General features: G+C 39.0%; 1 protein-coding gene across 2 annotated transcripts; it reads right to left on the bottom strand.

Moving 5' to 3' along the window:
* Positions 1-23,342: 23,342 nt before the first annotated feature.
* Positions 23,343-196,462, bottom strand: RD3 (RD3 regulator of GUCY2D). 2 transcript variants are annotated; one of them, XM_053709358.1, is made up of 4 exons: positions 196,280-196,462; positions 123,851-123,927; positions 82,841-83,157; positions 23,343-24,070 (listed from the first exon to the last, which is right to left on the bottom strand). In XM_053709358.1, exons 3-4 carry the CDS (start codon positions 83,134-83,136, stop codon positions 23,773-23,775), a joined length of 594 nt encoding a protein of 197 aa, XP_053565333.1. In that variant the 5' UTR covers positions 83,137-83,157; positions 123,851-123,927; positions 196,280-196,462; the 3' UTR covers positions 23,343-23,772. The 2 variants fall into 2 exon arrangements, with proteins under 2 accessions (XP_053565333.1, XP_053565332.1); XM_053709357.1 differs by lacking the exon at positions 123,851-123,927 and having other exon boundaries at positions 196,280-196,458.
* Between the last annotated feature and the right edge of the window lie 91,896 nt (positions 196,463-288,358).

Consider the following 288,358-nt stretch of genomic DNA (forward strand, 5'->3'; position numbering starts at 1 on the left):
GAACAATAACATTCACTAAGTCATATTGGGGCTGCAACTTCCATTATTTTTTAAAAGAGCTCTTTTAAATACTCCGGGTTCAAGCATATTCCCTATACAAACTAATTGGCACCAGCTTTCTGAAGCTGCTCACAGATCGTGTAACTGAGGCAAAAAAGAGATACATAAACTCAAGAGACGTATCTAAAAGCATTTTGATGTATGGAGATTAAATTAATGGAACTTTGGTGAATCAAACTTTATGTTTCCATTTATGGCACGATAACGTCTCTGTTTGTTATCATACCTTGCACTGCCTGTGTATTCCTTCTTGACTCTTGTTTGTTTTATTATTAATATTCTCTCACAAGAATAAGTAAATGTTCTACAGGAGGAATAGGAACAATTCTCATACTCAAACCAGGGAAAAATCTGTGTAATAGAGATTCTTATAGACCTATTGCCCTTCTAAACACCGACTATAAATTACTCACCTCTATTTTGGCTAAGAGACTGCAGGAAGGGCTACTGGAGATTATCCACAGAGATCAGGTGGGTTTTCTTCTCAATCGTAGCTCAACATCTAAAATTAGACAACTTCTCTTGCTTATTGACTATTTCAAAAATGCTGAGAGAAGCCTTTTGAAAGACCATCCTGATGCCGCAGTCTTAGCAATAGACGCCGAAAAAGCGTTTGATCGCGTTGGTCACGAATATCTGTTAGATACATTACACCGGTTTGGGCTTAGAAATAACTTTCTCAAGCTAGTGAAAAATATCTGTACCCAGTCCTCTACTAACTTGCTCATAAATGGCCGGGAGTCAAATACAATCAGACTGGAAAAAGGTACCCGACAAGGATGCCCACTTTCACCACTATTATTTGATATCACAATTGAACCCTTAGCCGTGAAAATTAGACAACAGATTGAAGGCATAAAAATTTATAAAAAAGAGGTGAAGGTGGCCCTATATGCAGATTATTTACTGATCTACATTTCTAATACCTCTTCAAACTTTCCAAAGCTTATGGACATAATCAAACTTTTTGGCCAATGTTCAGGGTACAAAGTAAATAAGTTGAAATCTGAATTGCTATGGTTGAGGAAAACAAAGAACTCGCGGATAGACAAGGATGCCCACTTTCACCACTATTATTTGATATCACAATTGAACCCTTAGCCGTGAAAATTAGACAACAGATTGAAGGCATAAAAATTTATAAAAAAAGAGGTGAAGGTGGCCCTATATGCAGATTATTTACTGATCTACATTTCTAATACCTCTTCAAACTTTCCAAAGCTTATGGACATAATCAAACTTTTTGGCCAATGTTCAGGGTACAAAGTAAATAAGTTGAAATCTGAATTGCTATGGTTGAGGAAAACAAAGAACTCGCGGATAGACAAGGATGCCCACTTTCACCACTATTATTTGATATCACAATTGAACCCTTAGCCGTGAAAATTAGACAACAGATTGAAGGCATAAAAATTTATAAAAAAGAGGTGAAGGTGGCCCTATATGCAGATTATTTACTGATCTACATTTCTAATACCTCTTCAAACTTTCCAAAGCTTATGGACATAATCAAACTTTTTGGCCAATGTTCAGGGTACAAAGTAAATAAGTTGAAATCTGAATTGCTATGGTTGAGGAAAACAAAGAACTCGCGGATAGACAATCCCTTCAAGACAGTTGCTAGCTCTTTCAGGTATTTAGGAATTATTGTATCAGATAACCCTCAAGACTGGTATGCCCTGAATATTTCTCCAACTCTTCTTCAAGCCATTAACTATATGAAGAACTGGCAGAACCTCCCCCTCTCAATATCAGGTAGTATAGCTCTCTTCAAAATGGTGATCCTGCCTAAAATTCTTTATATATTACAAAATATCCCTATCATGCTGAAATCTTATAATATTAAAAAATCTAACACCGTACTCCGTTGCTTCATCTGGCAGACAAAAAAACCCAGAATATCACTTCAGAAACTATCTCTTCCCAAGCAATTTGCTGACCTTGCTCTTCCCGATCTACACCTTTATAATTTAGCCTTTCTTGGCCGTACAGCAGCTGACTGGATTACAGAGTCAGATCATTTCACAGATAATGAGCTAGAGTTTAATATAATATATCCATTCTCACCAGCATCTTTGCTTCATGTTCCTTTAAATTCAATTCCTAAACAGGTGAAATTGACCAAAACAATTTACACGATAATTCAGGCATGGAATAAGATCGGAGCACGAGTTGAAGTTAATACAAATATTCCCAAATTTCAAACATTTTTAGGAAATCCAGAATATCAAGAGGGAACACAATCCTTACTACTGCAGAATTGGCATAGGCATAGGCTCTATTTTGTAGCACAACTTCTCAATTCAGAGACAGGAAATATCAAATCTTTTGAAGAGTTGAAACAAGAGTATGATCTGAATAACCTCAATTTTTATGCATACCTGCAAGCTAGACATTATGCCATGCAGTTAGTCAGTAAATTCTCCTGGAGATGGTCCTGGGGCAAATTGGACAACTGGCCAGTTATGGTTAAAGCAGGCCATTTCTCTATCTCTTCTTGGTACTCCTACCTGGCCTCATATAAGGGAGGAACTAATCTAGAAAAATTAGCTCAAAAGTGGACAAATCTTATCTCAGTTAATATTGATCAAGAGCTGCATGTGTCGCGCTCCCTAACTTTGCTCTGTGACGCTACTATAGTGGAGACCTGGAGAGAATCCCATATAAAGTTAATATATCAAACTTTTTATACCCCAGATAAAGGTTACAGATGGCACAACAAAAACTTTAATAATTGCCCAAAATGACTACCAGCCGCAGACTTAATACACATGATGTGAGCTTGTCCCAAACTACAGCAGTTTTGGAGTAAAGTAGGATTTTGGCTACTTAAAGTACTGAAAATAACTCCACTCAAGCTTACAGGGACAGACATTATTTTTATGATAGACAAGAACTTAGCTTTGAATGATGTGAAGATAGTAAACCTGATTATCCTTGCGGCCAGGAATTTGATCTTCAAGAAGTGGAAGAGCAAATTTCCACCCTCAATATTGGAAGTAAAGAATTATCTTAAAAAACAATACTTAGTTGAGCAATTAGCAACAGATCTGAATTCAGAGCGAGAAATATATATATTTTTTTTAAAAAATGGTCTAAATTTATTAAAATATTTCCATCTAACCAAATTGATTACTTAATATTTCCATTTAGAAATTGTTAACAACAGTAAAGAAGTTAGTTTTATTAGTAGTATACCGTAAGGACCCAATCCGCTTTTTGTCTTTATTGTGGAAGTTATATGAGTAGTATTTAATATGTTTATTCTATGGCATTTTCCCTGTAGACTCTTAATGGCCCACAAACGTCCCATGAATACTAGATTCTTGATAAATGTGCATGTAAATATTTTGAAATTCTATTGGGGATCTGTATTTTAAATTGCTGGGTATTACTTAGCTCAAATAAAGATCTGAGCACATTTATGTGTAGAGGCTTGCTCTAACCAAAATGGCAGTTTCCTGCCAGTCCCACTTATCTCTTGCCACTGGTCCACTAGCTTAATGATAGCTTAATGATAGCACCCTCTAATTTCCACACTTATCTCCAAAGCTGGTGGGGCTCTCTATCAGTTCCTCTGTTCATCAGAGTTATGCCTATAAATTATTCGCAGTCTCTCTCCTGCTGGGAATGTCTCTCTCTAGGTATTTTTTCTGGACCTCATCAGAAAGTCCCTGAATCAAGTGGTAGTTGTCGCTGGTCACCCTCCGGCGACAAAGTCTCCTCTGGCAATTCCCGTGGCTTGTGTAAGTACTATGGCTTCTGGAGCATTGCAAGCTGTTATGCTAGTGAGCGGGGCAAGTGGGTTCACTCGGGTGTCAGATGTTTTAGGATTAGTGCAGTATCTGCATAGGTTTAAAAAAGTTGTTGGAAAAGTTTATTAAATTATAATTTTAGGATATGAGGCCAAAATCTCACAGAGCTCAGGAGAAACACGTCTGCTCTCTCCGCCCACTCATAAAAATAAATATTATATGTAGCCTATTTCTCCTTTTTCAGATGAGAATACACAGGCATATAATTAAGTTTATAGAGATAATCTAGTTTGCTTGGAATATAAATACCTAAGTATTTGATTGTTTGCTTGGAATATAAATAAGTAATCAATATTTGATCACCTTAGCAGCCCATTGAATGTCAAATTTAATGATAATAGTTTTGTATTATGATCTGGTAAATAAACTCCCAATGCTTCACATTTATCACTATTTATTTTATATCCAGCAATGTTTCCAAATTTAGACAGTAATGAGTATAACTGTGGTAAGGATAAAGGGGTTTTGGTTATTGTGAGAATCACGTCATTTGCAAAATGGGCTTATTTTTGTATAGATTTACTCACCTGAATGCCAGCTATATAAGGATGATCTAAAAGAGAGAAGCGCTCAACCTGGGAACGAACAATAGCATAATAGCTTGTTCTTTGTCTAGTTACCATCCAAGAAGCAGCCTCACACTTAGGGATTGCCTGGTATTTCAGTGCTGGACTGTACTGTTAAGTCAGGATCAGACTGATATGCTACAGGAAAGTTCTTCTCTGTGAAAGGCACATGTTGAGCAAAAAGAGGCTGCTTCTTGGGTGGTTACTAGCCATAGAACAACAACTCACGAAAGTTCCGGCTAACGCTGAGAAAAGAAGCTCCAACAGGTGTGTATATACGAACAGAATTAGAATTTATTGAAAAAAGTGTACTAAAAATAAACAAAAAAGGACAATAGATATGAGACCATTCTAGAGAAACAGAAGAATGGTAAAAAAAAGCAGCAAACAGCAGACGTGTTTCATGCAGGACCACCGCACTTGATCACTGCTTACCTTGTAAGTCTGCCAACAGCCTATTTAAAGGGACATAGTTGCATAAATTCACATATTTGCAATAAGCTTAATTCCAATGTCATATATATTAACCCTTTCATAGACCGAAATACAGGGAGTGCAGAATTATTAGGCAAGTTGTATTTTTGAGGATTAATTTTATTATTGAACAACAACCATGTTCTCAATGAACCCAACAAACTCATTAATATCAAAGCTGAATAGTTTTGGAAGTAGTTTTTAGTTTGTTTTTAGTTATAGCTATTTTAGGGGGATATCTGTGTGTGCAGGTGACTATTACTGTGCATAATTATTAGGCAACTTAACAAAAAACAAATATATAGCCATTTCAATTATTTATTTTTACCAGTGAAACCAATATAACATCTCAACATTCACAAATATACATTTCTGACATTCAAAAACAAAACAAAAACAAATCAGTGACCAATATAGCCACCTTTCTTTGCAAGGACACTCAAAAGCCTGCCATCCATGGATTCTGGAGTGTTTTGATCTGTTCACCATCAACATTGCGTGCAGCAGCAACCATAGCCTCCCAGACACTGTTCAGAGAGGTGTACTGTTTTCCCTCCTTGTAAATCTCACATTTGATGATGGACCACAGGTTCTCAATGGGGTTCAGATCAGGTGAACAAGGAGGCCATGTCATTAGATTTTCTTCTTTTATACCCTTTCTTGCCAGCCACGCTGTGGAGTACTTGGACGCGTGTGATGGAGCATTGTCCTGCATGAAAATCATGTTTTTCTTGAAGGATGCAGACTTCTTCCTGTACCACTGCTTGAAGAAGGTGTCTTCCAGAAACTGGCAGTAGGACTGGGAGTTGATCTTGACTCCATTCTCAGCCCGAAAAGGCCCCACAAGCTCATCTTTGATGATACCAGCCCAAACCAGTACTCCACCTCCACCTTACTGGCATCTGAGTCGGACTGGAGCTCTCTGCCCTTTACCAATCCAGCCACGGGCCCATCCATCTGGCCCATCAAGACTCACTCTCATTTCATCAGTCCATAAAACCTTAGAAAAATCAGTCTTGAGATATTTCTTGGCCCAGTCTTGACGTTTCAGCTTGTGTGTCTTGTTCAGTGGTGGTCGTCTTTCAGCCTTTCTTACCTTGGCCATGTCTCTGAGTATTGCACACCTTGTGCTTTTGGGCACTCCAGTGATGTTGCAGCTCTGAAATATGGCCAAACTGGTGGCAAGTGGCATCTTGGCAGCTGCACGCTTGACTTTTCTCAGTTCATGGGCAGTTATTTTGCGCCTTGGTTTTTCCACACGCTTCTTGCAACCCTGTTGACTATTTTGAATGAAACGCTTGATTGTTCGATGATCACGCTTCAGAAGCTTTGCAATTTTAAGAGTGCTGCATCCCTCTGCAAGATATCTCACTATTTTTTACTTTTCTGAGCCTGTCAAGTCCTTCTTTTGACCCATTTTGCCAGAGGAAAGGAAGTTGCCAAATAATTATGCACACCTGATATAGGGTGTTGATGTCATTAGACCACACCCCTTCTCATTACAGAGATGCACATCACCTAATATGCTTAATTGGTAGTAGGCTTTCGAGCCTATACAGCTTGGAGTAAGACAACATGCATAAAGAGGATGATGTGGTCAAAATACTCATTTGCCTAATAATTCTGCACTCCCTGTATATTGGACACAAAGACAGATGGCATACCCTTCAAAAAATCTATATCAAATGTGTACTAAAACTAGTGATAGGCATAAATAAATAAAAATACTAACATAATATTAAATAAATAAATAAACGAACATGGGCTCAAACCTAACATGTAGTATACCTAAAACTAGTAGCACAATCTCCATTTTACAAGTAGCCATATCCTTAATATGTAAATAAATAAACAATAGGTAAAGAGAGACTCTGGAAAAACGACACAAATAAATTAACATCTGCCTCAATATTCAGACCTGATGGTGATCTTGTATTTAGGAAAAATATCCACTTAACCTCCTTTTTGCTAAGAAGATAGTTCCTATCATCACCTCTTTTTTGGAAAAATACATGATCGATGGCTTGGAAACTAGCTAAATATGTTAATTTTTAAAGTGTTTAGCAACTGAAGTAAAAACATCAGGGTCTTCAATGTCCCTAATATGCTCAAAAACTCTGTCTCTGTGACGTCTCTTAGTTTTTCCCAAATATTGGATATTACATTCCCTGCATGTCATAAGGTAAACTACATGGGTTGAATTATAATTTAAACTATTTTATTTTATACTCCTTACTGGCATTATGGGATATAAAAGTATCCCCTTCAATGACATAATCACATGTCTTACATCTTGTTGCTCTACATCTAAAAAAAACCTTTTCCTCGTCTCAACCATGTGTGAGACTTTTTTCTGGAAGATAGGAAGGTGCTACATAAATCCTTATGCTCTTAGCCTTTCTTGATACAAATGTTACTCCTCCAGCCGTTACCTTTTCTAACACCGGGTCAGTTTTTTAATATAGGTAAGCACTCACGTATAATGTCACAAATTTGTCTAAATTCTAAACTATAAGGAATGCTAAAAATGATATCTTTAATATCCTTTTCATTGGCTTCTTTCTTATAAGTAAGTAGTGCCTCACGTGGGATAGCATCTACAATCATCTTGGTAGATTCCAGCAATTTATCACTGTACCCTCTATTGAGGAGTCTTTTTCTTAGCTGATACATAGTTTCATTGGAACAAATCCCCTAGCTCTAATAAATTGGCCCTTGGGAATGGCCCTCAATATGTGTTTCGGATTACAAGATCTATAATTAATAATAGTGTTTCCACAGGTAGCTTTTCTATAAAGATTGTAGCAATCTTGTCTCCATCTACGGTTCTATATCAAGAAAATGAATCCTATAAGGGTCCTGAACTCCAATGAAGCCCAGTTTAAATTCATTGCAATTTAAATAATCAAAAAAAGACAGTACCAATTGTTCACCTCTATCCAAGACCAACAGGAGGTTGTCAATATAGCATCCAAAGTAAACAATGTGGTCTCTAAAAGGATTACTATCTGCATAGACGTGGAGCATCTCCCACCATCCCATGTAGAGATTGGCATAGGAGGGGGCAAACTTTGCCCCCATAGCTGTTCCACGTCTCTGCAGATAGTAAGATCCCACAAACAGAAAATAATTATGAGATAACAAAAATTCAATAGTAAGTATTAGAAAATGTTTAACATCTTCAGTATAATTTGACAGTTTATTCAAAATGTAAAAAATTGTTTTTAACCCCATATGGTGAGGGATAGAGGTGTACAATGAGGCCACATCAACAGTCACAAATCTATATGTGGATTTCCATTTTATGGACTGCATAGTGCGCAACACATGTGAGGAATCCTTTATATAACTTGTGAGTTCACCTACTAGGGGTTGCAAAAAAACATCAACTATCTCAGAGGTGGGCTCCAATAAGGCCTTCCAGGGGGATGTGTCTCATCCTTATGCAGTTTCGGAAGGAAGGAAAAAATGGGAACATTAGGATTCTGAGACAAAAATTGCTGCATCTTGGAATCTGATATTAACCCTATTTGTTTACCTAGGTGTAATATCTTTTGTAGTTTTTGTCTGAATTTTGTTTGTGTCCAACTTCTCATAAACATCTACGTCCCTAAGTTGCTGCTTGGCCTCAAAAATATAGTATTCCCTATCCATGACAACAATGTTGCCAACTTTGTCTGAAGCTTTTATCACTATTTTTGAGTTCTCTTTCAAGGATGTAGGGCTTTTAAAGTGATTCCCACTAAGGTTATTCTGAAACGTGCTATATTTGTTGGTTTTAATTTTTTATTCCACTTTGTCAGCTAAGGTTTTTAATTTTTGTTCTATAGTTCTCTGAAACACATCTATGTTCTTACCTCTAGTGTGTACAGGGTAGAAAGTACTTCTACTCTTAATCTTTACATCAGGGAGAGGTGTCTCATGTTCGCTATCCTCTCCCCCTATTCTCTTCCATTAACAATACTAGATCAGTAAGTGCACATTGATCTTTAAAATCATGTCTAAACTGCTCCATTTCGGATGCAAAGATTTTACCACCATCATCTACAACCTCTTCGACACCATCCTGTTTATCTTCAAAATAATGTTTCCTTAAAGTCAATTTTCTGACAAACTTATTTATATCCAAGATAGTGTCAAATAGGTTAAAATGGGTGGAGGGAGAAAAATCAAGCCCCATACTTAAAACTTCCATTTTATGTTGGGTTAGCTCATACTGAGACAGATGTACAACATTTTTCAAACATATTTGCGGACCTATGTCCAACTGGTTCTGGTGTAATACTTCTTTAACCCTTTTTCCTTTTCTTCCCCTACTACCTCTCCTTGTTTTTTTCTTTTTGGTTTGGCACCCAAGGCCAATTTGTTTTTTTAAACTATTTCTGTTTCAACCACAGGGATATCTAATACTGATGTTCCCCCCAACAGCCATTATCCCTTCTCCGTTTGAATCATGATCTGAGGTCTCCTGATCATACTCTGTTTCTGCAAATCTAACGGCTAGATTTAGAGTTTTGTCGGTAAGGACCTGCGTAGCTAACGCCGGCTTTTTTCTGTCCGCACCATAAAAATAACTCTGGTATTGAGAGTCCACATAAAGGCTGCGTTAGGCTCCAAAAAAGGAGCGTAGAGCATATTTAACGCAGCTTCAACTCTCGATACCAGAGTTGCTTACGGACGCGGCCAGCCTCAAAAATGTGCTCGTGCACGATTCCCCCATAGGAAACAATGGGGCTGTTTGAGCTGAAAAAAAACCGAACACCTGCAAAAAAGCAGCGTTCAGCTCCTAACGCAGCCCCATTGTTTGCTATGGGGAAACGCTTCCTACGTCTGCATCTAACACCCTAACATGTACCCCGAGTCTAAACACCCCTAACCTTACACTTATTAACCCCTAATCTGCCGCCCCCGCTATCGCTGACCCCTGCATATTATTTTTAACCCCTAATCTGCCACTCCGTAAACCGCCGCTACTTATATTATCCCTATGTACCCCTAATCTGCTGCCCCTAACACCGCCGACCCCTATATTATATTTATTAACCCCTAATCTGCCCCCCACAACGTCGCCTCCACCTGCCTACACTTATTAACCCCTAATCTGCCGAGCGGACTGCACCGCTATCATAATAAAGTTATTAACCCCTAATCCGCCTCACTAACCCTATAATAAATAGTATTAACCCCTAATCTCAAACACCTAATTAATTAAATAAAATACCTACAATTACCTACTTTAGTAATTTAGAATAGGGTAGGGCATTTTTTATTTTGGGGGTCTTTGTTATTTTATATTATTATATATTAATATTAATATTATTATATTATAGGGGGCTTAGAGTAGGTGTAATTAGTTTAAAATTGTTGTAATATTTTTCTTATGTTTGTATTTTTTTATTTTTTGTAACTTAGCTCTTTTTTAGTTTTTGTACTTTAGTTAGTTTATTTCATTGTAGTTATTTGTAGGTATTGTATTTAATTAATGTATTGATAGTGTAGTGTTAGGTTTAATTGTAGGTAATTGTAGGTATTTTATTTAATTAATTTAATGATAGTATAGTGTTAGGTTTAATTGTAACTTAGGTTAGGATTTATTTTACAGGTAATTTTGTTATTATTTTAACTAGGTAACTATTAAATAGTTCTTAACTATTTAATAGCTATTGTACCTGGTTAAAATAATTACAAAGTTGCCTGTAAAATAAATATTAATCCTAAAATAGCTATAATATAATTATAATTTATATTGTAGCTATATTAGGATTTATTTTACAGGTAAGTATTTAGCTTTAAATAGGAATAATTTATTTAATAAGAGATCATTAATTTCGTTAGATTAAAATTATATTTAATTTAGGGGGGTGTTAGTGTTAGGGTTAGACTTAGCTTTAGGGGTTAATACATTTATTAGAATAGCGGTGAGCTCCAGTCGTCAGATTAGGGGTTAATAATTGAAGTTAGGTGTCGGCGATGTTAGGGAGGGCAGATTAGGGGTTAATACTATTTATTATAGGGTTAGTGAGGCGGACTAGGGGTTAATAACTTTATTATGATAGCGGTGCGGTCCGCTCGGCAGATTAGGGGTTAATAAGTGTAGGCAGGTGGAGGCGACGTTGTGGGGGGCAGATTAGGGGTTAATAAATATAATATAGGGGTCGGCGGTGTTAGGGGCAGCAGATTAGGGGTACATAGCTATAATGTAGGTGGCGGCTCTTTGCGGTCGGCAGATTAGGGGTTAATTATTGTAGGTAGCTGGCGGCGACGTTGTGGGGGCAGGTTAGGGGTTAATAAATATAATATAGGGGTCAGCGGTGTTAGGGGCAGCAGATTAGGGGTACATAAGGATAACGTAGGTGGCGGTCGGCAGATTAGGGGTTAAAAAAATTTAATCGAGTGGCGGCGATGTGGGGGGACCTCGGTTTAGAGGTGCATAGGTAGTTTATGGGTGTTAGTGTACTTTAGAGTACAGTAGTTAAGAGCTTTATGAACCGGCGTTAGCCCAGAAAGCTCTTAACTACTGACTTTTTTCTGCGGCTGGAGTTTTGTCGTTAGATTTCTAACGCTCACTTCAGACACGACTCTAAATACCGGAGTTAGAAAAATCCCATTGAAAAGATAGGATACGCAAATGACGTAAGGGGATCTGCGGTATGGAAAAGTCGCGGCTGAAAAGTGAGCGTTAGACCCTTTTTTGAGTGACTCCAAATACCGGAGGTAGCCTAAAACCAGCGTTAGGAGCCTCTAACGCTGGTTTTCACGGCTACCGCCAAACTCCAAATCTAGGCCTAAGTTTCTTAACTATTTTATTATCTGTATTCTTTTTAGAAAATGACTTATTATCACTGAAATTCTTTTAAGGGAACTTTTGTCCATCTGTATACTCTGTTAGATTCATAGTCCCTTTTATCACGTGATAATTTCATTTTTTTAATGTCCCATAGTTCTTTAGAAAATTTAAGCATATTCTCTTCAAATTTGGCATCATACTCCTTAAACTCAGGATCCACTTGAAGAGTTTGTAAGTCAGTCTGTATGGCTTTAATTAGAGTTATCAGTTCTTATCTTTGCTGTTTTTTATATTCAATAAGTAAGTCTATCATGGCAAAAGAACAATCATTCACTATCTTGTTCCATTTCATTATAAACTCAGAGTCAGTTACAGAAAAAGAGGGGATTTTTTTTATTCGTAAACCCCTAGGGATGCGTTGGTATTTTTTATATAGCATAAATGCTTTAATATCCAAATCCAATTTAATGTCCTTTCTGCGCAATTCATCTATGTGAAAAAATAAACTGTCCAATGTATTCTCATTGTCATTAGAAATAGTGTCCAACTCTTGGTCATATTGATATAGTGTAGCTTCCAAGTCTCTTAGCACAAAACTGTCTTGTGTCACCGACATATCTAAAGTCCAACTTTATTAAAAGTGCACTTGAAAGAAAAAACACATACTTAAATAAGTCCAAACACCTCCATGTATTCTGGGAATGTGTCTTCAGCACCGCACAAGTACCAAATGCTAATATAAGGCGCTTATATAGCCACTGCCATTAACAGGCATAAACACAGACGAGCCACCGCAATTGTAGACAGAAAAGCAATACCATAACCATAGTCATAGAAGAAGCTATTATGCTATTGTTCATTCCCAGTTAGAGAGCTTCTCTCGTTTTATTTATGCAAATTATGGCTCTTAGGGAAGTCTCCCTAAGTGTGATGCAGGAATCCAGACCTGGACCCGTTGTTCAGTGTGCCTAGAGGGATATGGCTGCACCTCACTGACGAGGTCCACACTAGGCCGAAACATATGTGTGGGGTTTTGACGTTTCTCTGACACAAATGTGTTCATTTGAGTTTCTCCCATTTTCTGTATTTCCTACTTTCAATTGATATAATTTCTGATAAAAGGCTGCAAATGTATTTGCTATATCTAAAAGGTTCATTAGCAACTTTACCATCAGGCTTCTGTAACTGGGTAATAGAGGAGGTTTGTGTTAACTTTCTGGCCAACATTCGATCCAGCTTGTTTGCATAGACAAAATAGTGAGTGCCTATGACTCTCAAGGTGGCTGTAGCTTCTTTTGTAAGAAGTCTATCTAGCTCTTCTTTATAGGCGGTTAAAGCTTTAGCTAGATTAGAAGAATGGGCTAGTCAATTTTCAACCTCTTTTGGGAGATGAGATTATGTCTAATTTTGGCTGCTTTAGCTCCCTCATGAATTAAAACACCTCTGAGATATGTTTTCAGTGCTCCCCTAATATATAACAGATTTTCTATGAAATCCTTATTTTCAGAGCAATTACTTACATACACTCACCGGCCACTTTATTAGGTACACCTTGCTAATACTGGGTTGGACCCCCTTTTGCCTTCAGAACTGAATATTTTCTCTTTTTTAAACCATTCTCCTTAAACCATAGAGATGGTTGTGCATGAAAATCCCAGTAGATCAGCAGTTTTTTAAATACTCAGTTAATACACAATATAATTCTATACAAAATATGCTAGCTGTAACAAATATATTTGTACAGAAATGACAAGAATAATACTCCCCTCTGTGTGGACCGCTGCCTTCTATCAGTCTCTCCCTAAGGACTGTTATAGAATAGTGGATAGTGGGTGTAGAGGCGCAGGTCTGTGCTTTTCTGATGCTCCAATTAAAGCTGAGGAATAAAGAACTTCGCTTTTTATTTGTGTAGATCAACACCAAATAATTAGTGCAGTATACTTACTCTGAAAAATTCAGAGTCCAACTTCTTCATTTAAGTAAAACATATAAACGATATGTTGAGGAATTTCTGTCTAATCCCTCCTGGTGTAGGCACAACTGCAAATGATAGAATTTACACTGAAATGTATTGTATTTAGCAGTGTGTATAATGTGCAGTATACTCACTCCGAAATAATCGGAATCCGGCTAATCCCAAGGTACTTATAGTAGCAATTCGAGAATTCCAAAAGGCAGCAAGCAAATATTTGTTACAAAAGCAAACATTTATTAAAATATGTCACTATGGACAGATAAAAAAGCTCTCATAAAATGGCTCTATGCGTTTCAACGATGAACTCGTCTTTCTCAAGAGTAGTAAAAATTTCAATTTTTACTGCTCTTGAGAAAGACGAGTTCATCGTTGAAACGCCTAAACTAAACTGCCAATAGCCCTTAAAAGGGCCTTTTGTGGGGCATTGCCCCAAAGAAATCAGCTCTTTTACCTGTAAAAAAAATACAAACAACCCCCCAACAGAAAAACCCACCACCCACACAACCAAACCCCCCAAATAAAATCCTATCTAAAAAAACCTAAGCTCCCCATTGCCCTGAATAGGGCATTTGGATGGGCATTGCCCTTAAAAGGGCATTTAGCACTTTCTCAGCCCAAACCCTACGCTAAAAATACCCTTAAAAAAACTTAACACTAACCCCCGAAGATCGACTTACAATTTTTGAAGACCGGACATCCATCCTCAACGAAGCCGGGAGAAGTCTTCATCCAAGCAGCAAGAAGTCCTCAATGAAGCCGGGAGAAGTCTTCATCCAAGCGGCAAGAAGTGGTCCTCCAGACGGGCAGAAGTCTTCATCCTTCAAAGTCTTCAAAAACTGTAAGTGGATCTTTCGGGGGGTTAGTGTTAGGTTTTTTTAAGGGTTTATTGTGTGGGTTTAATTTTTAGCTTAGATAGACAATTAGGGGGGGCAGGGGTCCCTGATTTACTTAATTATTACGACGCATCTAGGCTGGCCCAAACTGCGCTGATGGGATCCTCAATAAAATACTTGGTGTGGATGGACCTAGAGAAGGAGATAGGAGAATTAGATTCCCCGGGAGATTTGGTTTGGGACAGACTTCAACCCCAAGGTAAAATCAAAAAATACTCCCAAACCACAGTATTTTCGATTGATCATTGGACAACACTAACGAAAAATGAAAAACTGATGCCAAGCTTTTCCTCTAAGATGCCACTTAAATATCTTATTCCACATGACTACCGAAGACAGTTAGACAAATGGGAAAACAAGGGTCTGTACCGGGTAGGGGACTTGCTAGCACATAACAAACCACTAACCTTCAATCAACTAAGAGAAAAGTTGACACCCATTCCCCTACATTGGTATTTATATTTACAGATTGCATCTGCACTAAATCGATATATACCACACATGCACAAACAGATTAGCACTACATTGGAGAGATTGTGCTGTACCCCCTCTAGACCCAAGAAATCCATTTCACTGTTATATCTTGCGTTACAAAACTTAATTAATGAAAATAAACCAGCGGTCATGCTCAACTGGGAAACAGATACACATTCAACACTAGAGATAAGCGAATGGCAGGAATTGTTCTATTCCTCCTGTAAGGGACTAATTAGTGCCGATTTAAGAGAAAATAGCCTTAAGACCATTTTTAGGTGGTATCTAACCCCAATCAAAACGTCACACTACACTGAGGGGAGAAGTAGAAATTGTTATCGTGGATGTGAGTCGACTGGTACATACATACATATGTGGTGGGAATGCCCTGGTGTGACTCACATCTGGACTAGACTATCGGTATTTCTCAGCACCCTTCTAGATGAACAGATATCACTGACCATTTCCCAGGCGTTATTAAATGCTCCACTTCCAAACTTTAATAGGCATATTAATACCTTCATTAGAATACTCTGCACAGTCACGAGAATAGGAATAGCCAGACACTGGAAAGAGGGAGTACCGACATGGTGCGAGATACTAGAAAGATTTAAACTAACATATTCTCTATACGAAATGGCAGCAAAAATACTAGATACGACGGAAAACTTCCAAAAGATTTGGTTCTATTGGATAATGCATCCACCTTAATATGATTATCCTAATCTAACCTGATAGAACAGTAAAAAGAAACATGATGGGAGGGGGAAGAAGGTAGGAGTTTTGGAGAGACATAATTATGAAGACTACACTGAGTTTACTATATCATATTCAGAGGTGTGACACATCAAGAGTACATTCTAGTGACCTAAAGTTATGTTTAGTTAGTTTTCTTTTATTGTAATAAAAATCCACATGAGAGATAGGTGTCTTTCATAAGAAATATATCAGGTATGCCTTACTGACTTTGAGACTTGATTGTATGTTGTAATTCCATGTGAAAAAAGATAAACCTCAAACTGTTAAATTTAGGAACTAAAGGGTTTATATGCCTGACAAGCTGATAATGTAATCAACTGTAAAAGACCGATATTGTATTCAATGATGTTATTTCAATAAAAATTATTTTATCATAATTTTTAGCTTAGGGTTTGGGCTGAAAAAAGAGCTAAATGCCTTTTTAAGGGCAATGCCCATCCAAATGCCATTTTCAGAGCAATGGGGAGTTTAGGTTTATTTATATAGGATTTTATTTGGGGGGTTTGGTTGTGTGGGTGGTGGGTTTTACTGTTGGGGGATTGTTTGTATTTTTTTTACAGGTAAAAGAGCTGATTTCTTTGGGGCAATGCCCCGCAAAAGGCCCTTTTAAGTGCTATTGGCAGTTTAGTTTAGGCTAGGGTTTTTTTTATTTTGGGAGGCTTTTTTATTTTGATAGGGCTATTAGATTAGGTGTAATTAGTTTAAATATTTGATAATTTCTTTTTTATTTTGTGTAATTTAGTGTTTATTTTTTTTGTAATTTAAATTGTATTTAATTAATGTAATTTATTTAATTTTAGTTTAAGGTTAGGTTTTAGTGTAACTCAGGTTAGGTTTTACTTTACAGGTAACTTTGTACAGGTGACCCTCATTTTACAACGGTTCAATTTACACTGTTTCAGAATAACAACCTTTTTTCCAGTCATGTGACTGCTATTGAAAAGCATTGAGAAGCAGTGCATTTATTAAAATAGCCAGTAGGTGGAGCAGTCCGCTTGTGTTGCATTAAAGCCATGCAAGCTGAAATTAATCAGTTTAACCAGACCTGAGCTGTCGAGCAGATTTCAAAGGAACAAGATCTTCCTGTCTATAAATCAGTCCAGATTGAAATGCATAGAAAGAACTGTTTGCAGAAAAATGCAAGTGAAGTCTGTGTTGTGTGATTATTTTATTAGGTTTATAATGCTGTTAAGCAAATGTTTTTGTTCATTTAACTTAGTTTAATTATATATTCTGTGTTGTGTGATTATTTTATTAGGTTTATAATGCTGTTTAGCATTTAAAGTCTTCATTTCAAAGCTTTAAAAATAATGTATTAGGTGTTACTTATAACAATTTTGAGAGGGGCCTGGAACCCATCTCCCTCACTTCCCATTGACTTACATTATAAACTGGGTTTCGATTTACAACCATTCCTTCTGGAACCTAACCCCGGCGTAAACTGAGGGCTACCTGTATTTATTTTAACTAGGTAGCTAGTAAATAGTTAATAACTATTTACTAACTAGTCTACCTAGTTAAAATAAATAAAAATTTACCTGTAAAATAAAAATAAAACCTAAGCTAGCTACAATGTAACTATTAGTAATTTTGTAGCTAGCTTAGGGTTTATTTTACAGGTAAGTATTTAGTTTTAAATAGGAATTATTTAGGTATTAATTGTAATTTTTATTTAGATTTATTTTAATTATGTTAAAGTTAGTGAGTGTTAGGGTTTGGGTTAGACTTAGGGTTAGGTTTAGGGGTTAATAACTTTAGTATAGTGGCAGCGATTTTGGGGGCAGCAGATTAGGGGTTAATAACAGTAATGTAGGTTGAGGCGATGTTAGGGACAGCAGATTAGGGGTTAATAATATTTAACTAGCGTTTGCGATGCCGGAGTGCCTCGGTTTAGGGGTTAATAGGTAGTTTATGGGTGTTAGTGTACTTTTTAGCACTTTAGTTATGAGTTTTATGTTACGGCTTTGTAGCGTAAAACCCATAACTACTGACTTTCGGTTTACGGTACGGATCTTGACGGTATAGGCAGTACAGCTCACTTTTTGGCTGGACAGGTAAACTCATAATACCGGCACTATAGAAGTCCCATTCAAAAAGGACTTTTTGAAAGCTGCGGTAGTTACATTGCGTTACGGCCAAAAAAGTATGCGGTACAGCTATACCTGCAAGACTTGTAATAGCAGAGGTAGTGAAAAAACAGCGTTATGAGGCTTTTTCATTCATAACGCAAAACTCGTAATCTAGCCGAAAGTGTGTTAATATTTTGAGACATATATTTAAAAAAAAAACTTTGAGGGATATTTCCTTCAAAAGGTGTTTACTAGAGATGTAGTCAGGAATAGGTGTATACCAAAACATTGTACGCTCCCTCAAAGTAGAACAAAAACAATGGGGCCTGCAGGCAACATTGAGAAGCAAGAAAAGCTCTAAAACAAAAAAGGAGAAATGTTAAAAAAAATGACAAAAATAAAACTGAGATCCTTGTAGATATATGTAAACATATTATTAAATAATTACTGTCAATAAGGCGTGACAACAGATCAGTGCAATGTAAAATTTTGGAAGCAATCCTATTTGTCTTAGCATTCCTAGACCTCAAACCAAGTCTAGTCCAGTGAGTGGACAGATTGTGGTAGATAGTCAGGCAGGGTCGGCTCCAGAACGAATAAAATGGGGGGCATTTTTTTTTCACGAGGGGGCACGCATTTACAAAGCATGTATGAGAGTCAAAAAAAGAGCAGACCTACATATTCTGCAGGAAAGTGTAGCTTCTGGCTGGCTTATCCCCCACTATTAACATTTGGAGAATATGTGCTGAATCACTAGGTAAAAGAATGAAGTCTAAATCCTATGCAGTGCACTAAAACAGAGCCATTAAACTTGAGACCCCCAGTGCAATAGCTCCTTAAAACAATTCACCACTTAATCACCATGATCCAAAACCCTTAAACTCATTCTCAAATCTCAATCATGTCCCCTAAACAGCCATGCACCCCAACCCCCCCAATGCAATTAACCCCTTTGTTTGCAAAAGCAGTGAGGATACTAGGTTTTCAGGTACTGGTAATTTTGTAGATTATATTTAGCTATACCTGTTTCACAATAACTAATGGATATCAGGCTACTTAATACAACCTATGTACTGTACTTAGGCCCGGCTTAAGATCACAGTGCACTTTTGAGGCCTTGATAGAAGCCGGTAGCCATTTATAGACATATTTATATGATACAATCATATTCTTATTATGGTCTATTGTTTAAGAAAATGAGTAACTCACAATAGTTAGGTAAAATTAATAGGGTTAAAGACAAGTCCAAAAAGTCTCTAATTAATTTCCAATTACAAATAAAAGGTTAAGACATGGAGCTCCTTGCAGATGCGTGATGCGACCTCACAGTTCGGCAGCTAACTCCGCCCCCAGCATGCAGCATTAGATAAAAATTCATTATTTTATTTATTATTTTTAAAGCGTATGATCATATCAATATTTTTTGAGGGGGCACAGCATTCCATTTGGGTGGGCATTGCCCCCCAATGCCCCCCCTTGGAGCCGACCCTGTAGTCAGGAGAAAGACCATATTTCGACTTTTACTTATCTCTTTGATATGTGTTTTTTGGCTTTTTTAATCAAAAACCGGTTTAAGCACATGGAATTAATGACAAAAAAACCCAAACCCACCCAAGTATGTTCCTTTCCCGTATGAGAAAAGGAAAGAAATATCTTAAGGAGTCTTACTTTGAACTCTATGCAACCCTTGTCTGTATAAGGTTTTCTTGTATATATTAACATTAGAGTCACTGATTATTATCAGTCATTTGGACTGGTATTTCTCAGGGAAGAGTATGTTTAAACACTACCGTGACCTTCCGAATTGGAGCTAGTTGAATTGCTTCCCTATTGATTTTATGCCAGAAGCAGTTAATTGGTTTCCTCTCAAGGTGATAGTTCACTTCCTGCTGAAATCAACTGTAATTTATGAAGAAGTTCCAATCTTTCCTCTAAAGTGGTGTAAAAATATTTATTTTTATTGTATATTAATGAGAGCGAAAAAGGGAAAGTTCACCTCTACCAAATCTTGCCTTAATCAATGTAGAGACCACTGGTTTAATACCTCTTTTTTTTCTTTTCTTTTTTTTTTAGATTGGTTGGGGATAAATCAATGTACTTTATGACCTACAAATTCAATGTATTGCTCCCCTCTAGTTGATTGTTGCAATTTTTTAATAGTGGAGCTTAATGATAACATCTCTGGTTGTGTTAGGCATAGAAAGTTTATTCAATGCACAATTCATTCTATCCACCAAATGCTATGTGTCTTTCAAATCTGGCAGAAGTCTGTGTAAAATGATCAGAACTTTATTTAATTTGATATTGGTTTCTGGAAGATTCCGTAGTTGCACATTTAAAGTTCGAGATCTATTTTCCAAAATCTCTAAATGATTTTCTAATTGTTGGATACAAGTTTGTTGATCACATATATGATCTTACCAACTTTATCCTCAAGTTTAGCTGTTGTATTACCTATGTCAAGAATATCTTGTTTAAGATCTTGTAAGGCTAATTTTAGCTCATTATGAAAACCCTTCTTTATTTGTTTTAGAAGATCATTATGGGATGAACTGGTTCCCCCTTCATAAGTGGTATCAGAATTAATCTCTGGATTTTTAATATCTAGTTTAGATGTTAGGTCTTGAGACAAAGATTTCTTTTTAGATTTGGTCTTTGTTATACAGTTTTTAACGGTTTGTGTCTATTTAACTATTTATGTATTGTAATATCTGTTTTCACTCAGCACTTCTAGTTTACAAATCAGCAAAACTGTAAGACAAGTAGGTAGTTCTCCAAGTTATAAAGCAAAGTTAATGTCACACCATGGCAACATCTAAGACATTTTGACATTATAAAGACATGTCGGTGCTTTTGTATATAATGCAGCAAAGGTTAGCAAGTAAAAAATTACAGAGAAATCTTGTCAATGACACAAAAACTATAGAGGACTAATTGCTCATTGAGAGACTTAAGAGAATCTTCATCTTGTGAATTTCTAAGTCTCTGTGTAATCTCAACGCTGTGAGACAGAGACAGAAAGATGTATTTATATATTGGGCTAGACCTGTAAAACTAAATAAAAAAATAATCTTACTTTTAAAAATAAAAACCCCAACATTCCAGAAAAAAAAAAAAAATAATATTACAGAAAAAACTAACATTACATAAAAATAAAAAAGCCTAACATTACAGAACATATAAAAAGTAATTATCAAAAATAAAAAATGTAATCCTATTCTAAACCCCTTAAAAAAACAACCCCAAAATAAAGAAAAACATATTCTAAAAATAAACTACCAATAGCCCTTAAAAGGGCCTTTTGTAGGGCATTGTCCTAAAGTGATCAGCTCTTTTGGTGAAACCCCTCCCCCACTAAACCCTCTAACATAACAACCCTTTTTTTTACTTTCTATTTTATTATAGTAGACTCACTTCTTAGCATACCATGATACTTATTGACATTCATTGTTTAATCTACATTATAGCATATTACAATGTTTCTTATACAGGTTTTATCATATTGGTGTGTCATTTATTTATCTAGGTCCCTGTGTGGCTCCTAGACCAGCTCAATCACCTCTGTTATATGCATATATATGTGACTGTAGGTCCATAAGTGGCCTTATGAACAATTGGAGGTAGACTAATTTGTAAAATGGAGGTTTCGCCTTTTTTTTTATTAATCCCCCTTTGTGTTTGCAGACACTTTTGTGACTTTGTTATATTGACAATCACTATTGAAACCTCAATAAATATATTATATTAAAAAAAAAGATCCTTATCAGTTTACCTTCAAAGGTCTCAAAACTGGAGGAAATTGGGCTTTCTGTTTGTGCTGTTTATGGTCATTTTAAAGGACATAGATCATCTAAAGACACAATTGCTAGATGGATCAAACAGACTATTTACATGGCATACGATATTTGTAACCAATCTCTTCTAAGATCTGTTTGAGCACATTTAAGAAGAACGGTTGATACTTCATGGAAAGCTGGAGCTCATACTACAGCAGGACAACTTTGTAAAGCAGCTACCTGTTCATTTCACCACACAAGATTCTTCATTTGGGTTAATTTGCTTTGAGCGGTGGTTTGTAGCTGATACCTCCTCAGTTGGGAGCAGTTTAATACGTGACAGAAAGCACTGATGCTTGGCAATAGAAAAACAGATTTCTTACTGTAAATTATTTTTTCCTTAGTCACAGTGACAGTACAATATCCCACCCAATAAAATATTTTTGCAGCACATTTGGTTTCTGTGTGTGTTTTTTTTGGGGGGAGGTTTGGTTTTTTTTATTAATCCCCCTTTGTGTTTGCAGACACTTTTGTGACTTTGTTATATTGACAATCACTATTGAAACCTCAATAAATATATTATATTAAAAAAAAAGATCCTTATCAGTTTACCTTCAAAGGTCTCAAAACTGGAGGAAATTGGGCTTTCTGTTTGTGCTGTTTATGGTCATTTTAAAGGACATAGATCATCTAAAGACACAATTGCTAGATGGATCAAACAGACTATTTACATGGCATACGATATTTGTAACCAATCTCTTCTAAGATCTGTTTGAGCACATTTAAGAAGAACGGTTGATACTTCATGGAAAGCTGGAGCTCATACTACAGCAGGACAACTTTGTAAAGCAGCTACCTGTTCATTTCACCACACAAGATTCTTCATTTGGGTTAATTTGCTTTGAGCGGTGGTTTGTAGCTGATACCTCCTCAGTTGGGAGCAGTTTAATACGTGACAGAAAGCACTGATGCTTGGCAATAGAAAAACAGATTTCTTACTGTAAATTATTTTTTCCTTAGTCACAGTGACAGTACAATATCCCACCCAATAAAATATTTTTGCAGCACATTTGGTTTCTGTGTGTGTTTTTTTGGGGGGGAGGTTTGGGTTTCTTTCCTTCCTTATAGTAATAGTGTGGTATGGTGGAAGGAGCTGTGGGGGGAAGGAGAGATCATACATTTTTAAATAATATTGGAGACAACAATCAGAATATAAAAAAATGGACAATCATTTTCAGTAGTAGTGCATACTTTAAATTACCTTTAAGAAGGTGTGGTATTTTTACAGAAGTATTTTTTTACCATTTCTTTAGATAGGTTGTTCAAATGACTAGTACTGTAAATAAAAATGGGAGCAAGAACCAGAAAATAAAAAAAAATGGACAATCATTTTCAGTAGTCGTACATACTTTGAATTGTCTTTCGGAAGACGGGGTATTTGTACATATGAAGTTTTTTTTTCATTCTATCACATGATTTTTGTCCTCTATTGAGCATGGGCAAGAAACTGACTAGAGCTAGTGCTTCAGTCTCCTAGCAGCCAATAAAAAAAGGTATAGTTCCTCCTCTGCCTTCCTGTAGAGACCGCAACCCACTTGTCGGGCAATGACAAGTAATGGACCCTGCACATGTAAAGTTAAAAAAATAAATTAAAGGTAAAAAAAAGGTAAAGTGTTTTCAACAATGCAACAGACTTTTTTTTATATCTCTTTAATATCATCTATTATTTTTTCTAACCTGTTTTACAAATGTATGAAATAACAGGTAACAAAATTTGGCTGGAAAAGCAAAAATAGTTACATGAAATATAAGGGAAAAAAGTCTGGGAAATGGCTAAATCTATTCCAAGGTTAATATATCTTATCTGTCTTATTTTTGATGAGCAGTGTGGGACTAACAGCTAATTACTTAACAAGAAGCAGTTTTCATAAACCGCTAAAATACCGTCACTGCTTTTTTTTAATTCAAGAAGGAGCAGAATATAGGGTAATAGCACTCAAATGTGAGACAAAACAAACATATCTTAAAATGTATCCTTTAAAAAAATGTATTTCCTTTTAAGTACAAAAAAACAGAATTTGGTTTCTTGAAATTCTTCCATTATTCCTAGCCATTGGGCTCAAGTTAGTCATCTTTGGTTGTACGAAATTCTGGCATGCTCCATACTCTACGAGTGGGTTCAGCTTCTCGTTCAACATCCTCAGATATAGTCTTAATGCCACTCATGAAAGGATAGATCCGGGCTCGAGATTTGAAGGTTGTCAGTGATAAACTCATAGTTCTCTTTGTGTTCCACTGCTTTGCAAGTTTCTTTGCCTCCTCCTCTTCTTTCATCTTCTCAGCGGCTTCCTGTAGTACTGTCCGAAAGATCCGTGGTACCTCATGGACTTCTGGGTCATATTCAGCAACTAGTTGCCTGAACCTGTAAAAAAAAGAAGATAGCAGATCAGGACTGTTATTAGCTTTTATTGTATTCCAATTTAAAATGGCAAACAATGTTGTAAGTCACCTGTTAAATAGACAGTAAATGGATTAAACACACAGTTAAAGTACTGATCAGGGACCACAGAGCACTGCATGTACTCATCAACAACTGCCTTCAATCCAATAACAACCCAGCTATGTATCTAGCACTGCTGATTATAAAACACTGACTCGGGACCAACAGTGCTGAGCAGTACTTTAACTGTGTGTTATTGAAATCTGGTAAAAAAAAAATCTGAATGTTATGTTGTATATGAGCATGCTGAGTATACTGGTCATGTTTGCTCAGTGATTATATATTGACTCTTTTAATATTTTAAAAGTTATTTTTTCCTTCATTTTTACCAATCATTGAGAGAGCACCGTTTTCTGGTTCAGCGAGATTTACATAAGAAATCACTGCAGGAAATGTGTTTCTATAAGAAGGCTGCAACTGATATCAACTCCTAGAACCATGATTTTAATAGTTCTCATACAATTGAAGTGATAGGTAGGATCTCCCGGCAGGTCTGATAGTACCACCTGTCACTCCATTTGCCTGGTCAGTAGTCTTGTTATCCCAGTGACAAGCACAAAATCCCACTGCCAATAAAAGTACAAGGAACCAGAAAAGAAGGTAGCAAACAGTCTATACAAGGAAAAAAAGGCAGACAAGATACATACAGGAGCTGGTAACAGGAAACTCACGATCAGGTTCAAAGCCAGGGTCAGCAACAGGTATACAGCAGTACCAAGACTGGGTCAGCAAGAATATCAGAAAGGAACAGCACCAAGGAAAATCTGAGATCAAGTGAAAAGGCAAGCCAAAAGTCAGCGGCAAGTAATCCAAATGCAGCAATAGCGCACCCAGATAGAACAAAGCACAAACCGATACACAGGCAAAGTAAAGGAAGCAGGAATCACCTTATAAAGAGAAAAGCGCTATATTGTTTATTAAAAAAAATACTGAAGCAGTATGGGATATCGTAAATTAAATAGACATACATATGTAAGTTTCGGTCCTACCCTTTGCTTACAGATATACAGTACAATTGTGATGAATTGAGCTTTAATGAATCTAGCCCATTTAAAGAACTATACCTCTAAAATGCCGCCTGTGGCCATTTCTGAGTGCATTGCCCATGCTCAACATAATAGAAGAGTTCCTAGTCGTCCTGGATTACTTGCAAATATGTAAAAAATGCCAATTTAGGACTTTATCAACTGCCTTTAGGTGTCGAATTTGATAAGTGAAAAATAGTCTCGGAAACCTGTTGAAAAGCATTGAGAAAATGCATTGTGATCACCAAGAAAAAATATTTAGGATTTAAAAAAAATAATTTTTGGAAAGCCAATATAGGGCCAGATTACGAGTGGCGCACTATCAATTGCACGCAAGCAATATAGTTTTTATCGAGCCTGTTTGCGTGCGTCAAAAGTAGCATGTGTATTACAAGTTGAAAGTAAAGGCAATTCTTGAGCACAATTAAAGTTCTCACGCATTGGGTTAGCACGACCTCAGAGCTCTGGTTAACTGTTATGTTCAATGAAAAAGTGCACAAAACACCTCAAAATAACATTTAAAAGTACAGTTCCACTCATAATAACACCATCTAATAAAAATTATTTTAAATAAAAAATATTGCACAAAAAAGGCTCAAAGATATGAGATCTCAGGTGTTAGAGAAAAAAAGGCAGTCAAAGGGCATTAACATAGAGACACATACAGACATATATACACATATAAACACCTAAATACATATGTAGACATATATATAAGTGCACTGGAGCCCTTTGCTGTTAAATAGATGAAAACATACTAAAGCTTATTTATGCAATATCCATTTAATAAAGGTTTTAACTATGTTTTTACTGTAAATATTTCACATTCCAATGTTTTGCACATAACATAATATGTTCTATGTATTTATATATAGATATTCCTATATATGTATATATATGTATATATCTATACCTATTTATAATCATATATATATATATATATATATATATATAGCTATAGATATTAGACATGTGCGTTTTGTTTCAAATTCAGACAAAATTTATAGAATTCGGAGCTTCGGACCAATTTGAATATCTGAATCAAATCCTTGATGAAATCATACTAATCCAAATGAATTTGTTCCAAAAGATTTGAATCGTTCGGAGTTATTCGGTTTCATTCGGATGTGCTTGGCACAGTTGTCTGACTTGGTGTAAATAATATTATTATTCAAAGAACCACTAAATCGGTAGATAATGAGATATAACTAGCAAATAATTAAAATATGAGTGAGATTGAACAGGTAAAGTTTTAAGTTCGGTGTTGGACTAGTATGGTTATGTATTTGTATAACTTGGATATTTTTTTTTACCAATCCGAATCGACATAACATAACTGATGAGTGACAACAAATCAATTTGAATACATTTGTTTTATTCAAATGAGCGTTGGGTCATATTCTTCTATGGACTTCTTGTCGAATCAGCTGATTCCTTTTGTTTTGTGGGTTAGATTACTGTCACTCAGTGGAGGCTCCTCCATTTGTGCACAAGCGCACGTGCCCCCCTGTCAGATTGCTGAGCAAAAAGAAAAAATGTCAGATGAGAAAAAAAAAATAAACTGTCAGATGCTGAGAAAAAAAAATAAAAAAAATTATGCTGAATAAAATTATGCTGAATAAAATATAATTTTTTCAATGGCCCCCTATTGGAAAAATTATATTTTATTTTTTTTAACCCCCAAAAATAACATTCTGCTTGTTTTTTTTTTAAAAAGTAAAAAAAAAATTGTGTGTGTCTGTTTCTTTAATACAAAACCGCACGTGCGATAGGCATGATATAGGGCTCTGTCAGTGATGCCTACGTCAGTCTGCAGGATTTGGGCCAGCCTCAAGCAATTCTAATTGATAGCTTGATCGCACACACTGAACTGTGCGAGTGGGGAGGGACAAATTCCAGCCTGTGCTCTGATAGGCTGCACCGATGACATCACCGGTCGGTGACCGGCTCCTCCCCCGATCAATCAACAACAACAGGGCCAGGCGTTCTAGAACGATTCAACAGGCAAGTTCAGCCTGGCTGTGCCCGCCCCTCTCGCTCTCAGCCTCTCTGATAGGCTGCACGGTCTGCAATGAAGATGACAGATACGTCATCACCGGCTCCTCCCCGCATCAACGGCGCGAAAAATTCAGTGTTGAGTTTGCTGTTGAGCGGAGAGGAGTGAAGTAGTAGTCTGCAGCAGAACTGTACTTAACTGAACGATTAATATCTTTCTTGACTTTAAAGTCTTTATATCTATATCGATTCGATCGATACTACCAAAAAATTACTTGTCTGTCTGACCGGTTGAACAGTCAACTGTCTTGAATTACAGACTCAGTTGAACTTAGTTACACAGCAGCACTATTGTGTAATATACTAATATATTTTGAGGCTCTAGAGAGCCTAGATAGGGAGAGTTTTTAGTTAGTGGAGCAGCTTTCACTGACTTCACTTGGGCAGAATTTAAAAAAAAAAAAAATAGCTCCAGCCTCCACTCCTGCTAGATGGTGTGGAGTCTGTGGACCTTTATAATTCTCATAATTTTTGGGGCCCTGTCCCCTGAACAGTTAGACAGTCAGTCAGTCTGTGTCAGTGTAGTAGAAAAAGACCTTTATTTTTTGAATTAGCAGCAGGCAGCAGCCAGATACTTAAATAGATTAGATCAATCATTTGATTATAGGACTAGGGGAGTGCTACTTAAAAACAACTTGCCTTTATTCTTATCTTTTAAGTATTTAGCAGATAATTAATTATATTGCAAGTTTTGCATTAGTAGATTGCAAGTTTTGAGAAAAAATTTAAAAGTTTTTTTTTTCTTTTTTTTCAACAAAAGCAGTTAATTGCTGCTGCTATATTAACTGTATAATTTATTATAAAATATAAATTATTATAATTATACTAGTTAAAACACTATTTTATTTGAGAATTATTAGCAGTTTGCAGAGAGTCTCAGAGTTTTTAAAACAAATAAACAATTATATATTTTATAACAGCTTCACAGCTACTTACCTACTACAAGTTATAAAAGTAGTCACGGCTGCTATCTGCTGTAATTATACTAGTTAAAACTTAAAACACTATTTTAGTTTAAAATTATTAGCAGTTTGCAGAAAGTCTCAGAGTTTTTAAAACAATTATATATTTTATAACAGCTTCACAGCTACTTACCTACAGTCCTACAAGTTATATATTTTAGAACAACCAAAAATCTACTTGCCTACTAGTTTTAGACTGTAGTTCACCTTGCCCGTTGACGGCTGTCACGGCTGCTGCCTGCTGTAATTATACTAGTTAAAACACTATTTTAGTTTAGAATTATTAGCAGATTGCAGAGAGTCTCTGAGTTTATAAAACAATTATATATTTTATAACAGCTTCACAGCTACTTACCTACTACAAGTTGTATAATTTATAACAGCTGCAAAGCTAATTACCAACTTGACTTGCCTATTAAGTCAAGTTTTATATTTTATAACAGCAATACTACTATTTATATATTATAACAGCAAAACTACTTGTCTCAAAGTTATATATATATATATCTATATTATAACAGCAAAACAACTAACCTACAAGTTATATATTTTATAAGAGCCGCAAGGCTACTTACCTAGTTAAAGTTATATATTTTATAACAGCAAAGTACTGTTCTTTGTGTGTAAACTAACAGTTAAGATGGCACATAGTAAAATCAGTGTGTCTGAGCTAAAGCAATTACATTTTTCAACGTTACCCATGGAAAGAAAAATTGAAATTAAAATGCTCAGGCCAACACCTATGCTTAACCTTACCCAGGTGACAAAATGTAAAACTAGAGATTTCAAAAGAGAATTCAAACCCGAGGTATATGATAAATATGCATGGATTTGTGGCTGTGAATTATCTAACAGACTCTTTTGTTTTTATTGTCTCCTGTTTGCAAAACAAAGTGGTGAATCAAGCTGGGTGAGTTCTGGTGTCGCCGATTTATCACATTTAAATCAAAAAATAAATAAACATAATTGTTCACAATCACATTTAAACTCCACATTAGAGTTTAATTTGCTAGGAAGGGTTGATATTCGACAACAACTTGACAGTGCATATCGTTTAAATATTAGAAAACATAATGAGCAAGTAACGAAAAATCGTTATGTTCTTTCGAAAATAATTAATTGTATTTTATTTTGCGGCGCATTTGAACTTGCACTTCGAGGACATGACGAACGCGAGGATTCATTAAATCCAGGCATTTTCAGAGGTCTTATAAACTTCTCAGCAGAACTTGATGCATCTCTAAAAGAACATCTCACTAGTGCCACTGTTTTTAAAGGAACGTCAAAAGAAATTCAAAACGATTTATTAGACTGTATGCTTACTGTTTGCCAGAACCAAATAAAAAAGGAAATCTCAAAAGCAAGTTTTGTAGCAGTGATAGCAGATGAAACTACTGATGTTTCATCTGCCTTCCAATTGGTTGTTGTTTTTCGATACATTATAGGTAACGGTCAACCGGTTGAGAGATTCTGGGAATTCACTAATCCAGCTGGACATGATGCAGAATCTATAGCTACATGTATCCAAAATACTTTGGAAAAAGTTATAGACAACCCCGAAAAATTGATATCCCAGAGTTACGACGGTGCAAGCGTGATGAGTGGTCAGCATGCAGGTGTTCAGGCTATAATTAAACGTACCTACAAGAATGCACATTTTGTGCATTGCTACGCACATCAACTCAATTTGATTGTCAGCCAAGCAAGCAGTCAGAATCAACAAGTTCTAGTATTTTTTTCTAACCTAAGTGACATTACTAACTTTTTTAGTAACTCGCCACAACGGATAGCTATTCTAGATGAAACTGTTAGAAGAAGGATACCTCATGGTTCAGCCACCAGGTGGAATTTCAAGAGTCAAACCGTCAATACAGTGTTTGAAAACAGGGAACAGTTAATTGAATGTATGGAAAAAATAGAGTCAACATCGAAAAAAGAAATAGCAATAAATCAAGCTGGGGCTATTCGGCGTATGTTACAAGACTCGGTATTTGTGTTTTGGCTTTCAGTTTTTCACAATATTATGCCACATGTAGATGTGTTATACAACCAACTTCAGAAAACACTAACAGACGTGGCACTTATTCGAAAACATGTTAACACTTTCCAGCAGACAATGGAAAACGAAAGGAAAAGAATGGACACAGTGATCATGACGATATCAGAAACAGAGGAAACATCAAGGAAAAGGAAGAGAGAAAATATTCACATTACTCAGACTGTGGCAGCTAAAGAGATATGCAATGTTATCACGAATCAAGTAAAAGATAGATTTTCTTTTATAACTCACTACTCGGCTGTTTCTCTCCTCCAAGCTGAAAAATTTGCAGATTACGAGAAGAATTTTCCAAATCAGCTTCTTGAACAAACATCAGCGGTTTATGACATATTACAGAAAGATCGCCTGAAAACGGAACTAGGAGTAATTTACAGAAGACCAGATTTCCGAAATATGAATGGTGCCATCAGTCTTCTACAGTTTGTAATAGAAAATAACTTGGACAGTACTTTTTCGGAGACCTACAAACTGTTGCAAATTATTTCGACTATTCCCGTGACAACTGCTGAGGCTGAGAGATGTTTCTCAACTTTAAAACGAGTTAAGACATTTCTAAGGAGCACCATGACTGAGGAAAGACTGACTGCTCTAGCCATGCTCACAATTGAAAAACAATTGATCAATGACATGCCTACATTCACCGAAAATGTTATTGATTTATTTGCCTCAAAAAAAGACAGGCGGATTGACTTAATTTACAAAAATTGTACTTGAGTTATCAACATTCTGTTTTAATCTTTACCTTTGAAGTTAATTATTAAGCACTAGTGTAATAGAAATAATCTTCTTTTGTAGAAAGTAAAATGTTGGTGTATTTATCTTAATGTTGCCACGGCCTTTGGCTGCATTGCCTAATATCGAACACTGGGGGCTAGGGCAACAATAATTGAGATGTGGTTTTATTTCTCTATAAAGTGGAAGGTTCTTTAAATCCAGGAATATATTTTCATAAATGTACATTCAAGATACTTATTATTTTGGAGCTTTGATTAATCATTTGGTTAATACATATGTTATTATATAATTTAACTGAGCATGTATATTTTAACACTAGACATGGGTATACTGAAGAGTATGGATTCTTGTATATTAATTTAAATATTAGACATGGTCATAATATTAAATATTATATATATATATATATATATATATATATACTTCCTACTGATAATATCTTAAGAGATTCATTTAATAGTCATTTTGCAAACAGGATCTTCTTTTTATTGTCTCCTGTTTGAAAAACAAAGTGGTGATTCATGTTGGGTGAGTTATGGTGTCGCCGATTTATCACATTTAACTCCAAAAATATAAATAATTGCTACTAATCACATTTATACTCCCCATTAGAGTTTTAATTTGCTATGAAGGATTGATATTCGCCAACAACTTGTCAGTGCATATTGTTTGAATGTTAAAAAACACTAACATCAAGTAACCACAAATCGTTATGTTCTTTCCCAAATTATGAATTGTATTCTATTTTCCGGCGCATTTGAGCTTTCACTTCGAGGACATGATGAACGCGATGATTCATTAAATATTGGGAGACTTAAAAGGATTGTAATTTAATACTTAGTTAGTATGATACTAATAATCAGCTATACTATAGTATTAACTATTTGAAATCAATTGAGTAATCATTTCATATTCTGATATTACATTGAATTTATTTAGAATTCTGTAGTGATTAATTTATTGTAACAATATTTATATTTCCTTATTATCCCACTTTAATATAAATATATTCCATATTTGAAGTCATTCCTTAATAAAGTATAGGAGTATATAAAACTATATGAAAATTAGGTACAAGTCATTTCATATGAAATTTTGTCTTCTATATGCTTGGATCGATTCTGAGCTAGAAAACCTTTCCAGACGTATATGTGGATTCAGACATTCAAAAGTATTGTTAGTCTCATCATTTGTATATCATACAAGGGATAGTTACTTACTTTCCTGAAGATTGAGCATATCTGAAGTAAAGTACAGAATTGTTTCTCTGTCACCCCAGAGAGGTAACATGGTCATCTTGTTTGTAGAGATCTAATCTCATTAAGCGATGAAGTAAAGAATCTTTTGAAGCTTAAACTTTAACAAATGTTCCCTTTGTATATGTTTTAGATATCCTGTAAGCTGTATTGGAGCATAGTATTTATATATAATTGATGTTACATTTCATAAAAATATATTTCATATCTGAGTTCATTACTTTAATACAGTTTGAGTGCATGAAATCATATACAGTTGTATGCAAAAGTTTAGGCACCTCTGACAATTTCCATGATTTTCAGTTATAAATAATTAGACAGGTGCATACATTTGTGCACCCTTGTTATTTTGTTGATTTGAATACCTGTAACTACCTAGCACTGATTAATTGGAAGACAAAATTGGTTTGGTGAGCCCATTAAGCCTTAAACTTCATAGACAGGACAGGTGTATCCAATCATCATGAGAAAAGGTTTTAAGGTGGCCAATTGCAAGTTGTTCTCTATGACTCTCCTCTGAAGAGTGGCAACATGGGGGCCACAAAACAACTCTCAAATGACCTAAAAACAAAGATTGTTCAACATCATGGTTTAGAGGAAGGCTACAAAAAGCTATTGCATAGATTTAAGATGTCAGTGTCCACTGTGAGGAACATAGTCAGCATGGTGAGGATATGGAAGACCACAGGCACATTTCTTGTTAAGGCCAGAAGTGGCAGGCCAAGTAAAATATCGGATAGGCAAAGGATGATAAGAACGGTCAAAAACAGCCCACAGACCACCTCCAAAGACCTGTACTACTGGGAATATTGTTGAGGGTCTCATGGATTCCACTCAATATCAGCAGATACTTGAGAATAATGTTGAGGAATCAGTCACAAACTTCAGTTGAAGTTACCCCCAGGCCGGGCCTGGATATTTCAAGAAGACGATGACCAAAAACACTGCTGGTTCAAATGGGTGGGGCCATTTGATGGGCGTGACTTTCACAAAGGGGGGGTGGCTTTTAAAAATGGGTGTGGCTTGTTAAAAGGGGCGTGGTTTTTTAAAAAGGGGCGTGTTTTCCAAAGGGGCATGGCTTTCCAATAGGTGCAGGGTCTTGTGCACCCCCATCCCAACAATTCACCAGCCGCCACTGCTGTCACTCTGATAGTCTTCTAGTCTAATAATCATATTTTACTTTTGTGGGTTGGATTACTGGCACACGGAGTGCAATGTGCTTTTAGAATTGCTTTGCTTTCCTCAAGGGTTGTGCTGTGCTGTTGTTAAGAAGAGGGGAGATATTTCATTGCAGTCTGAATATAAATAATAATAAGGATAAGTGTTTAGATGAAATATTATTTTTTAATTAGGAATCACATGGCAGTGCAAAACACATAAGCAAGAATTACAAATATCAAATAGTGAGAACAGTGATAAGATAGCATTAGTATGATAAAGGCTTGAGTCCATTGGTGTGAGATGTTCTCCAAAGACAAGAATATCAACATGAGGATTTTCACCCCAAGTCCATTATAGTAGATTAAATAGATGAGTTGTGGAATAGTCCATGTGAGTACCTAATTCCACAAAACAATTTTCACATTTTATCCTTAAATAGAACATTTAAACAAACATTTATAACAATTATAAAATTATTTTAACCAGATAACTCTTAATAAATAACCTAGAAAATCAAATCTTCCTTTGGATGAATAAAATAAAATATTTTTTTTTAAACACTCTCCCCCCTCCCTCCCCAAAGACCCCCAGAAAAGATGACATCAGCCCTCAATCAAAATCTCCTCTAAGCTAGTACGATGCGAACCATCCCAATCGTAAGACTTCCCTCTCTAAGGGAAGCTTCTAAGAGTAATTCATGGTGAAGAAAAGGTTTTAATATCTGATACTGAAGTGTGGGAGGAAGGGTGGTAATATAGGTTTGCCATTTTTTAAGGAATATGCGTAATCTCCCTTGCACGTCCAATTTGATGTCTAATTGTTCAATGAAAAGTTTCCTAAGTAGTCTCTGTTTAAACTGGGTGATGGAGGGGGGTTTCCTGGAGATCCACAGAGCAAGACTACATTGATGGGCAATTAATGTACACATGGTAAGTATATTATGCATTTTGCTGCATCCACTGTCCCAGGTAAAGAGATACATTGTTTTCAAGTCAAAGGTAATGGTAAATCGAAAAATTGCCTTAATCCAATACTGGAGTCTACGCCAAAAGTGGTTAATGTAAGGACAGTCGAAAAAGTAATGACCGAGTGTAGGTTTAGGCGAATAACATTTCATACATCTATTCGGACATGTTGGGTTCCAGTGAACTAGACAAGCTGGGGTAATGTAATCTCCATTCAATATTCTAGTCTGTGTCTCCCTCAGGGGGATTGCTAAACTAGCACAAATAGTAAAAATTGACCAGGAGCGCTAAAAAAGCTAAAAGTGATAGGGTAATCGTAGCCTAATAGTATTTAAAGTGCAAAGTGTCTGTGCAAAATTATGTGCAGAAATATTTCATAAGGTGCAGAAAACTCAAAAATGTAAAAAATGGTCTAGCCAGGTATATATATCTTAATATATGCCTAAGTGTTATATAAATAATACGGATATGTCTAAAAAATGCTTTCATAAAGTGCACAAGTGCAAATGTAAAAATGGTCCTCTGACCAGAGTGCGTATAGAAACCAGAACAGTAGTTGCAAAGGTAATTAATCTAAATAATGCAAATGTGAAGTATACCTAAAAATGTATTAATACATGGCCAAATATGCAAACATTACTGTATATGCAAGAGAAAATAATATATAAAAACGGACGTCTCCGTATAAAAGTTAGGTTGCCACCACACAAATTATCTGGATGCGTATAGTCAGTTGTAAAAGCTTTCAGTATTGGTGTAAAAGCCGCATTTCTTAATAAATAGTTTCCTTTTATGAAGGGGAAATCCTTTTAGCTTACCTCCAACAGTTCAGTCAGACCAGTCCGTCAGTTTGGAATTACCGCCGTGGCGGAGTGACGTCACTTTTATAGGCGTTGTCCTCAATCTGTGATCCGATTGGTCCTTAGATCCCGGCTCGAGTTCCTAAGCCGCCGTGTTCCGTGAGGTATAGTATCCGCTCTTTAATGCTGAATAGCACGCAGGATACTTTTTATAGTATGCAAGTAGTTGGATGAGTGCTGGAACTCTTGGTTTCACCTTAGACTCCGATGAGCACTATATCAGTGCATAAGAAGGACATATCTGTTGGTGAAACATGGCAAGCAGACTGACTGAGCAGAGTTCTCCAGCCATATGTTTCAACAAAAGATATGTCCTTCTTATGCACTGATATAGTGCTCATCGGAGTCTAAGGTGAAACCAAGAGTTCCAGCACTCATCCAACTACTTGCATACTATAAAAAGTATCCTGCGTGCTATTCAGCACTAAAGAGCGGATACTATACCTCACAGAACACGGCGGCTTAGGAACTCGAGCCGGGATCTAAGGACCAATCGGATCACAGATTGAGGACAACGCCTATAAGAGTGACGTCACTCCGCCACGGCGGTAATTCCAAACTGACGGACTGGTCTGACTGAACTGTTGGGGGTAAGCTAAAAGGATTTCCCCTTCATAAAAGGAAACTATTTATTAAGAAATGCAGCTTTTACACCAATACTGAAAGCTTTTTCAACTGACTATACGCATCCAGATATTTTGTGTGGTGGCAACCTAACTTTTATACGGAGACGTCCGTTTTTATATATTATTTTCTCTTGCATATAATGTTTGCATATTTGGCCATGTATTAATACATTTTTAGGTATACTTCACATTTGCATTATTTTAGATTAATTACCTTTGCAACTACTGTTCTGGTTTCTATACGCACTCTGGTCAGAGGACCATTTTTACATTTGCACTTGTACACTTTATGAAAGCATTTTTTAGACATATCTGTATTATTTATATAACACTTAGGCATATATTAAGATATATATATACCTGGCTAGACCATTTTTTACATTTTTGAATTTTCTGCACCTTATGAAATATTTCTGCACATAATTTTGCACAGACACTTTGCACTTTAAATACTATTAGGCTACGATTACCCTATCACTTTTAGCTTTTTTAGCGCTCCTGGTCAATTTTTACTATTTGTGCTAATTTTCTACACCTTTGAGAGGGACCCTTAGTTGATTCAGGAGTTTAGTGACTACACTCTGCGCTCATTAGTCTCTTTTTCGTTGGATTGCTAAGCTAGCCATTTTAGTTTTTGCCAAGCTGGTCTTAATGTCATCTAATGAAATGTCTTCTATACCCTCATTCTGGAGTCTATTCAAAATGTTTCCCAGAGCCTCACTAGATGTTTGTGAAAGTAGTTGTTGGTAGATCGGGGAGATGGAGAAGCGACCTAATTTATAGGCTGTGTGTGTAATTGCAGAGGGGGAGAGGTCAGAGAAGTTGGCATTTTGATTAATTAGGATTTCCTCATCTGTAAGGGAGCTGAGTCACTTCCCGCTGGGAAGTCCTTATTCCCCATGAAAGGAATGTACCTGGGGGAAGGGGATTGTCTGCCTAGAAATTTAAGAACTATCCACCATGCCTTCAAAATGTCCCTGTATAGTATGATATTTTTAATTGTTTCAGGTACTTCTAAGAATTGGATATATGGGAGATATGCAATAGCATGAGCTGCTGTCACTGCCTCCTCTAGTGTGGGGATTGTGAAGTGCACAGTCTGAAGTCTACGACTAGGCGAGTCAATGCTGCCCAATTATACAGCTTCAGATTTGGGAGTGCTAGACCCCCTTTGAGATATGGTTGTTGTAGTTTGTTAGTGGCTATGCACTCACCTTTACAGATAAATGATTGTATCGCTTTGTTCATTTGTGAGAGATCAGACTTAGTGAGGAGAAACGGAAACATTAGAAGCGGGTGCAACATTTTGGGCAGGATCGATATTTTTACTAAGTTGACGCGTCCGCAGAGGCCAAGGGGTAGTCTCTTCCATGCATTAAGTTGTGTTAGTATTAGGCCACATTGTTTAGTGATGTTAAGTTCATAGAGTTTGTGGGAGTTACGATGCAGCTCTATACCCAGATATTTTAGGGTGCTAAGTTGCATCATGAAGGGAAATGCAGATTTATCATATTTATGATATGTTAACCAAATTATTTCTGATGTACTCATATTTATTTTGTACCCAGAGAAGTCTCCAAACATAGTCAATACATCTATAATTTTTGGTATATATACAGAGGGGTTGGTAATGAAGAGGAGCATATAATCAGCGTACAAATCCATATGAATAGTGGCGTCATTGATAGACATCCCTGGATATGTTTGCCTCAATTTAAGAGCCAGGGGTTCTAAGGCCAGATCAAACAGGAGAGGAGACAATGGACACCCCTGAAGAGTACCCCTTTGGAGGACAAAAGCAAGGGAGAGGAGACCATTAACCATAATGTTAGCTGTCAAGGAGGAGTATATCTTACATAAGAAATCTAAGAAGGGGCCACTAAATCGAAACTGCCAGAGGGTATGGAACAAATGGGACCATTCAACTCTGTCAAAGGCCTTCTCTGCATCAAGGGATAGCAAGAAGGCCTCCTGATTTTTTTTACATTGCGAGCCTCTAGTTCTCGCCCAATAGAAGTCAGTGGCATTTAGGACTTTACGCAGATTAACCACTGAGGATCTGCCAAATACAAACCCAGTTTGGTCAGGGTGTAGTAGGGATGGGAGGATCCTTTAAGTCTATTAGCTAGAATTTTCATCAGTATTTTGTAATCAGTGTTTAAAAGGGAGATGGGGCGGTAAGATTCTGGGAGAAGATGGTCTTTACCAGGTTTAGGAATCAGAGTAATATGAGCTGACACAAAGGAGTTTGAGGAGGTCCTGTCATCAAGAAATAGGGTATTAAATACCTTGGATAGTGTGGGGGAGACCTGAGGGGATAGGAGCCTGTAGAATTATGTGGGGAGGCCACCTGGGCCAGGGGTTTTCCCTAAGGAAAGGGATTTAATAGTAAATTGTATCTCATCCGCAGATACTCAGGCATTTAGGGAGTCTATCTGAGTCTCAGTAAATTGTGGTAATGTAAGGGATTGCCAGAAATTATGTTGTGAACCTATTAAATTGGTTGCTGTTTTGAGTAAAGGTGGGAGTAATAATACGCTAAACAGTGCGCCTGTTCTGAGGAGGATTTATAAACCTTACCTCTATAATTAAGTGCCGGTATGTCCTTTCTAGACCAAAGTGGCCAGAAGCTTACCCGACTTGTTGCCAAAATGGTAGAATTTACTCGCTGATTTTAATAAGCCAGCCTAACAAATGCCTAACAAATACTTCAAGTTCTGTTTATCAGTGATGTAAGTGTCATAGGTGGCACGAGAGTTAGAGGTGCAGTATTCTAAATAAGCCGGGCACAGTGTATTTTGTAGGGCATCATGTCTGTATGAAGTTTTTCTTTTAAGATGTGCTGTGTATGAAATAATGTGGCCAGTGATGACTGCTTTAGCTGCTTCCCAGAAAAGTAGTGAATCAGATAAATGGCAGGAATTATCTGTATAATATTTGTTCCAGTGATTTCTGGAAAGGTTCAGAATTTAGTATGAAGGGAAACGTAGGGAATTTCTAGTAGGCCGCTTAGAAGCATGACCGATAGTAATTTCAATTGGAGCGTGTTCGGAAACCATGATATTGTGTATGGACTCAGAGGTGATGTGCGGAATTAGGGAGTCTGCCATTAGAAAAAGGTTTATTCAGGACAGGAAGGAGTCGGCCTTAGAAAGACAGGTGTAATCCCTGTCCTCCGGATGCCTTCTACACCAAATATCACACACAGCCCGGGCGTCATACAATAATTGAAAAACCCTCTTCTCAAATATCCCTTTATAATTTTGTAGCATTTTTTTTCTGCTGTGTCTTGTACCCAAGTTCTATCAAGGAGAGGTTGAGGAGATAAATTGAAATCACCCCCTATTATCAATTTGGTACCCACAAAAGGGATCAGGCTTTGAGTTAAATTTTCCTAAAATGATATAAGCTTAATATTGGGAGCGTATAGATTACATAATGTGTAGGTAACAGAGTCAATGGAGACTTGTAGAATAAGGAATCTACCCTCTGGGTCAGAGATTATATTATGTATATCAATGTGTAGTCGTTTGCCAAACAAAATTGCCAGTCCTTTGCTAGAAGTATTATAAGGAAAATAAATCACTTTTCCCACCCAATCTCTTTGCAATTTCTCATGCTCCCCATCACTCAAGTGTGTCTCCTGGAGGAAGGCCATGTCAGATTTTAGCTTACGTAAATGAGTTAGTATTGACTTGCGCTTAATAGGGGAGTTGATACCTCCCACATTCCAGGAAAGGATCTTAAGTGTCATTATTAAATATCAAGGAGGTAGGAAATGTTGTGCTCAAAATTGATGGGCTGGAGGGGGAGGAGAGAAAAATAAAATAAAAGGCCATACCCTGTACCAAACGGTATATGGGGGGCAGTCACTGATCCTTTTACATATAGAGAAACTTTTAATCTAGAGAGACTAGAGGGTCCATGCTAGCTAAATAAAGGTCCAAAAGACATCCAAAGGGAGAAGGTTTTTGTAATAGCTTGGAAAAAGCATACTAGGTATTGGGGGACTTTTCTCCAAAATTAGGATTAAATTGAACATACATGTAGAGATATACATAAACACAAAATATAATGCATAACCACAATAAATTGTACATTTAACATATCTCGAAAAGTGTAGCGTAGCAGCCACCAATTAAATAACAGAGCATCATGAACAACAATTAGATGATCTGACCAGATATAGCCATTTCTGATTAATTCTCCATAGTATATAGTGTGCGTATTGTTATATTTATCGTGTGTTTTCCAACCATGGTCAGGTACATCACTTAGAAGGGAGTTATCTGATGTATCATCTGTCCATATTGGGCATATGAGATTAGTGCTACTTGGGAGGATAGGTAGTTGAATTAACCAAATTATACGCTTGGATACTGTATGTAAGTAGTGATTAGTTATTCTAAGATACCCTCTCCAGGTGTTAAAGTTTAATATTAGTCTTCTATAGTAAGAAATAGGGTAGACTAATTATTTACAGATATGCAAAGGATACAGTCTTCGGACTGAGAAGAGGAAAATTACTGTGAGATGTATAGGTAATATGTGTGGTACCTCAGAGTTTGGGCATACCGTCCACAGCCCTGAGTGAGAAAGATAAGTGGGGGAGAACTAGATTGTTCACAATATGTGATGGTCTGGACAGTACAAAACAAGTAATTCACAGTGTGCAAGACAAATTTAACAAGCATAAGCATAACAATCAACTTGTTGCCTATCCGTTTATATAGGGGGGTTAAGCATAATTTTGAAAAAAATTAACGGTAATATGCAGTCGATAAAGATTGCAAAATTAAGTAGTGTAATATAAAATATAGTTAACTTAGACTCAAAAATAGAGGGCAATATAAGCCCCATCTTCAAAACTAGATAAAAGTCTGAAAACATAATACACATTACATATCCAGTTCAGGTTACAGCTGCAATGGTCAAATAGAGGAAATCAGCCCAAGTCTCCATTCCCAGATCTCTGTGGTAATCGGCTACAGGATTCCATAGCCAAATATGTTTCCAAAGCTTGTGGAGAGTGGAAGAATTTAGGGTCTGAAGATGTAGCCAGGCGAAGTTTAGCAGGGTAAAGCAGAGCTACCTGTCGCCCCTGCTCATGCAACTTTGAACAGAGTGGTGCGAAATCCTTCCTCTTTTTTGTAACTCCCATTAAATAGTCCTGGAACAGTAGAAGGCGAATAGTATCATGTCTAACCTCTTTCTGTGATCGGTATGCTTGCAGAAGGAGAATCTTTTCCTGAAAGTTCAGACACTTAAAAATCACCTGTCTGGGTTTACTCCTGGTGTCAGGTAGGATATCGGGGCCCAACCTATGAGCTCTTTTAACATAGATAGGAAGTTGGTCTGATGAAATACTCATTAATTTCAGGAAGGTGACTGTAACTGCCTTTTATTGATTCAGGTACCCCTACTATGCGCAAATTGTTGCAGCGGCTCCTGTTTTCTAAATCTTCTACTCGGACTAGAAGATACTTGTTTTGCCTCACGATTTGCTTGATTGAAATATCAGCGCTGGATTGCCTATCCTCCACATCAGAAATGCGGCCTTCAGCAGAGGACAGATGGGAGCAGAATTGCCTCACCTCACTTGTCAAGTTATGCATTCCCGCCTGAAGGGAGTAAATTTTTGGCAGAAAAAGGATTTCAACTCCTGCATAAGAGAAGAATGTTCCTTAGGGTAAACTGCAGGCTCATCTGACTGCTGAGAGGCATCCATAGGTGAATCAGCCAGCTGGCGTGTTTTCCTATCTGTGGTTCTCAGTTTGTTGCTCATCCTAGCAGTTTGTGTAGATGAGATTTTTGGAAACTATTGATCCCTCTCATAAGAATAAATAGTTATGAAAAATAACTCTTAAAATGCAGAAGTAAGTGTCAGTTTCTCAGTAAACAGAGAGTGGCAGAAATTGCTGTAGATAACTTCTATATGCCAGTAAACTAGGAGCATCCCATTAATCACAAAGCAGTGCTGTATAGTGTCCGCAGCAAGATTCACCAATTTGGGGCTGGTAAAAAGGTGCACAACTTGGTAGGGGACAGATATACAGCTTTTTTTTCTCTTCTTTTGGGGAAAGGTGGAGGCCCACCGCTATGCTCTTTGAAAAGAGATAATGTCCCAGCTCCTTACAGCAGTAGATGCCAGTATCATTAATGTAAAAAGTTGCAGGCATAGGAAATATCAGTGCCAGCCAGCTCAATAAAGGCCTAGCAAGTGTAAATGCCTATGTGTATAGTCTTCAACTGTCTAGGTATGGTTAATACACCACAAAATAGAAGAAAAAAGCAGCACTCGTGGGACACCAACTATGATAAAAAATCCAAACTTTATTCCATAGGTTTAAAAAGTGAGGTAGGATCAGGGAATTAACCCCTTACGCGTTTCGTACTCCAACTGAGTACTTAGTCATAGGGATAATTGCTTAGACCGGACATGGCCTATTTAAAGGCACAGTGTCCAATCAGGCGATTTACAAAAAAGTTAAAAAAACAGTAAATTAAAAGCATGTTAACATAAAACATGATCGTTTAACAATATGTATGCATGAAGTTGCAAAACATCAGATGATATAAATGTGAAAATGTATGATTTTGGTTACCCCATCATAATTCCGTTCTTTTCATCTTAAGAAACCTTATATATCAAAGGCATGAGGAGTTTAAATGCAAAAATAGTAACATCAATATACTAAGGACACCCTAGATATGGAAAACCTTGTTTTGATGCCTGTAACTAACCTAGTACGTTTGCAACATGTGAACACTGCATTAATTAACATGTTGTTTAAAAAAGAATTTGTTATTTTTGTAATCATATCACATAATGCTGAACATGGTTAGTAATGACATTTAAGTTGTCTTTATATAAATAATAAGGGATTAATCCATATGGCATGATATAATATGATGAAATATCTGTGATGGATAGATATCAGTCTATAAATAGACTCATATCCCATTCTTTATTTAAACCTTCAGGGGTTACTGTTCTTAATTTATATATCCAAAACATTTCTTGTTTGAGTAACATTTTATTCCTGTTTCCCCCTCTGGTAGGTGGATAAATTTTATCTATGACTTTCACTGTCATATTAAATTTATTCGTCATATGCATCGTGAAATGGTGCCGTGCAATTGCAGAACTTTTATTATACATTTTAGTATCATAAATGTGTTCTCTCATGCGAGATCTTAGTTCTCTACTGGTCTGACCTGTGTATTGCATATGACACAGATTGCACTCTAACAGGTACACAACATAATGACTCCTACAATTAGCATAAAAGCCAATATTATAGCTTTCTTTAGTAACATTGCTTGAAAAGGTTTCCCCTCTGCCTATAATGTCACATGTGGAACATGGACCAGTACCACATTTAAAAGTACCTTTCTTATGCAGCCATGTACCTTTTTTCTGTTTTTTAGAGGACACTAAGCTAGGTGATAATTTATTGGCTAAGGTAGGCGCCTTTCTAGGAACAAACTTGCACTTGTCTATAATCCCACCTAATATCTCATCTTGTTGTAAGATATGTAAATTTTTCTTTAAAATGCCACATTTAATCAGTAATTTGCAAAAGGTAAAATGGAAAGCTGGGTATCGCTGGATTGTGGCAGATGTTGCATCCTTGTACTCCTGCATACCGCACTTTTTAGGGGTTAAAGCAACTAGGTATTTTTTAGATCAAGATACCAATTTTTCTGAAGAAACTAAGATATTAATTTGTGAAATAATTGAGTTCCTTTTGCAACATAATTATTGTATGTTTGACAGTGAATTTTATTTACAGGTTTGTGGCACCGCCATGGGTGCAAAATTTGCGCCCTCTTTCGCCAACCTCTATGTAGGTTGGTGGGAGAATAATGTTATTTTCAGCGAAGAAAATCCATACATGAAATCCACTGTCGCATACATGCGTTATATAGATGACCTGTTGTTTATAGTTGATGAATCTGTAAATGTGACAGAATTTATAGAATTTTTGAATAACAACAATTTAAATTTAAAATTCATTGGTGAAAGTAACTGCAACACTGTTAATTTTCTTGATCTTACATTAACAGGCATGATTGACACAGAGAGCATAGTGACAGATACATTTCGTAAGCCAACTGCAGGTAACTCTATCTTGCACGCAAGATCTTGCCATCCACCCCATCTAATCAGGTCAATACCCAGGGCCCAGCTTTTGAGAGTCAGGAGAAACACAAATTCTGATGAACTCTTTGAGAAACAGGCAGTAATGCTTAAAGACAGGCTCATTAAAAGAGGGTATAACAATAAACTTTTGGATAACAGTATCCAACAAGTTAGTGTTAATACTCAGCAGGACCTATTGATGAAACAAAAGAAAGACAACAGGGATTTCAAAGATTTCCCTGTTGTATTTTCTACAGAATACTCTAACCAATATAACCAAGTATGTGGCATTTTAAAGAAAAATTTACATATCTTACAACAAGATGAGATATTAGGTGGGATTATAGACAAGTGCAAGTTTGTTCCTAGAAAGGCGCCTACCTTAGCCAATAAATTATCACCTAGCTTAGTGTCCTCTAAAAAACAGAAAAAAGGTACATGGCTGCATAAGAAAGGTACTTTTAAATGTGGTACTGGTCCATGTTCCACATGTGACATTATAGGCAGAGGGGAAACCTTTTCAAGCAATGTTACTAAAGAAAGCTATAATATTGGCTTTTATGCTAATTGTAGGAGTCATTATGTTGTGTACCTGTTAGAGTGCAATCTGTGTCATATGCAATACACAGGTCAGACCAGTAGAGAACTAAGATCTCGCATGAGAGAACACATTTATGATACTAAAATGTATAATAAAAGTTCTGCAATTGCACAGCACCATTTCACGATGCATATGACGAATAAATTTAATATGACAGTGAAAGTCATAGATAAAATTTATCCACCTACCAGAGGGGGAAACAGGAATAAAATGTTACTCAAACAAGAAATGTTTTGGATATATAAATTAAGAACAGTAACCCCTGAAGGTTTAAATAAAGAATGGGATATGAGTCTATTTATAGACTGATATCTATCCATCACAGATATTTCATCATATTATATCATGCCATATGGATTAATCCCTTATTATTTATATAAAGACAACTTAAATGTCATTACTAACCATGTTCAGCATTATGTGATATGATTACAAAAATAACAAATTCTTTTTTAAACAACATGTTAATTAATGCAGTGTTCACATGTTGCAAACGTACTAGGTTAGTTACAGGCATCAAAACAAGGTTTTCCATATCTAGGGTGTCCTTAGTATATTGATGTTACTATTTTTGCATTTAAACTCCTCATGCATTTGATATATAAGGTTTCTTAAGATGAAAAGAACGGAATTATGATGGGGTAACCAAAATCATACATTTTCACATTTATATCATCTGATGTTTTGCAACTTCATGCATACATATTGTTAAACGATCATGTTTTATGTTAACATGCTTTTAATTTACTGTTTTTTTAACTTTTTTGTAAATCGCCTGATTGGACACTGTGCCTTTAAATAGGCCATGTCCGGTCTAAGCAATTATCCCTATGACTAAGTACTCAGTTGGAGTACGAAACGCGTAAGGGGTTAATTCCCTGATCCTACCTCACTTTTTAAACCTATGGAATAAAGTTTGGATTTTTTATCATAGTTGGTGTCCCACGAGTGCTGCTTTTTTCTTCTATTTTGAATTACTGCGGCTCGCACTCGGCCGCACCTGACTTGCACCTCACGGGGCTGTGTAAAACCTACCCTACAGCTGGGCGGCAATAGGACTCTCCCCTCCACGTCACGCTCTGCAGCGGCCTTGTCTCCTCTACTCCTAATACACCACAAAACTTTATTGCCTGGAGGTAGCTACTTGAAAGGGTAAAGTCCCAATACTTTTAGGCCTTTTCTTTTTTCCATTTCCCCCTTTTTCCCCTCTCTTTTCTCCTTTTCCTCCTCCCTTCCAAAACTATCAGAGGCAACGCTTATCAGGGGCCACTTTAGGAGTGGGGATGCAGTCTCCGGAGCAATTTATATCTGGCGTTGCGTGACACTAGCCTATCAAGATGTCTGCCTGTATGTTGTCATATATTTAAGGCAGAAGGCAGCGACGAGATATAGGATAGTCTTGCTTTGCAGGGACACGCTCACCCAAGATCCAGGAGACTGTATGGAGATGCGCCAGCAGAGCCTGAGAGAATCTCCACCTCCGAAAGGTTCCGTGGCGTCTGACGATCAGATGAGGCCTAGTAGCGATCTAAGATGGCGCTGGTGATTTTCGCACCGTTCACTTTAGGGTTTCCAGGGGCCAGGGCTGATGGAAATTGCCCTCCACACTGTACTAGATGACTGGCACTGCAGCTCCAGAGAAAGCCCAGCAAGTCTGTCGCTTGGGGCTAAGCAGTGGCTTCGATATTTGCAGGTGAGAAGCACTCTGTTAACCAGAGCTCTTGTGGTATGAGACTGCTTAGTTGGCCCGCCCACCGGAAGTCCCCTATTAAATTTATTTATAAATATTGCAGTCATTTTAACAGTGTAATAAATCTATTAATAATATTGATTATATAATTGATTAGAAAACAAATGTATCCGAAATTATAGAACCGAATAAATTCCGAAATAACGATTTAACGGAATATAACTAATTTTTCCAAAATAACAAATCGATCCGAAATTACGAATGATTCGATAACGTTTTCGGATGAATCCAAATTTCCAAATTTGGCGCGTCACGAATGTAACCGAAACAAATTACTGACACATACCGAATAAATCCGAGTATATCGAACCGGAAAAAAACAAAACAAAAAAACAAAACAAATCAAAACCAAACGAACAAAAGCAAATTTTTTGATCGATTACATGTCTAATAGATATATAATGCACCAAAATCAGAAATCCATCAGTTATATGTAGAAATATGTATTTATGAATAAACAGAACAGATTCTGCTATATGAAGAACATTGGAATGTGAAATATTCATATTTTCATGCTGGGTTAGTGCACTTAAGAATATGTGTTCGGATTAGAGTGTGAGTAGGGTGTTTTTTCCCCTCTTTTTTTGGCTCAAAAGACTTCAATGTGGAATAGGTTAATTTGCACACAGTAATGGAAATTTGGCTTTATGCACGCATCGAGTTAGCACGCTATCGACCAGTTAGGTCATGAGCGGGAGAGCTAAATACCATTCCACTCGTAATCTGGCCCATAATGTTCTCAGTTCAAAGAAACATCTGAAATCTCAGAAAAGTTCAGAAAACCCACTGAAAACAGTTCATTAGGCCATAGGTGTATGCAGGTATATAAAGTAAATGCTCCAATACACAAAAACACATTATTTTTGCACTAATATGTCTCTTTTATTCTAGCATCAATGTCCCTTTAAAATGCACAAAGCAGTGCTGTATAGTGTCCGCAGCAAGATTCACCAATTTGGGGCTGGTAAAAAGGTGCACAACTTGGTAGGGGACAGATATACAGCTTTTTTTTCTCTTCTTTTGGGGAAAGGTGGAGGCCCACCGCTATGCTCTTTGAAAAGAGATAATGTCCCAGCTCCTTACAGCAGTAGATGCCAGTATCATTAATGTAAAAAGTTGCAGGCATAGGAAATATCAGTGCCAGCCAGCTCAATAAAGGCCTAGCAAGTGTAAATGCCTATGTGTATAGTCTTCAACTGTCTAGGTATGGTTAATACACCACAAAACTTTATTGCCTGGAGGTAGCTACTTGAAAGGGTAAAGTCCCAATACTTTTAGGCCTTTTCTTTTTTCCATTTCCCCCTTTTTCCCCTCTCTTTTCTCCTTTTCCTCCTCCCTTCCAAAACTATCAGAGGCAACGCTTATCAGGGGCCACTTTAGGAGTGGGGATGCAGTCTCTGGAGCAATTTATATCTGGCGTTGCGTGACACTAGCCTATCAAGATGTCTGCCTGTATGTTGTCATATATTTAAGGCAGAAGGCAGCGACGAGATATAGGATAGTCTTGCTTTGCAGGGACACGCTCACCCAAGATCCAGGAGACTGTATGGAGATGCGCCAGCAGAGCCTGAGAGAATCTCCACCTCTGAAAGGTTCCGTGGCGTCTGACGATCAGATGAGGCCTAGTAGCGATCTAAGATGGCGCTGGTGATTTTCGCACCGTTCACTTTAGGGTTTCCAGGGGCCAGGGCTGATGGAAATTGCCCTCCACACTGTACTAGATGACTGGCACTGCAGCTCCAGAGAAAGCCCAGCAAGTCTGTCGCGTGGGGCTAAGCAGTGGCTTCGATATTTGCAGGTGAGAAGCACTCCGTTAACCAGAGCTCTTGTGGTATGAGACTGCTTAGTTGGCCCGCCCACCGGAAGTCCCCTATTAAATTTATTTATAAATATTACAGTCATTTTAACAGTGTAATAAATCTATTAATAATATTGATTATATAATTGATTAGAAAACAAATGTATCCGAAATTATAGAACCGAATAAATTCCGAAATAACGATTTAACGGAATATAACTAATTTTTCCAAAATAACAAATCGATCCGAAATTACGAATGATTCTATAACGTTTTCGAATGAATCCAAATTTCCAAATTTGGCGCGTCACGAATGTAACCGAAACAAATTACTGACACATACCGAATAAATCCGAGTATATCGAACCGGAAAAAAACAAAACAAAAAAACAAAACAAATCAAAACCAAACGAACAAAAGCAAATTTTTTGATCGAGCACATGTCTAATAGATATATAATGCACCAAAATCAGAAATCCATCAGTTATATGTAGAAATATGTATTTATGAATAAACAGAACAGATTCTGCTATATGAAGAACATTGGAATGTGAAATATTCATATTTTCATGCTGGGTTAGTGCACTTAAGAATATGTGTTCGGATTAGAGTGTGAGTAGGGTGTTTTTTCCCCTCTTTTTTTGGCTCAAAAGACTTCAATGTGGAATAGGTTAATTTGCACACAGTAATGGAAATTTGGCTTTATGCACGCATCGAGTTAGCACGCTATCGACCAGTTAGGTCATGAGCGGGAGAGCTAAATACCATTCCACTCGTAATCTGGCCCATAATGTTTTCAGTTCAAAGAAACATCTGAAATCTCAGAAAAGTTCAGAAAACCCACTGAAAACAGTTCATTAGGCCATAGGTGTATGCAGGTATATAAAGTAAATGCTCCAATACACAAAAACACATTATTTTTGCACTAATATGTCTCTTTTATTCTAGCGTCAATGTCCCTTTAAAATGCAAAGATGCAGGAGCAGCGGTCTTAACTCGTACGCTGCTCCTCTGAGGCGATGTGCAGCAATTAGCCCGATCTCATACGATCAGGTTGATTGACACCCCCTGCTAGCGGCCAATTGGCAGTGAATCTGCAAGGGGCGGCATTGCGCAAGCAGTTCACCAGAACTGCTTGTGCAATGATCAGAGGATCATGTCCGTCCCCACACTGGTAAATCTACCCCCCCATTCTTACAAGGTAGGCAGACGAAACACATTTACCGAACAGCTGAAAACAATATTCTTATCTGAGCCTCACAATAAACTGTACTGGAAGCAGAATATAGTGATTAGCACTTCAAATAGTATAATGTTGTATTAAAGCAATGTTTGTTCTCATTGTTACCTGGTCTTTCATCTTTATAACTAATTATCATGTGTATTGTGATGCATTCACATGCAAATTGCGGGTATAAATACTTCTTTGTAGTAGGAGGTGGCTTTAAATGGCATTTCTGGAAAACTCAATGTGCCTATATCAAAGGTATAAATGTGTACACTCTAATATGTTTTATGAAAGCTATGAGAACAGACCAAGTGCAGTTTAATTTCTGTATTATTCTTTTGTGTTCTCTTTGTATTTTTAACAGAGGAATTATAGCACAAAGCTTTTGCAAACGTATTGTTTTCTTCAAGACAAACTGTGAGGCTTTATTAATACAAATATCCAGAGTGACATTTTAAAAACAGTTTAAGAGTGAATTATATTTCAGTTGTAAATGTAACTAGTAGTAATAGCAAAACCTTAAAGGGACAAAAAACCCAAATGTTTTATTTCATGATTCAGATAGAGCAGGCAATTTTAAAGGGACAGTCTACACCAGAATTTTTATTGTTTTAAAAGATAGATAATCCCTTTATTACCCATTTCACAGTTTTGCATAACCAACACAGTTATAATAATATACTTTTAACCTCTGTGATGATCTTGTATCTAAGCCTCTGCAAACTGCCCCTTTTTCAGTTCTTTTGACAGACTTGCAGTCTAGCCAATCAGTGCCTGCTCCCAGATAACTTCACGTGCACGAGCACAGTGTTATCTATATGAAATATGTGAACTAACACCCTCTAGTGGGGAAAAACTGTTAAAATGCAGTCTGAAAGAGGTGGGCTTCAAGGTCTAAGAAATTAGCATATGAACCTCCTAGGTTAAGCTTTCAACTAAGAATACCAAGAGGACAAAGCAAAATTGGTGATAAAAGTAAATGGGAAAATTGTTTAAAATTGCATGCTCTATCTGAATCATGAAAGTTTATTTTGGCCTAGACTGTCCCTTTAAGCAACCTTCTAATTGAATCCTTTTATAAATGTGTCTTTGTTCTCTTAGTATCTTTATTTGAAAAAGCAGGAATGTAAGCTTTGGAGCCAGCCCATTTTTGGTTCAGAACCTGGGTAGCGCCTGCTGATTGGTGGCTAAATCTAATAACCAATCAGCAAGTGCTACCCAGGTACTGAACCAAAAATGGGCAGGCTCCTTAGTTTTCATTCCTTCTTTTTTAAAATAAAGATAGTAAGAGAAGGAAGAAAAAGTTATAATAGGAGTAAATTAGAAACTTGCATAAAATTGTGTGCTCTATCTGAATCATAAAAGACATTTTTTTTGTCCCTTTAATAAGCTTTAAAAAGAACATGAACCACATTTTTTTTGTTATATGCTTCAGAAAGAGCATGCAAATTTTAAACACCCAATGTGTTCAGTTAGTCCCCAGTAGTGCATTGCTTTTCCTTCAACAAAGTGTACCAAGATAATTAAGCAAATAGAAGTAAATTGGAAAGTTGTTGAAAATGGTATGCTTTATCATAATCACTAAAGAAAAAACTTGGATATAATGTCTCTTTAATTGAGATTTTGTTCATTAATTCTGGTTCCTGATTTTCAGCCGAAATATAATCTAGACCTTAGTGACTAATAAAACAAAGAATAAATGTCAACTAAATGTAACTGTACAATTGTTCCTAACATTTTTATAAATAAAAAAAGTTATAAAGTTCTAGAAAGACAAAGATAAAGTAAATAATTATGTCACTATATAAATCCCTGGTAAGACCTCACCTTGAGTATGGAGTGCAGTTCTGGAGAAATAAGGGAAATTGAGAATTTAAGCTATGAGATGAGGTAAGCCAAACTGGGTCTGTTTTCTCTAGAAAAAGGCGCTTGAGAGGTGACATGATTACTTTCTATAAATGTATTCAAGGCCTATATACAGAGATTGCAGAACCTCTGTTTATTCCAAGAAAATTGTTTGTGAAAAGAGGTCACAATTTAAGGCTGGAGGAAAGATGATTTAATCTCCTGCAACCTAAATGTTTATTCACTGTAAGAGCAACAAAATTGTGGAACTTATTACCAAAGGCGGTAGAGAATGCAAATAACTTAGATAGATTTAAAAATGATTTAGATACATTTCTGGCTAGAAACAGAATTCAGGTAAATGATAGCTTGTGTTAAATTAATACCATTTAAGATCAACTGGAGCTTTTTTTGTAAGTATATTAAGATTTGTGAGAATTGTAATAGAGTGTGTTCTAATAGCGCTTGCAGAAGATGTTCCTCACAGGCAAAATGGGAGAGAGGAAAACAGAAATGGGAATATTCCCAGATGAATCAGGGCAATATAAGGAGATTTTAAACAATAATAAATTCTCACCTGTTGGATTACAGGGACCAGCAATCAGCGACGGATGGAAATGGATGGTGTGTGTAAGCACCAAAGCACATGTAAGGGAAACAAAACAAATATGCACCCCAAAGGGATATTAATGTATATATTAATATCTCATAATATCAACCGGAGGCTGCTTGTGGGAACCTCCAATTCTTACCACACTGTATAAGTGGACAGAGGGTAAAGAGGAAGGAAGTTCCTATTTTATATAAGCTGATAAACAAAAAACAAAATATTTTAATGATGAAAAAAGGATAGAAACGGAGATATATAAAAAATATATATATGCGTGAATATGAAGAAATCAACAAGAGAATTAAAAACAAATATAATTTATTATAGTACTCTTAAAAATATATATATGACTTTTAAAACCTATATATATAAAAAAGGGGGGTATACAAAAATGGATAATATACATAAAACGCTTATTGTGATAGCCAAATAGGAAAAAAGGGGTAAATAAGTAGCCACGAAGCACGAGAGACTAAGGTGCCGTTTAGGTGGCAGATTTACTTACTTAAAAATAAAGTTGAGGGTGGGTGCCCAATGTTAGGGTCCTAGGGTTCGAGAATGGAGGTAGAAAAACGGCTGAGACCACCAGCGCTGCCCGGTGCAGCTAGTACCGAGGTCTCGGCGTGTGATTCGGAATTCCGGAAGTGACGTCACGAACGTGCGTCACGTGCCTTACGCGTTTCGTGAGCGTATCAGCTCACTTCATCAGAGGCTAGTGGATCTAGTGGCATCCTGGGTACCCTTAAATAGCGTCAAGCTATTTGGTACAAAAAAAGGGGGGGGGCAATTATGATCTAATTAATCCGATGTTTATTTTTTGTATTTTTTGTATATACACGGCAATTGTAGATAACGGGGAATGTTTACAAAACAAAGGATTAAGTGAAAAAATAAAAGATATATATGAATATATAAAATGGATAAAAATGGAAACAGTGGACAATCCATGATTATGAAAATGGGGATATTTGGAATCATAAAAAAATTTTCTAAAAATTTTTTATGTAAAAGTTATAAAATATGTAAAATATGAAAAAATGTAATAAAATATGGATAACCTAAAATATTATTAGCAGATTGAAATGTAGGGATATGTATGTATATGTAATTATGTTTATACATATTTATAAAAAAGAAATTAATAGGAATAAAAATGTAATGAAATCCTTGGTATTTTTATTTATTGCTTTAAAGGAAGGCTGCTAGATCTATATCAGTGTTTAGGCCATATGGTTTCCTGGTTTTTAATTTGTGAATCCAGTATGTTTCTCTCTTTCTTAACTGGAGTAACCTATTTTCTCCTACTCTGTATGGAATGTGTTCAATGGCTTTAATTTTTAGGCCTTCCACACTTTTTTCGTGGAATTCCTCGAAGTGGGTACCAATGCCATATTCTGGTTTGTCACTGGTGATGTTTTTTGTGTGTTCTAAAAACCTAGTCTTCAGTGTTCTTTTCGTTCTTCCTATATATATTTTATTACAGCTGCAGGTTAATTGGTAGACAACAAATTCGGATTTGCAGTTCATCAAACTCCTGATTTCAAATTTGTTTTTTTCATTATCCATGATCCATTTGTTTTCTTCCTTGTTTTTACTGATATGTTCGCAACACACACAATTCTTCCGATTGCATTTGTAAAAACCTCTAGTTTTGGTTTCTAACCAATTTCCCTGAGTTGATGCTTTTTTAGATTTTAGTTTAGTGGGAGCTAGTATGTTTTTAAGGTTTGTGTTTTTCTTATATGTAATTTTCGGTTTCTCCGGTAATGTTTCCTTTAGGAAGGGGTCCTTCATAAGTAGGTGCCAGTGCTTATTTAATATTTTTTCAATGTTTTTGGCTCCACTGTTGTATGTGGTGATAAACCTGGGACAGATAGTGTAATCCATATCTGTATTATTTTTATTTTCTGTTTTTTTCTGGTTAAGTAGATTATCTCTATCTATTTTGCTTACTCTCTCATATGCTTGATCTACAAAAAACAGAAAATAAAAATAATACAGATATATAATACAGAGTAGGAGAAAATAGGTTACTCCAGTTAAGAAAGAGAGAAACATACTGGATTCACAAATTAAAAACCAGGAAACCATATGGCCTAAACACTGATATAGATCTAGCAGCCTTCCTTTAAAGCAATAAATAAAAATACCAAGGATTTCATTACATTTTTATTCCTATTAATTTCTTTTTTATAAATATGTATAAACATAATTACATATACATACATATCCCTACATTTCAATCTGCTAATAATATTTTAGGTTATCCATATTTTATTACATTTTTTCATATTTTACATATTTTATAACTTTTACAAAAAAATTTTTTAGAAAATTTTTTTATGATTCCAAATATCCCCATTTTCATAATCATGGATTGTCCACTGTTTCCATTTTTATCCATTTTATATATTCATATATATCTTTTATTTTTTCACTTAATCCTTTGTTTTGTAAACATTCCCCGTTATCTACAATTGCTGTGTATATACAAAAAATACAAAAAATAAACATCGGATTAATTAGATCATAATTGCCCCCCCCCTTTTTTTGTACCAAATAGCTTGACGCTATTTAAGGGTACCCAGGATGCCACTAGATCCACTAGCCTCTGATGAAGTGAGCTGATACGCTCACGAAACGCGCAAGGCACGTGACGCACGTTCGTGACGTCACTTCCGGAATTCCGAATCACACGCCGAGACCTCGGTACTAGCTGCACCGGGCAGCGCTGGTGGTCTCAGCCGTTTTTCTACCTCCATTCTCGAACCCTAGGACCCTAACATTGGGCACCCACCCTCAACTTTATTTTTAAGTAAGTAAATCTGCCACCTAAACGGCACCTTAGTCTCTCGTGCTTCGTGGCTACTTATTTACCCCTTTTTTCCTATTTGGCTATCACAATAAGCGTTTTATGTATATTATCCATTTTTGTATACCCCCCTTTTTTATATATATAGGTTTTAAAAGTCATATATATATTTTTAAGAGTACTATAATAAATTATATTTGTTTTTAATTCTCTTGTTGATTTCTTCATATTCACGCATATATATATTTTTTATATATCTCCGTTTCTATCCTTTTTTCATCATTAAAATATTTTGTTTTTTGTTTATCAGCTTATATAAAATAGGAACTTCCTTCCTCTTTACCCTCTGTCCACTTATACAGTGTGGTAAGAATTGGAGGTTCCCACAAGCAGCCTCCGGTTGATATTATGAGATATTAATATATACATTAATATCCCTTTGGGGTGCATATTTGTTTTGTTTCCCTTACATGTGCTTTGGTGCTTACACACACCATCCATTTCCATCCGTCGCTGATTGCTGGTCCCTGTAATCCAACAGGTGAGCATTTATTATTGTTTAAAATCTCCTTATATTGCCCTGATTCATCTGGGAATATTCCCATTTCTGTTTTCCTCTCTCCCATTTTGCCTGTGAGGAACATCTTCTGCAAGCGCTATTAGAACACACTCTATTACAATTCTCACAACTTTAGTCTCATTCAGGAGGAATGAGACATCACTAATAGCAGCAGGCACTGGACATCCTCTAAGGGCATTTCACTGCAATACTACTATTACTCTTGTCGTGGCGCAACTACCTAAAACCCTCACCTATCGCCATATTAAGATTTGTATAGATTTAATCAATGGAGTTCTGTCTTTTTTCACCTCATCTACTATATTACTATTTTAAAGTGTGATATTCAGTAACTGATTGAGGCTCTAATATTCAAAACATCGTCAGACCGTTTGAGTTTGTGAGGTTTGCAGTCTGTCGATATATTCTAAAAAAGTGGTCTGAATCTCGTGCTGACGAGTGGTGATGTGTCTCCCATAGGATATAATGGGTATTGCAACTTCACCAAAAGTCCACTGACATCGCCAATGAGCTGCAATGTAGGTGTGGGGCAGGAGCTATTTTTAAATCGTGTTTACATAGAATAGCTGTTCATTTTACGAAAATAAAAAATGTTTTCTGCGTAGTAACACTTCAGATTATGCACATGTATATTCAGTTTCACTGAACAGTCACTAGATTTGTCACACAGGGAAATATCGCTACTGAAAAGCAGGTGAGACTGAAATGTCTGAAAAGGGAGAGCTAAAATGGAGGACAGTGCTTTGAATATGAGAAACCCCCTGCATTTTTTCCCCATTAAAATACAGGTTACTCAAATGGAACGCCCAATAAACTCTGTCTCAGAAAGATTTATTGCTATCAGTTCTGTAAAGTTACTTTTTGCAATATAAAATGTATCAAGGACAAGGCAGAACTACTGTAAATCTATTAATTAGCAAAATGAGAAATATCAAAAAGTTCACAGAGAGTTATTTGTGGAAATATACCAATTTTTCTTCTTCATGAATATAATAGCATTATGCTATTTTTAGATAACCAGCTGTTCTTAAAACGTATGAATGAAACTGGGAACGGACTGGGGAAAAAAAAGAAGCCCTGGAAAATCTGGAGACCAGCCCTATTATTTGTTGAGTCAGTAGAATGTGCACGCTCCATTTTTCTCAAAGGTGATTACTGGGATACTCCTTCCCCCAATATTTTTTTCAGAATTATATTATCTTAGTTTATATTTTTAAAAAAAAAGTGCCAGGTTGTTATTATATAGGCACCCAACCACCCAATTGCAAGAATTAATCACTGCTTTAAAAGGGACATTTCAGCCAAAATTGGAATCAACATGGATGCATTTCAGTTTTGAATAGAACCGTTTTTTGTAACATACATGTATTATACAAGTATTAAAAATGATTCAAACAAAAACTATAGCTGTTTCAAAATTGTATTTAAGTATGCCCCGTGCACCAGCATTTTAGACAAAGAGCTTGTTTAGAGAGCCTAAGATGCTATTACCATCTGGAAATGACTCAATTTGTTAATTGCTGACATGATTCAAGCCCCACTGGTGCTCTGAGCAGCTGCAGTATTGGAAATACTCAAGCTCTGAGAATATCTAGCTATGCTTCACGTGCACGTGCAGCAACATTTTTTAGCACTAAAACAGTGATAACTTTAACTAGAAGCATTTTTACCAATACATGTATATTACAAATATATTTCTATTCAAAGATGTAATTCATCTATCTGCATTTAAATTTTGACTGGAATGTCCCTTTAAATTGTAACATTCCAGCCCCAGTTGCTGCAGCTCACCGTAAAATCTCCTGGTATCCTGGTAGGCCAATCCGGCCTTCATGAAAATGGACTCATGCCTAGCACTCAAAAATCTAGGGGTGAGTTTGATATCTTTCTAGGGGTATTGTTCCTCACTTAAAAACTAAGTAATACTGATAGTGCCACCTCTGAGGGAAAAATCCAAACTAGTTCCACCACACTCTGAGTCATATGAGATAAATGGTGCCAGTTTATTTAAAGCATTATACCTCAGGAAAGATTTCAACTAAGCTGGACATATTGTGCCAGTAATAATTTTTTATACCAGATCCATTGTGCTCATGCAATATTTTAGTGGTAGAACTGTATTACTAAAAGGGACTCTTTTAGATGAGACAAAGAAAAATGTTGACTGCAATGTTTCTTTATAAACATCTCCCTATCCTACCTCTGTCTTTCTGATTGAAACTTTGTCTAACATTTTCAGCATTGACAAAAAAAAAAGACAACAAATTTGTAAAGCATTGTTATTAGAAAAAAAATAATATATATATAAATAAAATAAAATACACAGTAATTTCTGAGGTCACTGAGTTTCACCACTTATCATGTTCAGAAATAATAAACATGGATACCTCCAACAAAACAACAAAACTCAGCGAAAACAAGATGAACCTGGAAAGGGGAGGGGAAGAAAGGGAAAAATTTAATATCTATTTTATGCAAATTATCTAAACAGATTGTCCATAAATCATTTATGTGAGATATCACAGTTAAAGGGACAGTCTACTCCCTTTATTACACATTCCCCAGTTTTGCAAAGTCAACATGATTATATTAATATACTTTTTACCTGTGCGATTACCTTGTATCTAACGGCTAGATTTAGAGTTCTGCGGCCAAAGGGGTGCGTTAGCTACGCATGCTTTTTTTCCCCCGCACCTTTTAAATACCGCTGGTATTTAGAGTTCACAGAAGGGCTGCGTTAGGCTCCAAAAAAGGGAGCGTAGAGCATATTTACCGCCACTGCAACTCTAAATACCAGCGTTGCTTACGGACGCGGCCAGCTTCAAAAACGTGCCTGTGCACGATTCCCCCCTAGATAACAATGGGGCTGTTTGAGCTGAAAAAAAACCTAACACCTGCAAAAAAGCAGCGTTCAGCTCCTAACGCAGCCCCATTGTTTCCTATGGGGAAACACTTCCTAAGTCTGCACCTAACACCCTAACATGTACCCCGAGTCTAAACACCCCTAGCCTTACACTTATTAACCCCTAATCTGCCACCCCCGCTATCGCTGACCCCTGCATATTATTATTAACCCCTAACCTGCCGCTCCGTACACCGCCGCAACCTACGTTATCCCTATGTACCCCTAATCTGCTGCCCCTAACACCGCCGACCCCTATATTATATTTATTAACCCCTAATCTGCCGCCCCCGCTATCGCTGACCCCTGCATATTATTATTAACCCCTAATCGACAGCTCCGTAGACCGCCGCAACCTACATTATACCTATGTACCCCTAATCTGCTGCCCCTAACACCGCCGACCCCTATATTATATTTATTAACCCCTAATCTGCCGCCCCCAGCGTCGCCTCCACCTACCTACAATAATTAACCCCTAATCTGCCGACCGGATCTCACCGTTACTCTAATAAATGTATTAACCCCTAAAGCTAAGTCTAACCCTAACACTAACACCCCCCTAAATTAAATATAATTTAAATCTAACAAAATAAATTAACTCTTATTAAATAAATTATTCCTATTTAAAGCTAAATACTTACCTGTAAAATAAACCCTAATATAGCTACAATATAAATTATAATTATATTGTAGCTATTTTAGGATTACTATTTATTTTACAGGCAACTTTGTATTTATTTTAACCAGGTAAAATAGCTATTAAATAGTTAAGAACTATTTAATAGTTACCTAGTTAAAATAATTACAAAATTACCTGTAAAATAAATCCTAACCTAAGTTACAATTAAACCTAACACTACACTATCAATAAATTAATTAAATAAAATACCTACAATTATCTACACTTAAATCTAACACTACACTATCAATAAATTAATTAAATACAATACCTACAAATAAATACAATGAAATAAACTAACTAAAGTACAAAAAATAAAAAAGAACTAAGTTACAAAAAATAAAAAAATATTTACAAACATTAGAAAAATATTACAATAATTTTAAACTAATTACACCTACTCTAAGCCCCCTAATAAAATAACAAAGACCCCCAAAATAAAAAAATGCCCTACCCTATTCTAAAATTAAAATAGAAAAGCTCTTTTACCTTACCAGCCCTGAAAAGGGCCCTTTGCTGGGCATGCCCCAAAGAATTCAGCTCTTTTGCCTGTAAAAAAAAACATACAATACCCCCCCCAACATTACAACCCACCACCCACATACCCCTAATCTAACCCAAACCCCCCTTAAATAAACCTAACACTAAGCCCCTGAAGATCTTCCTACCTTATCTTCACCACACCGGGTTCACCGATCGATCCAGAAGAGCCTCCGATGTCTTGATCCAAGCCCAAGCGGGGGGCTGAAGATGTCCATGATCCGGCTGAAGTCTTCATCCAAGCGGGAGCTGAAGAGGTCCATGATCCGACTGAAGTCTTCTATCAAGCGGCATCTTCAATCTTCTTTCTTCCGGATCCATCTTCATCCCGCCGACGCGGAACATCCATCCTGGCCGACGACTTCCCGACGAATGACGGTTCCTTTAAATGACGTCATCCAAGATGGCGTCCCTCGAATTCTGATTGGCTGATAGGATTCTATCAGCCAATCGGAATTAAGGTAGAAAAATTCTGATTGGCTGATGGAATCAGCCAATCAGAATCAAGTTCAATCCGATTGGCTGATCCGATCAGCCAATCAGATTGAGCTTGCATTCTATTGGCTGTTCCGATCAGCCAATAGAATGCGAGCTCAATCTGATTGACTGATCGGATCAGCCAATCGGATTGAACTTGATTCTGATTGGCTGATTCCATCAGCCAATCAGAATTTTCTTACCTTAATTCCGATTGGCTGATAGAATCCTATCAGCCAATCGGAATTCGAGGGACGCCATCTTGGATGACGTCCCTTAAAGGAACCATCATTCGTCGGGAAGTCTTCGGTGAAGATGGATGTTCCACGTCGGCGGGATGAACATGGATCCGGAAGAAAGAAGATTGAAGATGCCGCTTGATAGAAGACTTCAGCCGGATCATGGACCTCTTCAGCTCCCGCTTGGATGAAGACTTCAGCCGGATCATGGACCTCTTCAGCTCCCGCTTGGATGAAGACTTCAGTCAGATCATGGACATCTTCAGCCCCCCGCTTGGGCTTGGATCAAGACATCGGACAAGCTCTTCTGGATCGATCGGTGAACCCGTCGTGGTGAAGACAAGGTAGGGAGATCTTCAGGGGCTTAGTGTTAGGTTTATTTAAGGTGGGTTTGGGTTAGATTAGGGGTATGTGGTTGGTGGGTTGTAATGTTGGGGGGGGGGGTATTGTATTTTTTTTTTTTTACAGTCAAAAAAGCTGAATTCTTTGGGGCATGCCCCGCAAAGGGCCCTTTTCAGGGCTGGTAAGGTAAAAGAGCTTTTCTATTTTAATTTTAGAATAGGGTAGGGCATTTTTTTATTTTGGGGGTCTTTGTTATTTTATTAGGGGGCTTAGAGTAGGTGTAATTAGTTTAAAATTGTTGTAATATTTTTCTAATGTTTGTAAATATTTTTTTATTTTTTGTAACTTAGTTCTTTTTTATTTTTGTACTTTAGTTAGTTTATTTAATTGTATTTATTTGTAGGTATTGTATTTAATTTATTTATTGATAGTGTAGTGTTAGGTTTAATTGTAGATAATTGTAGGTATTTTATTTAATTTATTGATAGTGTAGTGTTAGGTTAAATTGTAACTTAGGTTAGGATTTATTTTACAGGTAATTTTGTAATTATTTTAACTAGGTAGCTATTAAATAGTTATTAACTATTTAATAGCTATTGTACCTGGTTAAAATAAATACAAAGTTGCCTGTAAAATAAATATTAATCCTAAAATAGCTACACTATAATTATTATTTATATTGTAGCTATATTAGGGTTTATTTTACAGGTAAGTATTTAGCTTTAAATAGGAATAATTTATTTAATAAGAGTTAATTTATTTTGTTAGATAAAAATTATATTTAACTTAGGGGGGTGTTAGGGTTAGGGTTAGAATTAGCTTTAGGGGTTAAAAAATTTATTAGAGTAGCGGTGAGCTCCGGTCGGCAGATTAGGGGTTAATGCTTGAAGTTAGGTGTCGGCGATGTTAGGGAGGGCAGATTAGGGGTTAATACTATTTATTATAGGGTTATTGAGGCGGGAGTGAGGCAGATTAGGGGTTAATACATTTATTATAGTAGCGGTGCGGTCCGGTCGGCAGATTAGGGGTTAATAAGTGTAGGTAGGTGGCGGCGACGTTGGGGGCGGCAGATTAGGGGTTAATAAATATTATTTAGGTGTCGGCGGTATTAGGGGCAGCAGATTAGGGGTACATAGGGATAACGTAGATGGCGGCGGTGTACGGAGCGGCAGATTAGGGGTTAAAAATTTTTAATAGAGTGGCGGCGATGTGGGGGGGCTTCGGTTTAGGGGTACATAGGTAGTTTATGGGTGTTAGTGTACTTTAGAGCACAGTAGTTAAGAGCTTTATGAACCGGCTTTAGCCCAGAAAGCTCTTAACTACTGACTTTTTTCTGCGGCTGGAGTTTTGTCGTTAGATTTCTAACGCTCACTTCAGCCAAGACTCTAAATACTGGCGTTAGAAAGATCCCATTGAAAAGATAGGATACGCAAATGGCGTAGGGGAATCTGTGGTATGGAAAAGTCGCGGCTGAAAAGTGAGCGTTAGACCCTTTCCTGACTGACTCCAAATACCAGCGGCCGGTAAAAACCAGCGTTAGGAGCCTCTAACGCTGGTTTTGACGGCTACCGCCAAACTCTAAATCTAGGCCTAGGAATCTTTTGGCAGCCCCCTTAACATTTTTAACTAGAGCATCTCAAATCCAGACTTAACTTTTTTAAACACACCCTTGTATTGCAAGAGGCAATCCAAAATACTGCTGTAAAATCTAGCACCAATTTTTTTTTTTTTTACTGATAATATAGGACAGAACTGCGTGAAGAACTCCACTACTTGCACATCATTAAAGGGACAGTCAAGCCCCAAAAAACTTTGATTCAAATAAGGCATGTCATATTAAACAACTTTCCAATTTTCTTTTATCACCAACTTTGCTTTGTTCTCTTGGTATTCTTAGTTGAAAGCTAAACCTAGGAGGTTCATATGCTAATTTCTTTGACCTTTCTTTGACCTTGCATTTTGACAGTTTTTCACCACTAGAGGGCGTTAGTTTATGTTTTTCATATAGACAACATTGAGCTCATGCACATGAATTTAACAAGGAGTGAGCACTGATTGACTAAAATGCAAGTCTGTCTAAAGAACGGAAATAAAGAGGTTTGGATACAAGATAATTACAGAGGTAAAATGTGAATTATTATAACTGTGTTGGTTATGCAAAACTGGGGAATGGGTAATTAGGGGTTATCTATCTTTTAAAACAACAAACATTCTGGTTTTGACTGTCCCTTTAACTTTGCATTCGAGCAATACTGCATACCCCTACAGAAGTCTATTATGTGAGGGAATAAGAGCACCCTTGCTATCCGACATGCATTTGATAGCACTCCCTATACTATCACTTTTGCGCTGAAAAATTACTTTGTAATAACTTGTAATACAAGTGCATAAATAAAAGCACTATTGAATTGTGCTCAAGCAAATTTTAGGGGGCGATTTATCAAGCTGAAGCAAACAGGGACGCATATACGCGACCCTGTCCACCACAGCTCGCCTCTGGCAGGCTGAATTCACCTGGCGGTATTCAGCATTGCACACAAGCACTGTTTTGCGCTTGCATGCAATCCCGCACCCTGCCCGCGCAAAGCCAATCACGCACAGCCAGAAGCTGTCAATCTCCCTGGTCGACGAGGGTAGGGAAGTAGCGGTCTGATGACCGCTGCTTGTTAAATACTGGGTGCAGGTTCTCTTGTGAGAACCTGCAGTCGTAGGCAGCCAAAGCCTGCTAAAGAGGTTGATAAATAGACCCCTTAATGTACAATAATGCTAATATATTTAATGCTCCCCTTGTAATCTAGACCTCAATGTCAAAAGACTAACATTTCACCAAAGAGCCTGCTGATGCTTAAAGGGACAGTATACGCCAATTTCCATTTAACTGCATGCAATAGACACTACTATAAAGATTAATATGCACAGATACTGATCTAAAAATCCTGTATATATATATACTTTTAGACACACAGATGCCTTAATAACAAAACACAGTTGACTTTTTTCTTTGCTTTTTTTGTTTTTCATGCTGAGAAAAAAAAAATCTGACACAGAAGCTTTTTAAGCTTTTTATAACCAATAATCTGCAGCTGTGTCCTCACTTACAAGTTTTTTATTACATGGAGTGCTGCTTTAAATGTAATTTAAAAAGATACGGGGAGTCAGTTGATAGAGTTCAACAAAATGCTGGCCAGGAGCGAGAGAATTTAGCTCATCTAGACAACGGATCTTGACAACCGTATTCTAAAGACGTAACAAGGTCAAGGAAGAAGGAAAAAGAGAGAAAGTGACATAAGATGAACCACTATTCCTGTAATTAGAGCAAGGGGAACTGTACTAAATAGAAGTAATTTTCAAATGTTATAGAAAGTGATGTAGTTCAGTTTAACTGAACATTGTTTAGCACAAATGATTTTCCAGATGTGATTGAAAATTGAATTACAAGACTTGTCTTCAAAAAATAATGTGTAAGTGATTTTTAAAAAGTGGCTAAATATTACTGAAATGAAATATTAACAATAAATCGTGATTAATAAAATATGTATACAACTTTCTTTCTGTTAAATGCATTTCTGGGCTACACATGGATGTTAAACTCTTTGAGATTGTAATGTAATGTAATTATTTGTAGCAAACCCCCCCAAAAAAACTGCATCATATTTCTCATTATTTATTTTGTTCCCCTGTTCTATTATTCAATTCTGAAATGGTGCCATTAAAAATGTAGAACCCAGACTAACACTGCTATAAGTCATTGGTTGCATGCTCTAGTGAATTTAATTCTGTCTTTCAAGATTTGAATTCTATTATACATAAGAAAGAGCAGTATTTAAACATATCAGAAAAAGTTTTTGCATGGAAAAATGTTTAAGTTATAACTGTTTATATCAGTTTACAACTGGACACTTAGTAGCTGATAAGAAGAAGTCACACTGTCTTGCAGACAGAGAAGTTATCAGGTAGTGAACCTGTCTGTCTGCAATCAGCACTTGTAATGCACTTGTAGGGCAAGATTACATATGTGGGGTCGCCCGCAAAAGCCGGTGACGCCGGTTTTTACACAGTTTTTGTATCACATATACGGTGCTGCATATAAATGTGGCGTGTATATTTCACCCGTTGCCCGCAATTTTTACTCCCATAAGCTAATATAGAACCGCGTCGCAAATCGGTATTACATATTCAGCGCAAGGACTTATGCGGCGAAAATGGAGAAATTTTACTCCATTTTCACCTCGCCACACATAGACAGGCACAGGAAGCCTTACGCTGAAAATGTGAGTCCCGTAACTGACTGAAAATATTAACAAACACCTAACGCATGCGCAATATCTATCTACCTATCAACCACCAACCCCCACCGCAATAACTAATAAAGTATATTGACCCCAATCCGCGATTAACCCATATCGCAATAAACCTAATAAAACTATTAATCCCTAATCTGCCATTCACCCACATCGCAATAAAACTAATTAAACTATTAACCCCTAATCCGCCATTAACCCACATCGCAATTAACCTAATAAATCTATTGGAGCGCTAATTGCTACCGCAGGCGTGCGATAGCATTAAAGGGACAGTATACTGTAAAATAGTTTTCCCTTAATGTGTTTACAATTGCTTTTTTTACCAACTGCAGAGTAAAAAAATGTATGAAAATTAGCTTTTTAAGGTTTATTTGTGAATATTAAAGCTCCGATTTTGTGTTTTGAAGCCACAACCTAATAAAATGGGTTGAGCTTGTAGGTATAATCAGATCTCATTACTGTATCACATTGTGTACATAAACATGTTTCTTAATCTTATATCTGTCCTTAAAACAATCACCAGTACTTGGAGAGAACAATGGAAAATCAACATTTTATTACCTTATCTCTGCTATATCCTACTGGGAGTATAATTTCTTCTGCTGGCTGTGTTTACAAAGCTTATCTATAGCTGGGACCTGCGGCCACAAACTTTCAGAATAGGTGGGGATACCACATGCTAAATAAACTATTTCAAATGCCAATATAAGGGTAAAGGATCTACTTGTAAACAATTTAATACACTCCAGCAGGTAAAGTGGATCACTGGGAACAAATTAAAGGGGAGAAAATTTTTGAGTAAACTGTCCCTTTAACCAGCCACTTGTAATGGCTGGTTATTTGTCGTTTACGGAGGCATGTTAAATTAGCTCTCCACTTGTAATCTAGCCCATAAAGAACTACATTTCCTGTACTATTATATGTCTTGATATTAAATTATAAATTGTCTCCCAACCAGATGATTCTTAATAGAGACTTTGTTCTATAACCTTTGACTTAAATTCTATTAACTGTAATGTAATGAGGGTATTCTTATCTTATTCATATTTTCTCAATCTATGAGTTTACATCCACTTTAGAATTTGATAGTATGAAACATTGTATAATTTACACTGTCTTTACGATTTAAAATGCATTTATTGATACTAGACATGTGCGTTTCGTTTCAAATCGAATTACTGTAGCAACGAAAATAACGAATAAATCCGAAATAGTTTGGATTTATTTGTTACATTCTGATAGCCATGGACTAATCACAATTACACTAGTATTGTACAGTATATTAGGTTATATCACTCTGCTATGCTATGCTATTCAAATCCGAATGATTCCGAAACAAATGCATTCAAATTCGAATCGATCCGGAAACGAAATTCGGAAACATCCGAATAAGTCCGAAACGAACCGAAACACATTTTTCCGCCGCGCACAAGTCTAATTGATACATTTATTATGTTTTTTTCTTTTTGCTGTGGGATACAGATACATATATAGCAATAAGCAGATACATTTATATAATATTTTGTGCGCATACATGATTTAGCCTGTGACAAACGTCACTTGCACAGTTGCTATGTAAACAAAATCTAGTATACATGTTTCCCCTGAGCAAAGGCTGCGACAGTGATTATTTTCTAGATCAGCTGTTCTTATGTTAAAAAATAGTCTATACCAGAGATTGGTGAACAGTTTAGAGAGCAGATACCCAGAATGGCATTAATCTACAAAAAAATGATTTGCTGGCAGTATGGAGCTAACATTGGCCAGTAGGTTATTAACTTTTATTGGGTGTGTAGCCTTCTAAATCTAATTGATGACAATAAAATTAAAAGGTAAGTAAACACCTTGGAATTTTAACCCCTTAACCCAAAAGGACGTATACAGTTATATCTGTAAATGATTGGACACTGACACAATTTTCATAATTCTGGCTCTGTACGCCACCACAATGGATTTGAAATTAAACAACCAATATGCAATTGATGTGCAGGCTTTCTTCTTTAATTTAAGGGGTTAAACAAAAATATTGTATGAAACGTTTAGGAATTGCAACCGTTTTCATACACAGTCCCAGTTCAGGGGCTCAAATGTAATTGGATAAATTAACACAATCATAAATAAAATGTTAATTTTTAATACTTTGTCCAGAATCCTTTGCAGGCAATGACTGCTTGAAGTCTAGAAAGCATGGACATCACCAAACACTGGGTTTCCTCCTTTGTGATGCTTTGCCAGGCCTTTACTGCAGCTGTCTTCAGTTGTTGTTTGTTTGTGGATCTTTAATTCTGCCTTAGGTTTTGTCTTCAGCAAGTGAAATACTTGTTTGGTTGGGTTGAGATCAGGTGATTGACTTAGCCCTTGCAGAATATTCCACTTCTTTGCCTTAAAAAACTTCTGTGTTGCTTTTACAGTGTCCATCTGTAAATTGAAGCACCGTCCAATCAACTTCACTGAATTTGCTTGAATCAGAGCAGACAATATATCCCTATACACTTCAAAATTCATCCAGCTGCTTCTGTCTTCTGTCACATCATCAATAAACACTAGTGACCCAGTGCAATTGGAAGCCATGTATGCCCATGGTATCACACTGCCTCCACCGTGTTTTACAGATTATGTGGTATGCTTCGGATCATGAGCCTTTCCAAGCCTTCTCCATACTGTTTTTTTCTAATCATTCTGGTACAGGTTGCTCTTAGTTTCATCTGTCCAAAGAATGCTGTTTCAGAACTGGGCTGGCTATTTTAGATATTTTTTTGGCAACGTCTAATCTGGCCTTTCTATTCTTGAGGCTCATGAATGGTGGTGAACTCTCTGTATTTACTCTTGTAAAGTCAATTCTTTATGGCAGGCTTGAATAATAACATGCCTAACTCCTGGAGAGTGTTCTTCAATTGGCTGGATGTTGTGAAGGGTTTTTTATTTACAATGGAAAGGATCCTACGATCATCCTCCACTGTTGTCTTCCGTGGACTTCCAGGCCTTTTTGTGTTGAAGAGCTCACCAGTGCATTCTTTTTGTTTCTCAGAATGTACCAAACTGTTGATTTGGCCACTATTATTGAGATAATAAACACCAAAAATGTTATTGTTTAAAAAGATAGATAATTCCTTTATTTACCATTCCCCAGTTTTGCATAACGAACACTGTTACAAAAATATATTTTTTACCTCTGTAATTACCTTGTATCTAAGATTCTTCAGACTGCCTCCTTATCTCAGATCTTTTGACAGACTTGCATTTCAGGCAATTAGTGCTGGCTCTTGAATTACTTCAAGTGCGTGAGCACAATGTAATCTATATGAAATACATGAACTAAAGCCCTCTAGCTGTGAAAAAATGTCAAATGCATTAATTTAAGAGGCGGCCTCCAAAGGCTTAGAAATTAGCATATGAACCTACCTAGGTTTAGTTTTAAACTTAGAATAACAAGAGAACAAAGCACATTTGATGATACAAGTAAATTAGAAAGTTGTTTCAAATAACATGTCCTTTCTAAATCATGAAAGTTTAATTTGGACTTTACTATCCCTTTAATGTTCCGGCTATCTCTCTGATGGATTTTTTTTTTTTTTTGCAGTCTATGGATGGCCTGTTTTACATGCATTGAAAGCTCCTTTGAACGCATGTTGTGGGTTGCGAATGCTTAAATGCGAATGCTGCACCTGGAATCGACTCCAGACCTTTTACCTGCTTAATTGATGATAAAATAACGAAGGAATAGCCCACACCTGTCCATGAAACAGATTTTGAGTCAATTGTCTAATTACTTTTGGTCCCTTGAAAAAGAGGGGGCTACATATTAAAGGAATACTAAACCCAAATTTTGTATTTCATGATTCAGATAGAGCATGCAATGTTAAGCAACTTTCTAATTTACTCCTACTATCAATTTTTCTTTGTTCTCTTGCTATCTTTATTTAAAAAGCAGGAATTTAAAGCTTAGGAGCCAGCCCATTTCAGGTTCAGCACCCTGGATAGAGCTTTATTATTGGTGGATAAATTTAGCAAACCAATAAGCAAGCATAACCCAGGTTCTGAACCAAGAATGAAAGTATGTCACTTTCTAATGCTTAACCCCATGTTGTCTAAAGCAGACTGCAGTCAGGAGGTTACATCCCTTTCTGGCAATGTGCTGCACATTTCTTGATATTGTAGAGTTTGCAGAGTATCGCAGCTTTTATGTTAATACCTCACTATGCACAAAATACATAAGTTTAATAAATGGATATCATGCTGTATTAGGGATGCGTTTCCTCTGCCAGTGGCACAGTACTGATAATTGGCCACTTAACTGGTGATGTTATATGTAATCTGCTTATTATAAGAAATGTTATGATTCAGCTGACTGGTTTATATACTTATGCGATTTAATATAATAACATTATTATAATGTTTCAATGGGGTCAGATATCCCATGCATCAGACGAAGAAGGGGTAAATAAACATCTAAGAAAGGTTCTATTGGTAATTCCTGGCTCTGTTTTTCTGCGATCTTTTCATGAGGAGTCAGGACAGAATAAAAAAAATATATTTTACTCTTTTTTTTTTTTTTTTATCTTGCATTAACTTAAAGGTCCAGTCTTCATGTTAGCCAGGATAATGTAATCAATGACTCATTGATTGCATTATCTTGACTTTCACTCGCCAACTATTATCCTGGCTAACATGAAGAATGAACCTCTAAGTAAATGCAAGATTAAAAAAAAGCCAAAGAAGCCAAAGGGGTCATTTTATCAAAGCGATAATACGCCTGAATTCCGTGTTGTATTTGTCGCAAGATTGATCCACCGTAGTTATCAAAGCATCAAGATCGGCAAATGTTGAAATTTGTGACGTAAAATACGATCCCGCGATCTCAATCTGGCGCAGATCGATGCTTGCGTCATTACAGATGTTTCGAATTCACATTCGACTCTATTTGACACTTTTCCTAATTTATCAAACATTTAACTGGTACGCTCGCGTCTATTCCGACGCAGCGTACCTAGTTTTCAATCCGCCACCCTTGAGGTTGCGGATGCCATAGAACTCAATGGGAGTCTGAAAACACAGAAAGCTTATGTTCGATGCTGCAAGAGAATGAAGTATACTACATAATAAAAGTAAATTAGAAACTCTAAAAATTGTATACCCTTTCTAAATCAAACAATATTATTGCTCCACATTTGGTGCACTAGTAGATATAGGGATAAAAATTAAAAATACATTACTACTTATGGATTATGCTACAAATTTGTCTCTCATTACACAACAATGGGACAATATTTTTTCTACAAATTTGTTGAAAAGTTTTGCCCCAAACTTGTCGCACTAATAGATATAGAGAGAAAAATGAAATAAATACACAACATAATATAGCTAACTTCCTTTTTATTTTTTGTAAAAAAATCTATGTGCACCATGTTTAAGCCATGTAATACAAGTCCCACTCTCCACTTCGCACCAATTGTGACGCAACACTTTTCGCACCAATTATAATGCAAACTCCTAAACAAACCACACACTAGTGAATTTTTCAACCACTTTTGATTGGAATATACATAATCACATGATTTATGACATTGGGCAATCTGATTCAAATATACATTTTAAACTATTACTAATGAATCAAAATGCTTGATACTTTTGTCATTGATCACTCACCAGAACTTGTAAGTGCCATTTGTTACATTGTGTATTATACTTTGAAAGTATGTATATGTGAATTTAGAATTAAAGATAAACATTGATGCTGACTGTAGGACACACAGTGTAATATTTTAGACAAGGATTTTAAAATTCGAATTGATGTTTGATTCAATATAATCTTAAACTGATAGCTCAAAGGGATAGCCCACCTAACATTAAACTGTCATGAATCAGATACAGCAGAAATTAAAATCACCTCTTTACTGTCATGCTATTTTCAGTGTATTTCTTCCTTCTCTTGAATTTCTTTTTCAGTAAGAAATGTCATCTTATATGCCAGCCCATTTTATAACACCTGTGAAGGGGTGGTTTTTAAAACTAGATTGCAATCAGGGGGGGATACACAGGTACAGAGAGAAAACTGTCCCAGCTCTTAAAATATCCATTGATTGCAAAAAAAAATTATGATACCCTAATTACATGTTATATTTGCAATTATTCCTGCTCAGAATAATAATAAATTTACACTATATACATATAGTGGTATGAATAAACACAGAGATATGAAAGACAACATTGTTTACAACAAAAAAGGAATTTAGGGACGTGTAAATATGTTTGCAAAAGACCTCTGACATAACACACTCACACACATATATATATATATACTGTACACATATACTAAAAATGAAAAAAATGAGATAAAAGCATATCATGACTTCTAGAAATGCAAATACACAATAAATTATGTGAAAGTTTCATATAACAGATTTTTTTGTATAAAAATAAATATAAAAATAACTTTCTATGAGATATTGTTTGTTGAAGTATAACTGTAGCTATTTCTTGGACATTAACAGTTAAAAAATAAAAGATTAACTTTAGATACATGTGCTTGTTCATGGACAGTAATGAAATGGTATAAATAAAGTTGGTAAAAACCCAAATAACTGCAACATCGATGACTGTTAGTTAACAACAGTCCGATGCTCTTCGCACTGTACTTGACGCGCGTGTTTTTGACGGCTTTTTTTTATAAATAAGGGTATCGTATTCAGATCCACATCAGCGATGTCTGGCAAGCATATTGACGCCGGCGAAGAGATTAACGCTTTGATAAACTGACCCTAAAGAGGCAAATCATATATTTTCATGTGGGTTCAATAATAATTTCTGCCACTTACCATTTTTTAAAATTCTGTCCTGACTATTTTGTTTTAAGCATGCTTCTGTAAAGTTTGGCATGCAAAATAGAGCCCTGTGCTGTGTCACTACTAATCATATTTATGAGTCTGTTGCATACCTCTCAACATACAAGATGACCTTATTAAATAGTCAAATTTGCTTTGTTCTCTTGGTATTCTTAGTTGAAAGTTAAACCTAGGTAGGCTCATATGCTAATTCCTAAGCCCTTGAAGGCCGCCTCTTACCTGAATGCATTTTCATTGCTAGAGGATTTTTATATAACATTGTTCTCACTCTCATAGAGTTACTTATGAGAGGACACTAATTGGCTAAAATAGAAGTCTGTCAAAAGAACTGAAATATGGAATCAGTCTGCAGAGACTTAGATACAAGGTATTCACAGAGGTAAAAAGTGTATTAATATAACTGTGTTGGTTATGAAAAACTGGTAATGGGTAATAAAGGAATTATCTATCTTTATAATAACAATTGTGGAGTAGACTGTCCCTTTAAATAAGCACATTATACTTGTCATTTTTGGTATATGGTTGTTATGAGCTGCTTATTCTATTTTCATTATTTTATATATTTAACCAAACTTTTCCTTTTCTTTAACTTCTGTATTTTCCAGCAATTCATGTATAACCTAATAAGCTATGTATCTGCATTTTTCTAACTTGCTTCTAACCTAATAAGTTACACAAACATATAACTTTGTTTTGTTTTTTTCTTATAGATTGTTTTCTAAATATCTTAAAATCAAGGCCTCTTTGTCTAGTATTATTTTTCCAACCCAATTAGCCTCTGGCCAAATTCCAAGAAAGCATATCTTATATTCTAACATAGAGAGCCTGTTTTTTTTAGCAACCACTAATCACGTGAGATTTATTAGCCAATTATTATCAGCCAATTAGCTCTCTGTTTTGTAAGGAACTGTAATAGTATAAAAATGCATGTAGGTGAAAATGTGTTAGTCTTGCGTTGCTGTGTTTTGTGCTGGGAGGGACACTGTTGCAACAGTGTAATAAAGATTACCTCTCCTGAGGTGAGCCCTTGTTTGATAAATATCTGGGCTGGACCTCTTTATTACTGCACCTGAGATGAGCTCACTCACGACAGTAACTTGGCGACTCTGGTGGGACGTGCTTCAGGTCGAGCTTCCGTGCCTTTCTGGCTGGGAACCAACATCTGCGAGCACCCATCTGATTCAGGTTTATAGCTTACCTGTGGGAGGTTTTGCCTTGTTGGCCAGGGAGTCCCGGGGGTGCGATAAGGGAGTACGTCCTTAGGAACAGACCACAAACAACGCACACAATCTACCTCTTGGACCAGTCTGTGAGTGTCTTTCTTCTTGTCCTTTGTGTTCATGTATGTGTAATATATGTTGTGGGTCTTTTACCCTGTTTTTATATATATTGGATTACTATTAAATTCAGTGGGACATCTGTCTGGCAGTTAAACTCCCTTAGGGTGCTAGCCCACTATAAAATAAAGTTTCAGGTAATAGGGATTTTTACAGAGCCAGAAATAGTGATCCAAGACATATTGTGACTTGAGACTATAGTGCCAATCTCTCCCGCTAGGCAGGGACGTTTAGGAAGTGTCCGTCCGGTAACTGCAGGGACTTGATTAGGGATTGAAGTTAGGTGTGCATTTTAATTGGTTGAAGTGCCCCTGTTTTTGGTCGAATTTTTGAAGAGTGTGCACTTTGTCATCAAAATTTACATTCACTTTAAGAAACAGGGATATAATAATGGGATCCCGACTGTCTAAAGTAGACAAAGACTCTCCCCTTGCTAAAGTATATGAAAATTAGGGAAAACTCAGTACTGCTTGGTTATAAAAAAAAATACTTATACTTTGTACACAGAGCTCTGGGTTTTCTATAATTTTGGCCTTGATCCTGAATGAAGGTGGCCGAGATTTGGGTCCTTTGAGCTCTCTAAATTAATTGCCCTCCGCAATATTCTGGTTGATATATGCCCTGGCCAGATGGAGTACTATTATCTTTTTGAGAATAATAGGGTTGCAGACGTCAAAACCCAAATGAAAATGTATTTTCTGTGTCACTAAAAGTTTCATGTATGTTAAAATTGCTTTAGAATAAATACTGGGAGTGAAATATTTGAGGTATGTGAGATGATATGATTTTTGTGTACAATCGCTGCAAATGAAAGCTGGCCTTGATGTTTGATGCAGGCTAGAGTTGTGTGTGTGTATCAGGGATTCTTAGCTAAGAAATCTGACGCTGTAATGATTTGCTTGTTATTGCTGTAACTTGGTTTTAAAGTAAGTTCTTAATTTTGTGTGCCAATAATAGATTTTTTTTTTGTTGTAACTGATATTTGTTTTATGCATGGGCTGATGAGAGATTTAATGTGTTTTCACCTGTTTGAGGCATATAAAATATATTGTTTTTTCAAGTGAAGTAACTAAGGACTTTGTAAGTGCAATGGTATGTGTGATTTTCGGTCACGCTCTAGTAAATATGAGAGAGTTTTTCTGGCATGTGATTAATAGCTTGATTTTAGTATGTTGTATTTGCAAGATTTGTGCAAGGAGTTAGTGGAAAAGATAAAATAATGTTATAAACTGTATATCATGAAATATATCTAAACTATTTGAGTCTGTTTCTTTTGCAATAGATATTTAAATATATACAGGTTATGATACAGTAAAGAAGTAGAATTTTAATGGTAAATAAGACAAGTTTCCTATTCATGGGTAGGTTGTATATGTAATATACGTATGATAAATGGTCAGCCCTTATGGGGACAGTACACTGTAAAATTGTTTTTATATTAATGTATTTTCAATGACTTGTTATACAAGCTGCATAGTATAAAATGTAGGAGAAATTGCATTTGCAAGTTTATTTGTATATATGAAGCAGCTGGTTTTGTGCTTTCAAAACACAGTTATTGCAATCGGTTGAATTTCAGATAATAAGCATATTTTATTGTGTTCCCTATCTTATATTTGTCTGTAAAACCGGAGCTCATTGCTTAGACAGAGCAATGGAAAATTGTCATTTTATTACTTAAAGGACCAGTTTACTCATGGGAAAGGAGTTCATGAGCAGCAATAACACTGTATTAACAAGTATAGGAGATAATACATAAATGTAGTAGTTTGTAAAATATATATTTTTTAAATTTTTTATCTTCTTCTTTGCAGTTCAGCTAATTGTCCCTGGAATGTTTTGATAAAAGGGCAGTGCTACAATGCTCTATTACCCCGCCCCATGGCCAATTAAAGTGCTTTAGTAAATGATATGCTAAAGACAGTAAACCTCCACACAATCAGCAGCTAACAAAATAAATTAAAATATCACTCCCCACACTTTACATTTAACTTTCTCTGGAAGCATAATAATTGCATAAGACCTGGATGATTTTTTATATTTCTTTTAGTTTGTTTTACAATAGTTTGGTTACATAACCACATTGCGCAGAGACCTTTCCTTGTATATATAATATAAAACCTGCCGCTTAGATAGCAAACATTTAGGCAGTGTAAATCAATCCTCTCTGTAATGCAAACTGAACTGATGACAGCTACCTCCAGTCTTTGTGCTGCGATCTGTGAGACTAGCAGTGGGGGAAAAGTTACATTTGCTTTCCAGCTGATTGAGGCTTCATGCCGATGTGGATTTGACTTCTGAGTTGAATACATACAAGTCTGTGTAAAAGTGTGTTCTAATACAGGAGTGGAATTGCATGTTGCAAACGTTTTGTTTTATTTCTCTTCAAATAAGTTGCAAACTGAGAGATATCACTGACCTGTATGTATTCAAGCTCTAAGAGGAAAAAACTGCTCACTGCTAAACATGGAGTCAGGGGGTGGAGCATGTGCTATGCACTGAGGGCAAGGAAACCATAGTGGCTGCAGGGAAAAAAAAATATTTAAAGGGGTACAGGCAAACTGATATAAAATCTGAGATTTCAAAAAAATATTTACAGAGAAAGAAAATGAGGTTTATTGTATGCTCAGCACTAGTATATTTAACTTTGACAGCAGTTTCAATTAAAAATATTTTTAATTTGGGTAAACTGTCCCTTTCACTATCCTACACCCCTGTGAGTGTGGTTTCTTATGCTGGCTTGTTTACTTAGGCTGATTGATAGCTGAGACTCCAGTATAAAACTTTTACTATAGGTGGGTATACCACAGGCTAAATCAGCTATTTCAAATGCCAAAATAGAGGAAAGGAGCTTGTACAGGGACATCCTTTACACATTTATGTGCCACACGCAGTAAACCTCTTACTAATACACAACATTTCTCAAACCAACATCTCACTAGGTATGAGACATTGCTCCTTGTATCTTCTAATATCACTATGCACCGCTGTACCTCTCTCAACCCAGCAACTTTGATACCTCTGCTCGATGATTGTACCCCACACCATGACTGTTTATCTGTATCTCTCTTTTCCTCCAAACCACGGGATGACCTCTCTGATGTACCTCTACCTGGCCTGGATTGGACACTGTTCTGTGATGGAAGTTCGAGGATGGTGAACGGTTCTGCTTTAGTCATGACAGATTCTATTATAGAGGCCGAACCCCTACCATCTCACTACAGTGCCCAAGCGGCTGAGCTACATGCACTTACACGTGCTTGTCAACTCTAAAAGGACAGGTCAGTAAACATTTACACTGATAGTAAATATGCCTTTGGGATTGTACACGCCACTGGTCAATTATGGAAATTAAGGGGTTTTCTAACTTCTGCTGGTACCCAGATTGCCAATGCACCACAAGTTTTGCACTCCTTGACTCAATCCATTTACCCACTTCCATCTCTGTCATGCATTGCAAAGCACACACCCACTCACAGGACCCCATTTCACTTGGTAATAGTTATGCTGATCAAATTTCTTAGCATGCAGCTTCTCTGCCACTTATCCTTCTCTCAGTCACTGCCACTCACAAACCTCACCCTCTTGACACTACATTGTCTTCTCTTTGCACTTCTCTTCCTGAACAAACTGTTCACCTCTGGACTAGTCTTGGTCTTACCTGTGACTCTTTTGGTATCTGGTCCACTCCAGAAGGGCACCCTGCTCTAACTCAACCACACCTCTCTCTTATGCAATCCTTTCTGCATAACCAAACACATTGAGGTGCCACACGACATGCTTAAACCCTTAACAGACACTGGTTTGCCCCCCTGGTATCCATCAAGCTGCAAAATGAGTTGTATTAAATTTTGTGACTTGTGCTCAATTCAATCCAAGGGGGGAACCTAAAGGCCCACCAGGCGGACGCCCATGGGCATTTCAACCTTTTGAACGTTTACAAATTGACTTTCCTGACATACCTCCCTATAGGAGTTTCAAACATTTACTTGTGATAGTGGATCAACTTACTGGAGGGGTCGAGGCCTTTCCTACTAGAACTGTGAAAGCCCAAGAAGTTGCCAAGTAGATGCTAAAAGAACTCATACCCAGGTTTGGTCTCCCCAGAGTAATTGGGGAGACCAAACACATTTCACAAGTTATATTTTTCAACAACTGACATTAGCCTTAGGCTTTACTTGGCATCTCCTTACCCCTTGGCATTCAGAAAAGCTCAGGCCAAGTGGAAAGAATGAATGAGACCCTAAAACAGACTATTGCTAAAATTTGTTCTCTAGCAAGCCTTAAATGGGTAGATGCTTTGCCCCTAGCATTTTTTGGGACTCGCACAAACCATAGGGGGACCCTCAAGCTCTCACCATATGAACTATTGTTTGGTAGGCCACCTCCTTTGTATAGTGCCAACACCTTACACCTGCCTGTCCTTGTAGTGGGTGATGTACAACTAACTGCCTATCTTTTGCAACTGCAAAAGCAATTACATTCTCTCCACAGACATGTCTCTCTCTCTCAGCCTTTGCCATTGGACGTGACTACACATCCCTTCCAGTCAGGTGACTTCATTTTAGTCAAGACCTATCAAAAGAAGCCACTGCAGCCTCTCTGGAAAGGTCCTTACTGGTTTTGCTGACTACTCCAACAACTATAAAAGTTGCAGAGGTCGACTCTTGGATCCACTACTCCAGGTGTAAAAGATACAGCCCAGACAAAAAAGCAGCCTGCAACGGACCAAAGAAAGAAGAAGCTGGGCCAACCAAGGCCTCTGAAGAAGGGGTAACCAAGACCCCTGACAATGAGTGGTTAATTCAGACCCTTGCTGGTTTGAAACTCCAACTAACTCATTAACTGAATGAGTGAAACTGAAAGATTTGTCTTCCTTACTCTTATTTTCATTGTCTCACTCCTGTTGATATCTTGAATAACATCCCTCAATATGTCTCCTTTGTTTTGTGTCCCACTTTTGACCATGCTCTCTTACTCTATTTCCCAATATATGTCTCCTGGTCAGTGTGTTCGTTCTAACCCCTTTACTAAATAGTCTTGTTCTGGTAACCTTGTACTCCTACTACTAGCTGCCCCCAACAAGTGATTATACTCAAAGTTCGCAATAAATGTCCTAAGGGTGTTTGTTATCCAGTCTATTTGCATATCCCCCACTACTGAATGTGGTTTAAAAAATTATGGAGTGGGTAGCTGAGAAACGAAAGTCACCCCTCCTTGCTTGGTGTTCCTTATAACTACCTTTACCACAACCCTTACTTACCCCTATGATTCTTTCCCCCATAATGATAATTTACCTAATGCCCAATTGTCCTCAGAGAACTGTCCTTTAGGTGAATGGGGACTTAACTCACATGTTGTCCTACTCCAAGCTATAGCCAATCACACTGAGGGCAATTGCTATATTTGTGCTCACATTCCCACTCATCATAAGGGGGTTACTCCTCTCATGGGTATTAATGTTGATTTGTTTACCTTTGATTTGTCTACTTTTATTTCTCCAGGTACACCATTGTTCAACTTATCAGGCAATTTTATCTCCTTGGGAGGCACCTCATATGGTACTATCTGCAGGGAAATTGGCCAAGGTGTAGTTGGGTGCCTCCCTATGTGAGTATGCAATTTCCAGTAATGGCACTCATTTCCGGCTGGTAAATTCCTCTGGAATGATCATAACTGTAAATCATAATCTCACTGCATTTTTTTTGTTTCCTCCAGTGCCCCAATTGTACTTTTGTTTCCCCATCCCTTGTACAATCTTTCCTTAACAGACCACCCCCTGGGTTGTATTGGATATGTGGACAGACAGCGGTGTCAGTCCTCCCTGGTAACTATACAGCCATCTGCTTCCTGGGTGTGGTAACCCCCGCCATCCGTGTTGTTCCCAGACTGCCCTTGGGCCCAATTTGCAATAAACGTGAATCTGGAAACTCTCTGCTCCCCCTTGTCCAACAGTATGCTGGAGATTCAACTGGTCGGGCTATCTTCCGGGCCGTTGGTGTCTACCTGAATCATCAGGACATTATCATGTTGTCTGTGATTCTATAGACCTTCATGAATGAGTGTGCAGGAGTTGTTCAGAGTGTGGCCCAAGAGTTGAAGCAGCTTAGACAACTAGCATTGAAGAAAAGGATGGCCCTTGATTACCTCCTGGCTTCCCAAGGGGGGGGGGGTGTAGTCTTGTGAGCAAAGAATTTTGTACCTATGTTATTAATCAATCACTTAATTTGAGCACCATCTGACAGTTATTAGGTCCCTTTCCCAGGACGTCCAAGATGTGATTGATGACAAATTTGGCAGTGGAGGTATTTTTGACCATCTCTTTGATTGGCTACCTAACTTGGGATGGTTACGCTCCCTTTTTCTGTATGGCATTTTTATTATAGTATGCCTTATCCTGATGTGTTGCTGTATACAATGTGTACCTTGTTTGATTTCTACATGCAAGAGTGTTTTCTCTGTGTCTCATTATTCCCCCAAATACTTGTTTTCCTCTATCCGTTTTGAATCTCCCCATCATGTTGAGATCTCTCTTGACCCTGATTTCTTCTGAGTTCACCTACTTCTCTGCTGCTCTATGTCTCTTTTTACCTCTTGATATTACAATGTTATTGCCTAACCACCAGCTGTGCCCTAAATTTCCCTGTCTTATCCCTATGCAGGAAGCACTACGTCCCTAGGATTGTATAGAACTTTCCTACATTGGGAAACTGGCCACGGACAGACCATGGACCATCATCTACCTTGATGGCCACCCCGGTCATAGCCTGTATACCCATACCCCACTCCTTTTTCCCTCCCTGGTGGTCCCTATCTTTCCTGTCTTTCTGTTTTGTTTTAATTTTGCTTTCATATTGCATTACCTTATACTTACACTCTCTATATTTCCTGCACAGGTGCAGAATTCCTTCACCTCCCAAACATGCCATGATACTGCCTGAAAAACCCACTATTCGCCATCAACTCTGCAAGAATGATGGGGATTGTTAATTGTTGCTAATGAATCTGGGAGGGGATGTTTCTGCACTATGTCATGTCACACCCCACATATATTTATATATAGGAATGTTTTGGTAGTTTTCTACTCCACCCGATGGTGCTTAGCGTCCAGGAATAGCGGAATCGTCTACTGCCTAACAACTTCACTCCTACCTTGTTTTTGCTTACCCTCTTGTAGTCCTGTGAACCATCTTGCAAGGGAGCACCCATGTACTAATAGCATTGTGATTGTCAAACCGCCATGAGTCGCATTGACTTGTTGTGATCGCAGCACTTTGACGTTCTCAATCAAAGGGGGGAATGTTATGAGCTGCTTATTCTATTTTCATTATTTTATATGTTTAACCAAACTTTTCCTTTTCTTTTACTGAACTCTTCTCGGAAACTGCAGATATATTAATTCTGTATTTTCCAGCAATTCACTTATAACCTAATAAGCTACATATCTGCATTTTTCTAACAACTTGCTTCTAACCTAAAACGTTACACAAACATATAACTTTGTTTTGGCTTTTTCTTATAGATTGTTTTCAAAATATCTTAAAATCAAGGCCTCATTGTCTAGTATTATTTTTCCAACCCAATTAGCCTCTGGCCAAATTCCAAGAAAGCATATCTTATAATTCTAACATAGAGAACCTGGTTTTTTTTTAGCAACCACTAATCACATGAGATTTATTAGCCAATTATTATCAGCCAATTAGCTCTCTGTTTTGTAAGGAACTGTAATAGTATAAAAATGCATGTAGATGAAAATGTGTTAGTCTTGCGTTGCTGTGTTTTGTGCTTGGACACTGTTGCAACAGTGTAATAAAGATTACCTCTCCTGAGGTGAGCCCTTGTTTGATAAATATCTGGTCTGGACCTCTTTATTACTACACCTGAGACGAGCTCACTCATGACATGGTTAAATAACAAATGCTGTTGGGGTTGGTGGGGGGTGGGGAGTAGGCTGCTTTGCCTTAAAATGCCCGGGCCTGTTTTTGGTCCCAGTCCGGCCCTGACTTTGCCTATCGTACCGTATGACATATATATCTGTCTGAGCTGCAGGGAGCTCCAGCAGTCTTGACTGTAAAGTTACAGCATAGATCAGGAGTTCTTGAGCTCCAGGCATCTGCTTGCATGTGGAACTGGAGCATGATCCGTGCTCCGGTTCCATACAAAGACAGATACCAGATCTTTACAGATAGTGACACTGTGTGTGTCACTGTCTGTAACAATCATCTACTGGTGCCGATAGGAGGTGTGGGAAGAAAAACGGAAGGCTGGTGGGTGGTCCAGCAGCGGAGGAGGGAGAGACGAGGGAGGGAGTGGGATGGCCCTACTCTGCAGAAAATAAAATAAATGTAGAGTGAGGGATGGGGAGCTACACTACAGAAAAAAAAGGTGGGGTGAGGGAATGGGGGACACTAGATAACTATCACCGGAGGAGGAGGTGGGGGACCACTGCACTACAGAAATAAAAATATATATATACAGTATATAAGCATTTAAGGTCTGCCAGTACTAAAGATGGCCACAAATAGTGGGAAGATTAGAAAGCTATTTTTGGGGGAGGGGATAAGGGAGGGGGGAGGGTCGAGGAGGATCATCTGCAGAAAATAATATATATATATATATATATATATATATATGTGTATTTTAAAAAATTAAAAAAACAACAACTACATGCTTGAAGACTGTCTGCCAGTACATAAGATGGTGGTGACCAGTTATGGATGAGGGAGGGAAGAGAGCTGTTTGGTAGGGAGGTGTCAGGTGGGAGGGTATTCTCTACACTAAAGCTAAAATTAACCTTACAACCTACCTGATTAACCCCATTGACTGCTGGAAATAATAGAAGTGTGGTGTGCAACTGCAATTAATGGCATTCAAACTACCAAAAAGCAGTGGCAAAGCCATTTTTTTCATAATTGCACAGTGAGAAACCCAATATTTGTGAAAAAGTTAACAATTTATATATGATTGTATTTGGTGGGGAAATGGTGGCATGAGATATACCAAAATGGGCCAAGATCAATACCTTGGGTTGTCTACTTAAAACAAATGTAGTTTTGACAGGTAAATAAAAAAACAAGGCTCCTTCTGTTTAAAATGAGTGATAGCAAAAATGGTAAAAAAATTACGGTATTTTGGGCAAGTTATTCTCTGAAAGTTCTGGTAATGATGGGGTTAATATAAAATGTTTAGTTCTGTGTAGAATAACAACTTTGCTGTATACTTTTATTATTTATTTTGCCCTCTTTTCATGTGATTAAGCTCTGAAAATTGCGGGTTTTCTCATTATCAGAGCTGAAATTGCACCTTACTGACCGTTTAAGGCTAACCCTGCTATATACTTATTTCCCTAATTGCCATTAACAGATAACAACTGCCAAACAATTCACTTACATTCTAAATGACTGTAACTCACCTTGTTGTCTGCAGACCTAATCCTACATTGGTTCTTCCAAGTAAGGCAAGTGGTGGGTGGATTTTGGTTATTAAAAAACATTTGTATTAAACGTGATGTTAATTTGTTTTAAAAATGTTTATACCTGGCTGATATGTTATCATATAGCAAGAAAACAGAATGTCTTGCACTTATAAATGTTTGCTGTCACTTTAAAAGGACAGTAAAGTAAAAATTAAACCTAAATGGATTGGATAGAGCATGACAAATCTCTTATGAAATGATTAATTACTGGGAAAATAATATTTTGGAAACTAAAACAGTATTGCTGGAGTTTCTCTGTCATACTATGCATTGATTGCTTAGATCATGACTTCTCAAGTGTGTATCCCTGAGCTGCACTTGATTTGCAAAGCTTTGTAAATTGTCACAACACCTTTTAATACATGTAAATTGTATAAAGGTATATTGCAGTGCTTAACTGTTCATATGCTATGCATGCTTGACTTGAATTTCCCTTTAAGGGGGCAAGGGTACAACTGTACAGAGGAGCATTTGTTACCTGAGGATGACAGGTCCGCAATAAGATGGGTGAACCTTGCTGCATGTGTCCTCTAGCTGTAACCGCTCTCCTGGGCTGATATCATAGTTGTGCTTTGGATAGCTAACCAGCCAGCTGTAGTCCACTCCTGTTTTAATTTTGCGATACTCGTTTTCTTTTTCACGCTGCTGCTTCTCTGCTTGTCTCATCTGCCAGCCAAGCTCCATCATAAGCGTCTCCACTACCATGTCAGTTGGATTTCTTTGGGAAAGCCGCAAATGTGGCTCATTCCACCTGAACCAGGAAGGAAGTGACATCACTAGTCAGGTTGTGTGTGCCTGAAAGACAAGAACATGTGGAAACACATCAGTCAAAATAATACAGGCCAATTTTTTTTTACATTAGGCTATTTTAGGGAACTTAAAGGGATACTAAACAAAAACAAATTTTAAAGGATACTAAACCCAAATGATTTCTTTAATGATTCAGATAGAGCATGCAGTTTTTGGTTTAGAACCTGGACAGCGCTTGCTGATTGATGGCTACATTTAGCCACCAATCAGCAAGTGCTACCCAGGTGCTCAACCTCAAATGGGCCGGCACCTAAGCTTTCATTTCTGCTTTTCAAATCAAGATACCAAGCGAACGAAGAAAAATTGATAATAGGAGTAAATTAGAAATTTTCTATCTGAATCATGAAAGAAAAAATGTGTGTTTAGTATCCCTTTAAAATTGTTTTTGTTTATCTATCTATCTATCTATCTATCTATCTATATATATCAGATCTGCTACAGAATATATTAATTTAAAATTGGAAGATTCATTTGTTAGCACAACATTCATTGCAGTCCAGAAATGTACCCCTTGATAAGCCTCTTGGATTGTTTAGCTTATCTCATTGAGCCTCTCATATCAAGTGAGGGTGAGAGCTAGATGGAGAAGTTGGTAAAATAGAGAATCAATAGGGGCTACTTGGGAACTAGAGCACAAAGTAGACGGAGCACCAACCGGGAATATAAAATATACAATTTTATTGTTCAAAAACACACAATAAAAGTCCAGAAACCAGGCTGAACAAAAAGTACAAGGTCAGCAATATACAGCTGACGCGTTTCGGCATAGAGCCGTAATCAAAGCTGCTGGCCATCAATTCTAAAAGACCACCATTTAAAACAACAAACTGCCTCCTATTGGACAAAAGATTGATTGCCACTTAATCGCTCATAGCGTGATTAAAGCGACAGTACATAGACCATACCAGAAGAACAAAAAAAGGGGAACATGTTAAGCACTTCTAATACCTAAATAGAAACAAATTATCACATATATGAATGGGCTAAGTTTATACAGATTATAATATATATAATACAACTGTCATAACTAGCTAAGTTGATTCATTACACTAATTTTACTTTCTGGGTTATATTTTACGTGTTAGAGCATGCTATAAGGGTTGAGAATTGTTGAACACTATATAGAGCCTCTTTTATATCATTAATTATCTATATAGTCTAACCCAAATACCTTCTAGTTGAAAATAACACCTTACTTATTTAGATCCAGGGACTGATAGTTAGTGGATTAGTGTTATTACAAAATTTAAGTGTAATGAGAAATACCTATATAAAGCTTCCTTTATGTCATTATTTATCTATACAGTATAGTCTTACCTCAACACCTTCTGGTTGAAAACAACACATTACTTATTTAGACCCCAGGACTAATAATTGGTGGATTAGTGTTTTTACAAGATACATATGTAATAATAGAAGGGCCAGATTTGAACAGGTCACCACTTAAGCTCCCCCTCCCTCTTCGTCTCCCCCTGTAACCTCTGACTCTTCCCTAAGAACCTTGAAATTGATTTTGATTGAACTCTTTTCTTTTCTGGAATCTCTCTATGTAAACTGTGTTATTAGCATAGTCTAACTGGTCACGTACATATTTATTATGTTTAATTTCTAAAAGAAGTTTCTTTGCTTCAGAGATAGCATCATGTAGTAATTTATCAAATTTAGGGTATTCAACATTACCACATCTCTTATTTAATTCATCATGCACTAGAACAATTTTAACTATCTCCTGTATCTGGGTCATCTTATAATCAGTCAATATTCTTATCAATTTATATGAACATTCAGAAAATGTGTTATTCCATTGATTAATAAATGCCTTGTCTTCAGTAGTAAAAGTGGGAAACTTATTTAATCTCAAACCTCTTGGAATAAGATTCAACTTTAAGTAATTTTCTAATGCCCAAATATCCCACTTCATTTTGTTCTCTTTGAGGATGAAATGTTCCATTTCTTCGAACAATGCTGATAGTGAATATTTGGACCTGTCCAAAGTGAAGACATTGTCCTCATCTAGGTATAAAGAATCCCTTTCCTGGGCATTTCGTAATGAAAAAAAGTTACTTCTGGAAGGACCAGTCACTGTATCTTGTAATAACACTAATCCACCAACTATTAGTCCCGGGGTCTGAATAAGTAATGTGTTGTTTTCAACCAGAAGGTGCTGAGGTAAGACTATATAAATAAATAATGACTTAAAGGAGGCTTTATATAGGTATTTCTCATTACACTTGTTGATTATGCAGTTATACTATATTTAATGGTCCTAAAGGGATAATATACAAAAATATGTTCTATCAACCATATGAAAATAATCTTTTTTTGCTTGAAACATATGAAGTTAAAACTAATTTAATTTAAATATAAACTAATGTAACAATATCAGTTGTCATTTCCTGTTAATACTCCATATTGGCTTATAGGTTAGCAGAAAGTAATTTAAACAATTAGCATTAGTAGGAAATACCTATTAGCCAACATGCATTAGTAAGAAATGTCTATTAGCTAATGAACATTGGCATGAAGTACACAACGAATACCTCTGTATTATATTCAATTTAAATTTAAAAGGCATTTACATTGCATTTTTTCAGTAAAATCATCATATAGGGGATAAAGAATGTTTGGGACTTGTTAAAAGTGGGCAGTTTCAAGTTACATAATCTTCAATGACTAACTAGTTACAAGAGTCTCTGGTATCACGTTAGTGAACAAACATCAGGGGCGGACTGATCAGTCGGTCAAATAGGACCTGGACCGAGGGCCCAGCATGTAGGGGGCCCACAAATGGCATCTCCATGGCTCCTGGTTAAGCTGGGGTTTACAGCTTCCCTATCAGTAACTAAACAGTTAAGTGTGGGTTTAGTGGGGGCCCTGGCCCAGAGTGTGGGCCTTGTGCTTAGATATGGGATTTGTTGCTTGGGGGCCCTAGAGTGTGGGAGGTCCTGTTGGGGGTCTGTGAGTATGGGGTCTTGCCCTGGAGGTTGGGGGCCCTGTCTCTGACCCTTGGTCCTGGAAGTTAGGGGGCTTGGTGGTGGCAAAGCAGGGGGGGCATACATTTAAATACATTTGGGTCAATGTGAGACAGTGAGGGTCCTTCCCTAATTTTTGACCGGGGCCCTGATTGGTCTCAGTCCGCTCCTGACAAACATGTAGGTTGATCAGTATTGTTTGATAATTATCTGCTTGTTAATGGATGCAGATGAGCTGTTTTTTTATGTCTACACAATTACAAACAGCACTTTTTACATTATTAGTTTGCTAAAAAAAAAATGGCCCTGTACCATGTGCTAGTCTTGTATGGTTGATTACACTCCCAATTCTCAATACTTAAAAGGACATGAAACCCGTCATTTTTCTATCATGATTCAGATAGATAATTTAATTTTAAACAACTTTCCAATTTACTTTTATGCTTCATTCTCTTGGTATCATTTGTTGAAGAAGCAGCAATGCATTACTGGGTGTGTTGGTTTTAGTATAATCCAAGTGGCTTACGCAAATTGATGGGCGTGTACGAACTAGCGTAAATACTGACCAATTGACCCCCTCAGGCTATCTTTGAAAAAGCACCAGAACGGTGAGAAAAGCATCAGATTATGTAGGCACCTACACTCCTCCTAATTATGTCCAGTGATCTGTAACTGTAAATGATTGTTGCCCCTTTTTAAAGTTTGTGCTCCTGTTCTCTGGATACTATTTTATTTGCATTACTGGGAGCTACTTAACACATTGGGTGAGTCAATAATGCAAGGCATATATGTGCAGCCACCAAGCAGCAGCTCCTCAGCCTACCTAGGTATCTTTTTTTCAACAAGGGATACCAAAAGAACAAAACAAATAAGATAATAGAAATAAATTGTAAAGTTGTTCAAAATCACATTCTCTATCTGAATCATGAAAGACAAAATTTGTGTTTTATGTCCCTTTAACAGCACATTTACAAGGCCATCACTCATAGAATTTCACAGGTAAAATGACTTGACTTGATAACCGCCCACAACAACACTTTTCAACTTATTACTGAATACCCCTTAAAAGTGTTCAAATGCAACATTGGTTTTGGATATGAGCAAAACACAGTAAAGTTATGTCCACCATATTAAATGATACTATAAACCAATGTTGCAAACTGATACAAAAGCTGCTCAATTATTATTATCATTTATTTGTATAGCGCCGCAAGATTCCGTAGCACTGGGTACAAAGATAGGGGTATACAATGAAAAGGATTTGTGATAAAGTACAAAACATAACTAGTACAGGAGGAAGAGGGCCCTGCTCCAGAGAGCTTACAGTCTACAGGTTGAGGGTGCAGAGACATAAGGTTTGGGGTAGCTTGTTACATGGAATGAAGTTGCAGCAGTGAGTCATGGAGTTCAAGAATTACTTTGGTTTGGATGAGAGATGGAGGAGAGATGGTAAGCCTCTCCTAATTGGTGTATTTTCAAGGAGCGTTTGAAGCTATAGAAGGTTGGAGACAATCTTAAGGAGTGGGGTAGAGAGTTCCAGAGCACAGGAGCAGCATGTGAGAAGTCTTGGAGGCGGGAGTGGGATGTGGAGATAATAGGAGTGGAGAGACGTAGGTCAGAGATTGATCAAAGAGGACGGGTCGGAAAGTATTTGGAGATGAGAGAGGAAATATAGTTGGGAGTCAGGCTGTTGAATGCTTTGTAAGTTAGGGTTAATACTTTAAATTTTATTCTGGAGTGTATGGTGAGCCAGTGTAGAGATGACTTAAGTGGATGAGTCTAGCTAAAGCATTCATAATTGATTAGAGGGAGGAGATGTGGTGTTTTAGAAGGCCATTTAGCAGTAGATTGCAATAGCTAATGCGTGATTAAATGAGGGAATGAATTAGTATTTTCGTATTTTTTTGAGTAAGGAAGGGAAGAATTCTGGAAATGTTGTGTAGGTGTGTACGGCAGGATTTGGTAAGTGCTTGTATATATGGGTTGAATGTGAGTTCTGAGTCAAGTGTGACCCCAAGACAGCAGACTTGGGGTAAGGTGTTGAGAATAGAGTCTCCAACCATCAGAGGAATGTCAGGTGTCGGATTTCTGGAAGAGGGGGGAATAAGAAGCAGCTTAGTTTTGGACAGATTGAGTTGGAGGAAGTGTGAGGACATCTAAGAGGAGATTGCAGAGAGACAGTTGGTAATCTGGTTAAGTAAAGGAAGAGAGATATAATAATAATTTGGAAGCAAAGGGAAGTAAGGAACTGGTCGATAGTTAGAATGGCTGGAGGGGTCAAGCGAAGGCTTTTTAAGGATTGGTGTGATCGATGCATGCTTGAATGTATCAGGAAATGTGCCAGCAGTGAGAGACTGGTTAAAGAGATGAGTTAGGATAGGGGTTAGTGAAGCAGAGAGAGAGGCAAGAAGTTGTGAGGTATAGGATCAAGTGGGCAGGTTGTAAGATGAGCTGATCCATTTAACACCAATAAATAATTAGCCAAATCAATAGCAAATCAATAACAAACACAGATGCCTGAGTAATAATGCCCTGAGTGATAATGCAAATTCCTTAAAAAGAGATAGACAGATATCTATATAGTTCTGGATCAGAACTGGGTAAATGGAAATGCCACCTACTAATAGCATAACTAAACGCTATTCAAAGGGATCAATTAACAAATAGACCTTTCAACCTGTAATGTTGTTGATAAACCCACAGAACTACCATTTTGTTTGTCATTGTGCACACTTTTGGATTACAATATCAGAAGATTAATAATGTAAATAACGATTTTGTGTTGTTTTCAGGAGGGGACAATACCTAGTTTCATTGGCAATTTTAAGAGAAGACATTTTGGATTTTAATCACTGGAGAAACTCACTCACAATACTGACCGATGTTCAGAATGTATTTGCCAATAAAAATCTCAAGATTGTGATAAACTCCTTAGACCAATCATTATCGGAGAATAAAACACAAACACCCCTGCTATTTTTGTATATAGATTCTGACAATGAACACATGTATTCAATTAAAATACAACAGTAGTGTGTTAAAAATAGAGATTAATAAAAGTAATTAGCAAATAAAGATTTAAAAATCAAATTAGATTTTTAATTTCTTGTGATTCTTATTTAATTTGTAATTTAATATTAATACATTTTAACTGTCATAGATAATTACGAGACTGACCCTGACAGTGATATTTAAAGGTATACACGGCAAATCATTTAAGACATCAAATGTAAAAAAAAAGTAACCCTTAATATCAAGGATATAATTAAATAATATTAAAGATTTCTTTGGGTTCATACTTTTAATGTGAAATAATACCATAAATATAAAACATGTTCTGAAAGAAAAAAATATGAATGAGAATGTAGCAGATATAAAATATTTTATTTAATAATATTCACAAACTAAGAATACAAAAAAGCTTTGTATTGGTGAGTATTTATATCTATTATATATAATTGCTTCGAAACATTGGACTTGCGAGAACTCGCTTCCATAGGCTCCTATGGTTGCCTCGCTCTGATGCCGCCACAGGCAGTATCAGAACCTCGCGCAGAAAAGGAGATAAGCAGCGCAGCAATGGGCAGCATTTTTAAATATATATGTATATGATTAACACATCTAAATAAATATGTATATAATCATATACATATATAATTACATTCCGGTCTATGGGAACACATTTCCCATAGACTGCAATGTAAAGGCACTTTTCAGTGCCGTTTCTTTTCTAACACCCTACTCCCACCAACTTTAGACCCAAAAAGTGCATTGTGCAGTTTTTTTATATTAAAAAAATGCTAGATATTTTTTTTTAATTAAAAACTATAATGCCCTCTATTTTGAGGGCATTCTGGGCACCTTTAGAAAATTAACCAGAGATCTTATTTAATAATTAACCTCTCTAATCCACGAGGTCGCGATAGCAATAACCAGCCACTTATAATGGCTGGTTAATTATTGTGCTCCGCAAAAGGCCAAATTTTTGTTCCTCCTAAAGCAAAATTATGCTACCTTGAAAAAAAGATCAAGGGCGAGATTACATATGCGGCGTCGCCCGCAAAACCCGGCGATGCCGGTTTTTCGTCCAGATTTGGTATCACATATGGCACCACATAAATGCGGCGCGTATTTTTCACCCGCTAATTTTACTCCCATAAGCTAACATAGAACCGAGTCGCAAATCGGTTATCACATATTCAGCACAAGGACTTACGCGGTGAAAATTGAGAAAATTTACTCCATTTTCACCTCGCAACACATAGACAGGCGCAGCAAGCCTTGCGCTGAAAATGTGAGCATCGTAACTCCCGGAAAATAATAGCGAACACCTAACGCATGCGCAATATCTTTCTACCTGTCAACCGCTAACCAACACCGCAATAACTAATAAAGTATATTAACCCCTAATCCGCCAACCCCCACATGGCAAAACATCTAACCTATTAACCCCTAATCCGCCAACCCCCCACAACACTATATACCTAATAAAGTGATTAACCCCTAAACCACCATCACCTCACAACGCAATATACCTTAATAAACTATTAACCCCTAAACCGCTATTCACCCACATTGCAAAATAACTATTAAAACTATTAACCCCTAAACCGCCATCCCCCACGAAAGAAATAAACTTAATTAACCTATTGATTCCTAATCCACCAACCCCCACAATGCATCAACCTAATTAACCTATTAACTCCTAATCCACCAACCCTCACAATGCAAATAACACACACCTAGATAACGAGTTTTGAGCGATATCGGGAGAGTAAAGAACGCCACTAAAGTGGCGTTATTTAATTCCCTATAGCGCTGCCATTACAAGTTTAAAAAAACACTGCTTGTGCAGGTGATATGGAGATTTTAAGCTCCATACCGCTCCCAAAACAAGCGCTGTTTGACGTGCTCGTGCATGCTTTCCCCATAGACTTCAATGGGGAGAGACGGCAAAAAAAATTCTTACACCTGCGATCGCGGAAACAAAAGCTCCGTAGCGCAGCCCCATTGATGTCTATGGGGAAAATAAAAGACAGTTTAAACCTAACACCCTAACATAAACCCTGAGTCTAAACACCCCTAATCTGCTGACCCTGACATCGCCGACACCTGCCTACAGTTATTAACCCCTAATCTGCCGCTCCCGATATCGCCGCCACCTAAATAAAGCTATTAACTCCTAAACCTCTGGCCTCCCACATCACTACCACTAAATAAAACTATTAACCCCAAAACCGCCAGCTACCCACATCGCAACAACCTAAATTAAACTATTAACCCTTAACCCTAACGTAACCATAACCCTAACACCCTTTAACTTTAACATAATTAAAATAGATCTAAATTAAACTTACAATTATTAACTAATTAATACCTATAACCCCTAAACCGCCTGCCCCCCACATCGCAACAACCTAAATTAAACTATATTAACCCCTAAACCTAACAACCCCTAACTTTAACATAATGAAATTAGATCTAAATTAAATTTACAATTATTAACTAAATAATACCTATTTAAAACTAAATACATACCTGTAAAATAAAACCTAAGCTAGCTACAATATAACTAATAGTTATATTGTAGCTAGCTTAGGTTTCATTTTTATTTCACAGGTAAGTTTGTATTTATTTTAACTAGGTAGACTAGTTAGTAAATAGTTATTAACTATTTACTAACTACCTAGTTAAAATAAATACAAACTTACCTGTGAAAACCTAACCTACCTTACACTAAAACCTAACATTACAAAAAATAAAAAAACACTAAAATCACAAAAATAAAAAACCTACCATTACAAAAAATAAAAAAAAAACTACCATTACAAAAAAATGAAATTATCCAAAAAAATAAAGATTATTCCTATTCTAATACCCTTTTAAAGAAAAAAACACACCCCCAAAAATAAATATTCCTATTCTAATACCCTTTTAAAGAAAAAAAAACACCCCCAAGAATAAATTACCAAGGGCCCTTAAAAGGGCCTTTTGGGGGGCCCTTAAAAGGGCCCTGAGATAAACAGCTCTTTTGCTTAAAAAAAAATACAAACACCCCCTAACACAATACAAACCCCCACCCACCAAACTACCAAGGGCCCTTAAAAGGGCCTTTTGGGGGGCCCTTAAAAGGGCCTTTTGTAGGGCATTGCCCTGAGATAAACTGCTCTTTTGCTAAAAAAAAAAACACCCCATAAAAATATACATTACACAAAATAACAAACAAATTATCAAAAATAAAAAAATATTCCTATTCTAATACCCATAAAAAACACCCCAAAATAAAAAATCGAATCTAGAATAAAAGGGCCTTTTGTAAGGCATTGCCCTAAAGATATCAGCTCTTTTATTGAAAAAAAATTACAAAGACCCATTAACATTACAACCCCCCCCCCCCCCAACCCACGAAATAAAAATAAAAAACTATCTAAAAAACCTAAGCTATCCATTGCCCTGAAAAGGGCATTTGTATGGGCATTGCCCTTAAAAGGGCATTTAGCTCTTTTACTGCCCAGACCCTAAACTAAAAAATAAAACCCACCCAATAAATTGGCTGTTCAAATCAGCCAATAGGATTTAAGCAGCTCTCATTCTATTGGCTAATTCGAATTAGCCAATAGAATGAGAGCTGCTTAAATCCTATTGGCTGATTTGAATAGCTAATAGGATTTTAGCAGCTCTAATTCCTATTGGCTGATTCAAATTTTTCAGCCAAAAGTAATGCAAGGGACGCCATCTTGAATCGCGTCCTTTGCAATGAAGATCCAGTGTACGGCAGCGACCGTATGAAGAGGATGCTCCGCGCCAGATGTCTTCAGGATGGACCCTCTCTGCGCCTCAAGGATCAAGATAGAAGATGCCGCCTAGATGAAGATTGAAGAGGCCGTCTGGATGAAGACTTTTCACCGATTGGATAAGGACGTCACCACCGGAATGAAGATTGAAGAGGTCGTCTGGATGAAGACTTCACCAGGATGAAGATCGTTCAAGCAGGACTTCAAAAACTGTAAGTGGATCGTCAGGGGGTTAGTGTTAGGCTTTTTTAAGGGTTTATTGGGTGTTTTTTTTTTTTAGTTTAGGGTCTGGGCAGTAAAAGAGCTAAATGCCCTTTTAAGGGCAATGTCCATACAAATGCCCTTTTCAGGGCAATGGGTAGCTTAGGTTTTTTTAGAATTAGTTTTTTTTTTATTTTGGGGGGTTGGTTGGGTGGTGGGTTTTACTGTTGGGGGGTCTTTGTGTTTTTTTTACAGGTAAAAGAGCTGATATCTTTGGGGCAATGCCACACAAAAGGCCCTTTTAAGGGCCATTGGTAGTTTATTGTAGGATAAGTGTTTTGTTTTATTGGGGTCGGCTTTTTTATTTTGATAGGGCTTTTAGATTAGGTGTAATTCTTTTTTATTTTTGATAATTTTGTTTTTTATTTTTTGTAATTTTGAGTTTGTTATTTTTTGTAATTTAGTATTTTTTTTTAATTAGTTTGCAATTTTTAGTGTTAGGAATGTGTAGTTTAGTTTTATTTAATTGGTAGTTAGTTTACTTTTAGTTTAATAGTTATATTAGTTTAATTGTTAGTTTAAACTTAGTTTTTTTAATTTGACAGGTAAATTTTAATTTAATTTAAGATAGGGAAATCGTAATTTTAATATAAAGTTAGGGTGGCGTTAGGTTTAGGGGTTACTAGTTTAAATTAGTTTATTGCGATGTGGGGGGCTTTCGGTTTAGGGGTTAATAGTTTTATTAAGTATATTTTGTTGTGGGGAGGCTTTCGTTATAGGGGTTAATAGGTTTATTATAGTGGCTTGCGGTTTAGGGCTTAATAACTTTAGTATAGCGGGGGCAATGTGGGCAGACGGCAGATTAGGGTTTAATAATATTTAACTAGAGTTTGCAATGTGGGAGGGCGGCAATTTAGGGGTTAATAACTTTAGTATAGTGGTGACGATGTCGGGAAGCGCCGAAATAGGGGTTAATAATTTTTTTAGTTGCAGCAATGTCGGGAGTGGCAGATTAGGGGTTAGTACCGCAAAACTCGTAATACCGGTGCTATGGGAGTCCAATGAAAAAACGTCATTTTTACGAGTGCAGTACTGACGTTGCATTACAGGCTAAATGGTGTGCAGTACACCTATACCAACAAGATTTGTAATTGCTGCGGTGCTGTTTTAACACTAAAATTCCATATTTTCAGCATTACGAGCCACAACGCAAAATTCATAAATCTAGGTGTAATTACTAAGTCCCCTAACCTAACACCCCCTAAATTAACCCCAATTACATTAAATTAAAAAATACTAATTTACAATTAAAATAAAAAAACTAATAACTTTAAAAATAAAAAATACTAAGATTAAATTAATCTAACATTTCAAAAAATAAAGAAGTCTAACATTTCAGAAAATAATAAACCAAAATATCAAAAATAAAAAAAATAAACCTAATCCCTATGAAAAAAAACCAAAAAAAAAAAAACCACCCCCTTATCTAATCTAAACTACCATTTGCCCTTAAAAGGGCCTTTTGGCTCTTTCACCTCTAAAAAATAATAAGTCCCCCCCTAACAGTAAAACCCTCTACCCACCAAACCCCCCAAAATAAAAAAACTAACACTAAAAAAACCTAAACTACCCATCGCCCCTAAAGGGGCATTTGTATGGGCATTGTCCTTAAAAGGACATTTAGCTCTTTTGCAAGTGCCCATGAAATCCCTAATCTTAAAAAAAAAAAAAAGCCTAACCCCCAAATAGGTACTCACGATTCCCGTACTCTGATTATTGAATGCCGAACACTGACTATTGAATGCAAGGTATGCGTTTAAATATGGCATACCTTGCATTTCTATTGACTGAAAAAATTCAAATCAGCCAATAGGATGAGAGCTACTCAAATCCTATTGGCTGATTTGAATCAGCCAATCGGATTACAGTAGCTCAAATCATATTGGCTAATTCAAATCAGTCAATAGAATTTGAGTAGCTCTCATCCTATTGGCTGATTTTAATTTTTTCAGCCAATAGAAATGCAAGGTATGCAATATTTAAATCAATACCTTGCATTCAATAGTCAGTGTACAGCGGCGATCGTACGAAGAGGATCCTCCATGCTCCATGACTCTGCGGTCACTGATCTTCAGTGTCTGTGGTCATCTCCGCTCTGTGCCGGCTTGGTCCTGGATGAAGAAAGAAGAGGTCACCGCTTGGAAGAAGATGCCAGCCACTTGGAAGAAGACTTCACCGCCTGGAAAAAGACTTCATCGCCAGACTTCAGGAACCATGAGTACCTATTTTATTATTATTATTATTATTGGTTATTTGTAGAGCGCCAACAGATTCCGCAGCGCTATTTGGGGTTTAGACAGTAAATATGTGGTACCTTGCATTCAATCTTCAGTGTGGGACGGACGATCGCATGAAGAGGAGCCTCCACGCCACTGAGGACCACTGCTGCTGAGGATCCGTACATCGGGGAAGCCAGCTCCACACCTTTGCTCCTTTGTTTCGGATGAAGATAGAATATTATGGAGCCGCCTGAAAGAAGACCTTCTCCGCTGGACTTCAGGAACGATGAGTACCTATTTGGGGGTTAGAATTAGGCTTTTTTTTTTTTTTTTTATTTTTTAGATTAGGGATTTCATGGGCATTGGTAAAAGAGAAGAATGCCCTTTTAAGGGCAGTAAAAGAGCGGAATGCCCTTTTAAGGGCAATGCCCATACAAATGCCAATTTATGGGCAATGGGTAGTTTATGTTTTTTTAGTGTTCGTTTTTTTTTTTTATGGGGGTTTTTGGGGGTGGGGGGGTTTATTTTGTGGGGGCTTTTTTATTTTTATAGGGATTAGGTTTAATTTGCTATTTTTGATCATTTAGTTAATTATTTTCTGTAATGTTGGACTTTTTTTGTTGTTGTAATTTTTGATTAATTTAATCTTGGGGTTGGGGTTAATTTAGGGGGTGTTAGTAATTTAGTTATTTGCAATGTGGGGTGTTGGCGGTTTAGGAGTTAATAGCCTAATAGGTAATAGCTTAATTAGGTTAATTGCGATGTGGGGGGTTGGGGGTTTAGGGGTTACTAGTGTTGATAGGTACTTTGCGTTGTGGGGAGTTGGTGGATTAGGGGTTAATAGTTTTATTAGGTAGTTTGCGATTTGGGGGTTGGTGGATTAGGGGTTAATAGTGTAATTAGGTAGTTGGCATTGTGGGTGAATGGTGGATTAGGGGTTAATACATTTATTAGTTAGATTGCAATGTGGGGGGTTGGCGGATTAGGGGTTAATACATTTATTATTAGTTCCGATATGGGGGTGATGGGGATGATGGCGGATATAGGGGTTTTACGTGTCTGGTTTATTTTTGGGAGGCGGGTTAGACTTTTACGGGAGATTTTACTTTTATTTTATTTTCTTAGGCGCTGGTAGTTTCTAAAGGGCCGTAAGTCACTGGCGACTCCAGAAATTTGAATTTACGCACATTTCTGGAGATCGCCAGTTTATCCGACTTATGGCAGTTTATGAACTGCCAGCGGGATTTATTAGATTCCCCGATGTGCAAGGTGAATTTACGGGCGACACGGGTTTCAGCAGTTACGCTGAAGCCTGCGCCACATATGTAATCTCGCCCCAAGTTGGTAGGCTGCAAATCATGAAGTGGACAGTCTCCAGACTTTAAACACCATCGATCTGGTTTGAGATGAACTGGACTATTTTAAAAGCAACAACACCTTTGTGAAAATTTCTGCAACAGTATTGGGAACAACATTCCAAACAATATTTCATTCAAATTCTAGAAAGAATTCAACACGGTTGTTTAATGAGTCCAAAATTTAGATAAAATTTTGTTAAACATAACAATAACATGGTTTTTTCTTATCTCCAATTGTTTATTTTCAAAGGTAATTAAGACATTAAAGTAGGTAAATTGAATTCAAGAAAAACTGGAAACATTGAGGTTTTCTAAAACTTTTCACCAGTAGTAAATATATATAAAAAAATGTATAAGCCTCAAAATAGACCATATAAATTGCAGTAAACTGATATGAACTACACGTGTGCGCGGCGGAAAAATTTGTTTTGGACCGATTCAGATTTTTTGGAATTTCGTTTTCGGATCGATTCAAATTTGGATGCATTCGAATGTATTCAAAAGTCAAACAAGGAACCCCGGGGGGAACCATGAAAGGGGTGCGCTAAATGTTGCAAAAAAGTCTGTGCACAAACTATATGATATACGTGTAGACGAACAATGGTGTAAAACAAATTTGAAGCGGCAGCTCTTCTGGTCCTCGGAGTGAAGATTCTGGAAATTAGAAATAAAGAGAGGGCGCTACATAGCGTGATACTGATGGATCAGGGTCAAAGAAGATAAGATCATAAAGGCTTACCGAAAAGCTATGCACCGTACTGTGACCGGTGCTTTCAGGCGGACTAACACTCTCAGTGGTTAGCACACTGGTGAGTTACTGATATGCTGCGTCTAGTCCAAGGCAGGTAAATCTCTGCGTGGCTTGGTTACAGGTGAGCGTGCATCTGTGGGGAGTTGTATTGCAGGCTGCGGTAAAATTCAGGGCCAAACACCTTTTCAGAGTTGATCAATGAAAGAGAAAGACAACTTCCGTGGAATAGAATAATATCTTTAATCCATAAAATAACCGCTACACGTTTCTCGACCGTTATCTGGTCGTTTCCTCAGGCATAAAACAATGGATATTAAAGATATTATTCTATTCCACGGAAGTTGTCTTTCTCTTTCATTGATCAACTCTGAAAAGGTGTTTGGTCCTGAATTTTATCGCAGCCTGCAATACAACTCCCCACAGATGCACGCTCACCTGTAACCAAGCCACGCAGAGATTTACCTGCCTTGGACCAGACGCAGCATATCAGTAACTCACCAGTGTGCTAACCACTGAGAGTGTTAGTCCACCTGAAAGCACCGGTCACAGTACGGTGCATAGCTTTTCGGTAAGCCTTTTTGATCTTATCTTCTTTGACCCTGATCCATCAGTATCACGCTATGTGGCGCCCTCTCTTCTATTTCTAATTCGAATGTATTCGTTTCGGATTCATTCGTATGCAAATAAATTCGGATATATTTGGATGTATTCGGTTCGGATTCGTAAATTCGAAAGTTCGGTATGTGTTAGGTGGGATGTGCTGTGTATTAGACTAATATTATGTACTGTATATTAGGTGTAACCCATCTGAATCAACATAAGTACCAACCTCACAGATACCAGCTACACAATATGCACAGAGCTAGCAGAGGTATATAACCTAATATACAGTACATAATACTAGTCTAATACACAGCACTTCCTACCTAAGTACCAACCTCACTGGTACCAGATACATAATGTGCCTTGCACAGAGCTAGAAGAGTGATATAACCTAAAATACTGTATAATACTAGTGTAATTGTGATTAGTCCATGGCCATTCGAATGTAACAAATACATTCAAACTAATTTGGATTTATTCGTTACAAATGCATTTGGATTAGTTTAGTTTAGTTGCTAGGGTAATTCGGAAATTCGATACAATCCGAAGCTCCGAATTTGACAAATTCGTCCGAATTTCGATTTGGAACGAAACGAAATGCACATGTCTAATATGAACTGACATGAACAAGTTTAAATAGATAACTTTACTTTTTATGTACTTATTTAGGTGTCTCTGTCTTCAGCATCTCTAAAATGAATGCTTCTTTCTAGTAGTAACCTGTGAATCTTCAGAAAGAGAAAAACACTTATGTCAAATCTTTTTCTTGTCCTGAGGATGCTGGTTACAAATTATACTAAAATATAAATGCTGTCTCCATAGAGTCTACACACTCAAACTCGAAGTCCTCTATAGAGTGGGTAGAAAAGTATTATTATATTTTATTTTTCATTATTTTTAACTATGGCAGATGCAATTAGATACATTTTTGTAGGTACCTTTCCAAAGCTTAAAGCTGGTGCATTATTTGACGCATAACTACTCTATATATACCCTTATTCCTTTCATAGCGGAAATTAAATGGAGACACGTACTATGATGAGCCAATGACAAACTAGGAAATTGTAAATGAATATAAAACACTTTATTTTGTAATGAGATCTTTAAGGTAACAATACCTACTTGTTTTTCAGTATGCACTTTTTTGACCTCACTTTTTACCTGCTGCTAGGCTGATGAGCAAGACAGTATCATGCTGTGTACTGATTATAAATAAAACAACCTTGTCTATTGAATTTCCTGGTAATTGCAAAAAAGCTAAATTATTTTGCACCCTGAAAACAGGCAAATTTGCCCATTTGCACGCGCGATAATTAACGAGCCAGTACAAGTGGCTGGTTATTGCTACCGCGAGTTTGCAGTAGCAATTAGAGATCCAAAAAATTAACCAGAGATTAGATCTCTGGTTAATTTTCTAAAAGTGTTCCAAATGCCCTCAAAAAAGAGGGAAATTTAGTTTTTTATTAGAAAAAAAAGTAGATTTTTTTTTTAATAAAAAAAAACTGCAGTAGGCAGTTTTGGGGCTTTAAAGTTGGTGGGAGTTGGTTGTTAAAAAAAAAAAAAAAAAAAAAACGGCACTGAAAAGTGCCTTTACATTGCAGTCTATGGGAACTGTGTGTTCTCAGTAAATATATATGTATATGCTTATATACGTATATATTTAGGTGTTTGTGTATATACACATATTAACACATAAATATATATGTACAGTATATAATCATATACATATATATTTACACTTTGCTGCCATCGCTGTGCTACTTACCCCCTGCGCTGTGCAAGTTCTCATGCCGTCTGTCGCAGCATGAGAACGAGGCTCCAATTTGAGCCTATGGAAGTGCACTCTCGTGAGCGCAATGCTTTCTAGCAATGCGAACGCAAGCTTGTGTTCACATTGCTGTCAACTTGTAATACAAGCGCAGATTAGTGTGTGCTGGTATTACTAAATTGAGAGCAAATATCGCTTTCAAGAAAGCAATATTTAACGCTCCACTTGTAATCTGACCCTTTTATTGGGAATTCATGGAGTTTAATATATGTCTGTGTGCTGTTAATTTTGCTGTAATTCTACTAGATATGTGCAACCCTAAAAATTTTGTTTGTTTCCTTTTCATTAGTTAAATAAATAATTTTCTTTCGGGACATTAGTTTAGTTAAGTTTAAAAAAAAAAATAGTTTCAGCAAATTAATTATGTTAAGTTTAATCGTTTTTCGGATCCGTTCGTTTTTTCGGATCTTTTCTTTATTCATATGCATTATTCTGTTCTGAAGTTTAGAATAGAATAATGCATATGAACAAAGAAAGGATCTGAAAAAAACGATTTAAGTTAACATAACTAATATGCCGGTGATTGCCGAAACAAAATTATCTAAAACCGCCACCGCAGCCCCCACCCACATCGCCGACACTAAATAAAGCTATTAACCCCTAAACTGCAGTCCCCCCACATTGCCAACACAAACTAAACCTATTAACCCCTAAACCGCCATTCTCAAACATCGCTAACACTAACTAAAACACTTAACAAACCTATTAACCCCTTAACCGCTGTTCCCAAACATCGCCAACACTAACTAAACCTATTAACCCCTAAACCGCAGTTCCCGGACATCGCCGACACAAACTAAACCTATTAACCCCTAAACCGCAGTTCCCCGACATCGCCAACACTAACTAAACCTATTAACCCCTAAACCGCCGTTCCCAAACAACGCCAACACTAACTAAATCTATTACCCCCTAAACCGCAGTTCCCCGACATCGCCAACACTAACTGAAAAACTAAATAAACCTATTAACCCCTAAACCCCCCTAACTTCAACATAATTAAAATAGACCTAAATAAAAGTTACAATTATTAACTTACTACCTATTTAAAAATAAATACAAACTTACCTGGGAAATAAAAATAAAACCTAAGCTAGCTACAATATAACTATTTACTAACTACCTAGTTAAAATAAATACATACTTACCTGTGAAATAAAAATAAAACCTAAGCTTACACTAATAAAACCTAACATTACTAAAAATAATAAAACCTAACATTACTAAAAATAAAAAAAACTAACGGCTAGATTTGGAGTTTTGTCGGTAACGACCCGAAAAACTAACGCCGGCTTTTTTCTGGCCGCACCATAAAAATAACTCTGGTATTGAGAGTCCACATAAAGGCTGCGTTAGGCTCCAAAAAAGGAGCGTAGAGCATTTTTAACGAAGCTTCAACTCTCGATACCAGAGTTGCTTACGCAAGCGGCCAGCCTCAAAAACGTGCTCGTGCATGATTCTCCCATAGGAAACAATGGGGCTGTTTGAGCTGAAAAAAAACACCTGCAAAAAACCTGCGTTCAGCTTCTAACGCAGCCCCATTGTTTGCTATGCGGAAACACTTCCTACGTCTGCACCTAACACTCTAACATGTACCCCGAGTCTAAACACCCCTAACCTTACACTTATTAACCCCTAATCTGCCGCCCCCCGCTATCGCTGACCCCTGCATATTATTATTAACCCCTAATCTGCCGCTCCGTAAACCGCCGCTACTTACATTATCCCTATGTACCCCTAATCTGCTGCCCTAACATCGCCGACCCCTATATTATATTTATTAACCCCTAATCTGCCCCCCACAACGTTGCCTCCACCTGCCTACACTTATTAACCCCTAATCTGCCGACCGGACCTGAGCGCTACTATAATAAAGTTATTAACCCCTAATCCGCCTCACTAACCCTATAATAAATAGTATTAACCCCTAATCTGCCCTCCCTAACATCGCCGACACCTAACTTCAATTATTAACCCCTAATCTGCCGACTGGAGCTCACCGCTATTCTAATAAATGTATTAACCCCTAAAGCTAAGTCTAACCCTAACACTAACACCCCCCTAAGTTAAATATAATTTACATCTAACGAAATTAATTAACTCTTATTAAATAAATTATTCCTATTTAAAGAAAAATACTTACCTGTAGAATAAATCCTAATATAGCTACAATATAAATTATAATTATATTATAGCTATTTTAGGATTAATATTTATTTTACAGGTAACTTTGTATTTATTTTAACCAGGTACAATAGCTATTAAATAGTTAAGAACTATTTAATAGCTAAAATAGTTAAAATAATTACAAAATTACCTGTAAAAGAAATCCTAACCTAAGTTACAATTAAACCTAACACTACACTATCAATAAATTAATTAAATAAACTACCTACAATTACCTACAATTAACCTAACACTACACTATCAATAAATTAATTAAATACAATTCCTACAAATAACAACAATTAAATAAACTAGCTAAAGTACTAAAAATAAAAAAGAACTAAGTTACAAAAAATAAAAAAATATTTACAAACATAAGAAAATATTACAACAATTTTAAACTAATTACACCTACTCTAAGCCCCCTAAAAAAATAACAAAGCCCCCCAAAATAAAAAAATGCCCTACTCTATTCTAAATAACTAAAGTTCAAAGCTCTTTTACCTTACCAGCCCTGAACAGGGCCCTTTGCGGGGCATGCCCCAAGAAGTTCAGCTCTTTTGCCTGTAAAAAAAAAACATACAATACCAAAGCCCCCCAACATTACAACCCACCAGCCACATACCCCTTGGATTGGCTGATGGAATCAGCCAATCAGAATCAAGTTCAATCCGATTGGCTGATCCAATCAGCCAATCAGATTGAGCTCGCATTCTATTGGCTGTTCCGATCATATTCCTACCTTAATTCCGATTGGCTGATAGAATCCTATCAGCCAATCAGAATTCGAGGGACGCCATCTTGGATGACGTCCCTTAAAGTAACCGTCATTCGGCTAGTAGGCGTCGGGAGAAGAGGATGTTCCGCGTCGGAGGTCTGCAAGATGGATCCGGAAGAAAGAAGATTGAAGATGCCATTGATAGAAGACTTCATCCGGATCATGGACCTCTTCAGCTCCCGCTTGGATGAAGACTTCATCCGGATCATGGACCTCTTCAGCTCCCGCTTGGATGAAGACTTCAGCCGGATCATGGACCTCTTCAGCCCCCCGCTTGAGCTAGGATCAGGACATCGGAGGAGCTCTTCTGGACAGATCGTTGAACCCGGTGAGGTGAAGACAAGGTAGGAAGATCTTCAGGGGCTTAGTGTTAGGTTTATTTAAGGGGGGTTTGGGTTAGATTAGGGGTATGTGGGTGGTCGGTTGTAATGTTGGGGGGCTTGGGTATTGTATGTTTTTTTTTACAGGCAAAAGAGCTGAACTTCTTGGGGCATGCCCCGCAAAGGGCCCTGTTCAGGGCTGGTAAGGTAAAAGAGCTTTGAACTTTAGTTATTTAGAATAGAGTAGGGCATTTTTTTATTTTGGGGGGCTTTGTTATTTTATTAGGGGGCTTAGAGTAGGTGTAATTAGTTTAAAATTGTTGTAATATTTTTCTTATGTTTGTAAATATTTTTTTATTTTTTGTAACTTAGTTCTTTTTTATTTTTTGTACTTTAGCTAGTTTATTTAATTGTTGTTATTTGTAGGAATTGTATTTAATTAATGTATTGATAGTGTAGTGTTAGGTTAATTGTAGGTAGTTTATTTAATTAATTTATTGATAGTGTAGTGTTAGGTTTAATTGTAACTTAGGTTAGGATTTCTTTTACAGGTAAATTTGTAATTATTTTAACTATTTTAGCTATTAAATAGTTCTTAACTATTTAATAGCTATTGTACCTTGTTAAAATAAATACAAAGTTACCTGTAAAATAAATATTAATCCTAAAATAGCTATAATATAATTATAATTTATATTGTAGCTATATTAGGATTTATTTTACAGGTAAGTATTTATCTTTAAATAGGAATAATTTATTTAATAAGAGTTAATTAATTTCGTTAGATTAAAATTATATTTAATTTAGGGGGGTGTTAGTGTTAGACTTAGCTTTAGGGGTTAATACATTTATTAGAATAGCGGTGAGGTCCGGTCGGCAGATTAGAGGTTAATAAGTGTAGGCAGGTGGAGGCGACGTTGTGGGGGGCAGATTAGGGGTTAATAAATATAATATAGGGGTCGGCGGTGTTAGGGGCAGCAGATTAGGGGTACATAAGGATAACGTAGGTGGCGGCGCTTTGCGGTCGGCAGATTAGGGGTTAATAAGTGTAGGTAGGTGGAGGCGATGTTGTGGGGGGCAGGTTAGGGGTTAATAAATATAATACAGGGGTCGGCGGTGTTAGGGGCAGCAGATTAGGGGTACATAAGGATAACGTAGGTGGCGGTCGGCAGATTAGGGGTTAAAAAAATTTATTAGAGTGTCTGCGATGTGGGGGGACCTCGGTTTAGGAGTACATAGGTAGTTTATGGGTGTTAGTGTACTTTAGAGCACAGTAGTTAAGAGCTTTATAAACCGGCGTTAGCCCAGAAAGCTCTTAACTACTGACTTTTTTCCTGCAGCTGGAGTTTTGTCGTTAGATGTCTAACGCTCACTTCAAACACGACTCTAAATACCGGAGTTAGAAAGATCCCATTGAAAAGATAGGATACGCAATTTACGTAAGGGGATCTGCGGTATGGAAAAGTCGCGGCTGAAAAGTGAGCGTTAGACCCTATTTTGAGTGACTCCAAATACCGGCGGTAGCCTAAAACCAGCGTTAGGAGCCTCTAACGCTGGTTTTCACGGCTAACGCCAAACTCCAAATCTAGGCCTAAGATTACTTAAAAATTAAAACTACAATTACAAAAAATAATAAACAATAAAATTTAAAAAATTAAAAAAACTACCATTACAAAAAATAACAAAATTATCCAAAAAAATAAAAATTATTTTAATTCCCCGTTAAAAAACCCTCAAAAAACACCCCAAAATAAAAAAAACCCTAATCTATAATAAACACCCCCTAACATTACAAACCCCCTCCCAGGGGTGGAACTAAAGGGGGTGCAGAGGTCATAACTGCGACCGGGCCCCCGAGAGTGGAAGCCCAGCTTAAAAAAAACAACAAATAAAAACGTTGACCTGCCACTGCCTGCACTGATATCATGTGAGTGTGACGTGAAGCTTCACTAGTGTCTCTGTCTCTGACTACAGGGGTTAGTGTTTCTGTTTTACCCATTGGTGTTTATGTGTGTGTATGTGTGTATGTATGTGACTGTGTGTGTATTTATGCATGTATATGTGTGTGTATGTATGTGACTGTGTGTGTATTTATGCATGTATGTGTGTGTGTGTGTGTGTGTGTGTATGTTTGTGGAACCAGCAAATTGCAGACCTTGTTAATACAGCAAGGGGGGGGGGGGGCGGGGGATAAACAGTGCCACTATACAGTACCACTATATACAGTACAGGGGAGCTGGAATGCCTTGGTAGAATAGAATTGCCTTGTTAGTTTATTATAGATTAGGAGGGTTTTTTTTTGTTTTTTAAACGGGGTATTAGAATAGTAATAATTTTTATTATTTTGGATAATTTTGTTTGTTATTTTTTGTAATAGTAGTTTTTTTGTTGTTGTAATTTTAGTGTTAATTATTTTTTGTAATTGTAGTTGAAATTTTTTAGTAATCTTAGGTTTTTTATTTTTGTAATGTTAGGTTTTATTAATTTAGGCTTAGGTTAATAGGCTTAGTTTGTGTCGACGATGTCAGGGAACTGCGGTTTAGGGGTTAATATGTTTAGTTAGTGTCGGCAATGTCGGGGAACGGCGGTTTAGGGGTTAATAGCTTTATTTAGTGATTTAGTTGGTGTCGGCGATGTCGGGGAACAGCGGTTTAGGGGTTAATAGCTTTATGTAGTGATTTAGTTGGTGTCAGCGATGTTGGGGAATTGCGGTTTAGATTAGAACAATGAAAAATTCTGAATATTAATAATGGATCCGAAAATTCGGAAACTGATTTATTCATTTTCAGAATTTTTTCGGGATTTTAATTATGGTGCCGGAAATTCGGATGCATTGGAATCTCTGAATCAGCCAAAATGCGTTTGAAAACTAAATTCGGCCAAAACGAAAAGCACATGCCTAGATTCTAGACTTCTCTTGCACTACTCTCCATGAGCAACACATATAGTGCTTATGCATACATGCAGCCGGCAGCAGAATGTGATATTTTCTTGTAAAAAGGTGATGAAGAATGTAAAAAGCAGCGGTTTAATAACCGCTGCTTCTTACATTGCAAAAAGCAAGCTCGCATGTGTGAACCTGACCTGCAGGGGCTCCAAGGCAGCTTACATGGCTTCGTACATGGAGTCCAAAGAATATAATCAATCTCCTCTTGATGAGACACTCACACCCAGATTACAAGTTTTGCGTTTGTGTTTTAACCCTGACAAAATGGTAATTTAAGCGTTAAAACAGCACTGCAGCCATAACAAGTCTTGTCGGTATCACTGTACCGCAAGCCTTTTAGCCTGTAACGCAACACCAGTCCGGCACATGTAAAAATTACATTTTTTTCATGGGACTTCCATAGCACAGCCATTACGAGTTTTGCAGTGAGGCTAAAAAGCTTGCGTTGCAGCCTATACCGACAAGATCCGTGCTACCATCTGAGAGCAGTAGTTATGAGTTTTACGCAACAAAACTGTTACATAAAGCACATAACTAAAGTGTTATAAAGTACACTAACACCTATAAACTACCTATTAACCCCTAAACTATCTTCATCCCGGCGGCGCGGAGCGGGTCCATCCTGAAGACATCCGGCGCGGAGCATCCTCTTCATACGGTTGCCGCCGTATTCTGAATCTTCAATGCAAGGTATGCGATTCAAAATGGTGTCCCTTGCATTCCTATTGGCTGATTTGATTTTGGAAATTCAAATCAGCCAATAGGATGAGAGCTACTGAAAACCTATTGGCTGTTCAAATCAGCCAATAGGATGAGAGCTACTGAAATTCTATTGGCTGATTTGAACATTTGATTGCGTACCTTGCTGGGATCAAGATGTAGCCGCCGGGATGAATATTCTTCAAGCGGGACTTCAGCAACTGTGAGTACCTAAAGAGGGGTTAGTGTTAGGTTTTTTTTAAGGTTTTTTGTTTTGTTTTTTTTTAGTTTAGGGTTTGGGCTATTCTTTAAAGAGCTAAATGCCCTTTTCAAGGAAATGCAAAAGAGCTAAATGCCCTTTTTAAGGGCAATGCCCATCCAAATGCCCTTTTCAGGGCAATGGGTAGATTAGGTTTTTTTTTTTATTATTTTGTGGGTTTGGGGGGTGGAGGTTTGCAATGTTAGTGGGTCTTTGTTTTTTTTTTCAGGTAAAAGAGCTGTTTAACTTAGGGCAATGCCTTACAAAAGGCCCTTTTAAGGGCTATTAGTAGTTTATTATAGATTAGGTTTTTTATTTTGGGGTTGTTTTTTTTTAAAAATGGGTATTAGAATAGGAATAATTGTTATTATTTTGGATAATTAGTTTGTTATTTTGTGTAATGATTATTTTTCCTTTTAGGGTGGGTTTTTCTTTTTAGATTAGGGGTTGGGCATTTCAGGGCAATGGGTAGATTAGGTTTTACTTTATTTTTATTTTGTGGGTTTGGGGGGTGGGGGTTTGTATACTTCTAGGGGGTGTTTGCTTTTCTTTTTTAGCAAAAGAGCTGTTAAATTTAGGGCAATGCCCTACAAAAGGCCCTTTAAAGGCCCCACAAAAAGGCCCTTTTAAGGGCCCTGGTAGTTTATTATAGATTAGGGTTGTTGTTTTTTTGTGGTGTTTTTTTTTTTTTTTTAAAGGGTATTAGAATAGGAATAATTTTTAATGTTTTGGATAATTTTGTTTGTTATTTTTTGTAATGGTAGTCTTTTTTAATTTTTGTGTTTTTATTTTTTGTAATGGTAGGTTTTAGTGTAAGGCAGCTTAGGTTTTATTTTACAGGTACATTTTTATGTATTTTAACTTAAATAACTATTGACTAACTAGTCTACCTAGTTAAAATAAATACAAACCTACCTGTGAAATAAAAATAAAACCTAAGCTAGCTACAATATAACTATTAGTTATATTGTAGCTAGCTTAGGTTTTATTTCACAGGTTAGTATGTATTTAGTTTTAAATAGGTATTATTTAGTTAATAATTGTAACTTTAATTTAGCTCTATTTTAATTATGTTAAAGTTAGGGGGTTTTAGGGTTAGGGTTACGTTAGGGTTAGATTTAGGGGTTAATATAGTTTGATTTAGGTTGTTGCGATGTGGGGGGCTGGCAGTTTAGGGGTTAATAGATTTATTTAGTGGTAGTAATATGGGAGGCCAGAGGTTTAGGGGTTAATAACTTTATTTAGTAGCAGCGATGTCGGGGGCGGCGGAATAGTGGTTAATAGATTTATTATAGTATGGGTGATGTTGGGGTGCAGGGGAATAGGGGTTAATAACTTTAGTATAGTGATGGTGATATCGGGAGCGGCAGATTAGGGGTTAATAGCTTTATTTAGGTGGCGGCGATATCGGGGGCGGTAGATTAGGGGTTAATAACATTATGTAGATGTCGGCAATGTGTTAAATCTCAGTATTATTATATCAACAACTAGCTGATATTTTGTACCACCTTGTGTTACAACACGTTGGTCTATATCAGCGGTCGCCAACCAGTGGTCCATTCACCACTGGTGGTCCACCAGAAGATGTTGGTTGTCCTTGACACCATCAAGCAGGAATTAATCTCCTATGATGGTGTCACCCTTGATGCGCCGCAACTCCCTACAGTGCCTGGCTGGACATCAGTGAATAACGACGAAGGAGGAGTTAAATTACAATCTCCCTATGCACGTTGTGTAGTATTACGCAACTAGATTGTATTTTAAACTCCTCTCGCCCAGCGCGCTGCTCAGAGGAAGATGCTTCCATTCTAAAGCCAGCAGAGGTTGGTATAGTCTTGGCTTGAAATAGTGGAATTAAACTATATAAAAAAATAAAATCTTAAAAATGTTTTCATATTTTATTTATTTTCTTCCCTTTACTTAACTCTTTGTAGTAGTTTTCGTAATTCCTTCAGATGGACTTACATCACTGTTTGTCTTCCTCCCCTCCATCTTCTTTTTTTTTTTTAAATTAAATATGAACGAATAAATTATGAATTAATAATTTACCCGCACACAAAGCCATTCCACCTGAATTCCAGTAATTGCCATCCAGCAGATCAACCATATCCCACCAGTATTATAGTAATTGCCAGTAAAGTCAGTCATGGTTAGCTCACATTCATATTGATAGCTTTCTGATATAAACTTAATTTATGATTCCAATGTCTATCCATGACCATAAGTAGTTTTGAATATTTCCTAACTGGGGAGGTCACTTGGAAGTCTTGTGGTCATTTTAAACATAATTCTTTTTTTCCCCACTTTCTGCCTCTGTTTCCAGCTAAAAGGTTGGCACTCACCCTTCATCTGTCATTCGGAAGTATTCTCTCAGTTCTGTCATTCAGTTAGTTAATTCCAAAAAATAATTCTTAAAAATGTGTAAATATATACATAATGTAAACTTGGCTATGGCTATACTAGTAATGTACAGTATGTTTGTGTGTGTGTATAGATACACATTATAGAGGTTTGTACCTTTTTAAAAAAAAAAAAATCATGTTAGTGGTCCACGGTATTCAAAATTGTGAGTTTAGTGGTCCCTGAGGTCCGAAAGGTTGGCGACCCCTGGTCTAGATTACAAGTGGAGCACAAAAACATTAGCGCTGTTGTACATCACTTGAGCATAATCAATAGTGCTTCTATCTTGAGCAAAAGCCTAGGGTGTCTTAACATCTGCATGTGGGATAGCGCTGGTGCACTATATTCCTCACCTATTAGACTTCTGTGCGGATGTGCAGTAAAATTCATGTCGGATATCACTCAAGCGCTAAACTGAGGGTGCACTAAGTGGAAGGTCCACGAGTAGTGCAGTTCTTCAACTTATATTAATCCCTGTGCTATCCGTTAAAACTATAGGGTGTACTACAAAAGTTTGCCCACATTAAGTGCTTTAGTTCAAATATTTATCCATCCATTTGTAATTCTAGCTTGAACGTTATTATTTGTGTGAGATAACACACCCTGCGTGCCACTTCTGGCCCATTGTTTGACCAAGTATGCTGCTTTCTTATCACATGGTATTTTGTGAAAATGTACAGGAAGATTTTTTAAATATGTGTCATGTACCAGAATAGATACTGACATGACTACCTGGTGTAGACATCTTGTATTTTTTTTGCTCATATAATATTAATACATATATTTTTTCTTCATATGTGCTCAGCAATTTGATTTTATCTGTGTATTCTTACACAGTTTCATCTCTTTTTTATGTGATTTTATGTGATTTATGTAATTTTCAGAAAAGAAAATACATAATAGCAGTTTTGCAGTGTTAGATTCATTTATGTAAAATGAACCCTCAATCCTTTACTGTAATTCTGATTAGTTTTTGAATGGTTAAAAGTACCCTGTGATTACTACTTGACCTAGTTCTATATCCTTTTTAACTTAATCTTGTCTCTCTCATTATATTTGTTGGTTTAGAGCAGTGGTTATAAGAGGGGCAATGACACTTTCACTGCTGAGCCATTTTTTATGCCAGTGCTGACCCTATTTGAATAATTTTACATTCTTTTTTTTAAGCATCATCGTTTTTTTCTTTAGCAGGTCTGGCCCTTTTTATAAAGATAACTTTAGATTTATCTCAAAATTACAAAACACCACAGCATAGAATGAGGAGACATATTCAACAGTAACAAATTGTATCTAGAGATTCTCCTTATTTGTATGGAAAGACTCTTTCTTTAAAGGGACAGAAAACAAGTTGGGATAGAGACAAAATATAATATGTACTTTAATTACTTTACCTGCAAATGTATACTGCAGTGCCTCACCATTAACCCTTTCTTTTATGTTTCCGAATTGTACAGCTCTAACTCCCCCCACACAGGGCCGGCTTGGGCAGCCGGGATACCGGGAAAAATCCCGATGGGCCGCCGGCCGGCAGCTCAGCTGGGCTGGCCTGGCTGCGCTGCTGTGTCTAAATTTATTGCAGCTTGCTTTTAATTTATTGCTATTGCGCTGCGGCCGCGCCGGCCGGTAAGGTATCCACCAGTCCCTACCTCCCCTCCCCACTGCTACAGCAGCATCCGTGTGTAGTTATTAGTAAAATAATTGTTCTTTTATCTTTTATTTATTAAACTTATTATGGTTGTTTGTGTTGTGTTATAATAAACTCCTTAACCGTCCCCCTCTCCGAGTCCGACCGCTGCTGCGGCTGCCGTGCCTAGCTCTGACTGACTGACAGTGACTCCGCAAGTACCAACTGAGTTGACTCAGTCTGCAGTGTATAGAGTTACTATCACATTCACACTGTGACAGACTGTCAGACTCAGTTGGTTCCTATGGGCCGGCCGGGTCAGCAGGTGGGTGAGGGGCGGGCCCGCCAGGGCAGGCGGCTGTCACTGCTGTGATGATGTCACGACGACTCTCACCATGCGCCGGCGCCACCACGTGACATAGTGGAGGGAGCGGGAGCCTCAGCCTGGGAGCGCTGCGTCTGCGTGCTTCCCTTTGCCCCATCAGGAGTCAGGACTGTCAGCCAGCCAGGTCTGCACGTCGTGGGATCACGTGCGTGGTGCGGTGGTGGACAGTGACACTGGACAGAGGGAGAGCAGAGTCTGAAGGAAGGTGAAGAGAGAGAATAAGGTACCGTACTAGTAAATTGTAATTTATTGGGGGCAGCAGGCAGGCAGAAGTGTGCAGCAGCAGGCCAGGCCAGTGGCACTGAGACGGCCATCAGCAAAAAATCAGAACAGCCAGCACTCACTGACTGCACTGTCTGTCTGTCTGAGGCAGGCAATAAGGTACTACTAATTTTTTGGGGGGCAGCAGGCAGTGTGCAGCAGACACTGATCAGTCACCACACAAATTCATCTCATTCTCTCATCATGTATGTAGTATAATTTTTTTTAATTAATTTTATTATGATGAAGATCAGTGATTGTGAAGTGATATACAAGTTAGTGACTGACTGTGTGAAGTCCAGACTCCAGTACAGTAGAAGATATTACAGTGACGGGCACTGAGAACTGGCACTATTCTGCTAAGTGGCTAAAGTAATGGATGTCATAATGTATCAGTTGGCTGATTTTCAAACAGAAGCAACTTTTGATATTAACATAACAACACAGTCACTATGCTGCCTCTCTTTTGCTATCAATATCAAGCATATGATGTAGCCTTTATATTATACAATGTGGAAAAATAAATGCAGTTTAAGTTTTGCAGCTGTTATTGACAATGAAGTTATGCTGTCCCTGGGAATACTACTACCTGTTTTGTGATGTTTATTCTTTGGTGGTGAGGGCAGTAATCTGCTGGGAAAGTGCACTGTTTAAAATAGCAGGAACAGCATAAATGCTTTACTGTGTATTATGTTTAACCCCTTAATGACCGAGGACGTACGCCATACGTCCTCAGAAAAAAAGGCAGTTAACGCCTGAGGACGTATGGCGTACGTCCTCGGTTTGGAAAGCAGCTGGAAGCGATCCTCATCGTTTCCAGCTGCTTTCCGGTTATTGCAGGATGCCTCAATATCGAGGCATCCTGCAATAACAATTTGTACCCCTCCGGTGCAGAGAGAGCCACTCTGTTGCCCTCTCTACACCGGACATCGATGGCCGCAATCGTTGGTGGGTGGGAGCTGCAGTGGGAGGCGGGTGGGCGGCCATCGATGGCTTCAGAGACACAGAGGGGGGCGGGATCGGGGGCGGGAGAGTCAGGGGCGCGCACAGACACGCGCGCGTGCATGGGGGATCGGCGGGCGGGCGCGTGCACGGGAGGGAGCGGGTGGGAACCGCTTACACTACAGAAATTATCCTGTAATAAGTGGGAGGAAGAGGGGGAATAAATGCCCCCAAAAAGTAATCTAAGGCATCTAGGAGGGGGTGGGGGTAGGGGTTGGTCGTGGGGAAGCTACACTACAGAAAAATTTTAAAAAAATAAATAAAAAAGAGAAAAAAATATTGTTAACTGGGTACTGGCAGACAGCTGCCAGTACCCAAGATGGCCCCCAATAAGGCAGGGGGGGGTTAGAGAGCTGTTTTGGGGGGGGGGGTCAGGGAGGTTGGGGGCTAAGGGGGATCTTACAAAGTAGCATATGTAAATATGCTAAAGATGTTTTTTTTTTTTAAACTTTTATTTTAGTACTGGCAGACTTTCTGCCAGTACTTAAGATGGCGGGGACAATTGTGGGGTGGGGGAGGGAAGGGAGCTGTTTGGGAGATATCAGGGGGTCTGATGTGTCAGGTGGGAGGCAGATCTCTACACTAAAGCTAAAATTAACCCCGCAAGCTCCCTACAAACTACCTAATTAACCCCTTGACTGCTAGCCATAATACATGTGTGATGCGCAGCAGCACTTAGCGGCCTTCTAATTACCAAAAAGCAACGCTAAAGTCATATATGTCTGCTATTTCTGAACAAAGGGGATCCCAGAGAAGCATTTACAACTATTTGTGCCATAATTGCACATGCTGTTTGTAAATAATTTCAGTGAGAAACCTAAAATTGTGAAAAATTTAGCGTTTTTTTTAATTTGATTGCATTTGGCGGTGAAATGGTGGCATGAAATATACCAAAATGGGCCTAGATCAATACTTGGGGTTGTCTACTACACTACACTGAAGCTAAAATTAACCCTAGAAGCTCCCTACATGCTCCCTAATTAACCCCTTCACTGCTGGGCATAATACACGTGTGGTGCGCAGTCGCATTTAGCAGCCTTCTAATTAGTAAAAAGCAAAACCAAAGCCATATATGTCTGCTATTTATGAACAAAGGGGATCCCAGAGAAGCATTTACAACCATGTATGCTATAATTGCATAAGTTTTTTGTAAATAATTTCAGTGAGAAACCTAAAGTTTGTGAAAAAAATTGTGAAAAAGTGAACAATTTTTTTTATTTGATCGCATTTGGCGGTGAAATGGTGGCATGAAATATACCAAAATGGGCCTAGATCAATACTTTGGGATGTCTTCTAAAAAAAATATATATACATGTCAATGGATATTCAGGGATTCCTGAAAGATATCAGTGTTCTAATGTAACTAGCGCTAATTTTGAAAAAAAGTGGTTTGGAAATAGCAAAGTGCTACTTGTATTTATTGCCCTATAACTTGCAAAAAAAGCAAAGAACATGTAAACATTGGGTATTTCTAAACTCAGGACAAAATTTAGAAACTATTTAGCATGGTTTTTGTTTGGTGGTTGTAGATGTATAACAGATTTTGGGGGTCAAAGTTAGAAAAAGTGTGTTTTTTTCCATTTTTTCCTCATATTTTATAAAAATTTTTATAGTAAATTATAAGATATGATGAAAATAATGGTATCTTTAGAAAGTCCATTTAATGGCGAGAAAAACGGTATATAATATGTGTGGGTACATTAAATGAGTAAGGGGAAAATTACAGCTAAACACAAACACCGCAGAAATGTAAAAATAGCCTTGGTCCCAAACGGACAGAAAATGGAAAAGTGCTGTGGTCATTAAGGGGTTAAAGAGTTTTATCCTTCATTAAAGAAATGTGCAGATAAAAATGTTTTTGGAGAGTATCATGTACAACTGAAAGCTGTGTACAGGTTGGTTCATAAAGGCAACATAATATTGTATTCAATAATTTGGTTATTCAATGCTTAGGAGCAATCTTGCATATAAAGAACATTATTTCACAGAATATGAAGTATATATATATATATTTAATTGAACTTAATCCTACAGGTCAGATGCATTTTATGTGGTTGAGTGTTTCTGACTTGGCGCACAGCCCTGTCTACAGAGGGGTTAAACAATAGTAAGTCACTTTTGTGTTACAGTTTGTTGTGTGTCTCATATGTGTATAAACTTAACTCACAGTATTTATATTTTCTATTATATGTATATATATATATATATATATATATATATATATATATATATATATATTATATATTATATATATATATATATATATATATATCGATAGATAGATAGATAGATAGATAGATAGATAGATAGATATATGAGTTGAAGGGAAAACCAGCTAGAGCATAGTTGACTTTCTTGAAGGGGGTGGGGCTAGGTTGGAGGGCGGGGCTAGGTTGGAGGGGGCGGGGCGGGGCGGGGCGGGGCTGGTCTATACAAATTTCTAGGGCCGGTCTGATTTCCCAGTCCTGCCCCCACACATTTCCTTCTATGGCTGTATCTATATCTACCATTGATTTAGTAGAATGCAGAAGTACACAGTGATTATCTGCTGGAGCATGCCTAGAAGCAAATAAGCTGCAGTGAAATACAATGCCTGTGTTTCTGATGCTAAACACTAATAAGTGGGGGTTGGATCAGTCTACTCCAGACAGCATGGCTATGTAAGTAATTTTGCTTATTTTTGAAAAATATTTTAAAATACTTGCAAGCAATTTTAAACAATTTTTTTATGCAAACTATTTTTACTGTATTAGCCCTTTTACTATATGCACAGATCTCAACATGTTTTATGGCACTTTAAAGGGACATTCCAGCCAAATATGGAATCCACATGGATGCATTTCAGTTTTGAATAGAATTATTTTTGCAATGTACACGTATTAGCAAAAACTCTTCTAAAATAAGCTATAGCTGTTTAAAAAGTATATTTAAGTATGCACCGTGCACCGGCATTTTAAACCCAACACTTGCTCAGAAAGCCTAAGGTGCTTGTACCATCGGGCTCTCTGAGCAGCTGAAGTATTTAAAATGCTGGCCCACTGAGGATATCTAGGTATGCTTTACATGCACATGCAGACAACATTTTTAACACAGTGATAACTTTACTAGAAGCATTTTTGCCAATGCATGTATATTGCAAATATGTTTTAATTCAAAGATGTTATTTACCTATGTGTATTTAAATTTTGACTGTAATGTCCCTTTAACTGAAAGGAGGTCTTTTGAAATAATTTAAAGGATATGGGTTGCTGGGGCACCTTTTGATGTTTGTAGCACTCCAGAAGTTACCTAATAAACAGGTCACTGCTATTTCTTTAGCAACCACTTACTACTTACATAAGACCCATCATCTGGATAAGAATCCCTAGCTTTCATATAAGGTATTTTTTGTGTATGTTGTATGCACTGTTTAGTTGATAGGTGCACCCTTTGTTTCCTTTTTTTGGCAATCACCTACCAATGATGAGCATAAAACTCCTCTGTACAGTTTTGCGAGAATGTAGCAGCTCATTAGTTTAATTGAAAGAATATGGCACCATTTTAAAAAACACGGTTTACAGTGTGAGAAATATCTAAAAGCCCATTTTTGTAAACAGGAAAATTGCAAGATATTATTATCCTATACTATGGGGCCTATTTATCAAAGGTCTTGTGGACCTGATCCGACAGTACAGATAAGGTCCGCAAGACCTCGCTGAATGCGGAGAGTAATACGCTCTCTGTATTCAGCATTGCACCAGCAGATCACAAGAGCTGCTGGTGCAACGCCGACCACTGCAGACTCGCGGCCAATGGGCCGCCAGCAGGGGGTGTCAATCAACCCGATTGTACTCGATCGGGTTGAATTCCGGCGATTCCTGTCCACCTGCTCAGAGCAGGCGGACAGGGTAATGGAGCAGTGGTCTTTGTGAACGCTGCTTCATAACTGCTGTTTCTGGCGAGTCTGAAGACTCGCCAGAAACACGGGCCCACAAGCTCCGTTCGGAGCTTGATAAATGGGCCCCTATGAATCTTGATTCTAAACCAAAATTGTTTGCTTAATTAAAATACCTTTTTTCTTATAATAAATATTGATAGAAAAACTGAACAATTTTACAATATAATGCATATAAATGACATATCATACACACATGTACTGTATAGCCATAATGCCCCAGCTGAAGTGCATGAATAATTTTTTTACAAGTTTGGGTATTATTTAGGAAGTAAAAAGGTTAATGTCACATAAGTAAATTGCTATTGTTATTTCACACTATACACCAAAATTGATGCAAACACTTGTATTGATCTGCTGAATTACAATTATTTATCATGATAGCAGGACAAATATATATATTTTTTTTGTTGCAAAAAAAAGTAAAAAGGTATTTAATCTATAATATCAACAACAAAAAAAGAGGGGGAAAATGTGCACCATCTTGTGTAGCAAAAATCCCCAGCCTATAATTGGAGAAAACTATTTGTCTGATCTATTTAAATGGGTGTCTATATTACCGAGCCTCCAGAGTGGTTCAAATTTCCCTATGTAACAGAAGAGATAAAAATATAATATGGCCTACACTGGAGGCAAAAATAGGAGAATTAAACTCACCAGAAGATACTCTATGGTAAAGAGATGGGGAAGGGAATGGGTTTGCTTCATGCCCCCATATTACCAAACTCTCCATACAACAGTGGAAAGAAATCAGCATAATTTATTCCCTAATACCTAATAACAACAAGGAAAATAAGGGCCCCTATAGAGTTGCAGACTTTCTCACTTACAGTTACATCAGAAATTAGATCCTATTCCTCTATACTGGTTTCTATATCTATAAATAATAACTTCCCTTCGTAAATTCATTACTAATATGACATTCCTCCCACTGACCACATTGGAGCGCATATAACTCCACTCATAGACCAAAACACGCAATCTCTCAAATATACATTGCTATCCAAGCTGCAAAATCTAAAACTAAGTCACCGGTGGTGCTTAAGTGGGAAACTGATTTAGGGAGAGAATATGATAGAGATAAATGGGATAAAATATTTTTTAACACAAGCAAAGGTTTACTCAGCCCAGATATGAGAGAGAATTTTATCAGAACATCTTTTAGATGGTACCCAACACCCCTGAAAATGGCACACCTAATCAAAGGTGGAACTATAATTTGCTATAGAGGATGCAATGAAGCAGGGACCTACCTCCACATGTGGTGGGAGTGTCCCAAATTCAAATAATATGGTTAGAGCTCTCTAAATGATTAAGTATGGTACTAGGTGAACACATTTTCCTCACTACATCGCAAGCCTTGCTTAATGAAAAGATCTCCAGATACAATCCCCAGATTAATACCTTTATAAGAATTCTGTGTACAGTCACCCAAATTAATATAGCTAAATAGTGGAAATCAGGAGCACCTACATGGGCAGAAATATTAAATAAGATTAAACACACATATTCCATGTATGAGTCAGCAGCACATATTCCAAACACAACAGAATTGTTTCAGAAGGTGTACTGGATGCTACAAAGTGGAAATATAGAAAACCTACATATAGATTCTAGAAAATCTTCATAACCTTGTATAGGAATAATGAAGTTAACTCCCCACTTGGCGAGAAATACCCTAAATAAGAGACCCCTACGGAAACATAAACAGCTTCTAGATAACAGATGAGTGTAGGGATGTTCATTATGACAGAAATGGAATTACTTTGTGACAAGTTGTTTGTTTTAACTGTTAATAATCTTAACCTGTGACACCTGTGGTACCTCTATGCAATCTTTCTAAGTCAAAGACCTCCACTAGATACAATCTAGAATAATATGTTCTAAGATTTCGGGGAACAACCCTGGAAACAATGTTAAAAGGAATGTTAACCAGACATGACTTACTATCAGTCGAGAATATTCCAGAGGACCACGAAAACCTTTAGAAATCCAGACAATCTAACAGAGGTTAATCATTTAGATTTATGTATATGATAGGAAAGAGAAATTTGTATTTAAGATATGATCTACTTTTTTATATGTAATTACTCTGAATGTCCAGTATTAAATTGTAATGTTTGAAAATGTTTAATAAAAAATATTTCAACCTAAAAAGGGTGTCTAACTCATCTTTTATAACACTAATACTGTGAATTATGAAGGTATCAATCAATATATAGTTTCTGCAAGTATTGTTTTAATAAGTAGTAAGGTGATGGTTTAAAGGGACATACAACCTTAAAATTGTCTTTCAATATTCAAATAGAGCACACAATTTTAAACAACTTTCCAATTTACTTCTGTTATCTATTTTGCTTCATTCTTTTGGTCTCCTTTGTTGAAAACCATACCTAGCTAGGCTTAGGAGCAAATATGCCCTACTGGGAGCTGGCTGATGATTGGTGGCTTCACTTATATGCCTATTGTCATTGGCTCACCTGATGGGGGGTAGTTATCAAGCCGTCAACCTCAAATACGCTGGAATTCCGCAGCGTATTTGTGGCGAGGCTGATTCGCCTTAGTTATCAAAGGCTCCAGACCGGCAAAAGTAGAATTTTGTGACATAAGCTTCAATCCGCCGGACTCAGTCCGACACAGATCGATTCTTACGTCACTCCAGATGTTCCGCACACAAGTGCGGCACATTCTCACTACTTTTGCTAGTTATCAAAAAACTAGCAGGTACGCTCGGCACTTTTACGGCCCAGCATACCTGGTTTTCAAACCGCCACCCCTGGAGGCGGCGGATCCCATAGGAATCAATGGGAGTCTGACCATAGCGAAAGTACAAGTTCGCTGCTGACAGACATCCCATTCATTCCTATGGGAGCTGTCTGCACCTAACACCCTAACATGTACCCCGAGTCTAAACACCACTAATCTGTCCCCCCTACACCGCCGCAACTAAATAAAGTTATTCCCACCTAAACCGCCGCTCCCGGAGCCCACCGCAAGCTACTCTATACATATTAACCCCTAAACCGCCGCTCCCGGAGCCCACCGCAACTATAATAAATGTATTAACCCCTAAACCGCCGCTCCCTGAACCCGCCGCAACCTATATTAAATGTATTAACCCCTATCCTGCCCCCCTACACCGTCGCCACCTATAATAAATGTATTAACCCCTATCCAGCCCCCCACTACACCGCCGCCACTGTAATAAAATTATTAACCCCTAAACCTAAGTCTAACACTAACCCTAACACCCCCCCTAACTTAAATATTAATTAAATAAATCTAAATCATATTTATATTATTAACTAAATTAATCCTATTTAAAACTAAATACTTACCTATAAAATAAACCCTAATATAGCTACAATATAAATAATAATTATATTGTAGCTATCTTAGGAATTATTTTTATTTTACAGGCAACTTTCAATTTATTTTAACTAGGTACAATAGCTATTAAATAGTTATTAACTATTTAATAGCTTACCTAGCTAAAATAAAGAGAAATTTACCTGTAAAATAAATCCTAACCTAAGTTATAATTACACCTAACACTACACTATACTTTAATAAATTATTCCTATTTAAAACTAAATACTTACCTGTAAAATAAACCCTAAGATAGCTACAATGTAATTAATAATTACATTGTAGCTATTGTAGGATTTATATTTATTTTACAGGTAACTTTGTATTTATTTTAGCTAGTTAGAATAGTTATTAAATAGTTATTAACTATTTAATAACTACCTAGCTAAAAGAAATACAAAATTACCTATAAAATAAATCCTAACCTAAGTTACAATTAAACCTAATACTACACTATCATTAAATTAATTAAATAAACTACCTACAAATAACTACAATTAAATACAATTACATAAACTAACTAAAGTACAAAAAATAAAAAAAGCTAAGTTACAAAAAATAAAAAAATAAGTTACAAACATTTTAAAAATATTACAACAATTGTAAGCTACTTACACCTAATCTAAGCCCCCTAATAAAATAACAAACCCCCCCAAAATAAAAAAAATGCCCTACCCTATTCTAAATTAAATAAAGTTCAAAGCTCTTTTACCTTACCAGCCCTTAAAAGGGCCATTTGTGGGGGCATGCCCCAAAAAGTTCAGCTCTTTTGCCTGTAAAAGAAAAATACAACCCCCCCAACATTAAAACCCACCACCCACATACCCCTAATCTAACCCAAACCCCCCTTACAAAAACCTAACACTAATCCCCTGAAGATCATCCTACCTTGAGTCGTCTTCACTCAGCCGAGCAGCGATGGAACCGAAGTGGACATCCGGAGCGGAAGAAGTTAATCCTCCAAGCGGCGCTGAAGAAATCTTCCATCCGATGAAGTCATCATCCAGGCGGCGCTGAAGAAGTCTTCGATCCGGGCGATGTCATCTTCCAAGAGGCGCTGAAGAGGTCTTCTATCCTTGCGATGTCATCTTCCAAGCCGGGTCTTGAATCTTCATCCCGCCGACACGGAACATCCTCCTTTCCCGACGAACTACCGACGAATGAAGGCTCCTTTAAGGGACGTCATCCAAGATGGCGTCCCTTCAATTCCGATTGGCTGATAGGATTCTATCAGCCAATCGGAATTAAGGTAGGAAAAATCTGATTGGCTGATGGAATCAGCCAATCAGATTCAAGTTCAATCCGATTGGCTGATCCAATCAGCCAATCAGATTGAGCTCGCATTCTATTGGCTGATCGGAACAGCCAATAGAATGCAAGCTCAATCTGATTGGCTGATTGGATCAGCCAATCGGATTGAACTTGAATCTGATTGGCTGATTCCATCAGCCAATCAGATTTTTCCTACCTTAATTCCGATTGGCTGATAGAATCCTATCAGCCAATCGGAATTGAAGGGACGCCATCTTGGATGACGTCCCTTAAAGGAGCCTTCATTCGTCGGTAGTTCGTCGGGAAAGGAGGATGTTCCGCGTCGGCGGGATGAAGATTCAAGACCCGGCTTGGAAGATGACATCGCAAGGATAGAAGACCTTTTCAGCGCCTCTTGGAAGATGACATCGCCCGGATCGAAGACTTCTTCAGCGCCGCCTGGATGATGACTTCATCGGATGGAAGATTTCTTCAGCGCCGCTTGGAGGATTAACTTCTTCCGCTCCGGATGTCCACTTCGGTTCCATCACTGCTCGGCTGAGTGAAGACGACTCAAGGTAGGATGATCTTCAGGGGATTAGTGTTAGGTTTTTGTAAGGGGGGTTTGGGTTAGATTAGGGGTATGTGGGTGGTGGGTTTTAATGTTGGGGGGGGTTGTATTTTTCTTTTACAGGCAAAAGAGCTGAACTTTTTGGGGCATGCCCCCACAAATGGCCCTTTTAAGGGCTGGTAAGGTAAAAGAGCTTTGAACTTTATTTAATTTAGAATAGGGTAGGGCATTTTTTTATTTTGGGGGGGTTTGTTATTTTATTAGGGGGCTTAGATTAGGTGTAAGTAGCTTAAAATTGTTGTAATATTTTTAAAATGTTTGTAACTTATTTTTTTATTTTTTGTAACTTAGCTTTTTTTATTTTTTGTACTTTAGTTAGTTTATGTAATTGTATTTAATTGTAGTTATTTGTAGGTAGTTTATTTAATTAATTTAATGATAGTGTAGTATTAGGTTTAATTGTAACTTAGGTTAGGATTTATTTTACAGGTCATTTTGTATTTCTTTTAGCTAGGTAGTTATTAAATAGTTAATAACTATTTAATAACTATTCTAACTAGCTAAAATAAATACAAAGTTACCTGTAAAATAAATATAAATCTTACAATAGCTACAATGTAATTATTAATTACATTGTAGCTATCTTAGGGTTTATTTTACAGGTAAGTATTTAGTTTTAAATAGGAATAATTTATTAAAGTATAGTGTAGTGTTAGGTGTAATTATAACTTAGGTTAGGATTTATTTTACAGGTACATTTCTCTTTATTTTAGCTAGGTAAGCTATTAAATAGTTAATAACTATTTAATAGCTATTGTACCAAGTTAAAATAAATTGAAAGTTGCCTGTAAAATAAAAATAAATCCTAAGATAGCTACAATATAATTATTATTTATAGTGTAGCTATATTAGGGTTTATTTTATAGGTAAGTATTTAGTTTTAAATAGGATTAACTTAGTTAATAATATAAATATGATTTAGATTTATTTAATTAATATTTTAGTTATGGGGGTGTTAGAGTTAGTATTAGACTTAGGTTTAGGGGTTAATAATTTTATTACAGTGGCGGCGGTGTAGTGGGGGGCAGGATAGGGGTTAATAAATTTATTATAGGTGGCGACGGTGTAGGGGGGGCAGGATAGGGGTTAATAAATTTAATATAGGTTGCGGCGGGTTCAGGGAGCGGCGGTTTAGGGGTTAAACTATTTATTTGCGGCGAGGTGTGGGATCAGCAGGATAGGGGTTAATAACTTTATTACAGAGGGCGGCGGTATAGGGGGGGCAGGATAGGAGTTACTAGGTATAATGTAGGTGGCAGCGGTGTCCGGGAGCGGCGGTTTAGGGGTTAATACATTTATAAGACTTGCGGCGGGGTCTAGGAGCGGCGGTTTAGGGGTTAGTAACTTTATTTAGTTGCAGGGGGCTCCGGGGGCGCCGGTATAGGGGGTAGAACAGTGTAGTTAGTGTGAGTGCTTAGTGACAGGCTAGCAAGAAAGCTGTCAAACAGCCGAAGAGCAGCGAGATCGGATGTGTGATAACTCTCACAGTCCGCTGCTCATCGCCCCGCGGCTTTTTGACAGCTTTTTTTGATAACAGGCGTATTTTTTCAGGTCCGCGGCGGCGAAGGTAGGCGAGCTTAGGCGGGCGTATTGGGCCGGCGAAGTCAGAAAAGTTGACGGCTTGATAACTACCCCCCTGATGTGTTTAGTTAGCTCCAAGAAGTGCATTGCTGTTCCTTTAACAAAGGATACCAAGTGAATGAAGCAAATATTATAGTAGACGTAAATTGGCAAGTTTTGCAAAAATTGTTTGTTCTGTCTGAATCATGAAAGAAACATTTTTGGTTTGATGTCCTTTTAAGTAGATGACGTGTGGTCTCCATCCGCACAGTGCATTAAGTGCTGGTGACAACCCCCCTCACTTACACCTGCACCTGAAGGCTGTATATGGAATGGCATCACAAGGGGAATCCGGATATGCCAGAGACATCACCAAGTCCTATCTGAAAGAACAGTGCATAAGTTTAAGCATATATTTTTTTTAAAAAAATCTATACATAATTTTTAAATGAGGGGGTCTCTAGGTACTTATAACAGGTAATAATCAGGTTAACTCTTGTGTAAAAAAAAGTTTACTTTTAACTTGTAATACGAGCGCTACCCAATGCGTGCAAAAACGAAGATAACCCCTTCTTCTTTAGTTTAAATATAAAAAACACAAACACTATTTTTTACAACCTTGTTTATTAAAATTGTAGTAAAAATATAATTTTTTTCACCACACATTTTTTTGTACAGTTTTCATGTGTTGTGAGTGACATGTACATAAAAAAATAGTATAGTTTGAATATGCTGTGTCTGCTGAGGAAAACAATATATAATATGAGTGGGTTAAACACTGAAAAATTACCTACAGTAGGGCTTTAATGTGAGCACCATCTAAAACTCCAAAACAGCTCAGCACAAGGGTGGATATGGCTCAGCAGTCAAAGGGTTAAGCACAATATTGCTTACTTATTATATACTTTATACTAGAATATGCTACATGTTGTTTGGTTTTGCTAACAGTCTGTTATTTTGTAGTTAAATAACCTGGTAGCAATGGTTGGACTAAGGAAAAAGGAGCATAAGTGATTGGTGGCTGAGGGTCACATGACAACACCTTTTATTTCTGCTTGGGTACAACACAGACATTAATACTATCCTAGATAGCACTGACAAATACTTGTAGCTCATTCTGACAGTACTTTTTAGTAATAGTTAAAAATAATATATTAGCTGATCTTTTAACAGTACAGGGATATGCAGTTTAAGTGATGTTTCTGATGTAGATTGATTCACGTGTATTTATTGTTCTTTAAAATAATGTGAGTCAGTGACACATACACATGGATTCTAATTGTTTATTTGAGCTTCTCAATCTTAAAGGGACACTCAAGTCAAAATAAAAAAATTTGATTCAAAATGAACATGCTGATTTAAGACACTTTCTAATTTACTTCCATTATCAAATGTTGCTGTCTTTTTATATGCACACTTTCTGGGGAACAAGATCCTACCAAGCATGTGCACAAGCTCACAGGGTATACGTATACAAGTCTGTGATTGGCTGATGTCTGTAAAATGAAACACGGAGCCAGAAAATGGGAGAAAAATAAATTTGTCAGAAACAAATCTACTGCTCATTTGAAATTCAGAGGAAGGGGCATATTTATGATTGTGCGAGCGGACATGGTCCGATATAGCAGATCATGTCCGCTGCACATTGATAAATGCCAACAGTATACGCTCTCAGCATTTATCATTGCACCAGCAGTTCTTGTGAACTGCTGGTGCAATGCCGCCCCTGCAGATTTGAGGCCAATCGTCCTCTAGCAGGGGATGTCAATCAACCCGATCTTATTCGATCGGGTTGATTTCTGTCAATTTCTGTCCGCGGCCTCAGAGCAGGCGGACAGGTTATGGAGCAGCGGTCTTTAGACCGCTGCTTCATAACTTCTGTTTCCGGTGAGCCGTACGGAGCTTGATAAATATGCACCTAGGTGTTAAATCATTGCCTTTTTATTATGCACTTGTTTATTATGCAATTCTACTGCATTAAGTGGTCCTTTAAGGGAATACTATGAGTATTAGGAGGCAGTATGATTACGCCATGATTGGTATATAATGAATTTGATTGGTTAATGATTTAAATTTGAGGGAAACACAATAGAAGTAAAATTCCGCCTTTGTAGTTCTCAAAACTGATCATCTGAGTCTGCAGAAATAGCGTGAATCTTCTTCACCATGAATATGTTATAAAGTAAACATAGAAAGTTGAGAATAGATCTTAAAGGGACATAAAGCCAAAATGTCACTTTTATGATTCAGATAGAGCAAACAATTTTAAACAACTTTCAGATTTTGTGTCAGTATTTTGTTGAACCACCTTTTTGCTTTAATTACAGCCTTTAGTCTGTTGGGATACGTCTCTACTAACTTTGCACATTTAGACTGTGCAATATTTGCCCACTCTTCTTTGCAGAGCTGCTCCAGTTCCGTTACATTTGATGATGACCATTTGTGGACTGCAGTCTTCAAGTCATGACACAGATATTCAATGGGGTTTAAGTCTGGGCTCTGACTAGGCCATGCAAGGACATTCACATTTTTCTCCTTCAACCACTTGGTGGTCATTTTTGCTGTGTGCCTTGGGTCATTGTCATGTTGGAAGGTAAACCTTCTTCCCATTGACAATTTCCTGGCAGAGGGCAGCAGATTTTCCTTAAGAATTTGACAGTATTTTGCCCCATCCATTATTCCTTCTATCCTGACAAGTACTCCAGTGCCTGCTGCAGAGAAACACCCCCATAACAGGATATTACCACCTCCATGATTTACTGAAGGTATGGTGTTATTTGGATGGTGAGCTGTATTGGATTTCCTCCAGACATATAGTTTGGTGTTGAGGCCAAATAATTCAATTTTAGTCTCATTTGACCATAACACCTTTTTCCATGTGGCCTCAGAATCTCCTAGGTGTGTTATGGCAAAGCTCAGTCATGACTGCATGTGGCCTTTCTTGAAGAGTGGCTTTTTTCTTGCAACCCTCCCATACAAGCCACATTTGTGGAGAATTCATAATATTGTTGTCACATGCACACAATGACCACTCTTTGTCATAAATTCCTGCAACTGCTTCAGAGTTGCTGTGGGCCTCTTGGTAGCCTCTCTGACCAATTTCCTCCTGGCTCTTTCATCCAGTATGGAGTGATGTCCTCATCCAGAGAGGGTCTATGTTGTACCAAATATCTTCCACTTCTTAATAATAGAATTCACTGTGCTTCTATGCATTGATAAAGATTTTCTTGTATCCATCTCCTGACTTGTGCCTGTCCACAACATTACCCCGGAGATCTTTTTACAGTGCCTTGCTACCCATAGTTGATTGTTTGCTTCAGTTGCACTACCAGGGACTGAGATGCTCCAGGAAAGCTCTTTTCATTCTGAGCTAATCAGTATGTTCACAGCTGATCACAGTTGAAAGTCAAATGGCTTTATGTGTGCCGTTTTTGCAACTCAGCGATTTTTTGAATTGTCTTTATTTTTGCCTGACATGTTGGTGTTATATCTTTAAATTGGATGTTATAAGTTGCACTGAGTAATTACAACTGGATACACAAAAACTATGTCTGTATTTATTTCAGGCTGCAAAGCAACAACATTTGATTATTTTCAAGGGGGTGATTCTTTTCAATATTATTATTATTATTATCAGGTATTTATAAAGCGCCAACAGATTACGCAGCGCTATACAAGTAATAGTAAAACATTACAAGGATGCATAACATACACTAACAAACAGTATTATTGTATTGTAATGTATTGTGGTACATTACAGTTGTAGGTGCAATAATGAGTTATACAAAAGGAGAGGAATGCCCTGCCCTTGAGCACAATCAGTAGTAGTTCACTTTAAATACAAAGTCTCCTGCAGGTAGAAAGGCTCTCAAGCTTACAATCTAAGGGAGAGGGAATGGACACGAAAGGTAAGGGAAATAAGTCTGATATAAGGCAGGGTAAACTGAGAGTGGGTGAAGTGTGTGGCAAGAAAATGAGGGTTGGGAGCAGGGGCGTATTTAGGTTTTGTGCTGCCCTAGGCACTCAAAATTCTGCTGCCCCACCCGACCCCAGGTTTAAGGTCTTTTTTTAGACATATTTTTGGGGCAGGGTGTAAAAATTAAAAAAATAATGTATTTTTAAGTAGATGTTCACCAGGGCTTGCATTCACTCTGGTTACACACACATTATATATATATATATATATATATATATATATATATATATATATATATATATATATATTATATATATATATATATATTAAGACATTATTTTGCAAGTCAGATGATTAAAGTGTTTATATCAGAAAAAAATATCCTTCACGGTATGATAGTTTGTCAGTATGTAGTTGTTTAACCCTAAACATCTTCTTTGGTGATTGACAGTTATTTAAGCAAAATATCTGTTTGGATAAATATGTAATGAATATACAAGCTGGCCTTTAAAAGTACTTAAAAAATACAGCAGTAGTTATGATAGGTTTAGGAATTGTATCGTAGGGGAAAAGTCACATGATACAATCATAATAAAGTATATACTTGTATATTTCTGAATGTATTAAACGCATACAACATATTTTCAGTTGTGTTTTAAGTCACATAGTTGTATAGATTCAGCAATAAATACTTATTATTTGCATGTATGACAGATAGACAAACAGTAAATGTACAAGTATTTAGTGACTAATCCGTTTATGTATTTTATTGCCTAATGAAGATGTATTGAAGGGAGAAAGGCATATGTTGTTTTACAGTGGTCACGTTGTAGTGCACACTGCACTGTGTAGTCTGTGTGAGTCTCAATCACGCTGTGGAGCCAGGAAGAATACCGCATTCCCTCTCAGTCAAGGCCAGGCTGTGCAAGTGAGCTCCGCCTCCACTGTCACCACGTCATGCACACCCAAATACAATCCCAAAGGATAGCAATAGCCGGGCCAGCCATTTAAGTCATTAGTAATTGGTTGATTTAGCCACCTGGCCCTGAGCTCAGTAGAGTGGCCCTAGGGACTCAAAATTCTGCTGCCCCTTAAAAATCTGCTGCCCTAGGCACCGGCCTTGTTGGCTTATGCCTTAATACGCCCCTGGTTGGGAGAGTGTAACAGAATATGGTAAAATGTCAGTACAGAGGCTGTGAGTGTGAATTTTTGTCTCTAACCTGGTTCGTTAGCGACAGCTGCACCTAATTGCTGTTAGGAGGTGTTTATATATTAAGGTAAACACCAGGGTGGGAGGTGGAAGGAGGCTTGGGGGGGCTAGTGCGTGCAGATTTTCAGAGATATTGCTGTAGGTGTGAGCTTGAAAATTGCAGGGAAAATTTCAGAGATATTGTACCCACTGTATGTGTGTTATTCTACAGCATAGGGCCATATTTCATCCTTTATTATCTCTGTTTTCTGTTTTTAATGCTACAGAGATTTGGTCTTCCAGTTTGATGCAAACAGTGTCTGCTATACCTAAAAAGTATTTTTTACTTTTCTCACAGATTTAGCAAAAGTTATTTTCTTTTGTGGTGCTTGCAGCTGCTGGGATGTTACAGTTGGATGCTAATCTATGGCCACAATCAATCTGGTCAGATGGGCCCTTTGGTTTCAATATTGGGAAGTAGATTTAAGTTCCAAAATGTATATCCTGTATCTGCCATTTGAAGTCAGTATTTAGTAAGGAGTTGGACTCTAATATTTAAATGTTTCTTTCTTTTTACGTTGGCTGTATTTGTGCCTAATCTCAGCCATCTGGTTATTTTGCTTTTAGCCTTACTGTACATTTTGGGCAAATTTATCATATAGGTTGATATTTTTATGTCCTCTATTTCGGTGGAACTTACAAATATAATTATATTTCAGATTGGATCTTTTCTATGGGTACATTTTAAATTATTCCTGCCTTGCTTGATTTTGTCAAGTTTATTTTGGATTCTAGAAATTTAGGATACAGTCTTCTGTTTTATTTCACTTTCATTTTTATATAGGCTAGCATTTTATAAATTTAAATTGGGGGGTTTCCTTCTTTGATGTCCAGCTGTCTAAAATATGACAGTACTGTTGCTATTACAAAGGTATGATCTTATGTGCTTAAAGGGATATGAAATCCAATTTTTTTCTTTTTATGATTTAGATAGAGCATGTAATTTTAAGCAACTTTCTTATTTACTCCTATTATCAATTTTTCTTTGTTCTCTTGGTATCTTTATTTAAAAAGCAGGAATGTAAGCTTAGGAGCCAGCCCATTTTTGGTTCAGAAACTGGGTAGCACTTGCTGATTGGTGGCAAAGGGTTTAATATCCCTTTAAGCTATATTGCAAATAAAATTTACATTTTTTAAACTTTCTGGGTACTGCTTTCAAGTTATATTTGCATATAAGTGAAACAGCTGTGAGACTGACTGAAGCAAGTTGAATACTATTTACTGCATGATATTCTATGTATCTGGCATTATACCATTTTTCTTTCTGTTTTCAGCTAATTTTGCGGGGAAGCTTTATTCTTTTTTCCAAAGCTTCTAAAGAATGATAATTATTTATTTAATATTAATTTATCTTTGGTTCGTGTATTTATCAGACTCTATTCAAATGCTGCTATCTCAGACCATGGTCTCTGTTTACACCCTTGATGTTTGTAAATCACCTATATTAACCCTTTCATGACATAGGCAATTGTTCAAGTTCTGAACGTAAACGAAACCTTGAATTTCAGCTATATGTCTTTTCAACCATAATTTACCACTTTGGCTGTTTCTGTCATCAAGCTTTTATCTTTTACTGCTATAAAACACACATATTTGTGTTTGTCAATGTCCTACGAGTACAACAGTACCCCCATGTACAGGTTTCACAGGGTTTACAGGAGTTACTGGGCCAAATATGGGGTCTGCCCATTTCAGTCTTTATGCATGGAAATTTGGCACCTTAATTTTCTGTGCCTATGTCCTCTTTGAGACATTATAGCAGCCCAGGAATGAAAATTACCCCATCATGGCATACCATTTTCAAAAGAAGACACCCTAGGGTATTCCAAAAGGGCCATTTCACATCTTTTTGTGAAGCCCCTTAGGCATAACATCTGGCCAAATGTAGTGCTCATTTATTTTTAATGCGTTTTTTTCACAAACACTGCACTTTGGCTGTTTCTGTCATCAAGCTTTTATGTTTTACTGCTATAAAACACACATATTAGTGTTTGTCAATGTCCTACGAGTAAAACAGTACCCCCCATGTACAGGTTTTATGGGGTTTACAGAAGTTACAGGGCCAAATATGGGGTCTGCCCATTTCAGTTTTTATGCATGGAAATTTGGCACCTTAATTTTCTGTGCCTATGTCCACTTTGAGACATTATAGCAGCCCAGGAATGAAAATTACCCCATCATGGCATACCATTTTCAAAAGAAGACACCCTAGGGTATTCCAAAAGGCCCATGTCACATCTTTTTGTGAAGCCCCTTAGTCACAACACCTGGCCAAATGTAATGGTGATTTTTTTTGCATGCGTTTTTTGCACAAACACTGCACTTTGGCTGTCTCTGTCATCAACCTTTTATGTTTTGCTGCTATAAAACACACATATTAGTGTTTGTCAAGGTCCTACGAGTAAAACAGTACCCCCCATGTACAGGTTTTATGGGGTTTACAGAAGTTACAGGGCCAAATATGGGGTCTGCCCATTTAAGTTTTTATGCATGGAAATTTGGCACCTTAATTTTCTGTGCCTATGTCCTCTTTAAGACGTTATAGCAGCCCAGGAATGAAAATTACCCCATCATGGCATACCATTTTCAAAAGAAGACACCCTAGGGTATTTCAAAAGGCCCATGTCACATATTTTTGTGAAGCCCCTTAGTCACAACACCTGGCCAAATGTAATGGTGATTTTTTTTGCATGCGTTTTTTGCACAAACACTGCACTTTGGCTGTCTCTGTCATCAACCTTTTATGTTTTGCTGCTATAAAACACACATATTAGTGTTTGTCAAGGTCCTACGAGTAAAACAGTACCCCCCATGTACAGGTTTTATGGGGTTTACAGAAGTTACAGGGCCAAATATGGGGTCTGCCCATTTCAGTTTTTATGCATGGAAATTTGGCACCTTAATTTTCTGTGCCTATGTCCTCTTTGAGACATTATAGCAGCCCAGGAATGAAAATTACCCCATCATGGCATACCATTTTCAAAAGAAGACACCCTAGGGTATTTCAAAAGGCCCATGTCACATATTTTTGTGAAGCCCCTTAGTCACAACACCTGGCCAAATGTAATGGTGATTTTTTTTGCATGCGTTTTTTGCACAAACACTGCACTTTGTCTGTCTCTGTCATCAACCTTTTATGTTTTGCTGCTATAAAACACACATATTAGTGTTTGTCAAGGTCCTACGAGTAAAACAGTACCCCCCATGTACAGGTTTTATGGGGTTTACAGAAGTTACAGGGCCAAATATGGGGTCTGCCCATTTCAGTTTTTATGCATGGAAATTTGGCACCTTAATTTTCTGTGCCTATGTCCTCTTTGAGACATTATAGCAGCCCAGGAATGAAAATTACCCCATCATGGCATACCATTTTCAAAAGAAGACACCCTAGGGTATTCCAAAAGGCCCATGTCACATATTTTTGTGAAGCCCCTTAGTCACAACACCTGGCCAAATGTAATGGTCATTTTTTTTGCATGCGTTTTTTGCACAAACACTGCACTTTGTCTGTCTCTGTCATCAACCTTTTATGTTTTGCTGCTATAAAACACACATATTAGTGTTTGTCAAGGTCCTACGAGTAAAACAGTACCCCCCATGTACAGGTTTTATGGGGTTTACAGAAGTTACAGGGCCAAATATGGGGTCTGTCCATTTCAGTTTTTATGCATGGAAATTTGGCACCTTAATTTTCTGTGCCATGTCCTCTTTGAGACATTATAGCAGCCCAGGAATGAAAATTACCCCATCATGGCATACCATTTTCAAAAGAAGACACCCTAGGGTATTCCAAAAGGCCCATGTCACATCTTTTTGTGAAGACCCTTAGTCACAACACCTGGCCAAATGTAGTGCTCCTTTTTTTTGTATGCGTTTTTTGCACAAACACTGCCCTTTGGCTGTTTCTGTCATCAACCTTTTATGTTTTGCTGCTATAAAACACACATATTTGTGTTTGTCAATGTCCTAAGAGTAAAACAGTACCCCCCATGTACAGGTTTTATGGGGTTTACAGATGTTACAGGGCCAAATATGGGATCTGCCCATTTACATGGAAAATTGGCACATTCATTTTATGGGCCTTTGTCCTCTTTGAGACATTATAGCAGCCCAGGAATGAAAATTACCCCATCGTGGCATACCATTTATAAAAGTAGACAACCCAGGGTATTGAAAAAGGACTATGTTTAGTCTTTGTTTGTAGCCACTTAGTCACAACATCTGGCCAAAGGTAATGTTCATATTTCAGTTTTAGTTTATCACAAAAACACTGCCTTTTTGCTGTTTATATTATCCTTTTATGTTTTACTGCTATAATACACCCATCTTTGTGTTCAGCGATGTCCCATGAGTACAACAATACCCCCTATGTACAGGTTTTATGTGGTTTTAGGAAGTTACAGCGCCCAATATAGGGTCTGGCAATTTGCATGGAAATTGGGCACATTGATTTTATGGACCTTTGTTGCCTTTGAGACAGTATGGCAGCGCAGGAATGAAAATTACCCCACCATGGCATACCATTTGCAAAAGTAGACAACCCAGGGTATTAAAAAAGGACTATGTTTAGTCTTTTTTTGTAGCCACTTAGTCACAAAACCTGGTCAAATTTAGTGGTCATATTTTTTTATTTGCTTTTTTCACACAGACTTTGCATGTTTTCTATTTAGATCAACATCATTATATTTTTTACTGCTATAATACACCCATATCTGTGTTCAGTGATCTCCCATGAGTGCAACAATACCCCCTATGCACAGGTTTTATGTGGTTTTAGGAAGTTACAGGGCCCAATATAGGGTCTGCATAGAAATTTGGCACATTGATTTTCTGGCCCTATGTTGCCTTTGAGACAGTATGGCAGCCCAGGAATGAAAATTACCCCCCTCATGACATACCATTTGCAAAAGTAGATAACTCAGGATATTCTAAAAGGAGTATTTTAGTTGTTTTGTATAACTTATAATGGCCTTAGAGTGGATGGGCTTAACATATAAAGGGACAGGACAAGGTCAGGGGATTTATGAAGTTAGGAATACAGAATAATAAAATAAAATAAATTAGGAACACATACAGATTGCTTTCAAATAAAAAGTTTAACTCTGTGTGATATATTCGAAAGCAATCAGTGATACAGAGGCCAGGTTGAGAGGGGCAGTCAGGGCAATGGTAACTAGAATCCCTCCTCCCTCCTTTTTTATAGCAGACTCTGCATCTTTTCTGGGGTGTTAATTTGCAGGCAGTGGGGGGGATCCTAGTGGGAAAATGCCTGCCACAGAGTCGCTCAACATTTTCAGATTGAACAGTGGGAGGATTAGGGGTCTGGTTAAACAAAATATCAGATGTTACATTTAACACAAATTCCAAAAAAGTATAAGTTTTCCCTGTGCCTGTTTTTTTGTACAGCACATATGCATTATATACTGCGATCTGCATAATATAAAAGGCTACTTTTTTGTACCAAGTTCTAGTTTTTCTTTGAATTAGATATGGCTGCAGGCACCGGTCAGCTAAATCTACCCCCCCCCCATGTTTTTGTTGTACTCCACAATGCACTTTGGCTTTCGGATCTGTGCAGATCTTCCCTTCACAGACACTGGCACTGTAGCTTCATCGTGCATTGTGGTGAGCATGTACACATCTTTTTTATCAGTGTACCGAAGGGCCAGTAGCTCATTGTGGCGTAAAGCTGACGTTGTGCCCCTACTTTTTTTTCCATATGTCAGCTTCTGGGGGAAACCTTTGCGATTTTTTCTTGTTGTGCCACAGGCCACGGTTTCAAAATAAAACAAAAATTTTAATAGCTCTGTGCTGGTGTAAAAATTATCGAGCCACAAATGGTACCCTTTATTTAGCAGGGGTAGTAGGAGATCCCACACAATTTTCCCACTTGTGCCAACTGAATCTGGGCAGCCAGGTGGATCCAAGTGGCTATCCTTTCCCTGGTAGATGCGAAATGCCCAGGTATACCCAGTACTGCATTCACAGAGCTTATAAAATTTTACCCCATAGCGGGACCTCTTGGATGGTATATATTGCTTGAAAAGCAATCTCCCCTTAAATTTCATGAGGGACTCATCAATGCAAATGTCCTGCTCAGGTATGTAAACTTCTTTAAATTTTTGGGACAGGTGGCTTATCAGGGGCCTTAGTTTATATAACCTGTCATGCAGGGGGTCATTTTTGGGGGGGCACTTGGTATTATCATTAAAATGGAGAAACCGCAGCAATTGTTCATATCTGTCCCTCTTCATAACCCCTGGAAAAAGAGGGGTAGCCAGGATGGGGTTCTGGCTCCAGTATGAACGAATGCTGGGTTTCTTCACAATCCCCATTATTAATGTCAGGGCCCAAAACTTTTTAATCTCTGGTATGTCAGTGGGGTGCCAGCTATTTTTTCTGACATACAGAGATTGGGGATTTTTGGACAGATACTGGCTGGCATATAAATTTGTTTGAGCAACTATATGCTCAAACATAGCATCTGTCAGAATCAGTGACATATAGTTTATTGGCTCACATACTGGAACATCACTTGTTATGCCAGGAGTCTCAGTAAATTCTGGCATTTCTGGGGCAGTGAAATTTGGGGGTATCCAATTTTGGTCATTTGTGCGACGCCTCCTTTTAGGTGGCGGGCAGGGAGCACCAGCATCAGATGTATCACTCAGGGGCTCTATATCTGATGCCGTAAGGGTTGCGCTGTCAGACAGAGCAGAGAGGGTTTCACTCCCTGAATCTGCGGCAAGAATGGCATAAGCCTCTTCTGCTGAATAGCGTGCCATAAGGAATTTTTTTCAGTACAAATTACCACTTCACCACCACCAATTACCACTTCACCTTCCCCAAAATCCCACTAAACCACCCCAATTACCACCTCCCAATTACCACCCACCTATTCCCACCCACCCTATTCCCTATTTTTTTTTTTTTTTTTTTAATTATTATTTTTTCTTTATATATATATATATATATATATATATATATTTTTTATAAACTAAAAAAAAAAAGGAACTGGGAAGGGTAGTGATTGGGAACAGCAGGGAAGGGGTTAATAATAACTAAAGATCCCCACAAATAAACTTTTGGGCACTGATCAAAGCCCTGACAGGCTGATCACTGTGATATTAGGCTGATCACAGTAGCAGCTCAGTGATCAGCAGCAAAAACAATATATATATATTTGTAACCCCCACAAATAAACCCCCAACGCTTTTGATCAACACTGATCAAAGCCCTAACTGGATAACCAAGTTATATTAGGCTGATCACAGTAGCAGCTCTGTGATCAGCAGCAAAAAAATATATATATTTTGTTTGTAACTATATTTTTTTCTCCCTCTCCGCTTTCTACAGCACACACCAACACTAAACTGTCTTCCTCTCTCTCTCAGATCGCACTGAGAGCAGAGAGGAAGCGGATACACTTGTAACAGCCAATGATTCCACTCATTGGCTGCTACAGTGTTACAGGGGACAATCGATACACCCCCTCCATGCTGATTGGATCCTGGGGGAGTGCCAGAGGTGCTAGGCACATCCCCCAACCGGATCCACAACAAACAAAATAACGGAGGGGGCACAGGAGCTGAAAACCGTTATGCCGTTCTATTCCGTCATAACGGCTCTAAAGCCCAGTGTAATTATGACGGAATGGAACGGCATAACGGCGTTAAAAGGTTAATTAGCCAGGGAGCTTGTCAGAGTCACACCCTAAACAGATTGTTTCTTTTTAATTTAAAGGGCTAGATTATGAGTGGAGCGCTAACTGTTGCGCACAAGCAAAAAGGGGTTTATCAGGGCTACTTCTGACGCACGCATATTACAAGTTGAAAGTAAATGTGGTCGCTCAAGCACAATTGTATTTAAAGTGTGTCACGATAGTGCGACTTCATTACTCTGGTTAACTGTTACGCTCGACTAAAAAGTTGCACAAAAAAACATCAAAAATACATTTAAAAGTACAGATACACTTATTATACCACCATCTAATAAAACTTTTTTTTTAAAAATTGCAATAAAAAGTTATAAGGGCTCAAAGATATGAGGTCTCAGGTGTTAGAAAAAAAAATGCAGGCAAGGGGATTTAACGTTGAAAAACATACATATCATGTCTAAATATGTATTTATGTCCAGTAGGCCAGCATTCATGGTTTTAGATGAACAGCTACCCAGGGTGCTTCCACGGTATAGATAGAATCAGTCAAAGTAAAAGATGCACTCACCAGGGTTTTCTTTGTTACCCTTTAATGTAATGTTTTGGGGTATTACTCCCTTCATCAGACATACAAAGTTTTATTTGTATGTCTGACGAAGGGGGTAATATCCCGAAAGGAGGTAGTGAATGCCAATACCATAGATACATTTAAAAATAGTCTGGATAAATTTCTGTATATAAACAAAATTCATGGATATGATTGCTAGTATTAAATGGGTCACCTTTTAATGGAGGTATTTAAGCTTAACTGGAGCTTTTTGTAAGTATTTTAGATTTGTATAGGTTGAACTCGATGGACTTCAGTCTTTTTCAACCTTATCTACTATGTTATGTTACTATGTTATGTTACTATGTTATGTTACATTGAAAGGTAACAAAGAAAATCCTGGCAAGTGCATCCTTTACTTTGACTGATTCTATATATATATATATATATATATATATATATATATATATATAGATAGATAGATAGATAGATAGATAGATAGATATATGTCAAGTAGGGACTGCACTCACTGGATTTAGATCAGGGGTCGCCAACCTTTTGGACCTCAGGGACCACTAAACTCACAATTTTGAATACCGTGGACCACTAACATGATTTTTTTTTTTAAAAAAGGTACAAACCTCTATAATGTGTATCTATACACACACATACTGTACATAACTAGTATAGCCATAGCCAAGTTTACATTATGTATATATTTACACATTTTTAAGAATTATTTTTTGGAATTAACTAACTGAATGACACTCAGAACTGAGAGAATACTTCCCGAATGACAGATCACGGGTGAGTGCCAACTTTTTAGCTGGAAACAGAGGCAGAAAGTGGGGAAAAAAAAGAATTATGTTTAAAATGACCACAAGACTTCCAAGTGACCTCCCCAGTTAGGAAATATTCAAAACTACTTATGGTCATGGATAGACACTGGAATCATAAATTATGTTTATATCAGAAAGCTATCAATATGGATGTGAGCTAACCACGACTGGCGTTACTGGCAATTACTATAATACTGGTGGGATATGGCTGATATATGCTGGATGGCAATTACTGGAATTCAGGTGGAATGGCTTTGTGTGCGGGTAAATTATTAATTCATAATTTATTCATTCATACTTAATATAAAAAAAAAGAAGATGGAGGGGAGGAAGACAAACAGTGATGTAAGTCCATCTGAAGGAATTAGGAAAACTATTACAAAGAGACAGGTAAAGGGAAGAAAATAAATGAAATATGAGAATGTGTTTAAGATTTTCTTTTTTTATATACTTTAATTCAACTATTTCAAGCCAAGACTATACCAACCTCTGCTGGCTTTAGAATGGAAGCATCTTCCTCTGAGCAGCGCGCTGGGCTGAGTTTAAAATACAATCTAGTTGCACAGTACTACGCAACGTGCACAGGGAGATTGTAATTTAACTCCTCCTTCATGGTTTTTTACTGATGTCAAGCCAGGCACTGTAGGGAGTTGCGGCGCGTCAGGGGTGACACCATCAGAGGAGATGAATTCCTGCTTGAGGGTGTCAAGGACCACCAACATCTTCTTGTGGACCACCAGTGGTCCATGGACCACTGGTTGGCGACCGCTGATTTAGATAAATCAATAATTATTTATTCAGTGGTCTGCAAACCCCGAAACGTTACCACTGAATAAATAATTATTGATTTATCTAAATCCAGTGAGTGCAGTCCCTACTTGACATTTCTATGGATAATTTTTTTTTTTATTATTTATTATTTTTATTGAGGTTTTGCATAACAGACAAAAAACAATGATCACCTTTTAACATCATAAATACAAATAAAATTGGGCAAAATACTTTGACGGTAATAAGGCAGACCTTGAGTAGGCTTATGAAACCTCGGTTTTATAATACTGTAGCATAAGAGACTGACTAGTTAGAAGGCCATTTTTAGGCCAGGTGTTCTAGAAAAGTAAGAGACAACAGATAGTCAGATGGGCAGCCTCTCATGGGCTTTAGAAGTGAGTATAGGGTATGAAAGGGGGGGGGGGATTTCAGCGGGCAAACGCCGCTTATTGAAAAGGGGGAAGAATGGACAAATGGAGGGGCGGAGCCATATGAGAGAGTTGCATGTAAATTGTGTATAAATATCCAGAGTTATTGTCAGAGAGGTAGTTATAGGATAACACACAAATGTAAGCCATATGAAATTGGGTAGTATGAAGACTATGGGCACATAAATAGAAGTATATCTACTGGGGGATTATGTAAAGGAAACCAATTGATGCTACTTAGAGGGGATATATATCAAAATATTAAGGAAAATCCAGGGCATAGTGAAACATTAAATACATGGGATATGTCATATCCTAATCTAGCCACTGACCTGAGAAGGGAAGGGTAGCTATGTTAAAATTAATAATACTAAGTTAGAGGGAAGTAAATCTATGGATAATTTTTTACTTTGCACCCTGGTTGAAGACACACTGGAATTGGCAGTGCAGATACACAAGGAGGATATACATATACGTATATATATATATATATATATATATATATATATATATATGTGTGTGTGTGTGTATATATATATATATATATATATATATATATACTGTATATTTACTGACATATATACACATAAATACATACATATACACATATATAGACATATAAATTGAAGTGCATTGGAGCCCTTTGCAGTCAAGTAGCTGAAAACATGTAAAATCATATCTATGTAATATTCATATTTAATAAAGGGTTTAATTATGTATTTACTGTATTTACATTTTAATGTACTTCACAAAGGGGAATGTGTTTTATGTATTCTTAAATAGATTTTTATATATCTATACCTATATATACTTTTATATATATATATATATATATATATATATATATATATATATATATATATATATATATGTATTAATGGCACCTGTTTGAACTTGTTATCAGTATAAAAGACACCTGTCCACAACCTCAAACAGTCACACTCCAAACTCCACTATGGTGAAGACCAAAGAGCTGTCGAAGGACAGCAGAAACAAAATTGTAGACCTGCACTAGGCTGGGAAGACTGAATCTGCAATAGGCAAGCAACTTGGTGTGAAGAAATCAACTGTGGGAGCAATAATTAGAAAATGGAAGACATACAAGACCACTGATAATCTCCCTCGATCTGGGGCTCCACGCAAGATTTCCCCCCTTGGGGTCAAAATTATCACAAGAATGGTGAGCAAACATCCCAGAACCACACGGGGGGACCTAGTGAATGACCAGAGAGCTGGGACCAACGTAACAAAGGCTACCATCAGTAACACACTACGCCGCCAGGGACTCAGATCCTGCAGTGCCAGACGTGTCCCCATGCTTAAGCCAGTACATGTCCGGGCCCGTCTGAAGTATGCTAGAGAGCATTTGGATGATCCAGAAGCGCATTGGGAGAATGTCATATGGTCAGATGAAACCAAAGTAGAACTGTTTGGTAGAAACACAACTCGTCGTGTTTGGAGGAGAGAGAATGCTGAGTTGCAACCAAAGAACACCATACCTACTGTGAAGCATGGGGGTGGCAACATCATGCTTTGGGGCTGTTTCTCTGCAAAGGGAACAGGACGACTGATCCGTGTACATGAAAGAATCAATGGGGCCATGTATCGTGAGATTTTGAGTGCAAACCTCCTTCCATCAGCAAGGGCATTGAAGATGAAATGTGGCTGGGTCTTTCAGCATGACAATGATCCCAAACACACCGCCTGGGCAACAAAGGAGTGGCTTCGTAAGAAGCATTTCAAGGTCCTGGAGTGGCCTAGCCAGTCTCCAGATCTCAACCCCATAGAAAACCTTTGGAGGGAGTTGAAAATCTGTGTTGCCCAGCGACAGCCCCAAAACATCACTGCTCTAGAGGAGATCTGCATGCAGGAATGGGCCAACATACCAGCAACAGTGTGTGACAACCTTGTGAAGACTTACAGAAAAAGTTTGACCTCTGTCATTGCCAACAAAGGATATATAACAAAGTATTGAGATGAACTTTTGATATTGACCAAATACTTATTTTCCACCATAATTTGCAAATAAATTATTTCCAAATCAGACAATGTGATTGTCTGGATTTGTTTCCACATTTTGTCTCTCATAGTTGAGGTATATGATGAAAATTACAGGCCTCTCTCATCTTCTTAAGTGGGAGAACTTGCACAATTCGTGGCTGACTAAATACTTTTTGCCCCACTGTATATATAAATATGTATTAACGAATAAATAGAACATATTCTTCTATGTGAAGAACATTGGACTGTGAAATATTAATATTTCATGTCGGGTTAGAGCACTTGAGAAAATGCAATCTGGTTTGCATGGGTAAGGGTGTTAGTTTTTTCCTCACTTTTCCCACTCCATTGAAGTCTATGGGGAAATACGTTAACATGATTGCAATATTCGAAGTTCAGCTTTTTGTGTACGTTGGGTTAGCGCTTAAGCAAAAACGTTTAACTTTCAACTTGTAATATGCACACTACCCGACACACACACAAAAAGCTAACCTCTAGCAGCAGAGTTAACGGGCAAGCCAGAGCGCAAACTTCTGCTCCACTCATAATCTAGCACAAAGTGTGTTGAGTTTGAAGCCTTTTTGTCATTTGAGGTTTATGCACAATTTTTGTTACTTGTAAGTACAAGATACATGGTTTACATTTCTCCTTTTTTTTTTTGTGCTACTATATCAGACCGTTAGTCTTCTAAAACTAAATATATGAATGTATAAATCTCTGCTTCCGACAGTGAGTCAGGGCTATGTTTAGTTCTATCCGGCTATGTTTTTAACTATTTAACCATTAGCGTTTAGTTTGCCTATCTGTGGCATTTTACTGTTTCTTTATCTGGAATTGACATTGTTATACCTTTTCTTGCAGATCTTCAGAATACAAAACATTTTTTTACTAACAGCTAGGTTCTAGTGTTCATAATTTTACTAAGAATTTTCCATAGCAGTAATACAAAAAATAAATGTGGTTATTAAGTGATAGTAAACCACGAAAAGTTCTCTGTTTTTAAAGAGAAAAAAAACCAACAAAAAAAAACAAAAAACCAAGCACTAGAAACTGCTATTTTAGAAAACAGAGCTTTAAAACATATTTTTCTTTTTCTTCCTAAATATATATCAAATCACTTCTCTTTATAGGTATAACTTATATAATTTGCAGTATTGAATACAGAATACTTTCAAGAGAAAAAAAAATGTATTGAAAATAATAGTCTGTTTTATGGTCTGAGGTTTATAAGTGAAACCTTTATCCTGTAATGTAGTTGACAGGTACAGGGCTTCCTCACTAGTTATAATATCACACTGTGACAAACAGGCCTGTATCACACAAGCTGAATGTTTTTCAGATTCAATACTAAATCCTACCTATATGCACGTAAGGAACTAACTTTAATTCTTTTTTCTTCGTCTCTAGAATGGGTCCCTTTCATCTTTAAAATTGAGTTTTCAGTCCCAGACTAGGGGAAGAAGAAGCAGCTGTATTTTTTAAGTTAAACAATAAAATTCTGTATACCGGATGTCTCTGCTTTGGGAAAGACCTTATAGTAGCTTTGGTATGTCCCCACTCCCTAGGGATCCTCTGAATTTGGGGAATACATTTCAGTTCAAAATATTTTGAGCAATGTATGTTTTTCCAGTATCAATCTCTTTGTCTTTTTAAGAGACATTTGGGTTTTTCATATCATTTATCCCTTTCAGTTGGACTGAAAGGGGTATTCATTAGTTATTACAAAATTTTTACTTAATTATCCAACTAATTTTCAGGCTTTGGCTCATATTCTATCCTTTTGGATCTGAAGTTTGTGCTACTTCAAGAGGTTTTTCTTACATTTTTTACTTAGTAGACAGTCTTTTTGGTGGCTATTATTTCTGCAAGACGTGTGTTTGAATTACAAGTTTTTTTCTGTAAAACAATATATATATATAGTTCTCTTTTGAATAATGTAAGGTTATACTATGTATGTTTCTTGGTTTTGCATAAAGTGGTCACTGAATTGAATAAATGACAAATCTTGTTCTACCATATTTTTGCCCTAATAGGCAGGAAGCACAGGGTAAGCCACGGTATCACTTTAAAGGGACAGTCTACACCAGAATTTGTATTGTTTTAAAAGATAGCTAATCCCTTTATTACCCATTCCCCAGTTTTGCATAACTAACACAGTTATATATATACTTTTTACCTCTGTGATTGTCTTGTATCTAAGCATCTTCTGAAAGCCCCCTGATCACACAACTTTTTATTTATTATCTATTGACTTGCATTTTAGCCAATATGTTCAGTGTTGTGCTGACTCTTAAATAACTCCCTGGGCGTGAGCACAATGTTATCTACATGCCCCACATGAACTAGCAGTCTCCTGTTGTGAAAAGCTAATTAAAAAGCATGTGACAAGAGGTTGCTCATAGTCCTCTGTTCTGGGAAAAGCTGAAAGTTAAGTTATACCCTTTTATTTGTTAAAACTTTATAATAGGGGGCGATTTTAATATCTCCCCTTGTCCTGAATTTGATAGACTCTCAAGAAAAAGGTTGAAAGATTATAATAGAGGTGCAAAAATCCTTAAAGCTTTTTTATATAAACTTAAGATGATTGATATCTGGAGGATTGCAAACCCAGATGCTAAAGTATACTCATTTGAATCGAAGGCCCATAAAACCTTCTCAAGGATTGATTTCTTGTTTGTCTCAGAATCGCTCGCTACTTTGAAGATAATCCCTAAGATAAACGACATAGAAATCTCAGATCATGCAATTGTCTCTCTTTTCTTTTCTGCCCTGGCAAGACCTAAAAACGGAAGTCAAAATTTTGTTTTCCCACGCTTTTGGGTTAATAACCCCAGATTTATTTTTTGGCTGAGACAGAAATGGAAAGATTTTGCTACTCTTAATATCGCCCAATTTAATAAAATTGAGTCCTTTTGGGAGGCATCCAAAGCAGTATTAAGAGGGGAAATTAAGTCCTATTTAGATGCATGGAATACAAAAAATAGGGCAGGTGAAATTCAAGCTGCAAATAGAATAAGAAACGCATTCAGAAAGTTTTGTAATGTTAGATCTGAAGAAAATTGGAAAAAGTATTGTCTAGCCAGAAAAGAGCGAGATATTTTCTTAAAAAAGAAAATCGCTCACAGAAGAGATAAAACTCAATATTCATTTTAAAGGTTATTATGGATGTTCTGCTAAACACTTAGCTAGATTGGTTAAAAATATAAAGAGTAGGAATTTTATCGATGCAATTAAATCTAGCGAGGGTAGATATGTTGACACTGAAAATATAAGTCAAGCTTTCTATACATTTATAAAAAAAATTATAAGAAGGTTGAGGTTAATCTTAACAACTTAGAAAATTTTTGGACTAAAATTAATCTTCCTAATATCTCAGATGAGCATCTTAAGATCTTAAAAGCACCAATCTCCGGTGAAGAAATACTTAAAGCGATAGAAAGGACAAAAATGAGTAAAGCAGCAGGAGCTGACTTTCTGCCTGCAGAGTATTATAAAATCTTAGCTGATGAAATAAAACATACGTTGGAAAGACTCTTAAATGATTATTTTATTTCAAATAACACAATGTCCAACTATTTCTCTGCGGCTAATGTCACCCTTATATTGAAGAAAGGTAAAGATAAAGAAGATCTAGCTTCATATAGACCAATATCTGTATTGAATACTGATTACAAAATCTTAACCTCTGTTGTTGCCTCTAGACTAGCCAAATGCCTGGATCACATTATACATCCTGATCAGACAGGATTCATGCCAGCCAGAAACTCCTCCAAAAATATTTTGCATTAAAGGCTATTTTACATTGTTCTCTGCAGAAAATATCTCCTAAATTTAAATCATTGATTACAATTAAAAATGTTATTGTAGCCTGGCAAAATTTCTGTAATATCTTGGAAGTAGTTCCTTTTTTTCAAAATTTCTACCTATAGTTGGAAACCCTGAATTTATTCCAGAAATCTTCACAAAATATTTAGATCTTGGGAGGAGAAGGGGCTTAAATATGTTTCTCAAGTACTTTCCGAGAACATGGAAATCTTACCACAAGATGTTCTTTTTCATCAATTTGGTTTATCTAGGAATAATTTATTTTCCTACTTTCAGCTTCGACGCTTTTTAGCTTTGCAGACTTGTTTGGCCGAGTCATTAAGTAATTGGGCAGAGATCAATATTTGTATGAATCAATATATTTCTGGTAACACATCAATCTCTCTTATGTATGATCTTATGTTGGCCAAACAAAGCTTGCCTTTACTTGACAAACTATGTAATATTTGGAGCGATATGTTTCCAGGGGTTGAGGCGGACATTATTAAGCAAAGTTTTGTCTCCCTAGACCAATGTGTTATCCCTATAAGTTGGATAGAATCACATTTTAAACTTATCAATAATTATTATCTATCGCCTTTAAAGATGTCCCGTTTTTTTCCTAATTAGCTTTTAGTATGTAATCGATGCCACTATCCTAAAGCTAATTTAGAACATATCTTTTGGCTTTGCTCCAAAAAATTTCAATTCTGGCAGAAAATTCAGTTTTGGTTTAGTCACTTGTTTAAATTTTCTTTCCAACTTACAGCAGAGCAGATAATATTTCTAAGGTCAGGTAGTGATATACCCCACAACATCAATATTCTCTCAAGATTATTATACTGATGGCTACATTCCTTAAAGAAATCCAACTACATATAATATTTGAATCTTTTCATAAACGACTTGCTACAGAAAAAAAATCTCCAAATTTATATATAGCTGGTTTCCAGTAATTAAGACCTATCCTTTAATGGCTGTTCCCTGGGGGTCTTTTTCCTATTTTTTTTATTTTTTTTATTTATATTTATTTTGCAGAGAGAGTTACAATACATTTCAAACTTAACAAAAAATAAACATCAAGTCATCTGACATTTCCATATTTGCATTTGTATAAGAACACCATGGCCAAGGTATACCTTGTTCATTTAATGTTACTAAAACTTTAGCCATTTCTATTTCCCTCTCTCTCTTTTCCATTTTCCTAGTCTAAGAATATATTTGCTGCTTCTTGATCATATATTCTCAAAGCTCCTTTACTGCTCATAAATTAATAATACAAGAAAAATAATAATAATGGTAATAATAATAGGGGGAGGGTTACAGAGAAGAGAGAGAGAAAAAAAAAGCAGTCTCCTCCCTCACTCCCCCTCCTCCCTCCAGCCTTAAATGCTCATATATTTTCATCCAGACATGTCCACTCTCCTCGGAGTCTATCCTCCATTATTAGTTCTGAATGGGCAAACGGTGTTAGGATTTGTTTCTGTACACTATGATCCAATGACTTAATATAAATCTGCCACTTATTGAGCAATCCCTTTAGCCTATTTAATTGGTCTATTTTAGTGTCCCATTGTTCGATCCAGAGTTGTCTCAAAATTTTATTTTTTAATTGCGGGATTGTTGGAGCCCTTTTAATAATCCATTGTTCTAATATACATTTCCTAACTAAAAGAATAATAACTACAATTAGATTCCCCTATCCCATTTGAACAAACAATTTGGGGTATTCCCAAATAAATTTCTATTTTGAGATTTTGCTTAATCCAATACTGTACTTTACACCAGAAGTATTTAATCTTCGGGCAAGTATAAAAATAATGAATAAACTCTGCATTTTCCTTTTGACATTTATTACATCTGTTAATGAAGTCTGGATTCCATTTTATCATTCTACGTGGTGTTATATAATTTCGATGTAACAGTCTCACTTGCGACTCCCTAAGGGGAATAGCAAGGGTTGCCTTTTTAACTAACTTTAAACTATCGCTAATTTGTATAGATGTTAGACTCTCTGCAACATCCAGGCTCCGTTTGTCTACCAACACTTCAAGTCCTTCCCTGGTATTTCTATAATTCAAATCTGTGTAAAAGCCTGATATCGAAAAGGACCCTTTTTTCTAATTCTATTTGTGATAGATTAAAAAATCGAAATATCCCAAAATGCGGAATCTCTTTTTATTAAATTCATAATATAATGCCGTAATTGCAAATAAGCATAAAAATGTGTTCTAGGTAGCTCAAATTTGATTTGTAAGTACTGAAGTCAGAACTGTTTTGTTTAAGGGATCCAAGCTACCTCCAACCGTTTGAAATCCCTCCGCTTTCCAAAATTGAAAAGGACTTGTGTCGAGACCAGGCGGGAATTCAATGTTCCCCACCAGTGGAATATATCTAGGATATGGAAATGTATGTTTCAAATATTTATGTGCTAATCTCCAAGCTATTAGAGCATCTTTGTATAGGATATGAACTTGAATATTTGCTGGCAAATCTCTGCGTTGACTATATGGTAAAAAGGATAGACCAACTTCACCTAGCACTGCTTTTTCTAATGTTTCCTCATAAAAGTGTTGTGATTTTAACTGCCAATCTAACACATTCCGCGATAAAATAGCCCAATTGTAAAGCCTAAAATCAGGTAGACCCAAACCTCCGCTCAAGAATGGCGCGTATAACTTTTTAAGAGCGATTCTTGCTTTTTTCCCTTTCCACAGGAATTTTTGAACTGTAGTATTTAAATTTTGCAGATCTGTTTTAATAAGAAGAACTGGAAGCATCAATAAGGGGTATAGCAATTTAGGTAAAATTACCATCTTAATAAGATCTACTTTCCCAGCTAACGATAAGGGGAGATGATGCCAGCTCTCTAACAAAGCTGTTATTTCTGCGCATTGCTTAGAGATATTTAGTTTATATATCGCATGAGGATTATTAAATAGGTGAATACCCAGATATGTTAAAGCTTGCTCCACTACTTTAAATGGGAAATTGTACTTATCTATTTTTATTTAACCAAAGAATCTCGGATTTAGCCATATTCACCTTATATCCTGCTATTTTTCCAAACATCTCTAGCACTTGCAAGATTATTGGTACATATCTCGTTGGGTCTTCTACAAACAACAACAAATCGTCAGCATACAGAGACAATTGTAGTCTTACTCCCTCTATTGCTATCCCCGGATACGACATACTTCACTTTATTGCCAGAGGTACTAAGCTTAAGTTAAAGAGGAGCGGTGACAAGGGGCACCCTTGTCTAGTTCCTCTTTGCAATTTGACCCCTGGTGAGAAAATCCTGTTTATCAAAATATAAGCTATTGGGGTTGAGTATATATTCCGCACTAAAGATACAAATGGCCCCTTAAAACCAAAACACTCCAGGGTCATAAACAAATGCTCCCATTCTATCCTATCGAAGGCCTTCTCTGCGTCCAAGGACAGCAGGAAGGCCTCTGGCAGGACTCTTGTTTCCCCAGAGTAGGATCTGCCCAAAAGTAAGATATGGCATGCAGTACCCTTCTTAAGTTTTTCACTGACGTTCTTCCAAACATAAACCCTGTCTGTTCTGGATTAATAATATCAGGAAGAATTATTTTTAATCTTTCTGCCAATATTTTCATTAGTATTTTGTAATCAGCATTAAGCAGCGTGATTGGTCTGTATGATTCTGGCTACTCTTCTTGTTTTTTAGGCTTTAAAATTAAAGAGATATAAGCACTTGAAAAGAACTGCGAAGGTATCTTTTTTTCTTGAAAGTATTCATTAAAAAGTCTACATAACAATGGAGTTATCTGTGCCCTCAATATTTTATATAGCTCTATAGGTAATGCGTCTGGACCCGGCGCTTTCCCATTTGCTAAAGAGGAGATTATTTTATCAATTTCTTGCTCTGTAATTGGGGCATTTAAATTTTCTAGCTGTTCCTCTGAGATCTTAGGTAGATCAATGTTGTCCCAAAATTTTTTCCTCCAACCGGATGTACCCGTGTCTTGTTTGGTATATAGTTCCATAAAATATTGACAGAAAGCCTTCACAATATCCTCCGGTGTTTTACATAAAATACCTTTATATTTAATTGCAGCTGTATGTTTACGGGCTGATCTCACCTTGATTATAGTAGCCAAGAGTTTGCCGGATCTATTTCCCCATGTATAATAATATCTACTATTATTTTTTAATTGTGTCTGAGCTGATTGCTCTGCTAGATGAGCATCTAGTTCTTCTTTGCATCGCCAATATATCTCACGCGTCGTTACCGACGGCTTATCGCAGAATTCATGATATACTCTGGCTTATCTCTCCTGTAGTTTATGCAACTTCAGTCGGGCATTCCTACGCAAGTTTGAATCAAAAGAGATTATATTACCTGCTACAACTACCTTAGCAGTTTCCCAAAATAACTCTGTCTTGTTAAAATGCTCTAAATTATCTGTTGCATAATCATTCCATGACTGTATCACAACATTTTGAATTTTTTTTGAAGGATATAAATAATAAGGGAATCTAAATGGATTTCTATTTTTACATGCTTCTTTATCTTGAATAATTAACTCTATCGAAGCATGGTCTGAGACTATAATTTTGTGTATTTTAGTTCCAACAATCCTAGGGATTAGTGCATTTGAAATTAAAAATAGATCTATTCTTGATAAAGTAGGCACAGCTTTCGAAGCACACGTATAATCCCTGCTATCTGGGTTATATAGTCTCCAAATGTCCCTTAATTGTAAGAGCTCTTTTAATTTTTTAAAAGTTTTCCTTTCAAATATACCTATAGGTCTATTCTGAGAATGGAGTTTATCCTGATTTAGCCTTAGCCTATCACATATAGGATCCAGAGCTAGATTAAAGTCTCCTCCTATAATTAAATTTTTGTCTTGAAATGGAAGCAGCTCCTGGATCAATTTAGTCCAGAATCTATTAGATTTTTCATTTGGAGCATAAATATTGCAAAGAGTCCACATCCTACCTCCAATATTGATTTGCGCTATCACATATCTTCCTTCTGAATCTATGATAGTGTTAATAATTTCAACCTCATGACGTGTACCAATCAAAATTGCCACCCCCCTTTTCGCCCTAGAATAAGAGGAATATACTACTGTCCCTACCCAATCTCTACGTAGTTTTACATGCTCCTGATCAGATAAATGTGTTTCTTGTAGGAACGCTATGTCTTTTAATGGGAGGGTGAAAACCTCCTACATTCCATTACGTAATTTTAATTGCCATGATCTATTTTTGAGTCAAATTTAAAATCTTCCACCTTATTTAAACTTAACACTAGTCTGACAAAAACGCAGTAGAGAGATGAAGGGAGAAAGAGAGAAAGGAGAGAGAAGAAAAAAAAAAGTGCAAACACAAACCCCAACATCAAAATACCATCCTAAGTGTGTTCTACGTGCAAATAAATTCCCCACACTTCCCACAAAAATAAAAAGACCCATCAAGCAAAAAATTGTTAATTGTTTACCAAGTGTCAGAAAAAAATAGAAAAATTAAAGTACGAGCACCTATAACCAAGGTGCATTCCTGGGTGAATTCTACGTGTTAATACGTTTACTATATGCCCCACAAGGAGGGGTCTCATCATACAAAAATGATTTATTTTCCATGTGATGGTGGTGGAAAAAAAAACCTCCCCCTCCCCAAAGCATTATAAAAATGTATCAACTTTGAATTTGCAAAAAACAAGAACAGTGACTAAGATCAGACAAAGCACAAACTCTCCTAAATATCCAATACATGTTTGTTTATCCAGGCCCCTAGTTTATGTGTTCCCAATATTCAGCTATGTTTTAGATCTAAAAATGTCTGTGCCTCTTGAGGAGAATCAAAAAATTTGGGTCCTCTATCTGTTTGAATTTTTAATTTTGCCCGGTACAAAAGAAAAGCTTTAGTGCCTTCTTTATTTAGATTTGTACATAATGTAGAAAAGTCCTTACGTTTTTTTTGCCAAATCCAATGAATAGTCTTGGAAAATAAGCAATTTTGATCCTTCATATATAACTGAATGTGCTTTTCTATATGCTTGCAATATGGCCACTTTCACTTGAAAGTGTAATAATCTGCATATAACCTGTCTTGGATATTTATTATTTTCCCCACTCTGTTTTTCCGGGCCTTTTCTGTGTACCCTTTCCATACTATTCTTTAATTTTTCCAATAGGAGATTTAATAATTTAGGGAGAATAGTTTCACAAAAGCTCATATGCTTTAATTGTTTCTGGAATCCATAATATTCAAATGTTATTGTGTCTCAACCTGTTTTCTAGATCTTCTCTGATAGAGCATTAGATTCTGTTTGAGCACAATCTCCATTTTATTGGAGTGTAACGTGGAGATTTCCTCTACGTCAGATACTCTCTCTTCTAATTCTGTAAATCTTGTAGTTATTTGTTTAATTTCTTCAGTAATATTGTCTAGCCCTTTTTGCAGGTTATCTATTTAAGGGATGAAAATTGACGATATTTGATGTACAATATAATGAGAGTCTTTATTTACACTCAAATTTTCTGCTGAAATATTTGAGGATTCATTTAGCCCTTCTGAGGGCCTCCTCTGCTTCTTTTCATTGCTCTTTAATTTAGGCGGCATCTTGTTAGGCCCTAGAAATTTATCCATAAGCAGATCTTTTTACCCTCAATATTTCAACACCAATATTTCTAAAACCAGATCTCAATTTGACCAAAACATATATTCATTACCCACAGGTATATTGTACACATAAGAGCTTTCATATAGTTCCCCCCAATATTTCGCACCTTTGTATAAAGTTCTCTTATTAATATTATGTCATGAACCTAAGGTTACTCTTTCTCCTTTACTCCCTTAATTTAAATATACAGTAGATCCCTAAATGAAAAATTAGCGCAACAAGCTAAACACATGCACTATTATCCACAGAGTAACTTATTAAACCACTTATATAAATTGAGAGCTAGTGTTATTTTAGCAAACATAAAAATGCAAAAAAAAAAATCACAGGTTTTATCTTCACACTTTCTTCTTTTATAGTTCTCAACAATTACAATACTGCTCTTCAGATCCAAGATAGCCAGTCACTTGCAGTATGGGAGTTATTATCATTCATAAAAAGTATAACTCTGGCTCTAACTTTAAGAAAGAGGGAACCAATACAAACAGCAAAAGATGCAGCTTCCTCAGCCTCTTGCAAGGCAAGCTCCCAGTGAAAAATGAACTTTTTCTAGTATCTTGCCAGGTCACACAATATAAAAGAAAAACATAACTTTGCTTTTAAACCCAGCAAGATGCAAACAGTCACAGATTTTCTCTATGTATTTTCTTTTTTTTAAATTCTCAGCATTTGCAATGCTGTTCTTCAAATCACAAATAACCTGCCATTTGCAATACAAGAATAGTTAATATTTAATATTCATTCAGAGGTATAATTCTGGTTATATCATGAAGAAGTGAAGATACCAAAACAAACAGCAAGTATTGCAATTTCTTCAGCCTATTACAAGGCCAGTTTCAAGTGAGAGTAAGCTTTATCTGATATCTTGCCCAGTCGCGCACTATAGCAGAAAAACATAGCTTGTTTTTTTTTTTTAAAACCCCACGAAAAACCATATACGTGTGTTTCTTTTCAATAACTTATGGAACCACACAAGCAGCAAAGTAGCTCTTATAGCTTTCCCAGGTTATAACTTTGTTTCTCAGATACTCACAGCAGCAACTCTTGACTCTGAGTCTTTTACCAGGCCCCTCACAGCGTTCATGTGCAAGCTTTGCTCCGCTATGACCTCACCGCTCCCAGCTCTGTGATACGTTGGGTTGCTGTTCCTTTCAAGCCAGCTTCATGTAGCGCCTTCCTCTCTCACGCAGCATCGGTGGGAGAGAGGGGCCTACCAAGTTCTCAGCCTCAGCTTTTTTCCACTCCAGCTCGAGTAGGGCTATTCAGCCTGCGTGTCGCAGATTATACTGCGTGACTTGCGGTGAGCACTCTTTCTTTGCCCCAGAAATCACCCCAGGACTCAGGGTTGCGGCACGATCAGTCCCCGCCAATGATTCTGAAGGATGTTCTCACAGCCTAACGCTTGCACGTCCTGCGACTAGGCTCCTCCTCTTTTCCCTATTTTTTATGTTTTTTCTTTCTTATTAGTTTAGGTTATGATTTTATTTCTAGATATAAAATTATCCATTTTCAGGCTTTGATTCTGTCTAGTATGATAGATTAACTATTATGACAAAAGGTTAAGTGGTATAATAGTCCCCTCTGTTAAAATAACAGTAACAATGTTTATTGAAGGATATAATAGTAATGTCTTGTACAAATGTATTTTTTTTTATTTTTTGCTGCTTTTTTCCTCTGTATTTTGTAAAAGAAAATGGATGTTAAATAAAGATTTTAAAAAAAAAAAAAGTGTAATACCAGTGCACGCTAATGAGTGCTGGTATTACAAGTTGACAGCAATGTGAACATGAGCTTGCATATGTATTGCTGGGAACCATTGCACTAATGAGACCTCGCTTCCATAGGCTCCAATGGGACATGGCATGAGAACTATCTCAGTAAAGGGGGTGAGCCACTCAGTGATGGCAGCAAATTGTTAATATATATGTATATGATTATATATAGTACATATATATTTATGTGTTAATATGTGTATATACACATATTTAGAAATAACAAAAAGTTCCCCTCTCTCAGTGAATCCCTTCGCTAATTAACAGTTATTGATTATAGATGTAGATGTGTATATATTTATGAGAAATTATTGCATTATCTCAGGTCTAGTTCTCGTGAGCCTCAAAACATTCATGTATATATGTAGGCAACTAAAGAGTTAAACAAATTAATTTATGTTAACTAATAGGAGTCATTTTGGTGTTTTAAATGGTGGTGCTAATGACCTATGTGCTATCAGCTTTTGACAACGGCTTCCAGCCGAAACGGGTCAGCTGTGCTTTGCTGACTCCCTGGTTTTATATCCACTGTGTGTCACTTGTATTTTTAAGCAGTCATGGAATAAAGATTTATTATTTAAAAAAAAAAAAAAAAAACCTCAAGAGGTTGCCTGTAGTGGCTTAGAAACAGACAAAAATTTAGAGGTTTAAATGTTGTAAAGTATATTAATATAACAATGTTGGTTGTGCAAAGCTGGGGAATGGATAGTAAAGGCTTTATCTAGCTTTTTAGACAATAACAATTTTAGTGTAGACTATCCCTTTAATTCAGTTTGTTGCTTACACATCTATGTCACGATAATTTATTCCATTCACAGGATGGGTCGTCTCTTTGTCATACCTAAAAGTAATCATTAGGGCTAAGCTCTGTAAAAACTACTATCTCTAGTTAGATAAGTTCAAGCTATTTCAAGAGCATAGAAACAAAGTAATGAACCAGTTCCTGCTGAGTTTGGGACACATTCCACAAGGATAATGGTAAAATGATAGTGTACGAAGGCTAATGCTTTCTCATCTGAAATTTGTCAGGCTACAGTCTGGAGAAACACCTCATACTTCTGTGTCACATTTTACTTTGGATATTTAATAATCTGGTTCTTCTAGATTTAGTCATAACATTGTTATTTAATTTTGCAGTATCTTGTCTTCCCACTATTTATTTGTTTTACACTGCTTTTCTGTCTTCTCACCTTGGAAGTATTAACCAAGGGGAGCCAAGATAATTAGAAATTACGTCCATATTGGCTCATATCCTTGTGTCTACACTTAGTTGTACATCTCTAGGAGTGTTAGGGGTAAGTGAAAGAGAGGTTACCTATAAACTGGTAACTGGGGGAGGGGTCAGTTCTGTCCGTGCCCTTAGAGAGGGGGTTTCTCACCTGGTAATTATTACCCAAGGAAATAAGCCAAAATATAGAAATGTCATATCTGGGAGTTAAATTTAAATTTTTGTGACACTAATGTTTATTTAATAAGTGCAGCTAATGAAACAAACCAGTATGCTGGTATCCAGAGGACGGTTGTCAGCAAATTAGGTTTCACAACTGACCATTAACAAACATGTCTGCCAGTTGAATAACTGATCTATAAGAGTAGGACATTAAATGGATATTAAATACTAAATAAATGCTACATAGAATGATGCATTCAAATAAAAGATTAGTTTGCGAATAACATGTCAATGTATTTTTTAAAGATTCTTTAGTTGTTTAAATAGTGAAAACATAAGTGTCCAGCTTTAGTGTCTATAAAACAATGGACACTGTCATGTTGTAATTTAGGTTACCTTCTCTGCTGTGGCCAATTAGGGACAGTTATAAATAGGTCACTATAGTGTACAGCCAATGGCTGTGTGGAATATAACAGTGCATTTCTAACAGGAACTGAAAAGCACATGATTGTTAGAATGAAATTACAGGAAAAGGGGGCAAAATAAATAATGATAGTATATTGTAGCTTTTTTATACATATATATGTTATCATTTTATATTAGCATCTTAAAGAATTTAATGTCCCTTTAAAGCAATTTATTGCTTCTTTCGAATATTTATACAGTTGTATTACCTGCTTATGTAATCACAATAAAATATATATTATATATATGTTAGCTAAATCATTCAAGCCTTTAGAAAGTCTATCTATGTTTTTATTATTAAACTAAGGTGTAGATGTGTTCTATCTATATTTTAGAAGTAAATTTGAAGAGTTAATTAAAATGTTTTTTGAGATATAAACTCTCAGGGAAGAATGTTTCTCCCAAGACAGTATCACAGAGGTGATTATTTTTCCATACCCTGGGGTAAAGTTGTATTAATATAAAACAAACAAAAGCTCATCATAAGTGAGTGTGTGTTTATATACTGTATATATATATATATATATATATATATATATATATATATATATATATACTGTATGTGCTAATCAATTTTCAGATAGTCAGATAAGTCAAGGTCATGGTGGCAGGTCAAGACGGTCAATCTGCTACCGCTGTTCAGGAGTAAAAAGAGTAACTGTCTTTGCTCATCAAGATACATTAGTGTTTTTTAACTTTACTGACTTACAGGATATCTAACAACTACACATTAACAAATGTATGTAAAACATGCAATATTATTTTTGAATTTATGATTCAGATAGAGCAAACAATTTTAAACAACTTTCAGATTTTCACCAAACACTACACATTGCAGTTGAACACACTTCAGTACACAATATATTAAACTGAAGAACCCAAAGTGCTACATATATGTATCCTTTGTAGTGGATTCTATCCCCTATTTCAGTCTAATGAATGTATTCCTTGTTTATCCATTTTGGGAATGTTTCGATAAGCACCACCATCTTAGATGATGTCATCAGAAGTGGTAATGCAGAGGTTACTTCTTGCATCACTCTACAGTGGGTATGAAAAAAATCACCCCCTTGAAAATGATCACATTTTGTTGCTTTGCAGCCTGAAATAAAGACAGACACAGTTTTTGTTTATCCAGTTATAATTACTCAGTGCAGCTTATAGCATCCAAGTGAAATATATAACACCAACATGTCAAGCAAAAATAAAGACAATTCAAAAACAGAATCACTGATTTGGAAAAAGGATCACCCCCTTGTGTGAGTATTTTGTTGAACCACCTTTTGCTTTAATTACAGCCTTTAGCCTGTTGGGATATGTCTCTACTAACTTTGCACATCTAGACTGTGCAATATTTACCCACTCTTCTTTGCAGAACTGCTCCAGTTCCGTTACATTTAATGGTGACCATTTGTGGACTGAAGTCTTTAAGTCATGCCACAGATATTCAATGGGGTTTAAGTCTGGGGTCTGACTAGGCCATGCAAGGACATTCACCTTTTTCTCCTTCAACCACTTTGTGGTCATTTTTGCTGTGTGCTTTGGGTCATTGTCATGTTGGAAGGTAAACCTTCTTCCCATTGACAACTTCCTGGTAGAGGGCAGCAGATTTTCCTCAAGATTTTCATGTTATTTTGCCCCATCCATTATTTCTTCTATCCTGACAAGTGCTCCATTGCCTGCTGCAGAGAAACAAAACACCCCATAACAGGATATTACCACCTCCATGCTTTACTGTAGGTTAGGGGTTATTTGGATGGTGAGCTGTATTGGATTTCCTCCAGACATATCATTTGGTGTTGAGGCCAAATAATTCAATTTTAGTCTCATCTGACCATAACACCTTTTTCCATGTGACCTCAGAATTTCCTAGGTGTGTTATGGAATAGCTCAGTTGTGACTGCATGTGTCCTTTCTTGAAGAGTGGCTTTTTTCTTGCAACCCTCCCATACATGCCACATTTGTGGAGAATTTGTGATATTGTTGTCACATGCATCAGGGCTACTTCTGACACGCATATTACAAGTTAAAAGTAAATGCGGTCGCTCAAGCACAATTGTATTTAAAGTGTGTCACGATAGTGCAACGTCGTTAACTGTTACGCTTGACTAAACAGTTGCACAAAAAAACATCAAAAATACATTTAAAAGTACAGATACACTTATAATAACACCATCTAATAAAACTTATTTTTAAAAAATTGCAATAAAAAGTAATAAGGGCTCAAAGATATGAGGTCTCAGGTGTTAGGGAAAAAAATGCAGACAATGGGGTTTAACATTGAAATACATACATATCATGTCTAAATATGCATGTTTATACATATATATATATATATATATATATATATATATATATATGTGTATGTGTGTGTGTGTGTATGTAGATGTATTTATGTATTTATATGTGTATATATGTATTTACCGACATATATACAAATAAATACATACATATACACATATATATAGACATATATATTTAAGTACATTGGAGCCCTTTGCAGTCAAGTAGCTGAAAACATTTAAAATCATATTTATGTAATATTCATATTTAATAAAGGTTTTAACTATGTATTTACTGTAAATATTTCACAGAGGGGGATATGTTTTATGTATTTTCAAATAGATATTTTTATATATATATATATATATATATATATATATATATATATATATGTATACTAAATACACACAGAGAGAAGTGCACTCACAGGAACGAACAACTGGCTCAATACCATTGTTAGCCTGTTCTATGACAATTTACCACCTGGGTGCAACTTTTTAGCCCAGTAATGCTTTTCACAGAGTGGAACTTTCCTGTAGTATATCAGTCTGATCCAGCCTATTACGGTCAGTCCAGCGCCGAAATACCAGGCAATTCCTCTCTGAACAAGGAATACAGCAACCCAAGATGATTGTTTCGGCCTTCATTGGGCCTCGTCAGTGAGGTGTAGCGATATTCCTCTAAGCACACTGAGCAAGGAGTCCACGTCTGGTTTCCCCTTTTTCCCATAGGGAGACTAAATACACACAGAGAGAAGTGCACTCACAGGAACAAACAACTTGCTCAATACCATTGTTAGCCTGTTCTTTGGCGATTTACCACCTGGGTGCAACTTTTTAGCCCAGTAATGCTTTTCACAGAGTGGAACTTTCCTGTAGTATATCAGTCTGATCCTGCCTATTACGGTCAGCCCAGCGCCGAAATACCAGGCAATTCCTCTCTGAACAAGGAATACAACAACCCAAGAGCAACCTGTATGTATATATAGGTATAGATATATATTTTACCTAAAAACCATTATATATACACTGCTTTTCAGTCATCTCACCTGAGAAGTATTAACCAAGGGGGAGCCAAGATAATTAGAAATTATGCTGAAATATAGGACATTTCTATATCTTGGCTCATATCCTTGGGTAATACTTACCAGACTCTCTCCCTGGTGTGTGTGTGTCTATCTCACTTAGTTGGACATCTCAAGGAGTAGGAAGGGCAAGTGAAAGAGAGGTTACCTATAAACTGGTAAATACGAGTATGGTCAGTTCTCTCTGTGCCCTCAGAGAGGGGGTTTCTTACCTGGTAAGTATTACCAAAGGGTTTGAGACAAGATATAGAAATGAAATATTTGGGAGTTCAATTCTATTTTTTGTAACACTAATGTTTATTTTATAATTACAGCTAATGAAACAAACCAGTATGGTGGTATCCCAGAGGAGGATTGTCAGCAAATTAGTTTTCACAACTGACCATTAACAAACATGCCTGCAAGTTTAATACCTGATCTTTAAGTGTAGGACATTAAAGGGACATTAAATACTAAATAAATGCTAGATAGAATGATGCATTCAAAGAAAAGATTAGTTTGAGAATAACATGTGAATGTGTTTTTTTAAGATTCTTTAGTTGTTTAAATAGTGAAAACATAAGTGTCAAGTTTTATGGACCTTGTAGCAAAAACATAGGACAGACCAGCAACAAACAGCTGATCCTGGAGCGCTTATATGAAATGAAACAAGTAGTGGTATTGAATCTTATCCAAGAGGCTATGCTTCCTGGAAAACCTCCTTACTGGAGTAGGAGGATGGCAAATCTACAGAAGAAACAAACAAAAAGAAGCGCCACACTGGTAAAGATTCTAAGTGCAGGTCAATGAGATTCACATAAATAAATTTAATGATATCAGCCAAATACCAACTCACAATAAAAGCCTTGTTCAGAGCCGAGGTGCACTAAATGTGTATTAAAAAAGGGGACAATACCAGGAGGCGTCCCATGTCTTTAAGGAACCACAGTCTGTCAATATCCGACAGCTGTTACTCCGTCCAGGGTCTGTATCCCTCCTGTAGTAGTCTGTGTAAGGTCAAGTGCAAGGTCCGGTCTGGCGCTTCTTTTTGTTTGTTTCTTCTATATAACAATGGACACTGTCCTGTTGTAACTAGTCTTAGATAACCTTCTCTGCTGTGGCCAATTAGGGACAGTTATAAATAGCTCACTAGAGTGTGCAGCCAATGGCTGTGTGGAATATAACAGTGTTCTGCACTTCCATTTCTAACAGGAACTGAAAAGCACATGATTTTTAGAATGAAATTACAGGAAAAGGGGGCAAAATAAATAATGATAGTATATTGTAGAGTTTTTTTTTATATATATATATATATAAGTTATCATTTTATATTAGCATCTTAAAGTATTTAATATCCCTTTAAAGCAATGTATTGCTTCTTTAGAGTATTCATACAGTTGTATTACCTGCTTATGTAATCACTATAAAATATATATAATATATATGTTGTTAGCTAAATCAATTTAGAAAGTCAATCTATGTTTTTATTATTAAACTAAGGTGTAGATGTGTTCTATCTATATTTTTGAAGAAAATTTGAAGAGTTAATTAAAATGTTTTTTAAGATATAAACTCTCAGGTAAGAATGTTTCTCCCAAGACAGTATCACAGAGGTGATTATTTTTCCGTACCCTGGGGTAAAGTTGTATTAATATAAAACAAACAAAACCTCAGCACAAGTGAGTGTGTTTATATATATATATATATATATATATATATATATATATATATATATATAGCACAGCAAGAATAGTCGCCAACGACAGAGGCACTTACTGGTCTTTAGTTAAAATAAAACAACATTTATTGCATCAGAATAAAATAGATATAACGTTTCGGTGTTGTCTTTGCACCTTTGTCAAATGCCATCAAGGGTTCATACGTTATGTCTATTTTATTCTGATGCAATAAATTTTGTTTTATTTTAACTAAAGACCATTGAGTGCCTCTGTCATTTGGGACTATTCTTGCTATGATTCTATAGGAGTGCACCCTGGCAGCTGCTAAAAGTGTAGGTCTGTGCATATCCTTTCTGGAATTATATATATACTGTATATGCGCTAATCAATTTTCAGATAGTCAGATAAGTCAAGGTCATGGTGGCAGGTCAGGATGGTCCATCTGCTACCGCTGTTCAGGAGTAATAAGAGTAACTGTCAATGCTCATCAATATACATTAGTGTTTTTTTAATTTTACTAATTTACAGAATATCTAACAACTACATATTAACAAATGTATGTAAAATATACAATATTATTTTTGAAAAAAACTTACTCACATTAGGGCATGGAATTGGAATCTAATTTTAAAAATTGGGCATATAAAAGTACAGAAAAGCTATTATTATTTTTTTTAAGAATTAGGGTTTCTTATGAAAACATGGTAATTAAGAGGTGCCACTAGGCTCCAGCAACTTCTAAATATAAACAGTATAAATGTATGCAGATTTTATGATGGGAATGGGGGTTTCATGTCCTACGTGGCGTTATGATACAGTATATATGCTTTATTGTTATCTCAGACATGCACTGTTTTTGTGCAGACCTCCCAACTGTCCGTATTTGATAGGGACCGTCCCTAATTCTGAGATCTATCCCGCAGTCCATCTGAGACAACCATATATCGCTATTTGCAGAATTTCCCTTAGCCCCAACCATGGAGCATCCAAACATGACCAAAAAACGCCCAGAAACTCCCACATGCTGCACAGACACACCCACAATTCCACCCCCTCCTAACATGGCTCCTCCCACAAAATAGCGATCAGCCCCCATCAACTCCCTGAGTCCCTAATACCCAGCCACAAATATTGGGAGGTTTGTTTGTGCATGCAGCATGCAGTGGAGGCTCCTCCATATGATCACAACCGCATGTGAGCCTCCTGGGGAAAAAAAGAAAAAAAGAAAGAAAATCAATTTTTTGGCTGAATAAATATAATTTCTCCAATAGCCCCCTATTGGAAAAATTATATTTATTCTGCCAAAAAAGGTTCCAGTCTACTGTCCAGTTTAATAAAAAAAAAATCCTTTTATATACCTCTATACCTCTCTCCCGCACGTGCGGTAGAGAGGTATAGCCTGCTATATCCCTTTGCACATGTTTTCTATGTGCCTGCTGCTCCATCCATAACAGAGCCTATACCTTTGCTAATAGCACAATTTTCAGTGTGCGGTTGTGCCATTTCTATGGGCGGGCAGCAGGGGGAGCTCCCAAGGCTAGGAACTAACTACAAGTCCCATAATGCATAGCCATTACTTAGCCAATGAGAGAGCAATCTGGTGGTCAGGGGAGGAGGGGCTGCAGACTTGCACGCGTGTGGAACAAACACTGGCACTGCTAATCAAGGTATGTCTCTATCCTACTTTATCATCATATCTACTTAGGCAAAAACTCCCTCCAGATCTTATAACAGCATAAAGATAGAGTGTAGACTGCAACAGCAGCAGCCAGCAAGTAGAGCAGTTCAGGGTAGCCGATCAGGGAGAATTACAGCAGTGAAGATTTCTAAGATGAAAAACGTTTTTACTACATTTGTGTTATGCATATTCTTTGCTGATAAAAAACGATTTTTTTTTATTTGACATCTGTAGTCTAGGACTATAGATGTAAAATAAAAAAAAAATCGTTATGCATTAGTAAAGAATATACATAACAAATGTAGTAAAAACTTTTTCCATCTTAGAAATCTTCACTGCTGTAATTCTTAAATGATATGCACCACTGCCACCTGCTGGCTGCAAGTAATAAAGCAAGCACTATAATATGATTATGATTGTGTGTGAGGGTATTATATATATATATATATATATATATATATATATATATATATTTGTGTGTGTGTGTGTGTGTGTGTGAATTGTGAAAAAAACTAGGCCGATATTTTACCACATAGGTATTTAATACATTTTTGGTGTGATACATTTTGTAATATTTATATATATATATATATATATATATATATATACATATATATATAATTTTTTAATATACAGTGTGTGTGTAATATATATATGTAATATATATATATATATATATATATATATATATATTCGAGAGAGAACGGAGGGGACGCAAATGCTGTGTTGAGCTAAAGTAATACTAGTACAGGTATTAAACACACACGTGTCTGAAAATACCAATTACAAAATGGTGCAGACCCTTATAAAAATATGTCATGGGTAAAGGGGAGAGGAGAGATAACCAGGAACGAAATCCAAGTTCAAAAGACAGGGAAATCAGCACTCTTTTAGAAAAGAAAAAGCTCAAAAGACAAATCAATTACAAAAATGCTTTAATCGTGGAAAAGAGGATCCTCCCACCGAACAAACACTGTCACCCAAGAGACAATATACAGCAACTGTATTTCATATAGCAATGTATACCAGAATCTTGAGTATAAAAATTGATAGCTAGATATGAACAGATATCAATAGTAAACCTGACCGGTCAGGGGTGCACATAAATGCCTAGGAGATGAGTTGCCTGTAGTTGCCACATAGACACGAAGATGAAGTACCAGGATGGGCCTCTACACCCAGCTGCACACAGAACCCCCTTCAAAAAAATGCTGTACGGAGGTATAGCCTGGGCAGGAACAAGTAGTGGGATCTAAGAGGCCAATGATAGTACTATTTATATATGCAGGACGAACAAAGCTGCAGCAGAATCATAAATGTTATATAACATGTATATATACATAAGTATATCTAGGAGGACCCCAGCTTAGACTCACTACACCCAACTGCACACAGCACTCCAATCAAGGAGGTAACATACTGGGCAGATAAGAAGAAAGGGGATCTAAGTAGTCCTCTGGCATGGCCTCCTGGATATGTACAATGTAACAGTGTGAAACATAAAACATGCAGATTGTAGCTACACGCTTATAAATTGCGATAGTTCATAAAGGTGGCAATGTATCTAAGTCACTGTATATGTTGTACAGCCATATGAGCACAGCATGCAAAAGAAAAGGTTTTTAGTACTATCATCTAAAAGAGTGCTGATTTCCCTGTCTTTTGAACTTAGACTTCGTTCCTGGTTATCTCTCCTCTCCCCTTTACCCATGACATGATATATATATATATATTATTTTTTAATATACAGTGTGTGTAATATATATGCAGTATATATATATATATATTTTATATAACTGGTCCGTGAACCCCCATTTGAATAACCCACGAGCCGCCACTGTATATATCTATTTTATATAACTGGTCCGTGAACTACCATTTGAATAACCCACAAGCCGCCACTGGCAGCATGACTTCAGTGCTGTGCTTCTGGTTTCGCCTGTACACTCCCAATTCTGCGCACTGTTCTGCAATGTTGTTTATTTAGTGGTAAAACATACTTTTAAATATACAGTCTTATTAATTGTATTTTTTAGATTACTGAGTGCCTCTTAACCAAAAGCTCTGATGCCTTTGGTGATTTATGAATTTTAAGAGCTGCATAAAATTTCTATTATGCATTTCATTTACTTGCCCTCTTGTTAAACCTTGACATAAATGCCTAAATAATCCAAACAAGGAAGAGGCTGTTGTAGCCTTTATTCATCTACATGGATCACTGTTATACTAGTTTGGGATTTTTAATTTTGTTTTTATTTTGTTTGTTTCTCAACATTATATTTAAAGTTACATACAACCCAAAAATGTCCTTTCATGGTTTAGACAGATTATACAATTTCTAAAAAGATTCCAAGTTACTTCTGTTATCAACTTTGCTTTGTTCTCATGTTTTTCTATGTTTAAGAACATATCTAGGTAGGTAGTGTGCACGTGTGGGGAGCTCTACATGGCAGCAGGTACTGCTGCCATCTAGTGCTCATGCACATATATTACATTGTTTAAAGTATTCTAACAAAGCTGCTGCCATATTGTGAAAACAAACGTGCACGCTCCCTCCTTTTCAACAAAGTATGCTAAAACAGCGAATTCAATTTGATAATAGACGTAAACTGTAAACTCTTTTAAAAAATTGTATGCTCTTTCTGAATCATGAAAGAAAAATTTGGTGTTTTGTGTCTCTTTAAATAGTTTTCTTTCATATGCATAATAGAAGGAAGTTTATTGTCCCTTCTAGATAGATAGACATGGGAAGCTACATAGACAGACAGAGAGATAGATAGATAGATAGATAGATAGAGAGATAGATTGATACTAGATATACTGTATATAAATTGAAATAGATAGACAGGCAGTGAGAGAGAGAGAGATAGATAGATAGATAATAGATAGATATAGACATATATAAATAGAAATAGATAGATGGCCGATAATAGATAGATATAGATAGAGATAGCAAGATAGATAGATAGATAGATAGATAGATAGATAGATAGACAGTGAGTGAGAGAAAGATAGACAGACAGAGATAGATAGACGGATAAATTGATAATAGATAGATATAGGTAAATAGAAATAGATAGACGGGCAGAGATAGATAGACAGACAGACAGTGAGATAGATAGATAAGACAGACATAGAAATAGGTAGATAGAAAGACAGACAGACAAATGGAAAGAAAGACAGACAGATAGAAAGACAGACAGATAGACAGAAAGACAGAGGACTCGATGATTTAAAGCTCTCTGGGCTGGCAAGATCATTAAAGAATGCTCGCAAGTCCTATTTCCCTGGTGCAATGGTCAAAAGCCAATTTTTACTCTGAAAACAGTGTCTCGCTAAGGGGCGTATACTGCATTTTTGTATGAAAAGTACACAGTAAAAACATAATTTATGCTTACCTGATAAATTTATTTCTCTTGTAGTGTGTTCAGTCCACGGGTCATCCATTACTTATGGGATATATTCTCCTTCCCAACAGGAAGTTGCAAGAGGATCACCCAAGCAGAGTTGCTATATAGCTCCTCCCCTCACATGTCATATCCAGTCATTCGACCGAAACAAGACGAGAAAGGAGAAACTATAAGGTGCAGTGGTGACTGGAGTTATAATTTTAAAATTTAGAACCTGCCTGAAAAAGACAGGGCGGGCCGTGGACTGAACACACTACAAGAGAAATAAATTTATCAGGTAAGCATAAATTATGTTTTCTCTTGTTAAGTGTGTTCAGTCCACGGGTCATCCATTACTTATGGGATACCAATACCAAAGCTAAGTACACGGATGATGGGAGGGACAAGGCAGGAACATTAAACAGAAGGAACCACTGCCTGTAGAACCTTTCTCCCAAAAACAGCCTCCGAAGAAGCGAAAGTGTCAAATTTGGAAAATTTGGAAAAAGTATTAAGTGAAGACCAAGTTGCAGCCTTGCAAATCTGTTCAACAGAGGCCTCATTCTTAAAGGCCCAGGTGGAAGCCACAGCTCTGGTGGAATGAGCTGTAATTCTTACAGGAGGCTGCTGTCCAGCAGTCTCATAGGCTAAACGTATTATGCTACGAAGCCAAAAAGAGAGAGAGGTAGCAGAAGCCTTTTGACCTCTCCTCTGTCCAGAGTAAACGACAAACAGAGAAGAAGTTTGTCTAAAATCTTTAGTTGCTTGTAAGTAGAACTTCAGAGCACGGACCACGTCTAGATTATGCAAAAGACGTTCCTTCTTTGAAGAAGGATTAGGACATAATGATGGAACAACAATCTCTTGATTGATATTCCTGTTAGAAACAACCTTGGGTAAAAACCCAGGTTTAGTACGCAGAACTACCTTGTCTGAATGAAAGATCAGATAAGGAGAATCACAATGTAAGGCAGATAACTCAGAGACTCTTCGAGCCAAGGAAATAGCCATCAAAAACAAAACTTTCCAAGATAAAAGCTTAATATCAATGGAATGAAGGGGTTCAAACGGAACACCCTGAAGAACTTTAAGAACCAAGTTTAAGCTCCACGGAGGAGCAACAGCTTTAAACACAGGCTTAATTCTAGCCAAAGCCTGACAAAAGGCCTGGACGTCTGGATGCTCTGCCAGACGTTTGTGTAAAAGAATAGACAGAGCTGAAATCTGTCCCTTTAGCGAACTAGCGGATAAACCCTTTTCTAAACACTCTTATAGAAAAGCCAATATCCTAGGAATCCTAACCTTACTCCATGAGTAACTCTTGGATTCGCACCAATATAAATATTTACGCCATATCTTATGGTAAATTTTTCTTGTCACAGGTTTCCGAGCCTGTATTAATGTATCAATAACCGAATCCGAAAACCCACGCTTTGATAGAATCAAGCGTTCAATTTCCAGGCAGTCAGCCTCAGAGAAATTAGGTTTGGATGGTTGAAAGGACCCTGAATTAGAAGGTCCTGCCTCAGAGGAAGAGACCATGGTGGACAGGACGACATGTCCACTAGGTCTGCATACCAGGTCCTGCGTGGCCACGCAGGCGCTATCAGAATTACCGATGCCCTCTCCTGTTTGATCCTGGCAATCAGCCGAGGTAGCAACGGAAATGGTGGAAACACATAAGCTATGTTGAAAACCCAAGGGGCTGCTAATGCATCTACCAGCACCGCTCCCGGGTCCCTGGACCTGGATCCGTAACAAGGAAGCTTTGCGTTCTGGCGAGATGCCATGAGATCCAGATCCGGTTTGCCCCAACGACGAATCAGTTGAGCAAATACCTCCGGGTGAAGTTCCCACTCTCCCGGATGAAAAGTCTGGCGACTTAGGAAATCCACCTCCCAGTTCTCTACGCCTGGGATGTGAATCGCTGACAGGTGGCAAGAGTGAGACTCTGCCCAGCGAATTATCTTCGAGACTTCCAACATTGCTAGGGAACTCCTGGTTCCCCCTTGATGATTGATGTAAGCCACAGTCGTGATATTGTCCGACTGAGATGAACCTCAGCTTTGCTAACTGAGGCCAAGCTAGAAGAGCATTGAATATTGCTCTCAATTCTAGAATGTTTATTGGGAGGAGTTTCTCCTCCTGAGTCCACGATCCCTGAGCCTTCAGGGAATTCCAGACTGCTCCCCAGCCTAGAAGGCTGGCATCCGTTGTTACAATCGTCCAATCTGGCCTGCGAAAGGTCATTCCTTTGGACAGATGAACCGGTGACAACCACCAGAGAAGCGAATCTCTGGTCTCCTGGTCCAGATTTAGCAAAGGGGACAGATCTGAGTAATCCCCGTTCCATTGACTGAGCATGCATAGTTGCAGCGGTCTGAGATGCAGGCGCGCAAATGGCACTATGTCCATTGCCGCGACCATTAAGCCGATTACCTCCATGCACTGAGCTACTGATGGGCTTGGAACGGAATGAAGGACACGGCAAGCATTGAGAATCTTTGATAATCTGGACTCCGTCAGGTAAATCTTCATCTCTACAGAATCTATAAGAGTCCCTAGAAAAGGAACCCTTGTGAGTGGTAACAGAGAACTCTTTTCCACGTTCACTTTCCACCCATGCGACCTCAGAAATGCCAGAACTATCTCTGTATGAGACTTTGCATTCTGAAAATTTGACGCTTGTATCAGAATGTCGTCTAGGTACGGAGCCACCGCTATGCCTCGTGGTCTTAGTACCGCCAGAAGTGAACCCAGAACCTTCGTAAAAATTCTCGGGGCCGTGGCTAACCCGAAGGGAAGAGCCACAAACTGGTAATGCCTGTCTAGAAAGGCAAACCTCAGGTACCGATAATGATCTTTGTGAATCGGTATATGAAGGTAAGCATCCTTTAAGTCCACCGTGGTCATATATTGACCCTCTTGGATCATGGGTAGGATGGTTCGAATGGTTTCCATCTTGAACGATGGTACCCTTAGGAATTTGTTTAAGATCTTTAAGTCCAAGATTGGTCTGAAGGTTCCCTCTTTCTTGGGAACCACAAATAGGTTTGAGTAAAATCCTTGTCCCTGTTCCGATCGCGGAACTGAGTGGATCACTCCCATGATTAAGAGGTCTTGTACACATTGTAGAAATGCCTCTCTCTTTACTAGGTTTGTCGATAACCTCGAAAGATGGAACCTCCCTTGTGGAGGAGAGGTTTTGAAATCCAGAAGGTATCCCTGAGATATAATCTTTAACGTCCAGGGATCCTGCACATCCCTTGCCCAGGCCTGGGCAAAGAGAGAAAGTCTGCCCCCCACTAAATCCGTCTCCGGATAGGGGGCCCTGACTTCATGCTGTCTTAGGGGCGGGAGTAGGCTTTCTGGCCTGCTTGCCCTTGTTCCATGACTGGTTGCCTTTCCAACCTTGTCTGTAACGAGCAGTAGTTCCTTCCTGTTTTGGAGCAGAGGAAGTCGATGCTGCTCCTGCCTTGAAGTTACAAAAGGCACGAAAATTAGACTGTTTGGCCTTTGGTTTGGCCCTGTCCTGAGGAAGGGCGTGGCCCTTACCTCCCGTAATGTCAGCAATAATTTCCTTCAAGCCGGGCCCGAATAAGGTCTGCCCTTTGAAAGGAATGTTAAGTAGCTTAGACTTGGAAGTTACATCCGCTGACCAGGATTTAAGCCAGAGCGCTCTGCGCGCCTGTATGGCGAATCCGGAATTTTTAGCCGTAAGTTTGGTTAGATGTACTACGGCATCTGAAACAAACGCATTAGCTTGCTTAAGGGTTCTAACTTTGCTCAAGGCCTCATCCAACGGCTCTGTGCGAATCGCCTCTTCCAGAGACTCAAACCAGAATGCCGCTGCAGCCGTGACAGGCGCAATGCATGCAAGAGGCTGCAATATAAAACCCTGTTGAACTAACATTTTCTTAAGATAACCCTCTAATTTTTTATCCATTGGATCTGAGAAAGCACAGCTATCCTCCACCGGGATAGTGGTACGCTTGGCTAACGTAGAAACTGCTCCCTCCACCTTAGGGACCGTCTGCCATAAGTCTCGTGTGGTGGCGTCTATAGGGAACATTTTTCTAAATATCGGGGGAGGGGAAAAAGGCACACCGGGCCTATCCCACTCCTTACTTATAATTTCTGCAAGTCTTTTTGGTATAGGAAAAACGTCAGTACACACCGGTACCTCATAGTATCTATCCAACCTACACAATTTCTCTGGAATTGCCACCGTGTCGCAATCATTCAGAGCCGCTAATACCTCCCCTAGTAACACACGGAGGTTCTCAAGCTTAAATTTAAAATGTGAAATTTCTGAATCCGGTCTCCCCGGATCAGAACCGTCACCGACAGAATGAAGCTCACCGTCCTCATGTTCTGCAAATTGTGACGCAGTATCAGACATGGCTCTCGTGTCATCAGCGCGCTCTGTCCTTAACCCAGAGCTATCGCGTTTGCCCCTTAATTCGGGCATATTATATAATACTTCTTTCATAACATTAGCCATATCATGTAAAGTGATTTGTAAGGGCCTAGATGTACTAGGTGTCTCAATCCTACGCATCTCCCGAGCGGGAGACGCAGGTACTGACACGTGAGGAGAGTTAGGCGGCATAACTTCCCCCTCGTTGTCTGGTGATAGCTTTTTTATTGGTACAGACTGACTTTTATTCAAAGCAATATCAATACAATTGGTACACATCGTTCTATTGGGCTCCACATTGGCTTTTGAACATGATGAACAAACAGTTTCCTCTGAAACAGACATGTTTAAAACAGACTTGGAAATCACTTTCAATAAGTTTACAAGCAATATAAAAAACGCTGCAGCGCTTCAAATATACAGATATAATTAAACAATTCTTAACAAGAAGTGTATTATTAGCAGAGGATTGCACCCATTAGCAAAAGGATGATTAACCCCTCGATACCCAAAACGGATAAAACAGATATCAATTAAGATTTAACGCTTTTAATCACAGTCAGCACACTGTCACAGATCTGCTGTGACTGATTACCTCCCTTACAAATGAAATTTGCAGACGCCTGAGCTCTCTAGAGACGTCCTGGATCAAGGAGGAAGAAGCAGAAAGACTGTGCAATAATTTTAACTGCGCAACAAGGCGTTAAAACAAGGGCCCTCCCACTCCAATCACAACAGTGGGAGCCCTGATATAACGGTTTCCATTCAGAAAAATATGTTAGCCATGTGGAAAAAAATCATGCCCAAAGCGATTTATCACCAAAGTACCTCACAAAAACGAATAACATGCCAGTAAACGTTTTATTAAAAACAACATTTTTCAATGTCATGCAAAGCTATCACTAAGCCTGCTACCAGTCGCTACCACTGCAGATAAGGCTTAAGTATTATTTCAGTGTTAACAGTATTTTCTCAGTCAAATTCTAGTCCCTAGAACATAACTCGACTGCGCATACATTTATCAGCCTGATACCAGTTGCTACTACTACATTTAAGGCTGTACTTACATCATACGGTAACAGCAGTATTTTCTTAGTCAATTCCATTCCCAGAAAATAAAGTACTGCACATACCTCATTTGCGGAGGACCCCGCATGCTATTCCCATTTTCTGAAGTTACCCCACTCCTCAGAATGTCGAGAACAGCCAATGGATCTTAGTTACGCCTGCTAAGATCATAGAAAAAAACGCAGGCAGTTTCTTCTTCCAACTACTGCCTGAGATAGAAAAACAGCACACTCCGGTGCCATTTAAAATAACAAACTTTTGATTGAAGAATAGTTAAGTAAAAACTCCAGCTCCTCTCCCGACCTCCTTCTTTGTTGAGGGTTGCAAGAGAATGACTGGGTATGACATGTGAGGGGAGGAGCTATATAGCAACTCTGCTTGGGTGATCCTCTTGCAACTTCCTGTTGGGAAGGAGAATATATCCCATAAGTAATGGATGACCCGTGGACTGAACACACTTAACAAGAGAAATTAGTATTTTAAACATCATACAAAACAAATAATTGAACCATTCACACAAAAATAAGCAGTGAAAATGTATATTGTTAAGAAGCATCAAAAATCGTAACAAAATTCTTCACCAAAAATCGTATTTCTTTCATGTAATTAGCAAGAGTCCATGAGCTAGTGACGTATTGGATATATAATCCTACCAGGAGGGGCAAGTTTCCCAAACCTCAAAATGCCTATAAATACACCCCTCACCACACCCACAATTCAGTTTTACAAACTTTGCCTCCTATGGAGGTGGTGAAGTAAGTTTGTGCTTGATTTTTTATGATTTCTTCTATGATAAGCGCTTCTAAGCATTCTGAAGCCCAATTCCTCTCAGAGTACAGTGTTTGTCAGAGGGATGTGAAGAGAGTATCACCTATTGATTTCATGGTTACCCTCATGGGAAATCTTTTCAAGGGTTCTCTGTTATTGGTTGTAGGGCTTCATCTCCTACCTCCCTTTTCAGATCGACGATATACTCTTATATACCATAACCTCTGCTGTTAGTTTTCAGTACTGGTTTGGCTATCTGTTATATGTGGATGGGTGTCTTTCAGTAAGTATGTATCATTATTTAAGACACTCTAAGCTATGGTTTGGAGCTTTATGCATTAATATAAAGTTTTAAATATATGTATTTTACTTATATTTACCATGAGTCAGGTCTATGTGTATTTCCCTTTGCAGTCCAGCAGTTTTGTTATGGGAATCATGTATTAAGAAGTTTGTCTTAGCTGGGGTATAGTCTTTTTTCTTTAACAAACTTGCGGGCAAATTTGTCTTGCAAGGGTGCAAAATGCTGTTATTTATTGCGTCATTCTTGGTGCAAGATTTTTTTGTTGCGAATGTGCATCTGTGATGACGCAACTTTGTAATTTCCTGCATCTTAGTTGATGCTAGGTTATTTGGCACGAAATTGTGTTTGTTATGACACGGGTTGCGTAATTTCCGGATGTTTGTTGGCGTCAAAAAATTTCTCAACTTCCTTTTGCGTTGTGCATCATTCTTGGCACCAAAAAAAAAAAAGTTTTAATTTTTACTCCAATTCCTATATACTCCTTGCTTTCTTTATGCTCAGAGGGCTATGCTATTTGCTTTTTTTTTGTCAATTTTAGCATTTGCATTTTTTCCCATTCCTGAAACTGCTATGTGGAAATAAGATATTTCTGTTTAAATGTTATTTTTTCTTTTACATTTTACAAGATGTCTCAATCTTATCCTGTCTCAGAAGCTGCTGTAGGAACCATGCTGCCTGAACACAGTTCTACCAAAGCTAAGTGTATCTGTTGTAAGCTAGTGGAGATTATATCTCCAGCTGTAGTATGTAACAGTTGTCATGATAAGCTTTTGCATGCAGAAAAGGTTTCTATTAGTGCTAGTACAGTATCTGCTGTTCCTTCAACATCTAAAGTACATGATATCCCTGTTGATATGAAAAAATGATATTGCTGATGCGATACAGAAGGCTATGACTGCTATACCGCCTTCAAATAAATGTGAAAGGTCTTTTAAAACTTCTCATAATACTGATGAAATTTGTAATGATCAACAACATACTGATATATCCATTTCTGATGAGGATCTCTCTGATTCAGAAGATCCTACTTCAGACGTTGACACTGATAAATCATCTTATCTTTTTAAGATTGAGGGGGATATTTATCAAGCCATCAACCGCAAATACGCTGGAATTTGCTCAGCGTAATTGTGGGAAGCTTGATTCAACCTAGTTATCAAAGCCTACAGACCGACAAAATTTGAAATCTGTGACGTAACATACGATCCACCGGTCTCAATCCGACACAGATCGATGCTTACGTCACCCTGGAGGCTGCGGATGCCATAGGAATCAATGGGAGTCTGAAAGCAGCGAAAGCTTATGTTCGATGCTGCCATATATCCCATTGATTTCTATGGTAGAACACCAGTAAAAATTACACCTAACACCCTAACATAAGCCCCGAGTCTAAACACCCATAATCTTCCGACCCAACATCGCCGCCACCTACATAATGTTATTAACCCTTATCCCGCCGCTCCCGGACCCCAGCGCAACTAAATAAATGTATTAACCCCTATCCCGCCGCCACTAAATAAAGTTATTAACCCCTATTCCACCGCTCCCAGACCCTGCCGCCACTAAATAGAGTTATTAACCCCTATTCCGCTGCTCCCGGACCCCGTCGCAACCTAAATAAATGTATTAACCCCTAAACCTCTGGCCTCCCACATTACTACCATTAACTAAACCTATTAACCCCTAAACCGCCAGCCCCCTACATCGCCATAAACTAAAATAAGCTATTAACCCTTAAACCTAACAACCCACTAACTTTACATTAAAATTACAACATCCCTATCTTATAATAAATTAAAACTTACCTTTAGAATTAAAATAAACTATATTAAACTATTAATTAACCTACCCTATTATACTAAAATTACATTAAACTAGCAATTAAATTAACTATATTACATATTAAAAAAACCTAACCCTAATCAAATTATTTAAATCTACTATTAAAAATTACTAAATTACTAAAAAAAACAAATACTAAGTTACAAAAACAAACACTAAGTTACAAAATAAAACACAGTATCAAAAATAAAAACGAATTACACCTAATCTAATAGCCCTATCAAAATAAAAAAGCCCCCCAAAATAAAAAAACGTAGAAGGGATAAAAAGTCGAAGGGCAAATCTAAAGCTTCTAATCGGTTTTGTTCCTTTCGTCAGAATAGAGAACAGAAAACCACTCCTTCCCCTAAGGACTCTGGCTCCAATTGGAAGCCATCTTCAATTTGGAATAAATCCAAGTCTTATAAGAAACCAAAGCCAGCCCCCAAGACTACATGAAGGTGCGGCCCTCAATCCAGTTTTGCTGGTGAGGGGGCAGATAAAAATTATTTCAAGACATTTTGGCAGGTTCCGTTCAGAATCATCGGATTCAGAATATTGTCTCTCAGGGGTATCAAATAGGTTTCAGAATAAGACCTCCTGCGAGAAAAAAGTTTCTCTCTCACGTTCCAACAAATCCTGTGAAAAGCTCAGGCCTTTCTGAAGTGTTTTTCAGATCTAGAGCTTTCAGGAGTAATTGTACCAGTTCCACTTCTGGAACATAGTCTGGGTTTTTATTCACATCTATTCATTGCCCCGAAGAAGGAAAATTCTTTCAGACCAGTTCTGGATCTGAAGTTTTTGAATCAATTTATAAGGGTCCCACCTTTCAAGATGGTGACTGTAAGGACTATTCTGCCTTTTGTTCAGCAAGGTCATTACATGTCCTCAATAGACTTACAGGATGCGTATCTTCACATTCCAATTCATCCAGACCACTATCGGTTTCTAAGATTCTCTTTTCTAGACAAGCATTACCAATTTGTTGCTCTTCCATTTGGCCTAGCAACAGCTCCAAGAATCTTTTCAAAGGTTCTCGGTGCCCTTCTATCTGTAATCAGAGAGCATGGTATTGCGGTGTTTCCTTATTTGGACGATATCTTGGTACTGGCTCAATCTTTTCACTTAGCAGAATCTCACAAAAATCAACTTGTGTTGTTTCTTTAAAAACATGGTTGGAGGATCAAATAGTTTCTTGATTCCTCAGACAAGGGTCACCTTTTTAGGTTTCCAGATAGATTTAGTGTCCATGACTCGGTCTTTAACAGACAAGAGACAAATGAAATTGGTTTCTGCCTGTCAAAACCTTCAGTCTTGATCATTCCCTTATGTGCATGGAAGTTTTAGGTCTCATGACTGCAGCATCGGACGCGATCCCCTGTGCTCGTTTTCATATGAGACCTCTGCAGCTTTGCATGCTGAATCAATTGTGCAGGGATTATACTCGGATATCACAGTTGATATACTTAAATCCCAACATTCAACTCTCTCTGTCCTGGTGGTTGAACCATCATCAGATTCTTCAAGGGGCCTCTTTTGTTCATCCTTCCTGGACTGTGATTTCAACAGATGCAAGTCTCACAGGTTGGGGAGCTGTCTGGGGGTCTCTAACAGCACAAGGGGTTTGGAAACCTTTAAGAGGCGAGGTTACCAATCAATATTGTGCTATTTTCAGGGCTCTTCATGCTTGGCCTCTACTAAAGAGAGAATCATTTATTCATTTTCAGACAGACAATATCACAAAAGTGGCATATATCAATCATCAGGGTGGGGCTCACAGTCCTTTAGCAATGAAAAAAGTATCTTGAATACTTTCTTGGGCGGAATCCAACTCCTGTCTAATTTCTGCGATACATATCCCAGGTGTAGACAATTGGGAAGCAGATTATCTCAGCCGCCAGACTTTACATCCAGGGGAGTGGTCTCTCCATCCAGATGTATTTTGTTAGATTGTACAAATGTGGAGTCTTCCAGAAATAGATCTCATGGCGTCCTATCTAAACAAGAAACTCCCCAGGTATCTTTCCCGGTCCAAGGATCTTCAGGCAGAGATGGTAGATGCGTTAGCAGTTCCTTGGCCATACCAACCTGCTTACATCTTTCTGCCTATAGTTCTTCTTCTAAGGGTGATCTCCAAGATCATAATGGAACATTCACATGTGTTTCTGATAGCATCAGCATGGCCTCACAGATTTTGTTTTTCGTATCTTGTCCGGGTGTTAAGTTGCAAACCTTGGCCACTTCCTTTAAGACCAGACCTTCTGTCTCAAATGGCTAAGTTTGAAGGTATGGAAATTGAACGCTTAGTACTTAGTCATAGAGGTTTCTCTGACTAAGTGATTAATACTATGCTACAGACTCATAAGTCTGTTTCAAGGTATATTTATTATCAGGTTTTGAAAACCTATATTTCATGGTGTCCTCATAAATTCTCTTGGCATTTGTGATGAGAGCAGGAAGTGACGTCACCAGATTGGCGACGGGGCTTAGGTCCGTTTGTCTGTGTTGCAGTTAGTTAGTGAGATCAATGCTACCAGATGTGTGTTTCCATGCACTGCAATAAAATAGAGTTGTACCATCCTTGCTGTGTCCTGCATGTGTCCTGCATCTCATGACATGGTGTCAGAAGTTCTTGCCTGCACTTCTGTTCCTGATCGATGACAATGTCAAAGTTTACCCCACCTGAGCCTTTTGACTTCTCTCAGCCTGCAGCCTGGCTCTCATGGTGTCAGCAGTTTCAGCACTTCAGGATTGCTTCCAAGCTGGACAAGGAGAGTGGTGAAGTACAAGTTAATTCTCTTTTATAATCTATGGGGAAAGATGTGGAGCCTGTGTTCAATGCTTTAACTTTCCAAGAAGAGGAAGAATTTGACTTTGAAATAGATATGAATAAACTCAGTGCCCACTTTGTGCCCAAAAGAAATGTGATTCATGCCAGGGCTTGTTTTCACAAACGTGCTCAGCGTGTGGTAGAATCTGTGGAGTCATTTGTTAGCAGCCTGTATGAACTAGCTGAATTCTGTGAGTTTGGTGTTGCTAAAGAAGAGCAAATCAGAGACAGAATAGTTATTGGAATTGCAGATGCTGAAGTCTCACTGAAGCTGCAGTTAGAGTCTGATTTAACATTAGATGGGGCTATTAGGATGGCCCGCCAGAGTGAACTAGTGAAAAAGCAAAGTGCTGATCTGAGGTCTGAGAGTATTGTGGATGAAGTGCAACAGTTCAGGAGAGCTGCCAGGGAAAGGCACAGTGTGAGCGGTAGACCTAGGGCAACAGATAGGCCCAGAAGTGGATGGGCACAGCATGCCCGATGCACACGATGCAACCATGCCCATGATCACAGTGTCATATGCCCTGCTAAAGACAAAAGATGTAGAAAATGTAACAGGATGGGCCATTTTGAAGTGGGGTGTAAGACCGAATATATTAAGGAGATGCAGGTGGATAGCGACCAGGAGGGTCAAGAAGTGTGCTTTGTGGGGTCTGTTGTTGAACGGCCGGGTTCAGAATATGATTGGAGGGTTACCCTTACTGTAATGGGAGCCAAAGTCGCCTTTAAGATTGACACAGGAGCAGACATCACTGTAATGTCTCTTGCAGCGTTCATAAAACTGCCTCGACAGCCCTAGCTGGCAAAAGTTACAACAAAAGTCCATAGTCCGCATTAATTGTGCAGGGAAATTTCTTGCCAGCTGTGAGTACAAGCAAAGGAAATTCACCATGTGGGTGCATGTGATTAGAGGTCAGTGTGTTAAAAACTTATTAGGCAGAAAAGCAGTCTGTGGTCTGGGCCTAGTGGCCAGAGTGAATGAGATCTCAGAAGATATGTTTGGCGAATTGGGCCTACTGAATTGCAAACCAGTTCGTATATCACTTAAAGGTGATGCAGTCCCATACAGCATTACCACTCCCCGTAGAATCCCGTTCCCGCTCATTTCTAAAGTGGAGAAGGAACTTCTGCGTATGAAGAATATGGGGGTTATTGAAGAGGTTGTTGAAGCAACTGACTGGTGTGCCCCCATTGTGCCCGTTGCAAAGGAGAACGGGAAGGTACGCATCTGCGTAGACTTGAAAAGGCTGAATGAGGGGGTGAAGAGAGAGAGATATGTGCTGTCAACACTTGAAGACATAGCTCCAAAATTGGTGGGGGCGAAGTTCTTCTCTACATTGGATGCTTCTAGCGGCTTCTGGCAGATACCTCTAGATCCAAAGTGCGGCAAACTGACTACCTTCATTACACCAGTAGGTCGGTTTTGATTTTGCAGACTCCCCTTCGGGATATCCTCTGCTCCTGAAATCTTCCAAAGAGAAATGAGTTCTCTCCTAAGAGACCACGTGGGCACGGCAGTCGTCATGGACGACATCTTAGTGTATGGGTCTATGTTGGAGGAACATGATCAGCGATTGAGCTGTGTGCTGTGTACTATCAGAGAGTCCGGGCTGAAGCTAAACAAAGAGAAATGCCATTTTGGGAAAGCAGAGTTATGCTACTTTGGGCATATCATCAATGGGGATGGCATCAAGCCAGACCCCGAGAAAATTTGTGCTATTGAACAGATGAAAACTCCTGATGTACATGAGCTGAGACAAGTCCCTGCAGGTCAAGTCCCTGCTGGGGTCTGCCCAAGTGTTGGGGTTCTACAACCCTTCCAAAAAGACTGTGGTTAGTGCTGATGCGAGCAGTTATGGGTTAGGGGCCGCCCTCCTGCAGCTGAATGAAAACAAACTACAGCCCATTCCCTACTGTTCCCATACACTGATGGCTGCTGAGTCAAAATACGCCCAAATTGAGAAAGAGTGCCTGGCTGCAGTTTGGGCCTGTGAGCGCTTTCAGCGTTACCTAGTGGGTTTAGAGAAATTTAGTCTGGAGACTGATCATAAACCGCTAGTCCTTCTAATCAATTCCTATGATATTGACAAAACACCCCTAAGATGCCAGAGACTTCTAATGAGGCTGCTCAGATTCAACGTTCAGGTAGTGCATGTGCCGGGGAAACAACTAGATGTGGCAGATACACTATCCAGGCTCCCGCTGGCTGCTGTTGAAGAGTCTTCAATGGAATAAGATGTAAAAGCGTATGTGGATTCAGTTCTGGTCTCCAAATTCATTTCTTCAGGGAAGCTAGAACAAATAAAGAAAGACATATTTAGATACAAACCTTCAAGAAGTTATAAAGTACATAAAAGAAGGAGAAAGAGAGTCGGGCAGCCTGGATGTTTTTATGTTCTTACCAATCAGAAAGGTCGCAGCTCACGGAGCTGGATGGGTTGGTGCTGTTCCAGGGCCGCATTGTTATTCCTGTTAGCATGCGGCAGGAGATGTTAAACAGGATTCACGATGGCCCCTTAGGCATTACAAATTGCAGAGAAAGGGCAGCTATGGCTGTATGGTGGCCTGGAATCAGTTCCGACATTGCAAGCCATGTGTCTAAATGTGCCTTTTGCCGGGAACGCCGGCCTACTCAGAGAAGGGAGCCCTTGATTTCTACTCCGCTGTCTGTAGGCCAGTTGTGGAAAATAGCTGCTGATTTGTGCGAACTGCACGGGAAAAAGTTCTTAGTCGAAATCGACTACTATTCCAGGTATTTGGAAATTACATCTTTGAATGAAATTACAAGTCAAGCCATTATCACTCGTCTCAAGAGCTTGTTCGCACGGTGGGGCATTCCGATGGAGCTGGTGAGTGATAACGGAATGCAGTTCACTTCCACAGAGTTCAGTTCTTTCAGCAGGGAATATGATTTTATACATTCCACGTCAAGTCCACATTACTCGCAGGCCAACGGAATGGCTGAAAGGGCAGTTCAAACAACAAAATTCATTTTAAAGCAATCTGAGACGTACCTGTCCCTCTTGTCCTATAGGGCGACGCCCATTCAAGCCACAGGGTTTAGCCCGGCACAGCTGATGCTAGGATGCCAGATTCGCACCACCTTACCCGCTGAGGGTGTCTTCCAGCCAACTAGCTCTATTCCTCGGGACAAAGTCCTTAGGAGGGATGAAGAGGCAAAAAGGGGCTATTGATTCTTCTACGACAGGAGACATTCTGTGAGGCCCTTGCAGGAGCTGAATGCGGGCAAAGTGTCAGAATTAAACTGGATGATGAGAAGAAATGGAAGACGCCTGCTACGGTAATTGGGCGCTCTCCAGAACCAAGGTCTTATGTAGTCCTTACTGATGGAGGGACAGTTACACGCCGTAACAGGAAACATCTTCAGCCTGTACCTGAGAGTTTGGAACTGGATGCCTCAGTACCACCGCTGGTGGGATCCCCTGTTTTAAAAGGGGTGCCTTCCCCTTATGTCTTTGCCTCCAGATATGTCTTTGCCTCCAGCGGACTCTCAATCATCTTCTTCTGTATCAGAGGATAGTTCATGTAGAATTACATCAAGCCGAAGAGTGGTGAAACTTCCGGCCCGATATCGGGATTAACTTTAGTTAGAACAGTGACCGGAAATATGGGCAGAATAATCCCATGGTCACTGTGGACTAGGGTAGTCTACCCCGATGTTCAAGTCAGGATGTAATTCATGTCGTTTATATTTTCTGTAACTTGTTATTTGTTATATTCTATACAAAGTTGTTGTTGTATACCTTGTTATTTGTTATATTCAAATGAAAAAAAAATGTATGTTTTGTCTTTTGAAAAGGGGGAAGATGTGATGAGAGCAGGAAGTGACGTCACCAGAGTGGGGGTGGGGCTTAGGTCCGTTTGTCTGTGTCGCAGTTAGTTAGTGAGATCAATGCTACCAGATGTGTGTTTCCATGCTCTGCAATAAAATAGAGTTGTATCATCCTTGCTGTGTCCTGCATCACATGACAGCATTCTTTTAGAATTCCTAGATTTTTACAGTTTCTTCAAGATGGTTTGGATAAAGGTTTGTTAGCAAATACTTTGAAGGGACAAATCTCTGCTCTTTCTCTTTTATTTCATAGAATGATTGCTAAGCTTCCTGATATTAACTGTTATGTTCAGGCTTTGGTTCGTATCAAGCCTGTTGTTAAATCAATCTCTCCTCTTTGGAGTCTTAATTTGGTTTTGAAGGCTTTGCAGACTCCTCCTTTTGAGCCTATACATTCTTTAAATATTAAACAACTTTCTTGGAAAGTGTTGTTCCTTTTGGCTAGTTTCTGAATTGTCTGCTCTCTCTTGTGAGTCTCCTTTTCTGATTTTTCATCAGGATAAGGCTGTTTTGCAGACTTTGTTTAAATTTCTTCCTAAGGTTGTGAATTCGAACATTAGTAGGGGAATTATTGTTCCTTCCTTGTGTCCTAATCCTAAGAATACTCTTGAAATATCTTTACATTCTTTGGATGTTGCAAGGGCTTTGAAATATTATGTTGAAGCTACTAAAGATTTCAGGAAGACTTCTAGTTTGTTGTTCTATTTGTTTTTTTTTTCTGGTCCTAGAAAAGGCCAGAAAGCCTCTGTCATTTCTTTGGCATCTAGGTTAAAGCTTTTGATTCACAAGGCTTATTTGGAGGAAGGGCAGTCTATGTCTCAGGGAATTACAGCTCACTCTACTAGATCAGTCGCCACTTCTTGGGCTTTTAAGAATGAAGCTTCGGTTGATCAGATTTGCAAAGCAGCAACTTGGTCTTCTTCGCATACATTTACTACATTTTACCATTTTGATGTAGTCTGTGGTAGAAAAGTTCTTCATGCAGCTGTCTCAGTTTGATTCTTCTACTTATGATTTAAGGTTTTTTTTTGTAATTTATGTGAAATTTATAAGAAAAGCTTTTTTTTGTGTGGATTTAATTTTTTCAGCGGAAATAGCTGTTTTTATTTTATCTCTCCCTTTCTAGTGACTCTTCTGTGGTCTTCCACATCTTGGGTATTTCTATCCCATACGTCACTAGCTCATGGACTCTTGCCAATTAAATGAAATAAAACATAATTTATGTAAGAACTTACCTGATAAATTCATTTCTTTCATATTGGCAAGAGTCCATGAGGCCCACCCTTTATTTGGTGGTTATGATTTTTGTATAAAAGCACAATTATTTTTCCAGTTACTCTTTTTGTATGCTTTTTTTACTCCTTATGTTATCACCCCACTACTTGGCTATTCGTTAAATTGAATTGTGGGTGTGGTGAGTGGTGTATTTATAGGCAGTTTGAGGTTTCGGAAACTTTGCCCCTCCTGGTAGGATTGTATATACCATACATCACTAGCTCATGGACTCTTGCCAATATGAAAGAAATGCATTTATCAGGTAAGTTCTTACATAAATTATGTTTTTACCACAAACGTAAAATTTGTATCTAATTTACACAGATCATTTTTTTCTCGGCAGCTAAAAGGTGGCAAGCTTTTCTCAAAACACTACAAATACTTATAACCTGAATAGAAAAACACATGTATACGAAAATATAGGCGATTATAAGTTGCTATACTCAGAAAGCAGCGTAATGTGATTTATATTGGCTGCAGGATTTAATTTTTAAAGTGTGCCCCCTTCTCACTGTTAACTTAGCTCTAAGGAGCAAAGTGTCCCTATCCATCGAGCTCCATTACTTTCAATAGGAGCCGTCTCACCACTCGCAGGGACTGCACATTTTTTATGATCATTCCACCAGAGCAGCCCCTGCGAGGGTCGGCGAGAAAAACTAGGTTTGTTCTGGCGAGGTTTATATCATCTAGCCCAGACAGTGCAAGATAGATTGACAGACAGACAGAGATAGGCAGACAGAGAGAGATGATAGATAGATTTACAGACAGACAGGCACAGATAGACAGACAGATAGATAGATAGATAGATAGATAGATAGATAGATAGATAGATAGATAGTTGATATAAAGTATCTCACAAAGTGAGTAAACCCCTTACATTTTTGTAAATATTTTATTATATCTTTTCATGTGACAATACTGAAGAAACTACACTTTGCTACAATGTAAAGTAGTGAGTGTACAGCCTGTAAAACAGTGTAAATTGGCTGTCCCCTCAAAATAACTCAGCACACAGCCATTAATGTCTAAACCGTTGGCAACAAAAGTGAGTACACCCTAAGTGGAAATGTCCAAATTGGGCCCTAAGTGTGAATATTTTGTGTGGCCACCATTATTTTCCAGCACTGCCTTAACCCTCTTGGGCATGCAGTTCACCAGAGCTTCACAGGTTGCCACTGGAGTCCTCTTCCACTCCTCCATAACAACATCACAGAGCTTGTGTATGTTAGACCTTGCACTCCCCCACATTCCTTTTGAGGATGCCCCACAGATTCTTAATAGGGTTTAGGTCTTGAGACATGCTTGGCCAGTCCATCACCTTTACCCTCAGCTTCTTTAGCAAGGCAGTAGTCATCTTGGAGGTGTGTTTTGGAATACTGCCCTGCGGCCCAGTCTCTGAAGGGAGAAATCATGCTCTGCTTCAGTATGTCACAATACATGTTGGCATTCATGGTTCCCTTTAATGAACTGTAGCTCCCCAGTGCCGGCAGCACTCATGCAGGCCCAGACCATGATACTCTCACCACCATGCTTGATTGTAGGCAAGACAATCTTGTCTTTGTAGTCCTCACCTGGTTGCCTCCAAACACGCTTGACACCATCTGAACCAAATAAGTTTATCTTGGTCTCATCGGACCACAGGACATGGTTCCAGTAATCCATGTCCTTAGTCTGCTTGTCTTCAACAAACTGTTTGCAGGCTTTCTTGTGCATCATCTTTAGAAGAGGCTTCCTTCTGGGATGACAGCCATGCAGACCAATTTGATGCAGTGTGCGGTGTATGGTCTGAGCACTGACAGGCTGACTCCCCATGACTTGCAGCACTCATACGTCTATTTCCCAAAAACAACCTCTGGATATAACGCTGAGCACGTGCACTCAACTTCTTTGGTCGACCATGCGAGGCCTGTTCTGAGTGGAACCTGTCCTGTGAATTCACTGTATGATCTTTCCAACTGTACTGCAGTTCAGTTTCATTGTCTCGGCAATCTTCTTATAGCATAGGACATCTTTATGTAGCGCAACAATTCTTTTTTTCAGATCCTCAGAGAGTTCTTTGCCATGAGGTGCCATGTTGAACTTCTAGTGACCAGTATGAGAGAGTGTGAGAGCAATAACACCAAATTTAACTAGACTTGTGTGCGGCGGAAAAAATTGTTTCCGACCTATTCAGATGTTTTCAAATTTCGTTTTCGGATCGATTTGAATTCAGATACATTAGAATGCATTAGTTTCGGATTTATTCGGATTCATTCAGATTCAAATAAATTCGGATGTATTCGGATGTAGTCGGTTCGGATTCGATTCATAAATTCAGAGGCTCGGTATGTGTTAGGTGGGATGTGCTGTGTATTAGACTAGTATTATGTACTGTAATATTAGGTGTAACCCATAGCAGAGTGATATATTCTAATATACTGTACAATACTAGTGTAATTGTGATTAGTCCATGGCCATCCAAATGTAACAAATAAATCCAAACTAATTCAGATTTATTTGTTAGTTTCGTTGCTATGGTAATTTGGAAATTCAAATCGATCTGAAGCTCTGAATTTGACAAATTTGTCCGAATTTCAATTTGGAAAGAAACGAAATGCACATGTCTAAATTGAACACACCTGCTCCTCATTCACACCTGAGACCTTGTAACACTAACAAATCACATGACACCAGGGAGGGAAAATGGCTAATTTGGCCAAATTTGGACATTTCCACTTAGGGGTGTACTCACTTTTGTTGCCAACGGTTTAGACATTAATGGCTGTGTGTTGAGTTATTTTGAGGGGACAGCAAATTTACGCTGTTATACAGGCTGTACACTCACTAATTTACATTGTAGCAAAGTGTCATTTCTTCAGTGTCGTCACATGAAAAGATATAATAAAATATTTACAAAAATGTGAAGGGTGTACTCACTTTTGTGAGATACTTTATATATGAATAACACATCACAGTGTGAGTGTATGTCTGTGTGATTCAAGCTGCAATATCAAGGCATGTTGTGATCTTTCTATATATAATATACAACCACTCTTTTGCTATAAGAGGACTTTTGTGGAACTAACTGAATTAAAAGCAGCATTAGCTAGGACATGACCCCTTTCATAAGATGCCTGTAATCAGATTTGTTATCGCTGCACAATAGATAACAGAACCCTGATCTGTTATGCTGCTATGTCTATGTTATTTCGCTGTGCATTAAAGTGATGGTAAATCCTAGCGTTTGTGAAATGCTAGAAATTACTACTGGAACAAATAAATGGGACTTTCATTCATGAAGTATAAAACACTTCCGTTCCTTCCGAAAAATTATTTTATTTGTTTGCAGCACTAAGCTGCTAAGACAGCCCACGGCAGAACGCTATTTAACTGAGAGGTGATGTTTCCACCTCTTTGCCAATAGCCGTGCAGGAAATCCAGCTTGGCAACGTATATTGGGACTCCAAGCCGTATTTCCTGCACGAGATTTAAACGTCGCCTTTCAGCCAAATTGCTTTCTGCCATGGGCTGTGATAGCAGCTCAGTGCAGCGAACGCTGCAAACAAATAATGCTAGGATTTACCACCACTTTAATATATTAGTAAAAATACAGCTTGTGATCTATGTGAAGCCAGAAGTATTAACATCCCCCTCCCCCAAATAAATCTGTTTACTGTTTATTATACCTATTGCTTTTCAGGCACTACTGAAATCTTACAACACAATTAGGGAAAGCAGCCAGCTGCCTATATGCACCCTGCCTGAGAGCTCTCTTGCCTGTCCGTTCGCATGATGCAATGTTACAATTCACAAATGATTTCCTTCTGAGTGCTACATATTTTACTATCAAGTACAGCAGGTCTGGAATTGGGTAGTAGTTTTCTAGGGTTTCCGCCTCGGCCATGTTTTTCTAAACACTTATGGGTTTTGCATGTTGCAGGGTATGCAGGGGGAACATGTATTTAGCTTCTGGACAACACATGATTAGTGCTGATGAGCAGCACAATACATGTTCCTCCCTGCACACCCTACAGCATGTGTAACTCATAAGTGTTGAGAAAAACATGGCTGAGGTGCCACTAGGGTTGACACACGTCCCTTAAAATACAGAACACGTATAAGTTACACATGCTGCAGGGTGTGTAGGGAGGAATATGAATAGTGCTGTCCAGAAACACAATACATGTTCCTCCCTGCACACCCTGCAGCATGTGTAACTCATAAGTGTCCAGGAAAACATAGCTGAGGTGGCAACCCTAGGTGCAACCCTTGTTACGCCACTGGGGATGACTGAGTACCTTCTGCCTATGTTTACCATTACTGAAATAAACTTATTTACAATAATTCCTTTAAAACTCAAATATGTTGTAATCTGTAAAACAGTAAAAAAATAAAAAAATAACAGGAACAGCTAAAATAATATTTTCATAGTATAAAAAAATAATATTACACAGAATTAAAAAATAGAAATACAATCACACAGGTATGGCTGTCTTATGTATTTCAGCTAAAGAGCCTTAAAGTGAATGTTAATTGTACATCTACTAAAGCCTCCTAATACATCGGTTACACATCTTGATTCAAACTGATACTTTTTTTTTTTCTTTTTAAATATAAATCATTTATAACTTTTCTCCTTTTCGAGGTCTAAGTCCTCCCATCCGGCATTTCTGTGTTTTTCAGAGTGTGACGTATAAAGCGGTCCCACCCACTCTATACGTATCTCTGAAGCCCTTACTATGCTCATGCATTAAAAAAATAAGTACTTACTATGCGCATGCGTTTACCAACCGTTTCCTTACTTTCCAATACAGTGTTAAAGAGCATGTGCGTCGCGTGGACGCGCATCGCTTCAGAAACAGGAGATTATCTTCTAACGCATGCGCAGAAGAAGAGCATGGCGTTGAAAAAAAGGGGTTGAAGGAAAGGATTGGCAATCAATGTCAATCAATCGCAAGAAGAGGGCAAAATGGCGGGCGGAGGAACCGCAATACAAACATCAATATTAAAAGGTATTTATTAACTTTTAAATTTACGAACAGGAAAATCGATGAATGAAAGTCCCCCTAAATTGTATCGCTTGAGGATATGTTGTAAACAGGTATAGTTGACTTTACATTCACGTTAATCCGACATAAAATATGTCATATAAGTCATATAAATCCAGTTATACATCCCCTCCAATAAAGACATATGGAGGCCCATTTATCAAGCTCTGAATGGAGCTTGAGGGCCTGTGTTTCTGGCCAGTCTTCAGACTCGCCAGAAACAGCAGTTATGAAGCAGCGGTCTAAAGACCGATGCTCCATAACCCTGTCCGCCTGCTCTGATGAGGCGGACAGAGATCGCCACAATTCAACCCGATCGAGTACGATCGGGTTGATTGACACCGCCCCTGCTTGCGTCCGATTGTCCGTGAGTCTGCAGGGGGCGGCGTTGCACCTCTGCTGGTGCAATGCTGAATACGGAGAGCGTATTGCTCTCCGCATTCAGCGATGTCTGTTGGACCTGATCCGCACTGTTGGATCAGGTCCGACAGACATTTAATAAATAGGCCTCATTACCTTTACCTGTTACTGTGAAGTAGGCGTCGTAAGGGTCTTGACAAATTTATATGAGAAAGTTTTATCTAAGATCTATTTAACCTTAAAGGACCAGTTAACACATTAGATTTGCATAATCAACAAATGCAAGATAACAAGACAATACAATAGCACTTAGTCTGAACTTCAAATGAGTAGTAGATTTTTTTATAACAAATTTCAAAGTTATGTATATTTCCACTCCCCTTGTACCATGTGATAGCAATCAGCCAATCACAAATGCATATACGTATAGTCTGTGAATTCTTGCACATGCTCAGTAGGATCTGGTGGTTCAAAAATTGTAAATATAAAAGACTGTGCACATTTTTTTAATAGAAGTAAATTGGAAAGTTGTTTAAAATTACATGCTGTATCTGAATCATGAAAATTTAATTTAACCTGAGTGTCCCTTTAAGGAAAGAACCTTAAAGGGACATGAAACCACAATTTTTTAATTTACTCTTATTGTCAAATATTCTTATTTTTCTTGGTATTATTTGTTGAAAAGCAAAAGGTATAGTTTTGCAGTTTTGCAAGAATGTTATACATTAGTAAGAGCACTAGATGGCAGCATTTTCTTCCATGTAGAGCTCCAGACACCTACTTGGGTATCTCTTCATCAAAGAATACCATGGGAACAAAACATATTTGATAATAGAAGTAAACTGGAAAATTGTTAAGATGATATGCTCTGTTTGAATCACAAAAGAACATTTTTTGGTTTCATATCCCTTTAACACCTCCAAATTAAACATATATAAAACAAACAAAAACCTAAGAAATGCAAGAGAAATAATATAAGATAAAGTCAAGGCAAATGGAAAGAACCTCCTGCTGCAATACAAATATTTATCGCCAAACTGCCCAATAATGGCTCCTCAAAATATATACAGGCATAACTTGTTTTATTGCGCTTCACAGATATTGCTACGTTTGTGGCAACCCTGTGTTGAGCAAGCCTATTGACACCATTTTTCCAACATATATACACATATAAACACATAAAGACACATGAATATACACATAAAGACACATGAATATACACATATATACACATATAAACACATAAAAACACATGAATATACACATATATACACATAAAGACACATGAATATACACACATAAAGACATATGAATATACACATATATACACATATAAACACATAAAAACACATAAATATATACACATAAAGACACATGAATATACACATATATACACATATAAACACATAAAAACACATGAATATACACATATATACACATAAAGACACATGAATATACACACATAAAGACATATGAATATACACATATATACACATATAAACACATAAAAACACATAAATATATACACATAAAGACACATGAATATACACATATATACACATATAAACACATAAAAACACATGAATATACACATATATACACATAAAGACACATGAATATACACACATAAAGACATATGAATATACACATATATACACATATAAACACATAAAAACACATGAATATACACATATTAACACATAAAGACACATGAATATACACATACAGTATATACACATATAAACACATTAAGACACATGAATATACACATATATACGCACATGAAAATACACATATATACACACATATAAACACATAAAGACATATGAATATACACATCTATACACATATAAACACATAAAGGCACATGAATATACACATATATACACATATAAACACATTAAGACAAATGAATATACACATATATAGACATATAAACACATAAAGACACATGAATATCGACATATAAACACAAACATACACATATATACACATATAAACACATTAAGACAAATGAATATACACATATATACACATAAATATACACATATAAACACATAAAGACACATGAATATACACATATATACACATATAAACACATAAAGGCACATGAATATATACATATATACACATATAAACACATAAAGGCACATGAATATACACATATATACACACATATAAACACATGAATATACACAAAAATAAACACATAAAGACACATGAATATACACATATATACACATATAAACACATAAAGGCACATGAATATACACATATATACACACATATAAACACATAAATATACACATATAAACACATGAATATACACACATATAAACACATAAAGACACACGAATATACACATATATACACATAAATATACACATATATACACATAAACACATAAAGGCACATGAATATACACAAATATACACACATATAAACACATAAAGACAAATGAATATACACATATAAATACATAGACATATGAATATACACATATATACACATATAAACATATATATACACATAAAGACACATGAATATACACATAAAGACATGAATATACACATATAAACACATAAAGACAAATGAATATACACATATAAACACATAAAGGCACATGAATATACACATATATATACGCTTATAAGCACATAAAAACATACATAGAATAAAAAACAAATTACATATATTTAAACTAATTACACCTAATCTAATAGCCCTATCAAAATAAAAAAATGCCCCCAAAATAAAAAAACTCTAGCCTAAACTAAACTACCAATAGCTCTTAAAAGGGCCTTTTGCGGGGCATTGCCCCAAAGTAATCAGCTCTTGTACCTGGAAAAAAAATACAAACAACCCCCAACAGTAAAACCCACCACCAACACAACCAACCACCCAAATAAAATACTAACTAAAAAAACCTAAGCTCCCCATTGCCCTGAAAAGGGCATTTGGATGGGCATTGCCCTTAAAAGGGCAGTTAGCTCTTTTGCAGGCCCAAACCCTAACCTAAAAATAAAACCCACCCAATACACCCTTAAAAAAACCTAACACTAACCCCCAGCTGAAGATCGACTTACCGGGAGACGTCTTCATCCAAGCCGGGCGAAGTGGTCCTCCAGACGGGCAGAAGTCTTCATCCAAGCCAAACAGAAGTGGTCTTCCAGACGGGCAGAAGTCTTCATCCAGACAGCATCTTCTATCTTCATCCATCTGGCATGGAGCGGGTCCATCTTCAAGACATCCGACGCAGAGCATCCTCTTCAAATGACAGCTTCTTCGTAATGAATATCTTTAAGTGACGTCATCCAAGATGGTGTCCCTTAGATTCCGATTGGCTGATAGAATTCTATCAGCCAATCGGAATTAAGGTAGAAAACATCCTATTGGCTGATCCAATCAGCCAATAGGTTTGAGCATGCATTCTATTGGCTGATTGGAACAGCCAATAGAATGCAAGCTCAATCCTATTGGCTGATTGGATCAGCCAATAGGATTGAACGTCAATCCTATTGGCTGATTGCATCAGCCAATAGGATTTTTTCTACCTTAATTCCGATTGGCTGATAGAATTCTATCAGCCAATCGGAATCTAAGGGACACCATCTTGGATGACATCACTTAAAGAGATATTCATTACGAACAAGCCGTCGTTTGAAGAGGATGCTCTGCGTCGGATGTCTTGAAGATGGACCCGCTCCGCGCCGGATGGATGAAGATAGAAGATGCAGTCTGGATGAAGACTTCTGCCCGTCTGGAGGACCACTTCTGCCTGGCATTGATGAAGACTTCTGTCCGTCTGGAGGACCACTTCGCCCGGCTTGGATGAATACGTCTCCCGGTAAGTCGATCTTCAGCTGGGGGTTAGTGTTAGGTTTTTTATAAGGGTGTATTGGTTGGGTTTTATTTTTAGGTTAGGGTTTGGGCTTGCAAAAGAGCTAACTGCCCTTTTAAGGGCAATGTCCATCCAAATGCCCTTTTCAGGGCAATGGGGAGCTTAGGTTTTTTTAGTTAGTATTTTATTTGGGGGGTTGGTTGCGTGGGTGGTGGGTTTTACTGTTGGGGGGTTGTTTGTTTGTTTTTTCCAGGTAAAAGAGCTGATTACTTTGGGGCAATGCCCCGCAAAAGGCCCTTTTTTAGGGCTATTGGTAGTTTAGTTTAGGCTAGGGGTTTTTTTATTTTGGGGGGCATTTTTTTATTTTGATAGGGCTATTAGATTAGGTTTAATTAGTTTAAATATCTGTAATTTGTTTTTTATTTTCTGTAATTTAGTGGGGGTTTTTGTACTTTAGCTAATTTAATTTAATGTATTTAATAGTATTTAATTTAGTTAATGTATTTAATTATAGTGTAGTGTTAGGTGTTAGTGTAACTTAGGTTAGGTTTTATTTTACAGGTACCTTTGTATTTATTTAGCTAGGAAGTTATTAAATACTTAATAACTATTTAATAACTATTCTACCTAGTTAAAATAAATACAAACTTGCCTGTAAAATAAAAATAAATTCTAAGATAGCTACAATGTAACTATTAGTTATATTGTAGCTAGCTTAGGGTTTATTTTATAGGTAAGTATTTAGTAGGAATTATTTAGTTAATGATAGGAATTTTTATTTAGATTTATTTAAATTATATTTAAGTTAGGGGATGTTAGGGATAGACTTAGGTTTAGAGGTTAATACATTTAATATAGTGGCGGCGATGTTGGGGGCGGCAGATTAGGGTTTAATAAATGTAGGTAGGTGGCGGCAACATTGGGGGCGGCAGATTAGGGGTTAATAAATATAATGTAGGTGGCGGCGGTGTTTCCAGAGCGGCAGATTAGGGGTTAATAAATATAATGTAGGTGGCGGCGATGTCCGGAGCGGCAGATTAGGGGTTAATAAGTGTAAGATTAGGGGTGTTTAGACTCGGGGTTCATGTTAGGGTGTTAGGTGTAAACATAAATTGTATTTCCCCATAGGAATCAATGGGGCTGCGTTACTAAGTTTTACGCTGCTTTTTTGCAGGTGTTAGACTTTTTCTCAGCCGGCTCTCCCCGTTGATTCCTATGGGGAAATCGTGCACGAGCACGTTATACCAGCTCACCGCTGACTTAAGCAGCGCTGGTATTGGAGTGAGATTTGGAGCAAAATTTTGCTTTACGCTCACTTTTTGTATTTTAACGCCGGGTTTGTAAAAACTCGTAATACCAGTGCTGCAGGAAAGTGAGCGGTGAGAGAAAACTTCTCGTTAGCACCACACTGCACCTGTTACTACAAAACTCGTAATCTAGGCGTTAGACAATTAATAATTAAACCATTCACACAAAAATACACAGGAAAATTTCAGCAACAATCGTACTGTTTTAAAAACTTAAAATTTGTATGTAAATTACACAGGAATAAATCATATTAACTATACAGAGCGTGAATCGCAATTTAAAGGGACAGTCTACTCCAGAATTGTTATTGTTTAAAAAAATAAATAATTCCTTTATTACCCATTCCCCAGTTTTTCATAAGCAACACGGTTATATTAATACACTTTTTACCTCTGTGATCACCTGGTTTCTAAGCCTCTGCAGACTGCCCCCTTATCTCAGTTCTTTTGAAAGACTATCATTTTAGCCAATCAGTGCTGACTCCTAGGTAACACACATGAACTAACACCCTCTAGCTGTGAAAAAAATGTCAAAATGCACTGAGATTAGAGGCGGTTTTCAAGGGCTTATAAATTAGCATATGAGTCTACCTAGATTTAGCTTAACCAAGAGAACAAAGCAAATTTGATTATAAAAGTAAATTGGAAAGTTGTTTAAAATTACATGCCCTATCTGAATCATGAAAGTTTAAAGGGACAGTCAACACCAGAATTTTTGTTGTTTAAAAAGAAAGATAATCCCTTTATTACTCATTCCCCAGTTTTGAATAACTAACACTGTGATAGAAATACACTTTTTACATCTGTGATTACCTTGTATCTAAGCCTCTGCAAACTGCCCCCTTATTTCAGTTCTTTTGACAGACATCCATTTTAGCCAATCAGTGCTCACTCCTGGGTAACTTCACGTGCATGAGCTCAATGTTATCTATATGAAACTCATGAACTAATGCCCTCTAGTGGTCAAAATGCATTCAGATTAGAGGCAGTCTTCAAGGTCTTAGAAATTAGCATATGAACCTCCTAGTTTTAGTTTTCAACTAAGAATACCAAGAGAACAAAGCAAAATTGGTGATAAAAGTAAATTGGAAAGTTGTTTAAAATTACATTCTCTATTTAAATCATGAAAGTTTTTTTTGGACTTGACTGTCCCTTTAATTTCGACTAGACTGTCCCTTTAACCCTTTAAGGACACAGCTTTCAGTTTGCTCAATTGTTTTATGACGGAAAAATTCCGTCATATGTCCTTAAGAGGTTAAGTAAGCTGGATATGCAAAAATCACTTAGAAATTTGAATGTATAAGTACAAAATATAAATAGTAATTGTAGTTTTTTGTAAAATGAGCTGTACTTGGGCGTTCAATGGGCGTATGTGCCTCTCTAATCCCAGGTTAATTCTGTAAAGATTTTTGCACTATAGATCTCACCGTTTTTTTCTCAAAAACTAAAAGTTGTCAAACTTTTCTCAAAACACTCAAAATACTTATAGCCCTAATAGAAAAACACATGCATGTGAAAATAAAGGCAATTGTAAGATGCTATACGCAGAAAGCAGCGTAATGTGATTTATATTGGCTGCAGGATTTCATTTTTAAAAGTTTGCCTCCTGCTCACTGTTAACTTTGTTCCACGGAGCAAAGTGTCCCTCCTTTCCAGCAAGCTCCATTAGTTTCAATCGGAGCCATCTCACCACTCGCAGGGACAGCACAATGATAATTCCACCAGGGCAGCCCCTGAGAGGGTCGGTGAGAAAACCCACGTCTGATCTGGCGAAGTTTAGATCATCGGATCCACAATGTGAAAGGACGCTGCAAGGAAATTAGGATGCAGCTGCACCATATATATTGTGTAAATAATATTATTGGTTGTGCTTGATGATATTACCGAGAGTTTTAAAAACATTTACTGATGACCCATAGGCTTTGCAAAGACTTTTTATCATTTATGTAAAACTATATAGCTTCTAAAATCACTAACCATTAGTTCTTTATTAGTTCTGCATAATCTGTTGGCAAATAACTGATAATAATAATAACAATGTTAAATTAAAGGGATATGAAAACCAATGTTTATTCTTTCATGATTCAGATAGAGTGTACAATTTTAAGAAAGTTTCCAATGTACTTTCAAATTTACTTCATTCTTTTGGTATCCTTTGTTAAAAGCAGATAGGTAAACTTAGGAGTTTGCACATGTGTCGAGCAACAAAGAATACATAGAACTAAACCATTTTTGATAACACAAGTAAATTAGAAACTATTTTTTTTATTGTAAGCTCATTTCCTTATGGTTACTAAATAAGGACACCTTGTAGCAAATGTGTTATTTTTTATTAACATTAAAGAGATATTGAACCCAATTTTGTTTCTTTAATGATTCAGATAGAGCATGCAATTTTAAGCAACTCTCTAATTTAGTCCTATTATAATTTTTTGTTTGTTCTTTTGGTATCTTTATTTGAAAAAGATGGCATGAAAGCTTACAAGTCGACCCATTTTTGGTTCAGCACCCTGGATAGTGCTTGCTGATTGGTGGGTACATTTAGCCACCAATCAGCAAGCTGTACTAAGGTGCTGAACCAAAGATGGGCCAGTCTCATAAGCTTACATTCCTGCTTTTTTCAAAAAAAGATACAAAGAGAATAAAAATTGATTAAAGGAGTAAATTAGAAAGTTGCTTAAAATTGCAAGCTGTATCTGAATCACAAAAGAAAAAGATTGGGTTCAGTATCCCTTTAAGAAAACTGCTTACATTAAAGAGACAGAATCAATAATGTATACGATAGAACAATATTTAAATGTTAAAAATATTTTTGCATGGACAAAGATGTAATGGTAAAGCTGCTTTATATGAAGCTAACTGGGCCCTAGAGTCTGATTGCTCACAGGCTAATAAGCAGATCTTCCAATGCTTTATTAGTAGACAGTAACAAGTCTCACATGCATAAAAAAACAAAACAAAAAAATCTTTTCTCAGGACGGGAACAAAAAAACTTAATACATTTAAAATGCCCTTATATATACACAGTATACACATATATATATATATATATATATATATATAAAGCAATGTAGAAGTGCACTATATATATATATATATATATATATATATATATATATATATATATATATATATATATATAACATGGTGGCAACATAACAATGCAAGGACAACCTATACCCTACATATTTCAGTAGTCACTGGACACTTAGCAATAACTAGAAACAGACCAGCTTCTATAGATAGATAGATAGATAGATACAGACAGACATATATGATATGGTTGCAACATGACAAGGCAAGGACAACGTATACCCTATGTAGTTAAGTTTCAGTAGTTAGTTACTAGACACCTAGCAATATCTAGAACAAAACCAGCTTTTAAATAGGTACTGTAGATAGATAGATAGATAGATAGATGGATAGATAGATGGATAGATAGATAGATAGATAGATAGATAGATAGATAGAAAGATATATAGTGTAGGTAGATAGATAGAAACAGACTGACATACACCCTATGTAGTTACATTTCAGTAGTCACTAGACATCTAGCAATAACAAGAACACCAGTTTAGTAGAATAATCTTTGGGGAATATATATATATAGCAGCATACAGATCGTATACAGTGACATTATTATTTAAGTCAACAAGAATACAAAACCCACAAACACAACTTTATATTTAATACGTTGCTAAATATGCAGCTTCATAATCAAGACAAATAATGTTACACGTATTCCTATATGCAACTATTTTTTTTCTGAATTGTCACATAAGTAAATGTCTCACAGAGAAAATAATAAAAAATGTGTATTGGGTAATTATAGTTACAAAAGAGTTAACACAATTATTTTTATAGTTTAATGTCAGTGTTTGCTTAATATACTGCCATGGCAGTTGCTAAATAAATTAGATTGTAAGCTTATATCGTTAGAAGAAAACTTGATGCTAGTTTCTTTTTAATCAGCTACTTTATTCTATTTCTTTATATAATCCACACTATATACAGAAGCACTCAATACAATATCCCTTTACCACAAGCTAAAATCTGCAAATAGTCCATCAACACAATAACACAAAATCACTCATTCAGGAAAAGCATAATGTGAATCTTTACTTGCCATTTGATATACTTTAGCTTTATATTGATTTACAAACACAGAATATGCATCAGTGATTTGACCAGAAAGTTTTCTATAAGAGACACATTAAATGTAAAGATAAAATCACACTAAATGATAATCAAGAACAATCTATTTACCTTTCAGATGACTTTTCTCTAATCCTCAGAGTTCCAACTAACACATGCTGCCCCCAGTTACATAGAAGAGGTGTTTGCCATTTGCACTGTACTGGTGAATGCTATAATGTGATAGACACTCACAGAGAGCAGGGATTTAGCTGTGCTATTGCACAGCATCCTCTCAGGCAATAAGGAGGATGATCAGAGACAGTGCTCGGGGAGGGAGAGATCCCCTCTTGTGGTTACAAGTAGGTGCACAGCAGCCAAAGGATAGCAGACTCCGGCTCTGCAGCCAGCAGTGTGTAGTGAAGCAGCTCAATGCTACAAGTGATAAGCTGTAGGCAGGACAGTTAGTATGATCACAGCTGGGATCAAGGAGGCAGGTGTGACTCAGCTTTACCATAACATCAACATGCCAAGGGCAGCTAAACTAGCCCCATACATCAACATGCCAAGGGCAGCTAAACTAGCCCTATACACCAACATGCCAAGGGCAGCTAGACTAGCCCCATACACCAACATGCCAAGGGCAGCTAAACTAGCCCTATACACCAACATGTCAAGGGCAGCTAGACTAGCCCTATACACCAACATGCCAATGGCAGCTAAACTAGCCCCATACACCAACATGCCAAGGGCAGCTAGACTAGCCCTTTACACCAACATGCCAAGGGCAGCTAGACTAGCCCTATACACCAACATGCCAAGGACAGTTAGACTAGCCCTATACACCAACATGCCAAGGGCAGCTAGACTAGCCCTATACACCAACATGCCAAGGGCAGCTAAACTAGTCCTATACACCAACATGCCAGGAGCAGCAAAACTAGCCCCATACACCAACATGCCAAGGGCAGCTAAACTAGCCCTATGCACCAACATGCCAAGAGCAGCTAGACTAGCCCCATACACCAACATGCCAAGGGCAGCTAGACTAGCCCCATACACCAACATGCCAAGGGCAGCTAAACTAGCCCTATACACCAACATGTCAAGGGCAGCTAGACTAGCCCTATACACCAACATGCCAAGGGCAGCTAAACTAGCCCCATACACCAACATGCCAAGGGCAGCTAGACTAGCCCTTTACACCAACATGCCAAGGGCAGCTAGACTAGCCCTATACACCAACATGCCAAGGGCAGTTAGACTAGCCCTATACACCAACATGCCAAGGGCAGCTAGACTAGCCCTATACACCAACATGCCAATGGCAGCTAAACTAGTCCTATACACCAACATGCCAAGGGCAGCAAAACTAGCCCCATACACCAACATGCCAAGGGCAGCTAAACTAAGCCCTATGCACCAACATGCCAAGAGCAGCTAGACTAGCCCCATACACCAACATGCCAAGGGCAGCTAAACTAGCCCTATACACCAACATGCCAAGGGCAGCTAGACTAGCCCCATACACCAACATGCCAAGGGCAGCTAAACTAGCCCTATACACCAACATGCCAAGGGCAGCTAGACTAGCCCCATACACCAACATGCCAAGGGCAGCTAAACTAGCCACATTCACCAACATGCCAAGGGCAGCTAGACTATACACCAACATGCCAAGGGCAGCTAAACTAGCCCCATACACCAACATGCCAAGGGCAGCTAAACTAGCCCCATACACCAACATGCCAAGGGCAGCTAGACTAGCCCCATACACCAACATGCCAAGGGCAGCTAGACTATACACCAACATGCCAAGGGCAGCTAAACTAGCCCCATACACCAACATGCCAAGGGCAGCTAAACTAGCCCTATACACCAACATGCCAATAGCAGCTAAACTAGCCCTATACACCAACATGCCAATAGCAGCTAAACTAGCCCTATACACCAACATGCCAAGGGCAGATAAACTAGCCCTATACACCAACATGCCAATAGCAGCTAAACTAGCCCTATAAACCAACATGCCAAGGGCAGCTAAACTAGCCCCATACACCAACATGCCAAGGGCAGCTAGACTAGCCCTATACACCAACATGCCAAGGGCAGTTAGACTAGCCCTATACACCAACATGCCAAGGGCAGCTAGACTAGCCCTATACACCAACATGCCAAGGGCAGCTAAACTAGTCCTATACAACAACATGCCAAGGGCAGCAAAACTAGCCCCATACACCAACATGCCAAGGGCAGCTAGACTAGCCCTATACACCAACATGCCAAGGGCAGTTAGACTAGCCCTATACACCAACATGCCAAGGGCAGCTAGACTAGCCCTATACACCAACATGCCAAGGGCAGCTAAACTAGTCCTATACACCAACATGCCAATGGCAGCTAAACTAGCCCCATACACCAACATGCCAAGGGCAGCTAGACTAGCCCTTTACACCAACATGCCAAGGGCAGCTAGACTAGCCCTATACACCAACATGCCAAGGGCAGCTAGACTAGCCCCATACACCAACATGCCAAGGGCAGCTAGACTATACACCAACATGCCAAGGGCAGCTAGACTATACACCAACATGCCAAGGGCAGCTAAACTAGCCCTATACACCAACATGCCAATAGCAGCTAAACTAGCCCTATACACCAACATGCCAATAGCAGCTAAACTAGCCCTATACACCAACATGCCAAGGGCAGATAAACTAGCCCTATACACCAACATGCCAATAGCAGCTAAACTAGCCCTATAAACCAACATGCCAAGGGCAGCTAGACTAGCCCTTTACACCAACATGCCAAGGGCAGCTAGACTAGCCCTATACACCAACATGCCAAGGGCAGTTAGACTAGCCCTATACACCAACATGCCAAGGGCAGCTAAACTAGCCCCATACACCAACATGCCAAGGGCAGCTAAACTAGCCCCATTCACCAACATGCCAAGGTCAGCTAAACTAACCCCATACACCAACATGCCAATAGCAGCTAAACTAGCCCTATACACCAACATGCCAATAGCAGCTAAACTAGCCCTATACACCAACATGCCATGGGCAGCTAAACTAGCCCCATACACCAACATGCCAAGGGCAGCTAAACTAGCCCTATACACCAAAATGCCAAGGGCAGCTAAACTAGCCCCATACACCAACATGCCAAGGGCAGCTAAACTAGCCCCATTCACCAACATGCAAAGGGCAGTTAAACTAGCCCCATTCACCAACATGCAAAGGGCAGCTAAACTAGCCCTATACACCAACATGCCAAGGGCAGCTAAACTAGCCCTATACACCAACATGCCAAGGGCAGCTAAACTAGCCCTATACACCAACATGCCAAGGGCAGCTAAACTAGCCCTATACACCAACATGCTAAGGGCAGCTAAACTAGCCCTATACAACAACATGCCAAGGGCAGCTAAACTAGCCCTATACACCAACATCCAATGGCAGCTAGACTATACACCAACATGCCAAGGTCAGCTAGACTATACACCAACATGCCAAGGGCAGCTAAACTAGCCCCATACACCAACATGCCAAGGGCAGCTAAACTAGACCTATACACCAACATGCCAATAGCAGCTAAACTAGTCCTATTCACCAACATGCCAAGGGCAGATAAACTAGCCCTATACACCAACATGCCAATAGCAGCTAAATTAGCCCCATACACCAACATGCCAATAGCAGCTAAACTAGCCTTATACACCAACATGCCAATAGCAGCTAAACTAGCCCTATACACCAACATGCCAAGGGCAGCTAAACTAGCCCCATACACCAACATGCCAATAGCAGCTAAACTAGCCCTATACACCAACATGCCAACGGCAGCTAAACTAGCCCTATACACCAACATGCCAAGGGCAGCTAAACTAGCCCTATACACCAACATGCCAAGGGCAGCTAAACTAGCCCTATACACCAACATCCAATGGCAGCTAAACTAGCCCCATACACCAACATGCCAAGGGCAGCTAAACTAGCCCCATACACCAACATGCCAATGGCAGCTAGACTAGCCTTATACACCAACATGCCAAGGGCAGCTATACTATACACCAACATGCCAAGGGCAGCTAGACTACACACCAACATGCCAAGGGCAGCTAAACTAGCTCCATACACCAACATGCCAAGGGCAGCTAAATTAGCCCTATACACCAACATGCCAATAGCAGCTAAACTAGCCCTATTCACCAACATGCCAAGGCCAGATAAACTAGCCCTATACACCAACATGCCAATAGCAGCTAAACTAGCCCCATACAACAACATGCCAATAGCAGCTAAACTAGCCCTATACACCAACATGCCAAGGGCAGCTAAACTAGCCGCATACACCAACATGCCAATAGCAGCTAAACTAGCCGCATACACCAACATGCCAATAGCAGCTAAACTAGCCCTATACACCAACATGCCAAGGGCAGCTAAACTAGCCCCATACCCCAACATGCCAAGGGCAGCTAAACTAGCCCTATACACCAACATGCCAAGGTCAGCTAAACTAGCCCTATACACCAAGATGCCAAGGGCAGCTAAACTAGCCCTATACACCAACATGCCAAGGGCAGCTAAACTAGCCCTATACACCAACATCCAATGGCAGCTAAACTAGCCCCATACACCAACATGCCAAGGGCAGCTAAACTAGCCCCATACACCAACATGCCAATGGCAGCTAGACTAGCCTTATACACCAACATGCCAAGGGCAGCTAGACTATACACCAACATGCCAAGGGCAGCTAGACTACACACCAACATGCCAAGGGCAGCTAAACTAGCCCCATACACCAACATGCCAAGGGCAGCTAAATTAGCCCTATACACCAACATGCCAATAGCAGCTAAACTAGCCCTATTCACCAACATGCCAAGGCCAGATAAACTAGCCCTATACACCAACATGCCAATAGCAGCTAAACTAACCCCATACACCAACATGCCAATAGCAGCTAAACTAGCCCTATACACCAACATGCCAATAGCAGCTAAACTAGCCCTATACACCAACATGCCAAGGGCAGCTAAACTAGCCGCATACACCAACATGCCAATAGCAGCTAAACTAGCCCTATACACCAACATGCCAAGGGCAGCTAAACTAGTCCCATACCCCAACATGCCAAGGGCAGCTAAACTAGCCCTATACACCAACATGCCAAGGTCAGCTAAACTAGCCCTATACACCAACATGCCAAGGGCAACTAAAATAGCCCTATACACCAACATGCCAAGGGCAGCTAAACTAGCCCCATTCACCAACATGCAAAGGGCAGCTAAACTAGCCCCATTCACCAACATGCCAAGGGCAGCTAAACTAGCCCTATACACCAACATGCCAAGGGCAGCTAAACTAGCCCTATACACCAACATGCCAAGGGCAGCTAAACTAGCCCCATACACCAACATGCCAAGGGCAGCTAAACTAGCCCCATTCACCAACATGCCAAGGTCAGCTAAACTAGCCCCATACACCAACATGCCAATAGCAGCTAAACTAGCCCTATACACCAACATGCCAATAGCAGCTAAACTAGCCCTATACACCAACATGCCAAGGGCAGCTAAACTAGCCCCATACACCAACATGCCAAGGGCAGCTAAACTAGCCCTATACACCAAAATGCCAAGGGCAGCTAAACTAGCCCCATACACCAACATGCCAAGGGCAGCTAAACTAACCCCATTCACCAACATGCAAAGGGCAGTTAAACTAGCCCCATTCACCAACATGCAAAGGGCAGCTAAACTAGCCCTATACACCAACATGCCAAGGGCAGCTAAACTAGCCCTATACACCAACATGCCAAGGGCAGCTAAACTAGCCCTATACACCAACATGCCAAGGGAAGCTAAACTAGCCCTATACACCAACATGCCAAAGGCAGCTAAACTAGCCCTATACACCAATATGCCAAGGGCAGCTAAACTAGCCCTATACACCAACATGCCAAGGGCAGCTAAACTAGCCCCATACACCAACATGCCAATGGCAGCTAAACTATCCCTATACACCAACATGCAAAGGGCAGCTAGATTAGCCCTATACATCAACATGTCAAGGGTAGCTAAACTTGCCCCATACACCAACATGCCAAGGGCAGCTAGACTAGCCCTATACAACAACATGCCAAGGGCAGCTAAACTAGCCCTATACACCAACATGCCAAGGGCAGCTAGACTAGCCCCATACACCAACATGCCAAGGGCAGCTAAACTAGCCCTATACACCAACATCCAATGGCAGATAAACTAGCCCCATACACCAACATGCCAATGGCAGCTAAACTAGCCCTATACACCAACATGCCAAGGGCAGCTAAACTAGCCCTATACACCAACATGCCAAGGGCAGCTAAACTAGCCCTATACACCAACATCCAATGGCAGCTAAACTAGCCCCATACACCAACATGCCAAGGGCAGCTAATCTAGCCCCATACACCAACATGCCAATGGCAGCTAGACTAGCGTTATACACCAACATGCCAAGGGCAGCTAAACTAGCGCTATACACCAACATGCCAAGGGCAGCTAAACTAGCGCTATACACCAACATGCAAGGGCAGCTAAACTAGCCCTATACACAAACATGCCAATAGCAGCTAAATTAGCCCTATACACCAACATGCCAAGGGCAGCTAAACTAGCCCCATACCCCAACATGCCAAGGGCAGCTAAACTAGCCCTATACACCAACATGCCAAGGGCAGCTAAACTAGCCCTATACACCAACATGCCAAGGGCAGCTAAAATAGCTCTATACACCAACATGCCAAGGGCAGCTAAACTAGCCCCATTCACCAACATGCAAAGGGCAGCTAAACTAGCCCCATTCACCAGCATGCCAAGGGCAGCTAAACTAGCCCTATACACCAACATGCCAAGGGCAGCTAAACTAGCCCTATACATCAACATGCCAAGGGCAGTTAAACTAGCCCCATACACCAACATGCCAAGGGCAGCTAAACTAGCCCCATTCACCAACATGCCAAGGGCAGCTAAACTAGCCCCATACACCAACATGCCAATGGCAGCTAAACTAGCCCTATACACCAACATGCCAATAGCAGCTAAACTAGCCCTATACACCAACATGCCAAGGGCAGCTAAACTAGCCCCATACACCAACATGCCAAGGGCAGCTAAACTAGCCCTATACAGCAACATGCCAAGGGCGGCTAAACTAGCCCCATACACCAACATGCCCAGGGCAGCTAAACTAGCCCCATTCACCAACATGCAAAGGGCAGCTAAACTAGCCCCTTTCACCAACATGCAAAGGGCAGCTAATCTAGCCCTATACACCAACATGCCAAGGGCAGCTAAACTAGCCCTATACACCAACATGCCAAGGGCAGCTAAACTAGCCCTATACTGTATAGGCTATACACCAACATGCCAAGGGCAGCTAAACTAGCCCTATACACCAACATGCCAAGGGCAGCTTAACTAGCCCTATACACCAACATGCCAAGGGCAGCTAAACTAGCCCCATACACCAACATGCCAATGGCAGCTAAACTATCCCTATACACCAACATGCCAAGGGAAGCTAGATTAGCCCTATACATCAACATGTCAACGGTAGCTAAACTTGTCCCATACACCAACATGCCAAGGGCAGCTAGACTAGCCCAATACAACAACATGCCAAGGGCAGCTAAACTAGCCCCATACACCAACATGCCAAGGGCAGCTAGACTAGCCCCATACACCAACATGTTAAGGGCAGCTAAACTAGCCCTATACACCAACATGCCAATAGCAGCTAAACTAGCCCTATACACCAACATGCCAAGGGCAGCTAAACTAGCCCCATACACCAACATGCCAAGGGCAGCTAAACTAGCCCTATACAGCAACATGCCAAGGGCAGCTAAACTAGCCCCATACACCAAAATGCCCAGGGCAGCTAAACTAGCCCCATTCACCAACATGCAAAGGGCAGCTAAACTAGCCCCATTCACCAACATGCAAAGGGCAGCTAATCTAGCCCTATACACCAACATGCCAAGGGCAGCTAAACTAGCCCTATACACCAACATGCCAAGGGCAGCTAAACTAGCCCTATACTGTATAGGCTATACACCAACATGCCAAGGGCAGCTAAACTAGCCCTATACACCAACATGCCAAGGGCAGCTAAACTAGCCCTATACACCAACATGCCAAGGGCAGCTAAACTAGCCCCATACACCAACATGCCAATGGCAGCTAAACTATCCCTATACACCAACATGCCAAGGGAAGCTAGATTAGCCCTATACATCAACATGTCAACGGTAGCTTAACTTGTCCCATACACCAACATGCCAAGGGCAGCTAGACTAGCCCAATACAACAACATGCCAAGGGCAGCTAAACTAGCCCCATACACCAACATGCCAAGGGCAGCTAGACTAGCCCCATACACCAACATGTTAAGGGCAGCTAAACTAGCCCTATACACCAACATCCAATGGCAGCTAAACTAGCCCCATACACCAACATGCCAATGGCAGCTAAACTAGCCCTATACACCAACATGCCAAGGGCAGCTAAACTAGCCCCATACACCAACATGCCAAGGGCAGCTAAACTAGCCCTATGCACCAACATGCCAAGAGCAGCTAGACTAGCCCCATACACCAACATGCCAAGGGCAGCTAAACTAGCCCTATACACCAACATGCCAAGGGCAGCTAGACTAGCCCCATACACCAACATGCCAAGGGTAGCTAAACTAGCCCTATACACCAACATGCCAAGGGCAGCTAGACTAGCCCCATACACCAACATGCCAAGGGCAGCTAAACTAGCCACATTCACCAACATGCCAAGGGCAGCTAGACTATACACCAACATGCCAAGGGCAGCTAAACTAGCCCCATACACCAACATGCCAAGGGCAGCTAAACTAGCCCCATACACCAACATGCCAAGGGCAGCTAGAGTAGCCCCATACACCAACATGCCAAGGGCAGCTAGACTATACACCAACATGCCAAGGGCAGCTAGACTATACACCAACATGCCAAGGGCAGCTAAACTAGCCCCATACACCAACATGCCAAGGGCAGCTAAACTAGCCCTATACACCAACATGCCAATAGCAGCTAAACTAGCCCTATACACCAACATGCCAATAGCAGCTAAACTAGCCCTATACACCAACATGCCAAGGGCAGATAAACTAGCCCTATACACCAACATGCCAAAAGCAGCTAAACTAGCCCTATAAACCAACATGCCAAGGGCAGCTAAACTAGCCCCATACACCAACATGCCAATAGCAGCTAAACTAGCCCTATACACCAACATGCCAATAGCAGCTAAACTAGCCCTATACACCAACATGCCGATAGCAGCTAAACTAGCCATATACACCAACATGCCAAGGGCAGCTAAACTAGCCCCATACACCAACATGCCAATAGCAGCTAAACTAGCCCTATACACCAACATGCCAATAGCAGCTAAACTAGCCCTATACACCTACATGCCAAGGGCAGCTAAACTAGCCCCATACACCAACATGCCAAGGGCAGCTAAACTAGCCCTATACACCAACATGCCAAGGGCAGCTAAACTAACCCCATACACCAACATGCCAAGGGCAGCTAAACTAGCCCCATACACCAACATGCCAAGGGCAGCTAAACTAGCCCTATACACCAACATGCCAAGGGCAGCTAAACTAACCCCATACACCAACATGCCAAGGGCAGCTAAACTAGCCCTATACACCAACATGCCAAGGGCAGCTAAACTAGCCCCATACACCAACATGCCAAGGGCAGCTAAACTAGCCCCATTCACCAACATGCAAAGGGCAGCTAAACTAGCCCCATTCACCAACATGCAAAGGGCAGCTAGACTAGCCCTATACAACAACAAGCCAAGGGCAGCTAAACTAGCCCCATGCACCAACATGCCAAGGGCAGCTAGACTAGCCCCATACACCAACATGCCAAAGGCAGCTAAACTAGCCCCATACACCAACATGCCAAGGGCAGCTAAACTAGCCCTATACACCAACATGCCAAGGGCAGCTAAACTAGCCCCATACACCAACATGCCAAGGGCAGCTAAAATAGCCCTATACACCAACATGCCAAGGGCAGCTAAACTAGCCCCATACACCAACATGCCAAGGGCAGCTAAACTAGCCCTATACACCAACATGCCAATGGCAGCTAAACTAGCCCTATACACCAACATGCCAAGGGCAGCTAAACTAGCCCTATACACCAACATGCCAAGGGCAGCTAAACTAGCCCTATACACCAACATGCCAAGGGCAGCTAGATAAGCCCTATATATCAACATGTCAAGGGTAGCTAAACTAGCCCCATACACCAACATGCCAAGGGCAGCTAGACTAGCCCTATACAACAACATGCCAAGGGCAGCTAAACTAGCCCAAAACAACAACATGCCAAGGGCAGCTAAATTAGCCCCATACACCAACATGCCAAGGGCAGCTAGACTAGCCCCATACACCAACATGCCAAGGGCAGCTAAACTAGCCCTATACACCAACATCCAATGGCAGCTAAACTAGCCCCATACACCAACATGCCAATGGCAGCTAAACTAGCCCTATACACCAACATGCCAACGGCAGCTAAACTAGCCCTATACACCAACATGCCAAGGGCAGCTAAACTAGCCCTATACACCAACATGCCAAGGACAGCTAAACTAGCCCTATACACCAACATCCAATGGCAGTTAAACTAGCCCCATACACCAACATGCCAATGGCAGCTAAACTAGCCCTAAACACCAACATGCCAAGGGCAGCTAAACTAGCCCTATACACCAACATGCTAAGGGCAGCTAAACTAGCCCTATACACCAACATGCCAAGGGCAGCTAAACTAGCCCTATACACCAACATCCAATGGCAGCTAGACTATACACCAACATGCCAAGGTCAGCTAGACTATACACCAACATGCCAAGGGCAGCTAAACTAGCCCCATACACCAACATGCCAAGGGCAGCTAAACTAGCCCTATACACCAACATGCCAATAGCAGCTAAACTAGTCCTATTCACCAACATGCCAAGGGCAGATAAACTAGCCCTATACACCAACATGCCAATAGCAGCTAAACTAGCCCCATACACCAACATGCCAATAGCAGCTAAACTAGCCCTATACACCAACATGCCAATAGCAGCTAAACTAGCCCTATACACCAACATGCCAAGGGCAGCTAAACTAGCCCCATACACCAACATGCCAATAGCAGCTAAACTAGCCCTATACACCAACATGCCAACGGCAGCTAAACTAGCCCCATACACAAAGATGCCAAGGGCAGCTAAACTAGCCCCATACACCAACATGCCAAGGGCAGCTAGACTAGCCCCATACACCAACATGTTAAGGGCAGCTAAACTAGCCCTATACACCAACATCCAATGGCAGCTAAACTAGCCCCATACACCAACATGCCAATGGCAGCTAAACTAGCCCTATACACCAACATGCCAAGGGCAGCTAAACTAGCCCCATACACCAACATGCCAAGGGCAGCTAAACTAGCCCTATGCACCAACATGCCAAGAGCAGCTAGACTAGCCCCATACACCAACATGCCAAGGGCAGCTAAACTAGCCCTATACACCAACATGCCAAGGGCAGCTAGACTAGCCCCATACACCAACATGCCAAGGGTAGCTAAACTAGCCCTATACACCAACATGCCAAGGGCAGCTAGACTAGCCCCATACACCAACATGCCAAGGGCAGCTAAACTAGCCACATTCACCAACATGCCAAGGGCAGCTAGACTATACACCAACATGCCAAGGGCAGCTAAACTAGCCCCATACACCAACATGCCAAGGGCAGCTAAACTAGCCCCATACACCAACATGCCAAGGGCAGCTAGACTAGCCCCATACACCAACATGCCAAGGGCAGCTAGACTATACACCAACATGCCAAGGGCAGCTAGACTATACACCAACATGCCAAGGGCAGCTAAACTAGCCCCATACACCAACATGCCAAGGGCAGCTAAACTAGCCCTATACACCAACATGCCAATAGCAGCTAAACTAGCCCTATACACCAACATGCCAATAGCAGCTAAACTAGCCCTATACACCAACATGCCAAGGGCAGATAAACTAGCCCTATACACCAACATGCCAATAGCAGCTAAACTAGCCCTATAAACCAACATGCCAAGGGCAGCTAAACTAGCCCCATACACCAACATGCCAATAGCAGCTAAACTAGCCCTATACACCAACATGCCAATAGCAGCTAAACTAGCCCTATACACCAACATGCCGATAGCAGCTAAACTAGCCATATACACCAACATGCAAACGGCAGCTAAACTAGCCCCATACACCAACATGCCAATAGCAGCTAAACTAGCCCTATACACCAACATGCCAATAGCAGCTAAACTAGCCCTATACACCTACATGCCAAGGGCAGCTAAACTAGCCCCATACACCAACATGCCAAGGGCAGCTAAACTAGCCCTATACACCAACATGCCAAGGGCAGCTAAACTAGCCCCATACACCAACATGCCAAGGGCAGCTAAACTAGCCCTATACACCAACATGCCAAGGGCAGCTAAACTAGCCCCATACACCAACATGCCAAGGGCAGCTAAACTAGCCCCATTCACCAACATGCAAAGGGCAGCTAAACTAGCCCCATTCACCAACATGCAAAGGGCAGCTAGACTAGCCCTATACAACAACAAGCCAAGGGCAGCTAAACTAGCCCCATGCACCAACATGCCAAGGGCAGCTAGACTAGCCCCATACACCAACATGCCAAAGGCAGCTAAACTAGCCCCATACACCAACATGCCAAGGGCAGCTAAACTAGCCCTATACACCAACATGCCAAGGGCAGCTAAACTAGCCCCATACACCAACATGCCAAGGGCAGCTAAAATAGCCCTATACACCAACATGCCAAGGGCAGCTAAACTAGCCCCATACACCAACATGCCAAGGGCAGCTAAACTAGCCCTATACACCAAAATGCCAATGGCAGCTAAGCTAGCCCTATACACCAACATGCCAAGGGCAGCTAAACTAGCCCTATACACCAACATGCCAAGGGCAGCTAAACTAGCCCTATACACCAACATGCCAAGGGCAGCTAGATAAGCCCTATGTATCAACATGTCAAGGGTAGCTAAACTAGCCCCATACACCAACATGCCAAGGGCAGCTAGACAAGCCCTATACAACAACATGCCAAGGGCAGGTAAACTAGCCCAATACAACAACATGCCAAGGGCAGCTAAACTAGCCCCATACACCAACATGCCAAGGGCAGCTAGACTAGCCCCATACACCAACATGCCAAGGGCAGCTAAACTAGCCCTATACACCAACATCCAATGGCAGCTAAACTAGCCCCATACACCAACATGCCAATGGCAGCTAAACTAGCCCTATACACCAACATGCCAACGGCAGCTAAACTAGCCCTATACACCAACATGCCAAGGGCAGCTAAACTAGCCCTATACACCAACATGCCAAGGGCAGCTAAACTAGCCCTATAGACCAACATCCAATGGCAGTTAAACTAGCCCCATACACCAACATGCCAATGGCAGCTAAACTAGCCCTAAACACCAACATGCCAAGGGCAGCTAAACTAGCCCTATACACCAACATGCTAAGGGCAGCTAAACTAGCCCTATACACCAACATGCCAAGGGCAGCTAAACTAGCCCTATACACCAACATCCAATGGCAGCTAGACTATACACCAACATGCCAAGGTCAGCTAGACTATACACCAACATGCCAAGGGCAGCTAAACTAGCCCCATACACCAACATGCCAAGGGCAGCTAAACTAGCCCTATACACCAACATGCCAATAGCAGCTAAACTAGTCCTATTCACCAACATGCCAAGGGCAGATAAACTAGCCCTATACACCAACATGCCAATAGCAGCTAAACTAGCCCCATACACCAACATGCCAATAGCAGCTAAACTAGCCTTATACACCAACATGCCAATAGCAGCTAAACTAGCCTTATACACCAACATTCCAATAGCAGCTAAACTAGCCCTATACACCAACATGCCAAGGGCAGCTAAACTAGCCCCATACACCAACATGCCAATAGCAGCTAAACTAGCCCTATACACCAACATGCCAACGGCAGCTAAACTAGCCCTATACACCAAGATGCCAAGGGCAGCTAAACTAGCCCTATACACCAACATGCCAAGGGCAGCTAAACTAGCCCTATACACCAACATGCCAAGGGCAGCTAGATAAGCCCTATATATCAACATGTCAAGGGTAGCTAAACTAGCCCCATACACCAACATGCCAAGGGCAGCTAGACTAGCCCTATACACCAACATGCCAACGGCAGCTAAACTAGCCCTATACACCAACATGCCAAGGGCAGCTAAACTAGCCCTATACACCAACATGCCAAGGGCAGCTAAACTAGCCCTATACACCAACATCCAATGGCAGTTAAACTAGCCCCATACACCAACATGCCAATGGCAGCTAAACTAGCCCTAAACACCAACATGCCAAGGGCAGCTAAACTAGCCCTATACACCAACATGCTAAGGGCAGCTAAACTAGCCCTATACACCAACATGCCAAGGGCAGCTAAACTAGCCCTATACACCAACATTCAATGGCAGCTAGACTATACACCAACATGCCAAGGTCAGCTAGACTATACACCAACATGCCAAGGGCAGCTAAACTAGCCCCATACACCAACATGCCAAGGGCAGCTAAACTAGCCCTATACACCAACATGCCAATAGCAGCTAAACTAGTCCTATTCACCAACATGCCAAGGGCAGATAAACTAGCCCTATACACCAACATGCCAATAGCAGCTAAACTAGCCCCATACACCAACATGCCAATAGCAGCTAAACTAGCCTTATACACCAACATGCCAATAGCAGCTAAACTAGCCCTATACACCAACATGCCAAGGGCAGCTAAACTAGCCCCATACACCAACATGCCAATAGCAGCTAAACTAGCCCTATACACCAACATGCCAACGGCAGCTAAACTAGCCCTATACACCAAGATGCCAAGGGCAGCTAAACTAGCCCCATACACCAACATGCCAAGGGCAGCTAGACTAGCCCCATACACCAACATGTTAAGGGCAGCTAAACTAGCCCTATACACCAACATCCAATGGCAGCTAAACTAGCCCCATACACCAACATGCCAATGGCAGCTAAACTAGCCCTATACACCAACATGCCAAGGGCAGCTAAACTAGCCCCATACACCAACATGCCAAGGGCAGCTAAACTAGCCCTATGCACCAACATGCCAAGAGCAGCTAGACTAGCCCCATACACCAACATTCCAAGGGCAGCTAAACTAGCCCTATACACCAACATGCCAAGGGCAGCTAGACTAGCCCCATACACCAACATGCCAAGGGTAGCTAAACTAGCCCTATACACCAACATGCCAAGGGCAGCTAGACTAGCCCCATACACCAACATGCCAAGGGCAGCTAAACTAGCCACATTCACCAACATGCCAAGGGCAGCTAGACTATACACCAACATGCCAAGGGCAGCTAAACTAGCCCCATACACCAACATGCCAAGGGCAGCTAAACTAGCCCCATACACCAACATGCCAAGGGCAGCTAGACTAGCCCCATACACCAACATGCCAAGGGCAGCTAAATTAGCCCTATACACCAACATGCCAATAGCAGCTAAACTAGCCCTATTCACCAACATGCCAAGGCCAGATAAACTAGCCCTATACACCAACATGCCAATAGCAGCTAAACTAGCCCCATACACCAACATGCCAATAGCAGCTAAACTAGCCCTATACACCAACATGCCAATAGCAGCTAAACTAGCCCTATACACCAACATGCCAAGGGCAGCTAAACTAGCCGCATACACCAACATGCCAATAGCAGCTAAACTAGCCCTATACACCAACATGCCAAGGGCAGCTAAACTAGCCCCATACCCCAACATGCCAAGGGCAGCTAAACTAGCCCTATACACCAACATGCCAAGGTCAGCTAAACTAGCCCTATACACCAACATGCCAAGGGCAACTAAAATAGCCCTATACACCAACATGCCAAGGGCAGCTAAACTAGCCCCATTCACCAACATGCAAAGGGCAGCTAAACTAGCCCCATTCACCAACATGCCAAGGGCAGCTAAACTAGCCCTATACACCAACATGCCAAGGGCAGCTAAACTAGCCCTATACACCAACATGCCAAGGGCAGCTAAACTAGCCCCATACACCAACATGCCAAGGGCAGCTAAACTAGCCCCATTCACCAACATGCCAAGGTCAGCTAAACTAACCCCATACACCAACATGCCAATAGCAGCTAAACTAGCCCTATACACCAACATCCCAATAGCAGCTAAACTAGCCCTATACACCAACATGCCATGGGCAGCTAAACTAGCCCCATACACCAACATGCCAAGGGCAGCTAAACTAGCCCTATACACCAAAATGCCAAGGGCAGCTAAACTAGCCCCATACACCAACATGCCAAGGGCAGCTAAACTAGCCCCATTCGCCAACATGCAATGGGCAGTTAAACTAGCCCCATTCACCAACATGCAAAGGGCAGCTAAACTAGCCCTATACACCAACATGCCAAGGGCAGCTAAACTAGCCCTATACACCAACATGCCAAGGGCAGCTAAACTAGCCCTATACACCAACATGCCAAGGGCAGCTAAACTAGCCCTAAAACACCAACATGCTAAGGGCAGCTAAACTAGCCCTATACAACAACATGCCAAGGGCAGCTAAACTAGCCCTATACACCAACATCCAATGGCAGCTAGACTATACACCAACATGCCAAGGGCAGCTAAACTAGCCCCATACACCAACATGCCAAGGGCAGCTAAACTAGACCTATACACCAACATGCCAAGGGCAGCTAAACTAGTCCTATTCACCAACATGCCAAGGGCAGATAAACTAGCCCTATACACCAACATGCCAATAGCAGCTAAACTAGCCCCATACACCAACATGCCAATAGCAGCTAAACTAGCCTTATACACCAACATGCCAATAGCAGCTAAACTAGCCCTATACACCAACATGCCAAGGGCAGCTAAACTAGCCCCATACACCAACATGCCAATAGCAGCTAAACTAGCCCTATACACCAACATGCCAACGGCAGCTAAACTAGCCCTATACACCAACATGCCAAGGGCAGCTAAACTAGCCCTATACACCAACATGCCAAGGGAAGCTAAACTAGCCCTATACACCAACATCCAATGGCAGCTAAACTAGCCCCATACACCAACATGCCAAGGTCAGCTAAACTAGCCCCATACACCAACATGCCAATGGCAGCTAGACTAGCCTTATACACCAACATGCCAAGGGCAGCTATACTATACACCAACATGCCAAGGGCAGCTAGACTACACACCAACATGCCAAGGGCAGCTAAACTAGCCCCATACACCAACATGCCAAGGGCAGCTAAATTAGCCCTATACACCAACATGCCAATAGCAGCTAAACTAGCCCTATTCACCAACATGCCAAGGCCAGATAAACTAGCCCTATACACCAACATGCCAATAGCAGCTAAACTAGCCCCATACACCAACATGCCAATAGCAGCTAAACTAGCCCTATACACCAACATGCCAAGGGCAGCTAAACTAGCCGCATACACCAACATGCCAAAAGCAGCTAAACTAGCCGCATACACCAACATGCCAATAGCAGCTAAACTAGCCCTATACACCAACATGCCAAGGGCAGCTAAACTAGCCCCATACCCCAACATGCCAAGGGCAGCTAAACTAGCCCTATACACCAACATGCCAAGGTCAGCTAAACTAGCCCTATACACCAACATGCCAAGGGCAACTAAAATAGCCCTATACACCAACATGCCAAGGGCAGCTAAACTAGCCCCATTCACCAACATGCCAAGGGCAGCTAGACTAGCCTTATACACCAACATGCCAAGGGCAGCTAAACTAGCCCTATGCACCAACATGCCAAGGGCAGCTAAACTAGCCCCATACACCAACATGCCAAGGGCAGCTAAACTAGCCCCATTCACCAACATGCCAAGGTCAGCTAAACTAGCCCCATACACCAACATGCCAATAGCAGCTAAACTAGCCCTATACACCAACATGCCAATAGCAGCTAAACTAGCCCTATACACCAACATGCCAAGGGCAGCTAAACTAGCCCTAAAACACCAACATGCTAAGGGCAGCTAAACTAGCCCTATACAACAACATGCCAAGGGCAGCTAAACTAGCCCTATACACCAACATCCAATGGCAGCTAGACTATACACCAACATGCCAAGGTCAGCTAGACTATACACCAACATGCCAAGGGCAGCTAAACTAGCCCCATACACCAACATGCCAAGGGCAGCTAAACTAGACCTATACACCAACATGCCAATAGCAGCTAAACTAGTCCTATTCACCAACATGCCAAGGGCAGATAAACTAGCCCTATACACCAACATGCCAATAGCAGCTAAACTAGCCCCATACACCAACATGCCAATAGCAGCTAAACTAGCCTTATACACCAACATGCCAATAGCAGCTAAACTAGCCCTATACACCAACATGCCAAGGGCAGCTAAACTAGCCCCATACACCAACATGCCAATAGCAGCTAAACTAGCCCTATACACCAACATGCCAACGGCAGCTAAACTAGCCCTATACACCAACATGCCAAGGGCAGCTAAACTAGCCCCATACACCAACATGCCAAGGGCAGCTAGACTAGCCCCATACACCAACATGCCAAGGGCAGCTAGACTATACACCAACATGCCAAGGGCAGCTAGACTATACACCAACATGCCAAGGGCAGCTAAACTAGCCCCATACACCAACATGCCAAGGGCAGCTAAACTAGCCCTATACACCAACATGCCAATAGCAGCTAAACTAGCCCTATACACCAACATGCCAATAGCAGCTAAACTAGCCCTATACACCAACATGCCAAGGGCAGATAAACTAGCCCTATACACCAACATGCCAATAGCAGCTAAACTAGCCCTATAAACCAACATGCCAAGGGCAGCTAAACTAGCCCCATACACCAACATGCCAATAGCAGCTAAACTAGCCCTATACACCAACATGCCAATAGCAGCTAAACTAGCCCTATACACCAACATGCCGATAGCAGCTAAACTAGCCATATACACCAACATGCAAAGGGCAGCTAAACTAGCCCCATACACCAACATGCCAATAGCAGCTAAACTAGCCCTATACACCAACATGCCAATAGCAGCTAAACTAGCCCTATACACCTACATGCCAAGGGCAGCTAAACTAGCCCCATACACCAACATGCCAAGGGCAGCTAAACTAGCCCTATACACCAACATGCCAAGGGCAGCTAAACTAGCCCCATACACCAACATGCCAAGGGCAGCTAAACTAGCCCTATACACCAACATGCCAAGGGCAGCTAAACTAGCCCCATACACCAACATGCCAAGGGCAGCTAAACTAGCCCCATTCACCAACATGCAAAGGGCAGCTAAACTAGCCCCATTCACCAACATGCAAAGGGCAGCTAGACTAGCCCTATACAACAACAAGCCAAGGGCAGCTAAACTAGCCCCATGCACCAACATGCCAAGGGCAGCTAGACTAGCCCCATACACCAACATGCCAAAGGCAGCTAAACTAGCCCCATACACCAACATGCCAAGGGCAGCTAAACTAGCCCTATACACCAACATGCCAAGGGCAGCTAAACTAGCCCCATACACCAACATGCCAAGGGCAGCTAAAATAGCCCTATACACCAACATGCCAAGGGCAGCTAAACTAGCCCCATACACCAACATGCCAAGGGCAGCTAAACTAGCCCTATACACCAACATGCCAATGGCAGCTAAACTAGCCCTATACACCAACATGCCAAGGGCAGCTAAACTAGCCCTATACACCAACATGCCAAGGGCAGCTAAACTAGCCCTATACACCAACATGCCAAGGGCAGCTAGATAAGCCCTATATATCAACATGTCAAGGGTAGCTAAACTAGCCCCATACACCAACATGCCAAGGGCAGCTAGACAAGCCCTATACAACAACATGCCAAGGGCAGCTACACTAGCCCAATACAACAACATGCCAAGGGCAGCTAAACTAGCCCCATACACCAACATGCGAAGGGCAGCTAGACTAGCCCCATACACCAACATGCCAAGGGCAGCTAAACTAGCCCTATACACCAACATCCAATGGCAGCTAAACTAGCCCCATACACCAACATGCCAATGGCAGCTAAACTAGCCCTATACACCAACATGCCAACGGCAGCTAAACTAGCCCTATACACCAACATGCCAAGGGCAGCTAAACTAGCCCTATACACCAACATGCCAAGGGCAGCTAAACTAGCCCTATACACCAACATCCAATGGCAGTTAAACTAGCCCCATACACCAACATGCCAATGGCAGCTAAACTAGCCCTAAACACCAACATGCCAAGGTCAGCTAAACTAGCCCTATACACCAACATGCTAAGGGCAGCTAAACTAGCCCTATACACCAACATGCCAAGGGCAGCTAAACTAGCCCTATACACCAACATCCAATGGCAGCTAGACTATACACCAACATGCCAAGGTCAGCTAGACTATACACCAACATGCCAAGGGCAGCTAAACTAGCCCCATACACCAACATGCCAAGGGCAGCTAAACTAGCCCTATACACCAACATGCCAATAGCAGCTAAACTAGTCCTATTCACCAACATGCCAAGGGCAGATAAACTAGCCCTATACACCAACATGCCAATAGCAGCTAAACTAGCCCCATACACCAACATGCCAATAGCAGCTAAACTAGCCTTATACACCAACATGCCAATAGCAGCTAAACTAGCCTTATACACCAACATGCCAATAGCAGCTAAACTAGCCCTATACACCAACATGCCAAGGGCAGATAAACTAGCCCCATACACCAACATGCCAATAGCAGCTAAACTAGCCCTGTACACCAACATGCCAACGGCAGCTAAACTAGCCCTATACACCAAGATGCCAAGGGCAGCTAAACTAGCCCTATACACCAACATGCCAAGGGCAGCTAAACTAGCCCTATACACCAACATCCAATGGCAGCTAAACTAGCCCCATACACCAACATGCCAAGGGCAGCTAAACTAGCCCCATACACCAACATGCCAATGGCAGCTAGACTAGCCTTATACACCAACATGCCAAGGGCAGCTAGACTATACACCAACATGCCAAGGGCAGCTAGACTACACACCAACATGCCAAGGGCAGCTAAACTAGCCCCATACACCAACATGCCAAGGGCAGCTAAATTAGCCCTATACACCAACATGCCAATAGCAGCTAAACTAGCCCTATTCACCAACATGCCAAGGCCAGATAAACTAGCCCTATACACCAACATGCCAATAGCAGCTAAACTAGCCCCATACACCAACATGCCAATAGCAGCTAAACTAGCCCTATACACCAACATGCCAATAGCAGCTAAACTAGCCCTATACACCAACATGCCAAGGGCAGCTAAACTAGCCGCATACACCAACATGCCAATAGCAGCTAAACTAGCCCTATACACCAACATGCCAAGGGCAGCTAAACTAGCCCCATACCCCAACATGCCAAGGGCAGCTAAACTAGCCCTATACACCAACATGCCAAGGTCAGCTAAACTAGCCCTATACACCAACATGCCAAGGGCAACTAAAATAGCCCTATACACCAACATGCCAAGGGCAGCTAAACTAGCCCCATTCACCAACATGCAAAGGGCAGCTAAACTAGCCCCATTCACCAACATGCCAAGGGCAGCTAAACTAGCCCTATACACCAACATGCCAAGGGCAGCTAAACTAGCCCTATACACCAACATGCCAAGGGCAGCTAAACTAGCCCCATACACCAACATGCCAAGGGCAGCTAAACTAGCCCCATTCACCAACATGCCAAGGTCAGCTAAACTAACCCCATACACCAACATGCCAATAGCAGCTAAACTAGCCCTATACACCAACATCCCAATAGCAGCTAAACTAGCCCTATACACCAACATGCCATGGGCAGCTAAACTAGCCCCATACACCAACATGCCAAGGGCAGCTAAACTAGCCCTATACACCAAAATGCCAAGGGCAGCTAAACTAGCCCCATACACCAACATGCCAAGGGCAGCTAAACTAGCCCCATTTACCAACATGCAATGGGCAGTTAAACTAGCCCCATTCACCAACATGCAAAGGGCAGCTAAACTAGCCCTATACACCAACATGCCAAGGGCAGCTAAACTAGCCCTATACACCAACATGTCAAGGGCAGCTAAACTAGCCCTATACACCAACATGCCAAGGGCAGCTAAACTAGCCCTAAAACACCAACATGCTAAGGGCAGCTAAACTAGCCCTATACAACAACATGCCAAGGGCAGCTAAACTAGCCCTATACACCAACATCCAATGGCAGCTAGACTATACACCAACATGCCAAGGGCAGCTAAACTAGCCCCATACACCAACATGCCAAGGGCAGCTAAACTAGACCTATACACCAACATGCCAAGGGCAGCTAAACTAGTCCTATTCACCAACATGCCAAGGGCAGATAAACTAGCCCTATACACCAACATGCCAATAGCAGCTAAACTAGCCCCATACACCAACATGCCAATAGCAGCTAAACTAGCCTTATACACCAACATGCCAATAGCAGCTAAACTAGCCCTATACACCAACATGCCAAGGGCAGCTAAACTAGCCCCATACACCAACATGCCAATAGCAGCTAAACTAGCCCTATACACCAACATGCCAACGGCAGCTAAACTAGCCCTATACACCAACATGCCAAGGGCAGCTAAACTAGCCCTATACACCAACATGCCAAGGGAAGCTAAACTAGCCCTATACACCAACATCCAATGGCAGCTAAACTAGCCCCATACACCAACATGCCAAGGTCAGCTAAACTAGCCCCATACACCAACATGCCAATGGCAGCTAGACTAGCCTTATACACCAACATGCCAAGGGCAGCTATACTATACACCAACATGCCAAGGGCAGCTAGACTACACACCAACATGCCAAGGGCAGCTAAACTAGCCCCATACACCAACATGCCAAGGGCAGCTAAATTAGCCCTATACACCAACATGCCAATAGCAGCTAAACTAGCCCTATTCACCAACATGCCAAGGCCAGATAAACTAGCCCTATACACCAACATGCCAATAGCAGCTAAACTAGCCCCATACACCAACATGCCAATAGCAGCTAAACTAGCCCTATACACCAACATGCCAAGGGCAGCTAAACTAGCCGCATACACCAACATGCCAATAGCAGCTAAACTAGCCGCATACACCAACATGCCAATAGCAGCTAAACTAGCCCTATACACCAACATGCCAAGGGCAGCTAAACTAGCCCCATACCCCAACATGCCAAGGGCAGCTAAACTAGCCCTATACACCAACATGCCAAGGTCAGCTAAACTAGCCCTATACACCAACATGCCAAGGGCAACTAAAATAGCCCTATACACCAACATGCCAAGGGCAGCTAAACTAGCCCCATTCACCAACATGCCAAGGGCAGCTAGACTAGCCTTATACACCAACATGCCAAGGGCAGCTAAACTAGCCCTATGCACCAACATGCCAAGGGCAGCTAAACTAGCCCCATACACCAACATGCCAAGGGCAGCTAAACTAGCCCCATTCACCAACATGCCAAGGTCAGCTAAACTAGCCCCATACACCAACATGCCAATAGCAGCTAAACTAGCCCTATACACCAACATGCCAATAGCAGCTAAACTAGCCCTATACACCAACATGCCAAGGGCAGCTAAACTAGCCCTAAAACACCAACATGCTAAGGGCAGCTAAACTAGCCCTATACAACAACATGCCAAGGGCAGCTAAACTAGCCCTATACACCAACATCCAATGGCAGCTAGACTATACACCAACATGCCAAGGTCAGCTAGACTATACACCAACATGCCAAGGGCAGCTAAACTAGCCCCATACACCAACATGCCAAGGGCAGCTAAACTAGACCTATACACCAACATGCCAATAGCAGCTAAACTAGTCCTATTCACCAACATGCCAAGGGCAGATAAACTAGCCCTATACACCAACATGCCAATAGCAGCTAAACTAGCCCCATAAACCAACATGCCAATAGCAGCTAAACTAGCCTTATACACCAACATGCCAATAGCAGCTAAACTAGCCCTATACACCAACATGCCAAGGGCAGCTAAACTAGCCCCATACACCAACATGCCAATAGCAGCTAAACTAGCCCTATACACCAACATGCCAACGGCAGCTAAACTAGCCCTATACACCAACATGCCAAGGGCAGCTAAACTAGCCCTATACACCAACATGCCAAGGGCAGCTAAACTAGCCCTATACACCAACATCCAATGGCAGCTAAACTAGCCCCATACACCAACATGCCAAGGGCAGCTAAACTAGCCCCATACACCAACATGCCAATGGCAGCTAGACTAGCCTTATACACCAACATGCCAAGGGCAGCTATACTATACACCAACATGCCAAGGGCAGGTAGACTACACACCAACATGCCAAGGGCAGCTAAACTAGCCCCATACACCAACATGCCAAGGGCAGCTAAATTAGCCCTATACACCAACATGCCAATAGCAGCTAAACTAGCCCTATTCACCAACATGCCAAGGCCAGATAAACTAGCCCTATACACCAACATGCCAATAGCAGCTAAACTAGCCCCATACACCAACATGCCAATAGCAGCTAAACTAGCCCTATACACCAACATGCCAAGGGCAGCTAAACTAGCCGCATACACCAACATGCCAATAGCAGCTAAACTAGCCGCATACACCAACATGCCAATAGCAGCTAAACTAGCCCTATACACCAACATGCCAAGGGCAGCTAAACTAGCCCCATACCCCAACATGCCAAGGGCAGCTAAACTAGCCCTATACTCCAACATGCCAAGGTCAGCTAAACTAGCCCTATACACCAACATGCCAAGGGCAACTAAAATAGCCCTATACACCAACATGCCAAGGGCAGCTAAACTAGCCCCATTCACCAACATGCCAAGGGCAGCTAGACTAGCCCTATACACCCACATGCCAAGGGCAGCTAAACTAGCCCTATGCACCAACATGCCAAGGGCAGCTAAACTAGCCCCATACACCAACATGCCAAGGGCAGCTAAACTAGCCCCATTCACCAACATGCCAAGGTCAGCTAAACTAGCCCCATACACCAACATGCCAATAGCAGCTAAACTAGCCCTATACACCAACATGCCAATAGCAGCTAAACTAGCCCTATACACCAACATGCCAAGGACAGCTAAACTAGCCCCATACACCAACATGCCAAGGGCAGCTAAACTAGCCCTATACACCAAAATGCCAAGGGCAGCTAAACTAGCCCCATACACCAACATGCCAAGGGCAGCTAAACTAGCCCCATTCACCAACATGCAAAGGGCAGTTAAACTAGCCCCATTCACCAACATGCAAAGGGCAGCTAAACTAGCCCTATACACCAACATGCCAAGGGCAGCTAAACTAGCCCTATACACCAACATGCCAAGGGCAGCTAAACTAGCCCTATACACCAACATGCCAAGGGCAGCTAAACTAGCCCTATACACCAACATGCCAAAGGCAGCTAAACTAGCCCTATACACCAATATGCCAAGGGCAGCTAAACTAGCCCTATACACCAACATGCCAAGGGCAGCTAAACTAGCCCCATACACCAACATGCCAATGGCAGCTAAACTATCCCTATACACCAACATGCAAAGGGCAGCTAGATTAGCCCTATACATCAACATGTCAAGGGTAGCTAAACTTGCCCCATACACCAACATGCCAAGGGCAGCTAGACTAGCCCTATACAACAACATGCCAAGGGCAGCTAAACTAGCCCTATACACCAACATGCCAAGGGCAGCTAGACTAGCCCCATACACCAACATGCCAAGGGCAGCTAAACTAGCCCTATACACCAACATCCAATGGCAGATAAACTAGCCCCATACACTAACATGCCAATGGCAGCTAAACTAGCCCTATACACCAACATGCCAAGGGCAGCTAAACTAGCCCTATACACCAACATGCCAAGGGCAGCTAAACTAGCCCTATACACCAACATCCAATGGCAGCTAAACTAGCCCCATACACCAACATGCCAAGGGCAGCTAATCTAGCCCCATACACCAACATGCCAATGGCAGCTAGACTAGCGTTATACACCAACATGCCAATGGCAGCTAAACTAGCGCTATACACCAACATGCCAAGGGCAGCTAAACTAGCGCTATACACCAACATGCAAGGGCAGCTAAACTAGCCCTATACACAAACATGCCAATAGCAGCTAAATTAGCCCTATACACCAACATGCCAAGGGCAGCTAAACTAGCCCCATACCCCAACATGCCAAGGGCAGCTAAACTAGCCCTATACACCAACATGCCAAGGGCAGCTAAACTAGCCCTATACACCAACATGCCAAGGGCAGCTAAAATAGCCCTATACACCAACATGCCAAGGGCAGCTAAACTAGCCCCATTCACCAACATGCAAAGGGCAGCTAAACTAGCCCCATTCACCAACATGCCAAGGGCAGCTAAACTAGCCCTATACACCAACATGCCAAGGGCAGCTAAACTAGCCCTATACATCAACATGCCAAGGACAGTTAAACTAGCCCCATACACCAACATGCCAAGGGCAGCTAAACTAGCCCCATTCACCAACATGCCAAGGGCAGCTAAACTAGCCCCATACACCAACATGCCAATAGCAGCTAAACTAGCCCTATACACCAACATGCCTATAGCAGCTAAACTAGCCCTATACACCAACATGCCAAGGGCAGCTAAACTAGCCCCATACACCAACATGCCAAGGGCAGCTAAACTAGCCCTATACAGCAACATGCCAAGGGCAGCTAAACTAGCCCCATACACCAACATGCCCAGGGCAGCTAAGCTAACCCCATTCACCAACATGCAAAGGGCAGCTAAACTAGCCCCATTCACCAACATGCAAAGGGCAGCTAATCTAGCCCTATACACCAACATGCCAAGGGCAGCTAAACTAGCCCTATACACCAACATGCCAAGGGCAGCTAAACTAGCCCTATACTGTATAGGCTATAAACCAACATGCCAAGGGCAGCTAAACTAGCCCTATACACCAACATGCCAAGGGCAGCTAAACTAGCCCTATACACCAACATGCCAAGGGCAGCTAAACTAGCCCCATACACCAACATGCCAATGGCAGCTAAACTATCCCTATACACCAACATGCCAAGGGAAGCTAGATTAGCCCTATACATCAACATGTCAACGGTAGCTAAACTTGTCCCATACACCAACATGCCAAGGGCAGCTAGACTAGCCCAATACAACAACATGCCAAGGGCAGCTAAACTAGCCCCATACACCAACATGCCAAGGGCAGCTAGACTAGCCCCATACACCAACATGTTAAGGGCAGCTAAACTAGCCCTATACACCAACATCCAATGGCAGCTAAACTAGCCCCATACACCAACATGCCAATGGCAGCTAAACTAGCCCTATACACCAACATGCCAAGGGCAGCTAAACTAGCCCTATACACCAACATGCCAAGGGCAGCTAAGCTAGCCCTATACACCAACATCCAATGGCAGCTAAACTAGCCCCATACACCAACATGCCAAGGGCAGCTAAACTAGCCCCATACACCAACATGCCAATGGCAGCTAGACTAGCGTTATACACCAACATGCCAAGGGCAGCTAAACTAGCGCTATACACCAACATGCCAAGGGCAGCTAAACTAGCGCTATACACCAACATGCAAGGGAAGCTAAACTAGCCCTATACACAAACATGCCAAGGGCAGCTAAACTACCCCTATACACCAACATGCCAATGACAGCTAAACTAGCCCTATACACCAACATGCCAATGGCAGCTAAACTAGCCCTATACACCAACATGCCAAGGGCAGCTAAACTAGCCCCATACACCAACATGCCAAGAGCAGCTAAACTAGCACTATACACCAACATGCCAAGGGCTGCTAAACTACCCCTATACACCAACATGCCAATGACAGCTAAACTTGCCTTATACACCAATATGCCAATGGCAGCTAAACTAGCCCTATACACCAACATGCCAAGGACAGCTAAACTAGCCCCATACACCAACATGCAAGAGGGCAGCTAAACTAGCCCTATACACCAACATGCCAAGGGCAGCTAAACTTGCCCTATACACCAACATGCCAATGACAGCTAAACTAGCCCTATACACCAACATGCCAAAGGCAGCTAAACTAGCCCTATACACCAACATGCCGATGGCAGCTAAACTAGCCCCATACACCAACATGCCAAGGGCAGCTAAACTAGCCCTATACACCAACATGCCAAGGGCAGCTAAACTAGCCCCATACACCAACATGCCAAGGGCAGCTAAACTAGCCCTATACACCAACATGCCAAGGGCAGCTAAACTAGCCCCATACACCAACATGCCAAGGGCAGCTAGACTAGCCTTATACACCAACATGCCAAGGGCAGCTAACTAGCCTATACACCAACATGCCAAGGGCAGCTAAACTAGCCCATACACCAACATGCCAAGGGCAGCTAAAGCTAGCCCCATACACCAACATGCCAAGGGCAGCTAAACTAGCCCTATACACCAACATGCCAATAGCAGCTAAACTAGCCCTATACACCAACATGCCAATAGCAGCTAAACTAGCCCTATACACCAACATGCCAATAGCAGCTAAACTAGCCCTATACACCAACATGCCAAGGGCAGCTAAACTAGCCCTATACACCAACATGCCAAGGGCAGCTAAACTAGCCCCATACACCAACATGCCAAGCGCAGCTAAACTAGCCCTATACACCAACATGCCAAGGGCAGCTAAACTAGCCCTATACACCAACATGCCAAGGGCAGCTAAACTAGCCCTATACACCAACATGCCAAGGGCAGCTAAACTAGCCCCATACACCAACATGCCAAGGGCAGCTAAACTAGCCCCATTCACCAACATGCCAAGGGCAGCTAAACTAGCCCCATACACCAACATGCCAAGGGCAGCTAAACTAGCCCTATACACCAACATGCCAAGGGCAGCTAAACTAGCCCTATACACCAACATGCCAAGGGCAGCTAAACTAGCCCCATACACCAACATGCCAAGGGCAGCTAAACTAGCCCCATACACCAACATGCCAAGGGCAGCTAAACTAGCCCTATACACCAACATGCCAATAGCAGCTAAACTAGCCCTATACACCAACATGCCAAGGGCAGCTAAACTAGCCCCATACACCAACATGCCAAGGGCAGCTAAACTAGCCCTATACACCAACATGCCAAGGGCAGCTAAACTAGCCCCATACACCAACATGCCCAGGGCAGCTAAACTAGCCCCATTCACCAACATGCAAAGGGCAGCTAAACTAGCCCCATTCACCAACATGCAAAGGGCAGCTAATCTAGCCCTATACACCAACATGCCAAGGGCAGCTAAACTAGCCCTATACACCAACATGCCAAGGGCAGCTAAACTAGCCCTATACTGTATAGGCTATACACCAACATGCCAAGGGCAGCTAAACTAGCCCTATACACCAACATGCCAAGGGCAGCTAAACTAGCCCTATACACCAACATGCCAAGGGCAGCTAAACTAGCCCCATACACCAACATGCCAATGGCAGCTAAACTATCCCTATACACCAACATGCCAAGGGAAGCTAGATTAGCCCTATACATCAACATGTCAACGGTAGCTAATCTTGTCCCATACACGAACATGCCAAGGGCAGCTAGACTAGCCCAATACAACAACATGCCAAGGGCAGCTAAACTAGCCCCATACACCAACATGCCAAGGGCAGTTAGACTAGCCCCATACACCAACATGCCAAGGGCAGATAAACTAGCCCTATACACCAACATCCAATGGCAGCTAAACTAGCCCCATACACCAACATGCCAATGGCAGCTAAACTAGCCCTATACACCAACATGCCAAGGGCAGCTAAACTAGCCCTATACACCAACATGCCAAGGGCAGCTAAACTAGCCCTATACACCAACATCCAATGGCAGCTAAACTAGCCCCATACACCAACATGCCAAGGGCAGCTAAACTAGCCCCATACACCAACATGCCAATGGCAGCTAGACTAGCGTTATACACCAACATGCCAAGGGCAGCTAAACTAGCGCTATACACCAACATGCCAAGGGCAGCTAAACTAGCGCTATACACCAACATGCAAGGGCAGCTAAACTTGCCCTATACACAAACATGCCAAGGGCAGCTAAACTACCCCTATACACCAACATGCCAATGACAGCTAAACTAGCCCTATACACCAACATGCCAATGGCAGCTAAACTAGCCCTATACACCAATATGCCAAGGGCAGCTAAACTAGCCCCATACACCAACATGCCAAGGGCAGCTAAACTACCCCTATACACCAACATGCCAATGACAGCTAAACTAGCCCTATACACCAACATGCCAATGGCAGCTAAACTAGCCCTATACACCAACATGCCAAGGGCAGCTAAACTAGCCCCATACACCAACATGCAAGGGGCAGCTAAACTAGCCCTATACACCAACATGCCAAGGGCAGCTAAACTAGCCCTATATACCAACATGCCAATGACAGCTAAACTAGCCCTATACACCAACATGCCAAAGGCAGCTAAACTAGCCCTATACACCAACATGCCAATGGCAGCTAAACTAGCCCCATACACCAACATGCCAAGGGCAGCTAAACTAGCCCTATACACCAACATGCCAAGGGCAGCTAAACTAGCCCTATACACCAACATGCCAAGGGCAGCTAAACTAGCCCTATACACCAACATGCCAAGGGCAGCTAAACTAGCCCCATACACCAACATGCCAAGGGCAGCTAGACTAGCCTTATACACCAACATGCCAAGGGCAGCTAGACTATACACCAACATGGCAAGGGCAGCTAGACTATACACCAACATGCCAAGGGCAGCTAAAGTAGCCCCATACACCAACATGCCAAGGGCAGCTAAACTAGCCCTATACACCAACATGCCAATAGCAGCTAAACTAGCCCTATACACCAACATGCCAATAGCAGCTAAACTCGCCCCATACACCAACATGCCAATAGCAGCTAAACTAGCCCTATACACCAACATGCCAATAGCAGCTAAACTAGCGCTATACACCAACATGCCAAGGGCAGCTAAACTAGCCCCATACACCAACATGCCAATAGCAGCTAAACTAGCCCTATACACCAACATGCCAATAGCATCTAAACTAGCCCTATACACCAACATGCCAAGGGCAGCTAAACTAGCCCCATACACCAACATGCCAAGGGCAGCTAAACTAGCCCTATACACCAACATGCCAAGGGCAGCTAAACTAGCCCTATACACCAACATGCCAAGGGCAGCTAAACTAGCCCCATACACCAACATGCAAAGGGCAGCTAAACTAGCCCCATACACCAACATGCAAAGGGCAGCTAAACTAGCCCCATACACCAACATGCCAAGGGCAGCTAAACTAGCCCTATACACCAACATGCCAAGGGCAGCTAAACTAGCCCCATACACCAACATGCCAAGGGCAGCTAAACTAGCCCTATACACCAACATGCCAAGGGCAGCTAAACTAGCCCTATACACCAGCATGCCAAGGACAGCTAAACTAGCCCCATACACCAACATGCCAAGGGCAGCTAAACTAGCCCCATTCATCAACATGCAAAGGGCAGCTAAACTAGCCCCATACACCAACATGCCAAGGGCAGCTAAACTAGCCCTATACACCAACATGCCAAGGGCAGCTAAACTAGCCCCATACACCAACATGCCAAGGGCAGCTAAACTAGCCCCATTCACCAACATGCCAAGGGCAGCTAAACTATCCCCATACACCAACATGCCAAGGGCAGCTAAACTAGCCCCATACACCAACATGCCAAGGGCAGCTAAACTAGCCCCATACACCAACATGCCAAGGGCAGCTAAACTAGCCCCATACACCAACATGCCAATAGCAGCTAAACTAGCCCTATACACCAACATGCCAATAGCATCTAAACTAGCCCTATACACCAACATGCCAAGGGCAGCTAAACTAGCCCCATACACCAACATGCCAAGGGCTGCTAACTAGCCCTATACACCAACATGCCAAGGGCAGCTAAACTAGCCCTATACACCAGCATGCCAAGGACAGCTAAACTAGCCCCATACACCAACATGCCAAGGGCAGCTAAACTAGCCCCATTCACCAACATGCAAAGGGCAGCTAAACTAGCCCCATACACCAACATGCCAAGGGCAGCTAAACTAGCCCTATACACCAACATGCCAAGGGCAGCTAAACTTGCCCCATACACCAACATGCCAAGGGCAGCTAAACTAGCCCCATACACCAACATGCCAAGGGCAGCTAAACTAGCCCTATACACCAACATGCCAAGGGCAGCTAAACTAGCCCTATACACCAGCATGCCAAGGACAGCTAAACTAGCCCCATACACCAACATGCCAAGGGCAGCTAAACTAGCCCCATTCACCAACATGCAAAGGGCAGCTAAACTAGCCCCATACACCAACATGCCAAGGGCAGCTAAACTAGCCCTATACACCAACATGCCAAGGGCAGCTAAACTAGCCCCATACACCAACATGCCAAGGGCAGCTAAACTAGCCCCATTCACCAACATGCCAATGGCAGCTAAACTATCCCCATACACCAACATGCCTAAGGCAGCTAAACTAGCCCCATACACCAACATGCCAAGGGCAGCTAAAATAGCCCCATACACCAACATGCCAAGGGCAGCTAAACTAGCCCTATACACCAACATACCAAGGGCAGCTAAACTAGCCCTATACACCAACATACCAAGGGCAGCTAAACTAGCCCTATACACCAACATGCCAAGGGCAGCTAAACTAGCCCTATACACCAACATGCCAAGGGCAGCTAAACTAGCCCTATACACCAACATGCCAAGGGCAGCTAAACTAGCCCTATACACCAACATGCCAATGGCAGCTAAACTAGCCACATACACCAACATGCCAATGGCAGCTAAACTATCCCCATACACCAACATGCCAAGGGCAGCTAAACTAGCCCTATACACCAACATGCCAAGGGCAGCTAGATTAGCCCTATACATCAACATGTCAAGGGTAGCTAAACTAGCCCCATAAACCAACATGCCAAGGGCAGCTAGACTAGCCCTATACAACAACATGCCAAGGGCAGCTAAACTAGCCCCATACACCAACATGCCAAGGGCAGCTAGACTAGCCCCATACACCAACATGCCAAGGGCAGCTAAACTAGCCCTATACACCAACATCCAATGGCAGCTAAACTAGCCCCATACACCAACATGCCAATGGCAGCTAAACTAGCCCTATACACCAACATGCCAATGGCAGCTAAACTAGCCCTATACACCAACATGCCAAGGGCAGCTAAACTAGCCCTATACACCAACATGCCAAGGGCAGCTAAACTAGCCCTATACACCAACATGCCAAGGGCAGCTAAACTAGCCCCATACACCAACATGCCAAGGGCAGCTAAACTAGCCCCATACACCAACATGCCAAGGGCAGCTTGACTAGCCCCATACACCAACATCCAATGGCAGGTAAACTAGCCCCATACACCAACATGCCAAGGGCAACTACACTAGCCCCATACACCAACATGCAAAGGGCAGCTAAACTAGCCCTATACACCAACATGCCAAGGGCAGCTAAACTAGCCCTATACACCAACATGCCAAGGGAATATACCAGTGACTTTAATGAGACTTTTCTTTATTATAAAGTAAAAAATGTATTAAAATAATCGGAACAGGATTATTTCACTGTATACACTAAATTACTGGGGCATCCAACCTTTTTAAATGTAGGGCCACTTGAGAAGAAATATAATTAAATATAAAGACAATATTAATATATAGACAAAAAATACATGTTTTTGTATAAACACATTTTTTAAGATCAATTCATAAACAGAAATCTATGCATTGCATTAATAAAGATCTGACAGAAATGAACTAGTTGCAGACATTAATATAGTTTGTTGGTGATACAAAGATAGTGGGTAGAGTTTGGCTAGAAGCTTAGAACAGATACAAATAGACTATTATTACATGTAAATCGGTGATATCATATAGTACAGTGCTGGTAAACCTATGGCACAAGAGCCCAGATGGCAGACAAATCAAATTTGTTAGGCTACTACCTAGTGTTTTTTTTTCAGTTGTTGCAATTGTGGTACTTAATACATTTTTTCTTTATGAAATCCACTGTTGCTGTGTATTATGGAATTAAAAGAAAAATTAAATTGTTTAATGTCCCTTTGAATTGAGAAAAACAATTGAAAAATGATTGCCAGTTTGGATTCCCCAAAAAGTTCAACATCCCTGATATAGTAGATTAACATAGTAAAAAAATAAATGCTCAAATTAGTTAGCCCTACCAGCCCTGCAAGTCTGTGTTTAACCCCCCCCCCCCCACCCCCCCACATGGGTTAAAGTGCTACTCAGGAGCCATAATGAACTACTAATTCCAAACAGACACTTTCATCAGTAAGCCAATCAGCAGCATCAGTTGCACAACCCTTGGCCTAGCTGCAGAGAACAGCTGGTCCAGGGTTGTACTTTAACCATGTGTTTAACACCATTGGAGAGTTAAACACATATACTTGTAAGGCTAGTAGTGCTAACATTCATAGAGCATTTTGTTTTGCACTACAATATTCCTTTAACCACTTAATGAAGGCGTCATACCTTTACATCAGCTGTTGAAAGGGCTTCCAGGGCTGTAGGAGAGCGGATCTTACTGACAATGGCCAAACCGCACTATTCTGCAGGCCTCAGCCACCCATCATGTAAGTATATGTCAACCATTGTTAATATGTAAACGAGATATTTAAAGGAATATGAAACCCAAAAATGTTCTTTTGTGATTCAGACAGAGCAAACCATTTTAAAAACTTTCCAATTAACTTCTATTATCAAATTTGCTTCGTTCCCATGATATTCTTTGATGAAGAGATACCTAGGTAGGCATCTGGAGCACTACATGGTAGGAAATAGTGCGGCCATCTAGTGCTCTTGCAAAGACAAATTGATAGTAGAAGTAAATTAGAAAGTTGTTTAAAACTGCATGCTCTATTTGAATCATAAAAGAAAATGTTTAGGTTTAATATTCTTTGAACCCCTTAATGACCAGCACCATACCCTGTTCGAATCTGCTGTCCTGGGCCTCACTCTGCCGGGATCTCGCTAAAAATAGAGAGATTGCGCTATTTCTGCATGCCCCACTAGTGGGACAGGGCAGAAATAGACGGCAGAGAAATAGACGGGCAGCGGTGGTGCCGATCGTTGGTGGTGTGGGACGGTTAGGAGGGAGGTGGATGGGCGGCCCATCTCTGCAGAAGGGCGGGAGCGAGTGGGACCGCTACGCTACAATTTTTTTATTTTAGAACAGTGAGTGGGAAGGAGGGAGGGGGAGGAGGGTGCAGGAGGCTCTTAAAGTGGTGGGGGGATTAGAGGGTGAGAAATTGATCTGGGAGGGGGTAGGGTAATGAAGGGGGACAGCTACACTACAGAAAAATATATATTTTTTATTAATATAAATATAAAATGATGTAACTGGGTAATGGTAGACAGGGAGGGATTATGGGGTGGGAAGTGTCAGGTGGGAGGTGTTATGTTTAGCTTATATGCAACTCTATGATTTATTTATATTGCACTTGTTTCCTGTTTGGCATTTCCTATTCCTGTTAGTTCTATGCTAAGATCATGGCTCCTGTACACTAATGCTTGTACTGTCATTATTTACACCACATGAAACATGGTGTCAGAAGTATCTGTATCTGATGCTAAGAACTTGCCAGTCTTGCAGTGAGAGACTTTAGAGCTGATTGTGTCTCCTGTAGCAATCACAGTCCTGTGCTGAAAGCTGAGCACTGGAAGCAAGAAAACCAGCACCATGGCAGCTGCTAACAGCATTCCACTGCCTGAGGTAATGAGGGTGAGTGTGGATTGCAGCAGTAACTGGGACAACTTCAGAGCTGAGTTTGAGGATTACTCCCTAGCCACAGGGTTAAATGAGAAGCCTGCAGCAGTGCAAGCAGCTACACTGAGGAGGGTGATGGGCAGTGAATGCCACCATGTTTACAAGCATAATTTAAACCTCACAGAGGAGCAGAAGAGTGACACTAAAGCCATCCTAGATGCATTAGAAGCTTTTTTCAGGCCTTCTAAAAATGTCATATATGAAAGATGTATATTTGGCAGCTGCAAGCAAGAAGAAGGTGAAGCAATAGACAACTTTGTCACACGGCTAAGAGAAAAAGCTGCAAGCTGTGAGTATGGCTCTCTGAGAGATGAACTTATTTGTGACAAAATAGTTCTAGGTATTAATAGTGAAAGCACACGCCGCTGCCTATTGAGGGAACATGATTTAAACCTACAAGCAGCAATTGAGATATGATGCACTGCAGAACTTACTGACAAACATATGAGAGCTATGGAGCAGGATAAAAAGACCGACAGTATCAATGCAGCCTCCAAGCAACAGCTAAGCTTGAAGAACCACCAGCACAAGCTTCAGCACAAAAATCACCTATGCAACTCACCTATGAGCAAGCCTGCATCCTGCAAGTACTGTGGCAGTGTGCATGTACGAAAGAAAGAACAGTGCCCTGCTTATGGGAAAATCTGTAAAGCATGTGGTAGACTAAATCATTTTGCTGGAGTATGTCTGTCAAGTAGAATGGAAGCAAGAAAGATGCACACAATTGAGAAAACGTCAGATTCTGAGGATGCACATTTACATAGCACTGAGGTGGTTTACTCAAAAGAATGCATTGGTGCTGTAAAATCTAAGGGCCAAAAATGGTTTGTAAATCTCAGACTAAATAATATATGCCAACCCTGCCAGCTGGACTCAGGTGCAACATGTGATGTCATGAGTTTAAAAGACAAGATGAAACTGGCACCTGGGGTACCTCTTCAGCCAAGTAGCACTAAATTGAAGTTATATTCAAGGGAACTAACGGATTCATTGGGACTTTTCCAAACAGAATGCAGCATATGTGAATGTATTCACAAACTTGAGTTTGAGATTGTTGAGGCCAATCAGAAACCGCTATTGTCTGGTTCAACATGTGAGCGCCTGGCTCTGATGCAGTTCACCATTCCTGCTGAACTACACAATGTTGATAATCAGCCTGCAAAATCCCTGACTAGGCCACTGACAAAACATCAAATCCTAAGTGTCTATAATGATGTGTTTGATGGCCCAGTAGTATCTGTTCCCGGAGAGGTACATTTTGAACTTGATCCTAGCATTCCACCAGTACAATGTGCCCCACGCAATGTGCCAGTAGCCATTAAGCCGCAGGTTAAAGCACAACTGGATAAGTATGAAGCTGAAGGACATCTTACTTCAGTATCAGAGCCTACGGATTGGATAAGCAACATGGTAGTTATTAGGAAGCCTGAGAAGATCAGAATTTGCATTGATCCCAAGTTTCTGAACATGGCCCTGAAACGGTCACACTACTTAATGCCAACACTTGACGACGTTTTGCACAAACTACCCAAAGCACGGGTTTTTACACTTGTTGATGCAAGAGATGCCTTTTTACAGTGCAAACTGGATGAAAAGAGTAGTTACATGACCACCTTCTGGACTCCTTGGGGCAGAAAGAGATGTCTGAAGCTGCCATTTGGAGTCTCTGTAGCACCGGAGGTGTGTCAGCGAAAGCAGCATGAACTATTATGTGGGCTCCACGGAATTGAGCCAATAGCCGATGACATTCTTATAGCTGGCTTTGGTAATACAGATGAAGAAGCTGAGCATGACCATGATGAGAATCTAAAAGCGCTACTGGATCGTTGCAGACAGGCAATGCTGAGACTCAGCGTAAAGAAATTTCAGTTCAAGGTGCAAGAAGTTTGTTTCCATGGACATGTCCTGTCCTCGCAAGGCTTAAAAGCTGACCCAGATAAGATTAGAGCCATTGTAGACATGCCACACCCTGGTGACGCCAAAGCGGTACATCGCTTTATTGGCTTTGTCACATACCTAGCAAAATTCATGCCACACTTGTCTGAGGTGTGTCAGCCATTGAGAAGACTTCTGAACAAAGATGCAGTTTGGCACTGGCTTCCCAAGCATGACCAGGCAGTGGAGGAGATAAAACGCTTGGTCACCGCTGCGGCAGTGCTGAAATAATATGATGTCACAAAACCTGTCGCAATACAAAGTGACTCAAGCAAAAATGGCCTAGGATGTTGTCTATTGCAAGAAGGTCAGCCAGTTGCATATGCGCCCAGAGCTCTTTCGTCAGCCGAGCAGAATTATGCTCAAATTGAAAAGGAATGTTTAATCATTATGTTTGCTTGCCAGCGTTTTCATCATTATCTTTATGGCCGGGATACAATCAGAGCTGAAACTGATCACAAGCCGCTGATAGCCATATTCAAAAAGCCCCTTTTATATGCTCCCAAGCGTTTGCAGAGCATGATGCTTACATTGCAGCATTACAACCTCAATGTTGTCTACAAGCCAGGATGTGAAATGTATATCAGTGATACACTGAGCAGAGCTACAACAGATCATGTGGCACCCGGAGGTGAGCATGAGCATCATACAGTTTGTTTGCTGCAACAGGAACAAACTTTCTTTGCTGAAGTCAATCAAGCGGACTATCTAAATGTCACAGATCAGCGGCTACATCAGCTCATACAGCACACAGACAGAAATGCAACTTTACAAGCACTGAAGTCTATTGTTCTGATTGGGTGGCCAGATGAAAAGGATGCAGCACCTGCAATTGTGAAAGAATATTGGTCCTTCAGAGATGAGATCAGCGTACAAAATGGTATCTTATACAAAGGTCCAAGAGTCATAATACCAAAGTCACTTAGAGCAGAGATGTTATTACGCATACACTGAAGTCACATTGGGGGTGAGGCATGCTACAGACAAGCTCATGATACTCTTTGCTGGCCCAACATGCAAGGTGAAATCAAAGACTTTGTCAGCAATTGTCCCACTTGCAATGAATATGCACATTTGCAACAAAAAGAAACCATGATGTCACATGAGATACCTACACGTCCTTGGCAGATCGTCAGTATAGACTTATTTAACTATGCAGGAAAAGAATATCTGATATTAGTTGATCATTACTCAGACTTCTGGGAAATTGAACTTCTTCCTGACTTATCCACTGAAACTACAGTTAAGAGGTGCAAGGCTCAGTTTGCACGTCATGGACAACCAGATAAAGTGATCTCTGATAACGGCCCTCAGTTTGCAAGCTTACAATTCAGGAAAATTGCCACTGAATGGGAGTTTGAGCATGTGACTTCTTCACCACGTCATCCACAGGCTAACAGCAAAGCTGAATCTGCTGTGAAGATTGTTAAAAATTTATGCAAGAAAGCACAAAGTGATGGTAAAGACCCGTGGAAGGCCATCTTACATTGGAGAAACACTCCAACCGAGGGCATGGATAGTAGTCCGGCACAGAGACTGATGTCAAGGAGATTAAAGACCTCCTTACCAGTTGCCAACAAGCTACTTGAACCCTCTGTGATACATGGTATACCAGAAAAGTTAAGAGGCAAGTGTTCAAGGCACGATATGACACATCTGCCAGAGATTTGCCTGAATTGAATATTGGGGAACGAATCCGTATGAAACCCCTGCCTGGAGATCGAACAAGTCGTTGGAGAATGGGTACCTGTCTGCAAAAAGTTGCACCACGCTCCTATCTTGTGGACATTGAAGGAACCCTTTATCGCCGCAATCGTGTGGATCTGTGAGTGGCTGAGCAGCCTGATTCTCAATATCCAGTTGACAGACCAGACTCATCTGATATTATAAGGGCACACTCACCCATTGGCAGTAAGGAATGTACAGAGGTGATGCCACAGACTAATATCCTGAGCAAGCAGGTATACCTCATGGCAGTCAAGCACAGAGCATGCCAGAAAGTATTGAGAAGAGCCCATTAACCTCAGAGAGGGCTAAGAAACTCTTTGTACAAGGAGGGCCAGTCTTCACCCGTAGTGGCAGATATTCACAACCGCCCAAGAGACTTAACCTGTAGAATGTGTTATTACAAGGACTCATCCAAATTTCACAATGTTGATTTATTAACACTAAAAGAGGGAGATGTTATGGGTGTTATGTTTAGCTTATATGCAACTCTATGATTTATTTCTATTGCACTTGTTTCCTGTTTGGCATTTCCTGTTCCTGTTAGTTCTATGCTAAGATCATGGCTTCTGTACACTAATGCTTGCACTGTCATTATTTACACCACATGAAACAGGAGGCTAACTTCTACACTAAAGCTAAAATTAACCTTACAAGCTACCTTAATAACCCCTTCACTGCTGGGAATAATAAGTGTGGTGCACAACTGCAATTAGCGGCCTTCTAATTAGCAAAAAGCAATGGCAAAGCCATATATGTCTGCTATTTCTGAACAAAGGGGATCCCAGAGAAGCTGTTACAATCATTTATGCTATGATTGCACAAACAGTACTTAAATAATTTCAGTGAGAAACCCAAAGTTTGTGAAAAAGTGAAATTGTGGCATGAAATATACCAAAATGGGCCTAGATTAATTCTTTGGGTTGTCTACAAAAAATATACTGTATATAGTTTTGATAGGTAAATAAAAAAACCAAGGTTCTATTTCTGTTTAAATATAGTGATGGCAAAAATGATAAAAAAAAAATCTAGTCTTTTGGGGAAGTCTTAGTCTGAACTGCCCGGTCCTTAAGGGGTTAAAGAATAGGAAATCCACCATTTTACTTTTCTGCTGTAGCATGGTAGGCCAACAGACTTTTTCACAAATTTTGATCAGCAACTGAGTGCCGTGCTATCCCACTGTCTCCCCATTATCTCATTTTTTACCCTTGTGCCCTCCATTGCTACTCCCTTGCTACTCCTTGGTGCTTTGGGAGTACATGGTGTCTATATGCTCTTCAACAACTTGGCACATTATCCTTTAACTATTTAATTGCCTCTTTATGCCAGTTAGAAGTAAATTGGACCACACATTGCCGACAGCATTGCGTGTGACATAAATTACCTTCATCCATTAATGAGAGGCATTTCCAGAACTGTGATTAATTACTGGTCATCATGTGGCTGGTTGGAAGGAGTTAATCACTGGCCTATATGTCTCTGGCTGGTCGTTAGATTTTTAAGCAAAATCAAATAAAATAGCTGGAGAGTATTGGAAGACTGGTAATAGATTTCACAATGCCTAGGGCACACGGAAGATCCAAAGAAGCTAATTTCCTAACTCTGTAAGAAACAGCTCTGCTAGTGTAAAGCACATCTACACTTTATGAACAATATAATTGCTTGCTGCTCTCCAATGGCACAAAGAAACACATTATTTTTTGCTTCATGTTGATTAAACAATTGTTCTATGGTGATGCTTAATCATAAAAAAGCATTTCTATTTGCTTCCAAGGGACAGTCTAAGTCCTCAGTAGCACACTTAAATGTCCCTAACCTAGTGTATTTACCTCTGCTATATGATATCCCTTATTTATTCTTGCCTTGATTCTTGTGTGCGACTGTGTGCAAATAGCTAATATTGTGCGCAGTTGTCATGATGTATTGTGTGGTTGTGTGTACAGCTGTACATGTGGCTGATCCTCTGCACATCTTTGGCTAAATATGGCCTGGATAATTAAAGGGACAGTAAAGTTATTTTTTTATGTATGTGTAGAGTATAGCAGCAATTAATCACTGTATATCCAAAGAAATGTATTGAAACATTTAATATTCTTTCATTAGCAATTTTTTTATGAAAATTTAAATTATATATCAGCACTAAAGACCTATTAACAAAATGAATTGTCATAATCCCTCTGTATTTAAAAATCCATTGCAGAGGGATAGTGCACGGGGATTATAATTATATTTATTAAATACTCAGAAAAGAAAATACCTGGAAAGTTAGAAAAACTTTAACCCTACCAAGAACAGATAATCCTATCCAGCACTCGATAATTTCAACACCTAATGCAAAGAAAACAAGTTTATATTAATTTTGAAACAACACCATACTAATGTTTTAACATAGCAAGAGTTTAGAGATCAATATTTGGTGGAATAACCCTGATTTTCAATCACAAATTTCATGCATCTTGGCTTGCTTTCCACCAGTCTCTCACATTGTGACCATCCATCTTCCTCTTGTTTATGTACCAAAGGTTTTCAATGGTGTTCAGGTCTGAATATTGGGCTGACCATAACAGGTTTTTGATCTGGTGGTCCTCCATCCACACCTTGATTGACCTGGCTGTGTGGCACAGAGCATTGTCCTAGAAAAAAACAATCCTCAGGTTTGGAGAACATTGTCAGAGCAGAAGTTTTCTTCTGGGATAACCTTGTAAATGGCTTGATTCCTGCTTCCTTCACAAAGATAAATCTGACCAATTCCAGGTCATCTTCTATGAGTCCAATTTTTATTTTTGCCCAACACCTGGTGATCTAATGATTAGACAGAGACCTGGAGATTTTGTACCCACTGTGAAATTCGATGGAGATCGGTGATGATCTGGGGGTGCTTCAGTAAGACTGGAATCAGGCAGATTTATCTTTGTACCATTTTATGTTTATTTATTTTTTTCATTTTTCATCACATAAAAGGTAGGGAGAGGTGTTGGTCTCGCTCTAAGTTAATGGGACTGTAAAGTTAAAGTTAAACCTAAATGGATTGAATAGAGCATGCCAGTTTAAACAAACTGCCCATTTACTTTTATTAGTAATTTTGCTTAATTGTCTTGGTTATTCTTTGTTAAAGAGTAATCCTGGATGTGCTCAGCAGTGTGCATGTGTCTTTAGCCATCTGACAGCAGCGTTTGCAACAATGTTTATAGCAATGTTATACATAGCTACATACACTGCTGCCATAAAGCAAAGTTGACAGTAGAATTAAATTTAAAAGTTGTTTAAAATAATATGCTTTGTCTGAATAATGAACATTTCATTTATACTCTACTGTCCCTTTAAGTGATTATCTTGTGGATTTTCTTTGCATATTATGAATTCATAATGCCAACATTTTAATCTTGAAAAATGTTAGGTTAGAAAATTGTGGGTAGTAAGTTGACACATAGAATGGTACCTCCCTACAGGACTGGATGAATTTAAAAACGTCACTCTAGATGAGATATGTAAGAGGTGAAACAAAAAAATGATTCAATGTAGCCCTATGAGTTTGGCTGTGGTTTAGACTCCCTCAGAGTATGCTATTTAAGTGTAAATCCTGGAAACTACATAGGGATATAGCAGTGATTAAACTTTTTGGTTTATTAGACACTTTTTTTTTTTAGCAGGTTCTGTAGAACTAAGTACCCCGGGAATGAGTAATGATGGAGTTTTGGATACTCTGACACTGAGTATTAATATCTGTTTAACATACGAAAGAACCCAAGGTGGCACACAGTGAAAGAACTATACCTTTATTAGGAAGAGCAACATTTCGGAGCACCTGCCCCTTTCTCAAGCTAATATGTTTAACGTTAGTAGTGTTGGTAGTGCATATTTGATTTACAGATAGTGAACATTTTTTGCAGTGAGTGTGAGTTTGACATGGTTAGTTGTTTTTTCATATAAACTTGGATTTATTGCTGATTATTGGTACTTATAATACGGATATTTATGGGCAGCTGTCGCAATCCATAATAACTTATGAGTGTGTATGGGAAACAGTAAGTGTACGTAAGTATCTGTAGGTAAGTGTGTGTATGGGAGACAGTAAGTACACAAGTATCTGTAGGTAAGTGTGATTGTATATGGGAAACAGTAAGTGTACATAAGTATCTGTAGGTAAGTGTGAGTATGTATGGGAAATAGTAAGTGCACATAAGTATCTGTAAGTAAGCGTGAGTGTGTATGGGAGACATTAAGTACATAAGTATCTCTAGGTAAGTGTAAGTATGTATGGGAAACAGTAAGTGTACATAAGTATCTGTAGGTAAGTGTGAGCGTGTATGGGAGACGGTAAGTATACATAAGTATCTGTAGGTAAGTGTGTGTATGGGAAACAGTAAGTGCACATAAGTATCTGTAAGTAAGTGTGAGTGTGTATGGGAGATATTAAGTACATAAGTATCTCTAGGTAAATGTGAGTGTGTATGGGAAACAGTAAGTGTACATAAGTATCTGTAGATACTGTAAGTGGGAGTATGTATGGGAAACAGTAAGTGTACATAAGTATCTGTAGGTAAGTGTGAGTGTGTATGGGAGACAGTAAGTATACATAAGTATCTGTAGGTAAGTGTGAGTCTGTATGGGAGACAGTAAGTACATAAGTATCTCTAGGTAAGTGTAGGTATGTATGGGAAACAGTAAGTGTACATAAGTATCTGTAGGTAAGTGTGAGTGTGTATGGGAGACGGTAAGTATACATAAGTATCTGTAGGTAAGTGTGAGTGTGTATGGGAAACAGTAAGTGCACATAAGTATCTGTAAGTAAGTGTGAGTGTGTATGGGAGATATTAAGTACATAAGTATCTCTAGGTAAATGTGAGTGTGTATGGGAAACAGTAAGTGTACATAAGTATCTGTAGATACTGTAAGTGGGAGTATGTATGGGAAACAGTAAGTGTACATAAGTATCTGTAGGTAAGTGTGAGTGTGTATGGGAGACAGTAAGTATACATAAGTATCTGTAGGTAAGTGTGAGTCTGTATGGGAGACAGTAAGTACATAAGTATCTGTAGGTAAGGGTAAGTGTGTATGGGAGACAGTAAGTATACATAAGTATCTGTAGGTAAGTGTGAGTGTGTATGGGAGACAGTTAGTACATAAGTATCTGTAGGTAAGGGTAAGTGTGTATGGGAGACAGTAAGTGTACATAAGTATCTGTAGGTAAGTGTGAGAGTGTATGGGAGACCGTAAGTGTACATAAGTATCTGTAGGTAAGTGTGAGTGTGTATGGGAGACAGTAAGTATACATAAGTATCTGTAGGTAAGTGTGAGTCTGTATGGGAGACAGTAAGTACATAAGTATCTGTAGGTAAGGGTAAGTGTGTATGGGAGACAGTAAGTGTACATAAGTATCTGTAGGTAAGTGTGAGTGTGTATGGGAGACAGTAAGTATACATAAGTATCTGTAGGTAAGTGTGAGTGTGTATGGGAGACAGTAAGTACATAAGTATCTGTAGGTAAGGGTAAGTGTGTATGGGAGACAGTAAGTGTACATACGTATCTGTAGGTAAGTGTGAGAGTGTATGGGAGACAGTAAGTGTACATAAGTATCTGTAGGTAAGTGTCAGTGTGTTTAGGTGTGCATTAGTACATATTGATTGTTAAATGTATTTTTGACAGCTATTAGGATATGTTTTGGTAAACGTGTAGCTGTTTTATGGTTTAAGTATGTGATTGTTACTCTGGGTATGTCTGTGTGTATAAAAGTTGCACTGAGTATGTATGTGACTGAGGTTTATCATGGATATATATATGGGCATGCATGTGTCACTGTGGGTAATAGAGGTTGCCATTTGTATGTGCAGCTAAGTTTGAATAACCTATGTGTTCGCATATAATTATTTTGGTATTATTGGATAAATATTATGTATGTGGTATAGTGTATTTGTTTGAGCCTCATCAGTATTGTGACACAGTGATCATATGAGATAGGTTTTGTGTAGGGGGCAGTAGGACTTTTATGTCACTATCTGAGAATGATCATTTTTTGTAGTTTATGAATGAACACAGAACATGTCCTGTTTATAGTGTTTGTTCAGACAGCAGGCAGTGCACATACAACAGGTGGTCTTAGGACAGACTCAGTAGTCGTTCTACCACTGCATTAAATCAATAGATAAATACAAAAGGGTGCTGGGGCTTCAGTCTCTCCATAAGGTAAAGCTTCCAGTCCCTGCGCTCCCAGTCTGCCATTCGCTGCTGCTATGGAGACCAATATAAGCTTATTTTCCCACAATGAGTATTATCTGCCGAGAGAGCATGTTTAACACAAGCTCTATGGGAAAAAACAGGGATAAGATTAACAGAGCAGGAGGCTGTTAATGAGATAACTTAACCTCTTCATGTTTGTAGTGAGATATGAGAGCCAGAGTTATTTGTATGAAATGAATGAATAATTATTTTTTTTATTGCAAAACGATTGGCCATTTTTTTTTAATCTTCTGTTGATTTAATTATATCCATTATGTCTGCAACTTTATAACAAAAAGTGTTTTATACTGAAATTATAGTGTATTTTCCATGAGTAGCAAAGTGCCAATTTGTACTTATTGACAATAGCCCCTGACTATTTGCAGTAGTTATACAATAACTTTATTCTATGCATTCTATCTTCAATTTGAACTGAGAAATATTTTATAAACATCCACTGAATCAAAGGCTAAAGGCTCAATTTATCATTATCAAATTGAATGCAGCTTGATGTTCTCCTATGTGTTTGTCTCATTGCGTCTTGAAGCGCACTAATGCGGCTAAATTTGTCATTATAGACAGGTGAGTTCAGACGCAGCAAAGATAAATATCATTAGTCGCATTATTTATTTGTCATCTAATACATAACTGTGCAAGTTTACAAGGTTTGAGGAAAATATTATTGTTTCTTTTTATTTGTATTGATTTCTATAAAAAAATACATAGAAATTGTATCCCTATATTTGATACTATTTTGGCTAATTGTGAAATAAACAATTGTTATATTACTTTCATTGCTCCTTGTTTGAGGATATGGGAAATGCTTCAATTAAACGTTCCACTCCCAAACACATTGTACACTTAAAGGGACATTATACACTCATTTTTTCTTTGCCTAAATGTTTTGTAGATGATCTATTTATATAGCCCATAAAGTTTTTTTTTTAATGTATAGTTTTGCTTATTTTTAAATAACATTGCTCTGATTTTCAGACTCCTAACCAAGCCCCAAAGTTTTATGTGAATACCGTCAGCTACCTTCTCCAGCTTGCTCCTGTTTGTGTAAAGGGTCTTTTCATATGCAAAAGAAGGGGGGGGGTTATTTCCCACCTGCAGTAGGCTTTCCAACTGCCTTTTCAACAGAGTTAAACTGGGAGCTTCTAAGTAACTTTTTAAACAGTTTTATACTGGATTTTTATATCAGTATCTGTGCATCTTATTCTTTATAGTAGTGTCTATTACATGCAGTTATATGAAAATGAGTGTATACTGTCCCTTTAAGGGGTGTAAGACTCACACCTTCACAACAAGAATTTATAGTTCATTTAATATGGTTTTGTAGCTAGCCAAGCAATCCCAGACAAAATGGCACTAAATCTGGGTGTTACTTAAGTAGCAAAATTCTAGGTTATAGAATATTGAAGTATAATGAAACATACCAATTTGATATGCCCAATATATTTTTAACAGGTCTGATGAGTAATTTAGTTTTATCGAGTATAACATTTTAGACTGAGGATCAGGATAAGTTAACTTAAAACTTCTTAGTAGACATGTGCATTTCGATTCGTCCCAAATCGAAATTCAATAGAATTTGTTAAATTCGGAGATTCGGATCAATTCGAATTTCCGAATTACGGTAGTACCGAATCTACCGAATAAATACAAATTAGTTCGGATTTATTCGGATGGCCATGGATTACACTAGTATTGTACAGTATATTAGGTTATATCACTCTGCTATGGGTTACACCTAATATACAGTACATAATACTAGTCTAATACACAGCACATCCCACCTAACACATACAGAAATTCTGAATTTCCGAATCGAACCGAATCCAGCCGAATTTATTTGAATCCGAATGAATCCGAAACAAATTCATTCGAATTTTTCCGAATTCGAATTGATCCGAACCGTTTCGAAACTAACCAAAACTAATTTTTCGGCCATGCACAAATCTACTTCTTAGATGAACTGCAGAGAGCTTATAGTTAAGCTACGTAAGCAAGTTGTAACATTCACAATGTTAATGTAGGAGAACCGTTAGATAACTTTGATACGTATGAGTTTAGATCCAAGAGGCAAAACATAGTAACCTGACTACAGCTTTACACAGACTGAACTGGAAAGCAAAACAGGTTTAGTTCATTACGTGAGTGAGCGAGTGTATTATGATACAATGTTAGTTATGCAAAGACACACAGAGCTCGGTATATAGGTGAGTAATGTTCAAAGGCATAAACAGAAAGTAAAGATACTTGCGATTATAGAGTTACAAACTCTATGATGTTATGGTGAGATTCTTGGAGGCAAAGCAGTAAGAGAGCTATCCGTAGTACACTGTAAGGGAAGTAGCGTGCAGGCAAAGTAAAGCAGCTGAGCACACAGGTGCGGATGATCCAGTATGGAGTAACTAAAGAGTAATTCCGTAATAAGCAATGCTAAAGTTTAAAACACAAAGTACAAAGTCTTTAAGCACAAAGAGAGTAAAATAGTAACTATCTACAAAACAAAGGTAAGACTTGAGCTGAAGAACACAGGTACACTTAAAGGGACACTGAACCCAAATTTTTTCTTTCATGATTCAGATAGAGCATGCAATTTTAAGCAACTTTCTAATTTACTTCTATTGTCAAATTTTCTTTGTTCTCTTGATATCTTTATTTGAAAAAGAAGGCACCTAAGCTAAGGAGCCAGCAAATTTTTGGTTCAGAACCATGGACAGCATTTGTTTATTGGTGCTGTCCAATCAGCAAGGACAACCCAGGTTGTTCACCAAAAATGGGCTGGCATCTTAACTTAAATTCTTGCTTTACAAATAAACATACCAAGAGAATGAAGAACATTTGATAATAGGAGTAAATTAGAAAGTTGCTTAAAATTGCATGCCCTATCCGAATCATGAAAGAAAAAATGTGGGTTCAGTGTCCCTTTAACAGACTTCAATATTCAAGCAACTAGTGATACTATTGGCTTTAAATAGGGTGTATCTGATAATGGGTGGAGGAAGATTTAAAGAGACATGACAAGGGGACATAAAACCTAATATTTTTCTTTCTAGATTCAGAAAGAGAATACAATTTTAAACAACATTCCAATTTACTTTTATTATTTAAAGGAACAGTCTACACCAGAATTTTTATTGTTTAAAAAGATAGATAATCCCTTTATTACCCATTCCCTAGTTTTGCACAACCAACACAGTTATATTAATACACTTTTTACCTCTGTGATTACCTTGTATCTAATCCTCTGCAAACTGTCCCCTTATTTCTGTTCTTTTGAGAGACATCCATTTTAGCCAATCAGAGCTGGCTCACCTGAACTCCACTTGCGAGAGCACAGTGTTATCTTCATGACACATATGAACTAACAACCTCTAGTGGTGAAAAACTGTCAAAATGCCCTGAGAGAATAGGCGGCCTTCAAGGGCTTAGAAATTAGCATATGAACCGCCTAGGTTTAGCTTTCAACTAAGAATACCAAGAGAACAAAGCAAAATTGATAAAATTGTTTAAAATAACATTCTCTATCGGAATCATAAAAGTTTATTTTGGATTAGACTGTCCCTTACATTTGCTTCATACCTTAGGTATCCTTTGTTGAGAAAAATAGTAAAACATTTCTATAAACTGAATTCTAGCTGATATTTTAAAAAGAAGATACACAATTACTCAAAAGGTTTATGAATAATGGTTATGACGCTGTCACATTTTGCAATGCAGATCCCGGAGGAACCCAAGAATTGGGGACTCCTCCTGGGACTTTAGAAACCTTCAAACTTAGCTAACAACTCCCTTAAACCCGGTACAACAGTTACTGATAAAGGATCAACATTCACTCCAACTTTTTTAACCCCATCATTCAATTCCATGGCACCAGATCCCCCATTACCTGTTCCAAGATCCTGAGCAACAGTAGACTGATCCACTTGAGATGCAGCCGTGACCTTCTCCCTACTTTGGAACCCAGAAGTCCTAGGTTCCGTAATAGCTATGACTCCTTCTCAAATTCCCCTGATGGCCAAAATTAAAATTGTTGGCCGTACTCACCCCTGCTTCTTCTCCCCTCGAATTAGGACGTCCCGCCATCAGAACGCCGTCCTCTATATCAAGCCTAATATTATCCGTCCAGGATTCCTGTAGGCCATAAGCTTCCCCACTCAGGCCGTCATTTCCCACCACCAGAAAACCCAGAGGATTCACAGGCCGTCACCCCATCTCATTCCCTTCTAAAAGATAAACATTATTAGAAACAGGTAAATTTTGAACCACATCAACATTCCCTCCCCTCAAATTTCTTAACTCACCCCTTAAAATTAAATCTCTCGATGCCCTAACTGCAGGCTTAAACTGGCAAAGAGAACCAACCGTACGAGGAGAAGGAGGTATAAAATCCTCCTCAGAGGAATCTAAATATAAGGTTACTTCCTCATCGCCAGTACAAGCTTCCGCATCAGGCTGATTCTCACTTACTTCAACCCCCTTAACTCTCTCATCTAATACTCGATAAGACTGCTCCTCAAAACTGCTACTAGGCCTCAAAACCTGGGCCGTCTTTGAAACTTTATGTACCTGCACCTCAACCACCTGAGATACAACAGACAAGCCTGGAACCCCTGACTCCCTACAAACCTCACCCCTCTGTCTTTCTTATACACCTACTGACCTAACACTACTTACTTGCTCATTACTAACACCCGCTAAGCTAGGCCTCAACGAGCCGTCACCTTTATTAATGGCCTCTTTCCTTTACTAGCCTCTTTCTGGCCAAAATTGGCCGTCTTACCCTTAGGCAAAGAATCACCCTCCTTTTCAGACACTCTCACTTGCTCCAGTATAGAAACACTGCTGCTGGATGGTATAGCAGGATGCCTGTTCTCCGCTTCAACATGCCGACTCCCAGAACCGGAACCTGTTCTCTTCTTCATGGTCGACTTTACCCCCGGACTGGGGCTGGATCTCCTATGGCCACCGTTATTACCTTCCGAATCAGGATCCAGACGGACCGGAGGCCTAGAACTCCTTATCGGTCTAGGAGAAGCAGCCTCTTTATCCGCCCTCTCTCCGATATCCGGAACCAACAGAAGACGTAACTTCTCTTCGAGCCAGGTAGGGCCCCTTTTAATGGCTTCCACCTTAAGCTGCTCTAAAAGAGCATCAAACTGCGCCATAGCGAATACTCAAACGACGAGCACTTTTTCACACAAATTTTCTTAACAAGCTGATGACAGATTATCCCGCTCTTTTCTTAAGTATGCAGTAACGCGTGCTAACCCCGCCCATTACCCCTTATTAACCAATCAAAACAAACCAGGCCTATTCCTCCAACAGTCAAGGCCCCTTCCCGTTACTTCGCACTCCCAGGGGCTCCTTTAACATTTAAAATAATTTGCTTTAGATTAGAATATTACTGTGTTATAAACAGAACTGGACTGGGACCAAAAATAGGTCTATATTTAGGGATAGAAAAAAACAGCTATGGGATCAGAATTATAGCATTTATATTTTCCACTAGCAAAAAAAAACTAGTTGACAGAAGGCTGTGTAATGTTTCTTTATCAGCATCTCTGTCATCTAAGGGGATAAAAAAATCCCACAATCACCATTTGCAGTAGCCCTAGGAATATACAGATATTATAAGGAAAGTCACCTTAGCAATAGTGATGTAATGAACTAATATTTTTTTTTTTTTACCTATGAACATTATTAGCAACAGTCAAATGTACAAACGCTTTCACAATCACTATTCACTACAATAATGTTCACATCTCTGAAAAAAAAACAAACATGCCATATATTGTACAGTTAAAAAATATTACATGGCCAATACCATTATTTAAAAAAGTAAACTAAATCTGTACTATCCCCACTCCTAAATCACCATTCGCCGGTGACACCCGGTACCTTTTCTCCGTTTGCTTCTCGGTCTAACATTTTTATCCTTTCGGATTTTCATGTTCTAGTTCTACCCTCTATTCTTTCTCAAATCTCATATCGACCACTCACCAGCCGCCACACAGAGGCTTCTTTCCAGTTTCTAGGCAACGAGTGATGCTACTCCCGGTTCCAGCTGAGTTATCCAATCAGAAACTGACATTGAGCACAAGTATTCCTGGGAAACAAAGGTACTCGTACTGGGAAAGTGACAGTTGGTGTAGTGATGTCAGACATTTCTATTGGCTGGGTGACATCACTATATTACCACTGTGTGCACTAAAATAAACATTACAAACCCTCCCAAGTTATTGCAATTGTGTAAATGTGCAAATTTTGGCATGTAACGTAACAGGTTAAATAATTTTAGAAGATATATTATTGATAGCATAAATAGTGACTATCACTACTAAAATACGAGACAAACCCCCGTCCTGTATTGAGTCAAAACGGGAGGCACTATTTTTTTCTCAAAAATGGGACGATTCCGTATTTTAAGGGACGGGTGGCAACCCTACTCCCATTGTATACTTAATTTACTTAAGGTGTGTCCTACCATACACCAATCAAAGGCTACATGGGAGTGTCCTTCTTAGACTAAGACTAGGCCAAAGCCTAGACTATATTTTTACATATGTTTGTATAATCACTGTATAGTTTAAGAATTACCAACTGGAATTTTCTAGGGATAAATTCTCTGGTTTTATGACTTCACATATATCTCTACTTATATATAATCATATATATATATATATATGTGTATATTTGATTATGGTAGAATGCACTCACAGGATTTAAAACAAATAATCTTTATTATTTGATGATAGAAAATCAGAGGTCGATGTTTCGGTTCTATATTAAGCCTTTTACAAGACAACATGCTCTGTTAGAAACATGAAACCAACATTGTACGGCGGCATCCAGGCCGCTCTCCTAGTTAGTGCCGTTCATACGCTGTATAGATATATATTTCACCAACAAATAATCATATGTATAGAAATATGCATTTAAGGATAGAAAGAGCATATTCTTCTATGTGAAGAACATTGGTTAGCGCACTTTAGAAAATGTGATCGGGTTTGCAGGTGAGTAAGGGTGTTCGTTTTTTTCCCTTTTTTGCACTCCATTGAAGTCTATGCAGGAATATGTAAATGCAGTCGTGATATTCGGACTTCAGCTTTTTGCACGGGTCGGGTTAGCACTTGTGCCAAACTTTTTACTTTCAACTTGTAATATGCGCACTACCCTGACGCTGCCGCACGCAAAAAACTTACTTCTGGCAGATTTAATGCACGAGCGGGAGTACAAACTACCGCTCCACTCATAATCTAGCCCTCTGTGGGCTTCATCAGTACAGAGAGGTCTTTAAAAAAATGTTAGCTACACAAATTTTAGTTTGAAAGATATTTATCTCACTATGCAGGGTTCTTGATGTAAAGGGGAGACACCTACATTATAATATAAGGTCTAAAAGAAATCCCCAAAGACTTTGCATGATTTCTCTCCATACCGGCGAGGTTTTGAATATCAAGTCTTGATAAATGATGGTACTACAATATAGCTAATACACAAGTATTCCAAAATGGAACAGCCATATCCATGAAATATTTGATTGCAATACAAAGTTTTAAAAATTCTTCCAAATTGCATCATTACAGTTCGGAGTGTCCTGCAGTGCCATATGGCGTATGTCATTTATTTAAACAGTGTCTTTCATTATAATATAAAATCATTTAGGCCTTATTTGATATTTTACTGACTCTACCTTAACATGGACGAGATTATGGCCTATATTTATCAAAGTCTGGTCCGCCAGACCTCGCTGAATACGGAGAGCAATACGCTCTCCGTATTAAGCATTGCACCAGCAGCTCACAAGAGCTGCTGGTGCAACGCCGCCACCTGCAGACTCGCGGCCAATCAGCCGCCAGCAGGGAGGTGTCAATCAACCCGATCGTACTCGATCGGGTTGAATTCCGGCGATGTCTGTCCACCAGCTCAGAGCAGGCGGAAAGGGTTATGGAGCAGCGATCTTTGTGACCGCTGCTTCATAACTGCTGTTTCGGAGCTTGATAGATAGCCCCCTATAAGTCAAGTGTAAAAAAATCAAGCAGAGTGAAGCATTAGCATTGCTTGAGCTTAATACATAGCACTCAGATATCATGGTTACTATATATAGTGTGTGTATTAGTACAGTGCACGTTACAGTATTCATGTAGGATGACGCGGAAGTGTAATTTCCCACAGATAATAGATCTCTGTGAGGCCCTGCACTAAAATTATTTATGAAATTCAGCTCAGGTAGTGGAGTTTTTCATTTAGTTCTTTGCCATAGACTTTCAATGTTAATTTAGTATAAAGTTAACACATTTAGACACCCTTGAACACATTTCTAAAATGTTTTTTATTAACCCTTTGTTTCACAATTATTATGCCTTAATTCACTTCTATATATTTATTTCCTTAACATTTTGATGTGTTTGTGAATGCACAATATGAAGTGTTAAGAATACTTAATACCAGGTTTTCAAAAGCGTTAAATACAAAAGTGAAATTTTGGATTGTGCCTAAATGCTAAACTTATCCGAGCAAGTCTTTACCTATGTGTTTACTCACTTTCTACGTACAAAGCTAGGGCCATTAATGAAAAATGTACACATTCTAATGAATTAGAATGTGTAATTTTTATTTGAAAATGTCCCTTTATATGGACATAAAGGTCAAGATTAAATTGTCATGGAGTAGCTAAAGCATTACATTTTAAGAGAATTTTAAACTTACAGTACTTCTACAATCAAATTGACTTTGTTCTCTTGGTATCCTCTGTTAGAAAATCATACCTAGGTAGCCTAGTCTTAGGAGCAGCAGTGCACTATAGGGAGCTAGCTGCTGATTGGTTACTACACACATATGCCTGTTGTCATTGACTCTTCAGATGTGTTTAGCTAGGTCCTAGCTTTGCTTTGCTGCTCTGGAATAAACTTTAAATATGTGTTTAACCTGCTTGCAAGGAGTTTAAAACATAGTCATATGCAAACAATAGTGCAATAATAAAATGCTCTCTAACATCTTTTTGCACATTTATGTCCCTTTAAATAATGAGCAGGGACACTCAAATTATTTATCCTTCAAACGTGTTGTTTGCACTGGCAGCTGAGAGAAACACTTAAAGGCTACCAAATATATTTATCATTACACCTGGTTTAATCCAAGCACGGTGCTACAGTCAATTACAATCATTTGATTCGTCTGAACATGTTCAAGCAACACCTGACAACAAAGGAGATGTATAAAATCCAAGATAAGCTTTTTTTTGCATATATATATCTTTAGGGAAATACATTCCATTTCCAGTCTCTGCAAGACACCAAGACGTACCAAGCAAAACACGTACAAGCACATTCCCTCGGGGCTGAACTGGCAGTGATACCTGTTAGAGGAGAACACAATAGCTGTAATCTGTCTTAAAAGAGTATTGTCTTACTTGCATCAAGGCACTGCTGCTGCTCACGTTCTAATGGTAAAAAAAACGTTATTATTAGCTAGCAAGAGACTTTATGGTTGTCACCTTTCATGGCAATGTATAAAACCATTATAATTTTTAAATTGTATATTCAATGCTTATTTTATTGTGCACTATACTGTATGTATTTCCCCATTGCATACAGAAATGTAGATGATTCTTAAGGCCCAAAGATCTAAAGGTCTCTGGGCTGACGAGAATTTTCTAGAATGCTTATCAGTACTTCTTTCTCCCTGGTGGAAGTCTATAAAGCCAGGGTATCTTACTAAGGGGCATGTACTGCGTTTTTGTATGGGTAGGAGATGCAGACATTACAAAAGTGCGCAATAAAATTTGTATTTTAAAAAAACTAATAATTGAACAATTTGCACAAAATGATGCTGGTAAAAAATTGTATTGTTAAGGTGCATCAAAAATCGTAACAAAATTCTTCACCAAAAATCATATTTTTATCAAAAATGTAAAATTTGTATGTAAATTACACAGGAATAAATCGTATTAAATATGCACAGCATAAATCATAATTTATGTACACTGGATGTAAAAAAAACACTTTGTATTTTGTTCTTCTAAGTACAAATTTCTAAGTGTAATTGTTTTTTCATAAAATGGACTGAACATGGGCGTATATGAAATTGTCTCTTAAATCCCAGCGTAATTCTGCAAAGATTTTCACACTACAGATCTCACTGTTTTTTTCCTAATTAAACTAAAAGGTGGTGAGCTTTTCTCAAAATACTTAAAACCTAACAGAAAAACACATGCATTTGAAAATATAGGCAATTGTAAGATGCTATATGCAGAAAGCATCAATATGTGATTTATATTGTGCCCTCCCTGCTCACCTCTAAAAATGCTCTCTGGAGTGAAGTGCCCCTTGCCATTTCTTTCAATAGGAGGCATCTCGCCCCTCGTAGGGAATGCCCCTTTTTTACAATAAGTCCACCAGAGCAGCCCCTGCGATGATCGGCGAGAAAAATCACGTCTGATCTGGCTAAGTTTAGATCATTGGGCCCTTATGGAGATACAAATATCAGAATGTAAACTGCGCCTTTAAGTCATACCATCATGGACTTCCATGTACTAACGGATCATTTTGGATAATCTGAACAGAGAACTTTAGATGATCCCATTCCACTCCAGACATATAACACCTAACAAAGGGCCAGATTACAAGAGGTACGCTAGTGCTAGCACAGGACTCAATCAACAATATTACATTAAAATGAAGTATTACATTAATATATACTTTTTTAATAAAAATATTATTTTAATTTGATAAAAAGGTTTAAAATACATAAATACACACACACACACAAACATATATATATATATATATATATATATATATATACTATATATATATATATATATATATATATATATATATACATTCACTTTTGAGCCCTTCCTATTCAAATTGCTTGAAATATGCAATATAATTTTTTTTCATTTTTAATGTGTTTTAATAGAAATACTTGAAATCCCAATGTTCTTTTTATATTTAAATATAGATTTCTCTATATCTGTAGATAGTCAAAAATATAAAAAAAATATACACAGATATATACAGAAATATCTATTTAATGTGATGTGGCTTTAGTGCAGTTGATCTAGAGCAGTTTTGGGTTAAATAAAAATGCTTTCTTTAGCGTGCCACATAGAAGTCTATAGGTAGAGGGCGTTAGCGAGATTGCAATATCCGAAGTCCTAAAGTTAGTGCGCCTGTGTTTTGCTTGTGCACTAACATTTTACTTTTAACTTGTAATACCAGCACTAACCCAGCAGCGCTAATTTTTTACATTATCAGTTAGCGCTCATTAGTGATACAAAATTTGCGTGCCAATTAGGGCCTGGTATTTAAAACCTTGGTGCTCAGATGAGATGAGCTAAGATGTCTCGTTGGTACAGTGAGGCCCTTAAATTTTTTTTAGAAGCACTAATTTTATCTTGAGTATTTTTTATGTTGCTATGTAGTGTTCTTTATGTGAAACATAGACTCCTACATTAGAATACAAGGTCTAAAAAAATCCCAAAGATTTTGTGTGATTTCTCTCCATGCCAGCGAGGTTTTGAATATCAGGCCCTAACTGCTATTGCATTGTCTTTTAATTATGCGTTTGCTGATTATCGGATTATACTGTATTTAATGTTCCTCTAATTGGTCTCTGCCATGGATACACAAGCCTCCCAGGACAGTGAGGAGAGTGGTGACTTAGTGTTTCGTGGGCAGGGTTAGGTGGAGATGGGCATGGCAAGGGCGGAGCTGCTGAAGTCTATGGAAGCCAGAACTCTGGGAAGTTTCAGGAGAGACAGCAGGAGACCCCCCATTCCATGACAGTCCCACAATATGCAGGACGGTTGGGAGTTATGCATATGAAAGAGCTTTAATTAAATGTGTTAAAAATATATAAGCCCAGATTACAAGTGGAACGCTATTTATAGTACAGTGTGGTGAGTTTTGTGTTGTGCTCGAGAACAACACATAGAGCTAAATAAGTTATGGTTACTGGACACATAAAGTAAAGTGTTAGGGCTAAAATACATTTTAGACATATTTCATTAAAATATATGTTTTTTAGTAAAATAAATGTATAAATCATGATTTTAATTGATTTGGTATATGACATGGTGTTGGCCTGGGAAGGGTTCAAAGGTGTGTGTATATATATATATAAACAGTATATATATTTATATGTGTTTATATGTTTTTTTATGTGTTTATGTATATACGTTTATGTATGTGTATACATATATACTGTATATGTGTATGTATATACGTGTATGTGTGTAGGTAAATATGTTTGTATGTTTATATGTGTATATATGAGTATGTGAGTGTGTGTATATATATATGTGAATGTATGTGTGTGTGTGTGTGTATATATATATATATATGTGTGTGTGCATATATATATGTGTTTCTATGTGTATGTATGTGTGTATGTATATACGTGTATGTAAATATGTGTGTATGTTTATATGTGTATGTATGTGTGTGTATGTATATATGTATATATATATATATATATATATATATATATATATATATATATATATATATATATATATATATACTTTAATTGTGTTTGTAAGCGTCTGTCGCCATCATCCTCAAAGGAATGTTGGATGCGCACTTGACGAGACAGCTTCAAAAGTTCCAACTCTCAGCTGTAACATAAAAGCTGAGAGCTGAAGCTTCAGGCATCTGCCGCATATGGAGCCGGAGCGTGATCGGTGCTCCGCCTCCATATGAGGCCAGATGCCTCATTGTTACAGACACTGTGGGTGGGTGGCAGATGGGTGGCTCAGCAGGGAAGGAGAGGCAGTGGGAGTGCCCTAATTAAAAAAAAAAAAAAGACAGGGGGAGATAGAGCACAAGAGAGGGGAGAGAGAGAGCAAAAGAGAGGGGAGAGAGAGAGCAAAAGAGAGGGGAGAGAGAGAGCAAAAGAGAGGGGAGAGAGAGAGCAGAAGAGAGGGGGAGAGAGAACAGAAGAGAGGGGGAGAGAGAGCAAATGAGAGGGGAGAGAGAGAGCAAAATAGAGGGAGAGCAAAAGAGGGGGGAGAGAGAGAGAGCAAATGAGAGGGGAGAGAGAGCAAATGAGAGGGGGGATAGGGAGCAAAAGAGAGTGGGGGAGAGAGAGCAAAATAGAGGGAGAGCAAAAGAGGGGGGAGAGAGAGCAAAAGAGAGGGAGGAGAGAGAGCAAAAGAGAGGGGGAGAGGGAGAGCAAAAGAGAGGGGAGAGGGAGAGCAAAAGAGAGGGGAGAGAGAGAGAGCAAAAGAGAGTGCAGGGAGAGAGCAAAAGAGAGGGGAAGAGGGAGAGCAAAAGAGAGGGGGAGAGAGAGCAAAAGAGAGGGGAGAGAGAGAGCAAAAGAGGGGGGAGAGAGAGCAAAAGAGAGGGGAGAGAGAGAGCAAAAGAGAGGGGAGAGAGAGAGCAAAAGAGAGGGGAGAGAGAGAGCAAAGGAGAGGGGAGAGAGAGAGCAGAAGAGAGGGGGAGAGAGAACAGAAGAGAGGGGGAGAGAGAGCAAATGAGAGGGGAGAGAGAGAGCAAAATAGAGGGAGAGCAAAAGAGGGGGGAGAGAGAGAGAGCAAATGAGAGGGGAGAGAGAGCAAATGAGAGGGGGGATAGGGAGCAAAAGAGAGTGGGGGAGAGAGAGCAAAATAGAGGGAGAGCAAAAGAGGGGGGAGAGAGAGCAAAAGAGAGGGAGGAGAGAGAGCAAAAGAGAGGGGGAGAGGGAGAGCAAAAGAGAGGGGAGAGGGAGAGCAAAAGAGAGGGGAGAGAGAGAGAGCAAAAGAGAGTAGAGGGAGAGAGCAAAAGAGAGGGGAAGAGGGAGAGCAAAAGAGAGGGGGAGAGAGAGCAAAAGAGAGGGGAGAGAGAGAGCAAAAGAGGGGGGAGAGAGAGCAAAAGAGAGGGGAGAGAGAGCAAAAGAGAGGGGAGAGAGAGAGCAAAAGAGAGAGGGGAGAGAGATCATAATAGGGGGGGGGGGAAGAGAGCATAAGAGAGTTCAAAAGAGAGGGGGGAGAGAGAGCAAAACGGGGGGTGAAAGAATCCACCTGGATGGATTCTTTCACCAACCTGCCTTTTATGGAATCCACCTGGATGGCAGGGTGGTGAAAGAATCCACCTGGATACAGCGTAAGCTGCATCCAGGTGGATTCCAAAAATGGCAGGGTAGTTTCGTCACCATAATAGACTGCCCTTCCGAAAATGGCAGGGTGGTTTGATGGTTCCGTCACCATAATAGACTGCCCTTCCGAAAATGGCATGGTGGTTTGATGGTTCCATCACCACAATAGACATCCCTCTGGGCAGGCTTTCCCACTAGTATATATATATATATATATATATATATATATATATATATATATATATATATATATATGTGTGTGTAGCTATGTGTATGTATGTATTTGTGTATGTATGTACATGTATATATGTGTATATGCTTGTATATGCTTGTATGTATATGTATGTATGTGTTCATCTATATGTTTTGTATATATATTTATATGTAAATTCATTTGTATGTGTGCATGTATGTATATAAAAATGTGTATTGTTTATGTGTGCATTTATATTTTTGTATTATATGTATGCATATATGTGTATGTATTGTATATGTGTCTGTATGTATATATATATATATATATATATATATATATATATATATATAGATAGATAGATAGATAGATAGATAGATAGATAGATAGTATATATGTGTGTGTGTGTGTTGTGTTTATGTGTAAGTTCCCACGGGAATAGGGCCCTCAATTCCCCCTGTATTTTGTCTGTAAAATTTTGTCTTTTATCGTATTGTTTCTTCATTGTACTGTTATTCTTGTACCCATGGGCAGCGCTGCGGAATCTGTTGGCGCTTTATAAATAAAGAATAATAAGAATAATAATGATGTGTGCATGTATATATTTGTATTACTTGTATGTGTGTATGTAAATATGTGTATGTGTGTGTGTGTGTGTGTGTGTGTGTTTGTATACAGCCAACAACCCTAGCTGGCAACAGTTGGCTCCTTGAAACACCTTTATTTCTTACCAGTGAAACTACTTTACCATAGCAATACAAACATGCAAATATTTTGCAGCTACAAAAATTTACATAATCTGCTTTTCATGAGTGCTAAGTGTTGTAATCATTGTTGTTCCATATAGCTAACATGTTGCGCTTGATGTGAGAGATACCATATAGCTAGCATGCTAGCATGTCGCTCTTGGTGTGAGAGGTATTATATAGCTAGCATGTTGCACTTGGTGTGAGAGGTATTATATAGCTAGCATGTTTCACTTGGTGTGAGAGGTATTTTATAGCTAGCATGTCGCACTTGGTGTGAGAGGTATTGTATAGCTAGCATGTCGCTCTTGGTGTGAGAGGTATTATATAGCTAGCATGTTGCACTTGGTGTGAGAGGTATTATATAGCTAGCATGTTGCACTTGGTGTGAGAGGTATTATATAGCTAGCATGTTGCACTTGGTGTGAGAGGTATTTTATAGCTAGCATGTCGCACTTGGTGTGAGAGGTATTATATAGCTAGCATATCGCTCTTGGTGTGAGAGGTATTATATAGCTAGCATGTCGCACTTGGTGTGAGAGGTATTATATAGCTAGCATGTTGCCCTTGGTGTGAGAGATATTTTATAGCTAGCATGTCGCACTTGGTGTGAGAGGTATTATATAGCTAGCATATCGCTCTTGGTGTGAGAGGTATTATATAGCTAGAATGTCGCACTTGGTGTTAGAGGTATTATATAGCTAGCATGTCGCTCTTGGTGTGAGAGGTATTATATAGCTAGCATGTCGCACTTGGTGTGAGAGGTATTATTTAGCTAGCATGCAGGGCCGGTGTAAAAAGTGGCTGGGGCTATGGAAGACAAACTGAGGTTATGATTACGGCTCTATGCGTAAGACCAGTCCTCCAACTTTGTGTCTCCTGTTTTTATCTCCATGGAATGAAATAAAGTATTGCTTTTTACCTACTTTTGGAATAGACTCCGGACCTTTTTTTTTTTTTACTTATAGCTAGCATGTCACACTTGACGTGAGAAGTATCATGTGTGGTGAAGTGTAGCTGAGTGAATTTTGAACTTGATTTCGCAAAATGGCCACTGTACAACTTCACGAGCGTCTATGAATTTTGCCCAATAATTTACTTTTAGTAGCAAGAATAGTGAAAAACAGCATTACAAAATACATGTCTCCCAGCTGATTTATATGCAGGTTTAAAGGAAAAGTTTAGTTGAAAATGTTTATTGTTTAAAAAGATAGATAATCCCTCAGTTTTGCATAACAAGCACTATATTAATACATTTTTTTATCTCAGAAATTACCTAGTATCTGCAGACTGCTCCCTTATATCAGTGCTTTTTACAAACCTGCATTTCAGCATATTAGTGAATATACTACATAGTAAATAACTACACAGGAGTGAGCCCAATGTTATCTATATGGCACACATGAACTAGTACTGTCTAGCTGTGAAAAGCTAATAAAATGCACTGAAATGAGAGGCCACCATCAAGGGCTTAGAAATCAGTCTATGAGGCTACCTAGGTTTAGCCTTCAATAAAGAATATAAAGAGAACTAAAGAAATTTGATGATAAAAGTAAGTTGGAAAGTATTTTTAAATTGCATGCCCTAACTTAATCATGAAAGTTTAATTTGACTTGACTGTCACTTTATGAGAAAGTTAAAGTTAATGAGCCCCATTCCATTATTCTTCTGCCAATCAGGCGATAATATGGGAGTAATGTTCTGAAACATACTGGTAAGTGTCACAAACAGTAGGACATTCAACATTTTCAAACATTGCAACACAGATGGTTCCACAGGTAAATGCATTTGGTTTTGTGCACCTTTACTGTCATATTTTAGATCCTTGTCATTTTAAAAGCCCTTAATGTCCACATTTCCCTTGTTTAAATCTTAAAGGGACATTAAACTAAAACAAATTAGACCATTCATATTTAAAGCCTAATTTTTGCCATTTATTGTAATTGAGAGGACCACAACTGTTGGTTGATGTAGGTGTTGATGTGTCACTAATGAGAATTAATTCAGCATTTGGGTAGTGCCCTCTTTGTGACCAGACAGTTATCACAATTTAACTCCAGCTTTGCTGGTTCATAATGATGATCACACAAATGGATTCATAATCTGCCTGGATTTTGTAATAAGGAATCAGATTATCAGGATGTTGTGCCATCTGGCCACTATCTTATGTGCTCAGCTGAGTGCTGCACAGTCATTTAATTATAAACAGTATATTTAATAGAAGACACAATTAGCATAAGACATTTTACAATCATATTTCCCATATATATGTGCGTGCATGCATGCATGTCTGAGTAAGAGAAAAACACATTTTATTAGTGGAAGATCAATGGTGAGATCTCGTTTAGTATGGCCTTACTTCGGCTGACTAAACACTTAGGGCTAGATTACAAGTGGAGCACTAAATTATAATTTGCTCAGGTTCGCATTGCTGTTAACTTGTAAGACCAGCGCACATCAGCGTGCTATGGTATTACAAAGTTGAACGCTAATATCGCTTTCTTTAAAACAATATTTAGCTCTCCTAAAGCACTTATATGAAAAAGCACCAAATAAACGGGTTGATCTGTTTTGGTTGAAAAATGTCAAATAAAAATGATTTAATCTGAAACGCATACATTGCTCATTGGCTGATAGGTGTTTCATGATAAAAGGGACATGAAACCCAAATTTCATGCAAGGTCTAGAAGCTTATAGATTATAAGATATGATTTTGTAGGTCCATTAAAGGGTATCACAATCTACTAAAGGAAGAATTGACTTCTATAATCAAATGTACTTCATTATCTTGCTATCCTTTGTTGAAGTAGCAGTAATGTGCTACTAAAAGCTAGCTGAACATAGCAGGTGAACCAATGACAAGAGGCATATACAGTAAGTGCAGCCACCAATCAGCAGCTATCTTCCAGTAGTGCACTGCTGCTCCTGAGCCTGCATAGGATGCTTTTCAACAAAGGATAGCAAGAGTACAAAGAAAACAAGATAGTAAAGGTAGATTGGAAAGTTGTTTAAAAATGCATGCTCCATCTAAATCACAAGACACAATGTTTTATTTTACGGTACCTTTTATGTTTATTGGCTGATAGGTATATGTTCTATATGTGCACCTGATACTAATGAGCATTAGCAAGTACCTATCTGCAACAAAAACTAATTAAATAAACTTTCATAAGCGTGAGATCCCATTTATCTGTACAATGTCACATTAAGCACAACATACATCCTATAAGCTCAAGCAGCCTCTTGGCTCAGCTGTTAAGTAAAGATTCTGACTCATTTCTGATCTACCCTTGCACTATCTATTTCCTCTTTTAAAATCCTTTATATTCTTATTGCTGGGTACCACCTGTTGGCCAAAATGGGAATAGATCATGAAAATAATAATGAATATACTGCATTGAATCCCCAGCAATGAATAATCTGCTGTAGATTCAGACATACTGTATATATTAGAGAGGTTTGTAAAACAATTCATGTGAGAGAAAGAAACAATAATTCAGCTTAATGAGGATGAATACCATGAGTAGCATTACTCATCATGTGACAGAATCATTGCGCAAGATGTTAGGAACAAATATCTGCTGCTTAAATACTTCACTGATGTGATGCAACAAACTTGTAATGAAAGCTGTGAGTGTGCAGAGTACACTGGTCAGTTTCTAGTATATGTTAAATATTAGCAATTTTATAAAAAAAACTGTACATGTTTCCTAAATGGCCATACCCTTTATTAAAGGGACAGTCAACTACAAGTTTTTTATTGTTTAAAAAGATAGATAATCCCTTTATTACCTATTTCCCAGTTTTGCATAACAAACACGTTTATATTAATATACTTTTTACCTCTGTGATTACCTTGTATCTAAGCCTCTTCTTACAGCCCCCTGATCACATGTCTATTTATTTATTATCTATTGACTTGTATTTTAGCCAATTATTGCAGTGTTGTGCGCAACTCCACAGGAGAGAGCACAATGATATCTATATGGTACACATGAACCAGCAGTCGCTTGTTGTGAAAAGTTAATAAAAAAGCATGTGATAAGAGGCCGTCTGTATTGGCTTAGAAATAGGCAGAAATTTAGATGTTTAAATGTTATAAAGTATATTAATATAACAATATTGGTTGTGCAAAGCTGGGGAATGGGTAGTAAAGGCATTATCTATCTTTTTAAACAATTACAATTTTGATATTGACTGACCTTTTTAAGTTTTATTAATTTTCCTATTTACAGAAGTTGATGCCCTACAACAAAATATAACATCACATCAATACATTTTACAAAACAATTTATTTAAGTTTTTTTTTTTTATATGGCCCATTATATAAATATTAAACCATAAAAGTTTACCTATGTGTGTGCAATAAAGTGAACAAGCAAATTGTTCCTGCTCTTAAAACAAAACAAGGAACTTTATTCATATACAAATAACATAAGTTACAAAGGATACCAGTCTAACGCGTTTCGGGTACTAACTAGCCTTACCATAGTCATAGAAAGTAAATAAAATGCTGTTGTATATATTTACTACATTTGGAACTGTAAACATTTATTCAAGATGAAGTCAATGCATTAATTGGATTTGGTAAGTTTATAAAAGTTTAAACAAATAGGCTGTTAAAATGTACATATGTAGCGTTACTTATGTGAGCAATCTATATCTTTTCTACATGAAAATTTCAATAAACTGAATTCTAGCTGATATTTTAAAAGGAAGATACATAATTACTCAAAAGGTTTATGAATAATAGTTATGATGCTGTCACCCTTATGATTACATGTGGGTAAGCACGTACAAAATCTGTTATTTATAGGCTGATTACTGCCTGCAGATCCATTTAAAACAAATTTACTTAAAACCATTTAAAAGAAAAAGACTATCACAGAAACTTTCTTTCTTCCTTGAAGACCTTGAGGATGGAGCACAATAAAGCATTGACTACAAGTTTTTCTCCATGTACACTGGTGTCAGGGTTTTTCCCTGTTGTGTTTGCCATGTGCTGCTGGCAGCCATTTTACTCACCTCTCTTCCTGACTTGGTGCATTGTGGGGGATGCTGCTCACTTCCTGCACTTCCTTTTATGGCCAGACTGGTGTGCATCATCCATGTGAGACAGGATGCAGTCTCAGAATTGTGACAACAAAAGGTCCTGGCTACATAAGGAAAATTAACCTCAATTATTAAAAAGTTATGATTATTGTCTGTTTATATCTTTTGATGTTCTTGCCATAAACTCTTCAGAGATAGTTTCTTTGGTCCCAACCTTTAGCTGAGAACCTTAGATGACTACTGAGACTGAATTGCTTCCCAGGACGAGATGATTCGTTTTATTATATTGAGATACACAGAAGTGGATAATTAGTCTAAACAGCATTGTATAGTTCAGTGTTTTTCAACCAGCGTGCCGTGGCACACTAGTGTGCCGTGAGAGATCCTCAGGTGTGCCACGGCAGACTGACAACAGTGTGACATATTTTTTAAACTTTGCTTGTTTTTTACTCCCAGTGCAGGGGTAGTTTGTAGGAGGCATGGCATAACAGCACAATACATACAGTATGTGTGTGTTTGTGTGTATGTGTATATATATATATGCTGTATTAGGCTACAATGTGTGATTTTTTTTAAATTTTGGGATGGTGGTGTGCCACAGGATTTTTTAATGTAAAAAAGTGTGCCACGGCAAAAAAAAGGTTAAAAATCACTGGTATAGTTATATAGAAGAGGAATGTTCAGCTTTAGAGCTTTAGGACAATACACAAGTTTGTCTTCAATGCTATCCCTGCATGAGAACAGATAACCAGATACAGTTTCTTTAATTAATCCCTTGGTTGCCAGAGAGGACTGCAGTGCTTAGCTACAGAATGTTGCAACCTCTGTGGCAGCTAAGGGGTTAAATGATCAAGATGACAATTATATACAATATGTCTCAATACAGAAATACATTGCAAAGACCTGACTGCTACTTTTTAACACTACCTCATGTTAGTCACAGCAAAAACAGCTCTGAGCATAACCTCAAAGGCATCATTTATAAATGTCTCAAAGTACTTCCCAAAGCAACTGCTATTTTATGTTTTCTCCCTCACTTTTCTCTCTGTACCTTTATTTCTTGTTCTTCATACAAATGTTTCATCACTTTTCCCCACAGTCCATAGAAGCAGTACCTGGCCGAGGTAAACTGACAGATAAACAGATAGATTAGATAAGAAAGATAAAGATAGACTGACAGATGGACGGACACAGGGATAGTTTAGATAGATAGATAGATAGACAGACAGATGATAGATGATAGATAATGTAGATAGATACTATAGATATATGATAAATAGATAATTAGATAGATACTGTAGATAAATAGATAGATAGATAGATAGATAGATATTATAGATAGATGATAAATAGATAGATAGATAAATAGATAGATAATTAGATAGATACTATAGATAGATAGAGATAGATAGATACTATAGATAGATGATAAATAGATAGCTAGATAGGTAGATAATTAGATAGATAGATAGATAGATATATAGATAGATAATTAGATAGATACTGTAGATATATAGATATATAGATAGATAGATAGATAGATAGATAGATAGATAGATAGATAGATAGATAGATACATGATAAATAGATAGATAGATAATTAGATAGATAGATAGATACTGTAGATAGATGGCTAGATAGTTGATAGATAATTAGATAGATAGATAGATAGATACTGTAGATAGATGGATAGATAGATGATAGATAGATAATTAGATAGATAGATAGATAGATTATTTTGCTGTTTTAGTGTAGAAGGCTAAAAAGCCATGTTTTACATCACTTTAATTCTCATATTCAGGATTTTTTAACAGATGCAGGATGGTGTTAATCTGCAGAAGGAAATTGTTACGTTTGCAGCAGAAGATTCTTGTTTTTTATTTATAGGAATAAACCATTATTTCCTGTTTTAATTTCCCAATCTTTTATAGGGGAAATTAGGTGACATAATTATGGAAAAAAAATAATAATTTCACAATCTTTTTTTTTTACTACACATAATGAAAACATTTTATAGTACAATCACAACTTGTGCAATGTCCCTTTAAGAAAAAGAGAGAGGGCTTGACCAGTTTTTGGAGTGCTGGTAGTTTCGTTTGCTATTGTAGGATAAGCATTCGGTGAATATTTCATGATATATAATCTCACTGTCTTCTGTATTAGGAGAGGTTATTTTGAGCACTTAAAGGGACATTCCTGTTAAGATTGAAACCCACATAGATTAATAAAATCTTTCAATAGAAACATATTTACAATATAAATTTATGGACAAAAATGCTTCTAGTAAAAGTTATCACATGTTTAGTGATAACATATTTCCCTGTACATACATGTGAAGCATAGCTATATATAGCTATATTGCAGCTGCTCAGAGAGTCATTGGGGCTTGTATTATTATTGATTTGATGCAAACTGAGTCATTACCAGATGTTACAAGCACTTTTTAAAATGTATGTGCATGGAGCATACTTAAGTACACTCTTGAAACAGTTATAGCTTTTTACTTAAAGCATTTTGCTAATAAAAGTATATTGAAAACATGCTTCTATTCAAAACTGAATTTTGCCTGGAAAGTCCCTTTAAAGGGACATGAAACCCAAAAATTTTCTTTCATGATTCAGCTAGAGAATACGATTTTAGACAACGTTCCCTTTTACTTTTATTATTTAATTTGCTTCATTCTCTTGTTATTCTTTGCTAAAAGGTTTATCTATGAAAGCTCAGGAGCAGCAAAGAATATAGGTTCTTGCTGCTGATTGGTCGCTGCATATATATACGAATTGTCATTGGCTCACCCATGTGTTTAGTTAGAAACCAGTAGTGCATGGCTGCTCCTTCAACAAATGATACCAAGAGAATAAAACAAATTAAATAATAGAAGTAAATTAGAAAGTTGATTAAATTGTATTCTCTATCTGAATCATGAAAGACATTTTTTGGGTTTCATGTCCCTTTAATGTACCTCATTATCTCCCAGATTCCATGAACCCTTCATGAATAACAGGTTACATTAACACATCAGAAATTAAGTTGCATAAAATAACCCTTAATCCTGTTAAATTGCTCTTTCAAAAAATATTCAGTAAATGGGTAGTGCAAAAAAAGGTCATTAATATCCATAATAAGAAATACTTAACGTGACCTTAGGCCCAGTTATAGACATTACAGTTACACAAGACACATACCAGCAAAGCGAGACATGCTATGCTAATTGTGAGGGGGTTTAGTGGGCTTATCTTAAGCTGCTTTGGTTTCTTAAGTAAATTGTAGTGCAGCAGCTCGAATAGGACACTTATAAGTTTGCTTGCACGTGAACAATCTGCTTGCAGTTCAGAATTCCAAAATTCTAGTGTACAGAAGCAAATACAATATGTGTACTCTTAAAGGAACAGTAAAGTGTTTCTTTTTATTATTAATGCCTAAGCCATTATTCAGGGCATTGCAAAAAAAAGGTTTAAAAAATCAATATTTTAAAAGCTTTTAAAACTATAATTTTTTAAAACCAAAAAATATGCCTCATTTGGCAGGCCCTGGGGAACATCATTTGCAAAGCATCTTGATTGGTGTTATCTTACTTCCTTTGCTATGGCCAATTAGGGACAGATATAAATAATCTCCTGCGCAAATCAACCAATTACTGTGCAGCATTTAGGAGTGTCAGGGCTCTGCATAAAGTACAGAGAAAGCAGGCAAAATAAATAATGAAAGTACAATGTAAAGTTTTTTTTAAAATGATGAATATTTATAATTAAATATTTAGGGCCAGATTATACAAGTGGAGCGGTATTTAAAAGCTCCCGTTTGAGCACTTACTCAGCTAGAAGTAAGTTTTGGGTTGAAAGTAAAAAGTATGTGTTTGCACGCTAACCCAATGTGCGCAAAAAGGCGAAGTTAGAATATTGTGACTGCCTTAAAGGAACACTGAACCCAAAATTTTTCTTTCGGGATTCAGATAGAGCATGCAATATTAAAGGGACAGTACACTGTAAAATTGTTTTTCCATAAATGTATTTTAAATTACATGTTATACCAACTGCAGAGTATAAAATATATGAGAAATTGCATTTTCGGGTTTATTTGTGTATCTGAAGTAGCTGGTTTTGTGCTTTGAAACCACAGCCTATTACAATGGGTTGAGCTTCAGGTAATATCAGATCTCATTATGTTATCACTTTTATGTATACAGACTTGCTTCCTTATCTTATATTTGTCTGGAACACCAAAGCTCAATACATAGAGAGAACAATGGAAAATTATCATTTTATTACTTAACTATCATGCCCCCCACTGAGGGTGTAACTTCTTCTGCTGGCTGTGTCAATAGAATATACGCCAGTATCAAAACTTTCAGTATAGGTTAGGAAACCACAAGCTAAACCAGCTATTTCAAATGCTGAAATATGAGTAAAGGAGCTACTTGCAACCAATTTAATACACTCTAGTAGGTAAAAAGGATCATTGGGAATAATTTAAAGGGGAGAAAGTTTTTGGGTGAACTGTCCCTTTAAGCAACTTTCTAATTAACTTTTATTATCAAATTTTCTTTGTTCTCTTGCTATCTTTATTTGAAAAAGAAGGCATCTAAGCTTTTTTTTGGTTTAGAACACTGGATAGAACTTTTTTATTGGTGGATGAATTTATCCACCAATCAGCAGGGACAACCCAGGTTGTTCATCAAAAATGGGCCGGCATCTAAACTTACATTCTTGCATTTCAAATAAAGATACCAAGAGAATGAAGAAAATGTGATAATAGGAGTAAATTAGAAAGTTGCTTAAAATTGCATGTTCTATCTGAATCACGAAAGAAAAAACTTGGGTTCAGTGTCCCATTAACGTATTCCCTCATAGAAGTCAATGGAGCAAAAAAAGGAGGAAAAAAACAAACACGCTACTTATGTGCAAACCCAACATGAAACTTTGAATATTTCACATTCCAGTGTTCTTCACAAAGCTGAAAACAATCTATTTATTCATAAATACATATTTCTACATATATCTGTCGGACACCTCTAAAAAAATACCGCCATGCTAATTAACATACATTTGCATAACTAATTAAACAGCATAACTAAAAAACTAAAGCTGATAGGACTGATTTTAAGTGATCATTTTTTTATAACTTGTAGTCATCACACTCAGAAGTTTCATTATTTTCTACTAGACATGTCTGATTTGTTTCGGATCGATTCGGAAATTCGGCTGAATTCGTAAAATTTGGGATTCGGATCGATTCGGGTTTCCGAATTAAAATAGTGCAGAATTTACCGAATAAATCCGAATTAGTTCGGATTTATTCGGATTTATTCGGTAGATTCGGATGGCCATGTATTACACTAGTATTGTACAGTATATTAGGTTATATCACTCTGCTATGGGTTATATACAGTACATAATACTAGTCTAATACACAGCACATCCCACCGAATTCCGAATTTCCGAACTGAACCGAATCGAACCGAATCCAGCCGAATTTATTCGAATCCAAATGAATCCGAAACAAATCCGAACCAAATTGATTCAAATTTTTCCGAATTCGAATCGATCCAAACCGAAATTCGAAAAAATTCGAATCGATCCGAACCGAACCAAATTTTTTTGCCATGCACATATCTATTTTCTACATTGACATGAACCTTAAAAATACCGGTTGTGTCAATAAAATACCGGCTGGGTGGCAACCCTAATGCAGATAGATATAAGAATATCTATTTAAAAATACTTAGAACTTATTCTGATATGTGAAGAACATTAGAATGTATAATATTTACAATACATACACAGTTAAACACTTTATTAAATTGAATATTGCATGAATACGATTTTACATGTTTCCATCTACTTAACTGCAAAGGGCTCTAATGCACTTATAAATATATATATGTCTATATTAAAAATATAGTTTGATCACATCAGCTCAAAGGAACCCAATATAATATGAGATTACAGGAGAACCAAGGACAACTTTAAAAAGTGGGCGTATCCCTGGGTGTTCAGGGGTCATCAAAATTATTATCAAAAAAAAAGTAGAGAGAAAGCACCGGAACTTTATTGGCGGTGAAACGTGTGCTGCGTGTTACTCATGACTCAGCAAGGCCACTTATGCATGTACAAGATTTTTCTAAATGTCGTTTGGCCAGTGAGGATCTTTTCCTGCAGCAAAGCCATTTGTGACCAAGTACTCACAGCTATAATTGGGGGATCAGCAACACCCAGAAGCGTGGTAGCAATCAACATACCCAGCAGGTTTGGATCACGCAAGATATCAAGCACCATAACGGAGATGGTGAGATTTATGGAATTCTATTGTTCCCTGATAGGGATCCCTTAAGCGAAGGTACAGCCCTCAGTAGCTCGAACCCCTGGGTATTTGTATGACTGTGATTGATCTCTGTTACCTTATCTCAGTTTGATTCTGCTTATATGCCACTTACCTGCTGCTTTGCCAGGAACATGCTACATTACATATTTGAACTGCTTTGATTTGCATTGCATTAACCCTTGATGCCGTTTTGATAACACATTGGCTGATACTCTCATATGCTGCTGATATATTTACTGACTGGATTTAAAATACTAATGCTTTGCACTGCACTATTCACATATGCTGCTTTTTGCACATGCATTAGACTGCTTTAACAGTATTTTGTATGCTTTGCTAGTGCAGGAATGATGATGTTTTTCATCGACATATTGTCCATCTGTTATAGTATTTAGGTCCCCTTACCATGGCCATTGGTATTTATATATCTATATCTAAGGTGTTTTTATATGTGTATTTCTAGATGTGATTTTTGTATAATAAATTAGCTATATATTTATATGTTGCCTTGTGTCTGTGCTGATTCTGGTCACTTCTATGGTTAAACCCTAATATATGCATTTTTATTTTATTTATGGAGAGTGATGATTAGGGCATTCTTTTTTATTCCCTACTTTACTTTTTTCTCTTTTTCACTACTTTTCTTTTGTGATACATGTCTATATATGTATACATATGTATTTATGTGTTTATATATGTATATATGTTTGTAAATATATATATACCGTTTCAAAAAAGGCACTCACTGGTCTTATATCATAAAACATAGCATTTATTGCATCAATGTAAAAAAAACGTTTCAGTGTGCTCCTCGCACATTTGTCAAATGTCAAAATTCGGCTCCACAATGTGAACCTAAAAACAATATACCCCAAACACCTTTACCCGCCTTATATACCTTAAAATCCTGTATCAACTACTCAGCAGCGTTCCACTCCAGTGACGTCATCACGCACCGACTCCAGCGTAACGCGTCACAATTAGTGGACGTGTATCGGGTTGTCACGGCAACAAACAAAAAAAGTGCTGTGAACAACCCGATTGTGTAATGTGAAGAAGTAAGGCAGTGTCGCATAATCCTCAGTAACTACAATATAATCCAATGCCAAATGCTCACAGAATTAATGTGACCAATACATTTAACATACCGTCCAGTATTAGTGATCATGGTGCTGTGGGATATCCGTGAGTTTTTATGTGAGGACTCCTATACTAAGCCCATCAATACACGACTCCCCATACCACACCATATTCACTGCTGAGGTCGCGAGGCTGCCTACCTGTACAAAAAATATATATACTGACTATGCACATAAATCCAAAAACAATAAAATATGTTATTTTTTAGTGTATCAAGGTAGATAAAGCTGAGGAGACGGTCTTGCTTGTATAAAAGTAATTCTTTATTGGACATCAAAAGTTAAAAAATCCATATCATCTGTAGTCAGGGATTCAGAGTGCATAGGAGTGTGTAGCACCAAACGGTTGATATGTTTCGGCCCAAAGCCGGCATAATCATAACCTAAGGTGCTACACCTTACAAGGTGAATAAAAAGGTGTGTTTACATTCTAATTGGCTAACACAGATAATAGAAAAGAAAGCCCTCAAATGCTAGATAATAAGAAAGTTATCCCTATAGACAGCATTAGCTTAAAGTGGTACACAAACAAGAGGGCTTGAATATAATACAATACCTTTTGAAATTTTAAACAAATTGGCATATTAAAGAATACATATAAAACAGGCAATATCACAAAGAATATAGAGCGAAATATAAGCACCCGGTAAGCAATATAACGGAGAATAAACACCTGATGCTGATGTAGATTGTATTATAAGACTTGAGTTGCAAAATGGAGTTGAGTATCACCATATACTAAGAACCTAGAACTGGTATTTATTATAGAGGTTCAACTGTCAGGGAATAACAAAAAATGAGATAAATGAAGAAAGCAGAGCCCTTATACAGCTAAAGGAACAGAATACTACTATGAATGACTGTGAATACATCATAATGATAAAAAGATGCGTATAAGCAAAATAAACATAACAATCATTATATTAATATGTATAATAAAAAAAGCCAATAACATAGTGATGGACCCAGGGGCGTATTAAGGCATAGGCCAACGAGGCCGGTGCCTAGGGCAGCAGATTTTTGAGTCCCTAGTGCCACTCTACTGAACTCAGGGCCGGGTGACTAAATCAACCAGGGCCCGGCTATTGCTATCCTATGGCATTGTATATGGGTGTCATGAAAATATAGTAACCTAACTCTCTGTCCATCCTTTGCTGTTTGTGTTCTTGCACCTATCCAGAAAATCCCTCCCACACACATCGTATAAAAGATTAACTAACCTACTGTTGATTGCTTAGTATTCTGTCTCTCTTACGCAACGGACCTACTCAGGATTCACTCTCCTCAACAGCTGTTGCACCTGACACAGGATCTCTGCTCTAACGAACCGGCTGTGACGTCACACGCCACCGGAACTTTCTCTTGCTTACCGCAACCTTCCCTACAAGCGCTAACTGGCAACGGACCTCACCGGACACCAACTAAAGTTCTATCTAAAAGGACTTGAACCTCTCTTTACTTGGTAAGATTCAACCATATTCTCTTACCTGTTACTCTTACCGCAACTCTGCATACAAACTGAACTGATTAATATTACGTAACTGCTCCGCTACACTCCTCCAGTTTATAAACAGCCACATTAGAATTACAAACAATTAGGAAGAAGGATTCTCATCTATGCCTGAAACATTAACTCTTTCCTTGCTGAAAGTTTGCCTCATATATTTATATTAGCTAAGAATTTGTTACGCTACTGATATTTCTTGCCTATTTAAGGATTGCCTTATATACTTCCAATTTCTATAACTATTCACAACTTGTTGGTTACGGTTTATTGTCTTGCACTATGCATCTTTTAATTCATGTTGCGTAGCTGCATATTCATATTTAAACCAATATTAATTGCCAGACAGATATCTACTTACATATTAAACAAACTGTTGCGCCCTTGTTATATATATGTACAAGATATCTGCCTTACTACATTCACATTTAATTTTAGGCTGCAGTTGTGGTTCAACATCTTTTTGCTTTTTCTAAATATGTTTTTCTAGGTTGCACTATAGCGTTTATTACTATTATTCTAGGTGAGCTTTACTAAAAAACCCTGTTTTATAGTTTGTGGTTCAACATTACTTTCTTTTATTCTTTCTTCTGCCTTTTAGGAAAAGCAGAATAATATCTGACAATAATACTAAGCCCATTGAATAATGGATCGTGCAAAATACCGTCAAATTCTTGAGGAAAATCTGCTGCCCTCTGCCAGGAAGTTATCAATGGGAAGGTTTACCTTTCAACATGACAATGACCCAAAGCCCACAGCAAAAATGACCACACAGTGGTTGAAGGAGAAAAAGGTTAATGTCCTTGCATGGCCTAGTCAGAGCACAGACTTAAACCCGATTGAATATCTGTGGCATGACTTGAAGACGGCAGTCCGCAAACGGTCACCATTAAATGTAACGGAACTGGAGCAGTTCTGCCAAGAAGAGTGTGCAAATATTGCACAGTCTAGATGTGCAAAGTTAGTAGAGACGTATCCCAACAGACTAAAGGCTGTAATTAAAGCAAAATGTGGTTCAACAAAATGCTGACACAAGGGGTGATCCTTTTTCCAGTTCAGTGATTCTGTTTTTGAATTATTTATTTTTGCCTGGCATGTTGTTGTTATAGCTTTCACTTGGATGTTATAAGTTGCACCGAGTAATTACAACTGGATAAACAAAAACTGTGCCTGTCTTTATTTCAGGCTGCAAAGCAACAAAATGTGATTATTTTAAAGGGGGTGATTATTTTCAATACCCACTGTATATATATACACACACAGACATATTTAGACATATGTATGCATGTATCTCTATATTAAAGCCCTTTGAAGCCTATTTTTTTTTTTACCCGAGACCTCATATATTTGAGTGTAACTGTACTTTTTAATGTAATTTTGATGTGTTTTGTGCAATTTTTGTAGTTGAGTATCATCAAACCAGAGCTCTGACGTTGCGATATTCTGAAAGGTGTTAAATTCAATTGCGTTTGAGCGAACGTATTTATTTTAAAAGGTCATCACAGACTGCCATTTAGTGCTTGGTTATTTCTCATGAAGACTAAAAGGACAATAAATTAAAATTAAACTTACAGTATATGATTCTGACAGAACATGCAATTTTTAAAAAAAACTTTCCAATTTATTTCCATCTTCTTTTTTTTATATGCACACTTTCTGAGGCTACAACTGAGCATGAGCATGAGTTCACAGTATATACAGTTGCAAGAAAAAATTGTGAACCCTGGAATTACCTGGATTTCTGCATTGGTTACTCATAAAATGTGGTCTGATCTTTATCTAAGTCACAATTATAGACAAACACAACTACACAAACACTTGTAGTTTTCAAAATTGTTATGAAGACATTGGGGACGATTTATCAATGTCTGGTGGACATGATCCGCTGTAGCAGATCATGTCCGCCAGACATCGCTGAATGCCGACAGCATACACTATCAGCATTTAACATTTCACAAGCAGTTCCTGTTCGATAAATCGGCTCCATTGAGTAAATTAAGGAGTGGCTGAAAAAGAAAAAGATTTTATTGTTGGAAGGGCCTAGTCATATTCCTGACCCAACTCCTATCCCAAATGAGATGCTGACCTAAAGAGGGCTGTGCAATCAAGACACTCCAGAAATGATGAGAACTATGAATTTGTAAGATGAGAATGATTTGTAAGTAGAAATGGTTCAAAAGTCTTATAATCAGCTAAAATAATTATTTTGCGGAGGGTTCATGTACATTTTCCATCCTGCACAATGAATGATTACTTAATGTCTTTAATAAAAATGTGAAAAGCTCAAATATTACATTTTATGTAATCCAGCAATAACCCTGGAGGAAAGTATTGAGGGAAGGGTTGTATGACCCCAGTAGGAAGCAGGACACGGGGTGAAGGAAAGGACAAGGGGGATGGGCTTTGAGGGGGGCTTATAAGCCCAGGACAGGAAATAGGAGCAGCCATTTCTATCAGGAGCAGCATGGTGGGGTGTTTTGTAGTGTCCCTTACTTGATGATGGAGGATCTACTGGCCGAGGTTCTGTAGCTGGCGCGGTTGAAGGGAGCCAGGAGTTCGGTTGCGGAAGGGTCCCTGCCAAGAGAATCAGCTAACAGGAGGGGTGGACGGCCTGCACTGAGGTCCAGGCCGTCTCAGCCCGTATCTGGGGACGGCTAGGCCCAGGAGGAGCGACAGCAGGCGAATCGGTGGTGAAGGTGTAGCTGAGCAGCCAACTGGAGGTGCAGAGAGGACAACGGCCGGGCCCAGGACGGGGCTGCAGCCTAGTGCGGCCGGGAGTGGTGATGTCACGGAGCGGCGGCAGCTGGAGGGGTACGTCGTAACCGGAGGAAGGAGGAGGAGCTGCTGATCAGGGCCCATGGCAGCCGCAGCAGGTAAGGTGAAGGGCCGGTGATTGAGGAGGCGGCAAGGGCCTTAGGACCAGGCTGTGAGTGAGAGGGAGCGGGTGGTGGAGGGAAGGGACGGGGCTTGGCGGCAGTGGGCGGTGATGGGCCTGGATGCCGAGCGGGGCCGCATATGCAGCAGAGGTCTGTGGTGGAGAGGTGAGGGAGACATAAGGTGGGGCAAACAAGGTGGAGGGGGGGAACTTGGATAATGCATGATGTGGGGTAGCGGGATAGAGGCAGACCTAAAGGTTTCCATAGTACATAGCGCGCTATTTAAGGGGAGGTAGACATCTGGCTAGGGGTGAGGAGAGGGGTTTATACCGGGTCGGTTATCCTTGCAAGGGTAGTGAGTTAGCAGAGGGCATTAAGAGACACTGTCAGCAGGAATGGGGAGCTATATTATTACGGGTGGCGTAGGGTAGGGGAGATATGTGGCAGAGAAGGGGGACAGAGAGCTCAGGGGAGGAGTAAAGTGGAGGGTGGGGGGATCAGAGACCCTGGCGGGCATAAGCCAGGAGTGGGGGGGGAGGGGCCATGATGGCCAGTTGAAAGTTGCTGAAGGGGCAGTTGGGGGCCCAGGTGTAGGTTATAGGTGGAAAGGGGGGGAGGTAGTGCTGGTTTGGTCCAAAGGGGGAGGGGCATGGTGGCAGGGGAAAGGTCCAGGGGAGTGTGGGGAGGGGTTTATATATATATATATATATATATATATATATATATATTTTTTTTTTAAAAAGAACAAATAGAACAAATGAGGGCAGGTAGGAGGTATGCAGTGGAGGTGCAAAAAAAAGAAGAGGTTATAATTAGGTGGGGTTAGGTAGGGGAGAGGGCTAGGGGGTGTGGAGGAGCATAGCTTAGTGGTTAGCACACCTGCTGGGAAGCAAAGGTTGGGAGTTTAAATCCACCCACATGGTGGCCTGGCTGTTGTGGCTTGACCGTGGAGTAACAGGGTCACGGTACCCGAGTTTTGGGGGGGGGATTGCTGGGTACGGCAGCAGGGGGTAGGTGGAAAACAGAGGGGAGGAAGGCTGGTTTTGACATGTACTGTTGTTGTTGCAGAGGTCAGGGCCAGTATGGCCATGGATGAGGGGGCTGTCAAGGCCGGGACAGTCAAAATGGAGGAGCAGCGGGAGCAGTGGATGGAGCCAACGCTAGAGCTGGAGGCCAGCGGCGACTTCTGTGAGGAGGAGGATGCACTAGAAGGGACATCAGTGGGACCAGTGACGGCTGGCCAGGTAGGGGAGATGTCTACATTGGCGCAGCTTCTTAGGTTGTTGTCCCCTCAACTGGGAGGGGAGGGAGGTAGGGACCAGGATAGGAGGGGGGTGGAGAGGGGTGGGAGCAAAGGGGGAGGGTTTTGACTCACTCCTCTTCCTCACAGGCTGCGAGGACCGGACCTGGAAAGGGGAGGGACAGCACCCCCCAGAGAAGGCGGGAGTCGTCTGGTGGATGCAAGAGATCTCACTCGCCCCTGAGGAGGTGAGTAGGCGTGGCAGAGGGGCTTTCACCAACATGGGCCAGGGTCGATAGGTCCCAGGACAGGAGCAGGTATAGCAGAGGGAGATCCCCTGCCAGGAGGAGTATGGCTAGGCGCATTCTGGAGGAGGACAGAGATGACACGGCCAGGGTGGCCAGGAGAGGCAGCAGGGATGAAGGCGTCAGGTCAGCCATGGAGGTGACAGAGGCTGGACGTGGGGAAGAACTGGCAACAGTGGTGCAGCCTGCAGGTGAGATGGCAGGGTTGCTTCCTGGTGTGAATGATGGTTTGGCCAGAGAGAGAGAGGTGTTGTTGGCAGATTTGAGAGGTTTGGTTGTGGCTCTAGAGAAGCCGAAGGGGCCAGTGGGATCACCAGCAGTAGCATGGACCCAGTCTGGAGGAGAGGTATGGGTGGAGGTGCCACGACCAGGAGGGAGTGCAATATTCTCAGGGAGTGCTGGGGCGAGCAGAGGAGAGTTGCTGAAGGTGCCGTAGGATGCATTGAGGAGGCCTTGCTTATGCTCCATGGGACCTTTGGGTATTCATCTTTCCAATGAGCTGTGAGAAAAGATTTAGAAGAGGGAGTTCTAGGAGATTCTGTCCCTACTGCCCTTGGAGCATGTGTTGGAGGTGAAAGAGGACGACAAGGAAAAAGGGAAGAAAGAGGAGGAGGAGAGGAAGAAGCAAGACGTTCGGGAATTGGTCGAGGGCATTCTGTATATTGGCGAGCGTGATAAGTGAGAAGTTCCCAGAGCAAGGGTCGTGGCTTTTCTGTTATGTATGGTGGGATGGTGTGGTGGCGGTATGATGAGCGGTTTAGACAGCGGATGGCGGTACGGACCGAGATGCGATGGGACAACAGGGACATGGGCATTTGGCTTGAAATTATGATGCTGCTTCGGGGGCAGTCTTTCGGGCATCGGGCCCATGGTCTGGAGGTGGGGGAGGTAGTGGAAATACGTAGACGGTTATCCGTAAGGGCCTTTTCTTCCAGTTTAACAAGGGCCAGTGCAGATTAGGGGCATTGTGCAAGTACAAGCACAAGTGTTCTGGCTGCTGAGGAATTCATTCCTTTGCCAAGTGTTTCAAAAAGGCGAGGCCAGGGGCCTGGCCTGGAGAGGTGGGTGGCACGGGCACGGACGCTGGTGAGGGTCGAAAGGGTGGTCCCTTGGCTAAGTGAGTATGCCAGTAAGCGAAGGCATGCGGCGGATGCAGAATTATTGCTGACGGGTTTCAGTTCAGGGTTTGTGATTCCGTTTCAAGAGCAAGTTGGGGGGGACTTCGGGGGGAATTTAAAATCAGCCAGGGAGTTCCCGGCTGTGGTAAGGGAGAAGTTGTTTAAGGAAGTAGCATTGGGGAGGATGGCAGGGCCTTTCGAGGCCCCCTGTTAGCAGGGTTGGGGATTTCTCCGCTGGGGGTGGTTCCCGAAGAAGGGAGCAGGGCAATTCCGGATGATCTATCACCTCTCGCACCCTAAAGGTTTGTCAGTGAACGATGGCATCAATCCGGAGTTGGTATTGGTAAAATATGCTTCCTTCAACAAGGCAATGGCACTGGTGAGAGCGGCGGGGCCGGGGGTGTTGCTCGCCAAGGTGGATGTGGAGTCTGCTTTCCGGCTTTTGCCAGTGCACCCGAGATGTCACCATCTTTTGGGTTGTTTTTTCGAAGGTGCTTTCTTTGCTGACTTGTGCCTCCCCATGGGCTGCTCCATTTCATGTTGTGTATTTTGAGCGATTCAGTTTGTTCGTGGAATGGGTGGTCCGGCAAAAAGCGGGTAAGTCCTCGGTAGTTCACTACTTGGATGACTTCCTATTTGTGGGCGGGAAGGGATCGGGGGATTGTGAGCGCTTGGTAGATGTGTTCGGGGAGGTGGCTCGTGATTTCGGTATCCCGGTTGCGGCAGACAAACCAGACGGCTTTTATCCTAGCTTTTGTGGGGGCATTTAGGGTGTCAGAATTGGTGGGGAAGAATAGGAAGGATGATGGGGGACTTCACAGGGACAAGGTTGTGTTAAGGGAAGGTAGGGTGGAATTATGGTTGCGGAGGTCCAAGATGGATCAGACCGGAAAGGGATGCTTGATATCTTTGAGGGAAATAGGAGGGGAGTGTTGCCCGGTGGCAGCAGTGCGAGCGTTTCTCTGTTGCCACCCAAAAAAGGGTGGCCCATTGTTGATCCATGAGGACGGATCATGCCTGTCCCGGTTTCAGTTTGTGTCAGTATTCAGAAAGGCATTAGGGGGGTTAGGCATTGGGGGTTTGGAGTTTGGGTCCCATTCTTTCAGAATTGGTGCGGCGACTGAGGCTGCCGGGCTTGGCTTGGATGAATTGGTGATCATGAGAATTGGGAGGTGGAGGTCTGAGAGATTTCAGGGGTATGTGAGGCCTGGGATGGTGGTGTAAAAGGGGTGGTAGCTTATACAGCTTTTGTTTTTCTTGGCAGGTCCAGTGCAATGTTGGGTGATCGGGCATTTATATGTGTATTGGGCCAGGAAAGCTGCCGCAGTGAAAGAAAATGGAGTGCAATTGGGTTTGTCCAGGGACCGAGTGTTAGTAAAATGGTTCGGGGTCAGGGGTATCGGATGGGGGCAGGTAGTGGGTAAGATGGTGGAGTATGCTAGGCTGTTTGCCCCTCCTCAGATTATGGTTATTCATGCAGGGGGAAATGATTTGGGATTCATGTCCCAGAAACACTTAGTGGATGAGATAAATAAGGGTATGGATAGATTGCGGCAGCTCTTCTCTGGGCTGGTCATAATGTGGTCAGAGATTGAGAGTAGGTTGGTATGGAGGTCAGCGTGGGATATGGGGAGGTTGGAAGCTTCTAGATGGAAGATTAACAGTATGGTGAGCGGGTATGTGAGGAGGCTCGGGGGTGTTGGGTTGAGACATGTGGAGTTTGAATATGAATCGGGAAGATGTTTTTATTTAAAGGATGAGGTGCACCTGAATGAGGTGGGTTTGCACCTCTTTAACTTCACGTTGAAGGAGGGGATTGAAAAGTCCTTCGCTCTGGGTGGTGGTACTCACTCAGGAAGTGAGTGGTGGCAGGGTGCTTGCTCTGGTTGGTAGAGGCTTACGCCTGGAATCTGATGGATTGCAATAACCCTGGAGGAAAGTATTGAGGGAAGGGTTGTATGACCCCACTAGGAAGCAGGACACGGGATGAAGGAAAGGACAAGGGGGGAGGGCTTTGAGGGGGCTTATAAGCCCAGGACAGGAAATAGGAGCAGTCATTTCTAACAGGAGCAGCATGGTGGAGTGCTTTGTCCCGCCCTCTCTCCCTAAGATTACTGAAGAGTTTCGGGTGTTGCAGCTGTGGCAGGGTGCTTGCTCTGGTTGGCAGAGGCTTACGCCTGGAATCTGATGGATTGCATTTCTTGTTATAGCAGCAGGGGGATGGTTTAGTGGTGGTAGCCCCTCCCAGGAGATGACTTGACTATGGGGGGGTCAAGGCAATAACCCTGGAGGAAAGTATTGAGGGAAGGGTTGTATGACCCCACCAGGAAGCAGGACACGGGATGAAGGAAAGGACAAGGGGGGAGGGCTTTGAGGGGGGCTTATAAGCCCAGGACAGGAAATAGGAGCAGCCATTTCTAACAGGAGCAGCATGGTGGAGTGCTTTGTCCCGCCCTCTCTCCCTAAGATTACTGAAGAGTTTCGGGTGTTGCAGCTGTGGCAGGGTGCTTGCTCTGGTTGGCAGAGGCTTACGCCTGGAATCTGATGGATTGTATTTCCTGTTGGAGCAGCAGGGGGATGGTTTAGTGGTGGTAGCCCCTCCCAGGAGATGGGTGGAACTTATGGAGGTAACAAAGGGGGCAAGCACTGTGATTGGTTTATTAAGTTAAGTTATTGTTGTTTATAAGTTATGTTAATAAATGAGCTGCGGCCTTTTCTACCCAAATAGTGTGTGAAGTGTTTTTGTGGTGAGGGGTTAAAGGACAACTTGACTATGGGGGGTCAAGGCAATTCCAAAGGGTTTACAAACTTTTTATTCCAACTGTATGTATATTAGTCTGTGATCGGCTAATGGTTGTCACATGATAGATAGATAGGGAAATGATAGAGGACAGGGAAATTAAAGGAAATTTGTCAGAAAAAATCTGCTGCTAATTTGAAATATAAAGTAAGTTTTTGTGTTTTTATTATACATTTGTTGATTTTGCAAATCTACTCTATTTAATGGTCCTTTAGTGACATCAGTCTTTTGAGATATAATACAGGGACAAAGGAAGTCATAATTTACCATTCATGAATAAGATGGATGGCGTGTGTGTGACTATATTATATATACAGAGCTAAGATGTGAACGCTCCTGAGCCCACCTCAATATGCTTTCATGGATAATTGCTAAGATTCAACAAAAGACACCAATATAAAAAAGTACATTTGAGAACAGAAATAAATGGGATAAAATATATGCTGTATCTGAAACATGAAAGTCCATTTTTCACTTCCTTATCCCTTCAAAATTTATAGATTAACCTTGTCATTTGGAGAAGATGTTGGACAACTTTCAGCTTAAATAACTTTATAGTTCTCATGTTTAGAAAATCACTTTTTTTACTATTATATTACATTTACTATTACATTGTGTTCATTTCTGATATATTGTAAAAGCTTGTAAACCCCAAGAACTTTGTTGCACGTTTTTGAGTTTCAAGGTCAGTTGTTCACCCCTGATAAATGATCTACTGAAGTGTAAACTGCTATTTAATATATCTTAATAAATCATTGTATTATAAAAGAGTGAGTGTGTGAGTTCAAAAAAAAGAAGTGATTTAAAAATGGTTCACTGAAAAACTATATATATATATATATATATATATATATATATATATATATATATATATATATATATAGTTTGGTCAGTAGCGCACTCGTACTTGCCTTAAGTTATAGTATCAGGGTGCAGAAGCTATACACAAAAGAAATCCAATTGTTGCACTCTCTGGATTTTAAACACAGCAACCTTTATTGTGTGACGTTTCGAATGCCCCGATACGTCACAGAATAAAGCAGAATAAAGGTTGCTGTGTTTAAAATCCAAAGAGTGCTACAATTGGATTTATTTTATATATATATTTATATGGGTCCCCTGGAGCTAAAGACCACACAGCCATGCTTATGGTACCGATTTATATTGGTACCGTAATTAAATACATTTTTTACACTTTCAAGAGACTTGATATAAACTTTGTCTTGCAATCAGATATTTTCCTCTTCGTCAATTTATTGAATTTGCAAAGCTGATCTAGACAATTAAATATGACTTTGAGAATTGTTTTGGACTATTATAGCATAGTTATTTGATGTTTTTATGGTAGATGATTTGTTAGCTATGTTGTTATGTCAGAGTTTTTGATACTTTAATCTCAAATTGCACATTGTAAATTCTTCATCTCATATGGGACTTAGTCTTCTACTGATAAAGTAAATATTTCAAAAATATTAACTTAAAATTCTTTATTATTTTTTGGTTTATAATTATATTGAATATTTTTTTAAATATTTTTTGAAAAAGAGAAAAATAAATAGCTGTATTTAAGTTGAAGCATTTTGAAATTGTGGCCATCTGAATAACAAGACTTCAGAATTACTTAACAATGGGTCCATCTAGTGGAGAAAGTCATATCACTCTATGGCAAAATAGCAACAATACTTAAATTCCAAAAGGTAGATTGGCATCTAGTAGATCTATCACTACTGACCAGTAGTGACCAATAGTTATCCTTTACACTACAGCCACTAGTTATAAAAATGTTTCTGTTTTAAATAACTGTGAAAACATTTTTTATAAGTATATTCTCTGGACTTAAAGAGAAACAGATAAATACTTCTGTATGACTTTGTTGTAATTCAAACAAATATTAAACCATTTTGGACTAGATCCTATGCATCCTGCTACTGATATTGACAGATCTATAACAATGTAGCATGTCAAGAACCATAACCCTCAAGTTGTTAAATAATAGAATGGCTCAAGCAGTGCAGTAACTCATTTAGCTATGGGACAATTGTACAGTACAGGGCCGGTGCTATGATTTTTGGCCGCACAGGCGAGGATACATGATTACATACCATCCCCATTGTTAGTTAAAAGGATATGAAACCCAATTTTTTTTCTTTCATAATTTAGACAGAGAATCCAATTTCAAGCAAATTTCTCGTTTACTCCTATTATACGCTCTGCATAACAATTCAAACAGTGGATGCGCCAAATAACAAATCAGACAGTGGTAGCTCTGCATAACAAATCAGACAGTGGTTGCGCCGCATAGCAAATCAAACAATGGTTATGTCACATAAAAAATCAAATTGTGGTAGTGCTGCATAACAATATATATATATATATATATATATATATATATATATATATATATATATATATAAATAAACCTAAACCTAACACACACACAATAACACAGACATGCACTAACACATACACTCAGACCCACAATAAAACAGACACACTAACATAGACACACACTAACATAAACACAGAGACACACACAGACACCAACACAGAAACAGAGAGACACTAACATAGACACCCACTATCACAGACACACAAACACTAACACAAAGACACAGATGCACTAACACAGACACAAATTAAAAAAAAAGAGAGTGAGGGAGGACTGTACTGCCAGTGACAGTGAATGAGGGGGCAAAGTCCTCTGCACAGTAATATAGAATCTGGTTATAGGGTTCTACAGCTAATGACATTGCAGATTCTAGCGCTGGAAAACTCCCAGTATGTGCTCTACTTGTGATGTGTTTTTTTCTATTCTTCCCAAACAGTGAAAAAGATAACTATGGAGGAGACCAAAACAATAGACTAATTTAGGGGGTTGGTAAAGTCTGTTCAATTTTTTTTTCTAATAAATAATCTGTTGATTATATAGTGGCATGCAGGCTGTAAATGTATTTACTGGCAGTTATATGCAGGGTAATAATTAAAGTTGTCACTTGTCAGAAAGTAATCTACTCATGCTACTATAGTGACTGAGTACCATGTGAGTGTCAGACTCAGATGTATTACCATTTACCCTGCATATAACTATTAGTAAATACATTTAATTACAGCCTGCAAGCCACTATATAATCAACAGATTTAAAAAAAAACACAAGTAGAGCACATACTGGGAGTTTTCCAGCACTGGAATACCTCTTCCTATTTAATATGCACATAGTTCTGCCTCAATTCTCTTCTCACTAAAAATATGTGTGGTTCTGTGTATATAAAGGCTTGTGCTTATGTTAATAAGAAATTGTTAATGTGACTTTTTTGTAGATAACAAAAATTATTTTTATTTTGATGTACAGAATATCTTTACACTACAGGTCTTATACTCTCGCCAATCGCCATACTCAGTTGAAAATCTAACAGTAAGTAAATTGAGTTATCTCTGAATTTGCCCTATTAACATGCTGAGCACTATATCAATTAAGAGTATCTTGAATACACTTCCATATCCTAAGGGTGACTATATAGCATGTAAGGTACATGTTGAATATCTGTACACTTTTCCAGTTCTTATACTGTGCACACTTCAGTATGTAAGGTGTCATATCACACACTTGTTTGCATTTGTATAATGACAAAGAGTAGCTCTATACAGTATCACCCTTGTAATATTCTATTACTCTATGATACAGAGTATCTCTATAGGGCCACATCCCCTGATGGTCATATTGCACTATATAATAATAAAAAGAAAATCTATAGTCAAAACCCTTGTTATATTCATATTGCACTGACACTGTATAGTGATGCAGTGTCTAGTCTGCCCTGACTACTGAAGTGGTAGAGACTACACATGAGTCAAGTGCTATAGATAATAGCAGCAGAAGTGGCGTTTATTAAGTTTTGATGCTCCAGGATTCATTTAAGACACAAATCCTTTAATTTAGCTGCTGCTTCAAAGGTCAGTTGATGCCATTTTATCAGGAAAGTCATTGGTGATCACTGTAAAATGGCAATCACCAGCAACATAGGGAAAAAAATATTTTTAGCGGGGGGGGGGGGGGGCTCTAAAGTAGCCTCTATCTCTCCCCTTGTCTGTCCTTAAGGGACCTTTATCTACCCCATTGGATACAAGGGCATTTTTATGGAGGGGATGAGGTTATTATTCCAGAGAAGGGGCTTGAGCCCCCTCATTTGAAAGAAAAAAATTTTTTTATTGAATAGTGTCACATTCCCCCCTATTTTCCAGCTAATTATTGTAGTAATAGCTGTGATTACTTGCCCCTTTTGTCCCCAATAAGTAACACAGAAGGTCACGAAACCACAATTTGGAAAGAGGGGAGGCATTTCTTTCCGATGACCATCACATATCCCTTTCATTAGTTGTTGAATAGTATGTGTGAGTGTGATAATGTGTGAATGGAATGCACTGGATTGATGATAGATGGAGAGGAGGACGTGACTTTAATAAATTAAGCTGAGAAAACAAGTATGTGATTATTTTGTTTGTGTCACCTCATATGTTTGTGTCACCTCAATGCCCGCCCTGGCCCCTCAGAGACCCCCGCTGCACAAACATTCCTACCTCACACTGACTCGTCTCTTCACTCATTGGCTCAGGTGGCTCTTAGACGGTGCAGTGTGTGATATATATATATATATATATTCACACCAGCAAAGAAGGCACTCTCCGTTGTTCACAAAAAATTCATTTATTTGTTAAGGTAAATGTTTTCGGGGTCTCCCCCGTCCTCAGACCACTGAGGTCTGAGGACAGGGGAGACGCAGAAAATGTTTACCTTAACAAATTATATATATATATATATATATATATATATATTTACCGGGCCCTGGACATGTCCAGCTAAAATTTACCGGGCCTTGAGGTCACTTTGGTTGAGAACCACTGCTTTAAAAGACTTGTTGATTTTTTTTTTTTTTTCAAATTAAATTACAACTACTACAGCTATATTTGTTGTGTATTCCGTACTGCTCACCATTGGCTGATTCTATTGCTTATGCTAAGTGGCTGATAGGCGCAGCTACCAGTCACCGCTAGCTACCTGTGGTGCATTAATACTCTTTACTGAAGTAAATTGGAAAGTTGATTCAAATTGTATACGCTATCCAATTTCTGAAAATTTAATTTTAATTTTAAGTCCTGCTGTTTCATATGAATGACATTTATTTTAGTACAGTGTCCCTTTACGCATAATGCCCTTATTATTCATAATTGTGATAAATAATAGTACAGGGATGAATATTATGCCCATTCTTTAGTCATTTATCATAGAGTCCACAGTGAGGCTAAATATGGGTCTCTGACAACAAAGGCCTAGATTACAAGTGGAGCACATCTGATAGTGCAGGGTGTGTTATCCATATCACAACCCTGCCCTAAGAATAGCACAAATCTGGTATACAAGTGGTAAAAAAAAGATTTACCAGATAATCTTAATGTAGCTGGCATTTTTTTAGCGTGTCCTATACTTTCCTTGGATAGCATATATTCATATATGTCTCATATTACAAGTGGTCATTTATGTGTTGCCTTTGAGCACAACAGATAAAATATCTGGAAAATGTAGCACCCTTGGAGACCTGAAGTAAAGTTCAAAGGCTAGAATAAATGCATAGCAAAACATACACTGGCATTCATAAGGTCTGGGGTCACTTAGACATTTCCTTATTTTTTATGAAAACAAACTTGAAATGAGGAAATATAGTCACTGACAAGGTTAGTAATGAATTTTAAGTAAGTAATAATGGTGGCCTTAAAACTTTTCTTTCATCAAAGAATCCTCTATATGGAGCAATTACAGCCTTGGCATTCTAGTTCTCAATTTGTTGAGGTAATCTGAAGAGATTTCACCCCATGCTTCCTGAAGCACCTCCCACAAGTTGGATTGATTTGATGGACATTTCTTACGTACCATATGGTCTAGCTGCTCCCATAACAGCTCAATAGGGTTGAGATCTGGTGACTTTGCTGGCCACCTCATTAAAGACTATCAGCTGATTGCTTCATCTCTAAATAGTTATTGCATACTTTGGAACTGTGCTTTGGGTCATTGTCCTGTTGTAGGAGGAAATTGGCTCCACTCAATCACCGTCCACAGGGTATGGTATGCAAAACAGAGTAATACCCTTAATTCTTCAAGGTCCCTTTTACTCTGTATAAATCTCCCACTTTACCACCACAAAAGCACCCCCAGAACATCACAATGCCTCCACCATGCTTGACAGATGGGGTCAACCACTCCTCCAGCATCTTTTCATTTGGTCTGCATCTTACGAATGTTCTTCTGAACCAAAAATTGCAAACTTAGATTCATCTGTCCATAACACTTTTTTCTAATTGTCCTCTGTCCAGTGTCTGTGTTCTTTTGTCCATCTTAATCTTTTCTTTTTATTGGCCAGTCTGAGATATGGCTTAAGGGGTTAAATTTTTTAGTTGAATCCAGTCAAGATAATACCAACCCCCAACTTTTAACCAAACATAAATTCAAATAAAGACACAACACTCGGGGTTGGGAGAAAAACCAACCTCCCCCAATGGGAGGAGGGGTTATTTTATTAATAAATACATAAATAACTTCAAATAATGAACTTCTACCAGCTGGCAAGATGATCTTGTCCTATAAACCCTATAAGGGGTGTGGTCACCCTGGGAATGAGGACGCCTTTTTTCTGCCTACCTATCCGCTCAAGGAAGATCGACCAGCGAGCCCACCATACCTAGCCCCTCGGCGACTAGGGTCCTAAATGCCCACTGTACCTTCCTTCTATGATTGTTACAGCAAATTGCAATCTGTTGCCACACCCCTTTCCGCCACCCTGAGAAAGCATGATGCCATGCAAAGTCACCAAACCTGCTTAAGGGTTGAGAGGTCTCCAACACTGGATAGTCAATGGTCCCCCAGTCAAAAGACTGTTAGTCCTGAAGGGAGACCCCATACTACCACTTGGGCTTACAAAGGTCCACATGACTATGCAGCCCCCTGACAAGGGAAGACTAAGCCATCTGAAATTATGAACCAAACTCCTCCATCCAATTCAGTACCTGTAATAGTAATAACAGAAAAAACAGGGAGGGCTGGGTGGAAAGACAAGAAACAGGTTAGTGATTTACTTTCTGTTCTCCAGTTATTTTTATCACCTCTGAATCTCTGCCTCCTAAACTCCTGCAATCCAGCAGTCACAACCTCCTTTAACCCATTCCTATCTCTCCTTTCTTCCAAAGAAATTACCCCTTAAATTGTTACGTCCCTAAATATGTCCTTCACTTTCCTAAGGGGTTAATTTTTTTAGTTAAATCCAGTCAAGATAATACCAACTCCAAACTTTTAACCAAACATAAATTCAGTAAAGACACAACACTCAGGGTTGGGAGAAAAATCAACCTCCCCCAACGGGAGGAGGGGCTGTTTTATTAATAAATACATAAATAACTTTAAATAATGAACTGCTACCAGCTGGCAAGATGATCTTGTCCTATCAACCCTATAAGGGGTGTCAGGGTCTTGTTGAGGAGTCCTAGGAGCTCCTGTGTTTTTAGTCAGCCTTAAGCTGTCCTCGATTTACTGTAGTCTTTGTACCATCCATAATGGAAAATCTAGTGTGGTTAATTTTGGTATAACAAACAAACCGGGTAACATGGTAATTTAAGATGCAACATAAGCGTGTATACTCAGACTCAAAAGCTCTATACAAGTTGGAACTGTTGTACGGACAGTTAACAAAAAGACTTACTAGTAGCAATTTCTATAAATTAATTGAAGTTAATTAAAACCTTAGAAATAATCTCACAAAAAAGTTAACTTAGATCTTATATACCAAATCTGTTTCTCCTTCTTTCTAGGGGGAGTCCAATGTAAAGGTAACTACCACTAATATCACAGACAGAGATAACAAAAACTCTGCTAGGATCTTGACAGCCAGACATTGAAGCGGGCTGTTAATTATTTATCTTACTATATATACAGCAAATAAAGTCGTAAGATATATTATATTTATATGACAAACGTTAAACACTTAAATGAAGAGAATTGCAAACTCCACGTTGTGTATATATATATATATATATTGTGAGTTGATAAACAATAGGACAAGTGATATAGAAATCGGTACAAAGTAACTTCTGTCTCCCTGATTTAAAGAGATACCTCCTTATCTAAAAACATACAAGTGGGTCTCGAATTGAATTATCTGTTAGATACACAGCTAAACACATAAAACAGAGGCATTGAAGGATGCATATAATAAATACGGTCAAACAGCTTTAAGTAAAGCAGCAAATAATAAACACTGCTGTACAGCTCTGTTTAAAACAGCATTAAGCACTGTTGCCTGGAAAGACCTGGAAATAGGGCCCCAAATGCACTATATACATGCTTAGATCAGCTGGGACTTATAGACGGGTGGAGGATACAACACCCAGAACAACGCAACTATACCTTTTTTTCATTTCCCTGGGCAACCTACACACGAATAGACTACCTGTTTATTGATAGAAATCACCTGTCCTTGCTATTAGACACCGATATCCAATCTACACCGTGGTCAGACCATTCAGCTATTAGCATGTCTCTGAACTGGCCTGATAAACCGATTACCCCATATATATGGAAATTGGACGAATCCTTAATCCACTATCCCGAATC

The sequence above is a fragment of the Bombina bombina genome, chromosome 4 (genome assembly GCF_027579735.1).
Source record: "Bombina bombina isolate aBomBom1 chromosome 4, aBomBom1.pri, whole genome shotgun sequence".
Classification (NCBI taxonomy): Eukaryota; Metazoa; Chordata; class Amphibia; order Anura; family Bombinatoridae; genus Bombina; species Bombina bombina.

Bases quoted from the DNA above. Each gene is read 5' to 3' on its own strand.
- RD3 (XM_053709358.1), bottom strand. From the start codon at position 83,136: ATGTCACTTCCTTCCTGGTTCAGGTGGAATGAGCCACATTTGCGGCTT. The intron at 24,071-82,840 runs GTAACAAATGCT...TTTTTTTTACAG, and splicing joins TGCGGACCTGTCATCCTCAG to GTTCAGGCAACTAGTTGCTG.